The sequence below is a fragment of the Pseudopipra pipra genome, chromosome 8, assembly GCF_036250125.1.
Source record: "Pseudopipra pipra isolate bDixPip1 chromosome 8, bDixPip1.hap1, whole genome shotgun sequence".
NCBI classification, from domain to species: domain Eukaryota; kingdom Metazoa; phylum Chordata; class Aves; order Passeriformes; family Pipridae; genus Pseudopipra; species Pseudopipra pipra.
The window spans coordinates 33,556,567-33,800,359 of record NC_087556.1 but is presented as its reverse complement, the minus strand read 5'-3'; the positions used below and the strand labels follow the sequence as shown (position 1 = coordinate 33,800,359).

Genomic DNA, 243,793 nt, shown 5'->3' with positions numbered 1-243,793 from the left:
GATTTTGATTTGTCTCCAAATTAGAAGTCTGAAAGCTCTTCTTGGATAAAATACATGTGTAAATATCAATGTTCTAAACTGCTGAAAAGTCATTCCTATTGTATTTTATTGTTTAAGTCTAGAACAAATGGCAAACTCCTGCAAGTTAAACCTGGAGAGAGATGCCAGCAGCAGACATAAAATCTTTGGCTTAAAGGAATAAAGTCATCAACATCAAAAAGGCCCAGTAATTTGGAGATGCAGCCAGGATTCACTTTTAAAAGTGACAATGGTAAATATTTTCAAATTCAATTTTACCACATGTTCACCTTTGAATACTATCCAGGGACCTGTTTCACTACTCTGCTTCTGTTCTTCAGGACAATGATGCAGAGATTAAAATCACTTGCAATCATAGAATTCTCTGAAAATATTTTTTCAGTTGGTGATGTTTTTGTCTTACCTATACAACAAAAATCTCTGAAATAATACGAGCCAAGCTTCATTAAAGCTCTTTTCTGTGTTGTGAAGGTACATCACACACTCCTAATGTGCTGCAGTGCACTGTGTGTTGTCTAAAATATGTTTCCATGATCACCAAATGGTTTTCTAGCAGTTCCAGGAAATATTCTGGAAGAATTTGAAGGGATATTTTCCTTCAAATTACATACTCCCGCCCATAGCAAGGGGGTTGGAACTAGATGATCTTTAAGATCCCTTCCAACCCAACCCACTCTGTGAATCTGTGATATTCCTTGTATTTTCATATCTTGTTATGCAGTCTAATCTGTAACAATTATTTCTGGAAATTTCTCACTGTTGTACAGTTGTGGCAGCATTTAGGATTTATCCCAACAGCTCTTCCATCACCTTGCCTGGCTGTCAAGAGCAAGGGATACATTTTCTGAAAGATTTCTAAGCATAGAGATGGCACAATTCCTTCAGATAAAGAATAATTAATATTTATGACTTATCCAAGAAAAAAAAAATAAAGTTGTCTCCCTGTTTTCCATAGCTGCATTTTGAGAAATGCACCAACTTTTTTCAGTGGAGTTGGAAAGAGAACTTAGTAAATAACCAGTCTGAGAGAGACAAATCACATTACCCTCCTCCTGCAATGATTCTTGATGTTCATAGGGAACTAATTTAATTGCAAATGAAGACAAATTTCTATTTCAGTCTCCATAAGTAATTACATTTTACTTGTCCTGACTCCAGTTCTAGTTGTTTGTCTGCTGGACAAAGGGATTTTTTTCTAGCACTGCTCTTCTGGAACATCTCAGGTGCTTTTCTTTTATGCTGATTGAGCAAGAAGGCATGGATCCAGCTGGTCCAGGATGAGTTTCCCCCATGCAACACCAAGCCTGAGGCATTAGCTAACAGAGTCCTCCCCGTCACCCTGTCTGGGAAGGGGGAATGAAAGCATGGAAATAAAAAAGTGGTAAAACATCTGAGAAAACCTGAAATAAAAAGTGGGAACTGCAGTGGGGAAAAAAAAATTCAGGTACCACAAGGGAAAAGCAAGGATGTGGGCAAATACACTTTTCCTGTCAGTGAGCCTGCAAGAGCAGCTTGAGGAAGATGCAGACTTGCAGTTTTTGAGTAGAAAGCAAAAAAAAAAAATAAAAAAAAATTGCACAGCCATCAGGAGGACTGAACCCAAGGGCTGGAGGAGCAGTTCCAGGAGAAGAATGGGCTTGCACTGTGCGGCTGCTGCTTGGGTGAGTCCACCAGGCCAGGGTGGACATCCTGAATTTCAGACCCCACACACTCAACACTCAACATGCCGAGTCAGGAATTGACACGTAGAGGAAATATTGACAGTTTATTTCAAAGAACCACAGAATCAATTCAGTTGGAAAAGACCTCTGAGGTCATTGAATACAACACCATCTTACCAACAAGACCATGGCAGTGAGTGCAACATCCAGTCTTTCCTTAAACACCTCCAGGGGTGGTGACTCTACCAGGGCAGCCCCTTCCAATGTCTAATTACCCTCTCTGTACCCTCTAATTACCCTCTCCTAATGCCCAACTTAAACCACCCCTGGCACAGCTAAAGATTATGTCCTCTATTTCTTATCAGTGCTCAGGGAAATATTTTGCTATGGAAGAACTGAAGGAATTAATGGGAATCCAGCAAGGGCTGAGAGGTGCACACCCTGGGTGTGAAACCTTCTGTCATGATTTTCGCTTTATTTCTCTTTATTCTCTGTATTTATTGTACGTGGGAAAAATTTCCCATCAGGACACTGGATCCCAGGCTACTAGTGACAGGACGGGGGGGACATTGTCTTAAGCTATGCCAGGGGAGGTTTAGGTTGGACATGAGGAGGAATTTCTTCACAGAAAGGGTAATTAGGCTTTGGAAGGGGCTGTCCATGGAGGCGTTGGAGTCACCGTCCCTGGCAGTGTTTGAGGATTGAAGACTGGATGTGGCATTTGGTGCCATGGAGGTGCTGGGTCATGGGATGGACTCGATGATCCCAGAGGTCTTTCACAACCGAACTGATTCTGTTCTGTGACCAGCTGCCACAAAGCAGTGTTCTCCACGGCTGCCGCCTGGCCGCGTGCCATCACAACGGGCTTTTTGAGGGATTATTCCCACGGGAAGCGTTTATGTCCATACACCACCCACTGTGATGGACGGGGAGCCAAGCGGGGGGATGCCCTCGTTTCCTCTACTAACACGTTCTGCGCGTTACCGCGCGTGGCCCGGGCACATGTTTGGCTCGGGGAGGGCCGTGTGGTGCCGGGTGGCGCCGAGGGAAGCGGCGGGATGTGCAGGAAGGGACCGGGAATGTCCGGGAACAGCCGGACAGGGGCACCGCTGGATCGACCCCTGAGGGTCCCCGGAGGGACCCGCCCTGAGGGGCCGGGGCGGGCACCGCCCCCTGGCGGCCGCGCCGTGCCCGGCGCCCCGCGGCAGCGATGACATCACCGCTCTGCGCAAAGAGCCGCCCGCCGGTTGGCGGAGGGCGGGCGCGGCCCGGCCAATGGGCGTTGCGCAGGGCGGCAGGCGGCGCTGACGTGCGGCTCGGCCGTGCGGGGGTTTATTTTGCTTTGGGCCGCTCCGGCCGCCGCCATTAGAGCAGCGCGGGCACGGCCTCCCCCCCCCCGCCGCGCCGAGTGGGAGCGCCCGCGGCCGCGGCAGCCGCGGCGCCTCGGGAGAGACCATGTCGTGAGCGGGGGGGGAGCGGGGGGAGGGGGGGGGGCGGCGCGGGGCGCAGGCGGCTCCCAGCGCTGCGAGCGTGTTCCTGAGGGACTGAGGAACGGATCCAGCCGGAGAGGTAAAGCCCCTGTGCACGCTCCGCCTTCCTCGGGCAGCGCTGCGGGGCGAGGGGGCGCGGGGGGGACGGGGGCGAGCGGAGCCGGCCCCGGCGGGGACCCCCAGGGGAGGCGGTGGGGAGGCGGCCGCGCATCCCGCTGGGAGCCGTGTCCCGCCTGGAAGGGCTTGTGAGGGAGGGCAGCCCGACACCGCCGCGGTACAAAGGCAGGAAACTCGGATTTTCTCCCCGTGGCCGGTGCTCCAGACCCCGGGCAGCGGAGCCTCGGGGTGCCCGGTGAGATCATGCCTGTGCCGCCGCTCTCCCGCTGCCTCCCGCCCCCCTCCCGGCTGGCTTTTATTCCTTTCGGGATGTGCCCGTGTGGATCTGCACGCGCCGTGGCGGAGTAGGTGATGGGAGCGATGGGTTGTGGATTTTGGGCAGCAGAACTTCCATGGTGTTGCTTGTCCCTGGAAGTGTCCAAGGCCAGGTTGGAGCAACCCGGTCTAGTGGAAGGTGTCCCTGCCCGTGGCAGGGGTGGGACTGGATGGGCTTTAAGGTCTCTTTGAACCCAAACCAATCCGTGATTCATTCTGTGGTTCTGTGATCGCGTATTGTCGAGGCTTCATCAGGAGTGAAGAACGGTGAGGGAAGTATTTCAAAATTGAGCTTGTCTTTGTGAACCGAAGTTAGAACAAAAATCGGAAAAGTTGGATTAAGGAGCGAGGCAAAGCTCGGTAATCCGTGCCCCCAGCGCCTTTCTGTCTGCCCTCACAGCCCCAGCCTGCAGCAGCTTCCCGGCAGGAGGAGATAAACTTGTCTGCGGAGGTCAGGGAAGTGTCTGTGAGCCCTCTGGATGTGTCTGTGAATCCTTCCTCGGCAGTGACAGGGGTCATTCCTCCCAGCCCTCAGTCACCCGTCCCCACAGCAGGCACCACTCCCTCGGGAGCAGCGGGGGGTGGGAGAAGGGATGGGACACGATCCATCCCGGTGTCCTGCATGGCCGGCTCGGCCCGGCTGCTGAGAACTTTCTGCTGCCACGGGACTTTCAGTCACGGCAATAATGACAACTTTTTCTGGAATTCTTGGAGGTTGGTGTAGTAAACAAACGTTGTTTTTTAGCCGGGCTTTGTGCTGTGCCTGAACAGTCTCTGCTCACCGGCTGCTGCTGTGTCACAAGTGGTGGGGCTGCCATGTGAGTCCAGGCATTGATACCTTTGCTGATGCAAAAATTGAAAGGTGAGATGTCTTCTGTGTGGTAACTCCCTCCTTTCTCTTCTTAAAGCTCATTCTGGTATGAGCAGAACCTTTTAGCAGTAGTTCAGGAGAGATCTGTTGTACTTAGTTTTGTTTTTCCTTCTGCTTGTCTGGTCTTCGGTGGCTGCAGAAGAGCTTTGTGAAGCTCATTTCTCTCCCCTCCATCCCTTTTTTCAGTGGTTACTCAGAGAGGGGGAAACAGGTGAGAGCAGCAGGTGGTGTTCTGGAACTCTTTTATTGGCCTCCTTCCGAAGGCCAGGCTGAGTTGGTGTCTCAGCATGTGGAGTCTGGCATGGCACATATAAAAGATCACCTCTGGTTTAAGTCTGTCACAGCATTAAAAGGCAATAGAGCTTTTAGATGTGTTGTGTTTCATGGGATTTGTGAAACTCTAATTATGTGGTGTAATTCTCTTGAAGGAAAAAGAAATGACTGCCTTTACTTTTCCTTACGCTCCTTAAGCAAGGACAGGCAGGTGGGGGTGACCGGTGAGGCCATAATCTGATCTTGTGGAGTTGTGTCCATTTGCATTTTCTCAGAAGTATAATTACAAATATTAATTTAATTGGAATGCTGAGTGGCATAAAAGCATCAGCGGGATTCATCACAGAAGCATGACTTATATTGGAGACTAGTTAAAGTGCAGAATTGGTCAAGGGAATGTTTTCAGTCTTATTTAGCCTTGTGTAAGACCACTAATTTGTGTTGTTGGACATGTGAATTCCTCAGGGACGGGAATTCCCACCCATCTTTGGTGCCCTTCGGAAGAAGGACCTGTAAATTAAGTAGGAAATACTTTACTGATTGAATGGTTGGTTATTTTTAATACAGTCAATCAAATAATCAAATGTTCTCTGAGGCATTTTAAAGTGAGATTTACTGGCTCCTTCATGTGGTATTAACTGGGTGTCAACGTTTCTCTTTCCAGCTTCTCTTTGCCTTATCAGTTCTGCAGTCAGACTATGCACAACTCCAGATCAATACATTCTTTCTCATGATGTGCTCTCTACTAATCACAGCAAAGCATTTAAACTGCCTCTGCCAGTTCTCTCAGTAATCTCATTCCCCTTCCTCCCCCCAAAATTTGAAGACTGGATTATTTTGGGCTGTTCAAAATTGATGTCAACAAGTAATCCTCATTTTAACTGCATGAGTTATGATCCACAGTCTCCTGGTACTAAAATGGAACTAAACTTTAGTTTGGCAGCTGAAAATGGCTGGCTTAGCTGTAACAGAGTTCTTAATTTTTTGTGGTTTTTTGTTTTTTTTTTCAAGTAGTACTGCAAATGAAGGGGGAAACGATGCAAAATTGGAAAGAGAATTTTCTTTCAACACACCTGACGAAGAGTTCACCACTTGTCAAATGGCAGAGCTTGGTAAAATCAGTGAAATAACAGAGCTAATTATAACTTTGTAATGTCAGTTGAATGGAAGTTGTTATACCTTAAAAAGGAAACGTCTGTCTTCAAATTAAGATCTCAAACATTCAGAATTCAGACACTTTTCTGGTACCTTCTCATAGCATTTCTGTTGTAGCTGCCATTTTTCATCTTGCACAGAGTTGTGACTGTGCTCGTTTTTGCACCATCAGTGTCTGGGATGCAGCTTCTCACACCTCTGTCATTATTTCTGTTGGGATTTTCTTGACATGCAAGATTAATAATTATCTCTGTAGGGTTTACCAGTTAAAGTACTTTAAAAGAAGAGCTGTAGCACTTCAGTACTACATTAATCTATAACAATACGGATGATTTTGTATTTCCGTCTTTCCTGGAATGGGCAAGTGTTCAGAAGCTCTGTGGTCAAACTGGGGTCGTATCCACCTGCTGTTTTTAATAACAACTTTTTTTTCCTGTGCCTCTGTACTATTTATGCAGAAACTCATTTTGCTGAAGAGTAGAGAAAGGAGAAAGTGTGGAGGGAGTGGAGCAGGGAATGAGCAAAGTGATGTTTGAAGAGGGAACTGTCTTCAAGAGGGGGCTGACATGGAGACTTTGATTCAATAAAGAAGGAAAAGTAGATTTTTAAAAGGAACATGGGAGGGAAATGTATTGGAAAGAGTGGTAGTGGCTGGTATGTGCAGAACATCTTGCCTATGAAGCAGCCAAATTTGCAGCCCTTTTGCATTTTCTACTATACAGGAGATATAATTAAGTTGACATTTTTCCCTTTGGTTATTTGAATTTGTCCTGGTATAATCTGTTCTGCTTGTTCTTGAAACAAGGATACTACTGCATGGTTTTGGTTTTTTTTTGTTATTTCTAGTAAGTGATGTTTTATTTGGGTTATATTTGCCTTTACTTCTGTAATCAAATGTTAAGGTTTAAAAATCCTCCCTGTAATTCTTTTGACTTTGATTTGACTCAGCATCTAGTAGCTGTTTTTGATAAAACAGAACTTGTGGGTTACTGAGGAGTTTACAGGCACTAAGAAACTTCTGTAAGTTATGATAATTTGAGGAGTTGGTGTTCCTGAACTGAAGAAAACTCAGAACCATGATTTATGTGACCCTGGAAAGAAAAATAAACTTGAGTGGTCTGGTTTGGTTTTTTTTTTTTTAGTGGATTAGAACTATTTTGATCAAGTAATCTTTTAGTGGGTTTAAAGTTGCACGCACTCCTTTGAAAACCATGTGGCTCTTGGTGCAGAGGCAGGTGAATATCTGGGAAGAAAAAACAACTGTCATAAATCTCTCAAATGTGTATCATTTCAGCAAGAAAGTAGGGAATTTGCTTTGTGATGGTGATTGTTGGTTTATGAGAGAATCCTGATTCTTGTGGCAGTGAGGACTGTGAGTGCATTGTGTGAGCCCTGACTTGCACTTCTCTCAGGCTAATGGGCTTGAAAGTATTCCTTGTGTCCCCATTCATCTTCCCAGTATCTAAGCAGGGATTGAGTAGAGACAGCTGGCATATTTATTCCTTGCTTTATCTGAATAGTCCCCTGGAACAGCTTCACTCTGCAGGTCTTAGCTTCAAGAAGTGTTGAGTATATACTCATGTTTTTTAATAGTTCAACTGCCCTTGTAAGTCAGGAGTACTTTGAATTGTCATTTACACCTTCTGTCAGATGGGCCTGTGATTTAGCTTTTACCTGCAAAGGCTTCCCCTTACTGGGTGCCTGTTGAGAGGCTCATTTTTATCTTACTGCAGGGCTGAGATGGTCTACTGGACTATTTGCTTTTATTTTTTGACCTCTTCATTACTGTTTAGCTTGGCAGGGACAAAAATAATTGTCACCTCCTGGCTTTTAAAGGGTTTATTTAAAGAAGGTTGTTCAGTGTTGCCTCTAGTAGAAAGTTACTCCCACCCCCAGAAACTATTTTTACTGTTTTACTCTGAAACTTTCTAGCAGTGCAGAGTATCTTGCAGTGGTTAACGTAGGGTTGTTGAATATGTATTATGAACAAAATAGAAATTACTAATCATAAGGTTTAAAAAAAAAAAGTGATTTAAAAAAAAAGAACTGATATCGCTCTGTCTCTAGAAGGAGTTTGAATTTGTTTTTCTTGTGGTATTTGGCAATAGTTCTTTGCACTGTTAAACAGCAATGTACACAGTAGGGGATTTTCTGTGCTGTAATAATAGCGTTTTTGCTCTTCTTTTTAACTTTTCCCCTCTTTTTGGTATCTTATCTAGTAGCCAGTATCTTAGGAAGAGCTGGATAAAATGAGTGTGGCTTGTTCTGCTCACTGGAACTGGAATTAGTCTTTTAAGTGTATGCCAAATGCATGTACCAAAGACAGTCCTTAACTGTACCTGACCGTGGCTTGCCATTAATTAGGAGTAAACTCCCCAACAGTGGGTGCTGAGTGTGTGTTTCCATATTTCCTTTGGAGGCAGGTGGTTTTCCTCCACCAAATGGTGACTGTGTGTGTGCTGTAGCCACGCTCTAATTTATGGTCAGCCAGCACTGAGGAGGTCCAGGGGATAATTACTGGAAAATGGACAAGTCTCAGTGTAATGTTCCTGTTGTTGGACAGGTTTAAGTGTTTTAAAGTTTTGATGTCTGACTCCACAGTGTGGTTCCAGTCAGAGCGTGACGTCTGGTTTTCCTCCCCTGGTGTGTGAGGACGGCTGAGAGCTAAACAAAAACGGGGCTCGTGTTTTAGGCACAGTCTAAACACAGATAAACTGTTTTTGTGTTTGACCTCACTTTTTATAAAGAAACATCTTGTTCAACTTCTGTACTTTGTCCAAGGCTAATGTCTTTCTAAAAATGAAGTTTTACCAGTTCTGTTGTGTTTTATTGTATGTTTGTTACTGTAGATCTTGAGTCAGTGTTCATCTGTTGCTGACTGTTCATGGTCAGATTCATTAAATGCTGCTGGCTGTAGTTATGCAAATGTTCTATCATAGCTCATTATTTTAAGTCACTTTGCTTGGTTTTTGATTAGTATTGTGTGGGAGATGTTGTGTATTATGTAACTGTTGATCTGCTTACCCATGTTTGCCCAAATGGTATTGGTTTCTAAGCAGTCAGTCGTATTTAGTCTGTCCTAATGTGTAGTAACGTATTATCTGGATAGTTATTCACTTCTAATTGAGTTTAAAACAAAAAAAAAAACACCCTGAAAAGGAAAGAAGACTGAACTGCAAGCTGCTGCTACTGGGTTTTTATAGGCTGTTTTCAGCAGTTAAGATTTTTGTAGGTTTTAGTCACAAATTTAATAGAGCTGTGTGGGGTTTGACCCATTTGAGATGAGTAACAGATAAAATGGAAACGTGTACTGTGCAGTTTACACAGCAGGGTTAACTCTAGTGGGTAAGAGCACAAAAATGCTTCAAGGGGTAAACATTAAAATAAAAAAAGACAGCAGAAAGAGCGAATGTTTACTGCTCTCAGATATCTCTTAATTCTGTGTTGCGTTTTCAGCTTTTACCGAAGAGTCTGTTTACATTAAATTTCAGACTGAATTGTAAAATTCATTGTCAGTCTTGTATTTCAGATGTCTCCAAAGATCTGTAGCCTCCTGACTGTTTGGCTTCTTTCTGCATCGAACATTTGCAAAATTGGGCATCCTCTTGCATTAAAACTGCATATAAATTCTCTTGCTTATGAAAAGTCAGCAGTTGAATTGGAAGTGTGAGGAGAATATGGAAAAGAAAGCTGATGCCAAATCAGCGTAATTTTTCTGAATGCCATAAATACCTAATAAAGTAGACTTTGAGATATGACTCCATAAATCAAAATGAAAACAATCTGTTATTAATTGTATGTAAATGAAGCCCATCGGAATTCACCCAATGAACAGACTTCTGAATGTTTTCAAAAGTTAATGCTGTGTTGTGATTTACATGGCAACGATTTGGTCTTTAAGAGAATTGGGAACTGGATGATGCTTCTCTCAAGACAGCAGCGTTCTCCCTGTTCTCCCTGTTAGTAGGAGTGGAGGAACAGCTCTAGTGCTCAGAGGAGCAGAGGTGATCCCTGTGTGTTTGGAGCAGTGCAGTTGGTGGGATGAGGATGGGCAGGATAATGCAGTTTGACAGAAGCCTCCATCTCCCATCATAGCTCTTGTGTCTGTGTTTGGTAGCAAAGGGGTTTCTGCATTTTGTGACTGCTGCAGTCTGAGAGCAGTTCCTCTGCCTGCTCTGCAAACAGCCAGCTGGTGTTCTGTGGAGAAAAGCAAAATTTCCCAAGCAAAAACCCCACCTCGTAGAGCAGCTTGCAGAAAATTACTTAAGTGCTCTTTTCCTGAGATAACAGAGTGCTTTCTCCTTTTTGCTGATCTGTTTGGGGCAGAATCCTTTCATTTTTTAAGAACTGTCCTAATAAGCAAAGCTAACTATGCTTGCTTGTTAAATTCCTTGTTTCAGTGTATTCAGGCTAATACAGAAAATGCTTCTACATTTGTTACTTTGCAGTAATCTTTCCAATCTTTGTTGTAATATATAGATATTGCCCCTACTGCAAAGCTTCCAGATTCAGTACTGATCTGATTTGGTTGTCCCGTTGACAAGGTCAGTGTTCTTAATTTTATTAAAATTAATTTGCAGAGACGACAATGGAGCTTATTGTTAGTTCCCTTCAAATTATAGAAGCCCAGGCTCAAGTTTTCTGTTTTTAATATAGTGATCTGTTGAGGCTTATACTGAATTCTGGAGAAAGCCATCATCCAAGAAGAGTGAGTGGTTGAAGGTAGAGTAACTAAGTTTAGTAAGTTAAGAGAACAAAAGGTAAAATTCCACCTTGGAAAATTAGGCAGGGATGTGAGAAAGGTGTTACTCTCATGCTTATGAACTGATGAGTTAATTGATTCTGCATTTGGTTATAGAGATCTCTTTCTTTCAGAGCAGGATGCTTCTGCTTATTTTGTTCCTCTGAAAAGTTGCTTCAGTGTTTTTAAAATAAATAAACCAACCTGGCTTTCTTTTTGGAGCAGTCTAAAAGAGGCAGCTGCATGTGGGGAAGGAGGATGGATCTTCTTGCCTTTCAAGTGTTGCTGAAGGCTGAAGTTGGCACCTGAGCTTCCTTTTCCCTGTAAATACAGAAGCATTTGCTTTGGTCCAGAATTTGTACACGTGAACAAAAGGAGTTTAAGGTGGGAACACTGATTTGATGGGTGTAATTACATAAGGTTTCAACCAGCACAGATGCCAGCACCATCCCAGCAAAAAATCCGTAGTGTAGACCAGTCTAAATCAGCATCTGGCTTGTTTACAGGGGAGGGTTTGATCATTTAATGAAGTGGAGCTCCATATTGTTCCTTGTTGGAGCCAAAGGAAAACATTTTATGGACACAGTGAATAATTAAATTGAGGGGAGTGCAAAATAGCCTGTCGTAAAAGTGGTATTTGAGAACTTCATTATTTCTTCCCAATTTCTGTGAGGCCTTTTGCATTTTCCCATGCATCTACAAAGAAGAATAGTCTTAAAAGTTGAAACAAAGCAAAAGACAAATTTCTAATCGTTCTGGGTGACCTTTTCCCACTTAGTTTATTTAGTAAAAGGGTGGCCTGATAAGGTTTTGATTTTTTTTTTTTGTTTGTTCTTCATTTATCAGCACTTAACATATTTGTCTCTTCAGTGTAGTGAGTTATCATACTGGTCTGTCCAGAAGGTATTTAGTGCACTGTCTAAACTGATCAATTGGAACTTGTTTGAAGTTCTGTGGGTTTTAATTTCTTGTCAGCTCATGCTTTTTGGACTTCAAAACATGCACCTGCACTTCACAGTCACTGTGTTGCTATTTCTTTGTCAGAGAGGTTACTCCATGATTCAGCTTCTCCTCTGTGAAGAATCTAAAATAACAAGTTAACTTGAAAACAGAGTCAAAGAAGTAATTGGGAAAAAATGTAATGAGCTTCAAACTGCTCAGTGGCTGGATGGTGGTGCTGTATCAGCAGGAAATCACAAGATCGTAAAATCACAGAATGGTTTGGGTTGGAAGGGACCCTAAAGCTTATCTTGTTCCACCCCCTGCCATGGGCAGGGACACCTTCCACAAGCCCAGGTTGCTCCAAGCCCTGTCCAACCTGGCCTTGGACACTTCCAGGGATGGGGCAGCCACAGCTTCTCTGGGCAACCTGTGCCAGGGCCTCACCACCCTCACAGGGAAAAATTGCTTCCTAACATCTAAACCTACTCTCTATAAGTGTGAAGCCATTTTGCCGTGTCCTGTCACTACAGTTCCTGATGAAAACAAATTTGGACGGGTCTGTGGGATGCAGTTGGGGATCAGACTGAGACCTAATAGTAAAAAAAACAAAACAGAAAAACCCAATACATGAAAGTGCTGAATTTCCTTGCCATAGTGGGTGTTGGCAGAGCTGTCAAGGAAGAGAAATTGCATTGCTCCATTGAGCCTTTTTATATTCTTTACTTCATAATAACCCGAGGCCTCCTGTTAGGAGGTGGTGAGCTCATATCTCAGAGGCTTTCAAAGCTGCAGAGACTCAGCCTCTCTAAGAATTATGTCTGAAAGCATCTGCTCTTTAATGGGCACAGAGGATAATTGCAGCTAAAAACCTAATCTTGTGATATATATGAAAGCTTTTTGGTAGCGCGGGATGTCCTGAGCTATTTAGTTTCCTAAGTGGTATCTCAATACTTGTTTAGATGGTTTTTGTAGCCAGCTTCTTTCCAACTTGAGCTGCAGTCTCCTTTCTCAGTCTTAATATCACTTAAACAGATGATGCCTTGTTTTCTTACCCCATCCCAAATGTGTGTTGGGATTTGTCTGAAGTGGGAACTATTTAAGACTTCACGAACTAGGGCAGGTAAGAGACTACATTTACAGCTACAGGTACCCGTCACACATTGCATACGGGGCTCTTTGGAAGCATCACCTGCTCAAACCATACCAGCTTCAGTAGGAATTATTCTCAAGCATTGGAATTTTGGGACAACCACTTTCTGGTGGTCCTCAGTGGCATAATTTTCGGTGGCAGTGGGCAGGTGCACGGGGAGTGTGTTGTGCCTTGTCTTTAATGGAAAGCACGTTCAACTCCCTTATGTTTCTAACTAGAAAACTTTAATTCCTCAGAAAACTCTACTCTTTCTAGAGAGAATAAGCTTATTAAAGAAGTAATTAAAAACCTTATTTTGGGAGTTGGGGGGAAAAAGCCTTCACCAAATTGAATAGATAAACCTAGTGTCTACTGTACTCATATAGGAGGTGTTTGGTAAAGCTTTAGTTTATCTGTGGAGTAGAGAACCCTTTTTTTCCTTGAAGTTCCTGAAAAGCCTTCTTTATGAAGTCACCTTTAGTAAAATCAAGTTGACTTTGTATTCTTCTGTATATATGTATGAATTTTCCCCTTACTTTATTACAGATACAGGGATCATTGTATGATCCTGCCCCTTTTCCTCATACTGCATGGGCGTGGACATCTCTGAGGCACGGTGGAGGGGAAGCAGTAGGAACTGTAATTGCCTTCTCAGCACATTCCTCAGCCTGGCACACTTCTATAACGTATAGGTGGGAGTGAAGTGCTCTGCAGGCTGTTCAAACAAGTGATGTTGGAACCCGAGCTTTATGGGAAAGCTCTCTGTGTTCCTGATTGCTCATCTTCATGGAGCATAAATATGGATCACTCAGAAAGGGATAGTCCAGCCCTGCCCCCTGGTCCTGCCATGCGATAGCCCCTCATTCATGCAGCCACCTGATCTGGTGAATAGATCAGCAGAGCTGCTGGAAAAATCCCGTGTGTTCCTGGAGTCCTCAGCAGGAGACAGTAGGAATAAGGGTGACAAACTGAAGTGGACGTTTAGCTATGCCTTGTGGGGCAAGGTGTGTGTGAAGGTATTGCAGTGACGAATGTACTAACTCGTAAAACATTTAACGATCGGGGAACGGGGATAACTAATTTTTAGTTCAGTGTGTCCAGTTTTGAACTGAATCCTGTTGTGTAACTTCTGAGTTTTTGTTTACTGGGCTCTTGGTGTTTTGTAGACAACAGAGAGAGTTGGAATATGATGAATAAGAAATGACAGTCTGATGTAACAAATTAGTATTTTAATCAGTTTTGCATGCTTAAAACAGCACATTGTTGAGCCTTATATGTTGGGTAACTATTCTGTGGTAAGGGAGGAAATACTGTATGCATTTGCCTATTTGTCCTTTATCTACCTGCCTCACCCTTTCCCTCTATTCTACTCTCTACACAAAGCTTTTTTTTGCTTTCCCCATCCTAAGTTGCAGATTGCAGTAGGAGTGTTGGTGGATATTTTGTTGTGAACTTGATGTTGCTTGGATGTACTTCTTTTACTTCAGCAGACTGGTCACTTGTGTGGCGACTGGTTCTTTATAAATACTGGTTTATTTTAACCAATCTCTCTTAGTCTCAACAGGTCATGACTGGGTTTAACCAACTAAATTGGGATCAGAATAGGTGTGGCATTTAATAATTAACTTTCTGGTTACTCAGGTCCAGTAGGAAACCTATAATGAGTCTGTTTTTATTTTGTTTACAGGAATACTTATCTGCTTAGTCTCATCCTTCGTATTTGGCAATCTGAGGAAAAGGTCTGAGCCAGCATGAAGACAGAATCCCCTCTTCATTAGAGAAAAAGTGAGTTGGAATTGGGTTGAAATCTGAATTTGTAGAATAAAAATACCACATTAGCCTGCCAACACACACAGTTTGTGCTTGCTTTCAAGTGGTATTTTCACTTCCTCACACCACTGTTATAGGTGATGTCCAGTCAAGGCCTAGTCTTGCTTAAGTACATGTGTGAAATTTTCAAATACAGGCATTTTATGTAAATTCCTACACCCTCCTTTTCCGAAAGAACTGATATGCCCATCTGATACTCTCCTTCCTTCCAGATCTAGTGAGGTCTATTACAAGACCTTACAGAATCTCTGCACTTTGTGTTCCTTTTCTTGTACCGCTATATTCATACTGAGTTTGATTTTAATAATTTAATATTTAGGGCTTGTTTCTGTAGCTGTACTGGTCTCTTCTCTGGTGTTCTCAGTGCTTAATGCATATCTGTTTCCTGACTTTGTTTGGAAGCCTCTGTGCAAATTTGAGGAATCCCACAAATGCAAGACTGAGGTTTTTTTCTCATTTCTGCACTAGGAAATCCTGCATGCAAAATGCCGTTAATTCAAGTCTTACCCTTTTCATAGCAGTTGTAATAGTATCAATAAGAAAGATTGCCTGTTTGCCCAGCCTGACTTTTGTATCAGCTGGGTTAAATCTCATTTATTTTTGGTTTGAAGCAGCTCCTGTGCAGGCAGTGTGTACTAATGGTGTGTTGTGACTCCTCAGCTTTCTGCCCGACGCCGCTCAGTTCAAGAAGTGCACGATGACAGAGCGTGGAATTAAATGGGCTTGTGAGTATTGTACATATGAAAACTGGCCCTCTGCAATCAAATGCACCATGTGTCGTGCTCAGAGGCCCAGTGGAACAATTATCACAGAAGATCCGTTCAAAAGTGGTTCCAGTGACATCGGCAGAGACTGGGATCCCACGAGCACCGAAGGAGGGAGCAGTCCTTTGATATGTCCGGATTCTAGTGCAAGACCGAGGGTTAAATCATCCTACAGCATGGAAAGCGCAAATAAATGGTCGTGCCACATGTGCACGTACTTGAACTGGCCCAGGGCCATCAGGTGCACTCAGTGCTTGTCTCAGCGTAGGACCAGGAGTCCCACGGAGTCCCCTCAGTCTTCGGGGTCCGGGTCCCGGCCGGTCCCCTTTGCCGTTGATCCGTGCGAGGAGTACAATGACAGAAATAAACTGAACACAAGGGCTCAGCACTGGACTTGTTCTGTGTGTACGTACGAAAACTGGGCAAAGGCCAGGAAATGTGTTGTGTGTGACCACCCCAGGCCCAACAACATCGAAGCAATAGAACTGGCAGACACAGAAGAGGCTTCTTCCATCATAAACGAGCAGGACAGGGCTCGGTGGAGGGGGAGCTGTAGTAGTGGAAATAGCCAAAGAAGATCTCCACCCACAACCAAACGTGAATCCGATGTGAAAATGGACTTTCAAAGAATTGAATTGGCTGGAGCTGTTGGCAGCAAGGAGGAACTTGAAGTTGACTTCAAAAAACTAAAGCAAATAAAAAATAGAATGAAAAAGACAGACTGGCTGTTCCTAAATGCGTGTGTCGGTAAGTTGTTTTCCTGCTGCCTTCTACTGTTATGCCTGTGGTTAAGTATTTTTGGGAGAATGAAGTATTAAAACAGAAGCTTGGCATTTGATTTCAAACCAGTTTTTTTTTTTTTTTATCTCTGCATTTCCATTTTAAAAAGTAAGCCAAATGTAGAAGTTCCTGAAATAGCACCTGCTGAGAGAGGCTGTGGAGTTCATCCATAATCTGAACGGGGTTACACGTGTTTCCCAAGTGTGCTTGGACTTTTTTGACCTTTCTTAGAAATGGATATTCTTGTAACCAAATCTTGGTTTTCCGTGTAATCATTAAAAGGTGTAAAAATTACAAAGACCAGTCCACAGACCACTGATGTATATAGTACTGTAAAAAATGCCATTACTGGGTAATTAAAATAACTCTTTTTTTTTTCTATGGCAAGCTATGCTTGTAGAGTCAGCAGCTGCAGCTTGGGAGTATTTGTAAACAGTGTAGAGCTCGCAACAGTACAAGATGCTCTGTCAGATGTTAAAAATAACACCAAAATATGTAGCTCCAAGAAACTGCATGTGTAATACTGACCTTGAAAGTAATAATGTTGTATTAATACAGCTACTGTGTTGTAAATGTTTACAGGCTTTCTGAAAGTATTTCAGCAGTCAACTGCTTCAAAAACATTCAAATGCCGGTTTTGTTCTGTATTTTAGTGCTTTCCTAAGGAAATTCTGGGTAATTCACCCAGTGCTGTTAAAGAACAGAGACCTTGTGAGTTAACTTCTGTGCTGTAGCTTCCCAGAAGCAGATATCCTGTGCCCCAGCACACGAGCAGGTTCAACACTTGAAATACTCAACTATTTTTAGAGTAAAACACTTCATATGAAACTATGGCTCTACTAGTATGTCTCATGCTGTTCCTTAATGTTTCACAAAGTCACTGCATGGTGGTTGTAATTGAAAAGCTAATTCGTGGAGCTGCTTTACTTAATATCTTAGATCAGGTCTAAATGTTTTTTATGGGTATCCTGTGTTTGGTTTCTCTGAGATTATAAACCAGTTTATTTTTGTGTTGTGTGAATAGTTAGACAAGAACATTTCCTTTTGAAAATAGATGTCTCATATCTTTAGATCCTTATATGCTTTTTGTTTTCTTTTGAAATAAAGCAGTTGAAATTCTCTGTGGTATTTTTGAAGTTATAAAATGCCAAGGATCAGTTGTTGTAGGTCATTCCTGTGCCTGACAATAGTCTGTATCTTGCATTCTGATAGCAATTGTATTAAATATTAGGGGATTCTTTTCCTCTGATTTTTGAGAAGTGATTTCTTTTTTCACTATTGCAGTGTTACTTAAAATATTTCACGCTTCCATGTTTAATCTGTGGGAAGGGTTGTGTTTATGTTTAAGAACATGGTTTTGTGAGTATTTAATGTTGCTTGTGACTGTGTAGTCACACGTGAAACTCAGAACTATGTTCATCAAGTTTTGTAAGGCAATAATGGTTTGGCTCTTGGAAAAGAGTTTAAAGGAATCTTGGTGAGAAAGCCAGAATGCAGGTGGAGTTGTGTGCTGATTGTTGCTGTTCTGCTGAAAGATTTCATGGATTCCTTTCTCTAACATAAACAGTTACTATACTTTCTAACCGAGGGGGTAAAAAAACAGCAGCTAAAGCTGTTAATTCTGAAATGAAAGGTGGGTAATTTCATTTGGTATATCCCAGATGTCATGTTTTTCCAAATACCCCTTGTAATAGGAATAACCTTAGGAAGATTGATGGAAGCTCCGCAGACTCTTTTGTGGTTTTATCTGGTTGTTTTGCAGAGTATATTGGAAAGGTCCACCAATTTAAACAGTAACTTTTAAAGAAATAAGCCAAATTTATGTTGGTGGCCTTACTGTGACATACTTCAAACAATTTAACTGTCAGTTGGACAATTTTGCCCAAAGTATCTGTTCTTACATTGAAATCAGCTGCATTATTGTGACTCAGTGAGTTCTGTTCTGTTTGTTTGCCAGCTGGAGCTCTTGGGAACTTTTAGCTTGTACACTTGTCAGTCCTTAGCCAAGCAAAACTATAAAATAGGACAAGTTCGTGTTAAATGTCAAGTCAGTTTGTGAACATTGATGACCAAGAGTTTGTGTGTTACCCTACTCCAGCTGACAGATTGTGCCTCGTTAGGATTTGGGAACTTCAGACCACACACTTCCAAGTTTGAACTGAGTCAGTTGTGGAGGGTCTGTTTGCTTTGAGTCTATCTCATGTAGGAGAGATGTTAACTTTTTAACTTTTAAAGTTAACCCTGAAGTTAAAAATAAAGATTGGAGGAGCAGGAGTAGGAGGAATTCTTGGCAGAGTGGTTATTTTCTTTTCTCTTAGAAGATATTATCTGTCAGAAGATACCAAGGAAAATGTCTGATATTTTAGGACAGCTGTTGGGTTGAACTCCCTCTTCACATCTTGACTGTAGTACAAATTCTTTTTACTAGATTTTATATTTAATGTCAAGTTTCATTAGAAACATGTATCAGACTGCTCTTTTCCACATCTGTTCTTTTTATCTGAAACATGAGGATAGATGTGTATCATTTGTAGATTTAAGAAGGTACCTATGTGCGTGTTTGTATTTTATTTTGTGTTCTGTTTGAAGACACCCATTATTGCTTTACCCACCTCAGTAAATAAACATGTCATCAAGACTTCTATTCGTTGCAAATCCAGGCTGTACAAAATATGATGAGTGCAACTCAGCATGAATAGTTTCCTTGATGGTCAGTTTTCTTTCCAAATCAGGATTAGTGGCATTCCCCCGTTCAAACTCTGCCAGTAAATGTACTTGAACTTGTTCTCCTTTTAATTGACTTGTCTTTGAAGCAGTGGATGTATCTGTCGAGTGATTCTTTATCAAAAGAATGAGATTTTGAACTGATTCATTTGGTTAAAATTTATTAAAATCCAAGCAGAACGGGTAGGATCTGCTGGATAACAGGGCCTCCTGCAAATGCCAGTTTGAATTACAGTGAGGAATTACAAGTGGTTTCTACAGGAACACCAATGTTTTCTACCATAGTGGCCTAGAACAAGGTTAGCATGAAGTCCAAGGTGACTGATTTCTTAGGGAAAGGGGTAACTAATGTATATTTAAAATTAAGCTCTATTGTCTTTTGTATAACTGCTGGTATCTATGGCAGAGACTGTTGGAGAATCTTGGTGGCCTGTGGGGCTTAAGGGAATGTGATGTGCAAGAACCAAGTGTTGCTGTGGGCCTGGTGAAGCTGGTTCCAGCTGGCTGTGGATTTAAGGAGTACAAGTGGATGAGGATGATTGTCACTTTGAAACCTATCTAGCAGAGTTAGTTCACTTGGGGCTTACACTTCAGAACTTGCTGGAGCTTCCACTCTCCTGGCACTCAGGGCTGGGTTTTACAGTGGTGCTGGCAGAGTGTGTTTGCTGCAGGGCACTGCTGGGGATTCTTGGGTTGTGAGTTCAACTGCTGTGCTTGAACTGTAGCCCAGAGATGAAAAGTAAACAGCATTTCTTCTCCTTTTCCTTTTTCCTCCACCTGTTTATTGCCTGATACAAGAGTGTGCTCTTCTCCTTCAGTTCAGGTCAGTAAGGTGGGTTCTGCTGTCACAGGCCAGACTTCCCTGCGGGGATGGTGCCTCCCAAATCGAGTAGGCACACATTCTTCTTAGCTCTGTGAAAGAAACAACTAAGAGTGTGTTTCTTAAACAAATCCAAAGTATTCAGAGCAATCTGTAATGAATCTTGTTCCACGGTACATCCTTAAAAGGACTGTTGGTTCATTCCTAGTATTCCTACATCTATCTGCTTAGTTTTTCCTTTGTTGACTGCTTTGTCTCTCTCACAGGGTTTCTTTTTTCCCCATCAGTTCTCTGAAATTGTGCCAGATGTGTTACCCACGCCTTCAGAAACCCTGCCCTGTCCAGACTTTGGTATGGAGTTGGCTGGGAAATGTCTGGGAGAGGTGGAGACACCTCCTGCTCTCTTCACTGCTTGTAACTCCTCACTGAGTATTATTGATAAAGGCAGCCTGAAGGCAGTGACATAATCAAGGTGCTTTCAGCAGGCACTGCCACCTGAAGTTGTCCTAGATGCCCGTTGCTGTCCTACTGAGATGCTGGAAAGTGAAGCTTGATTAGGGGATGTTTTTGTGGGGGCCGTGGAGGTTTCATTTGTTGGTTTTGCTGGTTTAGTCAGCCCAGACTGGCCTCCTCATCACATCCATGGTGGAGCTAAACCTTGATGGGGCTGTTTATGCTGTGATAACGGAGTGGGAAGTGTTAGGGGTGGGAACAAGGTGCTGGAGGAGGGGAAGGGTCATGCACCTTTCGTTGCTGGTGTCAGTCTAGGCTTGAAGTGTTTGGGGAAGTGCAGCATGAATTACTCACTGAGAGGTGATGAACTGCCAGGCTGACCTTGGCTGGATATGGCAGACAGGGCCTGTTGGGATGGTTTGGAGGGGAAGGGTCCCTGCTGTGAGCTGTACAGCCTGGTCTCCTTCCTCTGTTCCTTTCACCTCAGTGAGAAATCTTGTTGTACATGTCATCTGTGCCTTATAAATCTGTTCTGTCACAAATGCTCGACATTTGTGTGTGTGTGTATCTTTCAGAGCAGGTAAAACTCTGCATGCCTTACTCCTTGGCAGAAAATCTTAATTCCTGAACCACACTTTATTTTGGTCTCTTGACTACTTTTTTTAAACACTCCGTGGTATTTTATGATGAACATAATTGACTAAATGATAAAGTTAGAACCAGTTGTTTAAATCTGTCTTAGAAGCACTGATGGTTAACTTTAATAATGAAATGATTTTCCCCTGTCCAGCCTCCCTTCAGGGTGTAACCCTGCAAGCAGCAAGGGTTGTGGGTATCTCTGACAGATTGGAGAGGAGATAAGGACATCTTTAAGCAGTTGTTTTTACATATGTGCTGCTTTGTCTTGTAATGATACATTCAAAACATACTGCATGGACTGTATGTAGGGTAAGAGCTGTTTGCACGGCAAAAAGAATAGGCAGTAGTCATCCTCTGCATTGGATGGCTTCAAGTTTAAGGTGCACGTCTCCTTGTAAGTATTTGCTTCTTTTTTAAGGGGATGCACGTTGCTGAGCATGAAGAATTGTATAAATCTAGTATAGAGGAGGTTCTGTCTCACAGTGTCATTACCTGAAGAGTGATCTGCTGTTGATTGTGTGCTGGTACTGACAAGGGAGGCCCTGGAAATGAAGAAAGAGAAGGAACAGAAGGATGTGGTTGGAGGCCCATAAAGGTTTTTCTGACAACCTCTCTCTTTTGACTTGATGTGTCATATTTTCTTGCAAAGCAGTTCCTCCTCCGGGAGGAGAAATTCTTTTCGGGCTGAAATTGTGGGGCACTTCTTATCAGTAAAACTTTCTTTATGGCCACCTGATGTGCCCCTGGTGAAGAGCTGGAAGAGACTGAGGGCTGACTCAGCTCCAGAGAATGCCACAGCTGGTGTGCTCAAACCACTGCTCTTCTGTATTCTGCATTTAAAGGAGCACTAAGATTCTCAGCAGGTGTCACAATTGTGTTTTAGTGGGTCAGTTGATCAACCTCTCACTTTCTGGTGCTTAAACCAATCTCAGGATCAGTCTGTAGAGGAGTAAATCAGAGTGTATATAGGATACAGATCACTTGCAATTGTATCTGTAGCAGAAGAGAAGCAGCACAGGCCTCTATTTCTGCACTGGTCTGTGTGACAGAGGGATCTGTCTGGACTTCTGACTTCTAAAATGTATCATTTGGTTGGTTGAGAGATTTGCCTTCTATTACCAAGCAGCTCAAGGAATTGTCCCACATAGAGGCACAATGACCTCCTTGAGATGAAGTGTTTCCTTTTGCAGTCTACTCAGATGTGAGAACACATTTTTTACTGTGGCAGTGCTGCCTCCTCAAATCAGAGAAATCCCTGATCCAGGAGGTTGTTCTCCAGATAGGCAGAACTGCATCAGTCTGCTTGAAAGAATTTCCCTGCTTCATTTTGCAGGTTGTGCCAGCCAGTGCTCCAGAACTATCAGAAAGATAGTGAAGTAAATAAAGGCTGCTGCTGTAGTATTTTCCTTGGAAACTTTTATATCTGGCTGTTCTGAAGTCACTGGGGCTGCATGATTAGGGCAAATGGGAATTGGATTTCTAGATATGCTTGTAAGCTGCATGTTTTCCAAGTTTGTTTAACTGCATTAAACCCTCTAAATATTTACATGTTCTAAAGAATAAACTTAATAGCACCTTAAGCTGAATTCTGGGCTTATTTAATAGGAGCAAAGGTAATATTGGTAAATAAAGAAGGTAGTTTAACAGATTTAGTAGGATCAAGATGGCACAAGTAGTTGTTCTTGGGTGATTCATATTTTTAAAATCTAGCCTTTTTTAATTGCCTTCTTAATCTCTATCATCATCTCATGTATGCTGAGATTGCAAGTTCCTGGTCTGTGCTATTTGTAAGTGGCAGGGCTTTACTAGAAGAAGAAAAAACCTCAGCTGCTGGTGCTGTGGAAGTCTTCCAATAAGAAGAAATGCCTGGATTACAAAATGGAAACACAGTTGAACCTGTAGATGCAGAATTCTGACTTACAGTTGTATTTTCTCATGACTTGGGTGCAGCACTTGGCATTCTGTCCTCTCCCTTAGGATACCAGACTATGGTCATAGTTTTTGCATTAAGCCAAACGAAATTTCGGGGGGGGGGGGATGGCACACAAAGACTGGTGCATCTTCAGATACAACCCCAAAGGAACATTTCTGGAGTCCACTTTAAAGGAAAGCAGGCACTGAGTCATCGGGATGTGTTTGCATTTGTGTAGCTCTTGTAGCTGCCCAGAGCTGTGCCCTCACAAGGCTTGAGCTGCTGGAAGCTCCTGGGTGCTCTGGGAACAATCTTAAGGCAAATGCCACTCTTCCTTTTGACATTTTAACAGTCTGGGGAATGCAGTGGGTGTTGGGGGGAATAATCCAGCTGGCACAGCACTGGATCAGAGGCTGCTTGTGAAAGTAATCAGGCACTTCTGCGTTGGGAAATGTAGTGAATTATAACATCAGTAAATGTTTCCGTGATATTTCTTGTAAATAGTGTTTTGTTAAGCCCTGTTTAAATAGACTTAATGAATTGGAGGCTCTCACTCATCCCACAGAAATCAAAGCCTTTGTAGGAATGTGCCTCCTGCTGTCAATAAATGCATATTCAGGTCTCATTTTGGAGTGATGGTACTGAAGTTAGGAATTACAGGCAGTTCTTAGGAGTATTTCATGTGTGCAAGTTTACTCCATAGTTTTGGGGCAAGATTTGTGTTTTCTAGTTCAGATTTCTGACAGTCTGCCTGTTATGAGTATATTTTGTGTTCAGTGCAGCCTTGGATTGTAGGGACTGCACTCTAAGCAGGGTGGCACCTGATCAGCTGTGGGGAATTTTCCCTGTTCTTTTGAAGTGGCTACAAATGAAGCAGATATTTGATACAACAAATAAAGAGAAATGTTGAATTTTTTCGCTGCGGCTCAGAGGGGCCGGAGAGGTTTGTAATGCCCACAGAATATCAGCCCTGCAGCAGTGATGCTCTGGGTGCTTTGGGTCAGTGTTTCAGTGCAGGGAAGTACCAGACATCAGCACCATACATTTATTATCTCCTTTTTTTAAATAAGGCCTAGAAAACATACACAGTTTGCCTCTTTTGATGTAATAAGTGTTTTTTAGCTTAAAATTAATCGGCAGAGTTTAGAAATGTACTTTTAAGCTGGCAGCTTGTATAACAATTTTAGTAATTAATTCTAGGACATGGGGTTTTTAGGAATGTCAAGTATTGCAAGACGTGAGAATAAACGTCAAGAACTGGCAGTGCTGCACAGGGCACACGGCTCTGATTTGGATCCTTGTTGCAGCTTGTAGTAGTTAGTACTTGACAGAGCCAAACCTCACATGACCACCTCTGCATCAGCCTTAGACCTCAGTTGTTGCTGAGATTTGATGAAGAGTGGGATGATAATAAGCAGCTGAGGGTGGGGGACTGGAAGAATAATTACAAATATGAATTTCTCAGGCACTGACTTAAGGCTGTAGTAGCAGGTACTACAGTGTAGTGTGTACTTGCATGCTGGCTGGAACTGTTATGATTTGGGTCATTAAAAGATCATTTTGGGGATATTTGTTTGAATTTTGAAATCAGTTGGGGATATTTGGATTCTCAGAGGAGCCACCTACGAGTCTTGGGTGGTCTTTGGTGTGTTTTATTGAGTGGTGTGGTGGAAGGTGCAGATGTGGTCACAGGAATCTCTCCTGTGTCAACAGAAGTGGTTAAAATACAAAAGGATTTAAGTGGTTATTAGTCTTTAACCCTAAATTAATTATAAAAGATTAAGAGTGTCATAAGATAGCAGAGAATCTGTTCTTCTGTCAAAGTTCTTCTTTCCCTGTGCATTCCTGAGCTGTAGTATATCTTGTTTTAAGAGGGCAGGTCCCTTTGTTATCTGTGTACACATACATATCTGCACACACACAAAAAGCCAGTTTGCAGCATTTGGTTGGAATGAAGTATTGCAACAGCCATGGAATTGCTTTATCAGTGGAAAAAATGTGATTGCATGGAAATAAACTTCTAATAAAGTTCCACTTGGCACTTCTAACTCTTGAAGAACAAGAGCTAAAATAGGACAGACATAACTCATCTGGGGGGAGTACAGGGGCAGGCACTTACAGGATGAGACAGTAGAGCTGGAGTGGGACAGGAGTGTCTTCCTTACAGGAGACAGAAACAAGCATCAGAAAACTAAGAAATTGTATTGTTTTCCTTCTGCCCTGGCCTGTTTGGACTTTGGAGTCATTGGTGAATGGGCAGATGTTGTATGACTGAAATTTGCAGTTGAATTGTTATTCAGGAACTTCTCTGCTTTAGACCACTGTTGAATGAATAATCTACCTTTTTATCTGTAGAGCATTTCTGAGCACAGCTGATAACTTTATAGAGAAATGTCTTGCACTGAAAATCCATTTCCCTCCCCCCATGTTTCTTCTGAAAGCTTTATAATCTCAGCATTCAAAATGATAGACTTTTTTGGCTGAGCTAAGAATGATTTTCTAAATCCTGGATTAACCAGCAATCCAGCAGTTTGTGTGCTTCTCTGGTAGTAGGTGCTTCAGTTTGTTGATTTTGGGTTTTGCTGGTTTGGGGTTTTTGTGTTCTGTTTGTTTGTTTTGTGGGGGTTTTGTTTGTTTTTTGATCTGTCTCTTTTTTTAGTCCTGAGTTGGGAGTGAGTGCCCGGATTTGAGACAACTCCTTCCCTTCTGATCAATTTTTGAGTCTTGGTGGGCAAATAGGGTGAAGGAAGACTTGGGTGTCAATTTCCAGCCTTATGGCCTGCACTCAGCTGCTAACTCTTTGGAGTTGGGAAGGAAATTTAGCTGGAAAAAAACAGGGGAGAGGGTTTTCTCCTTTGCCAACTGTGCTCTTACTATGCTGTTCTTGAGCTGCTCCAACATGGTCTCGATATCAAGCATGGTACAGAAGCCAGAGATTCCCAGGGACTCTAGAAGACATTAGGGTCATTCTTTGTGTGTGTGTCCCATCTTTATTTAGAAAGTACACACAGTGTATTTAATTTCTCTTTAATTCAGTTTTAGTAGACTACCCTGAGTGATAACTGTAAGTTCTATTAGTAGCAGAGATGATGAACTGAAGAGAAAAGCTTGTGCTCTGTACCCTCTTCCAGCACTGTTTTAAACCATATTTGGAAAAAACCAAGACTTTTATTCCAAAAACCTGTTAACAAGTCTGTTTATTAGATCCAGTAGTTTGTTTTTAAAATAAAATGGAAGATAAAGTAATCAAACTAATCTCTTGTGCTGTGAAGGAATGACTTTCCCTCAGTACTGCTGCTCAGAGGAAATGCTAGTGAGTATATTATTGCTTGTGTTTCATCATGGGTTTATCAGCACCACTTCTGAGCTGCCTTTTGATATGCTCTATCTTCCAGCTAGTAAGGATAATAGAAATGGTCTAGGAGATGAAGTGAGTATAAATATTTTGTAGCTGCCTGTTTAAAATAAATAAAAATTGACAAGTTTCTTGGTACGCAGTTGATCTTCGCCTGTAACAGAACAGGTAGAGGTAAAATGTGTTAAATGAGGTAGCTTGATGCAGATTGGCTCAGTCACCAGCTGAAACGAATTGTGTTTTGTTTTGTGTGCCCTCAGGAGTTGTGGAAGGTGATTTATCTGCTGTGGAAGCCTACAAGTCCTCAGGGGGGGATATTGCCCGGCAGCTCTCGGCGGATGAGGTGCGGCTGCTGAACCGCCCGTCTGCCTTCGACGTGGGATACACGCTGGTCCACCTGGCCATCCGCTTCCAGAGGCAGGACATGCTGGCCATCCTCCTCACAGAGGTGAGTCCCTTTGGCCTCTGAACACGTGGAACAGGCACTTTGTAACTTCATATTTGTGTGCAGCCAGTGACATGTAGCTTTTACTTGTGATACCGTTAAAATACACAAGTTACTGCTCTGTGGCTTGGATTTCTCCTTAAGAAGTGAATTTACTTGAAGGCTGTATGCTGTGGTGGTGCTGAGGATGTTCAGTGTGCTCATTAATGAGCAATCTTGGCACAGGCTCTGACCTTACTGGCAGTGGAAGTAAGCTATTGTGAGGCTTCCTGAGCTCTGGGTGGGGGAGAGGAAATGCTCGGAAAGCAAAACACTGACATCAATGACAGTGTAGTTTTTCTGAGTTTGTTAATGAGTAAGTTTACCTGGTCTCCCTTTCCTGGTTTTCATGGGAGCTTCTCTTCCAGAGAAAGGCAAATTTCTTGCTTTGCAAAATTGCTGCATTTTTTTGCATTTTTTCCCATTCTTTGCCCATTTCATAGGCAGTTTGGTTCCTCCCTGTGGTCTTGCTCTTTGTAAAGTTTTGTACAATCCACCTCACAGTGATCTCTCCATCTTTGGAGTGCCCCCCTCCATCTTTGCCCTCTTAGTTGGTTTCTAAATAATTATCTTTTATGATCTGTTTTCTTCAACTCAGAGTTTTGGTTCCTCACCTGATCATAGCCAGATTTTTATTCTGCCTCCTTTCCTGATGCTTAATGCAGTTCTGAAAGCTGATGTTCCTGAGAAAAGTAGCATGCCCACATGATGATGATGGAATACTCAGCACTGAGTAATTAAAAAGAGCAGATGAAGCAAGACAAATGTAGCTAAAGCCTTGAGTATATATTTATATACAGCTAATATCAGTGGTTTTGTGCTGCTTACATAACTCTGTATGGATGGAGTTATATGTTTAAAGCCAAATTAATTTGCTGAAACACTGTCTTACAGATTTTTCTGTTTGGTTTTGTTTCAGTGCCTAGACATACTGACTCAAAATACCATTTGTGAGAATGCTTAGTAGGCTTTGAGGCCCAGGGATACTTTCCTTTGCTAGGATATGAAGGAGTGAAAATGGGGGTCTTAGAGGTGGTTTTTTAATATGCATCTGGTGGCATCTCTGTATCACTGAATGAGTTTCTGCTGCAAGTGGTAACTAGAATCTGGAGAAATTAAAGTGTCTTAACTTGATAGTTTTGGGGAAGATTCTTTGTAGGAAACTGTCTTCTGCTGTGGTGGTGAAGTTCTTTACTAAATGTAGACAGGGCTCATGCATGAGATTTGAGATTTATATTATTACGAGCTCTGGAAGGTCACCTGTTAATTCACTTCTTTGATTTAAAGATGTTTTTAACCAGCTTTATGTTATCAGCTACACGACAAACCAGACATTTCATTAAGAATCACTAAACTTTTAATCCTTCAGGATGCCAGTGTTCATACTTCTCTTGCATTCCTTGCTGACCAAACGCTGCCTGCTGGTGCTCGTCACTGCAAAGTCTTCATACTTACCTGGAGATAATCCTGAGTCCAGTAACTGTTGCTTTACAGGTATCCCAACACGCAGCCAAGTGCATTCCTGCCATGGTGTGTCCAGAGGTCACGGAACAAATCCGCCGTGAAATTGCTGCATCTCTTCACCAGCGAAAGGGAGACTTCGCTTGCTATTTCCTGACCGACCTCGTGACGTTTACGTTACCTGCAGGTACTTACAAAATTCCTCTTCCTGGTGGGACAGGTTTTGTCACCTGGTTGAGAATTGCTTGTTCTGGATGTCTATTCTGACTTTTTGGTGGTGGGTTGTGTGTGTTTTATTTGCTAAGTTTTAATGGCTTAGGTCAGATTTAGTGGTTGAATTTGCTTATTCAGTATTTGCACACTTCAATCCATACGTTGTTCCTGTGAACTGAGCATCTGTTGTCCTATTTAGACATGAGGAAATGGAAAGAAAGTGGTGTATTTTAAGGAAAGGCTGTCTTTAAAGTGAAGATTAGAGCCCAGACATTTCTGGTCCCTAATACAACTTTTCCCATAGCTATTTTAGCTTTCAGTCCTTTCTTTCGAGGCCCAGAGCTATTCTTTGTATTTGTACTTGGTTGTAGCAGTGCTACTTTTTGAATACTTTTGAGATATTCTACACTCAAGAGAATGTTTGTGTATTAACAAAAAGCTTTTAGAAAACTTTTAATCTTCAGTAGCTGTTTCCTTTAATAGAAATGCTACCAGCAGTAAGAAAACGTGCAGGTGGAAACTGCTAATCAGCAAATTTGTTTGCCTTTTTATAAAGCATTGTAAGGATTGTATTTGGAGCCTCCTTGGCTGAGTGTTACCTCATCTCCTCTTCAAAAAGTCTGGATAGTATTTACCACTTGTGTACCACGTACCTGTTTGAGATGCTGTATTCAGCTGTGCTCTGTGGGTCACCTGTGAGAGGAAGATGGTGTGTGTATTAAGTGTCTGGAGACTAAACCTTCATTACAGTTTAGGGGAGAGAAGGAAAAGGGGCAACAGAATGATTTTGTAAAACATGAGAAATATTGTTCCTGCCAGAACTTAGGAGTTTGCTCAGTATTTTTGAGAGACCCGTCTTAAAGCTCTGTGCAGCTTTTTGACATGTGTAATAGCCATTAAATAATTAAGGAATAAGAATGTTCTAAAGCTTTTGTACATCAGGACTGTCAGTGTATTTCCACCTTCATCACACTTTGTCAGCTGAAGATCTTCTGTAGTCAGCAGTTGGGCTCAAGAGAGCACTTCCAAGGGTGGAGGGATAAATCACACAAGTTTAGGAACTGGTTTCCACTCGACCTTTCAGATAAACAGATCAGATCCTCCCAAAAAGCCAGTGCATGGATGTCAAAGTGCAAAGCTTTTAAATGGATTGCTGGCCACTGTAAGGCAGTTTTAGTTTAAAAAGCCTCAATCAATCATACAAAAAAAAAAAAGACCACCCCAAATCACCCTGCCTGCACCAAGCAATAATGTGCTTCAGTAACAACTCATGTGCCTAAATGTGGACTTTCAGAAGCCCTGGGGTACTGGACATCTGAGCAGGACTGGCAAATACTACACTGCAATTAAGAGAGACCTTTGTGCCCTTGACACACCACTTAGGTCCCAGTCCTTATCCCCTAGAGTGCCTGAAGGGATGCTAGATGTTTCTATTTGACTGTTTTATTTACTTTCTTAACTTTCAGGTATTTAAGTTTCATGATTATGCTGAAGCCAGCAAAGTTTCTTTAATTGCTGCTCTGCCTGACAACCCTTTACTGCTTATCCTTACTCAGGCCAGGAGGAACTCTTTATGATGTAGCATATGTTTGAGTTTTAGAGTGTGTGACAGTGTTTGTTTTAAAGGATACAGAAATCACAAGAGATTTTTGCCTATTATACAATTTTTTGCCCCTTTTTTCCCCCTGTTGTTTTTTAAGAAGTAGATCCATAGTTGCAGATTCTGTCTGTAAAGCTCTTGTAAGAGTTGTCAGTACTGGCATTTTCCATGTCATAGCTCAGTAGTTTTCCCACTTCTTGTTTTTTGCCTTGTGAGCTGTGACCTGCAAACCATTGGAGTTCTCTGAACTATTTGATTGAAGTCTGCATGAAATGACTAAGGAAGTGGATGTTCTGGACAAGAACAAGTCCCTTGGCACACTGTACCTGGGATAGACTGGAGGGGGGAAGCCATTCAGATGAGTATAAAGCTGTTGCTTAGGATTGAAGCTGTGCTAAATACAGTAAGGGTTGAAGATAGAAGTAACTCTTTTTTTTTTAATTTCTCACGTCAAAGTGATTGTAGTCTTTCCCCTTCAGAGAAATCCATTCTTCCCCTACGTGTGCTGGGATGATCCTTTCTGCATCAAAGGTATGACAGGGAGGCTGAGATGAAAACCTGCCTCAGCAGCTCTGGGAAGCCTTCGGTCAGAAATGACAGATCTGAAAGGAACAGCAGCTTTTCAGAGGAGATGTCAGGGCTGAGAGGGGGAAAGCTGTTGTGTGAGCTGTGTAAGTTCTCCTGAGCAGCAGCCAGTGTTGTGTCTCTTTTACAGTAACATAAAGTGACTCTTGTGTTTGCTTTCTGTTTTTCCAGATATTGAAGACTTACCACCCACAGTCCAGGAGAAGTTATTTGATGAAGTACTTGATAGAGATGTTCAGAAAGGTAAATGCACCGAGAATGGCTGGAATCTCTCCTTGCTTTTCATTAGAGAATGTTTCTGTTATTAAAAATAAAGTACATGTGTGTGTATATATGTGGCTTTATCCATCAGTGTGTTTTAAATATAGGTTAGATGCTTTCAAATTAATCTTCACCCTGGAATTCATAGAATCACAGAATGGTTGTTGAAAGGGACCTTAAAGATCATCTCATCCATGGGTAGGGAAACATTCCACTATCCCAGGTTGCTCCAAACCCTGTCCAACCTGGCCTTGGACACTTCCAGGGATGGGGCAGCCACAGCTTCTCTGGGCAACCTGTGCCAGGGCCTCACCACCCTCAGAGGGAAGAATTTCTTCCCAATATCCCATCTAACCCTGTTCTCTGGCAGTGGGAAGCCATTCCCCCTTTTCCTGTCACTGCATGCCCATGTGAAAGTAATTTAAATTTAACATTTCCAGTCTGTTTATGAGGCAGAGGGAGAATGGAGTCTGTAGAAATCATGTTTATAGTGTATCTTTGTAGAGCTTTAAAAAAATGTAAAATTCAGTGTTAAGTCACAAGCTTTTTAAAAAAAACTGAACAAATCTTTCCATTTCAATAACAATCCTCAACTAGATGATGTGGTGATTTGTTTAAGCCTATGGTCTGGTTTGGGTTTTTTTTGTGACACTATTTCACTTCATCCAGTGTAGTTCACCTGTTAATTGTAGTGTGAAGGAAACTTGAGTTTTATTCATGCAAATGGATAAATTATTGAGTCTATGCCACTGCTGTGTTGTTGGGGTACTCTGAGACATCCAGTTTAAGGTTTCAAGAGCTGACTGTCGTGTTGCAGAGCTGGAAGAGGAGTCTCCCATCATTAACTGGTCCCTGGAGCTGGGCACGCGCTTGGACAGCCGGTTATACGCACTTTGGAATCGCACTGCCGGGGATTGCCTGCTCGACTCGGTGCTCCAGGCCACCTGGGGCATCTATGACAAGGACTCTGTGCTGCGCAAGGCTCTGCACGACAGTTTGCACGACTGCTCCCACTGGTGAGTTAGTTTGATGGCAGCTTTTTTTTCCCCATCTTTTTTCCCATTTTTTAAAAAGCAACACAACCGCCGCTCCCCGATGCCCTGCGGTTCCAGTTCCCTTTTGCACCTCGAAGATGTCAAGTCACTGGGAGTCCAGTTCTACTCCAGATCCCGTATCTTAAATAAGAGCACTGGGAACTGGGACATTCTGAACTCAGTGATGGTATGTGATAGTCAGCAAGTGGCATTTAGAGCAGTAAAATAATTTTATACTGTCAGGCGTGCGCTGACCACAGTTATTACAGCTGGAATTTCTGTGTACTTGCAATGTAAATCATGCACATGCCATGCCTGGCTGCTTGGTGGGAGCTTTGCAGAAGATTGTTAGTAGAAGATAGCCTTTTATTCCTTGTAAACTTTGCAGTATTTTCATTCCATCTGCTTAGTTACAGCTTGATTTGGGATTGCTCTTTTTGTCCCTGTTCTGTCTGCTACAAGAGTGGCAGTAAAGCACAGAGTGTTGAAATTTAACTAGGACTGTCATTTGGCCATAAAATTTAATTTATCATTCTGTAAAACAACTTTTGTTGGTTTACACTGGCAACCTTCTTTAGTCTGATGTAGTTTGCCTCTCCTAGAGGCAGAATCCTTCCACTTGGACAACTGGTGGTGTGTCATGGACTGAGGGAAGAGCTGACAGAGACTGATAACGCCAGTCACAGGCAGTCATTTCTTTTATATTCTTGTAATCAAGGACAAGAGAAACTGTCAGCACCTGCTAGAGAAAGAACTTGGCCCTTCCTCTATGTGCTGTACAGGAAGTCAACAACAAAGGTTAATTTTAGTGGTACCTATAAGTAGCTTTTGTGATCACTGTCCCCAGCTGCTATTTGGAGAAAACTCCCCAAATTAGCATCCAGAGCTGGATTCAGTAAAGTCGTGCTTCAGCAGCAATTCTCCCAAGGACCTCCCTCTGAAAGGATCTGTCACTGCTTTAGAGTTGTTTATAGTGGACTCTGCATCTCGACCATGCAGGAATGTCCCTGGCATCACAAGTAGTTCCCTTGAGGTCAGAACAGAAATTTATGATACATCAGGTTTTGTTCTTTATGGTAACAAAATCCAGAAACGTGCTGCAAACTACTGAGCTTGGAACCAGATCTCTCAAAATGTTGGTGCCAACTGTGGGTGACTTACTGCTGTATCTAACATAACACTTGTTATTTAGGGGCTGCTAAATCTTGCTAAGCTTTTTAGTTAATGTTCAAGACAGAATTTGCATTTTACTCTGAATTTACTTAATCTTCATCCTTATTAGAAGCATATTTTTTAACTGATTCATGTGTTCCTTAGTAGGAACAAGTCTTTTGACTTTAAGGAACAAATCTTTAAAGAACAAGTCGTGTTCCTTTATAGGATACAGGTCTTTAGAACAAGTCTCTCAGCCAAATTCAGTTGTAAATTGATCATCCTGTACATCCTATACTTGCTATATAGATTCTGTGTATGAAGGTACAAATAGGAAGTTGCTGAAGGAATAGGCTCTTAAATGCAATCCCTGATTAAACTTTTATCTAGTGGAATTATTCTTCAAAGCCTTCACAAAGACACTTTAAAATGGGTATTTTTATAGTCAGACACAGAACACTCATGTAACTCATTTGGCCTCATTTTGTTATGTTTGTTTAGATGCTGAACAAAGAAGAATCTATTTACCAGAGACACTCTTATGTCTGGTACTCAGAAGAAGCTCAATAGTGAAGTTCCCAGAGGCTCTGGCCTGTGGAATCTTTTCCACTCACCTTTAAATAACTACACTTTTAGTTAACACAAAAGTGTGTTCTGATGTGTCCCTTTTTGTACTCCACCATTAGCTTTTGTTGGAGAGTGGGCACATGCCCTAACTTGGCTTCCAGGTTTTTTTTTTTTATGGATGCATTTTGTTCTCTTCTGTTAACCTGAAAAGTTTGTTGAAATGAGTTCAAGTGCTGTCTATGCCTGACTAGCTTAGGGAAGAAACTTCTCCAGTAAAACACTTTCACAGACAGTCTTTTAGGGAGTAATTTGGTTTTTTTTCTTTTTTTCCCCCCTCTTTTTTTCTTTCTTCCCTTCTGTTTTCTGGGGTTTCTCTCTCACTGTGGTGCTGGTGGGTTTTGTTTGGGTTTTTTGTTTGTTTGTTGTTTGTATGTGTGTTTTGATTTTTGGGTTTTGTTTGTTGGGTTTTTTGTTTTGTTTTCTTTTCCCTCAGAATCTGATTTAATTTCTTTCAGGAACGCTGGCAATTAATTCATTTAGCACAAGGTGCTCTGTTAGAGATTTCTGGGGGGAAACACAAAACCTTATCAGCTGCAGAGATGGAAGCAGTTGGTGCATTTGGATAGAAACTGGAATGTAGATCCAGAAAATTCCTTGTAGGATATATTACTGTGAATTAGCACAGACCTATCCAAATATCTTACTGATAGGAGTTTTAAGCCATGTAAAGGTTTTAGCTGGACTCAGGAAAACCTGGCTGGTGACTGTTTTACACACCAAGGTTTTAGGATGGTCACAGCTTCACTGAAGGCATAGGGAAGGTTTGATCCACACACTGTCTGTTAATTTTCTCAGATTTTAATTAAATGAGTTCATTTCAGTGACTTTTTTAATAAGCTGAACTTCAGAATGGTTTCTTTGTCTTCACAGTAAAGGCCATTGTTTAAAAGTTGGCGTAGCACTCTTCCCTGAACCTCTGTCCCTCATGTGAGGTTGTGGCTTTGCCATAGTACTGTGATGGGACTGAGTTTAAAATTTGAGAAAGCCAACATCTGCTTTTTAATGTGTGGGTCATTTTTCACTGTAGATGATTAAGAAGAATAAAATATTGTGGCTTAATTACCAAACAAAAAAATAGAAATACTATGACTTAAAACTTTCAGTGTAAATCATATTAATCCCACTTTCTACATTTGATTTTTATCCACGCTGCCTTATAACTCAATATAATGTGAAATTACCATAACCTTTGTTCCAAAAACTGGTAGAAAACAGATTCTGCATTTTAACCATGGTCTATTTGAAATCGATACAGGGTTACTGTGTAGTTAATTGGCTCGTGATATGGTTAAAAATAGAGAATACCTATATTTTTTGTGTGAGAAGAATGAGCAACTCCTCCTTTATGAAATGGAATGTCTTAATTATGTCCCCTGTACATCAGCACCAATAAGACTTTAAGAACAAACTATTCCAAGAAGTATCACACTATCCAGGAGCCTGGTAGGACCTTGGATCATGTTTGGCTGCAGGCATTGCAATGCCAAGTGATTTCCTAAATGAGGATTTCCAAATGGAGTCTCCTGAAGATTAAAACAAAACCAGTTTTCCTGACCTATGCTCTCTTTCTTCCCCCTTCTCGGACTCGGGACAAAGGATTACAAGGGTTAAATATTGCTGTCAGGATTATGGTGGTTGAGTAAATATTTTTGCCTTTACCCCTCTTTCTCTCTGTCTTAACATTGTAGGTTCTACACACGCTGGAAAGAGTGGGAATCGTGGTATTCCCAAAGCTTCGGTTTACATTTCTCCTTGCGGGAGGAGCAGTGGCAGGAGGATTGGGCATTCATACTCTCCCTTGCCAGCCAGGTGAGAAAACTCCTGTGAAAGAGGGCTGACAGAAGGGATATTTTAATTTCTGAAAAGCAATTTCATGAAACTGAGGTGTTTTTCAGGAATTAAGAATATTAATATATGAAGGAAAACATTGCTCTTAAGGCAGCGATCTCCAAGTATTACTGGGTAAAGTCTTCTGCCAATGTGCAAAGATTCATTTCAAATTATAATTTTTGAGCTTGCTCTTAAGCAATACAAAAAAAAAAGTCTTGTGGTGTCAGAGTGAAGTCTGTAGAATAAACTAATACACAACCGTCTGCCTAATGTCCTCCTCCAGCTCCTGCAGCACTTTTACCTCCCAAAACACACCTACAAATCTGTCATCTTACACTTCTGAAATTTCAGCAAGCTGTTATTTTATAACTCCCCTCCAAAATGAGATTTACATTCCTATAAGCTTCCAGCTGTATGAATATTTTTAGCTCCTCTTTTAAAGTATAAACATGATTTTGATGCTAATTTCTTGAGCTTTGTTTTGGATGTGCCCTTTTCCTATCATCAAAAGGTATTTGTCTTAACCTGCTCCCAGATGAGTGAATTATTTTTAGACTAAGTATTATTTAGAGTTTCATTTCTAACTGGGGAATGAAGTAAGTTGGATTGAATCTGGGCAATAGGACAAAGGATTATTACTGACATACTAAGTTCTTGTGCAAGCTGAAATGTTTTTACTTATTTCCAAAAGTCTACCAGTCTTTGTTTTTCCTGTCCAAGCTGTATCACTCTTAAAAACACTTTCTATCTCAATTTGGAGACTGTTTTTTCAAATTTCCAAGTATGGAATGATAAGTTTTTTGTTTCAAGTGATGTCTTTCTTTGTGTTTGGTTCAGCCTGGAGCAAGTTTGGAGCAGACACACATTTTTGTACTTGCACATATTCTTAGAAGACCAATTATAGTTTATGGAGTAAAATATTACAAGAGTTTTCGAGGAGAAACATTAGGATATACCCGCTTTCAAGGTAAGCCTTTAGTTTTTCAAATTCAGTTTTAAAAAAGGTTCAGCTGTAAACTTAAAGGGAGGGTGACATTAAGTTACTGTCTGGGAGAGGATGGAATTCTGTTGTAGGTAAATTTTCATTTACTATTAAAAGGAAGAAAACAATCCCCTCAAAACTTGTAGTTTTTCATTTTATAATGGGCGTGGTGCCTGTGACCACAGTAAAAATATATTCTGAGCTCCACTCAACATACCTGTAGTCTGCAATTTATATGAAATATTCTGATTGTGAAAATTTATCAGAGGGTGTGTGGTTTGTACTTCTGCAAGACACAAGAGGTTTAATAAATGGAATTTGAAATGTGGCTGTAAATATTCATTTTAGAAACTGCAGAATTTAGCATTTCCTGGAGGAGGCTCGTAAAGGTGGGGGCAGAGGGTGTTGGCATTGGCCAGTTTTTCACTGGAGCGACAGCAGGATCTGCTGGGTGTCCTTTGGGAAAGGAGGGCTGTGCCTTGTCACAGCAGCAGCCTGGGAGGGGGTTTCTGGAGCAGCCCTCAAGAGCAGAGACAAGTAGCCACCCCTAAAGCAAGAGGCAAGGGCATTCAGAGACAGGAAGAGAGATTAAAGTAGTGTGATGATACAGTTGAGCTTTTTATTGTAATTGATTTAAAATAAAATAAGTGGCAGCTTGAACGTAAGAGGCCAAAAGGGAGGAATTCTGTTCATAAATGCTCTACCAGCAGTTACTGTGTGAGGTATAAGGTTAGGTAACTTAGTTACACTTACAAAATATTGGTCAACCAATAATGTAAATCTCACTTTCTGCAAAAGTGAATTCCATGATGGCTTTAAAGGAAGTTTTAAAAGTTTATCTTTGCTTCAGTAATTCACACTTTACAGCAAGTGTGATGTAAATACTGACCTATTTCTCATTAGTACTACAATTTTTCATAGCTTGATCAGGTTCTTAATGACTTTTTCCTCTTCCCAATCTGACTTTTTCTCCTCCTTGTTTTGTGGGCAAACAGCCTGACTGTCCTTAAGATAAATAAGAAGATGTTCAGCTGACTCAGTCCAGCTTTGCTTAGACATACATCTGGAAATTTCTAAAGATGTGTTTTCTGTTTTGCAGCCAAATCTGTGTTAGGGCAACTTTCCTCTCTACTACATGCCTTAAAAATTTTATTATTCCAAGAATAAAACTTCAGAGAGGATTGGGAGCATCTGCACAGGCTCAGCAGTAAACAAAATCCGTGTGGAAAGAACTATCTGTGTTTCAGGGGGTTGGGGCATTTGTTTTGCCCACGGTTCATCTTACTGGGCTCAAGTGTATCTGCTTGATCATGACCCACCATTTATTTATAACTTAGTGGAGGACTTCCCAAAGCATCTCTTTTTGTAATTTAAAAAAAAAAAAGTATGATAACTTTGGAAGGAGGCAAATGTATAGAAACACCCAAGCTGTGGAGTTAATTTTAGAGTCTTCAGAAAACCTGAGAAGCTGTTTTGCTTCTGTGTTTGGGGCAGTAACACAACTTTATGTAGGGAAATGAAATACTTTTTTGAAGAGTCTAAAAGTTTGGTGCTCTTTGTAGTTACATGTTATCTTTTATTTGAGATGATGGAAGACTGGGAAAGAACAGTTTTTCATGTCACATAGATCTGACATTTTGACTCCAAGGCTCTGTGGTTTGTAAATGTTTTTATTTCCAAGATTGGGCATCGAGGCAGACAAGTGTTACACAGCCTAAATGTGCTGAAATTGTTTTCTTGCTCTGTGAACTAGAAGGTAACTGGGTGTCTGGGATAACCTTTTACTAGAGACAAGTTTCCAGGAATTTAGGCAGCCAAATATTTGTGACTTGATTTGTTTACCACAAGCCACATCCATCCATACATGGAAACACACAGCACTGTGAACAGGTGAACTTGAGAGTCCTGTGTCAGATTACCTGGAATTACTTCTACCCCTGCCCAGCCACATTTTTGTGGTTAATGTGTGCTAATTAAAAGTCAGCACAGCTGAGACCCAACAGCCGTCGGACTCGGAGCAGCATCGGCTGCCAGGAGGAATCTCCTGGAAATGGTACAGGACTGCTCTGGGTTTGTGGGGGAGCTGTGGGGATTGCTGGGGTGTCCCTGCCTTGCTGGGGAGCTCCCTGCCTGTGTTTAACATCACATCCACCAAAAAAAGAAAGAGGAAAGAAAGATGGTGGTGCAGAAGTGATTGATGCACCGTTCCTGGAAGGGTTCAAGTGTTGGGTGGGGCTGGGAGCAACTTGGTCTAGTGGAAGGTTTCCCTGCCCATGGCAGGGGGTGGAACAAGATGGTCTTTAAGGTCCCTTCCAACCCAAACCATTCCATGATTGTAGGTTATGATAGAAATAGGGAATTGGATTTTTTTAATACTTGCTTAACATCATGGTTCAGTTCATAGCTCCTTGGAAGGTATTACAACCTTTTTACCATCCCCAAAATACTCTCCCTGATAGGAATTTTTTTCTCCAAGGATTCCTTGTTTCAACTTGTCACTCTTGCTGTAACTGCTGTGAATCCCATAAGTGACAACCTCCTTGTTTCCCAGGTTGCAGTTGACTGTTAATGCTTCTTTAAATATTAAGGCTTTGACAGTAAAAGATTCATTTACTACTCAGCCCGAAGTGTGCTCCTGGTCTGGCTGCATGTATTTAGTGGCATGAATATACAGCTTTTAAAATTGATCAGGAAAAGAGGTGACTGACTGAAGTGATCATCAGATCAGGTTGGAGAAACTAAATCCTATGTGGGTGGCTCCCAGGATAGGTATTAGCCCCTACTCTTTATTTTCCATGCCTTGTGTTCATGTCAACTGTTGTTATGCAACCTTCTCACTTTATATCAGAGTGACTTTTATAACTCTTAAAAGCACTAGATATTCTCCCTAGTAATGCTTGAAATTCCTTTCTTGTGGAGCTCATCACATAATGTTGAGGAGGAATGGAAAGTGTAGCACAGCCTTCTGTCGTGGGGAAATGATTGGTGGGGAATTTTTTAATAAGATAATGGTGGAAAAAAAAATTCCAAAAAGTTGCTGAATTTTAGTGTAGGGGATTATGTTGAGGCAAACAGATGAATTTTGGTCCTGAAAGGTCAGGTAGCTGTGCTAGGTGTGCATGAAGAACTAATTCCCAGGAATTGAGGGACTGTTTCCCTTACTTTTGACTGTATGTTATTTTCAATGTAACTTTGAATTTTGACCACGTGTTTGGTTCCTTCCCTAAATGTAAAGGCTTGAAACTTTATGGGTAACGCTTATCCCTTGTTCTGCACCTTTAGTTATTGCATTAGAGTGAGATTTAATAATGGGGACAGGAGGAAGAGAGTGCTAAGAAGGTATTAAAAGGATTTGTCCTTAAATCAAGGTGTAAAAACTTGTGTGAAACTTAATCTGAAAGAAATGGAAAGACATTCAGGTAGCACTTGATTGCTAATTCAAAAACGGGGGGAAAGGGACAATTATTTACTGGTAGCCCCCACTAATTTTTACTGCAGCAAAAAAGGTGAGTTCTAAACTTAACTAAAACCTCCAAACCCACCCCCTGCCTCAGATTCCTGTTTTAGCATTCCCTCTCCATGGATGTTGGAGGAGAAGTGCCTTGTTTTGCTGCAGCAGCTGTACTAGGAGGGGTTGCTATGCTACATGTGCACTTGAGTTTATGTGGGGCTATTTTTAACCTGTCACAAGGTGAACTGTGCTTTTGCTGAAGTTGTCTTGCAGCAGTGCACACCAGGAATTATTTATGTTCCTGGAAGGAAGGGGTTCCAGCTTTATTTTGAGACCTCGAGCAAATTGCTGTATTTATTGCTAAAAATGGTTGGGGAGAAGAAGTGCAGTTCCTCCCAAAATCTGTGACATCAGGAGTTTGCTGTAGCTGAGCAAAATAGTATCAGCTTTTTGGTGGGTTTTTGGGGTTGTTTTCCTCTATTGAGGCTAGATATGAATAATTGATGTGGGTTAATTTAATCTATGACTACTGTGTATGAGCAGTCCCATTCTCTCTGGGATGGGCTACATTGGTACTGAATAACATTTAGTGCAGTAAGTTCTCTTAATAATAACTTTGGTGAGCAGATGGTGGAGTTTTTGATCTGGTAAAAATAGACATCTGACTGTAGATTTTATTTCTGTGATCCAGAATCTGATTTTTTTTTTCTTCTTCTTCACGTGTTTTTTTTTTATTTTAAGAAGAGCTACCAAACATAAGACTGCTTTTTTAATCTTGGTTTTGTTCATCACTGCACTACAGACTGTAGATTTTAGGGGTAGAGTAGTGTGGTATTGGTTGTGATTGTAATAGCTTTTATGTCTAAACTTGTAGACTTGCAAAGATACCTGACTTATGTTAACTAATAATAATAATTAGCTGTACTGAAAACTGTGACCTGTGTCAGTGTAGACCAAACCATATGTTTTAAATACTTGTGATGTACTTCTGTTACTGTTAAGCCAAAGCCAAAAGGTTTGTATCAAAATCCTTCCTTGTGGAACGCTAAGTCCGAGTCTTACCCTCTGTTTCAATTTCCCACAGGTGTGTATTTGCCTTTGTTATGGGAACAGAGTTTTTGTTGGAAAAGTCCTATAGCTCTGGGCTACACGAGGGGCCATTTCTCCGCCCTGGTTGCCATGGAGAACGATGGCTATGGCAATCGAGGGGCTGGTGCTAACTTGAACACTGACGATGATGTTACTGTTACTTTTCTACCCTTGGTGGACAGCGAGAGGAAACTATTGCACATTCACTTCCTTTCTGCTCAAGAGGTAAGAAGGAACCTGTGTGTGGCTGGTCCCCTTTGCCACAGCTCCTTGTTGAAGCTCTGTAGCCTTGGCACTACAGCTGTGTTTCTGCTGCTCAAAGAATTACAGGGAGTGTGCTGTTCTGTTTAATTACTGCTGCTCCCTTCCCTGTCATTTGAGGTGATTCTGAAAGGTATTTTCCCACAAATTTCACGCTGATTTGTAGCTCTGTAACTTCATTTGTCCGTTGTGAATCATAGGACATTAGAATAGAATCACAGAATATCCTGAGTTGGAAGGGACCCACAAGGATCCTTGAGACCAATTCCTGCCTCTGCACATGACACCCCAAAATCCCACCATCTGCCTGAGAGTGTCAAATATAAGCACATGGAGAACAGGACCCGGAAATAAGGATTCTGTCACTAATGCAAGACTGAAATCTGTCTTTTTTTTTTTTTCTCCAAAGAATGCAGTACAAATATTGGCCCATAGTTACAGCACATTCTACCTTTTATTCTAATGAAACTCAACTTGATTTTTCTTTAATAACTGTGAAAAAGACACACTTAAGGGTGTTCATGGGGGAAGGGAGGGTGGGAAAACCTGAAGTAATTGCAAAAAGTGGGCATCCTGTATATACAGGAGAAAAAAATGGGTGTTAAGTCTAGAGAGAGGTGTTTCTTCAGCAAGCCACAAAAGAGGAAATGTTTCATGTCAAGAACTCTTTAAGGCTCCTAAAAATGTCTTTGTAAAGCCAGAAGACTCTTTTAGGAAAGGAGGTTGTAACCAGGTGGGGGTCAGACATCAGGAAGAAGCTCTTCCCAGAGATGGTGATTGGGCATTGGAAGGGGCTGCCCAGGGAGGTGGGGGAGTCACTATCCCTGGAGGTGTTTAAGAAGAGACTGAATGTGGCATCAGTGCCATGGTCTGGGGTGACAAGGTGGTGTTGGGTCATGGGTTGGACTTGGTGATCTCAGAGGTCTTTTCCAACCTTGTTGATTCTGTGGCTTACTCTTCTTATATATGATGCCTACAATAACTAACTAGATGCTCACAAATAACTGAAATATAGGAAGGCTGAATTGGAAATACAGATGTGAAAAATTGGGAAGAACAGCTGGAGGGTATTTCCAGAGCCTTCAAACTTTGGTTGGGGGCATCAGTTTGGCTTTTGGAGAGGTGGGGGTGCAGGATTTTGGAACATCACAGGGGGGCTTCCTGGAAGCGCTGGTGGTGTGTGAAGGCTCATCCTGGGTGTTTTCTCTCGCCCTCCCCCCCAGATTGGCAACGAGGAGCAGCAGGAGAAGCTGCTCCGGGAGTGGCTGGACTGCTGCGTGACGGAAGGGGGGGTCCTGGTGGCCATGCAGAAAAGCTCCCGCCGGCGCAACCACCCGCTGGTCACGCAGATGGTGGAGAAGTGGCTCGACCGCTACCGGCAGATCCGGCCCTGCACGTCCCTGTCCGACGGCGAGGAAGACGAGGATGATGACGACGAATGATGGTGATGAATAAAGTGAACATGAGCCGCGCAGAGTGTCTGACCCGCAGTTGTGCTGTGGCAGTGGGGTGTGGAACCACCCAGGTCTGGGGGATGCGTGCTGGGGAAGGATTCTCCCGACAGCACGGAGAGAGGATAGAAGCTCATCCTGCTGCCTGGAGAGAGCGAAATGGGCTGGACTCCAGTTTGTATAAAAACACGAAAAAGAAACAAAAAACAGCTAATTTTATTATCAAGACGGAAAAAAAGCAAAACCAACCCCATTTTTCTTTCTGACTGACTGTAAATCTGTCTATAAATGTACCGCATGTGGTTGTGTAAGAGGTTGTGTAATAGGAAACGTATACCAGCATCTTAATTATTGCAGAGAAATTTTTCAACTAAGGGCACTTCTGAAAGCACATTTTAGCTGGATGTCTCCTCCCTCTGAGATTCTTTTACAGTAGGACTTGGTCTTCTCCATCACCTTTTAGATACTCTGACACATTTCCCTCAAAGGCCCTTTTCTGTGAAATCTCACTAGTGCCCAGGTCAGATTGTGAGAAGGTTTTTTTTTTTCGTTGTTGTTGTTTTTTTTGTTTGCACAAAATACCCAGAGCAAGTCATAAACAAAAGTACCTTCATTATTTTACTAATATTTTAGTTATTGCTGTGCCCATATAATAAAGTCTAAACTCTACGGAACCAACTGGAAGAGAAGCTAAATTTTTCATTGAGTGAAATGATTTGTTTCCTGAAAAAGCTTTTTGGTTTTGTTTTTGTTTTTTTTTTTCCTTTTTTTTTTGCTTGTATTTTTTTTTTCTTCTAATAGTTAATAGATTCCTTTCAGTGTAGGTAAGAATATTTATTCAGAGAAGTGACCTAAAAGGTAGGGATTTTATTCCAGTGAGCATACACTAAACAAAAACTGTGTGAAATCTGAGAACTCAAACACAGTTGAGAATTTCCTCATCAGAACTCCCATCTTGCTGTGATACAAGTTATATATACCATTTTATCATTTATTCTTTGATCACTCAAACATTGCTGCAAATGAAAAAACACCTTTTTAAAGGGTTCCTCCTTGATCACTAAATCTAGTGAGAATCCAGTTGGCAGTTCTAATTAAAAAGAAGAATCTATGCTCAAATTGTTTAAAAGTACTGTTATATATTTCTCAGTATGTAAACCTGGGAATTTCTTGCATGTTGATTGATGTGGCCATACTTAAACTTATGTAAGTTCCTAAGATTGTAAGTTCAGAGTATATTCTCCAGTAGAAATTTTATTATATTTGATAACTTTAGCCATGTAACCTGTAATGGATAAAGTTTATCTAAAAATCTCACTGAAACACTAAAGGTTAATGCCAGTTTCTACATATACAGTGCAATTCAGGTTGTCTTGAAAAGCACTTTTGATGGTGTGGTGGTTGAGTAAGAAATTTTGCAGTAGATGAAATTGTTTTAATTAGAATTGGGAAAGAAGCCCCATAGCACATATTTTTATGTATTTCAGAGCTATGGAAACCCTGAGGAACTTGCTGCTTTTTCTTCCAAATGCTGCTTAGATGGTGTTGAAACGTGCACAACTCCTACAGAAACTTGGTGACGACACCGAAAGTATAGAAATAATGAAGTACTGTATTAACTTAGCAATTATCCCGTCCCAGATTCCACTGAGGTTTATTATGTCTTCACCTTTTTTTGGCCATTAGATCTCTGGTTGGTGCATGCCCAAATTTCCAGGTGAAGGGATGCTTCTCTGCCATGTCCCTGTGGGTGACCTGAGCTCACGTGGCAGACTGATGATACTACAGAGGTTCTTCATGAGCATATGGTTCAAGTTTCCTTTCTAAATGGGGATTTTTTGGGTCCTTTTTCTTACCTTGCAGTGAAATCCTTTTATACCTTGTCTAGCTGAGGACATAAAGCTTTTGTGTCAGGGGAGCTGAATGCAGGGCAAGCTGGGATGAGGATTTCCGTGCCCTGAGCTGGTCTGCATCCCGTGGTGACGTGGTTTGTGTCGTGGTGTGGCCATGGATGTCCTAATTCAGGACTGAGCATGTCAGCTTTAGAAGACCAGCTCCTGTAAATTCAGATCCCAGCCTGCCCAGGACCAGCTGCCCTGTGCAGCCCACCATATAATGGACACAAGGATAAGCTCCTGACTCTGTAGGCTGCTCTGAGGATGCCGTGCTGTTTTCACTTCCCCCTCCCTGCTTTTGACAGTGCTGTTCCATTTAGGGAAGTGGAGCTTCCTTGTCACAGGGGGAGAATAACCAATGTGAAAATCTACCTTGAGCCAAACTGGCCAAGCACTCCTGCCCTCCTCTCTTGCTGTCCGTGGGCTGTGGCCTGATGATCCCTGTCCCCCAGCACTTCCCCACATCCAGTGGAATTCCCTGTTCAGTCAGTTCAGCTGTTCCTCGGACGCATGCACCGATATTTATCAAGTCCTGGCCTGAGAGGATGGTCCTGGTACTTTGAAGCCCTTGGCTTCCTTGATCATTATTGTTTGTTCTGATGTGCTGTACAATGGTATGTTCAGGTTCACGTGCTTCACAGGCCGTTTGGGAACTGGTGAAGTGTCTTTTTTTTTCCAGAATCAAAGTAATCCAAACCTCATGTACCTGTAGATTAAAAGAGCTGCAACCCCCTGCTTGTGCTCGCACCGCAGTCAGTGTGTCAGTGGCTCCTCCAATCACACACTTCAAAGTTTACAGACACTGAGGTTAATCTGCAAACGCTCCCCTGCAGCTTGTTGGCAAGTTCTGCTCTCTCAGCCAAGTACATACATAAAATGTTGGGTTTCTCAGTGTTACTTTCCTCATACTAAGGCTTGCACACACTTTCCTAGCACAGAACTTGGCTTCTCCTTGCTACCTCCTTTACAGCTGGTTGGGTTTTATTTTTTTTTTCTGGTTTTATTTATGAATTCCTCAGTGAAAAAATCCCTGTATTTCTTTTGTTTTTAATATATTAAAATTTAGTAATTCTGGATTCTTCCAAAGTTCTGCTGCATGGCTTATGGCAAATACTCCCGGTTGTGTTTCCTCCATTAACCACATCAGTTTATGTGTGTTTGGAGACCCTTGTTTAATTTCTGCTTTCCCCTTCACCCCCCCCCTCCATACAGTAACTTCTCTTATCCCCCCCCCTTTTTTTTTTTTTAGGTTTTAGTGTTTGACACCTTCAAGCTGCTTGTTTTACACTGCTCTGACATCCATAGAGTTCTCCCTGGAGAAGGAGGGGATTCTCCCAGGAGAGTCTCCCTTCCCACCTTCCCTGTGAGCAGGATACCAGCAAAGCAACAGCACAAATCTTCAGCAGTAACTGTTTATCTCCCTTTTCTCTGCCCAATAATTTTCCTTTGGAGAGTTGCAGTTTCCTGGTGCTTTGGCATATCCCAACTGTGATGATACTCTTCCCTTTCCAGTTCCATGGATCTGATCTCTGTGCATTTTCCTGGTGTTCTCGCTGCAGGCACTTGTAACCCTTGGGATCGCTTAATCTCTGCTCCTCTTGAGCTTGTAGCACTTAAATCCTTGGTTTTGGTTGAGAGGGAAGTCTGGGTGTTAATGAAAATTCCAGCATTTTCTGAGCTGAGCCTCTCGCAGTCCCTCTGCAGAGTCCAGTCCTGGCACATGAATTCCTGTGGTGCAGGGAAGTACCAGCACCATCTGGGATGCAGCTCTTATTGAAAATTAAGTACCATAGCTCATTTATTTTTAAAACAACTCTAAACCTTAATATCAATTCAGTGTTTTCCTCTTGGTTTTGATGGTCATTTCAGTGCTTCCCAAATACCTCCCTGTACCTGACCTGTTTTATCCTGGTTTCTCATGGAGGTCATGGATAATTCACTGCTGGGCCATGTTGAGCACTGACAGAGAGCTGTCACTCCTCTATAACAGGTGACCTCTTTTTTGGACTGTCTGAAGATGGTAATTAGTTTTCAGTTTAATTTAAAGCAAACACAATACAGAGGTTTTTTTAACTTAGACACTTTTGATTTCAGCTTTTTTAGTCCCTTTCCAGACCAAACTCTTTGCCCCATTTAACTCCATGTGTGCAGAACTCAGGCACAAGGGGAAAGAAGGGGTGGAAACAAGAACAGGCCTTTTGGCTAGTGAGGCTCAAAGCCACCAGCACCTCTCAAGCATGTTTTTGGGTTTATTCTCTAGTGGTTTGTTAATGCTTCAGTTCTTGAGTACGTACAAAAGATGTTTGAGGTGTAGCTGCCTTCGTAGCTGAGTGGGAACCACAGTGATACTTTTCTACAGAGGTTGCCTATTACCATAAAGAGTCTGAGGTGGAAAGGACCTTCCCTTCCTTCCCATTGCTTTTAAATACTCACAAAGTGTGACCAGACTTACATTTCTGTACCTTTGGGCACTCTCAGTGTCTTCAAGCCCCAGGTTGCAGCGAGAGCTCTTGCCTTCCAGAAATTATAGAAATTTTATCACTTTTTTTATTGAAAACTGCACTGAACGCTAAATGTCCACCTTTACAATAAACAAATACAGTAACGGTAACACACTAAAACAAAACATACTGATAGCCATTGGTTTCTTTTTTGTCTGTTTGGGACAGCTCAAGATTTCTTTTTTTTCTTTCTTTTTTTTTTTTTTTTGTCACAGAAACAGGAATGTACCCATACAAAGGCTCAAAACAGGCCATCTTTAAAAACAAAAAGGCGATGATTCACAAAAGACTATGAATATAACATGTAACTAGTTGATACAAATCTAATAGGATTTGTTAAAATCAGTCACATCTAATAACACATCTTGAAGTGTTCTTGTATAAAATATCACGTGAAGAAAAGAAGACTTTTATCAATGTCTAAAAAAGTGGATTTTGTTCATAGACAGTCTGACAAGTTACCATAAAAAGTGTTTCCTGAGACATAAGGAAATGCAACATTATTCTTGAACCCTTTCCAGCTCAAGACTTTTTCCACTTGATAAAATAGCTGCAGATTTAAAACTGAGAAAATATATTTGAGTACAAATAGTGTGTGAAACTTAATACTTTCTTCTTTTTTTTTTTCTTTATTTTTTCTTTTTTTTTTCTTTTATTTTTCTTGCATCATTGCAGGGCGTAGGTGGATGCACAGCTACTTTATTCAGTGTATTGGGCAGAGAAGAGACTGGCAGTTTGGTTTTTCCTTAGCCTGGGAGGGCAGTGGCTGTTGCCAGGAGCCCTTTCTGCCCTCCCCATCCCACGGATCCCGGCTGGAATGGCTAGAACTTAAACCTGGCAGGAGAACTTCTGTTACACGGCACTGGCCCTGTGAGACTGCAAAAAAAAAAAAAGGAATAGTAGTAGTAGTATTTTTCTTTTTTTTTCTTCCACTTCTAAGCCAGGACTGCTGCCTCCTGTTAGGAGAGGTACCAGACACAAGAGTAAGGAAAGGGCTAAAGCCACATAATGGTTTCCTCTTACATTAACTCTGTAAAGATGGCTTAATTCAATGGTCTGAGCACAGTGCAGGAGCCCTGTCCTTCCCAAGGAATTGAGGGGGGGGGAAAAAAAAATCTATTTTTATTCATGTGATTGATGCACAGATGAAGGAAACTCAACACACAATAACAGAAGTTGCTCATTAATGTATCACATCCTAGTTTTCAGCGCTGCAGTAAGAGGTGACTTCTCCAGGGCTTCTCCCCAGTCTTGGCTGCTGTCGCTTTGTCGGGAACACTGGAACACCAATGATGCGTCTGTCCAAAATCAACATTACAAATTTCGTATCAAATTCTTCTTTTTTTTTCTAGTTCATGTATAACTTCTTTTTCCAATGTCTCTTGGTCCTAAGTTTTTTGAACGGTTTTTAAATTATCTGCTATTGCTCGTTGGGATGTTCCCTGTTGTCCCCGTGTTTTGTGGGCTGGTTGGGGGATGGAGCTTGGGACGGATGTGCCACTGTGGGAAGGTTGTGAGTGACGGGGATGCCTCCGGGGATGATGCCCTCCATAGCTGCCGGTATTCCTCCTGGTGCGACGCTGACCATCCCGGGGGGGTACCTGGGACAAGGGACAGAGAGAGGCAGGTGTGTCACGGCAGAGCTCGGCACGCGCGGATCACCCGCCACCCAGCGCGGAGACCACGGAGACAACAAGCACCAAAGAGATCCCACTTCCCTTCTAGAGCCACCTTGGGTTTTCCTTTAAGTTACAAGGGAGAGCTCAGAGTTACATCTTAACCAGGGGTGCTGTGCCTTGGGTAAGTGTCCTCTTCTACGACAGCAGCGCTGTGGCTTGTTCTGTACCTTCCAGCGGCTGCTGAACCACAGGGAGACTTTTCTCCCTTGAAAAATTGGGTAAGGAACCATCTGCAATGCTCTTTGCTGACTCAGTCATCCCTCTGTGGGAATGCCCTTGAACACCTACACCTGTTTTGTGTGGAAGGTGAGCTGCATCTTCCTCATGTAACAAGGCACAGCTGAAAGCTGGGGTCAGATCTAGTCCATCTTGCTTTCCAGGAGCAGGAGGAGTTAAGCGTATTCCAAGAAACAATACTGAGTTGGAGAACAGAGAACAACCATTTCTTGAGCTGCCCAAGATAAGACGTGATATGGGGGAAAGGAGGCCAAAACCCTCTGGAGCTTTGTGGACATGTGGGGCCTGAGAGGCCCCCACCACAGCACTTCCCTGCTACTCCCGTTGCCTTAGGCAAAGGTGGAACAGGAATGTAGGAGAGGAAGGGAGGTTTTACCTGCTGGTGAAGGTAAAGCTTACAGGGGAGCTGTGGATTCTGAGCAGCTTAGCCAGGATGAAGCTCCCTGCAGAGACTGAGGTTAAGCTGGGAAGCCGAGGCTTGTGCTCAGGTGATGGTACTGCCCTTGTGTTTCGGAGCAGGCAGCAGCAGGACCAGGGGGATACTTTCTCCAGGTCTGGATGTTCTGCTGGTCAGAGTGAGTGCTCACTGCTTGTGAGTGCTCACTCCTCAATGGCAGAGGAGTTTCCTGGGGCCTTGGGGCTCTGCTGCAGGATTAACTCCTGCCTGACTCTGCCTGTGACATGACCTGATGTGCCCCACGGGTTTTTTTTTGTATCTCAGAGTATTTTTGGCAATGGCTGCCCATGCTCCAGCTCAGTCCTTATGCCTAATGTCTCCTACCAGCATGCTTGGAGCCATCTGAAACAGAGCAGTAAGTAACCCTTAATCTCGGATTTAGGTGGAAATTAGGTCACCTGACTAGGGCCCTATATTTGGAGCTTTTTCCCTGGCTCATTAACCCATAAGTTGGGCCAGGCTCACAGCAGTCGGTGCATGGACAGGAGCACAGAGCACATCTGCAGTTGCCTCTGCAGTTCAGAAGCCACGTCCAGCTTGTGGAGGGGTCTGGGGGGTCCTCCCACTTCCAGAGAACTGTGCAATGACTCCTGGCCTGCCGGGATGCAGGCTCTGGAACAGGGAGGCTTTATACACCCGTGGTTGCATCAGGCAGCATCCCCAGTGGTGTGAGAGCTGGTCCTCCAGGAGGAGGTCACAGCACCAGGTGTCACCCGGGATTCCACTGTCGCTGTACAGCTGGGATCCCAAATTTGCTGCTGCCAGCGGCGCCGGGTGCTCCTGTTCTCCCACTTACCTGTACGTGGCACCATTGAGCTCGGGATGAATCGCCTGCTGGTCTATTACTGACCATGGAGCCGTTGTGACAAAGAATTCCTTATTCACACAGTTCCTTAGGCTTTCTGGGATGCGCCCTGGAGTTGGGGATAAAGGTAAGTCTGTGTCAGGCGGGTCCCAGCCTTATCACCTTCTAATAAACTATAATTTTTATAATTTCTCTATATTTCTTAGCATAAAGGATGGGTGGGAAAAAAATCTCATATCGCTTGTTTCAGGAGGATATTTTGGCTGTCCTGAGGTGCAAGGATGGATACCAGTTTCCCATTCTCAATCCCAACTCTGTGCTTTCAGGAAAGCTGTTCCCTTGAGCTCACTGCTTTGGAAGCAGACAGGAAGCTGTGCCTTCCACCTTCACAAGGAGGCCAACTTTTAGGACAAGAGAACCACCCATTTGCTGGAGTATTGTACCCACCACCTTGGAGCAAGCTCAGTTACAGCAAGAGTTGGGCACAGGTGCTTTCACTGCCTTGGAATTTGGTTTTGGAATGCAGTGGCTGTGGTCTGCACCACTCTGTGGGTTAGCACCAGCACTGAGCAGATTCCCTGCTTTCCTGTCCCTTTTTCTCCAGTCACAGATACCAGTCCTTGTCCCATTCATTAAAAATAAACAAACCTCAAAACCCCACCAAAACCCTCACCCAACCACGAACATCCCCAATGACAGAAAAGTAAAGTTTGCTTTCTCAGCTCTTTTGCAGGGAAGTAAATTGGGGGTCAGATCCCTTTCCCAGTCCCCTGCTGGGACACAGGCAGGGTGAAGCCCTGTCTCTTCCCCTCCCAGCTCTCATTCCAGGCACACACAGGAGCCAAGCCCCGCATCCCTCCGTGCCGGGTACCTGTGATCGCGCGTCGGATTTCGGTAGCAGCAGCTTCTCTCATCTCTAGTGACGCCTGCTCGCTGTACCAGGCCGTGTGGGGAGTACAGATGAGATTGGGAGCATCTTTCAACGGGCCTTGAGCAAAACTGGGAGCAGGGGGAAAGAGAGGAAGGATTAATCAATGTTTAAAGAGAGAATAAAAGATGTTATGAACAGCAAAAGGCTCGTGGCCTGCCCCCTGCAGATGCAACACTCCTTCCAAGGCCAGGCTGGATGGGGCTTGGAGCAACCTGGTCTGATGGGAGGTGTCCCTGCCTGTGGCAAAAGGGTTGGAACTGGATGATCTTTAAGGTCCCTTCCTTCCCAAATCATTCCACGATTCCCTGCCCCTTCACCTGCAGCACCCAGGTGGGAAGAGCCTGACAGGGTTGTGCCAGCCATGTGCCAAACGGCCATGGAAGCACCAGGGAAGAAGGACAGCTCCTGTTAAGGGCTCACACTGAAAATGCACCAAAAGAGAGCCAACGGGGATCAAAAATCAACCCATGGGGAGATTGGTCTTCATGCTCCAACAGAGTAAATGCTTGGGGGTGTCTGCAGCAGTGTGGGGACACAGCCCAGGGTGGGAGGGGGTGGACAAGGGGTTCCTCCTGTGGAGGAGCACACTTTCTGTACTTAAAATCTTTCTGTGGTGGGAGAAGCTGCACTCCCAGTTGCAACCAACCCCTGGGGCTGTGTGCAAAGGGGCTGTGGCACACGGTGGGTGCTGGGTACCCCGTCCATGCCAGGGCAGTGACCCCAACCCAAGGGCAGGCGCAGTAAAGCCGGAGCTTTACCTGAAGGGTTCGGACTCGTGCACGTCGAGCGCAGCCCCTCGTATCCGTCCCTCCTTCAGGGCTTGAGTTAAGGCCTTCTCGTCCACCAGCCCCCCGCGCGCCGTGTTCACCAGGAACGCTCCCTGCCTCATCTGCCGGGAGAGACGGAGTGAGCTGGGAGCAGTGACCCCATCTCAAGCCCTGGGGTGCTGCCTCCAGCCGGGACAGCATCCTGCTTTTCGTGCCAAGCGACCGTGCTCCAGCCCCAGGGCAACCTCCATCCCAGTGCACGTGGGTTTTCTATGGGAAGTCCATCTTGTGTTGGCAAACAAACCCCACTGTTGCCATCACCTCCGCACCATGGGCATAGGGCTCACCCCCCCTAAACGTAGTGTGGAGACAGAGCTGGGTGCAAACAGCTATTTTGGAGGTGCCCACAGGCACTGAGGCGCTGTCTCACTCTGGGAGCAGAGGGATCCATGGCCAGCACCAGCGCTCAGGCCGTGCCCACCACAGAGCCCCCCGTGGCCGTGCACACGGGGTGAGTTACCTGTTTGATCGTGAAGTCGTTGATAAGGTGGTGGTTGTGTTCGTTAAGGTTACAGTGCAAGGAGACACAGTCGCTCTGGTAGAGCAGGTCCTGGAGGGTGTAGACCCGCTGGACCCCCAGGGACCGCTCGATCCCGTCCTGCAGGTACGGGTCGTAGAAGATCACGTTGAAGCCGAAGGCCTTGGCCCGGACCGCGACCGCCTGCGCAGTGCGACCTGTGGGCAGAGGAGAGACAGCATGACTTACCCAAGTCCCAGCCTCCCTCCAGCAGGACTGCCACTGGGGTCCCCTGGGACCACCTGGACTCCCCAGACAGCCCCTGGATGGATGTTGGCTGGAGGGCAAAGCCATGCCCTTTGTGCAGGGACGGCTGTGCTCGGCTCTAGCAAATGTGAGATGCTTCTGTTAAAATTTTTGGGGCCATCACACCCCTGCCAACTCATGGCCATTCCAACAGGGGGCACCATCCACGGACACACAGGGCTGGTGGGGAAACCCCAATGTGCAGCTCTGGACATCAGTCCTCTGCTGGGTTGTGTCTACAAAAAAAAGCCTGAAAAGGAAAGGAAAAAAGTGCGCCCTTTTTTAGGCAACTTGTTTGTGGTAGGGCTGTCAGACCCTGGTAAAGGGCTGGTTGATTGGGCATAACTGTCATGGCTTGGAAAGTGAAGAGCTGCTATGCCTGCTGTGCTGGGGAGAGATGTCTGCAGCATTGCTGGAGACTTCCCTGCCTGCTCCCACCAGGACCTCCATGTGCCCGGTGTGCCAAGCCTCCATTATTTCTCTATCTGTTCATTTTTCCAGGTAGGAGCAGTGTAGAGCCCAGCCCATGTCTAGTCAATGGTGCACAGCACCATCCCCGCATGTTTGCACACACCTGAATCCATCCCAGTGCTCTGGAGATCTGTGGTTGACCAGGGGACATCACCTGGGTGTCTGGATGGACATCCAGCTGGGAGCACACAGCCCTGCCAGACAGACCTGTGCTAACCTGGATCTCCTGCTCTAACCTCACCCACCCTACCTCAGCTTCCCCAGTTAAACATGCTCATACGAGCTTTTTGCATTAATTAGCTGATGCTGAAACTCTACAGCTATGGGTGAACTTAAGAAAAAAACTGTTTTACACAGCCCTGCCACTGTGCAGGGCAGAGTGGCTCGGGAAGGGCTGGGTTGGTGCAGCTGTGGCTCAGGGATGGGGTTTCTGGGGAAGAGAACAGCAGCACTACCGGGTGTGGTCCCTCTTGGGGCACTACTGGGTTTCACCAGCACTCCTCCAAAGATCCAACCACAGCTCACCAACAGCCCCAAAAAACCAGCGTGGGATGTTCTCCCTACTTCACACCGATCCACTGTGGTGGTTCTGGTTTTGGAAATGCACATCTTTGAGTCCTTCCCAGGGCAGTGACCCACACCCCACTCAGGCAGCCCCTGGCCCACGTACCGAAGCCGATGAGGCCGAGCGTCTCCCCCCGGATGCGGGCGGCGCCCGAGGCCACCTCCCGGATCTGCTCCACGCTCTGCACCCGCGTGCCCTCCCGCAGCGCCTGGTACAGCCACGTGTTCCGGCGGTACAGGTTGAGCACGTGGCACACGGTGGAGTCGGCCGTCTCCTCCACGGCCGCCGACGGGATGTTGCAGACGGCGATTCCTGGGGAAGCAACACACAAGTTACAGCCGTGGCCCAGCGAGGCAGGGAGAGAGGGCTCCAGGCTTCACCCCCACACCGCCCAACCAGCCCATCGTTCTGAGCATTTGGAGTAATGTTTTCCAAGGATGTGCCTGGTTTAGGTGTAGCAGCCTGAAATCTCTGCAAAAACCACCAGTGATGCTCAGGGGTCCCCTACACCCCTGTGTATGTCTCGAGTAAGGAGTCTCAGTTACTCAGGATTAACTCCAGCAGCAAAGGTTTGTGTTGCAACAGAAAGTCTTATTCTTGTTTACTTCCATCTACCTTCAAGGTGACTTAAATCATGCTGGCAGAACTCCCTCCCTTTCCACAATAAGATTGTCCCCCCATTAAATTATTTAGAGGGCAATAACTTGGCGCCCTGGAGCAGGATGGTGCCCAGCTTGGTGTGGTAGGACCAGCTTTCCCTTTCCCTTCCACCAACACCCACCAAACAGTGGCCTCGAAACACCCCATGGCAAGACCTGAGGTGACACCACCACCATGGCACCACTAGCCAGCCTCTGCCCGCCCCAAACACCCACCCATGCTCCTGCAGGAAGAACTGATTGCTCCTGCCATGAAATCTGGAGACTTTCCCAAAATTTGGGAAGCACAGGAAGCACAGTCACGCTGGAACAGCTCTCCCAACCCAGCGCTGCCACTGCATACATCTGCTGCCCTGGCCTCAAGGACAGACCAATTCTTCCTTTGCCACAAAAGGTTTATGTTAAGCCACCATGTCCCACTCGGAGCTAAGAGGATGAAGTTCCCTGAAAATGCCTCCCTGGTCATTGCCCTGGCTCAGTAAGGGGTGCAAGGCTGTGCTTAATTTCACACCTATTTAGCAGAGCAGTTAAGCACATGCTTATACCTGGCCAGATTCCACATGATTTAAACACACCTTAAAAGATGCATGTGTATTTAAGTGCTTTAATGGAGCCTTTGAGTAGAAACCATGAAAAAGTAGGAGATAAACGCAGAGTAAGATATTCAGAAAATCCTCTTCCACTGTGAGGAGCACTAATTCAAAATCCAAAATCTGTTTCTCATCCCCATATCCCTACTCCCAGGAGCTGCTTTTCTGTTTCTGAACCTGCTTTCCACCCTGTGGCTGTTTGAAAGACCTGTGGAAACTGGGATAAAAACTGACTGACTCTACAGGGTGGAAAAAACCCCAGTGATCAATCCCTGAAATCACTGTTTGCCTCCTCTGCCCTTCAGGTGACAGGACAGGATGCTCCAGACACCATGAGCTCGTAAAGCTGTCTCATTTTACATTCCCATGTCTTCCAAAAAGGGAACTTTTGATTTGTGTCAGGGATGTGAGTGCAGCCCAGAAGCCACACTGCCCACCTGCCTGAGTCCCTAAGGGAGGGAGAACGAGGGTTTCCCAAGAAAATCACACATCTGAGTACCACCTGAACTGCTCCTGCCTGTCTGTAGGCAGAGGCCGTGGTTGCTCCTGGAGGGAGAGAAGAGAGAAGGCGGCTGGAGGGTGATGGGCAGCTCAGGCAGCGCTCCCTGTCAGCCACAGGTCCCTCCACCACCCTGCCAGCACTCAGAATCATAGAATCACAGAATGGTTTGGGTTGGAAGGGACCTCAAACACCATCTTATTCCACCCCTGCCATGGTCATGGACACTTTCCTTCCACTGGACCAGGTTGCTCCAATTCATGTCCAACCTAACCTGGAACACTTCCAGGGATGGGGCAGCCACAGCTTCCTGTGCAAGGGGCAACCTGTGCCAGGGCCTCACCACTCTCACAGGGAAGATTTTTTCCTACTGTCTCATCTAAACTTACTCTCTTTCAGTTTGAAGCCCTTGCCACTTGTCCTGTCACTCCATACCCTTGTAAATAGTCTCTCCATCTTTCCTGAAGGTTCCCTTCAGGTACTGAAAGGCCACAGTTAGGTCACCCCAAAGCCTGCACTTCTCCAGGCTGAACAATCCCACTTCTCTCAGCCCTTCCTCACAGCAGAGGTGCTCCAGCCCTCTCGGCACCTTAGTGGCCTCCTCTGGACTCGCTCCAACAGCTCCACATCCTTCCTGTGCTGGGGACCCCAGAGCTGGAGGCCAAGTCCAGCGCTGTCCCCTTGTGAGGGACCAGCACTCACAGAGCTGGAGGACATTGGGCTGCCTTTCCCACGAGCTCCTTACACTGGTATTTGCTCTTGTGCCCCATAAACACCCACAGAGGGTGGTTCAACCCCAGAATCTTGTTCTGGGGGTGTGTTTTAAGGGGTCCAGAGTGGCCCCCCAGCCCCGTCAGCGCGGTGGCCGCTGCATCGTGTTTAGACACCGGTCATTTATTGACTGTGCAGCTTAAAATCCACCTTATGGAAAGCAATACCAATTAAACTTTACGCTACATTTGTGGGGAGTCATTACATTTTCTACTTGAAGCCACATCATTTGGCCACCCAATTTGCCAAGTATAAAAAGAAGGATTATGCTGCAGTATCCCATTACTTTATTCTTTATATCTTTCTTTTCCTGATGTTCAAAGCCTCAGAACATTGCTATAATGGATAATAACAATAAGAGTTAAAAACATGAAGAAACCATTACACTGGGAAGACACTGTTCTCCTCTTGAAAAAAAGAAAACAATTCACTATATTGAGAATTGCTTTTTTAGGAATGACTATTTGAGACTCTCTTATCGCAATTATCTCTGGAAAACAGCTCAGGTGAAATAGCTGTTATTCTTCACTTCCCCAGAGATAACCTTTAATACAACATATCCCAAACACGATTGCAGGGCTGCTCGATAGACTGAATCTTGGAATCAGATGATCAAAACCCATTGTAACTCAGCTGCTAAAATCAAGGATACACTTCAGCTCCGTGCAGCCAGTTTGAAAATTGGGTGGCCCTGTCTGACCATGTGACCCTCCATATTTTGGCAGTCCATGCGACATGGACCCACATAAAATGCCTTTTTCAAGTTCCTGAGGCACCTTTGATGAGATGGCAAAGGAGGCAGCAACAACCCAACACACAATTCCTGCTCCACCATCCGACACGGCACCTTCCCAGAGGAGTGGGCATGACTCAGAGATCAGATCAAGAGGCTAATCTTGCTTAACAAAACATAATAAAACACCCTTCCTCCAATTTTTCCAAGGCTGTATCAACTCTCCTGTGCCAGAAATAGAACTGCCACACAAATATCTGTCAGTAGAAGGGGGCACCTGGAAACAGGGACAGAGTAGGACTTGGATGGGGCCATTTTAAACACAGCATGAGCCTAAAAGCTGCCTTCTAAAGCTGCACCACTTTGTTTACTTCATGGTCAAGTTTTCTTGTTATAACATTCTCTAGGTGCAAAAAAATTTAAGCTGCACTTGTAATTTTAGGGGCTGAATCAACCCCTTTCGGAGGGGTTGAACAACCTCTGGGAGGCCCTGCCTTGAACTCTGCTGTGCCAGCACAGTCCCACGGGAGCAGGAGGTGCTTGTGCTGATTTTGAAGACCTGGAAGGACACGGGAAGGAAGGAGGGAGCAGAGCTGAGACCTACCGAGCTCCCCTGCAGCCTTGATGTCGATGTTGTCGTAGCCGCTGCCTATTCGAACAATGACCCGTAAGGCCTTGAACTTCTCCAGATCCTCCCGGGTCAGAGTGATGGTGTGGTACATCATCGCCCCCACAGCCTCATTTAATACCTGCAACACAACAGAGAGGTCAGGAGCCACCAGGACATGCCTGGCAGGGGCACCTGCAGCCCCTGGAATCAGGAATAAGACACAGGGAATTGTACATCTTTACTGCTGATCTACTGTCAGACTCCAGCCAGCACTTCCCACTGTCACCAAAACCATCAGGGGTGTGACCCACCAACACCGAGGCCCTTCCTGCTGGGAATGGATTTGATGAATATCTGAAAATTATGACGCTACATCTGAGTAGAGCAGGCAGAGGAACACCGAGCCTGCTCTGCTGCTCACATGGACCCTTTTCCATGTGGTTATCTGCTGGTCCCTCTGCTTCCAACCAGCAGTAATTCTGCTTTTAACAAGGAATCAGGTTTTGCAGCAATGTCTGTTGGTTGAACATGACTGTGTGTCACTCACCACACCTCAACCTCCTTTGGCATGTCAGCAGTTCAGACACCCATTACTCTGCTCACATCAACCTTTTCTGTCTGTTTTCAAAAGGACCTGAAAAGCTCTGTGTGAGGCTGAACAGCCACACAGGGCTGTGCTTTGTCCCCTTCAGTGAAGATTCAGACCTTCATTGGTGCTCACCATAAGTTATTGATCTAAAAAACCTGATGCAAAGAGATACGGTGACTTTTTTTTTTCCCAAAGTAACATCTGGCTTCTAAAACGGCCTCAATGAATTTTAATCTGCAGTGGCTTCTGTTGATGTTTCCTGTTGATCGACTCCAAGCGCAGCTTTGTGCACTTTCTGTTCAAAAATCATAGAACCACAGAATGGTTTGGGTTGGAAGGGACCTCAAAAATCACTCAGTTCCACCCACTGCCACGGGCAAGGACACTTTCCACTAGCCCAGGTCGCTCCAAGCCCCATCCAACCTGGCCTTGGACACTTCCAGGGATCCAGGGGCAGCCACAGCTTCTCCGGGCAACCTGTGCCAGGGCCTCAGCACCTTCACAGCCAAGAATTCCTTCCCAATATCCCATCTAACCCTGCCCTCTGTCAGTTTGAAGCCATTCCCCTTTTCCCGTCCCTCCAGGCCCTTGTCCAAAGTCCCTCTCCAGCTCTGAGACTCTTTAGGCACTGGATGGTGCTTTAAAGAAGAACTGGAAGAGGAATCCCAGATCCCACCGCTCCCTCCCCACATCTCCCGGTACCTTCTCGTGAATCTCCTGAGTTGATTGTGCGTCACAGAACGCGACTGTCGCCAGGTCCTTCAGGATGGGCATCTCCACGGTGCAGTCCCTGCCGTCCAGCAGTGCCACCAGGGGCCGGGGGTGCATGGGGCCGTTCATGATCTGCGGGCGGATACCTGCGAGCAGAAGGAGCAGGGAGTTTACCCCAGAGGCACGGGGAAGGTGCCTCGGCAGCAGCGGCACCTGCGCGTGGATCCTGTGTCAGAAAAGGGGCTTCAGAACCACAGAATCTTCTGAGTTGGAAGGGACCCACAAAGGCCATTGAGTCCAGCTCTTCAATGAATGGCCCACACAGGGATCAAACCCATTGCCCTGGTGTTATTAGCACCATGTTCCTGTAAAAGTTTTGGGGGATGATGGCGATGCCGTGTGAAGTTTCACACACGGCCCAGATTTCTCCCTGGGAACACAGCTGCGGTTTTGCCCCGGTTAGAGAGGACACACCGTGGGGCTCACTCCCAGGACAGGGGTGGACAATCCTCTTTCAGCCACCTGTGACTTCCTGAGGATGTATCTCCACTGTGCTGATCGTGACACAGGCCACGTCTCAAACAAACTGCTCACGCCAGAGCTGCTGGACTATTCACCCGGGATATTCGGCACCTCAGGAGTGAAACCCAAGCCAACAGTCATTTTTTCCCTGACTGCAGGAGGGCTGGGGTTTCATTACACAGACACATGCTGGCACTTTATCTGTTTTTTTAAGGAATGACTTTACCATTCTGACTACCTCAGAAAGACAAGTCCAAACAGAGAACTACTTAAAAAGGGATTACTGGAAAATCACAGGAAGAGCAGGATGCTGAAGACCCCTTTAGCATAGAGGTTATACTCTGATATATTATCAACTACCAAAAGTTCCATGGTGGGAACAGCAAAGGAGCTCAGCTTACTTTGTATACCCATCATTCTCCAGGTTGAGGTGAGGAAAGAATTGATCACCACCAAGGGCTGCAGAGGGTCCATTTTCATATCCTGTTTATTGCTCTGCTGAGAATTAACTGGTTCATTTTTGGACACATCACTTAGAAATTCTTAGGCCTCCTTTTACCACTCAGTAAGGGTGTTTACTACTTTAGGACTCATCAAAGTATCTCAGATATCTCTTTTGGCTGCCCAGGCAGTTTCTGTGAAGAGTACAGGTGAGGGGAGCAGGTGTTCTGGGTACAATGTGGTGTTTTATTTCTGCTGCTGCACTGTGAGATGGCTGGGGCTGGAGGATCTGGGTTTGAGTTTTCAAAAAGCCCCTGTCCTTACCAAACCCTCCTTCTGCACAAGAATCTGCCAGAGTTACCAGCCAACATCTGTCTGGCCTTTAAGTGCGGTGGTTGTGCTGATGCTGGTGAGCTGGACACGCATAGGGCTTGGCTGAGGGAACTCCATGGGGCTGTTTGGGTGTATTTTGAAAAGAGCAACAGACTGATTTCATTTTTTAAGGCAAAACTAAATGTGCCTTTTTGTCCAGATTGCTGTTGGGTGAAGCATTAAGCAGGATCTCCCCCAGCTGATGCAGATGTGACAGACACAGGTGCTATGGGACACAGCGATGAATCCCAGCCCTGCTGGCACCAGGAGCATCATCCAGAGGAGGGACCCTGCACTGCTTTGTATGAAATGTGGGACAGCACGTAGCTACACTGATTTTACATGGAAAAAATAACTCCATGGAAACAGGCAAGTTAGTGGAGTGGGTTCAGTGGCTTTCTGTTCCTTTCCCATTCAATATGCTTAAAGAAATGAAGAACAAACCAACCCAGCAGACCTGACCAAAGGTTTTCAGCAGTACACATGAGCACCTTTGGAATAGGTCCTTCGGTCCTTCTTTCCTACTCCATTACTGGAAGTAATACATTATGTTTGCATGCATTTCATCCAGATGGGAGTGCAACTGTGTCAGTAGGCAGGGTAGAGAGCCGAGACGATTTGGATAACTGAAAGAAGCTTGCGATAAGCAGATAAGCAAGAATAAAAACATGCACAAATCTCCGAGTGCTTACACAATCCCCCTGGGCAGCACTATACCCCAGCTAGATTATTTTCTCAGGTTAACAAGCGAGTGAATTATAACACTGACTTAAATGCTTACTAATGTGTATGATCTCCAAGGCTTAGAGCATCACCTACCAGCCTCACACCACAACTGTAAATACTGATGCAGGGGCAAGGTGGCCGTGGTGGTCCCAGCCCCGCTGGGTACAATGCCCACCAGGACCATCCTCAGGCAGAGCAGCAGGCACACAGAGGCTGGGGATGGTTTCCTGTGAGTGTGGCACGTGGAAGACGAAACCATGGGTTATCTGAAACTCTGACATTTAATCCGAGCCCCGAAATAAGGGTTTTATTATGCTGCCATTACATAAGCTTCTCTGAAAGTCAAACGAAACACAGCTTTTTTTTTTGTCTTTTTTTTTTTTGTCTTTTTTTTTTTTTTTTTTTTTTGAAGCAGCATCTGTGTATTTCCTTGGGATTAGGTATGTAATTGAGCATGGTGACACAGGCTTCTTAGGCATGTCGCCCTCGCCTGCACCCACAAGTGCAGTCGCTGAGGATGGATGTGGCTGGAACCTGCAAGGTACTCACAGGAACAGTTCTCGTTTCTCCTACTTCAGTGAGGGAATTTACTTCAGTTTGACAAGCAAAGTTTTGAAGCAATTCAATACGAGATGGAGTGCATAATGTATGGAAATTACGTTTTAATAGAAACCATTGGCAGGTTTGCAGCTTCAACCATGGTCTGTTTTCCTCGCCTGCCTCTCCCGTTGCCTCTCCACCACACTGCATCCATTCCTCACCGTCCTGGTTCCCACCTCCTGCACCAACACACTCAAATAAGACACTTGGGCTGACAAAGCCAAGCTACACTCAGCCTGCTCTCTCTTTTACCTTGGCTCATACAGCACATTTGTTCTGCATGCAACTGCTTCGTTAAGAACGAGGTATGCCATGGATCAGAAAGTAATTAAACAGCCGGCCACGCCCCCCGAAATTCTGATCAAACATCGCAGCCATTAACCCTTTCGCTCTGCCACACATTGGGTCCACTCCACCGAGGGTACAACGCTGTGTAAACCACGAGCATCACCACCTCTGTGCAGGCAGGGAACCAGCTCTCCTTGGGGCTGGGGTGGGATCATCTCTCCCTCCCAAGAGCCTCCCAAATGCGGTGGCTCCCATGCCATCTGAAGCTGAGTTTTGCTGAGAAACCCCCCAAGCCGTTCTTGCAAAGTTGGGGCAAGTATTGTTCAACACATATTTTCTTTAGGCGTTTTCAGCCACCCGCGGACCCTGGTCAGCAGTGTGGGGAGAGCTTGCTAAGAAAGAGGGAGAGAAGGAAGGGTTTATGGAAAAAAAAACACAACAAAACAACAAAAAAAGCAAGGTTTTTGCAGTCACAGAGAACTCCAACTCCACCCCGGCTCACAGGCAGCGCCGCTTGTTGCGCGCAGCCCCGCGTATAAAGTGCTTTTGTTTCATTTTTAATACACAAAGCCTGCTTGTCCTTTCCTGCCGCTCCTCCCCTTTGCCACCCACTTGTATCCGATCCCAATGGCACCCCTGCCAAAAGAATTAGGGAGTGCTCCCTGCTAAATGGCAGCCTTTGTGTGACCACAAGACGGCTGGTACTATCTCACCGAAACAAAAGCAGAAGCCATTTGCCTAATTCTTATTAATCTCAGTTGCCTACGCCACGCAGCATTAAAATAAAAAAAAAAAAAAAAAGGAAAAAAAAAAAGAGAAAAGAGGCTTTAAACATGTTCCCTCGCAGTATATAAAAGTGCATCAAGAAGCGATCCTGACACTCGCCTGAATTACCCGCTCGCAACCAAGTAGCTACAGTTTTACAGTCAACTACACACTTTATTAAACAAACAGAAAAGAAACAGGAAATTTCCCCTTGCCTGGAAAATGTTGCCTCCACATTCTTCTTCTTATTAAAAACCACACATGGCAGTGGAGGAGGAGGGAGGGAGGAGGAAGGGGGGGAACCCACACACGATAAAATACTACCACTTTTCAGTGCGTTGCCTCTCCTTTCGTCTACGAGGGGATATCTTCAAACAAGCGATCCCGTGGCCCACAGCTGCAACATCTCAAGACAAATGTCTCTTTGAACACGGAGGGAAAAGAAAAGGCTTTTGTCCTGAGCCCCAGAAGAATGGTCTGAAATTGTGAGAGGAGTTACAGTCACCTCTGCGCGGCTCCCAACTCTTCAGAGCACTCCCTCCAGACTTTGCCGAAGCTTTTAACTAATCGTAGTTCTTTCCCAGCCCTTGAATAAAATCATGTGAGTGCCAGCCAAAAAATCTTATGCTATGCACACTAAAGGGTTTGTATATGTCACAGTTGCTTTTCCCCCTTCCACTCCCCTCCTCCTATTGACTTGCACATACGGCGGGGTTTTTTTCAAGTTGTCTCAAATGGATTTAATCTGTGCCACGCTGTGTTTTATGTTTGTTTGGGTTTTTTTGTGTGCGGGGTTTTTTTTTTTTTTTTTACTTAAAAATGAAACATGCCTTTCCACGCAGAGCATGTTGAAGGAGGCTCCTGAAACAGGCTGATAGCCTTGAGCAGCAGCACCACAAAAACAAACACAAAGCAGTGGGGGAAGCAGGGTACATGGAGGGGTTTCCCTCCTGAAGTCACAGATAACACAAGGGGGTGGGGGGGGTCGAGCTGCATCACCTGCAAGCAGAAAGGCGAGTGGCAAAGGTGCCAGTGAAGGTTTCTGTGAGGACAGAGATGTTTTGGAAAGGCACTGTGATGGTCCCAGAGGACCATCCTCCTCAACCACACTGTGCTCACTAGTGATGCTCTTCCTTTCACTTAACTTTTCCAGTTAATAAATGCTTCTCATAATAAATGCATAAATGAAGTAAGACACAAATCTCATCTCACACTTGGGGGAAAGAAAACCCAACAAACAGATATTTACTGTTTTTTCTAGTTGCAAATAATCTAGAGGCACTTGGTACCGTGCAGACAGAAGCCACACAAATACATGGCAAGTTTAGAAAGTGACATCAATTTTTTTTTTTTTTAAAGTAATCACATCCTTCTTTTTTTTTTTTTTTTGTTTTGTTTTTTTTTAAGCAAAGCATCTTGGAGACTGCCAGGACCCTACCAGGGGAAGACTGCAAAATCTTCTGCTTCAGAGGAGACCTGGATGTTTGAACTGACGCAAAGCAAAGCCCTGACCTCTCCAGCACATTTCCTCCCATCAGCACACAGGAGCTGGACTTTGGCCAGTTCCCTTTTCAGTAACTTTTCAGGGCTTCCTTCAAGAAAGTATTTTTAAAAATTCATGGGAAATTCCCGTATAAAACAATATCCTCATTAGCTGATAGAAGCACCGTGGGTACAGTTCCCAGCTGAACTACAGACACAGCAGCAACAAAGAAATGCTCAGTTAAAAAATATATATACACACAAGGTACTTTCTCACTCTTATTTGAATTCCTGTAGACACACACACCAGAAACACCACCTTTTGTGTACCCTGTTAAAGCACTTGGAGAAGTGTTACCCACTGCTGATGCCACAGGGATGCAATTCTGGGGCACGAAAGCCAAGCACAAGCTTTCCAAAACTCTGGAGCACTTTTCTATGGAGTAAACTCTGGGATGAACTAAATCTCATCCAGATACAGCTGCAAGGATATAAACTGGTATTAATGCAATAAAAAAGTAATGGAATAATAACACATGGCCTGTGCTACTTATCAAATTGTGGGTGTTTTGGTTATTCCCAGATCGTCAGGTCGGTAAATCCATGTCTACAAACACCAACTTCCCCAGGTCACAGGTGAGTTAAGGAGTGACTTCAAGAGGACCTAAGCAAGGTCTAAGGTGGAACTCCTCATGGCCATACAAGGTGATGGGACGCAGGGGTGCCTGAGGGATGCATTGGGGCCCAGGGCCTCCAGGGACCCTGAGGAGCAGGAGTGCAGAGGAGGGAATGGATGGATGGATGGATGGGATGGCAAAACCGGGGAGGCAGTGGGAGCTGCCAGGGCACGGGAGAGAGACAGCAGAGCAGATGGAGAGGCCATATGGGGTGGTGAGGGATGCTACCAAGAAAGCTAAAAGAAGCACCTGGGAGAGAAACTGCTTGTTCAGAAGAGCTTGGTTTCTTGTGTTCTTTTTTTTGTAAGAGAAGGATGGGGAAAAAAGGGGAAAAATTCAGTTAGGGTCTGTGTGGCAATTATGATTCAGACACCATGCAGACACTCAGACTGTCCCACTGCCCAGGGCTGAGCTCTGCAGCTCCTATTAAAAAAATATGGAGAAGGTAGCAAAAATCCCAACAAATTCTCCTTGAATGTGCTCCATTACCAAGCCCAGTGTTGAAAACAAATTCCTGGTGCTCAGTGGACAGCCTTCCTGATATTATCCAGCACTCTCTCCCATGCTGCCACTTGAGCTGCAGTATATCTCCTTTATTTTTCATGGGTGTGATGTTCACCTCTGAGCCACACATTCCAGCCATGTGGCATCATGCAGGAGGGACGACATCCCACGCCAGCTCTCCTAAGGGTCCCTCCCTATCCTCTTTATCCAGTTATCTTTTCCCTTCTATCCAAATGGAAACAAAGTACAGCAGTAAAGAAAACAATTGAGCTGCTCCAGGAAATGGACAGCTTTCATTGTTTTGGATTTTGGTTGTTGGTTTGTTTTTGTTTTTTTTTTTTTTTAAGATAAAATAAATAAACCCAAGGAGAAGGATTCTGCTGCCAGGGGAGAGCTGCTGAGATTGGCCATCTGGGCAGGAGGCTGCTCGGACTTCAAACTGCCCTGAGGGATTCAGAGCCTGTAAAGATGTTTTGGAATATGACATAGAGAAATCAAGGCTACAGACGAGCCTGTCAACCAGCAGTGACAGCGCTGGCATGGAGACAGCCTGGAATTCTGCTGCCTGAGACCCCCACCAGACCAGAAGCAGGGCTGTCCACAACGTACCAGCACTGTGGGGTGCAAACTTGGCTTTATCACACAGACAGACCAGCGACAGCCCCATGGTTTAGACTGGGAATTTCCCTCGAATTGAAAAAAGAAAAGGTAAACTATCAAAATAAGCACTTGGATACAGTTTTGGGAAGTGAGAAGGATTCAATCGCACCAGCTGTCCATGTGCCACCAGCACCTTTGGAACTTGTGTTTGCACATTGATAATGAGAGATTCTGAGTGCAAAACAAAGAAAATGCCACGTTAGGAGATACTTGTAGGAATAAAATTATGCTTTTAACCACTGACATTAGTCCTACCCATTAAGCTGGACAGAAAGTGCTCTTAATCTTTTAAGCAACATGTACACAGGGCTTCCTATGTGCTGCTCTGCTTTGCTCCTGGAATTCCTGAGATCTGCTGGAGGTTTAGACCTCACAGGAGGGTCAAGACAATGTCGGAGGAGATTTTTTTCTCTGGAGAGACAGGACCTAGTTGCTGGGGTGGGAGCCTGGGCAGCCTTTTGGAAGATAAATCCTCATTTCCATGTCCACCTGTAGCTGTTGTCATCTAAAATCACTCTTTTACAGCCAGAAGGGACAACAACCCACCGAGGATCCATCCCAGGCTTTACCTCATGCTCTTTCCATGAGGGCATGTGGGAGCTTTCAGTGAGAGCCCAGCTTGACTGTAGGAGCCTCCCCAAAACAACCTTTGGCCAAGCACAGAGTGCCAAGAAGGGCTGGCAGCTGCCTCAGCTCCTCCTGCACACAGTGCAGATGGGCCAGGGAGCAGCCGAAGCCCTGGCCTGGGGCAAGGGATGGCTCCAATCCTTCAAATCCACCCGGACATCCCCAGCGCCTTCATTCAAAGTGATAAAAGGCACAGGAGCTTCCAGCCAGGAGCAGTGAGTGATGTGCTCTGGCAGACAGAGCAGCACATGGGCTGTCCCTGGGTTGTCCCTGAGCCCTGTGAGCCACACCATGTGTGTTCCCGGGGGCTCTTCCACAGCTTGCATGATGCTCGCTCGCTACAAGAGGAAAAACGGTGAGCTCACTCCAAAGCCACAGGTCTTGCCAAGGCCTCGTCCCTTCTAAGACCTATTAAAATAGCTCCTGGGCCCTTGCCAAGCTCACAGGCCCAGCTGGAACCGTCTGTTCAGTGACCCCACTGCAAGGTCATCCCTTCTGGAGACCGGAACAGCCACCGCTCAGCCTATGAACAGGAACATTTCTGCTGAGGGCACGGGACCTTTGATAACTTTCTCCTCTCTCACATCCCCACCCCACTTCCACAGCGAAGATTAAATGAAGGAAATCTCAGCACAGAGAGGAAGATCAAGAACCGCCATGGTTTCCAGCTTTTCTCCAGCCCAAAAAAGGCTCCTGCTTTTGTTGTCCTAGTTTCTCAGCACTTTTTCCCCATTTCTTTCCCCTTCCCAGTCTGTACCTGGTGCTCCTCTGTGCTCTCTCCTATCACCCTTGGAGGAATTTGAGACTAATTCCTCTTAGTGCAGAAAGGATGGCAAAATGGAAGTACACGAGTGAGGGAATAACCCTGGAAAGTCCTGGGAGGTGATGAATGCCTGCAAATCCCACTCATTTCCCTAAGATAAACACCCTCACTTCCCTGTAGCACTGGATTATAACTAAGCGAGAAAAAAAACCCCAAATACTAACATTTGAAAACACTTAACTACAACCTACTTGCTATTAAAGTTGATTTGCTTTTACAACTAATGCTTTACAAGTCTATCATAGGATTTTATCATGGTTACACTTTAAAAAACCAAACAGGGCACACATTATATCCCTGTTGACACTTAAAGCAGCGCAGAACCATAAAAACAGGGCAAACAAAACTCCAGGCTTGGCAGCGACCACCAAACCTCACCTGCTCTCCCAGGGTTAGCAAACAAAATCTGTGCTCCACCACCTCTGCATCTCGAGCGTGGCCTCAGCCTGGGTGGGAGGTCCCTGGAGGCAGAATGTCCATCCCAGAGCTCCCCAGGTCCTGGCCCTTCTCCTCTCAGCCAGGGAAGTCACTGAGGTCACCAGGAAACCCACCATGGAGGAGGACAATGCTCAAGCACGTGGTCCAGCTCATCCCATGTTTCAGCTTGCGCTGTCCGTAACAGCAACAGCTCCCTGGATGGGGCTGATATTCTCTCCAGGCACATTATCCAGGATGTGCAAGACAGGAAGGTGCACTGTCGTGGGAGATAAAGGAGATAATTGCACCATGCAGCACTGGAAAGATGTACAGAAGAATTGATTTTATCCTTTGAGGAACAGTTTACAGAGGGAGGCTTTTCACCCTTTGGGGCTCTGAGCAACCTGGTCTGGCTGAAGATGTCCCTGCTCATGCAAGGGGCTGGACTCGATGACCTTAAAAGGTCCCTTCCAACCCAAACCATTCAATCATTCTATGAATCCCAGTAGTTTCTGGGTTTTTTTGAAAAAGACTGGTTGTACCTCAGGCAGTATTTCCCAGTCATGACCACATTAAGAAGACAGAGCTCTATGTGTAACATCCTAGGAAAAACATCGAAGAGAAACTCAATCCTGCTTCAACCCGTGTTCCCTAACCAATATATTTGATTATTTTCAACATTGCTGTAAAGCTGTCTCCCCAGATACATCAGTAAAACGAAGAAGGATCCCACACTGTGTTTGCAGCCACCTTCCCAGAGGAGCTGGAATGCTCAAGGAATGGGGTGATGTGGGGTCCAGTAGCATCTCCTGCCCTGACATCTTTCTGAGCCACCTGCAAGGCTGTTCACTCAGCTGGGAAAAAAAAAATCACCACAACCCATAACCCCTCCCCCCAAGAAACCTCAATCTCTTTATCCAACTTCTCTGAAAAAAGATTTTAGAGATGCCACACAATACAGCCCTTTTTAGCTATTTGTGCCCTCGAGCAATGCATTAATACAGCTGAGACTAAGCTGGATTGAGGGAATTTTAAATTGGTGTACTGGATGATGTAGAAGGCTATCAAAAAAAAAAAAAGCACTCAGAGAAGAAAAAAGGAAACACTCAACAAAAAACTGGATTGCAGGCTGAAGATTTCATGAGGTCAGGGTGAACACACAAAACCTCTCACTGGAAATGTTATTAATAATAGCATCTTATCCCCTGGAACAGAGAAATTATCTTGATTAATAACAATACACTTATTATTTACAAACTTCCACACCTTAGAATATGATCATTTAATCACATTTTTTTTTTAACACTGAGGGCAAAAATAGTGGTGGTCAGAGCAAAGAACTCTGTGTATTAAACTCAACCTTCTTAACATTTCTGACTCTGCAGCTCTGTAGAGTCTCACTGGCTGCTCACCAATAACTCCTGGTTCTTGAGAGCATCTTGAGGTTGCAAAATGGCCTTGTAGGTATTTCAGCAAGAAATAAGAGCACGACCATAGAGTTATAAAGACTTTCAGGTGCACAAAAGAACACACTTTTGAGGCTGAATGTAGAGATTTTGACTTCTTAGAATCGTAGAGTCCTTTAAGTTGAAAAACCCTCAAAGATCATAAAATCCAACCATTCCCCCAGCACTGCCAAGGCCACCACTAACCCATGTCCTCAAGTGCCACATCTATACAGCTTTTAAATCCCTCCTGGGATGGGGACTCCACCTCTGCCCTGGGCAGCTGTGCCAGGGCTGGACCACCCTTTGGTACACAGATGTCAGGTTTCTATGAGTAAACTTCAAGCCAGAAAAAAAGTCTTTTGTAATTCAGGGATATTAAATCTTTCTTAAAATGTCCAAATCAAATTTAACCAAATGAGATATTTTTTTTGCAACTTGCTTTTGAATTCAATTCTTTCAAATATCCTCTGAACCTTTTGAAAATTAAATGAATTTTATTTTTAATGCACTGTGCACTTCTGGAGATCTGAAGGAAAGCACATGGTCCCAGAAGCACATGTGGTTTTTTCTAACCATACAAGCTGGCCTAATAAAAGATATTATCTCTCCCTGCAAACCTTGTCTGGCTTCAGTTTTCCAGGTTGAATAAAGATAACCAAAAGTTTAATGATTAACTTTCCCGTTCTTTATCAGGCTTTTCCTGGCCTCTAGCATTCCTGCCTGGCTGCAAAATACTGGCTGCAGGTCTGGACAACAGCCTCTGAACCTGAACATGGCCAGAACAGCCCAAAACTCTTCCAAAAAGATCTCATATAACGTCACAGATGTGATTTCTTTTGGTACAATGGAAGAAAGCTCCAAGTAAGGACCAGGGAGGAAGCTGTGGTGCCTCCAGCTCACTTCACCTTCCCCGTCCTCTCTAAGCTTTGGAGGCTGAAGCAAACCCCTCCAGATCTTTCCATCCAGGCTGTTCTTGGGCTCTGGATGAAGAACGTGCACTAGGAATGGGTGAGAACATACCAAACATTTTTTCTCATCCCAGACCCTAAAAACATTCTGTGGATTAGTGATAATCCCCAGCCACAGATTTCACATCTTAAATTAAGACAGGGGGCCAGGCAATGCCAACTGAACACCACCACCAAAGTTTTGATACCAAAAGCACACATTCACCCTGGGACCCTCCACCTGTCAGCACAAGTGATGATCATCACCCCAGCAAGGGTTTCCACACGGGCTTTTCCTGTACACCCAGGGTGGGCTCAAGTCAAAGCAACGTTAAAGCCCCATCATTTTGCAAATACTACCCCTGCAGCTGCTCCATCTCCACCTCTCTCACACCAGCTGAAGGGCACTAAGCCCTGTCAGCCCCCTGGTTTATGGAAACCATGTTCAATGTCCAAATATTACACAGTTCCTTGGGTAATAGAGCTTGTAACCTCCCTAATTTATCATCAGTGTTTAAAATAGTATCACTAACAAGTAATGACAGATGAAACATCTTAAACCAGAGCTATTTAAGATACAATAATCTAGAAAAATCTTTGCTAATCTGCTCCATCTCTGAGCAAAAAAAAAAATACACGCTCCCTGGGTTTTATACTAAAACAAAAATGAACATTGGTAGAGCAAGTGAAATCATCTACAAACACAAATCAACCTTTTCTCCTTGTGAGCCAGAGTAGCCCAAGGGATAACGAACGGCACGATCACGCTTCTGATGTATTTATACAGCACATTTCATCTTCATTAATCCAGATAACACACTGGCAGATCCTCATTTTTCAATTCCAAGAACCATGAGCTATTCCCTGTGCTATAGCAGTTCTACACCCACCTCCCTACCGACCATATGGGGCCCCACAGAGGTCTGACCACCACCCTGGGGCACCATGGATGACTGGCTGATTCCTACCCTCCCACTCCCTTGGGAAGCAGCTTGTCCCAGCTCCAGGCTGTGCTCTAGGAGCCCTCAAAATCCACCACACCCCTTTGGCCACAGAGTGAGGCATGAAGGACCTCACTGAAGCACAGGGCAGCCCTGTTCTTGCCCCCCATGGGGGGGCAACCTCAGCAATGCAACAAGAGCTGAAGGGAGGAGATCAGGATGCTGGAACAAAGAATTCCTGCCCAGATTCATATTTTCTCTCTGTTTTTCCTGAGCTGGTGTTTTGGTCAGTAAGGTGTCTTATTTTCTTGTGCATGCAAAGCATTTGCTACAGTGCAACTCCCACGGCTGCTGGGAGGCATTTCCTACAGGCATCCTCAGCACATTAAGAGACAAATAAAATCCAGACTGTAGAGAAACTGACTGCTCTTGAAACCACGTTAACTCTAATGGGCTGAAAATATCTTCATTTTTATGTCTCTTCACTATCACAGAGAAAAAGTTGGTGCTGATGTAGGTAAGCTCAGGATATAGGTTTATCTAATAATGTACACTCAAGATAGTGAAAAATATCTCACATTTGCCTACAGTTATAAAACTGTAAATCACACTGAACTATATCACTGCAGTAAGCTATTTTCCTCTAACTGTTTTCACTATTTTATTGGTTCAGTAAAACCCATCGCCTATCAACCCAAGAGCTGTAGTTATACACATGTGGTTATTCTCAATTAATTGTTTGGTGGTGTTGTTTTTTTTTTTTTTTTTTTAAGTTTTAAAATTGTGCCCTAAACCCTCCCCAAAGTGAGGTATGGTAAAATGAACCAATCAGGTTTCATTTCTTTGTTGGGAACAAGACGGAGGAAGAGAGGGAAAGGGAGAGTTTCAGAAAGTTGACAAAGTTTCCTGCCTTGCGGTAGGAAGTAGTTGGCAAAGAAGGGTGCTGATGCATCACACCCCTGTCTACATGTTCATACACTTGATCAGATCATGCAGATTACAAAACATACCAAATGAACTGGGTGAGCTGAGAGAGCTCCCTGTGGTCTTGAAAAAGAAGTTCCTGCAGCAACAATGATCCTACATGGTGCCTGGGTCCTGGGGATCCCAAATCCCCTCGCACAAGAGCTGCCACTGACACGAAACCACCCCGCTGGCTGTGACCAAGAGGCACAGGCTACTGGCAAAGAGGTGAAGACAGACAAGGTACTCATCAGGACAACCAGCTACAGGAGCATTGCACAGTGTCACACACAAATATGCCCCTGTTTTCAGCATTCATTCCAGCATTCATTCATTCTCCACACCTCAGAGATAAGTGTTCAGTACTCAGTGTAATCTATTCCTCTAATTAAAATCTTTGATAATAAAATTTGAAAAATCCAATACAGTGCCAAAAAATCCGTAGCGCTTGGCCAGCTGACTAAGAAGACAGAGATGGCTTAGTAATTACCACCAATTCCCCTTCCATGCAGTGGCATTACTTTTTTTTCCCAAATCTCTCCCTGGCTCTCAGCCCAACAAATGGGTCACTTTCCTTGACCTGTTGTCCTCTCTCTGCGAGCAGACACTTTCTGTGTCCATTTGTATCCCTGAAGGCCTCTTCCTTCAGAAGGATAAAGGAAGGTGATTCTTCTGTAGAAACCTGGTAGAAGTTGCTCTCAACATTAAAAATTATAGAATTCTAGAATGGTTTGGGTTGGAAGAGACCTCAAAGACCATCCAGTTCCACCCCTTGTCAAGGCTGCTAAACCAGATTGCTTCAAACCTCATTCAACCCAGCCCTGAACACTCCCAGGGATGGGGCAGCCTCTGGGCAACCTGTGCCAGGGTCTTGTCGCCCTCACAGGGAAGAGTTTCTTCCTGATATCTAATCTAAATCAATTCTCCTTCAGCTTAAAAGCCAACAGAGAGATCCCTAGAAGAAGAGATGCAGATTTGTCACAGGGTCTGGAAACGATTCCCTGAGTTTACCAAAACAAGCTATTTTGTTGCTTCTCAGAAAAAGCAGAAATTGAGAGGTGCCAATCCCTCTCAGTGCTAGATTCGAGGTCTTGCCAACTGACATGGATGGGTTTTGTGACTTTTTGTGTTGCTTTGTATGTAATGCAAGGGTCACAACTCTTGTGAAGGACTTGTCTTCCAGCTCTCAGTGAATGAACATGATGGACCTGTACCAAATGCAGCCATGCTGGTGTGCTCTCTGGGGGCCCTGCAGGAGGTGTTGGTGAGGATATAGCAGACACCCATGACAACAAAACATCTCACCCTTTTTTGACTCCTGCCTTTGGACTGAGCTGGTGAACCATGTTTGGTGTGAGGTACAGAGTGTGCACGGGAACTCCTCCTGGCATGTGCCTGGATTCAAGCAACCAACTTGAGAGTGCTCCACTGTTTCTGCCCCTGCTGGGCACACAAACAAAAAACCAGTTGCTACTTCCTTGTGAATCACATGAGGAGTGCCTGGAGTCAATGGGTTCAGTGTGGGGATCATTCAAACCAGCTGCGGCCACTAAAAGAATCCATTCTTCATTCCTGTGACCAGGCTTGCTAGAAAGTAGGGAGCAAATGTTCCACCCTAAATAGTTTTGGTCTGAGCACAAGAGAAGCTATTGGCAACAACAATGTTGAGAGAAAGAATGTCTTAGCATCAGGCTCAGATGCCTTGCAAATGTATTTTGTATTCTCTACCCCAAACTGTATTTCTTTCTGCCTGTAACAGACTACATGCTTTAACTGGCTCTGGCAGATTGCTGAGTGTCTTTATTTTGGCTAGTAGAGAGCTCCCTTCCATATGGGATCTATCTAGGATGGAAAGCAGATCGACTGGGATGGAGAGCCCAACCCTAGCTGAGCACCAGGCCCCTGTGGCTCTCCACAGTGAAGCCAAGTTGTGCAGGAGTAATGGAATCATCGAATCACAGAATGGTTTGGGTTGGAAGAGACCTCAAAGATCATCCAGTTCCAACCCCCTGCCATGGGCAGGGACACCTTCCACTGGACCAGGTTGCTCCAAGACCCATCCAAACTGGCCTTGAACACTTCCAGGGATGGGGGCAGCCACAGCTTCTCTGGGCAACCTGTGCCAGGGCCTCACCACCCTCACAGTAATTAGGGTCTTCCTTATATCTAATCTAACCCCACTGCCTTTCAGTTTAAGAGTTCCTGCTGGGTGACTGACCAGGCCTGATCTGAGCATTTTCTCTGGACTGACTTGCAAGAGCATCCCTGACGTGGTGCATATGTTCTGAATTTTATGTACTTCAGAAACAAAACGAGAAAAAATGTTATTGTGCTTCGCTGTGAAATACCAAAAGCACCAAACTGTGCTGCATTAACATGGCTTTTTTCCCAGGACTCTTGTCCAGCTCCAGGCTGACAGGAGGAGCTGGTACACCCTAAGAAGTGCCCATATTCTTTCCTCACACACCCAGGTACTTCTGCATGGCACAATAACAAACGTGTCTTCTTCCTCCCTATCCAGTTATAAGCGCAGCCTGAACTAAGGACGTTGCTCATTAACAAAAGATACAAGAGAGGATAATGACTAAAAGACAAAGATTTGTGTTTATTAATGCCATAATATAAAGGAAATGATAAACCCCTGCAAGCTGAGTTTCTAATTTGGTCTTAATCTCAGTGGGCGTAGCTGCACAAGCTCTGGCTGCCTCTCCGTCTCCTTTCCATCGGTCAGGACAAGCCTTTTCCCAAATCCCAACAGCTGGCTGGAGCAACCCCCCATCTCCTCTTTCTCACTACGACTTTCCTTCAGAGCATGATGACTTTTAAATCCTTTTAGGCTCAAAGCCCAGTAAGCAGTAAAGCCCAGCACAAAGTGATATTTATTTCTCATTTTATATAAGAATCCAATAGAAAAATAACCTCAGCAGTATTTGTCATAGCCAGAGGTGGATTTGAAGCTCTTATGAAGTGAATGTGCTGCCCAGTGCCTGCTTCTTAACAGAGTTAGAGAAAGAGCCTGCCCTGAGCCCAAGCTCCTGTCCTCCTCCAGCTGGAGTAAGGACTGACTTCAAATCTTTTGGGGAGCTGGAAACTTAAGGACAAAGAACTTAAATGAACAGCCACAATGGCTGCAGAGTGGTTTCCTTAATTAGAAAACTGGCTGTGTTCCTAAGGAGGAGGAAAACAATGCTAGAGACTGCCAAGGCAAAGAGCAAGTAAAAACTGTAGCACATGTAGCTCTGGAGGAAACACAAACCAGCTCTATCAGCCCCCCAGATCCTCCAAAACCACTTGTAATTATCAGGCTGAAAACCAAGCATCGTCCTGCTGCTGAATCAGAGCAGCACAAGCTTGTGAATATGACTTGGCCTTAATTAATTCATTTTGACAAGGCTCAAAACACTCTCCAGGCGATTTAAGACACCGTAAAAAATAAGGAACTGACAGTTTTTGACCCCAAGATGTCAAATAGAGAACTGCTGTCTAGTTTTGATGAGCTGTCACTCTATCCCCTGGACATCCCTACTGCAGCTAAGCATTTTACGTTGTGGGCTGCAACCACACATGGTCCATGAGACAACTGGCATGTTCTCAGAGTATCAGTCAACCCAGCTGCAATAGCATTCCAGAATCCCTGTTGGCACAGCAGCAGTGGTGGGTGGGTGGTCTTCAGAGATGGAAAATACTAACCAGGAAAGCTGTGTTGCTTTTTTAAACAGCAGCCCATATCCCCAGCACAACAAATTCTCCAAGAGGAGACATCACAGAGTGTGCACATCTCTCAAACCACCACAGGGACAGAGACGAAGCACAGGTAGACAAACTGCAGCTTTTCCCAGTGCTGGTCACCTGTGAATCTGTCAATCCAACAAGCATCTGACACCTGTGATCAGAAAGAAGCTAATACCTGTCATGCTCAGACAACTGAACATCCTGCTATGGAAATTCAAATGTTCAGTGCCAAAACAGCACTGCCGGGGAAGCAGCAGCGTCTGGGGAGACTGGGAAGGAAAAAGGACAAAACACTCTGGCTGCAGCAGAAAACCAACATGCTGATGCCTCTCCTAAGCACAGGACTCTGGCCAAGCAGAAACACGGGTCATGGACTGTTTCCAGGGGTGCACTTGAGACGCTCTCACTGTAATTGAAGATGAAGCTGTGGCCTCCCAGGGCTGCGCACGCTCCTCGCTGCAGGGGGAGCCTCCCTGTCTGACTGAGCACAGTTTGGGGTTTGGGTTTCCTGCTTCAAACTAGAACGAAATGAAACACAGGTGTCTGACGTGAGGGACACTGAGGAGCATGGCTGTGGGCTGCAGACAGGTGACTGGAGAGCAAGGGTGGCAGGAAGGTTGAGTTTTCGGAGTGTGGCTCCGGAAAGAAAATCTCAGAGGACACCCTCAAGATCCTCTTCCGTGCAGGAGATAGAAAAGGACCACCATAAACTTGACAGGAGAATATGGACATCTCTCTAGGAGATCTTCAAAATTACCTTACACTGACAGCCAGGAGCTCCATGTGGCTTGATACAAAGCAGCAAAGCACAGGTTACACAGTGTTTATGAGAAAATTATAGTGAAGTCGTGGAATAGAGCTTTGTTTTTTAAAAAAAAACCAACCAAACACAATTTTAACTTGATATTTTGCCAAATTCTGATTGGAAACCTTTGCTCAAACCCCAAGGGCTCATGACCCACTGACCAACACTGCTGAATTTGGATGGACTCGAGTCAGAGTATTTCTAACACCATGAAGGGCAGGAGTTAGAGGCAAACAAACAAAGCATGTAACTGCGCCAACTTGAAAGGAGGAACGCACAGAAAACTTGGAACACAAACATTCTGTGACTGCTACCAGCACTGTTCTTACCAAGCATGGAATACTTTCCTAGAAACTGGCTACCTTGAGGGAACCCTCTGTCCCCTGCAATATTTTGGTTGGCTTACTGTTGCTGATTCCAGTATTTTCCCCTCTCTTCTGCTCTCCTGCCTTCTTCCTTCCTCTCCCACTTCTCCAGATGTGTTTGCACTGGAAGAAAGCTGCTCCCTTTGACTCTATGGGGCAGTTTCCAGCCTTGCCTACACCCAGTGGTGTGTGCAGCCTGGCTGCTGCCTGGGCCATCCAGCATCTCTTAGTATATGTCTCTTCTTCAAAGTACTGTTTTGCTCTAAGTGCCTTATGAACAGATTAAAAAAACAAATAGGTAAGAGGCATATTAACTCATGTGCCTAATAATATCCCAGAGTGGGAGTAAAGGAAATTGGAGATTTCCCAGGAAACTGTCCAGAGTACAGACAAATTCTTCCCATTACAGGGGGCATCAGAGGGAAGCACCTGGTGCAGGGAATCCACGACCAAACCATAAAACTACCAAAAGCTGGGTGGCAACTCCATTGCAAACTCCTCTCGAGTCCAGCTGCAGCTCTGGAGCCTGAGGGCTCTGGGAGGAGAGGGAGAGGCTTTGCAGAAGGAAGTTAGAGCAGCAGCACTCTTCCTTACTGGCATCGAACACCTCTTCCTTCCTGGAGCAAAAGCAGCTTGTTGTCCCCCCTGGGAGAATGGTGGAGCATCTCCTTTGGCTCTCACCAAGTGCTCTGCAACTTCCCTCACCATAAACTGCTTGCACAGCGTGAATCTGCACAGTGCAAAACCTCTTGAGCACTGAGCCTTGTAGGAGCCAATGTGAGATCTGCTTTCTGTATGTCCCTGTGATGCACTTGCCTTCTCCTTGACTGTGAAAGGCCAGTCTCCCTCTCTGCTGATCAAACATATCTCTGTTTACAGTCTGGAACTCTGTCATATAGAGCCATGACTAGATTCACTATCTCCACACACTCCTGTTGTGTCAATATTACATGATTCCCATTTTTCTTTCTCCTCCTCAACTGCTGCCACGATTCTTAGTGCCATTAGCTCTCACAAGTGACCTCCTTTGCTTTATGGTAGCCCATAGAGTCACTAATCCTAAAATTATCCCAAAATACAGACAGACAGGCCAGTTCTGACATATTCAGCTATTTCTGAGATCTTCTTCAAACCCTTCTGCAAAACAGCCAGCTCTGCCCTTCCCACAGGACTCCATCTTTCCTTCTCCAGGGAAGAGCCACTGGTCCCTGCCCTCTATTCATGCTTTTGTGGTGGAACAGCCACCTTACAGCTCTCTGGACACTTTTGGATTTCCGCACTAATGCTCCAGACTTGGTGTCATTCAATCAAGTTTCAGGTCTCACCTTCTGCTCTTTCCCAGCTACCACTCAGCTGTGCCTGGTGAAGCATTTATGGCAACCCAGCCACTTAGAATGGTCAAAAAGCCACAATAATTTATCAATTAATTTTGCACCCTCTCTATAGCAGAGCACAGTGGGTCCATACCTGTGAATAATTTTAATTGTCTGAGTTATTTTTCAGACTAGATCATGAGTAGGAGCAGAAGCCAGCCCGACACACTGCAGTTTTAGGCTGAGCAAACCAAAAATGCAGTAAGTTGCCTAATCAGAATGAGAACAGGAATATGATGATTTCATGTAAAAATATCAGAAATTAAGAAAAAAAGAAACATTCAACTGTATGCACAACTTAAACTCTTTCAAATGGCAAATGTCCAAAGCAGAATGATAGTTTTTAACATACAACCACTGCTGCATCTCAAAGACCATGCAAAAATTACCCAAAACTGAACAGTCAACAGGAAACTACATAGCCAACATCCAGTGCTGATTGGTACCATATTTAAAAGCAATTTGAGCTTTAATAATTTAACACAATTTAATTTGCTGGTAGTAGGAAAGGTGGAATTTGTTTTTCTTCCAAAGGATGACGTGGATGGATATTCTATCTCTGTAAGGTACACCCCAATTTGTGGTAAGTGCTGGGCTTGAATCCAAACACACACACAAAACAGAGATAAGCCTTGGTGTTGTCCAGATCAGGCCCATAAACCACAGAAACATCCTCCCACATATTTAAAATGTAACATCTGAAAATGAGCAACATCACTGATATTTATTCTACCTGTAAACCCCCTACTAGAATTTTGTTTCAGAAATTTTCAAACTTTCAAGTGTTTGGTGGAATTTCCTTTCCTGCCTTGCTTCAGCCTGTTAATAACAATCCCAGTGCTAATGACCCAACTCGTGAGTGTACAGAGGGAAAACAGCTTCATGAAATATTGATACACACTTGGAAATTTGACAATTATCTCCAGAGTTCCTTGGTAAAACCTGAAAGCAAACAAATAGCAAACATTTCCTCTACTCATTAAAACACTGAAAAACAGAGAAAGGAACCTACTCATTACCCATTTGATAAATCTATCCTATTATTTTTAATAATGCACAGGCATTCAATGCATGAAATGTGCAGTTCCTCTTCCTTAAAGAAACTGTTGGATTTGTAGATCTAATTTTAAGAAATGCAATAAAAATCAGTGATGTAGATCTGGTTCCTTTTCCAGGAGAAGGTAAAATCCTTCTGTTGAAATCAATGACAAAATCACCATTTCTCAGGTGGAAGCAAAACTTCACTCACTGCTTCCTATTTTGGAAGCTGCCTGTCCAGAAAAATATTCTACAAAAATCAGAAATATTAAGGGTTTTTTTGGCCTTTCTCATGGAAGCTTCAGAAACAGAAAACTGATGTGAAAAAGAGCTGATGAGCCTCACTATGGGGCTGCTGGTCCATGATATATATCTCTGCATCTTGCTTATCCTACACCAGGGAGATAAGTCAGCTCACCCTCTGGCCAGAGTACAGCTCCCTCTGGAATGGGAAATCCAGAGAAAACCTTCCCTGCTGAATAAATATGAACCCTAAGGGGAAAAATTTCAATGCAGAGCATGACAGGTTGCTCAGCATTGCACTGGTGTCATCAGTTATTAGTAATTCTGGTTTCTGGACCTTTTAGCCCTGACTGTGGATGAAATAGAACCACAAATGCTGCAGACAAGAATGAAATGGAAATTTAAGATTCTTAAGCCAAATGTTTCAGCTGCTAAGATAACTCCCACTCTCATGCAGGTCCACTCAACATGAATTCAAAGACAGAAAAAGCTCAATAGGAAAGATCAATAGGAATTGCTGGCCAGGTGGGATAACTAAAGCTGCATTTCAGCATTCCTGATTACTTCAGGGTCCCAACAGGACAGTCTAGATACTGACAAGCTCTCTGCTGTCCACAGTGAATACTCTCTTTTATCTTTCATAACATTAATCAAGTTTCCTTTCATCAACAAAGCAAAATACATGCACTTGCATGAACCACTGTACTTTTTGAACATTCATTTAAACCTTTCTAACAAAGCATTGAAAGGAAGGCAGAGAATACAACAAATGACTGTGTGTGACATCTCCATTTCTGGTTTGTTTTTTTTTTTCCACTCAGTGGGTAACAGTGAGAGACTCCATTAAGAGACTGGGCCATCCTAAGAAAAGGCTGATAATCTACAGGGTCACTAAGGGAGCGTGTGGGAGGCAGCTTGAAACTGCTCAGGGATTTGCAGTGCTAGAATAAGCATCAGGAAAAGAGTTAAGGTTAAGAAGACCAGCAAGGAAGGCAGGGGGGCACCACCAGGTTCTTGCATCCCACCACCCTCTGACTCCCAGTGCTCCCAGGCACGGAGGTAACACCCCTGGAGATGCCACTGCAACATCTGGAAAGTGCATGCCAAATATTTCAACGAGACCTCAGTTCTGATCCGCTTTTTCTGACTCTTTTCACAAAAAGCATACCCTAAATTATTTCTTATCACTGTGTTTGCTGTCTAAGCAAAGTCTCGTCTGCTTATTTGCTTGCCAAGCCAGTGTGACAAGCTAGGAAATAATAAATTGCTCGATAACCAAAACAAGTCACTTCTGGCAAAAAATGAAGGCTGAAGAAGCACTGATCCAAATGGATAATGACTGAGACACTGATTATATTTTTAAGAGTTTTTCTCCCCATTTTCATGTGTATACATATTTGCATAAATAAATAAAACATGAGAATGCCATCTTGGCTGTTCATACCAGCGTTTACCAAGGACCTCCACCAGCTCCAACCGTTCAGTGAGCCCTGCTGGTTTCCTTCTTATGATCACAACCTGCTTGTCTCTCAGATTACAGAGCCTAAACCACCCTCTTCCCAGGATCTGTAAGATGCTTTTGGGAGCTGCAGGAACAGCACTGTACTGTCATTCTTCTCTCAGTCCCTCCTTGCCTGCCTCTGTTTTCATTTATAAGTCAAGGCAAGAGGTCATTGCCCTTGGCCACCCAACATTTGCTGGCTGAAGTGCACCTCAAGGCCTGGGGTGCTCCCAGGAGGGAATGAGAGAGGGAATGCCACAGGAGGGATGGGAACACAAGCCTCCACCACTGGCAGCACCAGCACTGGCTGTTCAAAGGTGGAACACACTGCTCATGAATCTAGTGGTCATGGTGCAGACACTCTCTGCAAACAAAAAAAACGGAATTTATGCCTGGCAAATCAGGGTAGGTCAAGGGCTTCCAAACTACCCAAGACGTGGAGCCACCACGCTGGAGAATGAACTGTGCCAGCCCTGCAGCTGGAAGCTTTCTGCCCTCAAGGGGCAGAGGGTGGCCCTGCCTGGGCAGGACCAGGGCCGTGTTCTGCTGGGCCATGGGACACTCGATTAAGCCGATTGTTGGCCCCGACACGCTCTGCACTGGGGGAGAGGGCGGGGGAAGGAGAGCCGGGCACTAATCCTCTCCATCTGCTCTGGAGCGGCTAATTGGATTGGGAGTGCAGAAGGCAAGGCCCCCGGACACTGGCCAGGCCAGGCACGGGCACTCTGAAACCTCTCGTTTCCCTAATCAAAGCTGCTTTGGCACAGAGGGTCCCGCTCTGCCAAACACCTCTGTTCAAACCCCTCCTAAGGCTGAGCTCAGCCCTGCTCAGCACCTCTCTGCTGGAGAGGTCAGACTACATACTGAAAAAACAACACCCATGAATCCCACCCCCAGAAGTAACATTTCATCTTTAACAAAACACTACAAACAGCAGAAAAAGAGATTAAAAATTAGCTTTCTTTACCAAAAGCCAGCGGAACACTGTTAATGTCAGGTTTTATTTAGGTGCAGAAGTCAAAAACTCGACTGCCAGTTGCCATCTATAAACCTTACCAATATCAGTTCTACATCTGCAACATTTATTCTACATCAGGGGCTTAGTGATGCTGGTCTTCTGCTTTTCAAAGATTCAGTTCAGCACCTACTTTGCTTTTAAAATAACAGTCTATTCAGTTGTGCAGCATTTTCATTAAACTGGGCTGTAGTGTGACGCTATGAGAATGAAAAGAAGAAGAAATATAAAAAATGTTTAATACAATAATGATCAGAAACCTTTAAAATTTTTTTCCCCCCTCTGTGAACACGAAGTTTGTAGCTATGGAAACTACTTATGAGAAAGCTAAAAAAAAATGTCAGCAAATATAGTCAGAGAATGATCTGGATATATGAAAGTCCTAACAATGCTAGAGAACTAGAGACACAGGGTGAAAGAAAAGTGTAAATTGAAGATGACAACACTTGAGCATCTGACAACACATTCTCCTCTGACAGGCCAAATTCATTTTCATTGCCACGGCACTGAAGTCAATGAATTGCAACTGGAATGAGTTTGACACTTTATATTGCTTTTGATAAAACCATTATAAAAAGCGTATTTCAACCTTTAAAAAAGTATTTTAAAAGCGTATTCTCTGAAATCAGTGAATTTTATGTGCATATTGGCAGAGACAGTCAGTGTTATATCAAGGTAGCACATCTCTCACACATTCTGTTCTTCAGCCATTCACCCGACCAAGGTGGGCAGTTCTGGTGACTTCAATTTTATCCCAATCTGTATTTTTGTGTGGAAGTTATGATCTCAGTTAAAATGATTACTCCATGGCTTTTTCAGTGAACACAGTGCTCACTAACTCTACCTGGAGTAACACACTAGCTGGAAACAGCTCCAAGGACATGCTATGGTCTGTCAGGTCAATGTGCAAATTAAATCAGATTTATTCAGTACACGGAGCTTCCTTTGGTGCTGTTTCAGTCTGTATTGTTAATTGAGCTGCCTTACATGTACACATTGTGATTACATGCTGCAGTCTGTAATCAGAAAACACAGGGAAGAAAACCTGAAGTTGATTTCTGAACATCCGCTGTACTGTGCAAAGAATAAACCAACATCAACAAATGCTCAGGGAATTTATATTGTGTATGAAATATCTTGCTAAACTCTGCCCAGAGAAAGCTATGGCAATTTAGCTTAAATTAATTAGCTTAAAAGAATTAATAGCTTAAAAGAATGGGCAAATGTTGCCCTTTTAGCCATCCTTGATAGGCTCTTTTAAGCACCCTTGAGCAACCATCAAGGCTCTTGCTCCTGACTACCCCTTTCCTCTTTGGGGGTTGCCCACATGAAGAATTTCAGCCTGCGACTGATGTGTGGTTAACGCAGCTTTTATCTGTCACAGGGTGGAAAATACCAATAAAAGGCATCACAATGAAGTGTTAAAGAGTATAAGCAGAGCTGAGCTAATCACAGTGAAAGGCATTTCTAGTTGGGCTCTAAGCTGATGACAGAGAGGATGAATCCCCCTCACGCTGGAGAGAACCACTTGTCCAAGGAGGGCAGTTGCCCTCGGCCTGGCTTTCCCAGCTCAGGAGAAGGTCAGACTTTCAACCAAATTTTACAGCCAAGTAATTTTGCTCCTCCTTCCTGATGATACCTACACAACTTCTATGGGGCAGCCCTGCTCCTCATCCCCACAAGAAGCATCTTCCCCTTCTGTGATCACTTGCTTTCACATCTTCATACGTAAACTAGAGCTTGAAAAACCATCCAAGACACATATTTGCAATGAATCACCACTCCCTAAGTCCAGCATCAGACACAGAAATCTGGACTGGCCCCTGTTTGGGAGAAGTCCAGGCTAGCTACAAGGAAAACACAAGACTTCTTATCTGCCAACTGCTTTAAAACTAAAACATTGGATTAAATAAATGTAAATTAAGTCATGTAATAAAAATACTAGCAAACATAATAAACTGAAGATACAACATTTTGGAGGCGGAGCTCCAGCAATCTGATCAGTGACCGTGAGACACAGTTTGCCCTCATCAGCTTTGCTGACCTGGACTATTTATTTCCCTGCCTTCCCTCCCACCCCAGCACGAGGCTGTCACAGACAGCTCTGGCAGCAGCCACCCGCCGACACGTGTTTGTCACTCAGACCTTGCAGGGCTTTTTCATGCTTGCCACCGAGATGACTTAGTGTGTTCACTACCGGTGCTGCAGGAGCAGCCAGTTCCCAGGATGTTTCTCCCTGGGGAAGCCATTCCTGACAGCTTCATAGACAAGGTCTCAATGACGCAGAGAGCGGCGGCTTTGCCAGAGCTGTGGCTGGGGAGTTCCTGGGATGGGAAGCCGGATCATCTCCTGAGACGTCACTCCAACACCACAGCAACGGGTTTAGGGTGCTCATTCACCACCTTCTGCTCATACAACTCTGCAATTCCCAGGAAGGACAATTTATCTACCTTCTTATAATTATTTCACAAAATGCAAAGCAGTTGCAGCAATAAATCTCGTTTCTGATTTTCCCTTATCTGACCATGCCAAAGCAAGAGGCCCATAAGCATCCATTGTGTTCCTGTATTCCTGCCCAGGATCCTGCCTCTACCATCAGAAACACTAGGCAGGAGAAGACAGCCTCCTGCAAGCCCTCTGCCCAAACTTCAAAGTGAACAGCAGCTCTGCAGAATGCACAGAGAGTGTCAAAGCTCAGCACAAAATGACAAATTGGACATACAGGAACAAAGATTACAACACACATTTCAACAAGACTTAAAAAAACCCCGAAAATGATCTATATTAAGGCCTTATCCATACAACAAGCTTCAAAACATGACTGGACTGTAATGGGCACTTTATAATCCTCTGCTGCCTGAGAAGACATTAACCTACACTGACAGAAAATATTTGCAGCCATTTAGAGACAGAGTTTAATACTGAACTTGCTTTCACCTTGTGACTCAAATATCCACAGCCAAAGCTACAGCTAGGAGAAGGCTCGTCACTCCTAAAAACACATCCAGTCTCTTTCTGCTGGCAAACAAGATTTTCCTGGATTTAGCCAAGTTTCTGCCATCCACTCAATGCTTTAAAACATCTTAACATATTTGTAACCTCAGCTTATCCCCTCGTGGGTAAATGTGAACACTCCTCCTCAGCACAGTCCAAACATCTTCAAACTGCCACACCTTCCATCTTTAATCCATACCCTTCCATGTGTCTTACCTTGGCTTCTACTTTTAAAATACAGTTTAACAGGAAGAAAACCTCTCAGGCTATTTGGAAAAGAAAAAGGGGAAATAAATAAAAAAAGAAGACAATTTTACAGGTCCTACTCCAGCTAAACCTTTCAGGGCCTTCAATGAGAAGATAATCTTTCTGTGATTATGGCCAAACCCTCCCGTTGCTTGGCAACACATAATTAAGGAATATGTTTTCAGATCCGCTTTGCAAGCTGGCCATTATCAGATGAAATTACTGGAGCAACAAATGTCATCCTCATGCAAATGAGCTGGTAGTGGGCAAAAAAAAAAAGAGAGGGTTGTGTAGCAAGAAGGAGCTCAACAGCACAGAAACGCTGCTGGCTTCGTCTTGCTGCTCATCGGTAAATCTGGTAAAGGGAAGGGACGATTTGAGATTTTTAGAGAACAGGGTTTGCGGTTTATATACAAGACACAGGGAAGGAGGGATCTGTTCCTTGTGGTGGAGGAGGTTGCTCCCAAGCCCTGTGCTGTGGAGGTCCTTCACCCCAGAGCTTTCACTGCATCGGTATCGACCTCTCAATCAGACGCACCGCAAATAAATGAACATATTTGTGTTCCCCACATTATGCCAGTTTGCCTTTTTTTCTGCATTTATTTAAAAATACTGCCTGGATGTACTGCTTTCCCATCTGATCCATGTCAACACAGAACATGTTGCCTAATATTGAAGCATTTTTTAGAAATCAATACGTTACACCCGCTACATAAAGGATGCATCAGCGTGAAAGAACCGGCACCTACTTCCTAACTGTAATTATGGTGCGGCAGGGAAAGGGGTGCGCCAAGTGTCTGCATTTTGACAACTTTATCATTTCCACTCACAAAATCATTCTTTATTTAGATTCCTGTGGAATGGCATCACCGGTTTGGCACTGTCTTGATGCCTATAAATGGTATCCTCTTATTAAAGCTTTGTGTGTGTGTGTGCTGGTAGGGCACATTGTTCAGGGTTTGTTTGCATGGGGGTTCAGCTGGGCTGCACAGGGAGAAAATTCCCTGCTCACGGAGTCACTACCAGGAAAAACGTTTCAAGGGGTTTCTTTCCACCTTTTTTTCAAACAAGTCAAGCCACAAATGAGTGGATTTGCTGAGTTTCTTTATACTTAGCAGGGTGGTTTTGGAGGTTAGTTTCTGTCAGGTTCTGAGTGTTATCATCAATGTACATCTCCAAAACGGAGGAGCGGAGCCTGCTCGGATTATACAGCTTTCCATCTGAGCAGCCAAGAGCCTGAACGCTTCTACGAGGGGAAGGGAGCCACCATTCATTTTTATTGTTCCAGTGCTTAACGACAGGCTTTTAGTTTTAAGCACAGCCCTATTACTTTAACAGCTCTATCGCTTCACTTACAGGCATCTCGAGAAGGAAATCAAGGGGTTTATTTTGTATGCCTGATAAAACAGCAAATTAATAATAAGAAGAAAAGCCTTAGGTAATGGCCAAAGGTAAGTCGATTCTCAAATAACACCATTAGCTATCTGATGAATTTAGTCAAAACAATGCCAACCACTTCCTCGGAGGAACACATTTGCGCCTGATAACAGCGGTAGAAAGTCAATCTGCAGCAAACCCTGTAGTCCTAATTGCTCAGCCAGCGCACTATCTAATCTCCTGTTCTCTACAAACAACGGGAACGGCAAGATTAACCCTGGAAGCATTATCTGAGATACCGCTCAGGTTTAACTGAAGTTGGCTAAACAAATAAAATATTTGGAATTTAACCACAGAGTGAGAACCAGCATCTTTAGCTCCGCATGGCCAGCACAGCCCTGCACAGAAATCCCCTTTGCCTCCTTCTCTAAGTAGGAAAGGGTGTAATATTTAGGCATGAAACGCCAAGATATCTGACTGTGGGTTTTTTGAGGGATAAATTAAGCAACAACAAGGTGGTTGTAAACTACTACATGGACTAAGACCCTTCAGTAATTACTTGGTTCAGGCGATGCCATGGTGGAGACGATGACGGGGGGCCCCGTGCGCCTGCTGAGCTTCGGGTACGGGGAGACCTGGGCAGGGAAGGTGGGTCCGGTGGGTGCCAGGCCACCATCCCCCGGTGCTCCTGGCCGGCGGAGGAGCTGGGGGCTGCTGTGAGGGCTGGGTGCTGGTGATGCTGCTGCCACCGTCCGCTCCCTCTTCATCAACTCCATGGGCACGGTGTAGGTGGTGGGATACGCTGTTTTGGGGCTGGGGTGCGGGTTGGCTGCGGTCATGGCCATGCCGGCTGGAGCAGAGTAGGCAGAGGCTGGACGCGTGCTGCAAGGCAGGGGCGTGTTGTATCCCGAACCAGGGAGGAAGTGTGGCCCCGGAGGAGCCCCCACAGGGGCTGGGTAGGTGGTGGTCTCCAGCAGGTGCTGGGTCGGGGCGCTGGATGGCCGGCGGTGCATCTCGACCCCTCTCGGGGAGAGCGGCTGCAGGGGGGGTGGGTGCTGAGAGGCAGCGGGGCCATCCGTGGTGGGCCCCGCCATGAGGGGCGCCCCGTAGTCCCCTGGGAGCTCGCTGCGGTGGCTGAAGCTGTTGGAGCGGGTCCTGGGGCGCAGCGTCCCGGCCCTCCGCTCCTGCCTCTGCAGCTGCATCTCTGCTTTGTAGTTGTGGGCGATGCGGGACAGCACTCGGGCCTGGCCCAAGTTCGGCGCCACCGACTTGATGTCGTTCTCCTCCATCATGGCCAACAGGTTTGGGGAGTCAAAGCCCTGCTGCAGCAGGGCAGCAAAGGTGCTCTCCGAGACACCCTCCGCCCGCAGCAGGGCCACGAACTCGGGGTCAAAGCTCCTCTTGCCCTCCGGCCCAGGGAAGGTGGGGGGCACCGGTGGGTGGGAAGGCGTCGCCACTGCCGCCTCGTAGCCGTCGTAGGGACCCTTGGTGCTGGTGCTCTCTCTGCCTGGTCCATAGCTGCTGCCAGTGGTGCTGGTGGGATCCACCACCAGGCAGGTGGGGGCGGCTTGCCTGGCCCCTGGTGCCTCGGGGGGCCGCTCTGTCCCATCGGTGTAGCCCGGCCTGCCGGGAAAGGCAGGCGGCTCTGCCGCGTAGCGCAGGCCGGGGGGCTCCGTGCCGTACCATGCCGGGGACACGTCCCTGCCGCGCATCCGCTGCCCATCCAGGGCCAGCTTGGGGTCCCTGTAGAGGCGGGTGGTGTCTGGTGGGGCTGGCGGGCGTGCCAGGGTCTGGTCCCAGGACAACCTGCTGCCAGGTGCCCCGTAGCTCGCCAGCGGCCTGCCCGCCACGTGGTCGCGGTAGCACCGGGGGTCCTTGGGTGACCTCGCCGACAGTGACGGGTCACTGTAGTAATCCTGGGGCGGCAGAGAGCCCCGGCCCGCCATGGGCGCCGGCCGGTCGCAGTAGGTGAAGTCAGGCACGGAGCCTTTCCTCAGCGGCCCCGGGGCGAAGGCGGCATCCTGGTACGGGTACGCCTCCTGCTTCAGCTCCGCGCCGCCCTGCAAGATGATCTCGTTGGCCCGGGGTGGCTCGTACCATCCGCCCTCGCCGCCATAGGTCAGGGAGCTCCTCCGGCCCGGCAGCCTTTGGTACTCAAAGGCGTTCTCGCTCTCCCAGTTCCCCTCATACCAGCCAGCAGCATCCCAGCTCTGCGAGCGGCCTATGTTGGGGTGTTTGCTGGGGATGGGCATCGTCACGAGGCCGCTCGCTCCTGGTGACACAGAGAAGAGGAGGTGCCTTCCTTCCCAGTGCTTCTCCGGCACGCATCAACACCAGACCGTGCTCCGCCTGAGCCCTCCCGGGACTTCAGAAACCACCGGCGGGTGGTTTTGCCTTTCAGAGTGTTGCCTGAATTATTAATCCCTGGTAACCTTAGGAGGCAGAGCATGCGGCTGGGCCCCTTCCCGTGCGGTGCAGCCACGGAGGAGAGCGGCCGCGCTCAGCCCAGATGCTTTATCCTCTGCCGCTGGGGACGGCGTGCACATGGACAACTGGCCGAGCAGTGTGTGGGGATTAGGAGCTAAATAAAACCTCTAAAGCCCTCGCTCCATGTGACATCATTTTAGCCCGATGAAATCTCACGCACTGACCCAGCCAGCAACCTCAATGCAATTTTTCCCCAGGGAATGATTTTTTTTTTTTTTAACTGTTGTTTTTTTTAACACGTGTTTCATGTGTTTCAGTTGTCTCCTTCCCAACGTGCTCAGGGAGTCTACACCAGCTCCCACCAGGAACTGGCGGTGGGATAACGGAACGTGCCCATTTCCACTCATGCACACACACACATGCGCATGTAAAAATAAAAAAGAAAGCTTCAGTGTCAGCTCAATCTTAATCCAGCCTGATGAAATGCTAATCCACCGCACACAGCTAAGGACAAATTAAATGGGAGCCGGCAGACAGGCCTAAAAAAAGGCCAATGCAAGATATTCAAGACTGCAAGAGCAGTTAGAAATTAGTTAGGTGTCTGTTTAGCACTTTATGAATATTGTAATTTGCGCTGGAAATTACATTTTTTGTTGTATTTTCAAATTAGCCACACTAACCAGGCTCTGAAAGGATTCTTTATATTATTACCATAATACGCAAATCCCTTCATCATCCCAGGACAGAAAATTGTGGAGGTGTAATCTGGAATGTATAATTTTAAGACCCTAGCACAGGTCATGGAAAAGAAGGGGAGGATCAAAGGATCTAAAGCCCGGTCTTACAAAGCAGAAAGGAATAGCAGACTTTTGACTATTATCTTCAGCTTCCTTTGGAAAAACTACATGTTTATGAGATGGGAAAACACTCTGAAACATCAGACAAAACTCAATTTATATTGAACAGTATTTCAACATTCATATGGATTAAGCTTTTTTTACACTTAAGAGTGGGCAAAAGGATTTAGATGGAATCACACCAGAGAAAATTGTTATTTGGGAATGTAATAAAAATTTCCATATAGAGTCATTGTTTTCAGAGGAGATATTAAGATGGCTCCCCAAAACATGCAGGCTAACTTATGACATGCTGCTCATGCTCAAATACTCCTTTTCAAAGAAGAATAGGTCAACTGTTCCTTATTTTGCTGACCACTGTTAGAGAGGCAACATTTTCCTTGTTTAATTAAAAAATTCAGATGGAAATGATTTTGCCTTTCTCTGCTACGATCACAAATGTCTTCACCTCCAACACACCCCTTCTAGGAAGAGCCCAGGAAAAGGAGAAACAGTCACCTTCCCTGGTCTGTTTGCAAGACAGCTTGAGCATTTTTCCTGGCTAATCCACAATAAATGTTTAGTGCACAAGCCATCACAGGATGGACTATTGTGCTATTATGATAGCTAAATCACTAATACAGTCTAATGCTTCTACTTGCCTATCATACTAATACCTCTGGGCTATATTTCTGACCCAAATACTGACAGGATCTTTGAGTAATCCCTAAATTTCTTTATTGCAGTGAATATTACAAATCCTCTTCAAACATTCTCTCTCCATCCTCAAGAACCACAGTCGTGAAAATTGTGTTGGATATTACACAGACATGCAAAACACGGGCCCCAAAAGATTATTTACGCAATTCTCAGAGAATATCTGATTGGCATTATATTGAATTAACTAACAAACTTCAGGCACATCGGAAAATTTCTTCTTTTGTGAGAGTCAAGATGAGAAGACACATTTGTGGCTTACAAATAAAGCAGAGAACACTTTAACCAACAAAACCCATTTTATTACAACAACATTTTGCTAAAGAATAAAATGTATTCCCAACAGGATACAGCGAGATCCGTGCCATTTGTTTGTTCTGAAGCACCAGTACAAAGCTACCAAAAATGTATATGACAAAATAATAAAATCCTGGTCTATAGATCAAGGGCCTCTTCCACCACTGAAATCACTAATGAACACAGTCACCATGTTAAGCCCTGGTCGACAATGGAAAAAAACACATGCCATTGAGAAATGACATTTCAAAAATGCTGATCTTGAACAACTGCAAGGGAAGGGAGCTTGGAGAATTCACTACCTCTGAAAAAACCAAAAGCTTTGATAAGGGTCGCATGGCAGGCACACAACAGAAACCTCACCCAAACCAGCAGATCTGTAACTGCTGGCCATGCCCTGCCCAGTGCACACATGGGGGACAGCAGGACCTGGAGACCCACCTCCAAACCCCATCCCAAGCACAGGAGCACATCTGGGCTCCGAAATCCACTTTGTACCAACCCATCCTTGCACCAGCCCACCCCTGCACGGGGCAACCTTGCAGCCCTTGGGCAGATGATGTGCTCCTCTCCCAGCTGCTTCTCAGAAGTCAGGAAACTCCAACTCCAGGCCTGCTGCTACAACAGCCATGCACACAGATGGTTTATCCCATATGTGCTGACCTCAGTGGAACAAACCAACTATTCCTGTGCTCCTAGACCAGCAGAGGCAAACACCTGCAGCACCAGGGGCTGCAGGATTTGTGTGTTTCCCTGCAGCCATGGAGCAGATGTCCTTCTTGGAGGGCTCTGCAGGCCCCAATTCTTGCTGCCCAAGAGCTGCCACCAACCCCACAGCCAGTGGGGAAGACCTGCCCAGGAGCTGTGGAGCTGGGCAGCCTCCTGAGCCACCACAGCAGCAAAGGAAATGCTACACCCCCACTGAGCCAATATATGCAAAAGAAATTATCAGAATGAAATATTTATGATGGGCAGGAATGGTCTTCTGTCCTTTTTTTGGGCAGTCTTAAAAGCAGCATCCAGACAAACTAAAGCAGTGCGAGCAGCAGGTTGAGGGAGGTGATTCTGCCCCTTTGCTCTGCTCAGGTGAGACTCCTCCTTCAGTGCTGCATCCGGCTCTGGGGACATAAACATAAGAAGGACGTGGACCTGCTGGAACAAGTCCAGAGGAGGCCATGAAGATGATTAGAGGGATGGAGCACCTCTCCCATAAGGAAAGGCTGAAAGAATTGGGATTGTACACCCTGGGGAAGAGAAGCTCCAAGGTGATCTTATCACAGTCGTTTAGCACAGGAAGGGATTCCACAAGGGGGCTGGAGAGAGACTTTGGACAAGGGAGGAATGGCTTCACACTGACAGAGAGCAGGGTTAGATGGAATACTGGGAAGAAATCCTTCCCTGTGAGGGTGATGAGGCCCCGGCTGTGGCCACCCCTGGATTCCTGGAAGTGTTCAAGGCCAGGTTGGATGGGACTTGGAGCAACCTGGTCTAGTGGAAGGTGTCCCTGACCAAGGCAGAGGGTGGGATGAGATGGTCTTTAAGGTTCCTTCCAACCAAACCATTCTATGATTCTATTAATCTCCTGTGGCTCTGTACCTGTTTCTGGGTCTGGATTCAGCAATGGCCAAGAGAGGATGCAGAGGCACCTGGGCACAACCTGACATAACTGATCAGTGCTTCTTCGGAGTGGAGGAGGCACTGGCACCCACATTATAGACATGACAGGGAGACAAGGACTGTGGAACAGGCAGAAAATTTATTCTCCCTTTGTCTTTTAATTCTAGAGTTATTTGGAAAAAAAAAACAAACAGAAAAAAACACCCAAAAGAGAAAAAAAAAGCTGATCAAGAGATTAAATGCTCTGGTATTTCAGATCACGTGAAAATACAGAGTTTTGACTTAATATCCTGCTTTTCAGTTTAGCACTGATCTAACACATGGTAAATTTGGCTATGATACAGTGACCACAGAAGTCTGCTCTGAAAAAAAGGTGACAACAGAGTAAAGAAAGGTGGGCCCATCCTTTAGACACTGCACTCAAAGCCAATGGCATGAAATCCGACCCTGGAATCCACTCACAGTGGATGTGAAACAAGCAGTGCTGGGAGGTGCCATTCTCTTCCCACAGGGAGAGTCTATTTACACACGAGAGCCATAGCAAGAAGTCAGGATGGTAAATCTGCAACACAACTGCATAAACAACATTTTTTTGGTGTCTGTAGCACTGAGTCAAGAGAGGTTGGATGCAAAATTTCATTCACGCTGATGTAAAACATTTCATTACCTATTCAGAAAGCAAGTTGCTGGAAAAATTACTCTGTGCAACAAAATAGAACAGACAAATACTCTTCAATTATAAATTTAGATCTTGTTTCTATTGGAAGAAAATATTTTTAATGTAGTAAAATGTTGATGTTTTCTCCCAAGCTATTTTTTTCTGGGAGAGAGTAGAATGGAAAGAATGTGCCAAGTGTAATTTCTGGCAAAAACTGTAAGGTGCATCAGCATGGGAAAGGCTATTTCTCTTTCAAAAGCAAAGTATCCTGCCCCCGGTAGTGAAAAATCCTCTAGAGAACAAATACATCTCATGTTAATGGACAGAGCAGGTATCAGGACACCCAGCCTTTATACCTCGCTATGCCACTGTCACAGAGCAAATTGCTTAATTCCTTACTCTCCGATTCTCCTTCCATCAAGAGGGATATAATAATATACACCTATCACAGTCGGGTGGTGTTCAGATTAATCAGTGTTTGTCATGTGTTTGCAAGTGACAAGGCACAAAGCTACCAGGAGGATAAATGCTCCTGCCCTCACTGCCTGGGCTTTCAAGGACCGCGTGTGATTGTGCCTAATGACCCCCAAAGCTTGGGAAGCCTTTCCTAAACATCCTCCTCCCACGTTCAGCTTGCAGGATGCCAGGGAAATAGAAAAGAGCTGCTGGTGCTAAACTATACTGTGGTATTCCACGGATACTGTAGAGAAGAAAGAGAATAGGATGCACTGTGAGAATGCCCACACATGTGCATGTATACAAATATATTAAAAAAAAAATAATTGAAGAATTGAGAGAAGAAAAGAAGGAAGAAAATGTTCCAAATTCTTGAAAACTACTGTGTTTGCTAAAATTTGGCTCTGCAAAAATCTCCCTCACAGTGGCAATACGCATTTGGCCTAGATGGACTTTTTAACAATCTCCTGAAATTAGGGGAGCACAAAGAGAAAATTAGCAGGATTGTGCTGGAATCATTTTCAATAATCAAAGGAGCAGCACAGCATCTGAAAGCACTCAGCACTTGAAGCCATGCCACATGCTTTTACCAATTTCCAAACCAAAGGCAAAGATGCTTTGTAACTTCAACAAAACGCTCCCAAATACCAACTTGGTGCATTACAATAAAACACTCTTAAGATCAGCCAGTTATTAACCAATCATTGCCTCATGGAACTCTGCATTTCAATGACTTTAAAGCAAAAAAAGCAAAAGCTTATGGCTGTTTGTAACCCAAGACCCCAGTGTTGGGATAGAAATGTGCCACGACCACTGGCGTGACAGGCTCCAGGAATGCACGAGCTGCCCCGAAATGTTCCACACAAACTGGGATCAGTAACTGGGTTCAGTTGCCATTCCCACTGGCTACAAGCAAGTGGACCCATGGAAAATAAAAGGTCAATATGGCACCTAAACAAATGTGGAGGTATGGCAAAGCAAGCACACATTTCCCCTCCAAACTGGTGACACAGTATTGCAGTGCCCTTCTGAGTAATTTCCCAAGAATCCCCTGAAATCCCACAAGCCAACGTGAGGAGAGAGGATGCGAAGCTGTGGATCTGATCACTTGCCTCTCCATTGCATTTCTGTGCCTCTCCCTGCTTCGAAGGGGCTTGAGGTAGGAGACGTGCTCCTTCCCACCCTGTGGGAGCCCATGTCTCTCATCACTTCCACACTCCAACAATTCTCTGTCTGGAGCCATTTCATCCACCTTTCATTGAAGGGAGCCCTACCCCAATTTCCCCCGGGACCTGAGGAGTGAGGAGAGGGTTAGGCTGGATGTCAGGAACAGGTTCATCCCCGAGAGGGTGCTCGGGCACTGAACAGGCTCCCCAGGGCAACGGTCACAGCACCAAGGCTGACAGAGTCAAAGAGTGTTTGGACAACAATCTCAGGGACGGGGTGGGATTCTTAGGGCGTCCTGTGCAGGGCCAGCAGTTGGACTCAATGATTCTTGTGGAGTCCTCCCAACTCAGGATATTCTACATTTCTGTGAATTACCTGCTACTTATTTCAGAATAACGTATGTGCAAGAAGCACCTCAATGAGCAAGCATGTGGTAACTTATCACCTCATGTTATCCTGCTCCTCTGGCAAAGTCCTGGAGGTTGCCCAGAGAAGCTGTGGCTGCTTCATCCCTGGAAATGTTCAAGGCCAAGTTGGACAGGGCTTGGAGCAACCTGGTCCAGTGGAAGGTGTCCCTGCCCAAGGCAGAGAGGTGGAACTGGATGAGCTTTAAGGTCCCTTCCAACCCAAACCATTTGTCATCCAGGATGAAATCAAACTGCAGGTAACAAATGCAGGAAGGTAGCAATCATCTAAAACACACTTGCAGCTAAAAACGAGAAGCTCAGCTGTAAAGCACACTTGGAGCCATTGGAATGAGCCCTACAAGCTCTTGAAACTTCAATCAGAAACAATTTTGCCTTTAAGTATGGGGAGACTCCAATAAGAGTTGGCAGAAACAACACTGTCACATTCCTGCATCAATGAGGGGATAATAAAAATATCAGATGTACCCTTACACCACACAGCTAACACACTTCAAGGACTACAAAATACAAATCAATCTGGATGCTGCACGGCAGGCGAAAAGCAGCAGACAAGGTTCATTGGGCACATCCCTCAACCATTCGCAGAGATCTAATCTACGAATGCTCTTAAAAATAATCCTCTAGAAATCACATCAAGCACCTTGTCTCCAAAACTGGGTATTAGACTTTGAGGTCAAATCTCATCATTTTTAATAAGAATTCAGGATCAAGATTTAAACAGCATGTGTAATGAAAAAGCACGGGAATTATATCTGTCCCAGAAAGCAGTCGAGAAATCCACTGTTAAATGAATATATATTGTAATTCTGAACTCTGCCATGCATGCCTGGGCTTTGCATAAAAAATAATTAATTACTAGACTGTAACACGGGCCTGAGGAGATAAACAGGGGTTCAGGGTGTCTCTCTGCCTTACTTCCCCTGCTGATGTCAGAGCTTGAAACATGTACTTGCAGAACCGACGCAGATAAAAAACAAAACCAAACAGGAGGAAGTATTGTTTTAGCTAAAAAAACATTTATACCTTTCTTTTTTAAAAGACTGGTCTTTCGTATTATTGTATTGCAATGATCAAATCATCAAATGTGAGATGTCCTACTGTGTTCCCTTGCCATCTGTGGGGATGGTTAAGGGGGACGGCTGCTCCCAGTGAGGATGACCCCGATTCAATCAAATACCTGTTACCATCAGCAGGCAGCAATACTCTTTTCTCTCAAAAAAAACATGTAAATCTATAACTAGAGGCTTTTTTATGAACTGAAGCTGTTTATTACTAAGTTTTGAGGTGCTAGATGGCAGCAGAGAGTGTTATGTTTTAAATAAAAATTAAAACGGCAATCTAAAAAAAAAAAAGACAAAACAAATTAATAGTGTGAAGCTAACGGGCTATATAAAAGTGTCACTAAGAAATGATCAATGTTCTTTAAGAAATGCAAAACCAACTCAAATCTTGCTCTTTGAAGAAAGCTCTCAGATAGAAAAGCCATAATGAAAACCTTCGCTGTTTTGGCACTTGGATCCATTACATCTGTTTGTGGAGAGCAAAAAATATAAAAGAAAAGTTGTGTAATGTATTTCCCTGCAGCTTTATTATAGTATAGCCAGATGTCCTCCTCCTGTCAAAATATTTACTAGTAAATATTCAGTAGAATCAGAATAAAATCTAAAGACTGGTCTAGATCCAAACACCACCAGTCCCTGCAAGAGTATAACTTAGGAGTTAAATACAAGGGGTTTTTTTCTGGTATTTTGAGGGAAAATCCATCCTGTTCTCATCTGTCCCCAAGGACTGATCATTTCTCATTACATATTTGGAAGCAGCCAACTTCTACCCCCTGGATGCTGGAGGCAGCTTCTGCAGTGCTCCCACACTCCGGAGCAGGGCTGCCCTGAGGCCGCTGCTCCAACAACCCCTTCACGAGGCTCCTCGTTGCATATTCTGGGAATATTATCACTTTTCTGAGTAATCTTTAAATGCAGGGGAGGATTTAAAGTAAGGAGGAAAAAAAAAAAAAGCACCAGATCCGATGACAACATGTTAATCCCTAAACCAGTTAATTTAAATGGGAAATGTGGTAAGGATGGAAATTAAGTTGATGGTATTGAAGTCATCAGCTGTAATTGTTTCTTAATAAATGACACCAAGTTACAAAGCATGTTACATGGAACCTTGTCTGGGGGCTGGGGGAAATGGAAAAATACAAGGCAGAATTAAGAGACACATATTAAGTCACCATAAATGTGGGTTTAAACACAAGGAGAACACAACAGAAGTATTTTTTCCTATTTTGGTGCATACAGCACTCAAGGCCAGGGAAACGGGGAGCTCTCCTTCTTGCAATAGCTTGAGCCTATCTATTACAAAAAGTTGCACACCAAATTAATGGAATTTTTGCCTGTAACCTTATCTAAATGTGTCTTACTCTTTCCCAGATGCCTGGGGGACTTTGTCAGGCTGGCTTCGTATCTGGCTCAAGTCCTACATCTTGTCATGTACATTTCCCCATGGAATGTCACAGGAGAAAGGCTGCATAGGAGTGAATGTACAGGAAAAACATCTACCCAGGACTGAAAGACTGTTGGAGCAGCCTGTGTATCCACCTTGTGAGCACAACAGCACATCTGTAGGTAAGAGCCACAAAGTACCCGAGTCACAAAGCAGAAAAAATCCACTTACAAATACAGAGAGTTCTTGATTCAGCACAGCAAAACAGTTAAAAAGAGTGGAATAAGGTCAGTAAGTTTGAATAATGTCTGTAAACTCACTAGGGTTGCCTAAACTTTCTTCACCCATAGGATTATGTCCAAATTTTTTTTTAAATATCTTAAAATTTTAACAAAACCTATTAATGACAAATAATCCCCAAACCTGCCATCAGTGAAAAGGGTAATTAAGAGCATTACTTTTCATTGGTAAAAAAAGGTGTAACCCAGCTTTTGTATGAATTTGAAGTGATTTTTGGAAACTACCACAAAAGCAAAAGAACTTTGTTTGGACTCTCGGGAAAGCAAAAACATCAGGAGCAGCCAGAGAGATCTTCAGTTTGCTCAGCACAGGGGCAACAGCAGAGGATCTGACAAGCCAACACTGCCTTTTCTCTAGGCAAAATGTGTTAAGCAACCCTTCCTTAAAAGCCTGATAGTTTCTGTGCTTTGAGGTAGAAACTTAAAAAAAAATAAAAAGGATAAAAAGCTTTATTGTGGGGGGGAAATCCTTCTACTTTGTTTTATATTCATGGAACAAAGAAACCCAAATCCACTAGATAAAAAAAGGACTATATTTATTCTAAATAAGTCACTTTTACTCAGGACATGCAGTTTCTTCCATGCTTGATATCATCTTTAACTCATTGTTTCTCATCAAATGCATAGTGGTGATAAGGATTTCCTGAGATAATAAGATTCTATTTCTAAGCAGTAAAAATAAGTGTTATCAGATGCTACTTGGTGTGCAAATTTGCAAGAATGGAAGAAAATTCCTCCACCCAAATATCAAATGTACTCACTTTGGCTACTGTTATGTTATACAAAGGAGGAAGAATTGCAGGCAGACGCTTTCCAGAGTTGTAGTTTTAAAGTACATTTTCCCATCTGCTTCCAGAAGCAAGTTCCTCTATTTTTTAGCAGGAATGGACTGTGATTTTTGAATGAAAATCTATTCCATAGTCTGCTGTTAGTGGTGTGTGAGCCCAGACCTCAAGGACACACTGTTCAAATACTGCTGAAAAGCCAAAACCATTACAAATCTTCAGGGGCACTTTTATTGAGGGTTGGTTTGGGGTTTTTTTTAAGGATATGAAAGTGCACCACAAGCAATAATTGACAGTGTGATTATTAAGTCTACCTCTGTGGCCAAGAGACTGAAATAAACACCAGGTAAAAAGCACCCCTGGTTTGTATTTACCACAGTATCTACCATTACACAGTATATTTATTTAAATATTACTGGATATGGTTTTCAGTGACTTCCATCACAGGTGGAAACGTGGAATACAGAATTTCTGTCCACCCTTGAAATGACTCAACCAGCCTCTTGCAGCCATGGCAGAGAGAATTTTGTTGATGTTGAAACCATCTATTCCTACCCCAAACTCCCTCCTCCATTTCACAGAATCACGGAATCATTCAGGTTGGAAAAGACCTGTGAGATCACTGAGTCCAATCTTTGACCAATCACCACCTTGTGAACCAGACCAGAGCACTGAGGGTGTTTCTTGGACACCTCCAGGGATGGGGGCTCCATATCTCCCTGGGCAGCCCCCTCCAATGCCTGACCATCCTTTCCAGGAAGAAATTCTTCCTGATGACCAACCTGAACCTCCCCTGGTGCAGCCTGAGCTTTATCCTCTGCTTTCATAGACCCCTTCCCACCAAGGTTTGCAAGACAGACTCATCCAAGAGGCTTCAGTAACCACGACAGGATCCCACACCCACTGAGAAACAAGGGGGTGTGGAGAGTCAAGGCCACCCTCAGATACTTCAGTGACTGGAAGGTAAATACACGAGGAATTCCTACAGGAAGTATGAATTACTGGTAGCACCAGAGAAGCCTCATCCTAAGAGGACACAGGGGTGCCACTGAGAATGTAAGTTGAAAAGCAGAGAGACACATGCATGAGGCACTGAAAAGTATTATGTGGCATTTATTGGCCATCAAACATATCAAAGGACATGAAAGAAAACAAAGCATATGAATGGCTTGTTTGCCCCTGCAAACAGTTCTGTTTTGCAAAGTACAGACAACTTTGGTGGCATAAATTGATGTGTTAAGAACATGATTTCCCACTGGATAATGACAAATCCTGGAGCAAAAACTGTCAGAAAATGTCTGGGTTCACTTGGCCTTGCAATTATTTTTTCACTTTGCTTCTTGCTCATCTCAAGGCTGCCAGTTTTGGGGCATGTGTTGAAAGCTTAACTGACTCATAAATGTTAGTTCAAACTATAACCTATAAACCCAGACATTAAAATTCTATGGCACTGGTGTTGAAGACAGCAGTGGTATGGACCAGAGGCAGCACTTGGGATCATCAGAGAGAAATTCAGTCTGTTGGGAAAACCCGTGTTTTACTCACAAACAACACACTGTATCCTGGACTTACCACCACTGCTGCCTTGTCCCCGTTAAGTTTCTACATTTCATGAGGAAATGACACACTACCACAGCACCTTCTCCCCTGACCATTCCCGAAGACACAGCCAGCAACTGCAGAAGGGCTGCTCCTCACTCCCTGTCTAGGAGGGATACTGTTACTCCTGATACTGTTTAATATTTGTTTCACTATATTGACAGAAGCTAGGATAAAGATCAGCTGAGCAAGCAGCAGGCTGGGCAGCAGAAGTGATACTTCCAGTTATTTCCCTGCATGGGAATGCCTTATGTGAGCACGGAATCTCATGGGAGTGATGGATGCACCAGGATTGCCATCATAGTCTTCTGAGTTTGGGGGTTCTTGGGGGCATTGTCAGACACCTTGTTCTGTCAAAGGTAGCACAGAAAACATTACATCTAATCTCTCTGTTGTTGTTTCCTAAATCAAAGGCAGGTGAGCTTCAACCCTGAGGGGTTTTGCTGCCATTTTTTTCAAAGGCTGTGAAATTGCACCGAATTCAGGAACGCTCCTGACACACAGCAACTTGGGGCTTTAAATTCAGTCCTTTTTTATCCCAACTAGAGCAGGCAGGTCTGGCAGCTCCACATTGAGCAGGACTGTGGCTCAGCTTTGTTTCAAACACAGCAAAGTCAACATCTCTCCCTCTCCATCTCTCACTCTGACACAGCTCCACAATTTTTGCTGGAACTCTTTTTTGTTTTCGTTTACCCCGAGGTAAAAAACTCATCATGGAATGGAAAATTTCGGCTCATACAAATTTAAAATGTGTCAAAATCACAAACTAATGGGAACAGGATCCAAACGAGGGGCTGCTGGACACGTCTGACTCCACACAGCACCAGCGGCTCCACCTCTAAAGCATATTTTGACCCACTATGGAATAAGACACAATTCCACAAACAGGGATTATGTAAACCACTCTGCATATATTATTTGCAAAAGCCCCAGCTATTCACTGGGTCCATCTTTCCACTCACATGGAACCAATTACAGACCAGGCACCCAAAGTCTCTGGGACAACCAGAAGAGAGAGAAACGGGTAAGCCAAGACCACTGTGAGCACACTCCAACTTCTCTTCATTCAGAGGGCACCACCAACCCGCCTAATTGTTAACATGCTACTCCCAAATGTCTTTGCTGCAGGCTGTTGCCCTAAAATTCCTTTATCCCCTCAAGTCTGGACCTTTATCCCATCCATATCCTTCTGTAGGTCAAAATTGTTATCTGATGCAAAAAGCTCACCTCTTGAAAACGGCCTGCTCAGAGCAAAAAGTAATGCTGTCATACAAAGATGACATAATTATGTATCAAAAAAACCCAGAGGAGCTGGTCAAGCTGAGTAATGCAATGAGACTGCACAGTTCCTCTCTCTGGAAGACTCATAAACCTGCCTGTAAAGGCTGTGAACTGGCTTTTTAAACAATATCACCTCCTTGTATGGTTTGGATTATATTTCCACGTTTAACAGAGTAATACAAACACTGCAACTTCTTAATATACTCTTTTAATACCACGACGGTTTGTAAGGCATTTCCCTCAACATGTTATGGTTTTAGTGAGCCCCTAGGAAGGAGAATCCCTCTGGCAGTTTGGGTAGTGATTACAACATGTAGCCCGAGGGTATTACACCTCCAGACCTGCCACCATCCTGCTTCATGGAGTAAAGCCCAAACTCTGCATGGTTTGTGTTGGGAATAGTAAAAGGGATTGTATATGAACCTTCAGGAAAAGAACAGGAATCCACCTGTGTACTACCATACATCTAGCCTTTCATCAGGTAAATGCAGCTTTGTATCCCATTCACTTTTTAAAGGGAAAAGCTCCTTAAGTGCTTCCACAGAACAGGAAATCATTAAAAGCAACTTTTTTGGACCACATTGCCATCAGCTTGATGGAACAGCAGAGATTCCTCTCACTGAACACAATTCTGTTAGCAAAGAGTCCTCTCCTGAGTCTGCTGAAGTAGTTCCAAAATTTATCATTATCTTTCACTATTATTCCATATCCTTTCAAGACAAACACAAGAGAAATGGTCATTTTTTTTTCAAAGTGTGCAGCTGGAATTGCCCCCTTTCAGCGCTTTTCTATGCTATAAGCCAAGATTAGGAGCCTATCATAAAAAATAGCCATCAGAGAGGCCAGTATTCAGCTGTCCTCCAAGTCTAGTTGTTTTGGCAAATCCTAAGCTTTTAGCATTTTTCAAGGTAATTTTTACAATGCTGCTCACAATCAGTCCTTATCTGTTGCTTCCAAATACAACACAACAGCGTCTTGCAACGGTGACTCCCAACATTTCCAGCAAATTACAAACCCAGTAGCAAACGACAAAGTATACTTTAAAAAGTTATGTCTCCTGCACATTTACAGATTAGAAAAGAATATCTTTCGACTCAGAAAGAAGAAAAAAGCTCATATATCAGAGAAAAATAATCTAAACTTCAATCACATCTAAAGCTCCGTTAGCAGGTCTGTCGTACGATCCTTTTGAATTTCTTGTACACTCAGCAACTAGATCTGATGGTAAACATCAAACCGGGAAGGCAGCTTTTGAAAATCCAGTCTCAGCTGATAGAACTCTTTTAAGTCAAGTTCAAAGTAAGTTTTGAAGATGAGACAGTGTGCTACACCTGAGTGTTTATGACATTCAGTAGGAGAAACAGGCAGCTCCGCATGGCAGCGTACCCTGGATACTCCCTTCTAACTCATCTCCTCTGCTTTGTCTCCCCCTCTCCAGAATTAACAGAGAAAAATTAATAGAGATAAGTAACTTATGACAAGTTTAAAGCAGCAGCAATGGAGACTAAACAATATGTAACAGAAAAATCAAGGCAAACCCCATCTTGTCCTGCTGATCAGGGTTTCACACTGACTGGAAACTCCGCAAAGCCCCACATGTTTTGCTCCAACAGACACAGCACAACTCCCCTGTGAGCTCTGTGCTTTCATCCACCAGCAAATCCCATTTCACCTCGCTGGCATTCAAGTAACACTGCACACTGTTACCCTGCAGGCCACTAGCCATCTCCTTAAGAGCAGATGAACACTGGAACTCCTGAAGAGACATAAGATATTCTTCCTAAAACAACACTCTGCTCTGCTTTTATTGCTGATGGCAAAACTTGCACGAGCGTTGGAGAGTTATCGGAGTGTGCACCAAAAAGTCAGAGCTTGTTTGCCATCACTTCATTTCTGTCATAAGTAACTTACACTATGTGAGCTGCAATAGAAAATGTTTCCTAAACACTTCTTCTGCTGGAAAACTGAAACAGAAAGTAAAAGCCACCTGTCCTGTGACACTGTGACACACCGTCAATAAAGAATTCCAGCAAAGCTGCCTGATCACCACACACCAGCAAAAGAGAAGCTGTTCCAACAATATGCCCCAAATCATTAAAGCAACAACTCTTAAATTTTCCATTTATTTCTTATAGGCTGATAGTCAATATTACAGGAGACGGTCTAGTTTCATACCCCTTGAGTGACACTTGTCTTGGACACTGCAACTGGCACCGCTCGGATTAGGAAGGGAAGGAAGAGTTATGGCACCAGTCTCTGAGTCCCAGATTTTTCTCCAGCCAGAGGAGACCTCCAGAAAGCCTATTTAATAGACCACAACACTTTTCTAAATACAGTAGAAATTTAAGCTATGTTTCAAATTGGGACTGACCAGATAATTTCCATAGAAAATAGGATAAAAGGAGAAGACCTGGAAATTAAACAAAAATCCTGTTCACAGGACTACACATGACTTCCAAGTGAGTAACCAGACAGTATGAATGTATTTTGAGAAGACAGGGGGATCTACTCCTCTTGGATCTCTTTATGTTTAAGTGCTTTAAAAAAACCCAAGGAAAAAATAGATATTCTACCCTAATCATCTCTCAACTTCCACAGGAAAATGAGAGTACACTCTTACCTTCACAAATTCTGTCCAGGCGCTGTCGCTTGACTTTGTGCTTATCCACAAGTGCCATTCTTGACGGTATTTTGCAACTTTCTGATTCAAAAAGCAAAGCAGTCCCCCAGGAACTTAGGAAAACTCACAGGAGTCGGCGTGCATACCGCCACTGTGGGTCCTGCAGGGAAAGGAAAGGAGTCATTAGGACTTGTGGGCTCCCCATCCCTGGAAGTGTCCAAGGCCAGGTTGGACGGGGCTTGGAGCAACCTGGGCTAGTGGAAGGTGTCCCTGCCCATGGCAGAGGGTTGGAGCGAGATGAGCTTTAAGGTCCCTTCCAACCCAAACCACTCTGTGATTTCCAGCACACCAGTAAGATCTGCCTGTGCCCAACAGCAGAGCAGGTTCTGAAAGGTCACCTGTGAGTTCAGTGCTTCCAGCCCTAGCGTCCCTCTGGTCACACTTCTCACACCACAAATCAAACTTATGGCCTCTTTATCTTCCCTGCGATCAGAAAAACCAGCCTTGTACACGAGAACTGCCAAAGCACTGCATGGGCTTCCCAGTTTTATTTCTGTCTTAAAAATCTATTCCTAGCAGATACAAACCATTAAGTTGTTTTGTAGGCTCACAGAGGCTGAAAAATTCTTCGAGAGCATATAAAAAAGGGGAAGTAGCTTTTGCTCTGCCAGTACTTTCACACACAAACCACTTTCATGTCTTATTTAAGCCTTGCCCTGTAAAAGTCATCAATGGACCTTGTATTTGCAACAAGACCCTGATATATGTTCCAGCTGTCACCATAGCCTGTCCTTGCCCTCATGTTTGAAGGGCCAACATTAAACTTTGGGTGCCAGAGAGGCCATTTCTAGCAAACACAATTTTAAATGCCAGTGAGACAAAGCAATCCATAAAAGCCACATGTGTGGCTGATTTACAGGAAATGCTCTCCAACGGGACAACAACTGAAGGTTTTCTGCATTTTGGTGGCACAGAGGAAGACCCCAGATGGATCCTTCTCAGGTCTGATGCTTTTTCCTCCTACAGAGAGACAGAGCTTTGTTTAATCCCTGAATGCTTCAACCTGAGCTCAGGCTGCAGCCCCTGAACATGCTGCAGTGGCACTTCTACCCAATGGCCTTTTTGTAAAACTCAGGTTTGAGCTTTTGATGTAAAACCCAGGTATGAGTTTTTCAAAGCAAGTTCCATAACAGCATTTGTGAATCAAGCCACAGAGGAAAAGACCTCATGCTGACAACTGAATTCAAACAATTCAACACTACACGCACTAATATTTTATGCTACCACTGATTCAATATCCTCTTTTACACTTTAAGGTGAAGGCAGATGACCCTGATAAAAGCTACTAACATTTCCAGGGAAGGGACCCTGCTCAAGAAAGAGGCCTCTGCCCCTCACCATCCATCCACCACCCACTGAAAGGCACCAAAAGAGCAGAATTAGCATAAAGCCGTGATTTCTAGAAGCAAAGGAAAACACCAGAATGTTTTCAGAGGCCTTGCAAGGAGGGGAGGAGAAGAGGAAGGCAGGCATGAGCACAAGCACAGCAAGAAATCATCTCCTGAATGGCCATCTGTGTCGCCTGAAAAGTCTCAACCTCTCTGCCTACATAGTACTGAAAGGGTTAAAAAAATGAAATAAATTCTGAAAAGCCAGCAGTAACCACAAACTTCAAACTGAACCACTCGTTCAAACTGACCCACAAAGAGCTTCTCCCCGGTAGGTGAATGTTCACACTGCACTGTTTGCAAACCAAATTTTCAAGAAAACTAAAAAAAAACGCCGGGTTCTCGAAATACAGGACACAAGAGAAGACACTGCACCAGGAGAATCCAGGCTGAAGTCCAAAAGTTGACCTTGGGCAATATCTGAAACCTCGATTTTTGCTTCCCCTTCTCTGCAACGTTTCGGGTCCTGCAGGTCCAGTCAGGCATTTCTACTTTGCATTTTATTCCTCTGTTCCAGCACACGGCTCTCCCAAAAGCACACCATTAACTTCCCAGAAAAACACAGTTAAACCAACGCAACAGGCCGAGCCCGTGAGGGGGTAAATGCTCTAACAAAGCCGCCGCGCACCGAGATGACAACTTCGTGGAGATTATTGTTATTATTATAAATGGTTATCAATTATGCATCACGTTGATAGTCAATTTATAAAAGGAAAGGCCTTGTGTTGGTACAGCTGAATTCCGACTAAGGGAAGATCGGCGATTTCCTGGTAGTTAATGGCCAATTTCCCAGCAGCGCCACTGCAGCTTAATCGCTGAGATTTATGGTAATAATTAATTGATTTTTTTTTTTTAAACATAGGGATGCTAAAGAGCACGATTCCCACTCATATTAAAAATTAATGCAACATTCTAAAAGAAGCAGAAAACTTCCATTCCAGAGGCAGAAGCTTGGTACAGTCAAAATATTTCATACAACAAAAATTAAGCTGTTAGTGCAGCTAAAGCCTGAGCAGCTAATGGCATTTCCACCATCAACATTTACAAGTACAGCCATGAATTTTTACCTCTATTACATCCCACTCCACTTCCAGAAAGAAATACCAGGTTATAAAAAAGTCATGCCAGTAGAGAAAAAGTTATCACTGTGTTCTGAAAACACTCAATTGGTCCATTATGTTGGGGCTGCAACTGTTTTACCCTTTATTTCTCCAAACGAAATCAATATGCAAAGTGTATATAATTTTGACAGAGTGCATTTTCTGATGGACGAATGCATCCATTAAAGTTTTTTTTTTTCCCCTGCCATCTCAATTCCCTGCATTACTCCCTGGAGGAAAACTTCCCACAAAAGAAACTAATAACAATCAGAGAAATTACTGGCCATATTAGAGTCCCACACAGCTTAATGTAATGGCCATGAATGAACTGCTTCCTAATGATGTTAACTGCTCCATCTTTGTCTGACAGGTGTCCATGACATCAACCAGCAATAAAAGCCCAACTCGGAAGACTTATTAAAAATGTGGCAGGAGCTGCCGAGCAGGATTTGGCAGGGATGGATAAAATGGAGAAAACCAGATGTGAGGGGCACAGAAACAAGCAGATATTCTCCTGCCTCCTCGTGAGGCTGTAATTAAGAAAGCAGTTCTTCCACTTGTGGGACGGGGGACGCAATTAGTTGCGCCCCCAACTTCAGTCTGTCCTCAATGATTTCTACAGCCAACCCAATCTCCAAACAATCACAGGGCTAAATGTCCCCCACAATAAAATAAATACAATCAGGGCTAGGCAGAAGAAAAATCATGGTCAGCAATTAAAAGACAAGAAAAGCTCATTGTCTAAGGAAATTTGAGAGGGAGAGGCACACGCACAAAAATTGTACTTCATCTTCAGCAAGATTAGGAAAAAAGTGATTTACATACAGTAATTGCATGACCGTGTTAGCCTCCAACAGTGTCTTTCAAAATGTAAATTTTCTTGAAAACCCTCGGACACGATGATAGCCCAGCAGTTATTTATTTATTTAAAGAAGGAATGTACTTAAATACAATGTTTTAGGAAGAAACCAATCCTGATGTAACACAATTAAACAGCTTGTGAATACTGCCCGTTAAATACCATAGTCCATGAGCCAGAAAATGAGAGCTGTGTTAGGGCTGATTTTCCCCCTTTTGATGGAAAATGGAAAGAAATAAAGTTGATTTTCCAAAATAAGACACACTGTTAGACAAAATTTGAACACAAGTTGAGCACATGCCCTGGCACAGGTTGCCCAGAGAAGCTGCCCCATCCCTGGAAGTGTCCAAGGCCAGGCTGGACAGAGCTTGGAGCAACCTGGGATAGTGGGAGGTGCCCCTGCCTATAGCAGGGGGTTAGAACAGGAACAGCTTTAAGGTCCCTTCCAACCCAAACCACTCTATGATTTTATGAATTAAAACAAGAATTCACAGACTCCCAGACCCTTATTGGAGTCAGAAATCTGTTTCTCACAATTTCTGTCTACATTTTCTATCCTCTATGAAATATGGCCTCAAGAAAATGGAGATTCACTACTACAGAAAACTCCCAGCCCCATGAACTGCAAAAGCTCCCATTCCCAAACAGCAATGGAAAATTACCACCCTTCCTCACATCACATGTACAACTCCTTACTTGAACAAATCCAGTCCAAATGTTCTGATGGTACTGTCGGACATTTCCTAGGCTCTTGGGAAAGGAGAGGTTTCTGGAGAAGGTTTCATACTCATGATTACTGTTGGATATCAGTCCTCTCAGCTGGAAGCAGAGCAGGATGCCCGAGTGGAACTGTGGAAGTCGGTATCTGCTGATGCCATGGGCAGCTCTCCCTGCATCCTCCTCTGTGTTAAGGTCCAGTTTTCCAAAGCTCAGTCACACCTGATCTGAGATTTCAACGTAAGAACAGCCCTGAGAGCTGTGAACTGTTCCAGCCCTGCATTAGCATCCCTGGGTGTTAACTACCCTGAGCTAGCGGGCCACTGCTGATCGTTTCAGACACCGTGGGGAGGGCAGGAGGGGCTGGGAAGCAGAGTTCGGCATAAGAAAGGAAAGGCAGAGAAAAACGCAAGCAGGAGACACACAGAGATAATGACAGGGGAGGGAAGCGGACAAAGGAGACGGCACAATGCAGGAGGAACACTCTGGGAACACTCTGTCATCCTTCCTCCCTGCGCCGCCGGCACATCCTTAAGTGTGATGCTCTCTAAAGCCCTGGCACGACCGTAGGGGAGGAGGGGAGCACGTGGAAGGGAAGAGACAGACAACACAAACCTTCTGGAGATGTTTTTTTGGATGTCTTCTTTTAAAGAACAATCAAACAACATGGGAAACTCACAGTGTCAAGACACGATTAAGCCAAACAGTCCAGCACAAACCAAAAATGGATTAGACATTTGCACAGATAAATGTTTAATAATTTAATAATTAATAAAACAAACACAGATTTTATTACCTCAAAATAAAATTGTGTTTGTTTGTTTTAAGTGTTTTGGTTTGTTTGTTTTTGTTTGGTTGGTTTTGTTTTTGTTTGTTTTAATAATACCTGAAGGATGTAAACCTCCAGACTTGGGAAGAGGAATCACACAGTTCCTGTGTGACCAGGGTTTAGACTTCTCCCGCTCCATTAAACATGCTCAGCTATTCCACGGGAAATAGGATGCCAGGGAAAAAAAAAAAAAAAGTTTTTTTCCCAATTTCTGGGAGAACTACCTTGCCTGTAAATCACATCTTGGTGCCAGGCACCGTGCTGGGTGTGGCTCAATAGAGTTAATTTTCTTCATGGTAGTTGGTGTGGGGGGGTGGTTTGGGTTTGTGCTGGAAACAGGTTTGATAATCCAGGGATGTTTTTGTTATCGCTGAGCACACAGAGCTTTCTCTGCTTCTCATACTGCCCCACCAGCAAGGAAACACAAGGAGTTGGAAAGGGACACAGCCAGGACAGCTGACCCCAGCTGACCTCAGGGATATCCCAGAGCATATGGTGTCATGCTGAGCATGTGGAGCTGGGGGAAGAGAAAGGATATTTGGAGTGATGGTCCTTGTCTTCCAAAGTCACTGCTATGCATGACACAGTCCTGCTTTCCCGGGGATGGCTGAACTCCTGCCTGCCCACGGCAAGTCAGGAATGAATTCCTTAGTTTGCTTTGCTTGCACGCAGACTTTTTGCTTTACCTACTGAATTGTCTTTACCTCAACCCACGAGTTTTCTCACTCTTACCCTTCCGATTCTCTCTCCCATCCCACAGGAGGGAGGGAGTGAGTGACTGCATGGGACTGATGTGTTGGCTGGCATTAAACCACAGCAGTCTCCCAGCAGCCTTTATCCCTCCTCCAGGACCCTCAGCACCCTCAAAACGGTGAGGGTAGGACTCTAGCTGCAAAACCATTATTAACTAGCTTTAATGCTTTTACAAGTTATTACAACGATTTTGCTGCCGCGGAGCGTGCAGTGATGTTTTGCATTAAGGCTTCTCCACGGGAATGCCTGGATGATGCTGTGGGCAGCAATTAAGTGTTACTGGTCTGGGTGACACACTTCTTTTTCTGCCCAGAAACCTAAGAACCAAAGCCTTGCCCCTCCACTGCCTGCCTGGTGCCTTCCCCTGAAAACTGCTGGGGCAGGTGCCCTCCCTGGGTGCAGAGAGAGCAGTGAGGCAGCAGGTTAAATGTGTTCATGGAGAGCCAGCACTCCCATGTGAGCACCTGCTGGTGGCACATAAAGAGCTCTTCTGCTCCTCACTGTACAGAAAAAGACAATAACACCCTGAACAAGTCTTGTGCTGAAAAACTGGTAGCAATTTTGAGGAACTTGCTATTATATGAGTGAACAAAATGTACCATAACGGCATATGAGCCTGCACATCTGCTGCTAAATTAAACACGGCACATAATGATGCAGACCACATCTTAAAACATTATGCAACGAGATACAGACTGTGCTAAAATAATGAGGCTTCAAAGAAGACACAGAGAGCCTGATCCTGCATTCCTTACAGCCCTTGAAAGTCACGGCGCGGATCCCTCATCAGTTCTACTCCATCAAAGCTACTTGTTGAGTCAGGAAAAGAAGAAACACAATTAAGTATAGGTGCCCTTTGAAGGGAAAGAAGACATATGGGTGTGCAGCATTTTCCTTCCTCTCTACCTTAATGATGCATAAAGCATGAGATGGGTTTTTGTTTGGAAGTGAATTTTTAAAAAAAGCTCCTTTAAGAATTATATTTCAGGTTACAAATTGCTCTCCAGATTAGGTTCTCAGTAGCCAGACAGATGTTATGAAGACGCACTGAAATGAAAATATTTAAGTAGCCACAATAGCCACGGCACAAAAAAAGGGGGGAGTGAGATATCTCTTTCATTTTCAGCTTTTTTTAGCTATTTTAATTTCCAACATTAGTGATTTTCACTTGACTTTGAGAAAAGAAGATCCAGACAGGGTCCCTTGTCAGGCAGTATCAGCCCTCCACAGATCCTCTGTGAGTTTTCAAGCAGAACTAGGAAATACCAGAACTGGCACTCCTTTCATTCCTAAAGCTAGAATACAAACAAACAACCCAAACAGGCAGCAAGAAAATTGCTTTAAAGAAAATAACTGTCATCTCTCTTTCTGGCATCAGAAATGAAGCAGGTCGATGCTCTGCTCACCCTGCACCGACAGCCTTCAGGGGCTGGTGGTGGGCAGAACAATAACCAGGAGCTGAACCCAAATTATCCACTTAGCTTTGAGAGTGCCTAATCCATTTGCTAATTAATCACGGGCCTCCTTCAGCCTCTCTTATCTTGGTTTTTTTTAAGTATCCAACGCTGATAACACGCACACTGATACTGCCATACACATAACTGGCTGAAAAACTACCCTTAACTTTTCAAATGAAACAACAGGAAATGATACATAAATAAGCCTGCAGTCCCTGCCATACTGGAAAATAAAATCCCACTCTACGTTTTACCAGAATTCCTTAAATTACTCATTTTTCACATGCACCAATCGCAAAGGTTAACACGGAGTGAGGTGACATGCACCGTCTGCATGTCTGGATAACCAAAAGCTGTTCTCTACTCAAGCCATTAGTTGCTCCTCTACCAAAATCAGCACAGCAGATTAGAAATCCTGAGAAAAATGAGTATTTGCCGGTTTGTTGGGTGAGTTATGCAGTTACTTGTCCATTAGAGGGCATTTCATACTGCGGAGTGAAGCACCCGGCACAGAGCTTGGGAACAGCATCACTAACCCCATCTGGAGCTGCTGCAGAGTAGTTTCTGTCGACTCTCATTTAGTAATTGCCACTTTGCAACCTTTCCATATGCTGTACATAGATGAGCAAGCAAGAGCAAGGACAAGAGGAAAATAAGATGAAATAGCTATGAAAAAAGTCCTGGTTAAATAAACCCTTTGGTGCACAGCTATTGTTGCTTCCAAGGTTTGGTTTTGTTCAGTTCACTTTTCACCCCCCAACTCTAACACAGCAGACTTCACCCTTTTTACTCTCATAAATAGTACCTTATGTTTTAAATTCTGAAAATGATTAAATGAGAAAAACTGCAAATTGTGCCATGGCACCATTACCTATCTCTGGAGCTAGAGGGGAGAGCTCAGCCATCTCCGGAGCTGAACAAAGGCAAATCCAGCTTCCTCAGTGCCAAGAGGTAGGACATGGCCACTTACCTTCAGACATCTCCTTCTAGTTCCTACTAATACTGTTAAATGTGAACTTTAAACTGTTTTCAGCTTCCGCTGGCCAGGAAACCACACAAAGCCACCCACTCCCCTGCTTCAGTGGTTTTCCTTTCTCCATCTAAATGCAAATCAAATTAGGAAAGAGATAGTATCTTGCTATACATCTCCAAATATATGTATGTTTGTAATCAGGGTGGCCAAACTTCCTGAGTACGAGCCACATACCAAAATCTTCATGTGGCCAGGAGCCACATCCTCCCAACCTCCACACCCCCTCCCTCCACACATCCCCCCTTGTGTCCCTGTGAAGCCTTGTGTTTCTCCCATTCCCATGACTCTGTGCTGCTGATCCCCCAATCTCACTTAGCTCACTGGTTTCAGGGCTGGCAGCACCCAGCACTCCTGCTTTGCAGGATTTATTAAACAACTGTATGTAGTATACTCTTCCACAGTACTCACAAGTTACTCCTGAATTCCTCCTCAACATAAAGTTCAAAACAGCAAGAGCAGCAATACGAAGACCACCCAAACCAAGGCTTTCCTTTGGGTGCCCAAGATGAAGGACCAACACTACAACCAAGACCACTTGTCTTTGAGGCTCTCTTGAGTCCTTGGTTCTGTACTGCTCCTAATTAAAAGAAATAATAAAAGAAGCAACTAGATGAGTGCATCCTTACAAGCCAAGTCGTGGAACACTCAGGGAATACAGCGTTCTGAGTTGTAACCAGGTGCTGCCACATCAGCTTGATGGGACAAGAACTTGAAGGCACCCACATTCTGGCCAGGACAGCCCACCTACAGACTTACATGACATACATGTAGTGTCTCCAAGCCTGGAATTCTACTCATCATTCCTAAATTCTTCCATAATCGGGATCAGAGAATCAAATCTTACATGGACACTCAAGCAGCTCCTGGGATGAGCAATGACAAAGGATGTTCTCCCTGGGCCCTGTCCCACAGTGACCAAACTACTGCAGGGCAATGGCTGTGTATCATGGGAGGTACCTGGGTGGCCTTAGCCCAATTCCTCATCCCAGGAAAGATCACACCAGCTCCAGCTGAGGGCCTGAGGAGGAATTTAAGCCCAGAAGGAAATTCCATCATTCAGGTGCTCACCTGAAGAGCAGAGGGGAAGCCCCTCGTGCCCCAGCTGCACCATGGTCCAGCAAACCAGGAGACTCAGCCCACCTCCAGCACACTGAACCCCCCCCATACAGTACAAACTCCTCGTGTTTCTCATCATGTCACAGACATCTCAAGCCTTTTTTCCCAGTCAAATCTCACAGAGCCTGTTCTGGGACCGCTGCCTTGACAGGGAATAGTGAAGAGGCAGTGATACTCTTCTGTCTCCAGGAAATCTCTGGAGTTACAGTTTGCCCTTATCTTAGTGCTTATATTTACAAGCCACTCTTACATAAAAAGTCCTCATCTGCATTGACTTATTTAGCAGCATGAAATAAAATAGCCTGAAGCTATTCATGTTGCTTAACATACTTTTTTTTTTTAATGTAGATGATACTCTGTGTAAAGGAATATTCAAAGCGGAAAACTCTGTTTTGTTTGTAACACTTATTACTATCACTGAAGAAAATATGTTCTAACAAGTCTCTGAAGGGGGAAACACGTGTAATACCTTTAACAGCTCAGCTAATTCATCTTTTGCTGTCCAACTGCTGGCAAAATCTCAAATGGAAACTCTCAGAATAGAAACGTGGAAAACCCCATTTCTCTTGGTCCGAGACCTGTTCCCACTACACAATCTCTTTCCATCGGAGTGAGTCCTGTTTGTTTTCAGCACACAGCAGCTTTACTCGACAAAAAAAAAAGAGAGTTCAAGAGTTCAAGGCTACGTCTCCATTCAGGCGTACACCCACAATGCGAACCGGGCTCTCCGGTCTGCGCTGGAGGCATTCCTCTCCCCTCCACCTACCCACAAAAGGGCCTTGTCTGAGGGAAATGAGAAATGAAGGAAGGGGCAGGATGCTAAGAATGGCAGAGAGGAGAAGAGCCCAGCCAGGTGTTGGGGCATCAAGGACCACGGAGGGCTTGGATCAAGAAACGGGTCGGTGACGAGGATGGAGGGTGGCTTTTGGAGTAATCAAGAGTCTGGGGAGCCCTGGGAGATCTGCCTGCAAAACCCATGCTACAGACAATACTGAGCTCCACGGGGTCAGGCACAGGCACAGTCAGGATGGAAATGTGTGAGTGTTTCCATGAAGTCCCGTGGGAAAGAGCTCGTTGGGATGCGGGGTGGCTCTGGGACACCTCTGCCATGAAACGCTGCCTCCTCCCTGCTCCTCCCATCCCTCCATCCCTGGCTCTCCCTCACTGCTCCTGCAGCATCGCTCACACGGAGTGAAGGGAGAGGGAAGGATGGAGCCAAGTGAGCGGAGAGAGGTTTAGATAACAGTAATAAATAAGATGAAATAATTCTCCCGCCACTAACCTTTAGTCAGAGTATCCTGTGCAAGCACCAGGTTTGCATAATCTACACATCTTTCTTCCTTGCCAGCTCGCTGTAGCAGGGCAATTTTGGGGTTTAGCAACACTCAGGTTATTGACCTAAATTTATACAGGCTCATCTGGAGCCATAACGGCCCATTGTGTGCCCAGGCCTGCTCGGGACGCCTTAATACACAGATTATTGATGCAATGAACTGTGACGGCTCCTATAGAGCCGCGATGGTTTATTGTAGCAACACCTACTCGGGGTCCCTTTAATGCGCAGATCGGTGACACAATAGAAAGAAACGGCCACTGCTTCGGGATGCATTATCCCACGGATCACTGACGTGACAGACCGCAGAGGCTTCAGCCTCCTGCCTTCATGCAACCAGCAGCAAACACTTCCCAAATCCCGGGGAAGAGGGGGGTGGATGGCTGCGAGGTGCAATGTGGGGACGCTGCTCCCCCTCACCCACCCAAACGTGTCACAAGGTGACATTCGGAGGAAGCAATTTGCTACTGAAAATAAGGATTTATAATGAAAGCACTGGTGGGACCAAACTTTTAGCAAGAACAGCCACAGGCCTGCATTATAGATCAAGGCTAAAATCCTGTATGAGAAATACATGGAAATTAGCCAGGAAAAAAAAAAAATCGGAGTCCAATTTTCAGTATTAAAAAAAAAAAAAAAAAAGGAAAACATTTTACGTTCCAGGAGATTGCGAAGAAGCGAGCGCAATAGGAAAGTGCACAAATATCTCTACTTCTCCCTTCTTTTCCTCTTAAAACCAAAAATAATCTTAGGAGGCTATGAGCTAAGCACGGTTTAAAGAAAGTCACTTGTGCAGGGAGACCTCAGGCTGAGAAGAGGAAAATTAAGACATTAACACTAACCAAGTGTTCACAGCCTCCTCACAAACATCAGCGAGCAGTTCAAAAAGCTGCAGCTGGCTTTCCACTATCGCCTGCATCTTCCCCACCGTTTACCAGGAGCTTTTTTTAACATCGGTGACACTTCACATTCAAAACTGCGGTTAAAAATAGACCGTTGGTCCTCCCCTTTTAACCCTGCAAATTCCCTCCCCTCCTTTCCGCCTCCCCGCACACCCACTGGTCTCTCCTGCTCCTCCTGCCCTGTCAGCAGCCACGGGGTGATGGAGGGGTGAGGGGGGGCCTGCCCAGCTGCAAGTCATAGAATCATGGAATCACAGAACAGTTTGGGTTGAAAGGGACCTTAAACACCATCTTGTTCCACCCCCTGCCATGCACAGGGACACCTTCCAGTAGACCAGGTTGCTCCAAGCCCTGTCCAATCTGGCCTTGAGCACTTCCAGGGTTCCCCCACTGCTCCCCAGGATGTCAACCAACCCTGGGAGAACTCTCTCTCATTTTATCCCAAAGTTGGCAGCTTTATTTGCAGGAATGAAGACAATGGCTCTACTCTGTATCTTGATTTCCCTTCCCACCTGCTTTTGTAGACAATGTGAATGTAAGGCTTTTTTTTTTTTAAAAAAAAAAGCACCCAACACTAATGTTTTCTCTCTGGCCTTAAACCCTGCAATCAACAACTCAACCGTGAGTGTAGAGAAAGAAATTCCTTTGTTATCCCGTAGCTACTTAAACGCTGAACCTTCAAAACCTCCTCGGGAAACAGGCCTGGTGCACGGCTGCCACTACCACAAGGAGCCCTGCACAAGAGAGACTCGAAAATCAATATCCTTCACCCAACTTATCAAATTTACCGAGGACATTTATACAGTATAATTAAATAGAAAAGAGATACAAATACAAAAGAGTATTTGCACGGCACTGAATAGCAATTGCATTAACTCTGGGACAGAGAACACTTTGACAAAAAGGAGGGAAAACACCATATATCAACCAAAGAAGCTGCAAGAAGCACGGGGAATGTCTCAGTTCTCATAGCTCATAGGGAATGTTTAGCACTTCAGTAAAGACATCCACAAAATAAACATCAGCACACACACCTAAGGCATTTCTGCACGTCCTGGTCAGTCAGCCAAAACAACGCCATCAGAATTACACTGGTGATGGAAATGGTCCAAAACACTCAGTCACCTCTCAGACTCATGTAGGGTCTCCAACACATGTTGGGGCACTTCCCCTTCACTAGTGTGGAAGCAAAGGAGACGCTATTATGTTGCTTTTCAGCATATGAATGTACCAAGTAAAATTGATTTTGCCCAGTAATCCACTTGCTAAGTCAGGGATGCTTTCCACAACCAGCAGTCTGCCTCTGCAGACTGGCAAGATAAAATCTTCTCTGCAAGGTTAAACCTGGGAAAGGCTGACTGCCAGTGCAGGACAGACTGAAACACCGTGGAAAAGGCAAACTAGATTATGTGGCTATTTGTTAAACAATTCTTCTCACAAGGGTTGTGTTACAAGCTTTTTGTGAGCGCTCCTTGCTCTCAGGTAGAGCCAGAGAAGCTGGCTTCTCGCTCCAAGTCCCTGCAGGCAGCAGGGAATACACATCCACTGCTGTGGATGTTACATCTCTCTTGTAACAGGGACCTTCAAATTGCCCAGATCGGTGTTGGACACACGCTTGGGTCTGAGTGCTGGTGAGTAAAAGGCAGGTGTGTTTGCAAAGGCACCCAAAATGCAGGTTTGCCTTCACTTCGGGCTCAAAAGTTTAATCTCCAGAGCTGCCTGCAGCAATTAGGCAGTGTCTAATTACACTGACCAATAAAAACCAATATACAAGATGGGCCAGATAACTGCATGCTGCTCCCCCACTGCCAGGCCCCCTGAGGGGAATCTCAACCATCCACTTTGCAATATACTCATGGGGAAGAGTGAGGATCAGGTTAAAGGCTTCTTTGTTGCCTCTCTTGTGTCTTCATTCGTTAATGTGAATCACACTCCACTCTATTTTGAGCAATCCTTTATTAAAAATGCCTGTGAGTCATTTTCTCTAAGCTTGAAACTATAAAAATGGTAATGTTTGGGTAATAGGAATTTTTTAAGATTTTGCATTCTTCTCTTTTTGATGGAACAGGGAAAGGAGGGTAACCTGACTCACAAGAAGAGTTTTTTTTCCCCCTTGTCCTACACAGACATGCTGCTCTTGGATAGAAATCACAACTCGTGGAGTAAAACTTCTGAATATCCTTCATTAAATTAGATGGAGAGTACTAAAAGAACAAACACAAATTATCTCTTTAGGAAAAGGCAAAAAAACCAACAAATGACAGCCTGGGAATCTCTATCAATTTATGTTCAGCGTGGTATTAAGAAAGAGCCTATAAAGGTAAATCCATGAACTTTAAATTAACATAAATCCCTTTCCAGATGGCATAATGCAATAACTGAAAATCGTACTGCTGATTATTCATATCTCCAATGTCCCCCACCTGAAAGGTAAAGCAGACCAAAAGGATTAGGAAGAAATCCTTCCCTGTGAGTGTGGTGAGGCCCTGGCACAGGTTGCCCAGAGAAGTTGTAGCTGCCCCATCCCTGGAAGTGCCCAAGGCCAAGTTGGACAGGGCTTGGAACAACCTGGGCTAGTGGAAAGTGTCCCTGTCCAAGGCAGGAGGTTTGGACTAGATAGTCTTTAAGGTCTCTCGCAACCCAAACCCTTCTGGGATTCTAGGATTTGCCCTATGAACTGGATGCCACTAACCCAGGAACACAAGCAGAGCACAGCAAATAAACTGACCCACAAGCACCACAGTGGGGCTTTTTTCATCCCAGACATGGAGACACCTCACTCTGCCTGATGACATCAGATGAGACACTACTGCCATGTCAACTTTGCAAAAAGACCTTTCACCGACAGTGAAAGGTCTCCAGCAAATTGATGGCACGCACACACCAGTCAGCTCCATCCCCACACTGCAGAGCTTGTTCCCATGGTCTCCAAGCAGGACTGCCAGAAGAACACAGGCTCTGCCCAGGAGACCCAGCACAGAAACCACCTTTAGCTGTCTCCTGGGTGCACTTGGCATCTCTGATATGCTTGGACACGCAAGTCATGGTCAGACTTGCAGGTCCCTTGGCCCAAAGCAAATTAGAAGCACCACAAACAGGGGCAAGGGTGATGGACTTACTGCTCCAGCTGCGGGGTTGCAGGTCCAACCTGTGTGAGGATTGCCAGGGAAAATATTATAAAGGGAAACTCACTTCCCCCGGCTGCCTGATAGAGCCCATCAGAGGAAACATCTGCCATCCTCCACAGAGGACAAAAAGGAGGAGGAAGTGGTTGGTCCATCCAGAGAAAAGAAAGTAAGAAACATTAAAGGCACACGGGTCCTGACCAAGGCAGGGGACTCACTTCTGCAGGCAGGTCTCAGCAAAACCAGTTAAAAAAGCAGTTTTATAGAGTGCCGAGTATGAAAACGGCAGCAGCCCACTTGATGAGGTCAGGGACTGAGGTGGCCTATGGTACTTGTAAGAGAAAACATCTGTTGGTGTTAAAAGGTCAGCAGGAAATGAACGCTATTTACTTTGTCCTTACTGGTTGGGCCACCGCTCCTCGAAAGAGAACCACACAAGGCTCAGGTCAGCAGCGTCCCCGTGGCAGCCGCCCCACTGACTGCCCACCTTCATGTCCCCTTGGTGCACCCAGGAACCTTCCAAGTAATCCCTGGGAGGAGGATCAGGATGGTTCTCCCCTCGGCAGACCCCGGGGGGCCTCCCTCCCCTCCCTCCCTCCCTCCTTGTGGGCCACCACCCCGCACGCTTTGGGGAGGGAAGAGTCCTTCGCGCCGGCTCGGGAACAAGCCGTTAAAATAAATCCGTCAACATAAAAGCGAAAAAACAAGAAGTTTCTTCTGAAAAACAGGAAGCGTTAGGTACAGAGCGGCTCAAAATAGCGCCGGCTCCGTTTGTTGACAAAACACGGGTCCCAAGGGGTCGTGCCTTTCTGTAATTTTTTGTTTTTCCTGCGGACAGCCAGGCTCACCTCCGCGGCTGCCCGGGGGCTCTCCTACCCTCTGCCACAGGCTGGCACTGCTTCCCACTGTCCGCCGGAATGGGCCATGGAGGGCGATGGCCACAGGCCTGGCCACGCTTCCTGTGCGCCGCACGGGGCTCCCACAGGAAACCCTGATGGAAAACAGCCCCTGGCGTGAATCAGGGCTCACTCCAACACACAGAGGGAATATTTAAGGCTGGCACCCCCTCGTTAAAACTCAGACTGAAGTTTTAAGCGTGTAGGACACTGGTTTCAAACTTTCCCTCACTGGTTCTTCATGTGTAGGAAAGGGCAGTGCTGGCCAGGCAGGAGGAGCCACTGACACCTAAGGACAAGCTTGAAATGATAAGGCTCTGATCCCAAGCCCTAGGCCAACAAAAAATTCACAATCAAGAAATTACAGGATGACATCTTCTGCAGAACAGAGGAGGGAGGAAATTTTACACTCTAGCTTTCCATCAAGGCTGTGTGACATTTTCCCATTGCTCAGTAACTTGCCAGTTCAGGCTCTGCCTCTTCTTCCCCACAATCACAGAATCACAGAGTGGTTTGAGCTGGAAGGGACCTTAAAGCTCATCCAGTTTCACCCCACTGCCATGGGCAGGGACACCTTCCACTAGCCCAGGTTGCTCCAAGTCCTGTCCAACCTGGCCTTGGACACTTCCAGGGATGGGGCAGCCACAGCTTCTCTGGGCAACCTGTGCCAGGGCCTCCCCACCCTCACAGGGAAGAATTTCTTCCTAACATCAATATAATCCTGCCCTCTGTTAGTTTGAAGCTATTGCCCCTCATCCTACCACAATCTGCCTTGTCCTCCTGATTTAGTCTGCAGAGGTAGAAAGCAGCACTATTTTTTTGGTCTTAATCTAAAAAAATCCAACAGAATAACACTCTCAGATGATCTAACATAGACTAAAATGACTGTTCTGAAAAGCAGGACGAGATACTATCCCTTTTCACACCCCCTGGTCTACAGACCAAGGCTGCCCCCGAGCCCTGCCTGCCTTCTCCTCACACACCACACCAGACACGAAGGGGCCCCTATCATGAATAGCTAATTATTGGACCACATTAAATTATTACTCAAATTAAGATTTGTGGGTTTTCCCCTCGCCTAACAATACGCCTTTGAGAGCAGCACTGCAAATATACTGGAGCAGGAGCAGCAGTCTAGCTCCATGTGCAATTAGGCCAGCATGTGGATCTTATTGCTCCTAAGGACTCTTATTTGATTTCCCGCACCACCAACTGGTGAGAAGTTTTCAAGTCTATATAGAGAAGAATTAGATCACTCTTTGGGGTGGTCGCATCTGGGCTTGGAAAACCAGATGGAGAGCGTTTTTCCGAGTGCTTTGTAATTGAAGCAGCCACCAAGTTGCTAAGGAGCAGGCAAATACAATCACTGCTCTGGGGCACCCGCAGCAGCGCCGGGGCCGTGTCTGCCAACACTCGTACACACCATCTCCGGTGCCAGCAGGGAAGAATGGTCACACAGGATGGGGTTTATGGAATGTCGTCGTGAGCGGGGACCTACTGCCAGCCTGCAGGAGCTCTGTGACTTCTGAACATAAACATCTGCATGGTACCACCTAAGGAACCCGGGAGGCGGATTTCTTCAGTTCCCTAAAAATGCAATAGTAGGCTGTGAAAATGGGGAATGAAGGGGAGGGAGAGGAACAGCGGGTGGGAGCAATAAGAAAACTTCAGCATTTCAAAGCACAGAGAACCAACCAAATGGAGAGATGGCCACCATGTGTGACACTGTGTCTTGCAGGCTGATGGACCCTGTGATGGGATAAGCCACCTCCGTAATGGCCAGGCAGGGCTTTGAGAGTGATTTGTGCTGGCAACTCGGTCCTGGCTCTGCACCAGCATCAGACATACCCATGGATCATTCCCTCCCTGAGTAGGGACTGAGCCATGAATGCTGCCCTTCCTGGGGATCAGGAAGGTGCATCTCAGAGAGCACAGGATGGTCATAAGTCTTTCCTAATCAAAACATGTTTTGTATTCTGAAGTGAGAGAGGGATGAAGTGGTTTTAATCAAAGCTTGGCCAGCAGCATTTCATATGCACACAGAGATCTGCAGCCTAATCACAGAATGGTTTGAGTTGGAAGGGACCTTAAAGATCATCTCATTCCAACTCCCTGACATGGGCAGGGACACCTTCCACTAGCCCAGGTTGCTCCAAGCCCTGTCCAACCTGGCCTTGGACACTTCTAGGGATGGGGCAGCCACAGCTTCTCTGGGCAACCTGTGCCAGGGCCCCCGCACCCTCACAGGGAAGGATTTCTTCCTAATATCTAATCTTATCCTGCCCTCTCAATCTGAGCTCATTCCCCACTGTCCTGTCACTCCATGCCCTTCTCCAATGTTCCTTTCCAGCTCTCTTGCAGACCCTTAAGCGACTGGAAGGGGCTCCACAGTCTCCTCAGATCTTTCTCCCCACCAGGCTGAACAACCCCAGCTCTCCCAGCTTGTCTCCATAGCAGAGGTGCTCCCGTGGCACAGACTTTGCCAGGGAATTGCTGCTTTAGAGACAGAAAAGGCATCTATTTTCCCTGGTGCTTAACCATGTGCCAGGTTTTAAAACCTGTGGGTTTACAACCTCCTTATCAGCAGTTAACACAGAGCACGGCTCCCCAAGATGCAGGAAGCATACGGAAACCCTACTTTCCTTTCCTTTCCTGCTATTTATTTTCCTCCTTGGAACTCAGAACACGCAACAATAAAGTCACAAGTCAAACCATAAAAATGAGACGAAGAGAAATTTCTCCTCCGAATGCTGAGTTTGCAAGTGGAGGAACTGCAGCTCCCCACGTGGCATCCCCAGGGCACGGGTTGTGAGGGAGGGATGTACCTGCTCCTCCCACCAAATATCCCCAAAGCACAGTGATTTGAAAATTAATCAGCAATTCCAGCCTGAGCAGGTACACCTTTAAATATTTGTTCGGGATTTTTGCAGAAGGAAGCAACAAGTAGAAAAACAAATATATGTCCAGAGTCAGCACTTCACGACTCAAAAGAATACATAAATGACTCATTCTCCTGCACATGGACTGCATATAAACATTCACCTTAAAAATAATCCTGTGTGCAACATGAAAACAGGAGAGCAGGAGGATGGTAGGGAGATCAGAGAGTTTATATTAGAAAGAAGAGGCAATGAGTGATGAGGGAACTATCAGGGAAGGAGGCCCTACAGAGAAATCCGCCTTGAAAAGCACATGCAAGCACCTGGTTCTGCTGTTCTATCAGTTTTTTGTTTTCAGGTTTTGTGCATGAAAATACAGATTTCTTTCTGCAAATTGCAAATTACTGGCATTTTGAATTGGTGTTTGAGGTGAACTTGGCTTTTTAAAGGGTATTACTTTAAAGGCATTTTAATCTTAGAAAAATTAAGAGATTATTTTCCTTTGAAGACACAAAGCTGGCACCTTCAGTATCACATTTTCCACATCCAGTTCCACATTGGTTAGATTTTACCTTCCCAAACCAGTTTTAGCCTGGCCAACCTTCCTTTCTTCATCTGCCTTTCTGCTGCCTAAACACCTGGGTGTATAATACAAGCCACACAAACTACACCACACCAACTTTTCAGCTGTGACTACAATGAATTCCTCCGTGGCCCTGGAGCATCTGGAGCCACTGGGATTTTTGAAATAACATGATGAAATATCTGGGTGACTACACAGCCAACTTTCAGCAGCCAATTTGAAATTTCTGGTTGGTAGCGCACCACGGGAGCGCAAAGGTTCAAGCGCTGGCCTTCACACAAAGTGTTTCACAATGAATTCCCACAGCTTTTCTAACTCAGCTGCCTTGTTTAAAACCCAGTGCAACCCTCTAAGGTATACAAATAATTAATTTCAACCCAAACTCTGAAGTAGCAGCTCCCAAACTTTCTTTCCTGGCTGCGACCTCATTTTACAGACCAGTAGCTCCATGCAACCCCAAACAGCAGAATAAATATGGAACAAAATGAAATTTCCTTCAGGCTCACGACCTTGCTCATAACTTCCCTGAACCTCATTTCGGAGCCATCACTCCACTTTGGGGAACTGACACAGTTGTAACACAAACGATGTAGAAACACAGACCCACCCACAGGCACAGACCAGTGGTGCCCACAGAGCCACCAATGGCTCCACGGTCATGGATAGGAGACCAACATCCTAAAGGCTCAGGATCTACAGGCACCTTTGTGGTCCTGGGATTACCTTACAGACCTCTGTTCTGCCACAGCAATGACAAGGAGAATGCCTCAAAAAAAGTGTCCAAGGCCAGGTTGGATGGTGCTTGGAACAACCTGGTCTTGTGGAACGTCCTGCCTGTGCAGGGCATTGGAATGAAATAATCTTTAAGGTCCCTTCCGACCCAAATCGTTGCATGATCCTATGATAAAACCCTTTTTTACCCCATTGGTTCAATGATGTCTGTGGAGTTTTGCCCAGCAATGCTCCCAACTTCATCCCAAACAGCAAAATCCAAAATGTGGATGTTACTTAACAGCATCATAAATAAATCCCCTTCAAATTACTCCCTCGGCATTTTTTATTGCTACAAGACAAATTTAAGCTTTAGGGGAACTCCAGTGCTTTTTGCACACTGCTGAGGGTGCAGTCAGTGTCACAGACATAAATTATCAAGTCAAATGACCCCCTCCACTATGTAAACCTGGTAGCAGGAGCCAAGATTGGAATTAAGGCATTTTTGGTTCCCAGATCAGATCCTACACAATTACAGCTCTGTAGCCAACAGGACAAACGGGGTGTTTCTAGGCTGGATATCAGAGACCAGAAAAGGGAAAACAAACAGCCGGAATCACCTCAGAAAAACTTGATCTCCTCCTCCCCGACTCCACGTTCATGGTTTTGGCATCACCCCAATGGTGGTGACTTACACAATAAAAAAGGCAACCAGCAAGTTCTTGCAGCAGAGGGGGTAAAACAACACAGATCTTCAGGATGGATGGTTTTTGCCATCTGCCATCTTTCTGACGTACATTTTAAAAGAGGAGAAACTCCCAAAATGGTTTAAGTGGAGGGTTGGATTGTGAGCTGGAGCAGCACAGCCATAATGCCTGGAAAGCTACCTTCCCCCTCTGCACACACACTGTGTCCAAGGGCTGCAACCTGAACTGTAAACACGAGGATATTCCCATAGATGTGCAGAAAACCAAGGATAAAAATTCAGTCCTTTGGCTCCCTATTGCCGTTAAAATTAATTGCCACATAAAATTGCTGATTCCTAGCAAATGAAGCTACACAATTTATCAACTCAAGGATAGAGCAAACTCACTCGTGGTTTAAATACGTTATCTGAGTTATTACAGAATCCTGCAGCAGCGACAGTTTTATGGATAATGTAGGTTTTGTAAATTCATTAGTACCGGACGAACTTTCAAAGCAAACAAAGACATTAAACAAACATCACAATACTTTATTTACACACAGAATAGATTTCCCTTCCCTTTCCAAAGCCATGCTGGGATACTTGGAGGGAAAAATAGGAAAGCAGTTCTGCTGTAACACTTTGTGAAGGGAAAACGTGTCTGTTCATTCGGACCCGAGTCAGCGAGGGCTGAGCTCAAACCTGCATTTCTCGACCTAATACATGAGACGTCACTTGTTGGCTTCCGATTCAGCCCCTCCGAGTTCTTAAATTGCTGAAGAATCATTTCTATACCACAAAAGGAGACTGGGGCTGCTCCAGAGCCCTTTGCAGTCCATGGCATATTTCCACTGATTTCAGCAGGCTGTAAATCAGCGGCATCGTATCACCTAATTAAAGGGACAATGTCATCTGGAATCTACTCCATTTCAACCAAAGTTAAAAGCACTTTCAGACCTATGCCTGGGTGAATCCTCCTGCCCTTTTCCTGTTGATTAAATGCTTTCCCTCCCAGCTGATATAGGAAATAGCTGCCAAGCTGACACAGGACCTGGACACATGGGAGAAAGAGAAAAATTGCATTCTCTATGACCTGCTGTCAAACCAAAGGAGACACTGAGAAGAAAGAGGAAAAACATTTTTTGGACTTTTTTACAAGAGATGTTAAAAACAATTTCTGAAGGAAGCACAAATTTTCAGCTGATACTGCTTCTCCTGAGAGAAATCTCATGATGGAAATTGTTTTAACCTATACTTGCTGGAAGAAGTGACTAACATTGCTATTAAAAAAAAAAAAAAGAGATTGTAGAAAAAAAAAGCTGTTTTTCTCCACTTTTCCATTCTGTTTACTCTGTGCATTTATCACCAGCATGTGTAGAAGCAGCCTCACTCTTTCCCCTGTGCAGGCAGTGAGTTAGTCACACTTTCCCCTGTTGTGTAGCTCCTTTAGTCAGCAGCAGGGAAGTGATAAAGATGAAAAAAAAACTAAACAAAAACAGGAAAACGCAATTGTGAAAAACACAGAAATTAGCAGGAGGTCCTTGTAGGCAAATGTAATATTCAAATCGATTTTGCCTGCTTTAATTTAGGAGACTGCAATCTGGAAAGGAGCTCTGTGCCTCTCCACGCAGCCTCTCCTCTGGAGGAAGTGCACGTAGGGTACAGGAGAGGGAGGGCAAGGAGAGAGAAGAGGCAGCAGAGCTACAGGAACCCCCGGTGCAGAAGTCCAGGGCACGGCAAAAACATTTCAGAAACTGAGAGAGAAACTGCTACCAGAGAATAGATGTAAAATAAGCCCCAGCTCCCAAGCCTAGCGGTGCACTCAGGCTCACCAGGTGTTAAATAATCAGCCTGCAGCAGGAACAGCCCAAGTTTTGTGACCAGTGTAATGTAATTATGCACCACTGCTTCATTCTTGGGGGGTCTACTTGTTTAAAATGCATTAAAGAAATAAATCACTGTTGACTGTGTCATTCCCCTTCCCTTTTAAGCTGGGCTGGGGCAATAAATCTGTAAAAAGAGGGACTCCTGGTTTAAATAAAACCAACAAAAGCAGTAACAATGGGAGGCTCCTACACTTCACTTCTAGTTTCCATTAAATTATTTGCTACAATAGGCACACGAAGTGGCAAGGATACCAAATCACCTGAATATACCTTTACAAAATTATCATCCTAAACCTTCTGGAATCACGGTGTTCTGGGAGTTGAACAGTTTTCCAGTCTCAGGACTTACCTTTGACTATAAAAGCTCACAGGCAGAGCAGGGGGAGGCTGAGACTTTACATTTATTAGGCACAAATCTGCACTGACCTGCTTTCACACAGTGTAAACCCAAGGTAGGATCCTGCCTCCAAGACTTTCAGCTCCAAGTCCCACAGACACCTGCTGTGCATGACCAGACCTGGCTCCTTCACTGCAGAGAGGGGCATGGGATGGGCACCAGCCAGTTCAACTAAAATCCAGGGAAGAAAGGCTCATTTCCAAGTGCCATCAGCTGAACTAATCAGTGTTATCACTGTTTCACCATCATGTGCATGTGTGTGTAGGTACACCCACAGTCAGGCCTCTAAATGATGGGACTGATGTTTCAAGGTGTTCAGGAGATGGGGGGGAAAAAAGAGGGGATGAGGTTGTTCTGTCCTCACTTCATCTCAATTCTGGGAGCAGCACAGGATGCAAGACCCATGCTCTGATCCAAGGCTGCCCACACCATCCTTTTCTCCCTTTTCAAAACGTGCTAGTGGAAAGCATCCTCCTGGCTCTGTGAGGGAAAGGATTTGGCTTAAATTAGCACTGAATGGTATCACACTTCCACATAAAATCAACAAAGCCAAATCTGAGATGCTCCCGACGCAGAAACCAGTCAGCAGGGGTTTGGAAATGGTTCAGCTCATGCACAGCTGCACCCCAGCACTTCCCTGACCTGCAACCTGGTCTAGTGGAAGGTGTCCCTGCTCATGGCAGGGGGTGGAAATGGATTGTCTTTAAGGTCCCTTCCAACCCAAATCATTCTGTGATTCTGTGACATCCTCCTAGGAAAGCCCTAAGTCACCAGCAAGGCAATCTGGAATAAAATCACTTACAAGCTTGTACAGAAAAACACTTCTCAGACTCTTTTTTCCCCCTCTCTGGTGTTAGTCATCGAGCTCCACAAGTGCAGAGATCTACTGAATTTAGCCTGGCCAGGCACTTCCATCAAATATTTAAAGAAAAAATGACCAGCAAGAGGCTGTGCAATCTCATGTGAGCATTTCTGTCCCTGAAACAAATCTTAATTCTCTAAGGATCGTCTCACATGCCAATGGGAAGCTCGGTAAGGGATGAGATATTTAATCTAATCTGCTTTCAAAATAATTTTGTTGGCATTGATTGTACTGTATTGTATCTATGGGAAAGAATTTAAAGTAAGAGCAAATGCATACATATATGACCCAGACAAGTAAGTGTCTGTTACCATTACTGCTGGCTGATAATAACAAAGAACAATGACCTCAATATCAATGTAAGGTAAAGCTATCTGGTCTCAGGAGCCAGCACACAGCTGTGTTTTTAAAAATTATTTCAACTTATGCAATATTATAAAAAATTCTCAAAAATGGCCTATATTTAAAATTCTTTTGCTTTACTCTACCCCTTTTCCTCCAGAAAACCACCCCTAAAATCTCAGCTGTCTGCAAGCCCAGCTGTTTCCTGGCTTTTCCATGCAAATTGTTCTCCCTGGATTTTATTGTGTGCATGTATATGTCTCTTAAAATGCACTCAAGTTTGAATTAGGGGCCCTACTTCCATCAAAGGGTATTCTTGTAAAATAAGCTTCATTCTCCCAGTATCTGACACAGAATTATTATCCCATAACTCACGGGTGTCCAAGCAGTTCTGTATTAAACACAGCTCCGGAAAAGTCCCAGAGGGAAAAGCACATGAAGGGACATGGAAAGTCACTCGAATGTAAACCTGTAAAAGCAGGAATTTCACATCTCCCTGCCAACCCACAAAGCCCACACATGTGCTGGGTGAGGATCTGTCTCCTGCCTTACTGTTGAATTTTTACCTTTCAGGATTTAACTAAACACTGATTACGTTATTGTGTAATTAGGTTAAATTAAAACCTAGCTTAAAGCAGTGAACACTTTCTTTTCAATTCCAATCAAACCCGTTTACTTAATTCTCAGTTTGATATTGGCATCTCCCTCCAGCATGACAAATTTAAAATTATTACTGTATGACAGCGGGAAAACCAGAAAGTAAAAGTTACTGTGGGAGCTGGTCTGAAAGCTCACAATTACGTGGAGATTTCTGCTGCTGCTTTTCACACGTGTTCCTTCCTCAGTTTCTCACTGGTTTTCAGGCTTCCTTGCATCACATTGAACACAAAAAAACCCCTCAAATGGTAAGAAGTTGCCAAAGTTATTCCCCCCTCTCCCCCCAAAAATCTGCTATTAAACTGCTTTCAACTCCCCTGCCACGGGCAGGGACACCACCTACTAGACCAGGTTGCTCAGAAATGTAGGCACGTTGCACAGCAAACACCTGCAGAAACTCAGAACCTAGGAATACCTACAACACTTGAATGTTTCTTTAAAACAACAGAGATTCTTTAACCCACTGTACCTATTGAGTTCACCCTACGAACCAGCACTTCCTATCCATCCCTCTTTGGACAGCCAAGGCTGCAGTGTATTTCAAGAGAATATATCAAAACTGTGTCACCAGCACTGAAATGGTCTAATTCATCTTATTTATCAAATTCCAGCCTTAGGCCAAAGTGTTTTTAGATCAAACCCAAAATACCATTAGATCCATAACAACTGCTGCCCTAAAATGCACCGTGACAGTGTCAGCCTGGAGTTTCCTTACGTGGGCCTTGAATATTTTATGTGCAAACTTTGCAGTGTGTGACCCAAATACCATCCTCAACCATGGAAATGAACTTGTGGGATATCCATGGAGTGACAAATGTGGGCACCATCCGAGAGCAGGATCTGTCCTGCGCTGTTTAGGAACTAAAAGATAGTCTGTGGTAATAAAATATTTATTATGCTCTACAATGCTGCAACTGCCTGGCTGTACTTCCTCCCCTCTCCATCAGAGAACACTGGAGCCCTCTGCAACTTCTGCTCAAGAGTTCTCAGATTACACATCTTTATTTTTCTTACAGATTCTCCTACAGGATTGTGTCTCTGCAAGGAACCATTTGGCAGTTAAGGCAGTTTACCCAGAAACCCTGAATACTGTTTGGTTTTTTCTCCCTGTTGCCTCAATTTCTCTGGAACGACATCCCTGGCAGAGTATCCAGAGTCAATTTCCTAAATACAAACATAAACCCACAAAACACACTGAACAGAGCAAAAAGCCAAATCATCCTTTGTTACTCGGTGCTACACGGGTCTCCAAAGGGATCCATCGTGTGGCAGGAGAGGAAAATAATGCAAGCCCTGCGTTAGGATTGCTTAATCCTGCTCCCAGTGCAGACCACTGACATGTGATGTTGGGAAGAAATTCTTCCCTGTGAGGGTGGTGAGGCCCTGGCACAGGTTGCCCAGAGAAGCTGTGGCTGCCCCATCCCTGGAAGTGTCCAAGGCCAGGTTGGACGGGGCTTGGAGCAACCTGGGCTAGTGGAAGGTGTCCCTGCCCATGGCAGGTGGATGGAATGAGCTGAGATTTAAGGTTCCTTCCAACCCAAACCATTCTATGATTCCATGATATTCCCGTCTCGGTGCTCTCAGAAACAGCCCGATAAACTGAGAGCCCACTTGAAACAGCCATAATTCCCATAATTCCTGCCAACACTGATAAGACAAGGCCAAGCAATAAAGAGACAGTACCAGGGAGATCCTTAGCTTGGATCCTCAAAGGGATGTGCACCAGAGAGCTCCCAGTCCTCGCAGAAATCCTGCATCACAGAGGGCGGATGGGGCTGCTGGGAGGTGCAGGATCACACCCTGCCCTCCCTCACTGGGTATGTTGCTGTTGGCACCAAAACAGAGAGACCTGCAGGGGATGTAAGGAATTGAAATGGAAATACCAGGAAATAAAATGCAAAAAGTGTATTGTGAGCAAGTGATTGAAGGAAGTAGCAGAGCCCTTAACAAATTGGTTATTTGTCTGGTTAGCTTGATGCAGAAGTGGAACAGGAAATTAATTCAATATGCCCCAGACTTACATTCCACCATTATTTTCTGATTTTTTTCTTCCTTTTTTTTTCATATACAAACATAAAGCACAAAGTAAAGTATTTCTGGGCAAGCTGGTATTTGATGCTGACGAGACTTCAGTCAAAAAGATCTAATCATTATCAGAGCTATCCTGCAGACAGGCTTGGCAATAAAAGAATAAAACAAGACCAGTTGAGGAGAAAAGACCCTCTTCAAAACCCACCTGGCTGCCAGCAGTTCTTGATTTGTTGAAAAACGTCCCAAACCGATAGGTACAAGTCACACTCACGTAAACCTTTATGAACAAGTGCCTCACAGGACATGGCAGCCTGCCAGTAATTTTGCTTTAAATATGAAAATGGATATCAAATCCAACTTTCTAGATGTAATAATGGCACGGGAGATTGATGGCATCGCTGTGCTGCACAATGACTATTTAAAACACTTTTGGCTGCAGTTACAAAGCTCCAGTGACCTCCAGAACTAGAGAAACTGTAGGCAGCGTTAGGAGGAAATAAAATTACTGATTCACAATGAAGAAATAAAGCAATTCAGCGCTTATCCAAAAGGTACTGACTGCAGTTCACACCTCTGCAATGACACCAGCACACAGAGTCCTGTTTAGAGAAGGAAGGAAGAAACAATCCAGATTTCAATAAATGAGATGTCCACTGCCAAGATAGCACTAATGGTACTGGGCATGCCAGGGAATTCTAGGAGAAGGGAAACAGGGGTTTTGTTATCAGAAGATTCAAGTTCTCCTAAGCATTGTGGGGAACATCACACCCCCACTACGTGGTCACGTCACACGAGTGGGCAGTAAGAAGATGGCAAAAGGCAGAAAAGAAAGACAAAAGGGAACGAAACTGGAGGAAGAAAACAGAAGGAGAAATGAGAAGCTGAAACTAAAGCTGAAGGCAGCGTGGATGGAGCAAGAAATGCCAGAGAAAGACAACAAAGCAGAGGAGGCTCCCCCATCACACCTACTGCTGACTCACACGTTTGGGGTCACTTGCATTATTTCTCTGTACTCCGGCAGCATCTGGCATCTGCTGCTGAGATCAGAGCCTGGTGTGCCAAGCATGAATCAAGACCTTTCTGCTCATCAGCTGAAAATCCAAACAGACAAAAGGCAAAACGTAGCCAGGGACTTCACCAATCCTGCCTGGAGTAACCAGGAGCTGCAGAAGCAACAGAGCCCATCCAAAACCAGCAATCAGCTACAAACCACTTAATGCTGCCTTCAGGAACCAAGTAGGTTCTTCCAAGCATCCAGTACAGTCCATGGCCAACAACCAAGCTCATTTGACACCAATCAGGTTACAATAATCATAAGACTGAAGCTCCCAGCCTCGCCCTTGGACTGCCTTGCACCCTCCAGGCTCTGTAGTTTCAATTAACTTGAGGCTTTGCAAAGTCAGGAGAGCATTCCTCTTGTATTGTGCCGTGGAGCTCTGCAGAACTAATTATTGTGCAAATAGAGCTCTAAATCATTAACAAAAAAATGTTGATTGTAGCATCTGCAATCATTACTTGGCCCATTACTTAAAAAGCTGGATGCAATAAATAGGATGGGGAATAGCTAGTATTATGCTTCCAGAGCTCAAGAATCCGGGATGTCAAAAATGAGCCCTGCCCGTAACAGTTACACTTGGGCTCTGTGAGTACTCTGTAATCAGACCAATACAATAAGCCCTTCGTCCCCAAGCACTTAAAAAAACCATCAGATATCATTAAAAGAATGAAAACACTGTGGTATTTTCTCCCAGGCCTTTTGTCTTTTCATCCTATTCTTTGGAACACTCATAAACTTACATTTTTACATTTCCCCATTAGATTTCTTAGATAAATATTTTAACTAAGTCAAAATACCACAACTTGAAGTGGGGATGGCTTTTCTTTATTTGCTTTCTTCCGTGCTGGCTGCCAGCTCTGGGAGATGTTCCTTCCAGCGGCAGCGGCTGCCGCAAAACACATGGTGGGAGCACAAGTGCCCCCAGCTTTACTGCTGTCCCCTTCCATGGGCACACAGCTGAATCCCACCACCACTTCAGTCCCCACAGGAGCCATTTATAACAGGATACCATTTCCCTTGTGGCCACCTCCATGCCAGTTGTGGCTGCCCCATCCCTGGAAGTGTCCAAGGCCAGGTTGGACGGGGCTTGGAGCAACCTGGGCTAGTGGAAGGTGTCCCTGCCCATGGCAGGGGGTGGAATGAGATGAGCTTTAAGGTCCCTTCCAACACAAACCATTCTGTGATTCCAAGATCTCCAGTGGCACCAGAGTGCAAAGCCAGGTTTGGAAAACACCTTCCAAGGGGAACCTCATTGTGCTGCCCATACGACAACCGAGCAGAGCGCTCCTGCTGCAGTTCTGCTGTTATCAGAACCCAGCGCCCAGATTCTCATCATTCATCCTGGAAAAACACGGGCATCTCTCAGGCTTTGGCAGGAACTTTGATCCAAGGCCTATCTGGAGCGGCCACGTGCAGAACCGGCCGTTGGGAGCTGCCACCCTCGCTGGCACACGATGACACGGGCAGTTTATCCCTGGCTACTTCTTGCACGGATACAGGCTGGCTCTGCAGCACACACAGATGTGCTCCACCAAGGCCAACAGGATAATCCAGAGCTACAGCACACAGACACTGGGTTTACAGCTAAAACATTAAAAAGGTCCTGCTCCCCCAAGGCAAATTCCCAACAGGAACCCAGAGGTCCATAGCTGGAAGGGACCTCACCAGATGACACCTTTGGGCCATAAAGTTTGAGAAACTTTTCTATTCAGTTAACATAAGCTTTCTTTTAAATTCAGCCTAAATTTACCAGTGTTGTGGTCAGCAGCACAGGCAGCACCTTTAGCAGAGTCTCCCAACACATTCCACGGAGACATTCCTAACACCCCTCTCTGTCGAGTCCCACCTGACATGCACAACTTTTCTTCCTGGCTTGCTAACCAACAACCCTTCATTAAACACTTCTCATTTGCCTCCCTGCCTCAATTAATTCTTCCTCTCAGAGCTTCTCTCCAGCCTCACGTCCTCGCCATGGCCACGTTATCCCTCCCCCTCTTGCCTGATCAGGGGTTCTGTGCTGGCTCCTCTCCAACTCTGCTCTTCATGCAATCATTTCACTTAAGAGCCTGGCAAGCTGGTTTATTTTTCCCCCCCCTGTCTGTTCTACACAGTTTCAAAGCAACGAGGGGGGGGGGAAAGAAGACATTTTCCAGTATGATGAATAAGAATCTTACGTTACAGCAGCTCAGCTTGCCCATAAACAGGACACTTTTTTGAAATAATGAACAGAATAGCTGGTATGGTAAAACAATGCACAGTGGAGGTGCATGGAAAGAACAGAGAATGGAAGTGCAGCTTCCTCACCTGCCTCTCAAGAAAGGTGACAAATGAGTCAAAACGAAGCAGAAAGAATGAACTTTTCTGAACTTCTCTTTGAATTTTGATACAGAATCACAAATTAATTGAATCTCCTCTCTGATTTTAAACCTTTATCTTCACTATGGAAAAAAGAAAAGGGAGAAGGTAAATGGAGTACAACATACAAACTAGGAGCAGGCAGTGCTAACTGGAGCTTTGTGCTGTTAGTTTGCAGTACTGGATACGCTGGTCATCTCCAGGGATGTATCTTCAAGCAAAACAAACAAACAAAAAGACTAAAAGAGGCCATCTTTGTGCTAATTAAACCATTCTACAGAAAATGACCAGATCTGCCTGCAGTTGCAAAGCTCAGAGGCTCATGTCTGATGTAGCACTGGGATGTGCCCACGGGTGTCACGAGGTCCCTGTGGCCTAACTGGCCACTGCCACCCCCTGCCTGGTGCCACCAGTCCTGAGCTGTGACTCAGATCCCCCAGCAGCTCCTCTCCTCCTACCGCTGGTGTAGCCATTAGGAGGGTTTTTTCCTGCGGTTAGTTTATATGCTGCAGCTCATTAACATCTCCTAATACCAGAACTTGAGGCTAATTAGGCATGGCAATCCTGAGGAACATATTCTCCGTTCATCTTCCCAAAGCAGGATGCTCCTTGGCGGCCCAGCTGTAGCTCCACATGCTACCATGAGGGTATCACCCTGGAAATAAAAATACTCCAGGATCCCACACATTACACAGCAGGGATCCCGTACTTGTTAGCTGATGGCACAGTTTACAGGCTGTTTTGCTTAAAAATTGGAAGCATCTCTGTCATCAAGGCAGATTCCTGCTCAGCAGCCTCAGGGAATTTCCCCAATAGTTATCAATACACCAGGGCTTTCACAATTAAAACCACTGACTTGAAAATGAGGGGGCAAAGTGGTTAGAAAACTTCGGAGACTTAAATAAAAAGCATTTGACAGAACAATGCTAAGGGGAATTTTCTCCCCGCGGCTCCAAATATGCAGGAGCAAACAGGCTGCAGGGTCTGAGACAGCCTTCATGCACATGAACTACTTCTAAGAGCAGGCTGTCCACCTGCACATCACCCAGGAGTAACACCCACTACAGCAACAGGTACCCAAGGAACACCAACAGATGTACAATGGGAGCTGTGATCAACACCAACCACTTCTTCAAGCACAGGAGCTCCTGAAACCTGGTTTCCCACATGTCTTCTGGACTACACAAAATTTGGCAAAGCTTGTCCAGAACTGGGACTTTTTAAAGCTCCCTTTGTCCACTGGATGACTATCTTGTAGTTTTTTCTTCAGTGCAAACATTTTCTTCTGTCTGTTTTCAAAGATCATCACCTCCAGGTCTCCTAGGTGATGCAGACCTTCACCTCACGTCTGCTAAAAATTACTCTAAGAGTTTACCAGTTGTGAAGGAAGGAGGCACTGGCTACATCTGTCTGGTCTCCCCTTCAAATTCCCATGATTTCCTTTCAACATCTGCTTTTTATAACTAAAGGTAGCAAAACTTAAAAAGCATCTTATAAATAACAACAGTAGAAGGTACACACAGTTACTGTATTTTCATCCTAAAGGAGACCAAGAACGCACACAGAACCCTTCCCTTGGTCCTTTCCCTTCAATCACTGGAGAACAGGGAACTCTGAGGATTCAAAATGCAACAACAGACAGCAGGAAGGATGACTTCATGCCTTCCCATTCTTGAAAAAATGTTGTAGCATCTTTACAGATGATGAGAAGATCAAAGAGAAGAGCTGTGTCCATGGGTGAGGATACAGCCAAGAGAGGGGAGTGACAGAAAGGATGGAACAACAGCAATCCCCTCTGAATCACCTGCAGCAGTTCCTCTGGTTTGGGTTTTCTCTCCTCCTTTTCAAATCCTTCCTCTGGGAAATGAGTGAGCCTCAACATTGGAAATGTGAGCCAAATTCACCGGGTGAGGCAGCAGAGACCTGCCTTCATCTCCCCTCTGACTTTCTTTTCGGAACAGATTAATTTCCAGAAGCTCCTACAAACCTGGTCCACAGATTACAGGTTGGAAACGTGAAAAAATCCTGGGCAGAGATGAAGAATTCACCAAACCCCCAATCTGAAGGCAGCCTATATGCAAACTTTCCCTCATTAGACACTGCAACAGCAATATGTTTACCCACTCTTCCTCTGGAGTTCTTTCACATCACCAACACACTGCTCCAGCCAACTACAGAGCTTCATGTGGGGACAATGTGCCCAAAACTCCTGGAGAAAAAACAAAACAAGGATTTTCATTTTGGGCCAGCTCAATCCAAACTGGAATTTTGTTTGTTTTGAGCTGTCCAAGCTGTTGACGTGTTGGGAGTCCAGCGCAGCATTAACCCGTTTTACTAAGCAAGCAATGCATCCACCCTCTGGACACAAAAGCACCGAGTTTGACACCAAAACGAAGGCTGGGGTTCTGAAGTTTGGCTCTACACATGTACCAGGAGGTATGAGTGGGTCCCTACACTTCCACAGGCTCGCCAGCCCGCTCCCGAGGAGAGGCAGCGCTTTCGAAGGAGCACAAAGCAAAGCAGGCTGGCATCCGCAGAGGTGCCAGGGTTTTGTTTACCTCTGAGCAAACCTGGCAGCGTGAGCCAAAGCCACACTTCTGTGCTCTGTGTTGTGGTGTACAATCCTTGGCAAAGGGGGTATGCCTGGAGCGCAAGCCATGAAAAATATAGCGGGAATTCTGCAGCGACACGGGGTTAATGCTGATTTCCCTGTGCCCAAGGAGTAGCTGTTTTGTTCCCGTGCTCTCGCAGGGGATTAGCTGTTGGCAGAGCGGTGATGCCGGCAGGAGATCCACCATCCGAGCTGTTTCCTGGCACTGGGGTGGTTTGGCTGGAGTTGCTTCTGACTCTTTGCAGAAGTAGGGTTTTTTTAAAACATTCCTGAATCCTTGCAATGGCTTTGCAATGGGCAGCAGCCCTTGTGCCCCAAGAGCTCTCCACCATCTTCCCTGCTGGGCACAAACCACAGAGCAGAACCCCACATGACTCATTAACACACAATTAGTGCTCAGCAGGATGGGGACCCCCCTTTTCATCTCCTGGCCAGATGTGCCCTCACTAGACCAGACTGTAATGAAGAGGTGACACGTGTACTGGGCCATGAGATGTGACTCACCTGAGATAACTCTCGCCCTTGCTCCATCCCCAAACGAAGCCCAACGGGGAGCTCTGCTTCCACAGGTTTTATACAGATTAGATGACTTGACTTAATCTTTTATGGTGGATGCCTAGCCCTTAAAGTGTTCAAGGTCGAGTTGGATGGGGCTTGGAGCAAACTGGTCTAGTGGAAGGTGTCTCTGCCCATGGCAGGAAGTTGGAACAAGATGGTCTTTAAAGTCCCTTCCAACCCAAACCAATCTGTGATTCTATGACTCTAAAACACAGCCACTGAAGCTGTCTCTGCAGAGAAAGCCACTTTGAGGGAGCACACCCCACAGGTACATGACTTCTTGCTGCCACCACCATGTTCAGATTCGGGGCAGCATTACCAGGGCTTTAACTGAGCAGGGATTTCTCTCCATCTTCACTTCAAACAATATTGTGCTGTTCCAGTATTGTACCACTGAACTCACAGCGACCCTGTCAAATAAATACTTTTTCTGAGTAACACTGTTTTAAATATATCCATTTAGTATCCTTATTTGAAAACACTGGACAAATTAAATGCCCATAAAATTTGACTTTCCAGTATTTTGTGTTCAGATAAACTCCTACAACACCCTCTTCCATGGCAGCCAGCCCATATTTCCAAGTAACTACAATTTTAAAAAGCCAACTATGCTTTTCAGTATCTATGCATTAATCATCCATTCCAGTTTTTTCGAGTTCAAAGAAAAAAGTATGAGGAAGAGGAATGTGTGCGCAACATACTCCCCTCCAAAAAAAGCTGCAGCCTAACCATCCCCTATCCCAGCTGCAACCAGGGACCCCCATCAGCTCTATGAGGTTTCCTTATCACTTCCATCCAGACTGGACTGCAAGAAGCAATTCTGTGTAACAAAGGAACGGCCAAGCTGGTGAAAACACCGCTGAGAGAAGCCCTGTGCTCCTGAAGAAGTCACGTTAATTGAATGTGACTTCAAAATATTTCAGATTCTCAGCAAGGATTTGGTAGCAGAGGAGAACACGCTGTGACGGACCGTATTTCTGACACAGTATGAAAAGCAGTTTCCAGTACATGCTGCCAAAAAGTGTCAAATGGGCTAAAATATGCTTGTTGATAGAGGAACAGACAACTCTTCCCAAAGCAGGAGCAGGGAGGAGGGCACAGGTCAGGACTGGGCCAGCTGAGGGCCACGGCCAGTGAAGTGCAGGGCTGTCCAACATTCCCAGTGTTCCCACAAGCACCCAGGGCAAACACTGCCTTGCAGAGTGCCCGATGCACGCCCCTGGTTTTATTGGATTTTCCTTTGCTCTAGTATTTTGAGAAAGGTTAAATATGTCAAACATTAGTTTACAAAACCTCTCACACAAATCCTCTTACTCACATGATCTTTCTAAACAGCCCCAATCTCTTCAACCACGCAGACGTGGCTACAAGCTGTGACCACTGATAGGACAAGAGAAACTCAAATAGGGTGGGTTTGGATCAGATACTGGGAAGAAATTCTTCCTTTGAGGATGGGGAGGCCCTGGCACAGGTTGCCCAGAGAAGCTGTGGCTGCTCCATCCCTGGAAGTGTTCAGAGATGCGTTGGATGGGGCTTGGAGTAACCCGGGCTAGTGGAAGGTGTCCCTGCCCACGGCAGGGGGGTTGGAATTAGATGGTCTATAAGGTCCCTTCCAACCCAAACCACTGGACTATTCTGTTTCAACCACCCCCTCTCACAAACTTCCCGAGATGCAGCAGTGAGGGGCAACCTCCCCACCACTCCCATGTCGGGACACTATGGGCACAACAGCATTATCGTATTTTCCATATTTTCTCACCCACTCTCCCCATGTTCTAAGGTCTTGTTTGATCCTTTGTGGCTGCACACTGAGCAGATGCCTTCATCGAGCTGTCCACAGACCCTCAGGTCTTTTTCCCCAGTGGTTCCAGTTCATTTAAAGCGCAGCAATGTGTGCAAGGAGCTGGGAATGCTCCTTCCCCAGCATCTAACCTTGCGTTTGGCAGTGGTGACTTTCAACTGACCATGTGGTCCTCCTTAATTCCAGCTCTGTCTTCTCCTTCTGCACAGGGCTGCCTCCCACCAGTGATGCCATGGTATCCCCCTCTGCCTCAGTGAAGCCAACTCCCCATACAACTCTTTTTCCACGTTATTGATTAATATATTCAGGCACGCAGTCATGATGCAGATACTTAGAGCAAGCCAGTATCAGCCTATGCTCTGAAAAAAAGCTGATGCTTTACTTGTTTTCTGTCCTAATCTAGAGCAAGACACTTGTTTGAACAGAGTGAAAATCACAGGCTGGTTTTCCGAGATCCACCACTCTGCTGATGTACTATTTAAAACACAACCCCAGATATGCGATTTTTGTTTATCTCTTATCTCATCTTTGTCATGTAGATATCTTTAACTGTGGTTTTTTTGGAGGAGTTAGTACTCAGATGAAACACGATTTTCCTCCTCTCCTTTTTTTCTGTAAAAAACTCCAAGCAGGTGAATCCTGTGGAGCTACAAATGTTGTGCAGACCCAGGCAGGCAAAACCCTGGTTAGTTGTATGTACTGGAGGCAGAAGAAATAAGAAAAGGAGATCATAGAATCACTGAATCACAGAATGGTCTGGTTTGGAAGGGGACCTTGAAGGTCATCTAGTTCCAACCCCCAGGTCAGCATGACCCTGAAAATCAACACAGCAAGGAGGATTCTCCAATGGAGCTCCTTCACATCCAAATGTCCTGCTGTGTCCAGAGCAGGACCCACATGGCTGGAAAAGGACAGAGCTACACCAGAGGTACCCTGAGGGCACCTCCCACGTCCACAAAATGCAAAACCTAAAGATTTGTTCCTTTTTTAAAGCGTAGCACATTATTTTAAAGATTTAGCACATTTCTGGATGGGTTTCTAGAGAAGGTTTGTGAACGTGCCACGGTCTCCACAGGTTTCTGTCCCCCAGGACCAGGACAACAGCACCTCACCACAGAACACGCTGAGCCACGGAGATGCCATGAAGGGCCCTGTACCTGTCACTCCTCATCGGCGCACGCCCACCGCCCACGTCCTGTGTCCTACACCAACGTGTGAAAGGAGCTGAGCTGCTCTGGGTATTAACTGGGTCTGGCCTGTGGAAAATGCTGACACAGATACTGCATGTCTTGTCTCCTCCATCTCCAGCCTCACTCACGGCTGCCTGTAACCACCCAGGTCCATCCGAGCGAACGCTCTCCCGACTGCTTTGCCACTCAGGGGTTTTCCTTCATTTTTTCCCCACATCTTCCTACAAATCCTCTTCCATCGCATCCTTATCCTTCTGATTTCACAGCAGGTTTTACCAGCCCACCTCCTGCCTTCACCTGTGCCAGTTCCCATTTTCTGGAGACTAGAGCTCTCGGTTTTACCAATTTTCAGCTGGTTTTACCTGTCCATGGGCAGTGCCAACCTTCCCTCCCCGGCACCTCCCAACCCATCCCGTTATGGCCGGCAAAGCAACACCCAAGCTGAGCAAGAGCAGGAAACGCCCTGGTGTTACGATCTACTTAATAAGTTGTCAGCCAAGTCCCGTGTATCTATTCTTGAGGGCATAAAGATCTCTGCCAGCAGTCAAAACACGGATTTACACCCCCAGCACAATTCCTAGCAGCATTTAAAGATTTTTAACGACCATCCCTTTGTCCCAGGGAGTTAAGCGCTGATCGAATGTCACAACGTGACACATGAATGCACAACACGACGGAGGTTTGACAGGCAGCAACATTGTAATATGATAATTCCTCTTTGTCCCTTAATCGCCTCTGTTTTTTGCAGACTTGATTCACTTACCAACATGTGATCAATCACTGCCTTTTTCAGTGAGATAATTTTTTGCCCTCTATCTAAATGGCTCCTGTCAAAGGGAATCCAGTACTAAATTAAAGCTGATGTGCCTGTCTCTGCCCTTTTGTTTGTTGACTTCTTCTTGCACACAATTGATTTTAAATAGATTTTTTTTATGGGTTCCATCACCATTTAAGTATATGCATTTTTAAAAATCTGGCTCCTTGAAATGAACATTGGATACATAACATTTAAAAATGGTCTGGAGCATATAATTTAATGGAGAGGAATAAATACAAGGGGACATGCTGGCACGGGTATCAAGTCCCCACTAGATATGGAGTAAGTTGCCTGTTTGGATCTTCCCACGTGCTCTATCTAAAATGTTAAGACAACAATCAAGTCTTTAGATTTGTGGCTATAACAAAAAGAGGATGGTGTGTTCAACACAAAAGGACGCAATGCTGAGACCACCACTTGTTCTGAGTCTGCAAGAAATCAGGATTTAGCTGAAGATCACCCAGAACTTCTCACATACGTCTCACTGGAGTTTGCACACCCTGAAGAGCATCTCATGAATGAATGGCAGGTAAGAGGTCTCGAGTGGCACAAGCACTGAGGAAATGATAATCTACCTTTGTGTATAAAGCAGAGGGGTGTTTTTACAGCTCTCAGGTGACCATCAGACATGCCCCAAACAGCTCTGCGCTGCCTGGTGCAGAGGTGAAGTGGCCACAGCTGCAACAGCCCAAGCCACTTCAAGCAGAGCCACACACATGCAAACCATCCAAACCTCTGCTTGCTGGCTCTCCCCTCAATTCCCTCAAACACATTCACGCCGCGTTTGAAACCTCAAAATTCCACATTCTGCCCCCTCCCTCCAGCTCCTCTTTCCCACACCAGCGTCTTCTAAGTTAGGGCTTCCATACCTTGCCCTGATGCAAAACCTCAGCCTGGTGCTGAAGCCAACAGCACAATACCCATGGACCCAACAAAAGTGGGAACCTGCTCTCAGGTTGGCTCCTCTGCCCACATCTGCCTGGCAATGGCTATCAGGCAAGGAAACTGCAGAAATCCCCAGGGGCACCTTCATCCCTCCTATCCCAACCTGTTGCAGCACCTCCCAGGTGCCACCTTTCCTCACCACTGCACATGGAATTTGTTGGTAATGAAACGGGTGATTTCAAAGCTGGGTAAGACGATGCTTTTTAAATTCACCGATGGAATGACAGTAGATTTTTGGCTGTGATGTGCATTATAAATTATTCTACATGGTTTCAGCACTTGTCCTGCTTAGGCGCATAAGGCACTTAAGACTTTGCCAAGATATCTGCTAGATACATCATAATCAGCCCCATAATATAAAGAATCACCTCTTTTAATAAATATTTTTCCTTCTTTCTTGAGACAAACACCTCAACAAAATGCTGGACTTCCAGCTCTTTCAGAAGTGGAACGGTTTCCCTGAAGGAAAAAAAAAACAACATAAATTGATGTTTTCATCTTGTGGTTCTATCAGCTTTTTTCTTCCTTTTTTCTGTGCACAGGAAAAAGGGAAAGAAAACAGCTCTGCAATGGAGGCATCACCCCTGGGCGAGCGGCATTCCAGCAAGGACGCGTCCATCCACAAAGGGCAGCGGGAGCCAAGGCATTAAAAACATACCGATAGATGAGGCAGGGGGAGGACCGGCTCAGGGGAAAAAAAAACAACAAAAAAGCAGCTCATTTTTCAAAACACGTTATTGTCTCACAAAACGTATTTTAATGTGTTTTCGGCGCGGCATCGAGTCCCCCCAGTATCCGCTTTGTGTCTCTTGGCAGTCCAAGAATGCCAACGCGCCCCGTCCTCGGGGTGCCAGAACCAATCTGTTGCCAAGAGACACAAAACTGATATCGCGGGTGTATAAAGCCGTCTTTGGAAACGTATGAAGCAGCCAACGACCTCATGTTCGGGGTTTGACTTAGTCAGCAAGACGTCAAGGAAGAAAAATTAACCTTTTGTTATAAGGTTTGGAGCTGACCATTCGTATCCTCCTCCCAGGGAGAATCAGCCTTCCCGAAGCAGAAATGCGCCCGCGGCTGGTACTGCATTGCATTCAAACATCATGGGTTTGGGGTTTTTTTTTCAGGTTTGCTTTTGTTTTGTGAGGAAAAACATAAAAATCCTGAGAGCTGGGGCACTTGGGGGAGCAGGGAGGTTGGGACTTGGGGTGGCCGGGTAGGTGATGCATCTTCAGAGGAAGTCCAAATACTGGAGCTGGACCTTCCCAACAGCCCTTAATCATAGAATCACAGAATGGGTTGGGTTGCAAGGGACCTTAAAGACCATCCAGTTCCTCCCCCTGCCATGGGCAGGAACACCTTCCACTATAGGAGGTTGCTCCAAGCCACATCCAACCTGCTCTTCAGCACTGCCAGGCATTGAGTGCACCCACTCATGTGGGCACACGATGACATTACTACCTGAGAAGGATTTTAAGGCTCCAACTGTAAACATCCAAAAGGTTTTAGCATTTAAAAATCTAGTCACCAGCAAGTTCTTCAAATATTTATTACTGCAACTGATGAGTAACCTACTGGAGATGCTGCAGGTTCACCCTCCGCAAACATCCCCCTGCTTTTGGTTCTGGCACATCTCTCCCTCCTCCAACCTGCAAACTGGATGCAAATCGTTTCAAAAGGAGTCATTTTTTCCCCCAGAATTTTCCTGCCACAGTTACAACATCAGATTGCTGCCCTTCCCAGTCACAGAAATAAAATTCAATGCCTTCAGGATTCCTTCAAAATACAAAAATATAAAAACAACACAACTGCTTCTTTCAGATGGGCTCTCTGTGGACTGCTGCTTTTCAGTTTGTTTCACTGAAGTTAAATAGTTGGAAATTAAGAATCTAATTAAGAAATACAGTAATTAACTGTAATTAAGAGTTACAGCAAGATTTGGGGTTTTTTTCCCTAATGCGGAGAATAAATTTTTACATGTTAAATTAAAAACTCCATTTAGAAACCAAAACGTTAGAAGGTTGTGAAGCAACTAGATATTAGTTTGATATTATCCAGGAAAGGTCAAATTTAAATTATAGAACATGTTTAAAACATTAAGTTGTTGGTGTAGCTTGCAGCTTTTGCATTTCCAACTAATATACAGATATAAAAGCATAGAGATATATAGATACCTCTGTATCCATGTCACAGATACCTCTGTATCCATATCACAGGTGTTCACTATCAAACCACCTTCAGAGACAGAAAATGCAGCATCTCACATTAAATAATTAGGACTTCCAGGTGTTTTTTGTCCCAAGGACTCAGAAGCACAATGCCAGGACTGAAGAGCAAGGAATCTTGAGAGATGGGAGCCTTAGTACAAATAACCAAAAGTCAGTTGATAGAGACAGGTTGTGGGTTTTGGAGGGGAATTTTTTTTTTTTTGGACTAGCAATAAAATGTCTCGATATTACGACAAGAGAAAAATATCCTTTTGTGTTATGAGCCCCCAGTTGTGGGAGGAGAGCCGAGTGGTGCCACACCAGCATGTGGGCAGAGAGAGACGGGGAGTTGGGGAGGGGTGAGGAGAGCTAATAAAATTCCTACCAGAAAACAGAAAATGAGATTAAAGGAGACATTTTGGCCATGAGGCCTTCTTTCGGCTGGAGAAGGCCTCAAAGCCAAAGTGTCTCTTCTAATCCTATTTTCTATTTCGAGAGTGCATTTTAATAACCCCTTTGTATATGGTACAATGACTTTACCAAGTCCTATTTTAAGCAGATTTTCCACACTAGAAGGCGAAATGGGTTAAAATAATCGCACCGTACACCTCGCACGCGTGACACTTTGTTTAATCCAGTGTCAGACACCAAGGCCACACAATACGGAACAACGTCCCTGGATAAAGGCGCCTTTCAGGACCAGCAGCCCAAGGCACGGGATGGGGAAAACCAAGGCTGAGGAGCACGGCTCCATCCCACCAGCAGCTGGGTCCTTGCCTTCCCACCTGGATGGGGGCGTGGCTGATGTGTCCAGGCCCCAAAATTCCTCCTTCTTCAGGTAACAAGCTGGCACTGGCCACTTTCCACCAGGGTTTGGAGATGGCTACCAGGATGGTGCAGGAGAGGAGAGGTGGCATGAGCCAACTGGGCCCTAAAGGAGAGCTCATCTGCAGCTCCACAGGGGTGTCCCCACAGCCACTGACTCACTCGCCAAGCTCAACTTTGCCTTGCTAAATTTGCAAAAACCCGCGTCGGGATGTTGTTCCCTTCACCTCCACGCACACAAAACCCCCATAAAATTGTACTTCTAGAGGGAAGGGTCAAAAATTTCTCTTCTGTGCACAAAACTCAGCCTTTTTTGAATGTAAAAGGTGAAAACCTGTTCTCAAGAAGCACATCTGAACAACCCAAGGGAATGCCACCCTTGCTGGGCAGTCCATATCTCTCCCACCCTGCCACAGGTCATGGCGTGGGAGTTGGAGGTCCTTCATCAGCAGCCCTGGCTCTCCCTCTCCCTGCTCTCTTGCAGTGTGAGTGGTAGAATCACCATCCCTGGAAGTGTTAAAAAATATCTACGTGGGACAGGGTTTAGTGGTGAATGGGCAAGAGCAGGAGCATGAATCCTGTGATTCCATGGAAAAGGCCATTTTCATGCCTAGGAGAACCCTAACAGAACCCATGGTTTCTGCTAGCTGAGGGTGTTTGATGAGGTTCCCATGTAAAGATCACAGAACCATAGAATCGTTTGGGTTGGAAATGCCCTCTAAGACCATCGATTCCAAACTGCTAATCCAACACTGCGATTTCCACTAAACAACATTCCTAAGTGTCTCATCTTGAAATTTTCTGAACACTTCCAGGGATGGTGACTCCACCAGTGCCCTGGGCAGATGCTGAAGAACATCAGAAACATAAAAAACCCCAGCCATAAAACTGCAAATCGCAAATTGTCAGAAGGTGAACGGACGAGCACATTCAACAGCAAGTGGGATGGCATCAAACCCACGGGGAAAGCAAGGCCGCTGCAAGGACTGCTCATCTGTGATGATGAAGACTGAACTGAAACAAGGGAAGCAAATGCAAGTTAGCAGAGAAACTCCTGAAACAAAGAATATGCAAAAGAAAAAAACCCATTTTGTCCTCTCTGTGCAACATCAGTGAGCAGTACTCAACCTCTAGGCAGCACACCGAGGAGCAGCAGTCAAAATGAATTAAGGAGGAGGTCTGAGCGTGGTGGGCAGACACTACCAACCACCCAGCAGCTCCCTGTGCTACTCAGATGAAGCCCACTGGCTATGCCTGGAGGGCAAAGGCAGCAGAGAACTTGAAACCCTATCCAGGTGGACCACGAGCATCAACTGGGAAATCCAGGGGAAAACACCAACAGGCCTAAACACCGGGTGTCTTGCAGAAAATAATTAAATATAATAATGATAGGTTAAGTACAACTGAAATTTTTATGCATCCCAGTGGGGCTCCATGGTAGCCAATGCTCATGGCCAAGGGAATAAAATAAAGCAGGTGAGAAATACAAAAATCTATGTAGCATGAAATATCTCTAAGAGACTTGTTTAGCAAAATTAACTAGTAGTTTAATAGAAAAAAGCTTGATGTATGAGAGTGCTCCAATTTCTTCATAGAAATTAACATTTCAATCCTGTTTTTATCTAGAAGTCATTAAACTGTGCAACATGAATTATTGGAACTGTAGCAGAGAATTAACTCTATTCATCAAGTAAGTCCAAACAGTTTAGAGTGCATCTGTAATGAAAAAATAGCTCCACATTTCTATCTCTTCTCATTAAAGTAAACCAGTTTTCCCTCTCTCAGTATATAAAACTGTCTTCTCCTCATGTAATTTATATTACCATAAGCCAGCTCACATTCTAAACTATTACACGCCTCCAATTAATTTTTGCAGCTTTTGCCTGAAAATTTAATGAGATAGTAGTGTATGAACCTGCTGACTCCAGATTACGTGTGTGCTTCCAATATTAATGTTGGCATAAAATAATCTGATACATACTTGATGAGAGCTTTTCACTATTGTGAGAGTAGTTAAGGCAATATGTAAACCAATTCTACTGATTTTCTTTCTCCTCCCACCACGTTTGGAATAAAAAATACCCCCAAAACCAGCTGAACTTATCAATCTGAAATTGCAGAGTCCCGAGTTAAGCGCTCACAAGACAGGGAACATCACCAGTGCTTCCCTGGATGTTTTAAATCAGTCTATTACTCACCTATTAACATTGATTTTAAGGCTATACCTATTTCAAAACGCTTTTATTTTTGAATGCTGAGGAACGAAAAGGACATGGAAATGTCCAAGACCAGGTTGGACAGGGCTTGGCACAACCTGGGCTAGTGGAAGGTGTCCCTGCCCATGGCAGGGGGTAGAATGAGATGACCTTTAAGGTCCCTTCCAACCCAAATCATTCTGTGAATCTACGCTGGCATTTAGTTCTCCCGAAAAAGAAGGGTATATTTTAAATCCCCCTCAGTGCCACTCTGTGGGTCTGAGTAGTGGATGTGCAAGTCAGAGCACCCTCTGTGCTGCCTACCAGGCACTCCAAATCCCACCTGCCATCCCAACAATCATAACATTTGAGAAACTCAGAGTTTGCATTTGTGCTGGAAAACCCAGGTGGTTTCAGAGTCCCAAGTGTTTCCTTTGGTTGCTTTCTCTCTACAGCTCATTTTATGGGGATAACTCTTCCTTAATTTTGCAAACTGTTCTCCAGCACATTAGACAAATAACCTTTTCTTCAGAAGGATACATTCTTTGAGACTAAAATTAAAGGGGAAAAATTGCAATATTGCTTTCCCTAGCGACTTCAATTTTACAATCTCATATTGGGCATAATATGATTTTAATATCTATGTGCCTGAGAGAAAAATTGGCAAATGCGATGCCCTCTGAGATCAAATAATTTTATATATAGCCTTAAAAATACACATTTGGCACTATTTGGTACAGCCCTGAATTTATATTTACAGGAAACTATAAACTGGTTGTGGTGAATCATGCAGCCCCTGAAAACATGGATTTTGCACAAGACTCAGAGGAGCGGTGAAGCTGTGCCCAGGGAGCTGGCACAGCCTGGAGAGGCAGCAGAGAGAGGAACCCAGCAGCTTTTGAACTCAGCCCCATTGCACCCCAGCACCCTTCCAAGACCACAGGAATAACCTTCATTACCTACCCCAATTACATCATTAAACATCCATATTATCTCTGTGTTACAATACAGGGAGGATGCAGGGAGAAATTCCGGCTCTGGGAGATGACAATCTGGGATGTGGCCACAGCACATCACTGACAAAGCCAGAATGTTCCAGGCTTGTCAGGAGAAGCAGCATCGCACCTTATGTGTGACTCTGAGATGCATGGAGCCCCAGAGCTCAGGTCTGTTGGACATGGGAACAACAAACCAGTCAGATAAAAGGGAGAAGGGATGGACGGAAGCGGACGGCAGGAGAAATAATATACAGCAAGTGTGGAGGCCAACGACTGCACACTTTAACAGTTCCCAGTGGCTTCAAATCAATTTACATTTAAAATAAATGAATTAAATCTTATAATCTCTGATACCACTCAACCTATTTGCTCCAGGGCACTGAAATTCAAATATCCTTGAGTTCTGAAAATAGGCTTTCACCCGCGTGCTGTACAAATGAAGACAAAGAGCACCAACCCCAAATGCCACCTCCCCGGTTTTCACACGGTCAAATGGCAAAAATCGTTTCCACGGTGTTCAAAGCATTTTGCTACGATGACTTTTGCCCCTTGCAGTCAGTCTCCTGCGCTTCTAAGGTAGTTCTAAAAGGAAACATTTTGGTTTTCATTCCAGAAAACCATGTCCATCAGGATGACACCAAATTAACAGAACAAGAGGCACCCACCCCTGGGTTGTGAGAACCCCTCCACCTGCATCCCGCTGCCACGCTGGATGGGGCTACACCAGAAACCAGATTATTGCACTGAGCTTGGCTAAAAATAATCTTTCTGGTTTAGCAGGCAGCTATTTTCAACTGGGATCTGATTTTCAGCAGGGCTGTCCTCACACAGTCACAGCGCTGGGCTGTTTGGCATGAGGGATGAAGGGGCCTGTAACACACACGTGGTGATGGATATAAACATATTTACATCCACAAGATCTCTCTGGATTCTCTGTCGAGGGTAAGATTCCCTCTTCTTTTTACAGATTTCCCAAAATCAACCATGCACTTTTTCTTTTTTTTTTTTTTAACATGTGCCCTCACACTCAACAACTGCTCGTACTTTTGCACGTCGAAAGAAACATGTAATTAAATTAAGAGATGCACGCACTCTTCCTTTTCTCCTGTCTCTTCTCCTTGACTGCCACGCCAGATAGCAAATCAAAATCTGCATTTAAATAGAATATTTTTAATGTATGAAAGTGGGCGGCCTGAGGGTAAAGAGGTATTGCATTCACTCACCATATGCACAAAATTGCATTTAAAATGTGATACTATGTTTTAAAAATTTATTGAATTTTTTTTTCTCATTCCAGTACCTTTGTTTTATTATAACAAAATCTTCTGCTCCACGGAGATTTCTGTATCAAAGCCTGCTAATAAAAATAATGTGATATTACATCATTTGATCAATTTAATCTCGAGAAAAGGATGATATTCAATCACATCTCATAAGTCACTATCTCTGGTAATTCCGGCCATTATTCAGTGCGAAATTCAAGCAGTCGGAATTCATTAACACGGGGCCGCTGCAAATCTGCATTTTTTAGACTTTGTCAGAAAACGCAGCAGCCCGAACTCAGTGACCTGGATCTAACATCCTTTCAGCCGAAACGTCCTCGCTCCCCAATCCCGGCTCCCTTCCTGCGCCGGGACAAAGCCGCGCTGCCGCCGACCAGGTCACGGCCGCAGAGCCAGAGCCGGGGTGGGCTCCGGGAAACCCTCCCCACCCAGCTGCATCCAGGGGGTGCAGCCGGTGCTCCCGAGGTCGGGGCTGGGTCCCTGCAAAGCGAGGAGCTCTCCCTGCGAGCAGCCGGGAGTGACATATGTTAGGGATGAAGTGTCACATCCCATAGGACAGGTCGCGGGGTGACGGGGGCCGAGCAGCGTTGACGCTGCGTTATCAGGTCGGCACCTTCGGGAAAAGGGAGAGGGTTTTTTTTAAATGGTGGATTTTGAGATAACTGGGAGGAGAGGCTGCAAAAAATCAAAGGGAGGTTCACGGGCCTGGCGGAACCCCAGCCTTGGGCTGCAGAAGCCAATGGCAAAACCCTGCCAAAGTCAGCGGCGGCAAAATCCAGCCATGGTTTAGCAAAGCCCTTGGTGTGATGGTGCTCAATGTCTCGCTCTGCCGCGGGTTTCCATACCCTGCCCGCCTCCCTGAGCCCCTTTTGTGTTGCTTGTCATCCTTTGTTGCCCACACAGCCCTTCTGCTGGCCACTCAGCAGCTTTTCTGCCTGGCCAGGAGCAGCATCCCACTAAAACACTCCCAAGCCCAGGACCATGAGACGTCCCAAGCAGGAACATGCACTTTTCCAGGTACTTTCCATTGATCTCATCCATAAAATCATTATAAAAATAACAAATTGTTTCTAATTAGAGCATATTTTGCTGATCAATAACCTCACTTCTTCACTGTACAGCAAGTGCCTGTGCTTATTGCCATACAAGGGGTACAGTCGCTGTACAGGAACAGTATCCAGGCCAACCTCAGTGGCATGTGTCCTGGTTACCAGGGAAGATCTCATCCATGCTACCACATTCCTCAGTAGCTGTAAAAACCACAGTAATATCTATTCCATAGCTCCAGAGGGATGGTGAGTTTGAAGCAACTCCAGTGCTTTTGGGTCCAGAGACACCTTCAACAGGCTACAGATCACAGACTCACATAATGGGCTGGGTTGGAAGTGACCTTCAAAGATTGTCTAATTCAACCCTCGAGGCTGCAGAAAGTTTCCACCACCCATGTACTTCACATTCCAAATATATTGGCAGGTCCTATTCTACTCTCAACAAAGTCTGTAGCAATAAAAAACCACTTTGGTTTGCTAAATTTACATTAGTTTCCCCTTAAAAAAAAAAAAAAAGATATTTCAGCACAGAATCCTAAAATGGCTTGGGTTGGAAAGGACCTTAAAAACCATTTAGTTCCAACCCTTTGCTGTGGGCAGGGACACCTTCCACTAGACCAGGTTGCTCCAAGCCCTGTCCAATGTGGCCTGGAACAATTCCAGGGATGGGTCAGCCATAACTTCTCTGGGCAACCTGTGCCAGGGCCTCAGCACCCTCACAGGAAAGAATTTCTTCCCAATATCCCATCTAAATCTACCCTCCTTCAGCGTAAAGCCATTCCCCTTATCCTGTTGCTACACATCCTTGTCAGAAGTCCTTCAATGACTGTATCTACTATGGAGCTTCTGCTACTGAAAACAGGATGAAGGGAAATTAACTGCACCCAGTGGACACTTCTGTATCAGCATCAATTTCTGGAGAATCGGCTTTTTCTGCCCAATTCTCACTTCAAACTGAGATTCCTTTCCATTTTCAACATCCTTTGGCAGATACCAGTAAAACATTCAGCTCTGACAACAGCCACACTGCAATACCCCAATGCAAGTCAGATCCATACTCCTCAAGACTGTGCCTAAGAGAAAAACCATCTCCTAAGACAGCAGCTTAAGCCCACAGAGCAGTAAAACCCCACCCACATCCACCACCAATGGACTCCTGCTCGTTTGAAAGAAATTACAGTGCACTGACAGTCACACAGATGCAAATCTTCAGCAAAACTCCAGGCCCAGAAAGGTGAAAGCTATTATATGAGAGAGCCGATGAGGCTGTTGCCATTCCAGAATAAAATGGTAATGTGCTGTTGGTAGCGAGCAGTACATTGTTTTAACGTGTTGTGATATTTATAAATATATGAAGTTTAAATAATCAGATGACAGAGAGTTCCTTTTCATCTCCTGAATGTTTATTATTCTTCACACATTAGCACTTTTTCCCCCAAATGTTATATCTTCTGCCATTTATAATTAATTTTAACAGCTTCTGCAACTTATCCCACAGGTTGTTGCTGTTTCTTTTAAACAGCGTGCTGCTGAGAAATTGATTTGTTTGCTCTGTGTGCCTACAGAAATCACGTTATGAAATATGCATAAATGTCATTTCTTGGGCTGCTTCTGAGGATTAGCGGAGAAGAAAAGCTTGCAGAGGAAAAGGAAGAGACAAACAACAACAAAGCCCAACTTAACACTTAAATTCAGCTGCATCCCCGGCCAAATGAAGCTCCCTCACTGCCCCAGTCCTGAGGGGGGAAGAGCCAGCAGGAGCCCCCAGTGCCACGGGAAGTGCCTCCTCTCCCAGTAAACAAGTCCCTGCCAATGCAGAGGGGAGTTAATGGAACTAATTAATGCACAGTGAAGCGCTCGTGCCCCCCCAAAGCCCTCTCGCAGCTGGAGGTCAGGAGAAGCCCCGGGGTGAGATGTGGTGGGGCTGACCAGGCTCCACCACCACCCCCAGAAGGTCTCCTCACACCTCCTCATCACACCTCCACACTGGGCAGCCCAAACCCCGGGGGGGGGGCGGAAAATTAACAGCCACAGCCATCTCTCACAGGCATGGATGCACTCCTGCTCCTCGGGCTGCTCCCAGTCCCACCACAACATGGGAACCCCCAACAATTACACCTCATTTGTAGTTCTGAATGTGTTACAGTTTGATACAAATGCATTGTTTTCAGTTTTTTCCAACAGTCATCATTTCATACACATGCATGGGTCACTTATTCTATCGGAGCAGATTCTATCACCAGCCCTTGCCCATTCACAGCCTGTAAACAGGTCCTGCACGTCCTTGCTTTCCAGCACAAGTAACCCCAGCTCGAGAACTCCATCATCCAAGGGGTAGCACAGAGCTCATGGATAGCACCTGAGACGATCAGGCTTTCAAGAAAAGTTTCATTTAAAAAAAAAAAAAAGGCATCACAACCACGCAATCCAATATCACAGAATCACAGAATCACCTTAGCTGGAAGAGGTCCACAAGGATCATCCAGTCCAGCTCCTGACCCCACACAGCATAACCCCAAGAATCCCACCATGCCACGAGACTGTGGTCCCAGCCTAAGAAAAAACACAGCACCATACATGGATTCAGATAAAACCAACTTTTCTTTGAAGGCTGGACCCTACTCTCTGGGACCAGGACAGGATCTTCCCCCCCTGCCCACCGAGGCAGTGGCAGCCCCCACGAGCCGTAGGATGCGATGGCAGCCCGAGATGGAAGGCAGCTTTCCCATGCTATCTCCCACTGCAAAACATATTGAATGACAAGTTCTGAAATGCAAACCAGATATTTTTCTCGGAGACTTCGTTAGACACATCACTCTCCTATATTATTACAGAGAGCTGTCAAAACAGCCTGGTGGGAAAGCTCTTCCCCAGACATGCACAAGTATAAATTGTCATAGTATAAAGTAAATTCCATTAACATCTACATAGTCATTATTTTGCATAATAAAAGTAAAGGCTCTTTGCTTGTGATCTATGTATTTACGACCATCGAACCAACAAGCACTTTCTCTTTTCTGATGCCTTTGTTAAAATTACAAGATAATTGGTTGCTGTTGCAGATATTAATGTCTGATAACAAAGTGCCTAAGGCAGGAAAGCTGAAGTGGTGGTGAAACAGCACCAGTGACAAAGCTCAAACTCTTGTTCTTTGAGGAGGAACCAAACCAAGTCAAAGAAAATAATAATTTTTAATTTGCAGCATCACAGACATTATTTGAATGAAACATATTGCAAATTCTGGGCAGCACTTTTTAAAAATACACTTTGAAAACACTTCTCTTAATTCTGGCTATGCAAAAAAAAAAAACTAACTGAGATAATTCAAGCCCTTTTCAATGTGCAGAATATCCCAGTATTCTCAAGGATATCGGAGAATCAGTGACAAGTCCTGAGATAACCTGGGTGACTTCTCTGCTCCAGAAACAAATGTATTCCCATCCATAAGGAAAAAAAAAATACTTTTGAGATAACTGAGTTCTCAATGATTAGTGCCAATGCATTCCCAGAAGCCCTGCACTTTCAGAGCATGTCCATTCTGGTTGGAAGGATGAACGATGATACACACAAACACTCTGCTCTCCCCGACTTTACACACGGTTGTGTTCATGAATAAAATTGCAGCTTCAAGCCTCAACCATGATGAGCAATTGGGAACCTCGCTGTTATAAATACCATGCCAATTGCAGCAAGCTGGGTTGGGGACAGTGTATATTATTTATTACAATTCAGTCTGCCATGGAATTAGGCACATTGAGCCAATTTCAATATGAGCATTGAGGGAAGAAGAGATTACATTCGAATTAATAAAGTTGCTTTGAAAGCAAAACAATGTCATCTGGTAGGGCTTTTTCATGAACTGGCTCACTGATAGGAAAACAACCTGCAGTTACCCACCCTGCACCTTCTCAGTCCTCTCTGCCCTCCTGCTGGGAAATCTGGGACATTTCTGGCGTTGCCTCTGAGAAACTTGATGGCAATCACTCAAAAGCTCAAAGACCCCAAGGTGTAAATAAAAAGCAGACACAAACATCTGTATCTGTTACAAAGGATTCCTCGCTGTGGTCATTCACTTTTAGTTTTTTAATTATTCTTCTGTGATGGACACGATACCATTAATTTAATTTCCACTTGCATTTCCTATTAGTATAATCTACCCAGCTATCTCTACAGCAGGAGCAAAATCACTTTACGGTGAGCTATATCACTTCAGAGTTAATTACATGTATTTTGGGTTTGATAAATGAAAATAGGGGCCATGATTAATTGAAGGACAATCAATATGATCCAGCTATTAGACAGCTTGATGAGGTATCCAGAGTATGAATATAATCTATAGTAATCAGCTAATTGAGGACTGCGGACTAAAAAGATTTTAGGAAATCCCGGTTTCAAATTGAAAAATATGTCAATGAAATAGATGAAGGAAGGATGCTCACAAAACTAGGAAGGTTTAAGGCCTGTTTCTATTTTGGTTGGTTTTGAACAACAAAAAAAAATTTCCTCCACTGTCTTAAAAAAACGTTTACAGTGATAAAATATGGAAAACAAGACGAATTTGGTAAGCGAATCCTAAACTGGGTTTCTTATTTACATCCCTCCAAACTCCTTTAATCGTATTTTACTCGTTTCTGAAGCTGCCAGAGATTGTTAAATAGTTTCATTAAAACCACTCTATTTGTCTTGGTTTAGCCACATCCCAGATCAAATTAAGCAGCCAAACAGCTGAACAAATGAACCTTTTCCATCTCTTTTGACACGAAACCAAGTGTGCAAACCAGCCATACACCGATGTGGGTCAGGCTGGTGATTCCGAAGGAGAGCTCAAGAAGGGAGAAAGGAATCCATAGGAGCAATGCTGGAGTGCTACACATGTTTAGAAAAATATGGAAGCGGTGAGTGCAATCCATAGGCCCGTGGTGTGTAAGTACTATTAGCATAAATGCTGACAACTGTTAATCTACTGTAACCCTGATTAATGGTTGCAGTTGTCCATTAATACCAGGCATTTTAACTTACTACTAAAATTGATTAGTCAGTTAAGAATTCAATCCTAATGCTCAATAAAATTGCACTTTCTCTGCAGGTGCAACATGGAGCGAGATGGTGCATCCAGCAGCACTCACGTGCATTAGGAGGGGGGCAGAGGAGAGGAGCACAGTGCCATTCCTGGCTGGCACGGCCAGTGCATCCATCTCTATCCTTCCCACATTCCTCCTGAATTTGTGTCAGAGGTGGAGATATGCATGAGTTCAGTAGTTTTGGGGAAACCCACCTGGGCAGGGCCAGGAGCCGCACCCTGGGCTGGGATGTGACACTGGGGAGGGCACTGCAGATGGAGCCTCCTTCGACAGATGGGTCTGGTGTGATCTTACCAACTGCTCCTCCTCTTCTCCCTAATCACCATGGTGTGCTTTTCTACTTTTTCCAATCCATAATTTCCATTATTACTATTATTTTCCTACCCATTTGCCTTCGCAGCACACCAGTCACGGTCAAGCACCAGGGGGGAAACGTCAGTTTGCTACAACACTTGTTTTTTCCTAAAATGTAACACAAGGGTACAGGATTTCACACCTCATTACTGCACTGTGTTGCCTGCAATGCCACAGCTAAGGATCTCTCCCAGCTCCTGCTCCAAACCTTTCCTTCCAGGGGGGTCTTTGCCATGGATACCTCAAATACCTGACACAAGGATTTCTGCATCCCAAAATCAGGTTCTGGGCTGCACCTGAAGCGTGCCAGCTATCAGGATGCTGGAGAAGGAACCTGAGGAGGCAGCATCACTGTGGAGGAGATAAACACTCACTGCCAAAAAATAACTTGTCATGAGAGGAATACCTTTTAAAAGCTGTCTTCAAATTCATGCTAGACAAAGGAGTTATTTTCTGAACAGGTGAAGCCAGGTAAGTTATTCTGAGGTTCTCTTTGCCAAGGGACAGGTGTTTTGGAACCAAAATCACAGTACCTTTCCTGGAGTACCAGGTCACCCTAAAAATCCTATAATCATAGAATTACAGAATGGTTTGGGTTGGAAGGGACCTTACAGCCCATCTTGTTCCACCCCCTGCCATGGGCAGGGACACCTTCCACTAGCCCAGGTTGCTCCAAGCCCTGTCCAACCTGGCCGTGGACACTTCCAGAGATGGGGCAGTGACAGCTTCTCTGGGCAACCTGTGCCAGGGCCTCACCACCCTCACAGGGAAGAACTTCTGTATATCTAATCCAAAACAACCCTCCTTCAGCTTAAGGCCATTCCCCCTCGTCCTATCACCACATGCCCTTGTGGAAAGTCCCTGATGACAGGGATAAATGACTGAAAAATAACCCTGAAAGCAGCAGAAAGAATATGCTTTCAGCACTGCCAGCACCAACTCTCTGCTGGGGATCCAGAGATCCCAGTTCGACCTTTGCACAGGATTATGGAGTCGTATTACTGGAAAGGCTCTCTAAGCACACCCTCCTCCAGCATCCCTGTACAACCAGAAGCCCCTGGAGACAGGAGCAGTAATTTGGAGTGCTCAGGGAGTACAGAAGTGGAGCCTGGGGTAAGATGCACACAGATGCTGTTTTCAATTAACATTTTCTAAGTGCTGTTAGAAGCAGACTGAAGAGGTGCTGGGCTGACCAAGTCATGGTCCTGTTCCAGACACATTCAGCCAAAGTCTTCTGAAGGTGACTCCAGGGAGGTAGGAACAGTGTCAAGGTTGCAGCTAGGTAAAGTCAGGATTCCTGTCCATGAAGACTTCCAAGGAAGTTCAAGTCCAGTGCCACAAGGGCTCACACTAAGAGAAGGAATTAGACCACCACCATCTCACCCACGGCGAGCCCCACAGTGGTACCAGCACCCTGCAGGCTGCAGCCCAGCTCTCCCATGGATTCATTCCCCACCAGTTTGCCAGGATGCTTCCTAACTTTCCCATATGGCCCCTATACACAGGCCCAGAATGGTTAAGGGCATTGACTATATTCAGATCCTGCTGCACCCTTCTGTATCCAGTCACACATCACAGTTAACAGGAGGGCCAGCAGCCTCTGGAGAGGGTCCAGGACTGGACACGCTGCTCACTGCCCATGTTACTTTAAACATTTCAGAGGGACAGTAAAACTCATTAACATACTGTCAGAGAAAAAAGACACAGGAGAAAAAGGAAACTCCAGCACAACAAAATACCTGGAAGCCACCAAGGACTTCAGAAAAAATCCACAGCTGATTCATAAGGACATACCAGGATGCAGCCCAGATTTTTTCATTATTTACCTGAGCAGCAGCCTGGAAAACAGCACTTCTGCAATGGCAGCACCCGAGGACATGATCTGATTTTTGTGATCTGCAAGACCAGATGCTGTGGCTGTTTCTTCCTGAGAACATTCAAGGTCAGGCTGGACAGGGCTCTGAGCAACCTGGTCCAGTGGAAGATGTTCCTGCTCCCAGCAGGGAGGTGAAACTACATGACATTTAAAGGTTCCTTCCAACCCAAACCATTCTGTGATTCCGTGATTCCCTTCTCTGGTACTGTGGGCCTTGGCACAGGAGGGTCTACCAGGGAAAATCCTGAGATTGGTCCTGGCATGAGAACAGAACCAATGGCCACACAAACAGTTCCTCCTGGTCTCAACTAAGACTGCTTAATGCTACAGAATCAACCACTTGGAAAATTAAGTTTAAAGTGGGGTTGGTACAACAGAGCCTGGGATGGGTGATGAAGAAGCAGGATGGACCACAACAGGCAACCAATGTGGCTACACCCATCCCAGTCCAGGGGCTTCCCAGCTCCAGTTTGTGCCCTTCAAACCAAGCAAAGGAGCACTGGGAGCCCCCACTAGCCCATCACCCCATCACCCTCTAATGCTGCAAGGAGAACAGAAGGCTCCAGAGACATCTTAGAGCCCCTTGCAGTGCCTAAAGGGGCTCCAAGAGAGCTGGAGAGGGACTTCAGACAAGCGTCTGGAGGGACAGGACAAGGGGGAATGGCTTCCCACTGCCAGAGGGCAGGGTTAGATGGGATATTGGGAAGGAATTGTTCCCTGTGAGGGTGAGGAGGCCCTGGCACAGGCTGCCCAGAGAAACTGTGGCTGCCCCATCCCTGGAAGTGTCCAAGGCCAGGCTGGATGGGGCTTGGAGCAACCTGGGCTAGTGGAAGGTGTCCCTGCCCATGGCAGGGGGGTTGTAAGTAAATGATCTTTAGAGTCCCTTCCAACCCAAACCATTCCGTAATTTTATGAAAGCTGCTGGTGCTCACAACCTGCACATCCCACATAGGTCATAATTACAGCAGCAATAAAGCAACGGCCTCCTCTGCAAAGCCCTTTAATAACATTAATGTCTGTCAGGCCAGGCTTTAAGTATTAACATACGGGGAAAAGCCAAATAACTTAATATTATTGTGTGTGCGTCTGAAATAACACTCTGCAAGGCCTCTTATATCAAACATTAAACCTGCTTAAGAGAAGACATTTGAGCAGAGTCAATTATTTTGCAGTAATTCTTCACACTGAACAAGGCATTTTGAAATTGGAAAGGATATGTTGTCACAGCAGAACTCTTTACATCTTTAAAAGCTCATTTTCCATGAAAGTTAGTTACAAAAACAATAATATTAATGTGAAATTATCCTTTATTCAGCAAGAGGCTTGAAAATGAATTCTTCCCATGTTTGTAGACAGCCATACTCACAACATTATACCAAAGGTCCTATCAACACTTCATTATAAACTTCTCCCCTCATATTCAGGGAATTAAAAAAATCTCTGCCTAGAGGGGATTGTTTTCATAAACTCACTGCACAGGGGTCTCAGTGCAAGCAGGAATGTTTATGGAAAATCTGAGATTAGAACATTTCAAACTGGCTGGTTTCAAGTTGCACACATGTAAATCTATAAATAGCCCGGAAAATGGGTGTATGAAAAGTGAAGAAATAACACACTGTGCAAAAAAACAAGTTTGTCATTACAATGGAAAATGAACAGTTTTTTTCTATTTGACTAAAAATCTAATTTACTATGAAGCTATTCCATTTTGCTGTTAGATTGCCACAAGTGTTATCTCTAGGAGCTTTTAATAACAGCTCGGACCCAAAGCCCTCGGAGGGGCTCTCCAGGCAGGTTTGGAGCAGGATGGGTTTACCCTCCCAGTGATTTCCCCAGGAGCAGAGCTGGGTCACTGCTTTGGGACAACACCTTGAAATGCAAATAGGAATTCAAACACAACCCAGCAATTTCAAAGCACTTAAAAACCAGTGAGACAGCTGCCAAAACGCCTGGATTTGGATGCACTGGGCAGGAACACGACAACACTGGGCTTAATTGACCTCCTCCCAACATCACAAAACCGGGCAGAGGGAGGGGATAACACTCCAGGGATATGCTCACGGGAGGAAATACACAGTGGGATGCACAGGCTGCAGGAAGGAAGGAGCATTGGAAGCTGCCAAAAGAATTCTGCTGGCGCAGCTCACGGTGATGTCCTGCCACCACCAGCACTGGAAGCCTAAAGGATCAGGCAGTGGTAGGGCAAACAGCACTTCTATTGGGGCAGTGCACCTTTAGCTACCAGTTACTCCCTGAGTATTCACTCTTCTCATATAGAATCCCCTTGGAAATAGCAGTGGGGATCTACAGAAGCAGAACTTCCTGACCTGCCCTGCCCCTCTGCAGGGTCAGCCAGGTTTGCCTCAGGTACCGTCCTCACTGCCCCTTCATAGAATTACAGAATGGTTGGGGTTGGAAGGGACCTTAAAGCCCATCTCATTCCACCCCCTGCCGTGGGCAGGGACACCTTCCACTATTCCAGGTTGCTCCAAGCCCCGTCCAGCCTGGCCTTGGACACTTCCAGGGATGGGGCAGCCACAGCTTCTCTGGGCAACCTGTGCCAGGGCCTCACCACCCTCACATGGAAAGTTTTATCCCTGTTATCTAACCTAATCCTGCCCTCTGTCAGCTTGAATCCATTACCCCTTTGTCCTGTTCAATGGCAAACATTACACTGGAGTGGATGAGGAGCACTCACAACCTCCAAATGGCATCAAATGGCCATGAAATGTTCCATCAAATGGCACATCTGCAACCACAACAGCGCGGTCCAGACCATCCTGGACAGCAAACAGCTCAGCATTTACACAGTATCCTCAGAGCTCTGAAAGTGTTCACATACTAAGTACAGAACCCACCAGCAGAGCTTCAGCCAGTCGTGCATTTCAAGCACAGAAAACCCCTCCTGGAAACAAAGATCTCCCTCCTTCCCACATCTCACATATCTTTATAGTCCAAGCAGTGAGGCAAAATAAGCCTGAATGGGAGAAAAAATGAGGAAAGAGGGATGCATTAGATCATCAAGTCCACTCCCCCCATCCTGCACGTCTTTGCTCTACCATACAGTAGCACAAACATTTATTTCTGCATATACTTCATTGATTTGCACCAAACACAGCAACTGCCACGTCCTGACAGGGGACAAGGACCACTGATGGAGGGTAGTGGGTCAGCAAGAGCTTTAAAGACAGCAATTAGGTCTGATGGATAAAATATATAATACAACCTTAAAATTAAATTAAAAATAAAATTAAAAATTATTTTAATTTGGCCAACTCAGGATAATCCTACACTCTACAACATTAGGGCTTTGGCCAGTGTGGCACTGCAATCTCCTGAAATCTCATTAGCTCAGCTAACTGCACTTTGCCTCCACTTTCTTCTAATTTTAGATTTAAACTCTCCACGGGGTGAAACCAAATTTTAAACATTACGCTTTGCTGAAACGTAATGCAGTACATTTTTCCTTTGGAAGGAGGCAAGATGGATTATTTTACTTAGAAAACGAAGTTCCTGGGATGTCAATATTCCAGGGCAAGCTCTGCTTTCCCAGTTCAGAGGGAAGGGGACGGCGAGCGGAGGCAGCGCCTGCCTGTCGGTACTACAGGATTCCTCGGAAAATCCTGCTGACACAGCTTCCTCTTCATCTTTGTCTCATATCAAGTTAGTAGTCAATGTGTTATTTTAACAGCATGACAACAACTATACAGAATGTCAAATAGTTACCTTTTATCTGGAATTTTATTCCTGCCATATATTTCAGTGGGAATATACAACTTAATGTCGCAACATATTTCACACTGAAACGGGTAATAAAAAAACTATAGACTGTGCATTTCCCCTAAAATATAAGGGAGGAATACACTGAAAAAAAATCTACTGTTTGCTATTCTTTGTCTTCCAAAATCTCCACACCAATCTACTGTGTCTGAACTACAAACATCGCTGGGAATGTTTTCGAGGCTTTTCTTTTTTTTTTTTTCCCAAATGAAATAAAATATAAAAATAAAATATACTCTGAATCCAGAATCTTCTGCCTAGCCTGAGTTTCAGTTCCAGTCTGATGTAAGGATGGAAACAGAGGACAAATCCTTCTGACCACACTTTGATCCTATCACAAGGGAGCTCTTGGTGTCCCTCAGCCTAAAGAAAGGTGTTTTCAATCCCCAAGGAAGGAGAAAGTCAGGATCTGGAAATGTGACATCAGCAGATGCAAAACAAAATCCGTCTATTATCTCCTCTACCATTCTCCATACACTGGAGGTGCACTTAGAACCTTCTGGGGTCTCAAAACATGCATGTAGAATCACAGAATCATAGAAGGGACTTTCCAAAGCCATCTCGTTCCCCCCCTGCCATGGGCAGGGACACCTTCCACTAGCCCAGGTTGCTCCAAGCCCCATCCAACCTGGCCTTGAACACTCCCAGGGATGGGCTGTCAAATGCCTCCCTGGTTGTCAAATCCAGTGCTTTTAGCAAACTGCAAGTTCCTGTGTATCTTCAGATGGATATATTTTCTCTTCTAAGGAAACTACAAACCAAGGAAAAAATATTCCCTGTCCCTTCCCAGGCAGATGACAGCTGGCTAATTAGTGAAATCATAGCTTTGTCAATACCACTTCATTCACTCAACCCCTCTTGCTGTTAAAAAAGAAAAGAGCTGAAAGACCCAAACTCCTCCAGATATTTGAGTTTACACAAAAAAAGTCTCCCTCTTCAAGGGAGGCCTGATGGTCAGAGCTGAAACAGTCACAATGTCTACATGGAGCAGTCTCCAGGACTGCTCCAGGATGGGGGGTCTTTGCACTGCTCTGGCTTGGCCATTTCCTACATGAATAATTATATACAAATATACGTGCTGGGAACATGAAGAGGACAGAGAAATTTTAGATGATGATGAGAACAGGAGCTACCTTAGATAAAGGATGCCTGACACATTTTCCTATTAGAGGATGGATTTACCTGAGGACCATCAGGTTTTTGAGTTTTCCTCTCCAGCACCCATGCTGACTCTGCTTGCTCTGTCCTTGTTGTGCACACTTGTGTTCTCCAAAAGGAACCTTTATCTACCAAACAAATGATCAGACTATGCCTTTGGACATATCCCAGTCTTTTATGTTAGTCTGGGTCTGCCTTGCAGCAGGACCTGCCTGGCACTGGTGCACACTCTGAGAGCTGCAATTAACTCCCAGTGCTGTAGCTTTTTTCTGACCAGTGAGCACTTTAACAAGAATTACTAATTTTTTTCTTGATGAGGTTAAAAAATGGAAAAGGAAGGTATCACTGGAGCTGTACAAACCCAGACAGCACTCCAAGGCCAGCACCTGAGCAAAGTGCTCCACTGTCAGGTCAGAGCCCGGCACAGGAGCCTGCAGGTCGAGCTCTGACCTCCTCCAGAGGAGGTTTCCAGTAACAGGACTATGCTCTGTGCTGCTTCTTGGCTTTTAGAACCTGAGCAACATCCTCCAGCCTGATGGAGCTCACTCAGAGGCTGCCTGGTCACCCTGAGACACGGGTGCAAGACGACGGGGCACCTCAAAGCTTTGCCAAGCCCTTCTCTATCCATAGAAGGGCTGGTACAACCCAACAGTTCTGACCCTTTTTGGGCCAGGCATGAGTTCAGCATCTGTATTTGCCCAGCAAATCCATGCAGTTTGCAGGCATTGCAACAGAAACAAAGCCAAATAGCTGAATTCCCTGGTTCTGTTCTTTGACATTGATTCCACTTCCATTGCTTCCTCTCTCAGCAAGAAAGCCCAAGCCCCTGGATGCCCATCCATCCTGAGACAGGTGACACCACCTGATGACACACAGCTGGTGACAGCAGGCTTTAGTTCGGGGGGGTTGCCCAGGATCACTGCTCACTCTCTTTCCCTGACAAGCAGCCCCTCCTGGAAGGCAGCTGGTGCTGCTGGAAGGCTCGACTGCTGCAGCTCCAGCCCGGGAGGTTCTGCTGGCAGAGGCAGGGAAGAGCAGGTAGCTGCTCCAGTGAGTGCCTGCACATCAGCACAGCAAGGACAGCACCCCTGCCAGGAGCCAAAGCTCCTTATCTTCTGGAGACCTGCTGGGCTGCTTCCGATATCTGTCCCGATGCAAATGCCACGAAAGCTGGAGTACAGAGCACCAAATCCAACGGCTTTTCCTCTCCCTTAGGAGAGGTTTCACAGCTTTAGCCCAGCAGCTTCATCACAGCGACTTTGGTTCACCACGAGATAAACATCCGAGAAGACACAAGTCCACCATCACCCCAACCACCCCGGCTCCTCCACGGGAGTTGCTCCCTTTGCCCCAGCAAGACCTGGCCAACCCCTTGGCTCTGTTAATGGAACCAGAATGGCAGCCCAAGGTGGAACACAAATACCTGGAAGTGGGGAGAGCCAACAACAAGCTGATGGCTATTTTGGAAGGATCTGAGTGGTGATTTATTCAAGAGATTTATCAGTTCACCAACTTTGCGAAGCTTCTGAGATGGTAAAAATGTAACAAGTGAGTCTCTTGCATGAATAAAAAATTACATTTTACATAAATTAAATATATAATTTGATTAAACATGTTTATGTCTCCGCAGTGACATTTAGAATAGGAAGTATTCATTTTCTGTTTTGAAAGGAAAAAACTCTTTCAAATGTAATTTGAAGCTGTCAAACCAATCTTCTTTACAGATCTTTTAAATGTCACATACCTTCGAAAGGGGATGGCAGATTCCTTTTAAATATGCAATTGCAAACAGTCCAAGCAAAATCAAGAATTTATTAAAATATGCTACTGACATTTATACTGATTAAGTATAGCCCTTTCCACACTCCCTTTCGATAGACTACCCTACAAAAGATGTGTCACAACAGCTCCTATTAACTCTGAGCTCGCTCTAATTCCCCAACACACAACCAGCCCTTCCCAGCCGGCAAAATCCAGCTGCGGGAAAGAACCTCTTGTTCTGTACGGGGACTAATTTGAATTTGTGGTTCCTTTCCATGAGGAATTGTACTTTTCGATGATTTCTTACCAGCATGCCTGAAATTTATAACCAAAAATATTAACTGCACTTACTTTAAATCAAGTGCAGCACTGCACCTAATGGCTTTAAATGGAAGAGCGTGTTAATCATACGCTTAAAGAAAACCCACTGCAACTCATTTCTGACAACTTTACATGAGCAACCTGTATGTTTTGTTTTATAATCACAATATCTATCCTCAGATTATTCATTATTTTCCCCACTTAGAGTGGGGATTGGTTTTCCTTTCCCTTTCCTACCAGTGAATGATGGAGTGCAGCAACGATGGCAGCTCCTGTTCTCAGCTGCTCCCTGCTGACACAGTGGACATTTTAGGGTCATTTTATTTTCTTTAGAAGACAAAGAATTTAATGATTATTTCTCCTCCTCTGTCACCAGGTCAGTGAAGTGCATGGGCATAACTCTCATTAGCATTAATGGAAATCCCCACTGTAAATTCTCCCCTGTGAAGCAACATTAAGAGCAAGGCCATCCTGCAAGCATACTCAAATTGGAAAATAAAATATACCTCCCATTTCTCGCTACCACCACAGGGAAAACGTAATGAAGTGCAGGAGATTAAGCCACAATTCCTGTATCAAATCTTCCTGGTACCCTCTAATTACTCAACACAACGTATACAATGGTTACTCCTTGATGATGAGAATTTGTTGCACGTTATTGAAAGACTTTATCCTAATGCTCTCAACTTTCTGGTGCATAACACAACCAATTACAGTACAGCCATCGTGACATAAATCACGGTCACCACCAAATCTGGCTTACTTAAAGCTTACACGGAGTATTTAAAAATCAGAGAATTACTAAAGGGACTCTTAGTACTGCAGAAAGCTCATCAGTGCCAGGCCACAGGGACGCAAGGCAGCCCACTGGCAGTACCACGCTGTGGGAAGCAGCCAAAGCAGCCTTGCCCCAAAATAGCCAGCACCACAAACAGCATCTTCTAGAAGGATTCATGCATGACATTCATCTTCACATCATAAATGAATTTAATGTAGTTAAGGGCAGAGAGGAACTTTGCATTCAGCTCCAATGCACAACCTGCCCGTGACAATCGATGCTCTCCCACAAGGTGCTGCCCCATCTAATCCCCACCCATCCAGCATGGAAAAAAACACACTGGTGGGCTCAGTTTGTGAGGGGCAACAAAGTGATTGGCTCCCAGTTCCCTTCCTTTCTTCCATCACCATTGAAAAGGGCATCCAAGATTTCTGAGGATGCCCAAAGACTCTCTTTGGAATGATAAATATCAGTACACAATCCCTCGGTGAACAGCTGCTCTCCAGTTTATGGATCTGTCAATACCTTCTGCTGACATGACACTGATGATCAGTGTCATAAACACTGTTTAAATCCACCCAGTGAAGTTTAACACTGTAGGCAAGCACATCACTTTTGATGGGTTTCTCCAGTATGTGCAATAAGTCACCGCTCCACCCCCCCGAGCTACGCCCTTCGCTCCCCTAAATCACACCCTTCTGCAGGAATCACGTGAGCTGGGCCACAGAGGAGATCCTGCCTGACATTCACCACACCTGGACAAACTCCCCCACAAGGGGAAGCTCATTTCCTCATACAGCCTCTTGAATGACACAGCAAACATCATCTTCCTAGGTGAGGGCACTCAGCACCAACAGCACAGCACCTTCTCTATCCCCACCTTCTCTATCCCATCCAAACCATTTTTCCAGCTCCCACGAAAACAATCTTTTTTCTGGCAGAGGCACTGTTATTCCCATTCCTTGCACTTGGAAAGTGCTCCTTGACCAAGACTCATCTGCAGGGTGGGAGTAGCAAGCAACTTGTGTTCTCTCTCTGCTTCTCAGCTTACCTAGTTGCTTTTCTACATGGTAGCACACAAACATAGGAACAACCAAATACCTGAGATGTAAACAGGACCAGCTCAGCTTTGGTGGAGTTCATCCCCACTAGTTTATGCAGTTCAGTCCCACCAATCCCTTTGGACTGCTGAGGAGCACAAGAGTTAAGCTTTCTAAATATTTAAATCAACTTCAGTCACTCCACGGTACTTTCCAAACCTCTGTAAGGTCTTCTTACAGGTTCTGTCCACAAAAACAAGTGGTCTGGACTTCAAGCAGGACTCTCTTCCCTTTCTGCCTTTCCAAGAAAGAGTGGAGGAACCAACCACCAAATACTGTACATGCAGCACTTGCAAGTAGGCCACTCCCCCAAGGAGAACACCTTCAATCTCTGAAGGTTTACACTCGTGAAATGTAGCCCTGGGAGACGCCAGCGGGCTCATCTCTGTCCAGCATTTTTTCCCAGCCACTGCCAACGCAAGAAATGCCACCTGGAAAAGGCAGGAAATGTGCCCACTGGGCTTCCCAAAAGTGCAGCGACTCTGATCCACATCTGAGCTATTCTGAAACCCCATTTTGGGCCAGGTCAGCAGCTGGTGTAAATCAGCATCACTAGAGCAGCGCAGCAGAGAGGGGAGCCTGGCCCCCGTCGCCACTCCAAGGCACAGGAGCATCCCTGATTTCCTCTGACAGAATCAGTGCACTCGTCACCAACGTTTTTCTGAGCCAGAGCAGGAGGTTTGCCTTTATTTCCACTTTACTGCACCCTGCTGACCCAGGACACGGCTTACAAACACCAAGTATGGAGTGACAAGATTTAATAGCCAAGTGATAACGCACGCTCGGTGCTAAAAGCCTCCTCTGGAAGGCTCTGCTGTCGTGTGAGCAGCCCAGGCACACGGACACATCTCAGGAGACCAGCCCACGATGGGCCATGTCAACCTTGTGTCCTCTTTGACAGCAGCAGGGGACACACTGACTCCACTCAGACTGGTTTCTGTTGTGTTTCCAACACGAGCTTTCCAATGACGGCTGCGAAGTCCCCTCCATGGGAGTCGGTCCTGTCGAAGCCTGTCCCCACCTCCAAGGAGCCCCCTTGTCACTTCTTGAGTGTTTCCTAACTCAGCAGACCTATGTCCTCCTTCATCTCCACCTCACCAAACAGCACCAGCAGCTCCCAACATCAGGTGTCCAGCATAGACACCGTTCCTCCCCCCGGATCATTCTATTTGCTTGATTTGGGGAAGCAGGAATAGGAGAAGCAGCCATGGAAGGAATATTACATCAAGACAGTTATGGAAAAATTATAGAACCGTAACACAAGCCCTATACAGAACATGTGAGTATGTAAACATTTCTCCTGGATTACATAATGAATGTAACACACACTGGGATCATGTTCTTCTTCCGATGCAACATGGGCATTATTTTTGTTGATCTGTCTGGTTGGGTTTTTGAAAGCCATCGCTTCCTGCATTCCACAACAGAAACTTTACACCCTCAAAACCTGGTACCATTTTGTTTTATTCTTCCTGTCTTTATTCTATTTATTTATCCAGCCAGCCAATGTGAAAGGCTGTAAATCGCACTGCTACTTAAGTCACAGGGGGAATTCCTTTAAACATAAGTAAAAACTCATAAATAACTTCCTGCAGTCAACAATGCATTCATTTTCTTCTCTGCTTTCAAATTAATCTTCCAGCTAACAAATCAAATCAAGTACCCAAATGTAATTATTCTGTTGCGATAATCATCTTCTTAAACTCAGAGCTTACCTTGGCTTATTTCTTCTCAAATTAAAATTAGCAGAGAGGCTTGGGACAGTGGAGGGGGAGAGGAGGAAAGGCTATGAGTGATTGATAAAGCCAAGGTATGACAAGGAAACTCTTCAACTCAACCAGAGTCCTGCATCTTGAGCAGAAGATTTGCCTTTTCGTGCTAGGTTGGTGAAAAAAAGTGATGCCAAACCCAATTTAGACTCACTTTTTATTAGTATGACTCATAGTACAGTTTTCAAGGCAATGAAGTGCATGATATAAAAAAATAGATGATTTTAAAACCGGGACAATTCTCCCAAACTTGCTGGAAGCAATGCAGTTACAAATAGAGCCAGGAATTAATCTGTGACAAAGTCAGAAAAAAAGGCAAGAAACACTTTGCAAAACACACCCACACAGGACAACGTGGGGCGAACACTTAATTTACCCTCCATGAAATTTGCTGTTTGTCCTGCAACTAGCCCTCAACACTTCCAAACCTCATCACTTCCAAACCCCTCCTGCCTGCTGTGGGCAGGGACAGAGCCCAGTGGTCATTTCCACCAGCGTGGGCACATCAGGGATGAGCAAGGTAAAATCCCTGGAGGAATAATCCCACCCAGACACGGACCCACTGTGTTACACTGCTTTACACCATTGGATCGTGAAGTGATGGCCAGCACCAACAGCAGGGCCAGGAGCATGAGGCTAAAAATAAACCAAGGGAAATAAACTTGCCACGGCTTCCAGACTCCTGAGGATCCAAAGGCACAGGGCTGGAGGAGAGGAACAAAAGCCCTGCGGTTGTCAGTGTGTATCCAGCACTTGGTGCTGGCAGCACAGCAAAGGGACGGTGTGGGAGGGGAAAGGTAAGAGATCCACCACTGGCACTGGAGAGCAGGACTGGAAATGCAGTGGAGAGTGGGAATGGAACCACAGCAGGTGAGTGGTCGCCTGCCCAAGAGCATTGTTATTCTCCTGAGAAAGGCAGAAGCTGGCACAACCCACATAGGAATGTGATGCTGCAAGCCAGGATCCAGGGGAACAGAGATGGAGGGCAGCTGGGAACCCTACTCTACACCACCCTGATTTTATTTCACTGCTTTATTTAGTCATCTTGAAACAAAACTCTCTTGACAAGTTTTTCCACGCAAACACCTTCTATAAAGCCTTTGAAAGCGTGCAGATTTGTAACACTGAAAAAACAAATCGTGCCAGGCACGCTCAGATATTCCCATTTAGAACATGAGTGCTTTGGATGACACACAGCTTATTCCAAAGGCTGCAGGTGTGTTAGTCCAGGGTGTCGAGCCATCCCTTGCCAGCCCTGTGTCTCACCAATGCAGCCATACAACAAAAAAAAAAAAAAAAACCAACACCTGGTGAGCCTGGATTCCTTCTTCATCTGACCTACAGGACTGTTTGTAATAGAGAGCTAAGGAAAGGACAGTAGGGCCACTCGGAAAGTGGGGTGTTTTTAATTAGCTCACTTGGGAAAGATGCACATCACAGGAGACAACGCTCTGGCCAGTAAAACCCCTCAAATAAAAGGGAATTATCATGCTGAAAACACTGATGTATCTTTCAGTGAGGACCACCATTAAATTGCTGACAAATTATTCCCCTACACAGCACACATGTTAAAACTTGAGGAAACATTTCCAAGCCCAGGCTGCAGCTATGTGTTGGTGCAGGAGGGAAAACAGCCAGATCCCAGAGCCAGACATATCCCATGGCTAACAGCAAGGGAGGGATGGTCACCAGGCCACCAGCCACAACACAAGAAGTCTTCTGCAGCACTTCCCTCCCAGCAGACCTTATCCTGAGTTTTCTGAGGGTTGTTTTTTCACTCCAATATATTTGTTTGACACATTTCAAGTGACATATTCTTAATTCTGTATGACAGAAAGTGATTCTTAAAGTAATGTTGTGAGTTCCAGACGAAAATGTACATTTAGTGATTTAGAAGAAAAAAGCAGAAGAGGTCTTACACAAGCAGAGGCTCCCAAGAGCTGACAGGGAGCAAGAGCCACAGGGCTCCCCTCACCCCCTTTCAGACACACAGCACAGAATCACAGAATGTTTTAGGTTGGAAGGGACCCTAAAGATCACCCAGTTCCAACTCCTTTCCATGCACAGGGACACCTTCCACTAGACCAGGTTGCTCAAAGCCCCATCTAGCCTGGCCATAGTCTTCACCAGCTCATTTAAACCACTGATGCTCAGCGAAATGTTTTAAACTCCTCAAAGACCTCACAGTAAAATAAAAAATAAAAAAACCTTGTATCACTTCTATCAGTAACTTAAATTTCCTAACAGTCACCCTGCACTAAGTTTGCCTGTTCAGCCAATATCAGTACCTTGGAAACCTCCTAATGACTTTACAGAGCTCTCTAATTCCCAGGAAGCCCAGACTGGCCACACACTGGATACCAGCATTTCTGGGTACACTTCCATGCAAGTTATTTCAGGCTCTCGGGTCTTGGCTTGTGGCACATGAACAGAGCATCACTCACCCAAGACAACACCTGCACAACTCCTCAGAGCAGGTCTAACTGCTGAGGATACCCAAGATACCAAAGGATGGTCACTGAAATTACAGGCAAACATCAATTTGAGTGGAACGCTGACATTTCTCACTCCCAACAGTGCAGTGCCACCGCTGCCAGTGAAGGTGAAGAACAGGAAGGCATGAATTTCTGGGAGAGGGTTATTTTGAGGGGTTTTAATCACAAACAAGGCTCAGCGCAGTCCCACACCATGAGCTACCATGGGGAGTGTGGGGTGAAAGGACAAACTGACTTGAGAGCAACAAGAGCAAAAATGCTTGAAAAGGGAAGAAAACCAGCCCAAACCCAAAACATGTTTCATAAAACCATAGAATAATTTAGGTTGGAAAAGACTTCTAAGACCATCGAGTCCAACCATTAACCCAGCACTGCCAAGGCCACCACTGAACCATGTCCCCAAGTGCCATATCTATATGTTCCAAGTGCTCTTTTCCAGCACACAGCCAACAAAACAGGACAAGACATACCAGGGAAAGTACTAGAGGGCAGGGTTAGATGGGATATCGGGAAGAAATTCTTCCCTGTGAGGGTGGTGAGGCCCTGGCACAGGTTGCCCAGAGAAGCTGTGGCTGCCCCATCCCTGGAAGTGTCCAAGGCCAGGTTGGACAGGCCTTGGAGCAACCTGGGCTAGCAGAAGCTGTCCCTGCCCATGGCAGGGGGTTGGAACAGAATGATCTTTAAGGTCCCTTCCAACCCAAACCATTCCATGGTTCTATGATGTTATGGAGCAGGGGCGGCTCCACAGTAGCCACAAGCTGTGGGGCAGTCACCCTGGGCTTTGGGGTGCACGGATCCAAATGCCCAGCTGGCACCCACACCTTGTCCTACTCTGGGGCAGCAGGACTGGGCAGGAGCTCAAAAGGAATGGGGATGGAGAGCAGGACTCCCGAGCATCTCAGCTTCATGTGGCACGCAGCTATCCCAGGAAGCAATGTCTTTTTTTATGCCTTATTTTTTTTTCCCTATCTGCTATCTTCCAGTCCAAAGAAAGCTACAGGACACAGAGAGTGGTTATGCACGTGGCAACCTGAACACAGCAGGAAATTTTAAAATTTCAGCTGCATACACAAAACCCTCTAACACATGTATATTTTATTTGATTTACTGCGATACTTTTCTTCCATCTCTTGAAAGTAATTTTTCTCTAAAGCATAACTGCTTAATTGGCAAGTGTACAAAATATAATTACACTGCATACAAGTTACAATATTGCTTATGGGAATATCACTGTTGATGCATTCTGCTTTATTTTGTGTTTAATCTCTATTAAGAGATCTGTATGAAAATAGCAAGGTACTCTTGATCTTATAAACATGACATGTGGTTCAGTCATTTTCTGCCTTACCAGAGCCCAAACAAATGCAATTGAATGACAACAGAAAATTCCTAGGCTGGCCTAACATGTCCAGGTTAATGAAATTCTTACATTCTCCTCTAAAGGAAGTGCAGACCACAGGACACTTCACAAGGAAATATCCAAACTCTCCAAGCCAGGGTTTGTTACATCCATTACACCAACAGAGCGATGGAAGGACACACACACAGGAATACACAGCTCTGAATGACAGCTTTGGGGGGGTTATTACATTCCCTACAAGGACCTTTGCAATCCCATCTTTTATAGTGGAAGGATACAGAAGTAACACAGAGACATGGATGACTGGTGCCAGGATCCTGAGCAGTGCCCAGCACCTGGCAACAAAAAACTCACCCTTCGTGCCCCTGGCTCTGCCAGTCAGACCAATGCAATTCCCAAATGGCATGAAGCTGTGTCAGGGCAGGTTTAGACTGGATCTCAGGAAAAGGTTTCTTCCCCCAGCGGGTGGTTGGGCACTGACCAGGCTCCCCAGGGCAGTGGGCACAGCACCAAGGCTGGCAGAGCTCAAGGAGCGTTTGGACAACACTCTCAGGGACAGGGCGGGATTGTCGGGGTGTCTGCAGGGCCAGGAGTTGGACTGGATTATCCTTGTGGGTCCCTCCCAACTCAGAGGCAGTTGTGGGTCCCTTCCACCAGCCCCAAATTGGCTCCCCCTCCTGCGAGCACTTGCACAGGTGAGTAATGTTACACACAGGAGTAGCTGCCCTGTGTGGAAATGGGTCTCGCTGGTCTGAGAGTTCACCACCATGGGCAGGGTTTAAGTGCCTTAAAGGTTTATTTCACTTGCTAGAGTAATGAGATTAATGCAATGTTTGTTTGTTTAAGCTAAATCATACAAAGCCAAACATCTAAATGTCCTTAATTCACAGCATTAGCCCAAGCTGTGTTACCACGGGAGTCCATCTTACTATCCTTTTTTTCCCCCCCACTTTTAATTGCACCAACAAATTCCTAGTTTGCTCCAATTTCTCTCCCAGAGATCAGACAGCACACAGAGACCTTGAGTGGCCAAATAAACCACTAAACGTCATTAGTTTGATGTTTTCACATATTCCTTGTTTTCTTTACAATTGGGTTTATAACATATTCGACTTCCAGTCCAAAAAACCCAGAAGATATAGACCTCTGTATATATATATTTACATTTATATATTTATAGCTCTGTGTATAGATATAGAGGTAGATATATACTGTATAGGTGTATGTAGATACAGATGTACACTGTATATACAGAAAGGGGATCTGAAAAAACATTCCTGCCATAACAGCTCCATACTCAAGCACTACATGGAGGCCAGTGATCCCACAAATCTCCTCCATGAACGATGGATGACATGGACAGACCCATCTGCAAACTCACCTAAAAGCAGAGTAAATCTTCAAACATCCAACTGCACGTTCTTACTTCAAAAATAAATGTGCACACAAACAAAATCACTACACCAGCAATATACAATTGATGTTTAAATCTGGATTTGACCTGGTTTGATCAGTTTTCACTCTTCTGCTCTCAAGTTTCCCACCAGAGTCAGAGCTATTTCTGATGTTCTGTGGCCACCAAGAGCTGGCTTGGAGTTTTTGAATAAATTCTGCATGATCAGATAAAACACACAACTATCAAAAAAAGTAATTCTCCCTCATTTCCTTCCTGCACCTAAATTAACTCACACCTGACCCAGGCATTAGACACAATATAGACTAACATGGCCCTTGTGAACTTCTCACCCTGTGCCAAGTACCTGGTGTTGACACTGGAAGTAACTCATCCCTGTGACGGATACAAGGCATATTTTAGGGAAATGGTGGGGAAATGAAGAACCTACAGGAGCTTTCCTGAGTGCTCAAGGTCCCATCCTGTAATCTCCACCTTCAGACACAGGTCTCCTCTCTGCAGGGCATCTTCTTGAAGAAAATCTGTCATGCTGGTGCTTGGGATCTGCAAACACCTGGATGCTCTCATTTAAATGGTAGGTTTTCACAGACTTTGAGGTCAGAAGAGACCACTGTGATTTTTTAGCCTGACACACTGCACAGTAACTTACCTAAATTAATCACTGCTTGAGCCTCTTTCACTCCAATGAACAAACACCCCTGAACTCAGCATTTCCAAAGGTCGAGAAATCATCAGCACCTTCAGCAGCTTCTTCCACCACCAACAGTGCTGAAACCATGGACCTTCACCCTGTTCTTTCCCTGGCTTCACCTTCCAGCTTTCAGGTCTTGTTAAAACTCTGCCTGCCAGACCCGAGAGCTCTTTATTATTCAATTTATTTTCCCCGTGATAACACTAATTCCCTTAATCAATTTACCTTCCAACACTCTCCTGGATAAGTCAAGCAGATGGAGGTCCTGGACCCTTCTCGTGCATCCCTTCCCGACTCCTTCTGCGTTCCCGCAGCCCTCCACAGCCCCTCCTTGCCAGGCAGCAGGGGCAGGGTGGCTGCCACGTCCCTGCTCCAGCCTGGCAGCCACCTGCCAGCTCAGACAAGGAGCACACAAGACCTTTGCCCATAATATCATATTAGCGGCGCTGGCTCGTGACTCCCCGCTCCTCCATAAAGACATGATTTCTCCAGACAGCATCCTGGAGCTACGGCCCCTGTTGTTTGCTCTCAGATAGAGAAATTTACAGTTGGCCATCTGAGAAATATTACCTGCTTGTATCCAGGCAATACAAATTGCTTTCACCAGCGGTCACTCCCGTTCGTTATTTACCACTCTCCCAATCTTTCTGACATTTCAAGCTTCAGCTGCAGTGACTCTCTGCCTTATCACGGCTTGCTCACACATTAAGCGGCGTAAGGACAAAAAGGGGTGTTCAGAGAGGCTGCTAGAAGGGGATGTTTGGGAATTATTCCTGATTTTACCAGAGGATTTTGAGAGCTGACGCTCTGCTGGGTCTCAGCCATTTGTTCTTTTGCACATCCCCAGCCCAAACAGTGGTGCTGTAACCAAGCTGCATTTATTGACCAATTCTAAGGAAATACCGCCCCCCCCCCCCCAGTCACCTTTATCAATCCAATCGATGAGGGATTCCTGGAAACAGAAAAGTTAGTTCTCAAGGATGTGCTGCCCTTAAACCCAAGCCATTGGAGACCAAGTGCATCACCATCCTGCCTCCAACCTTAAATAAATCCCTAGCAGTGACTTGGAGCGTCTGTCCAGGACTCATGTTGAGCTGACAGGTTTGTGATACTCAGCCTGGCCCATTTACTGCTTTTCTAGAATAGTACAAGATAAGCATTGCCACGGTTCACTGGAATTCTCCAGTACTTCAAGACTTACTGAAATACACATTATTGGCTCAGTTTACTCTGTAAACCTTTTTTGATGAGAGACACTGGGGCTGGTGCACAAAGGTCTGACTAAAGAACATTTACTTCTACCACAGTCTTAACAGGGACTAAACACATCATTTCCCCCCCACACAAAAGTGTAATATTTTTGATGTTCTCATCTAACAACCTAGTTTGATTTCTAGTATTTTGCAGAATTGTTTGTTGTCCTCATCACTACCAGCCACAGCTTCTCTCTGCACCCCTTTCCCTAAGCTCTGATGCCTGTTCTTTGCTATTGATTCTGCTCTCAGGCACATGGATGTGCAGACATCAACCATATCATAAGGGCTGAGCACCCCAATTTGGCATCCAGCACCTTAAACAACCCAGAGCCCAGGCTGGAAGGGCGACGGCTGAAGGTGGAACAGACAAGCAGAGACACTTGGCCAGATTCTCCCTCCTGACACATCATTCAATGGAAACTTTTTCAGAAACAACCACAACAAAAAATCAGTGGCTGAAACCTCACTGCCTGTGGCTGGACCATGGTGAGATTTCATACCCCAAGCAAGGCTGGAACCAGTATTTAGTGAAGTTGGGTCACCTCCAAGAAAGCACAGATCCAAGAATTATGTCAAACTTCTGGCTAGACAAAACTAAAGTTGCACTTTTTCTCCCCAAATCTATCTAAGCTGATTCTAACTCACAACTTTTGCTGTCCAGATACACAGACATAGATATACAGATGGGAAAAATATGTCATTCTAGTGCTTCACCTGGGAATGATATTACAGCAGATAAAAACAATCCTGCTTCCTTCTGGGAACAGAAAATAGGTAGAATAGGTATTTTATCTGAGAAACACTGTTGTTACTAGCAAAGGACAAAGCTGAAGCTAGCACAGGTATTCCAGTACTAAACTTTGAGATACCCTAATTCCAGGCTCAAATGTTGCATCGTACCATTTTTTGTATGAAAAGAGGGACCAGCTCAGACCAGTGGCAAATATAAAATCTGCACAAAGTTGTTCTGTGGGATCATGAAACGTCAGACAACTGAAATCATGAAAGCTGATGAAAAGGGTTTTTCTCCGTATATTGAAATTGATTTCATCTACAATTAATACCAGCAAATCTCAAGTCTCTCAACTTCTAAGTGTAACATCTAGTATTTAGCCTTATTAATTTGCCTAATTTACTGATTCCTTCCAACATCCCCTCTAATGGAAAACCTGGTTTTAAGCATAAAAGTAAAAAAGAGTGAATTCTTTATGGTAGTTCTACAGGTATTAGTATAATCTCTTATATTTGGCCTCATGTATTTTTAAAAGGGAATTTATTTGCAGGGTTTTCCCTTCCAGCTAAGACAAACAAAGGACACTCTCCACACAGATATATCATGGTAAAACTAAAGGATACTCTGACAAAACCAGGGAGAGCTGACAAGGAAAGCCAAGATACAGCTACTCTAAGAAGACTGCAGAAGGCCAATTTTTAATTAAAAACTTTATCTAGAATGTAAACTACAAGCTCCTGATGCCCAAAGTGCTCCTTGTGCATCACTCATAGAGGAATAAGGTAGTCAGAGACCCCACACTGTGGAGAAGCCTCAGCCAGGAGTGTCCATGGAGGTAAACACACATGCTTGGGATGCTGGAAAAGATGCTGGAAAGCTGGGAGCCATCCTGGATGACAGTTCTGCCACTGGCAGGCACCAACAGGGCCAAAAGGGAATTGTTTAGTGAGAAGGGAACAAACAGGTCATGGCAGCTTCCCCTAAATATTAACAGAAATACCCATAACTGCAGGCTGAGGACCTGCAGAGCTCATTACACCTATCACAGCAGCTTCACCCAAATATAAACAGGAATATCCATCACTGCAGGAGGACTTGCAGAGCTCATCACATGCCATGGTGTGACACCCACCATCTGCACAGGACCCAGCTACGGGATTCATTGCTGGGTTTGCTTATTTTCTACCCCAACAATGATGTACCAGCTCCACTCCTCTGTCAGCCTCTTTTGGGGCTGATTCTGCAGTCCTGGTACACCTGCCACTGTTCCCAAAGCCCATCAGCATTTCAAAGGGGCTCATCCACACTCCCAGCCACGGTTGCTCATACCTTGCAGAGCCACACATTATAGTTATTACAGTAATAACTAAAAGCCAGGCTGATTTTGGAATATCCCACAATTTTGTGCCAACCTCCTCAGCACAAAAGCTCCTCTTTTTCCAAAGTGAATGGGTCACTAAAAAAACAGAAAAAAAAAAAAAGAAAAAAAAAAGATAAGCAGTATCCATTACATATCTGTTATATTTAGCAACAGAGAACCCATCTACATTACTCCTGGTCTCATTAAAGACTTAGTTCCTTGTAAATATTATGTCTGTAATCCACACATTCTCCCTCTACGCTGTGCTTCAGGGGTCTGTTTCAGAAATAATTGATATATGCTGCTGCAAGGAAACAGTGGTTGAGTGACAACATTGCACAAGTTTATGTACGTGGAGCAACCACAGCTGACCTGGTGTGAACACCAGCTCAGTGAGGTTCCTACCAGCACCTCCTCACAAAACTCACAGCCAAGGTACCCTGCACTCTACACCTGTGCCCAAAGAATGGTGTGAACAGTCAGCCTCAAGTTGGTCACCATTGTGGCAAAAATTCTCCCTGATCTCACACTGCTCTGACTGCTGGTGGGATCAGAGAGAGGACTTGAGCAAAGCAGAGCCCAAAATTCAACAATCAAGCAAGTTGTTCTTAGCCATATAAAATCTACTTTCCATCAGGAGGGATGGACAAGAGCCCAGTACTTCAGCAGGACCACTGTTTTTTACCGGCTTAAAGGATACATGAAATTACTGCCAGGTAAGGCTGGAGGAGCAAGTCATTAATAATTGAAGTCTACAACTGATGTGTTCAAGTAACTTGGGTTTTATTTGCATTTAACAGTAAAGGCCCAGAACAGATGGGACTTTATAGATGCCTATCAAGATGCCTACTTTGATCCACACAGAATACCATGTATTTGGAAAACAAGGCTGAATTATCCAAAATAACCCTGTAACCCTTGAGCACACAGCTCCCTGCTCTGGAGCAGGGGGGCCCTGAAAGGTGATGGTCTTCTAGGTGCTGTCCTCCTTTGGCAAAATCATAAGAACTGAGCATCCAGAACCCCCAGAGCATGCTCTGCTCCCTGACTGGGATTTCAGGATGGGCTAAAAACCCCATGAAACAAAGTTGGCAACATCACCACACAGCAGCACTGAGGAGCTCCAGGAAGGGTTGACGGGTCTATTGAAGTTGATACCAACAACGCTGAGCCCCCTCCACAGCTGCTGCAGGGGTCTGATGGCAGCTTTGTGCCTGCCTTCCAGGAGCTACACACATTTCCCCACCGGCCAACACGTATGGGAAACACCAAAACCACAACACCAATGGGGACGGAGGCAGTGACACGTGCAGGGCATCCTCTGCAGCACCACAGCTTGGATGTCTGGGGGAAAACACTGCCCCTGCTCCTCACCACACTCCTCCTGACACAGGACACATGATTACAGACCCCAGACCAGCCAAAGCAAATTTCATCCCACCTGCACTGACCGTCAGAGCATGCAGATGCCAATCTCTCCATCAGGCCACACTGGTTCCACCACATGCTTTTACAGGTGTATTTCTTTTTAATAATCCCACAGAAGTTCCCAATAATACAACCCAGGCACTAAAAAATCACAGCATATCCCAGGAAGTGTTCAAGGCCAGGCTGAGTGGGGCTTTGAGCCACCTAGTCTAGTGCAAGGTGTCGGTGCCCATAGCAGAGGGGTTGGAGTTGGATGAACTTTAAGGTCCTTTCCAACCCAAACCATTCCATAATTCTATGATGACACTATGAAATCATTACAGAGCAAAGAAAAACCCTAAGCTTTGGCAGCAGGACCACTGTGACCTTCCCACACAGCACCGCCTCACCAGCCCGTGTACAACAAACCCAAACAACCAAAGCAAATGCCAACGTCCCACCAGCATTACCACCTTAGAGAGGAGAAACAAAAACTAATTAAAAAGCTCCAGATGTTTACTCCCGGTTCTTAAGAAATCACCAGGGTTCACAGTGCAAGAAACAGGAGTACACACTTATAAAGCATCACTGTAAAACTAAATAAATAACAACTGATTTTTCTGTGCTCTGTCACCAAAACTCCTGCTGAGTTCACACAAAATTTTATGTGGTGACTCCTTAGCAAAATTCCAAAGATACCAATCTCTTCACCATGATGGAGCTGAGCAGAAGGACAAGACACGTGGCATAATGAGAAGATTTTGTTTCCATGCCCTTGCTGGGGCAAAGAACAGTCATGGCATTTTTCATCCTTTTACCTAAATCTTATTTTCTTTGGCAAAAGAGAAGGAGCAAAAAAAAAAACAAAAACACAAACAACAAGCCACAGGAACATAGCAGAAGGAATAAGAGTTGGCCCAGGCAAACCTGAACACGACAAACTGCATTTTGGAATTACATCTTCCTACCTGGGTGTGATGAACTGCGCTTTGGAACTACATCTTCCAGCATCACAAACAGCAGTAGAGAAAACACCAGTCAATTCCTGGCTAAAACAATTGTTTTATCCCAGCAACCAGAGAGAAACCAGTGAGGACTTGCTAAAACTTCCCCTTCAAAGTTTGAGTGCTCCCTGCAAGAGGGAACCAACAATCACCTTGCACCACCCACACACGGTCTTTTAGTTCACCTGTGAGCCCTGATGCCATTTCTCCTGTCAGAGCCTATAATTGGAATATCCTTAACAGCTGGGATGAGGGGGGGGGGGCTGAAAATCCCCCAACCTCTGGGGCAGGTGTAAGCAATCAGCCCAGATTTAAGAGCTGCTCACCAGCAGCTCCACTCTCTACTTCTTTAACTTACTACACCGAGAATATAGAGCAAAGGCAGGAATACTCACACTAGATCTGATGTGAGGAGTAAATGTGACACCCATCAGGTTTTATGAGACAGCATCATCCACCAGATCTTAACAAAACACTTGCAAATTGCCAGTGCTGTGTTCTGAGAAGCTTTTCCATTTCTTCCACTTAAACACGAAGCCACGTTCAATTCCCATAGCTAGTAAACAGCCCCAGAAAAACCCAGGGAAAATTAACCTACCTTTTCCAAATGGTTGGGCAAACCCAGATTCAGGGTGTTTTTTCATTAGGGTATTTCATTCTTGCCAGAGTCAGCTGAACTGAAGAAGTTTTATTTGAACTGCAGCCAGCCTGATGGATAAATCAACTTTCCCGGCCAAAGGCTTCGGTACACCACTTCCAGCTCGTGCCTGGGACCTCATACTTTGAGGGTGATGTTTTTCCTGATACAAGGAATATTACCACCAGACCCCAGTAACAAATCTCTGCACTGAAATGCTGGCGTTAAAGATGACAGGCTCTGCTATAGTTCTTGCTATGAGGACATTCCTTTGAATCTAGGAAAAGCTGGAGTGGAAAAGGGCACAACTTTGCCCTTGGAAAAGCAGGGGGGATGAGAGGGAGCTGTCAGCAAAGTGGGCTGTGGGGCAGCAGCTCTGCAGGGTATCTGGAGCTGCCCTGCCAGCCCAGCCCTGGGATCCCACGTGGGCTGGCAAGGAGAAAACTACCTTAAAAAGAGGGAAAGCTGATGGCAAGAAAACATCATCTATGATTTGTATGCTATAAAGTTGACAATAAAACTCTGGACCATGGAAGCATCTCAGTCTGAAATTCCAAGAGGAAAAGGAAAAGTCAAACGCTCCTGCAACCACGCTCCAAAACACAGGAGAGTGCCACCACTCTGACTAAACCACCTTACTTTCTGTTCAGCTTTAGAAATACTTGGTTATGACTTTTAAAGGGAAAGACACTTTGATTTGTCCATGACTGGAAAGAGCTTGGATCAAGCGAGTAACGGCCGCAGCCCCCAGATGCGCCCCGGTTTGCGAATGATGAAAGCCAACCTCTGTCCCCGCTAATGGTTAACAGGTGGGCTTCACAAATGCCTCCAAAAATAAAAAGCTCCTTTCTAAAAATACCACCCTTCATTCACCACGCCAGATTTTCCAGAAAAATACTGACGATAGCTGACGTTTCCCAAACAATCGCTTCTACAGGAACTTCGGGCTGCCCCTGCAGCAGAAAGTTTTGCGAGGCAAAGAACACAAATCGAGCCCCGTGGATGGACCCATTCCCTCGGCCAGCTCCGGAGCTCGAGCACAGATCAGCTTTATGGAAATAACAGATTACAGAACACATCGCTACAAATAAATTATTATTTTTTTTTTTTTTTACTACAGGATGCGTAATTGAAATGTCTGAGATCCAACAATCACCTCTGAATTCATAAATACCTCATAGTATTCCGAACACACTCTCCTATAATGAGACCGTCTTCAATTTTCCTTGGTAAAGAGACCTTTAAAGAATGCTAAAGCAGGTCGGCGCCCTTATGCACTGATGGAAACAGGAACAAAAGCATTTTGCCACCAGGCATCTCGTCTATCATTATTTTCTTCACTCTGCTTAAACAAACTGAAAAGTACGTGCCTTTCCCCCCCCCTCTCCTAAATATCTGCAATAACTGCAATTTTATCCCGTCGGAAAGCCACCATCTGTATGAAAACAAGGGACCATTATACCGAACCGTCACCGGCGATCGGTTTTTTCCTGCTTCACTAATGTTTTTTAAAACACGGGATTAAAATGTCATCCCATCCCTCCCGTTCTAGGGAGCCGTGTGTATTCCTCTCCTATTCCTCTCCTCTGGTCACGGTATACTTAATCAAGTGTGAATGATTAAAGTACTTCAATTAGAGCTACGTACATTCATTGCAGGCAATTCAAAGGCAGCGGAGAAGTGTAGCTGAAAGAAGAAATTACTTCTACTACTTTGAGATCTCCATCTCCTACTTTCCTCCTCCCCAGCACAGCCAGAGCCCTGGGACCCGGCAAAGTACCAGGCGCTAAGCTCCAGCCAGGATTTACCTTGGGGGCACGTCCCTCGGCAGGACAAAAGGCTATTCTTTCCCCCTCTGCAAGTTTTTTTGTTTTTTTTTGGGGGGGGGAGTGGGGTATTTTTTTGGAAGGGGTGTGAAAAAAACAATCTCAGCGTATAAATCCATGCACCCCCTCTGATTTTCCATTCTAGTGATATCAGGGAAGGGTTTAAAATGTCCAAATCGAGGGGGGGGGAGCGGGGAGGGATATATAATAAATAAATAGTGGGGAAATTATTTTGAGATCTAAGTGGGTAAAAGCAGAGGGGAAGGAGCAAGGCGCGGCCCCGCGGGCACCGCGCACCTCCGCGGGTTAAAGCGCGGAGAGTTGCTAAGTGACTGCGGGGCGAGTGCGGTTATTGAGCCGAAATAAAAGAATTAAAAAAATAAAAATTAAAAAGAATAAAAATTAAAAAATATTTTTCCTAAATAACCTTAAAATTAAGAGTGGGAGAAAAAAAAAAAAAGGCAATAACTAAACACACTCACCGTCCCGTGTCCCCCCCCCCCCCCGCCAAAAAAAACCCCAGAGCATCGCGGGCGCCGCGGCCGCGCAGCAGCGGCCGCACCGCGGGGTTCCCCCCTTCCCCAAACTTTCCTCCCGCCGCCGCCCCGTTAATCCCCCGGCAGATGTTGTCGGCGGCTCTCGGCAGCACTAAGTAAACAATGCGGGGCCCGAGACAACAAAAGATTTCCCACTTCATCCGTCGCTCCGCGCCCACCCGCGCAACTTGCGCGGCCGCCTCCCACCACCATCGCATTCCCACCCACCCTCCCTTCCTTGTTTTTTTTTTCTTTTTTTTTTTTTTCCTTCTCCATCCTCATTGCCGGTGAGATTCACTACAGCAAAGATGTCCTCGCTTCTCCCTTGTCCTCCTCGCCGGGAAGCGCCGCCGCCGCCGCTCCCTTACCTGCTCCCGGCCGCGCCAGCCCCGCGCCGCTCTTAGCGCCGCATCCCTGCCCGCATCCGCCGCCACCGCCGGGCTCTGCTCGCCGGAGATCCACCTTAAAAACGCCACCCGCTCGCACACCGCACAAAAAAAAAAAAAAAAACTTAATCCTTCCCCCCCCACCCCCCCTCTCCCCGCTCTCCTGCTCCGCCCGCCGCCGCGCCGGGAGCGGACGGGGGCACCGGAGCCCCGCAGCAGCAGCGGGGAGGATGCTAATTGCAACTTGGGGGGGAGGGCCGCCCTTTTTTTTTTCCCCTCTCTTCTCTTTCCTCTTTTTTTTTTTTCCTCTTTTTTTTTCCCTTTTTTTGTTTGTGGGTTTGTTTTTTTTTGTTTTTTTTTTAAGCCAGAAAGTGCCCGGGCGGCGCTGGGCGGAGCGGCCGCTCCCCCTCGCCACGCTGGGTGAGCGGAGAGCGAGGAGAGGTAGGGGCTCTCACTGCCTCGGTGCTTTTTCTTTTTTTTTTTTTTTTTTTTTTCCCTTCTTCTTTTTCTCTTTTTTTTTCCCTTTTTTTTTTTTTTTTTTTTTTTTTTTTTTTTTGGGCAATAGGCGGGGTCTCTCCTTGCAAACCAATGACACAAACCCACATGGACCAGCCTCGCCCCCTATAGATACTCTTCACTACAAATAGGCTCTCTCGGGGGATTAGTGGATCAGCTAAAGTACAAACAGACGCAGCGAGGAAGGGGCGGGGGGGCGGCGGGAGGCGCCGGGGGGGGACACCGGCACCGGGACCGTGCGGGGAAGGACCGGGGCTCTGCGGGGCTCCGGGGGCGGGGAAGGGGCTCCGCGGGGCGCGGCGCCTGTTGCGCTCGGCGGCGGCCCGGGAGGGGCGGGGGGGGCGCGGGCAGGGGCCGCCGCCGCCGCCTTTGTTCGGCCACCCGCGCCCACCGCGGCCCCCCCGGGGTCCCCATCACCGCGGGCACCGCCGCTGGCGGTGGGGGGGACATCCCGCTCAGCCCCCGGGGCCCGCGCCCTTTGTATCACTGCCCCCCCCCCCCGTGCGGGGCTCGCATCCCACCCACGGCTGGCAGGGATGCGGGCAGGCCGGGGAATAAAGGCCACCGGGGATGCGGGGCCCGCGCTGGTGACATCCCCGAGGCGGAGGGGCTGCCGCGACCGTCCCCGCCGAGCGCCCGATTTGGTGTGACCATCGTAAAATCGCGGCGGGGCGTTCGGCGGAGTGCGAGATAAGGAGAGCGCGCTCCGATCGCAGCTATTTGTGTTTGTGTTCCGCGTTACCCCCTTAGATTTGGGAATTAATGTTTTGACAGACGTTCTTCATCTGCTTATCACAAGAATGTGGGCAGGTGGTGATCCCATCTTTTTGTTGTATAATCATCGAGCCTCCTGTGTTATATATATCCCGTGCTTCTCAATCAGCCTGGGAAACAGCACATTCCTTTTTCTACTCAAATAAAACCCTTGAACCGGCTCAATTGTCCATCAAAATTAATAAGCGAGCTTCAGTTTTTGTGGGTGGAATTACACGGTGGAGGGCCTAAAGATCTTGAGTCTTACAAGCACGTTGTAGGTCCTCGCTGGATGTTTACACCATGTCCATCATTTGTCCTCTGAGCACCTGCTGCTGGGGGCTGCTGCTGCTGTCCTGCAGAAGCTGAAGCCTCTCGTGGCCTCAGCTCACCAGGATTCCCCGTGGTGCCGGAGCTGAGATGGCCACAGCTGTGGCCACCCCGTGACACCCGGGCTCTGCATGACATGGGTACAACCAGGCACCTCCAAGCAGATTTTAGCAAAATTCAGCAGCGTTCAGCCGGAAGACACATCTAATTCTGCACATTTCCCTTTGGCAAAAGGGAAAACTCTGCCTTGCCTGCAGGAAACCTCAACGTGAAAATCACAATCTCTGTATTACTGGGATTTCTTGGATTTCCATCAGTACCAGCACTGCTAACTGTCCAAATATTATGGGCAGCTCCTTTGCAAATGGAACATGGGCCGCAGTGGACCGACCAAGGCCTTGCCCAGGGCATTGCAGTGGGGAGTTTTTCGAACCACAGCCCCCATTTCTCTTTGCTTTACCCAATTTGCTTTGTTAAATATTATGTACACTATGTATGGGGATGCAGGGCAGGAACACAGCAATTGCTTCTAATAAATAACCTTGAGTTCATGATATAAACAAAGTTAGTTGACATACGTCGGGGTCAAAGACGCAAATAATTATTTCATTACTGGAGCAATTAGGTTACAGGTTCTAAAGGAGAAAGCTCTGAAGCTAAGCATCTTTGAGTTTAGCAGGGGGCAATCCTCAGGCATGTGGATTTTTCTTCGAACTATTTGGATTGCGATCGAACATTCATCAAGTGTGAAATAGCCTTTGTAATGAGATGCTCGGAAAGAAGATACACAGTGGGTTCGGTGGGAGGCCTGAAACCATGGGGGTTTAACTTCAAATTGCAGCTTTTAAAACTTCCATTCAGCTGCTGCCCAACCTTGAAGGAGCTTTGGCTCCTCCAGCATCTCTGGTTTGTGTAAAATTCAGCGTGTGCTGAGAGTGGGGTGTTTTGGCTTCCCACAGCTTGGGAGCAGAAGCTTTGGGGCAAGGGAAAGATGTAATAGCTGAAGGAAGAGGATGGGTTTGCTGTGTGCAGGCACAGGCCAGACCTCTCTTTTGGCCTCTTTCCCCCAGATTGTTTCTGTATTTTACCCAATTCCTGGACAGATGTTTCAGGCTGCTACCAAAAAGGAAGGTTCCACATTTCCTTCTCTAACTCTATTTTAAAACATTGAGGCACCCATCCTTATGGAGTAATTGGGGGTAGTTGTGCAGATAATCCCTGCTAGGAGAAAAAGAGTTCTGAAAACTTAGTTGATGAGGGATACCTGCAAAGGAAAAACCATCTGTTCTTCTCCCTCTCCTCTATTTATTCTAATCTATCTGTAACTGTACTGACAAGTTCTGGCACTGATTAGGAACCAAGCCCTCCTAACATCATTTTTTGTGAAATCAAATCAAATGAACTAAAAAAAATGCACTTCCTGTGAGTCCTTCCAATATGGGAATGGGGTGTTTGGGTTGCAGGATTTACATAATGCCCCTTTTCCCTGCCAGCCAGGCCTCACCTCCCATGCTGGAATAATGCTGCTCATCCCGTGTTGCGGCTTAACTATGTACTAAAATATAACAGAAAGTGTGTAGCCCCGCGTTATATTTGATGAATTCGTAATTATTTTTAGTAAGGCATGACATGCTTCCCCTGTGAATAACTTGTTTTCCCCGAGCAGTGGATGCAGGGAGACGGTGATGTTCAGACATTGTTCCCTGACCCACATGCTGGCTCCAAGCAGCTGAACGCCCGTCACACGAGGCGCTCCATCAACCGGGAGCACAATCACACTTCCCCTCTACACTTCACCGACACGTCAGCCCGAGAGCAGCACCTCCTGCTGCACTGGTACCGCTGAAGACCTTGCAAGGAACTAACTAACTAACTAACTAACTAGCTAAAATTTACAGCCCGCTTTTCGTAAAGAGGTTGATTTGCAGATGCAAATGTGGGCCTTGATCCTGCGAAGACGATGCTCCTGCGTCGCTTTTATGTAGCGCAGGGAGTCAGAGTGACTTCAGCTGGATGACTCTCAGTGCATAAATTTCAGCGCCAGCTTCTCTCTCTGCAGATTTAGAGCGAGTATCTGTTGACTAGAATAGACCAGTTATTTTACTGCTCCAAGTGTTTGTGCAACTTAGTTACCCGGTGCTATGCAGGAACAAGCAGACACAAATCCTGCCCAGATCTTCCTGAGCCACATCTGATCATTAGAAATGAAATTTGGATGTCAGTACCACCAAGTGCTCAGCACCAACATCAATACCCCATTTATTTTTTACCAGTTTTTAAAATGTAACTGGTTTTGAACTGATGTGTTGGCTAGTTTATCATGGATAATCATTAAAATAATAATCTGTATATGAGAAGGTGCTCATGTTTTTTTTACAGGTGGATGGCAGCAAACATTTGTTTTCTACCAGTTCTGTTCTAGAAACATAAGTGTAGAGTTTGGTTTACCTGTCTGTAATAAGAGTGCAATAAACAGGAATATGAATACAGTACAGAATTTTCCTTAAAGGTTTTTGTGAGTGTAAATTTGGAGCCTGGAGAAATGGATTGTTTTATTTTCCTGTGTACTCTGGTTTTACTATTAGTACTCCAGTTTAACTTTAAAATGCATTTCATATTAGTACTCTAGCCTAACTCTAAAATGCATTAAATGAAGTACATCCTTCATTCCACTCCTGTCATTGATGCAAACCAGAGATGGCTTGGTCCAAAACATTTTGGGTAAACTGTTCTGGACCAGAGCATTTAGGAGACGGGTTGTTTTTCTTATTGTTTTGATCTCACACCAGACAGACATGGGTATATAAGCACCATCGAGCACAACTACTTCTACTGGGAAGCCAAAATTCCAACATTTGGTATCAATCCTGTGAAAGTAAGTTCATTAAGAGGGTGGCTCACATCACTTCTTCTATTATTTACTGTAAGGATGTCATCCAGTGTGAAGGATTGCACTGGTAGAAATAAACTGCTACTAAAGGCAGTGTGTGATCTTAGGTCAGCAGCTTCCCCACAATTTTAGGATAAGTTTTTAGAATTTAATTACTGTAACACTGTTTTTTGCACATTTAAAAGGTTTTCAACAGAGACCTGGAGTTTCATGCCCTAACCATAACTTAATGTAAGTGGAAAGTACTCGGTCATGCCACAGGCTCAGTGGGAGCCCCGAGAAAGCACCATGGAGCCATGTCTTTTTTTTTTTTCCTGGTTTAAAAGCACAGCGAATCTCGTCATCATGAAAAGAAACCATGGAGGCAGGCTTCAAGCGTGGATGTTGCCAGGAATAATACTTCTCTGAATTTCATGGAAGTATCTCAAGTGGGTTTCTTGCGGGAGATGACCCTAATTTGTTACCTTACACTGATGCTGCCTTGGTGTTTGAGGTGCTGGATCCCCCAGGCTCTGATCCCACGCTGATGTGGGTGGTCATATGTGCTCTATAAGGGCCCTGAGACCCCAAATCTTCTCCCCTGGTCCTGCCCTGCCCTCCCTCTGCCTCCGGGAGCAGGACTTGCACATCCTGGGCGATGTCCTGCCGCAGGGTCATGCTGGACTTTGAGCTCCCGTTTGGAAAGGTGTAGGTTACTTGCAGTCTGGGCAGAAACTCTCTCAGTTCTTCCTAATTTTGAAAGAAAACCAGGTCTATTAAAAAAATAGCCGCTTGTGCTCAGCTGCTGCCGCAAGTGCCTCCAGGAGCAGTTGGCTCCTCTGGGCCCCGGCCACGCGCTCCCAGCCCTCCCTGCTCCTCCCGCTGCCAGCACCAGCATTTGTGCAGCTGCAAGGTGAAGTGGATCAGGGAACGGATCCAGCTGAACACTAATCCTGCTGCGGGGGCGAGGGGGGGGAGGAGGAAAAAAGCTTATTTTCAGCTGGATCCATTCCCCAGCCTGGTTGTGCCTTCAGCCCCACAGGCCACGTGCTCGGCGGGGAGAGGCTGAGGCGGGAGGGAAGGAGCAGCCGGGGCAGGGAGCACAGGGCTGGTTTTATGGCAGCGCTGGCTTACACCATCTTAAAAGCATTTGTCAGGCTGTGATCTCTTGTTAATATATTACTGTTCCTGTGCTCTGTGCAGCGGAGGTTACAGCGCTGGGTGTTCGCTCCCGGAACCATGACGCTGCATTTTGCAGGATCCGTGGGAGAAAAGGCTCCAGTGGTGCTCAGTGTTTCTCTTTTGAAAACAGGGACGTGGTTGTGTTGGGGAGACAAGTGTGGGGTCGCAGAGGGGCTGTTGGCAAGGAGCAGGGTACCCACACATATTACCAGAACATATTAATCCCCTACTGGCATCAACTGCAGCAACAAGTGGGCTCTAAGACCAGCAAAACACATGGGATCCTCTTAATACAATATATAAAACAATTTAGTGCAGCAGTACATTGATCGTAACAGTAACAGTTGTGTTGTAACTACGGTGTCGCTACCGTACTTTTCTCACATTAAATTAAATATAGATTTGGACTGATTTTCACAAAGTCGCACAAATTCAGGCACCGGATAATATTTTACATAATATGTTGGTGTTATCCCTTCTTGGCAAATTTATTCCCGTTGAGAAAGAAAAAGAGTTCCATGCTGAGAACTCTTGAATTGAATCGATGATTAGAACGAGGCAATACATATTACTTCTGCCCTGCTACAGACACTGAATTCAAATCGGTGGGAAATTCTCAAATCCATTTCCCTTTGCAAACATGAGCAAAAGGGTGCAAACATACAATAAAATTCCCTTTTTTTATAGTCCTGTTGGGGTTGCCCCTCCCCCCCCCCGCGTGTGTGTGAAATCATTATGCAGAACTGTTGGGGCATTTTTATTCCCATTTTATTCAGTTTATATTCTTAAGCAAGGAATTACAAGTCTGGAGAAAAACCTCACAGAGTACATGCACATTTGTGTCCCCCCTCTATAAAACAACTCAATGTCACCACTGCATGAGCAGAATTGTTCTGCTGATAGAACACATGGCTGATGTTTAATCTTTCCAGGAAAGTTTAATGAAAGGTTCTTGAATCAATCTGTCTGGTTTAAAGTTTGAAGGGCATTTGGATGCACTAATTTGATGTATGTGCCAGGTGTTTCTAAACAAACAGTTATCAGATAAAGACACTTGAGCCCTTCCCACTCCCTCCCTTATCTGCCGTGGGCTTCCTTGACCTTCACCTTCCATAAACTTGAAACAGCTTGTTTCAGTGGCCTGTGCCTTCAGTAGTGTTCTATAATATCTTAATGGGGAACAACACCCAGCCTCTAATTCCACATTTTTTATTGTTTTGTAGGCCAGTTATTGGGAGATTTAACGTTATAATTGCCACGGAAAAGAGTTTGGTTACAAAATGAAAGGGTGAACTGGACCTTCCAGGCAATGTGCTGTCTGCTGGGACGCTGGGAATCACCTTGCTTGGGCATTGCTAGTGTTTGGAATGACACATGTGTGTTTGTTTTCCTCAGACACGACTCACAGTGCCTTATTCTAGCTGTCACTCGCTGTTTGAATTACAGTTGTGCCTGGGGCATCATCCGAGATCTGGCTGGAAAAGATCTGGCCAAAGGGGGTTTGACAGATGTCTGTAAAACCCTCCAGGGTGTGGGAGAGGGAATAAGGAATGAGGATGCAAAAATTCTTATAACACAAGAATGTATCAAATCACCCTTAGGTATCAGATTTTAAATCTGGAGTCCTTTCTTGTAATACAAAATTAAACAGTGCAACATCCTGCCACCAAAATATGGCAGAGCCAAATTATATCATAGATTAAACGGGGCTAAAATAAACTCCTGGGACACAGGTCCATCAGTGATTCCTGCACATGCCATCTAGCTGTGGGCTCTGGGTTCAGAAAGTCCTCATGCTGCTGCTTGTTGGAAGCTGGAAGGGATATTTCTGTCTCTCAGAGTTTGCTCTGGGGCATCCATCGTGACCACATTAGAGATAAGGGAGAGGCAGAGCAGAGCTGGCCCAGCCAGTAGCTCTGACCTTCTCCTCCTGGCTCTGACTGTCCTTGGGAAGATCATCTCAGCCCCAAAGCACCTGGAGGTTAGTGAGTTGGAGAAGATAACCGGGGGAAAAAGATGAAGAGACTCGTGCTGGGTCCCTCAGCAGGTCTGGAGAAGCTGCTTCCCGCAGTCCCCGGCCAGCAGCCAATTCACCAGAGCACTGGGCTTCAGTCTCCTATGCTAATTAGGAACTTACTGGCATCAAACTGAAGCAGTGCAGCCCTGCATGAGGCCCTCCAAGGATTCAAGTGGCTGGAAGGCATAAGTTGCATTTCATTGATAGTACAATTGTGTCTTAAATCTCTCTGGTCACCAGAGATGTGGCAGGAGTGGTGTCAGCTTGAGAGCAAGCGAGGTAAATGCAGATGAGGCAGTGCCCGTGGATTGCCTGGCGTCGGCACAGTACAAAGGGGCCTGAGCTGGGTGAGCCTTGTACCTGCCACTGCAATCTAAACAACCCAGAGCCACCCAACACAGGCTCCTGCGATGGGCACAGGCACCAGGTGGAGCTGCCACCATCTCTACCGGGAATTTAAAGAAGGAATGTCATCTCAGAGGTCAATCAGGCATTTGGGAGTGACTCCACACATACACTAGCAGCAAAGCAACCTGCATTCACCCTTCCTCTTCTCCGTTCTGAAGGAAGGGTTTCTTATGGGAAAACAAAGCCCTGTAGCCAAATCTCAGCCAAAAGCTGCTCATTGCCAGAGTGAGTTGAAGCAAAGGAGGATCCACCTGAAAGCAGGACCACTGTTACAGCAAGTGACAGCTCCAGAGAGGATTGCTGGGTCTGTAAACTGAAACAGTGACACAGTGGAAGTCCTACTGTGATGTAATTATCCTGGTGTAAACATGGCCTGTTCCATCTTGCTTATTTTGCTTTCCAAACTGGAACAAGCTGCACCGGGGTCTGCATTTTTTTTAATGATTGAACTGTGTCCCCACAAAGATTTTTGCTGGTGTAACAGAAATGGTATCAAAGCAACAGACCTTTGTGGGGAAGACCAGTCCTTAGTTTCTAAGTAAGCACTTTTACCTTTCTGTTGGCAGTACATAAGCTGTAGGAATTCAGAAAAGATAAAAGGCACAGAAAGTCTGGTCTCTTACACTCCTATTTCCTGAACAGACATCAGAAAGGGCAGTCAGGGAAATCATGCAATCACTAAAGTTGGAAAAGACCTCTAAAATGCCTTCAATCTTCTCCATTAAATCCCCAGGAAACCCCAATACCCAGGATCTGGGGTCAGAAACAAATAAATCTCCCAAAAGACAGAGACAGGATGGATGCTCCTGTTTGTTCCAGCATCTTCCCAAAGACACGTGATGCAACCAACCTTCTGCTGGGTCCTGTATTTTAGTACATAAGGTCTTCTCCCATGGTTTTAGGGATGCTCCAGAAGGAGAAGTTTCTGATCCTGTTCCATGTCACATCTTGACATGCACTTTGGATTCAGTGGTTATAGACAGTTGGAGTCAGCTCCTAAGCAGAGCTGTTTCTCCAGGTACATATCTGGAAAAGGCGATCAAGGATGCCCAGAGTGTTTGCATGGTCACAGCCTCGGTGGGCTTCCAGATTTCAGGGAACGCATTTTCTTAGGGGAAAAAGAGCAAGTTTCACCCCCTGCTTGAGTCTGGTGTCTCATCTCAGGTGAGCAAAACCAGACCCAGTAAAGCTTTGCCCCTCGGAGGGGGTAGGCAGGAAGCAGAGAGGAGGGGCTGGCACACAGAGTACATCTGCTGCCGGTCAACTACTCCTCCTCTGCCATTCCCTTTCATACCTTCTTGACCAACATGTTTTTCATGGATTCAGTGTTCTAAGAATTGATCCAGGATGTTTTGAATGTCTCGCTGGCTTACGCATCCTCTGGCACATTGGCAACTTTGCCTGGAGTCCAGCTCGGGTTCAGAGACAGAGAACATGGAAAGACTCAGGACACCCCAAAGTGACTTCTTTATTTAATAGTGCTGTGATAACCTATCACAGGCATCAACAGTGTGGATTGGGGTCTGGGTTTGGACCCTTCCCTGTCTGTGACACATCTTTCTTTCCTCTTGCACGCCTGGATGGCCTCTGCTCAATACCTGTGGATCTCAAAGGTTTTGTAAGTGCATTCACAGTACCCACAATGAAGAGCCCTGGGAGGTGCAGCAGTATTTGAGTGGATATCTGAGGTACAGACAGATCTCCCAAACCAGAATAATGCCCAGCCACAGTGCAATCCTCTCTCTAAAGGACATGTCTTGGAGTGACCACATCCACAAATGCGCAGCAACAGGAACAGGGGCTCTCCTCAGGAAAGCAGGAAGAAGTTTTCACTAGCAAGGCTCAAAAAACCTGAAATACTTTAACAATTGCTATTACTGCTGTTTTCTAAAGAAATTTTAATTCATGTAACAAACCACCTTATTTAAAAGTCAGGCACCTAAAGCTATAGGGGCTGAGTCTGGTGTGATTCTGGCTAAGGAAGCTGATGAGCAGCAGCAAGGCACCTGAGCTGGATGGGCTCCCAGCTGCATGAGCAAACATGAGTTTTAAAAACCTCAAATGCAGTGACATATTTCCAGATGAACTTTTCTCTGTGCCTCTGAGAAGTCTATTGGCTATTGATACTGAGCCAGGCAGCTGCTTGTTACTGGAATTAACTCATCCTCCCTTTAGTTCTGTGGGTTAGCAAGCGAGAGAATAACTCATGTGAATAACTCGGCCCAAACTAAAACCCTGGGAAATTGTTTTGGGTAGGGCCTAGGTTTTGTTTAAACAAATAAACAAAAAGCACAAAAAGGAAAAAAACCACTCAGACCCAACCCCAAAGGGAATGTGTCATGCAAGCCAGCGTTTGCATTCGTTCTCTGTAGGTTTTTATCTAATTTAGATAAATATCTAAATCAAATTTCATTTGCAAAACAAAAAGAGGCACTTAATCTCAAAAATATCAAATTGGGAAACTGGGAAACTTTTTCATTTGGGGCTTTTCTTCTACATGAGGCTATTTCCTGAAATCATGATGAATTTGCAAATAGTTTCAGCTGTCCCAAAATTACACTTTTCAGCAAACAGCTACTTGTCTGATGAAAATCACTCAGCTGTTACCAAGGTCTTGGCTTGCTCTGGCTGTTACATTTCCAATGGGATTTTTCCACAACAGTTAAGCAGCGGCCTGGGAGTTTAAATATGGATAATTCTCTGCATCCTGTTGCAACTTCTGCAGCTTCAGCTTTTCCCTGGCTCTGCACGCTGCAGGCTGGGAATGTGCATAGGGATGGCAGTAACTGCTGAAGGAGGAAACAAAGACAAGATGCAGCACTTGGGATAAAGTCTAAAGGAGATATAAAGTGTATTTTGAGATGGAGGGATTGATGGAGAGCCCATGGTGGAAGTGGGAGGATTGGAGGATCTCTATGGGAAGAACAGCATCCTGGCAGCTCCTGTCTGGGAGATATCAAATATAAATGTTATCTAGCAAGGAGAGCTGGGAGGGAAAAAAGCCTTTAAAATCCAGTTTTACACACATTGTGTTTTGAGTAAATATTATTTTAGCTATCTAAAGTATTCAAACTAATCACAGCAGTTTCCTTTAATGCCTGCCATTCCAGACACAAGGTTTATTTACTGTAATGTAATACATCTTGAGGGAATGTCGTATGCAGATATTAGCAATTAACTCATTAATCTAAAAATCACAATTCTTGCAATTAATAGAGCACTGCACAGTCACTCTAATTACAAACTCTGCACAAAAGGCCAGTCTCACAGGGAACATGTAGCCTCCTAATTAGCCAAGATTTCAAAGGCAGACAGAAAATTGAGATGTTGAGGGTCAGGGAGGGAAAAATGTGAATACAGTGCACTGTGAGCATATCTGACAGCAGGGCTGACAAGCAATGCATAGAGAGTTTACCTTGGTGCACTCTGGGGGCAGCACTCACCTACCCAGAGCAGGTGTGCACTGTCTGTCCACAGTGCTGCCACTCATTTTGGGAGAGGCACCAGTGAGACTCACGAGGTCCTCCAGGCAGGAAGTTCCCAAACTTTTGCAAGGCACTCACACAGAGAAACTTAAGGAAGGCACTGCTGTGAGACATAACCAGCCTCTGGTGATAGAGCTTTATCTGCTGGGAGACCCACAGCCACCTCTGGGGCTCAGGGATGGGGGGCAGCTCCTCGGCAGCATTTTCCCCCCAAGTCCTGCAAGATGCCGATTCCCCTGGCTCTGGTGCAGCGAAGCACTTCTCTGTGTGTTTATCTTTAAGGACAGGAGTAATCCCACTGGTTTCATCAGGGCTACTCACATGCTTAAGGACTTGGTGGATTCAGAAAAAGAGTGCTCAGCATGAAGCAGGACCAAGGCCTCTCCAGCTGGGCATGGCCTTAGAGTCTTTGAGCATCTCTGGTTTTCCAGCTATAAATGGGAGCAACAACACCAGTTTGCCTCTGTGCCCCTGTGGTGGCAGAGCCCTGCACAGAGCCAACACATGCAGTCACCCACCTGCCTCTGGGCAGGCTCTGCTCTTCCCTGAGCCATGAGAGCTGGTGTTCTTGCTGCTTGAGCGTTGCAAATCCCAGCAGGAGCATTGGCCCCTGGGCACTGCAGGCATGCCTGCCAGGGCTCCGGAAAACATCCTGAGGGATGCTGTGGGAAGTGTTTCCTCACCCAGGCCTCCACCCAGATGCTATTGTAATCTTTATCTTCAAGCAAGAGACAGGGAGTCTGCCAGCACCCGGCTGGTGTTGGTAGAAACCGTTGTCATGAGCTGCCTTACGATGGAAAAAGGCTGTGTGAGACAATGCCTGTTTGACTCACAGAGGAGAAACACGATGGCAGCACTGATTTCTCTTCCCTTGGATTGTGTCCCTGGGCTACAGCCTCCTGAGGAGTTTAGAAGCTTTTGGTTTTGGCACTGAAGAGACTACTTTTTTTCTTCATAGGGTTTTTACTGATCATGTTCCAGAGACCTGTGTGGGCAGCAGTTTTTTTAGGCAGCACCAAATTTTTTAGGGGGCACATCCCATTAGCCTTGCTTGCAGAAAGAACCCTTTCAGCTCAGAACAAACCATCCCTGGGGGAGCAGCGTCTTGTCCAGGAGCTCTGGAGGAAATCACGAAGGTGGAAACATCTCTGTGGGTGGTGGAGGGGACAGACTGTAGAAGCAAAGCCACTGAGTGTATAAATGGTGATAAAGAGAGAGATTATCTCAGCAAGAGCCAGAGGGACAGCAATTGAAGCAGGTCTAATGGCTCCTGTGTTTCACAGGGTGTCTGTTCCCATGTGGAGACAAGTCTTCTCAGTGCTGGACCTCTTTGTGCAGACCTTCCACTAAGCCTGGTGGTGCTAACACTTCTTGGAAGACAAATGCTGGGAGCACCTCCATGAGAACAGAGCTGGTCACAGCACACTGACCTCACATCTTGGGCTCAGCACAGCTGAGATTGTGGATTAAGAGTCACTGACTACAACAAAATTCCTGAAAGGCCTAGATTCCAAAAAATCTGAGATCTTTTAGAGACTGAGAATACACCTAAAATGTGTTTGGGGAGAACAGAGACAGGAGAAAGAGCTACAAGAAATCATCCTAAGGAAAACCACTGTTATCCTACCACTGTATGATAGAACTCCACAGAGGATCTTCCAAGATCTTGGAGGCTGAAGTTGGTCCAACATCCTTAAGAGTGAAGCAGGCTTGGAAGGGAAGATGCTTGTGTGAGTGAGCAGTTCAGGAGATGTGAGCCTCATTTTGCAGCCTCCTGCAGCCTGGGCAGAGGAGAAGAACCTTGTTGCAGGGACTGCTCAATGGCTGCTGCCCTTCCAGCCCAGTGATGGACTGTTTATCTCCCATTCTGTAGGGGGGGGGGATAACTTTAAACCTCATATTGCTGAGTCAGTATTGCTCAAAGACTTGGCAAATGATATTAAGAGTCAACTAGAAAAAGACTGAGAATAAAAGCTGATAAATTACAAGTCAGTTGGGATCCCTGAACCCTATAATGCCCAACCTGTGCTCACAGATATTTTTTTTACATATATTGGGCCATGCCAGAAGCTGCTGGTGCTGCTGTGGGACAGGGACCAGACACCACAGTCAGCCCTGGAGCGCACTTGTCGAGTGGTTGGAAAAGTGGTTAGTGTGAGAGGAAATGTTCATTCCTCTGGAAAGGTGGAGAAAATGCTTAAGAAAAAAAAAGTTTTGCTAAAATTACAGTCTCTGGATTATTGTTTGCTGGGAACAGAGTATGGGATTCTGATGTATTTTTTAATAACAAAGATCGCCAGACGTGGGAATAACCAAGAGTTATTAATATATCCCTGCAAGGATGACCTGGCTGGGAGAGGAGCCCGGGGTGAAGCAGCAAAGATCTCCAGGGCTCTTATCTTGTCTCTGCCCCTTCCCTCCCTGTCTTAACCCAATTGTGCCTGACCTGCCCCTGCTGCAGCTGGGACACTCCAACCTGACCTATGGACAGGGCTGTTGGGAAACATTGATTCATTAATGGTTGTAAAACATTTCTGGGTCTTTGCAGGAAAGGCACAATGGATACATAAAGTACCGTGAAGGAGTTGCAATGATGTGATGTTTTTGTACAGATAAACTAAAAAGCCAAGTCTTCTCTTTTAAAATGTTCTTTCTTTTGCATATGAATTTCACATGCAACCTAAGGACAGTTTTTCAAGGGGCAGAAAATCAATGTAAATCTTAAACCCTCTCCATTGCTGTCACTTAATTAATTTCATGTTTTACCAAGATTATCTCCCCAAATGAATTACGAGAATAATATGTTTTCAATACTGTTCATTCAGTAATTAATCATTGCAGGGAAGAAACTTCATTTCAAGTGCTAGTAAAGTATATGTAAATTATTAATCACAGTGTTGAACTAACAACAGAGCACTGGATGCCATCCAGGACAGATGAGATGCAACCACTTGCATGCATTTCTTAAAAGCAAGAATTTTATCCAGACATTTCAAAACTCCTGGGAAAGCCAGTAAGTTACAGATATACTGAGGGAAGGCATGCTCAGATTTAAGAATGCATTTTTCTACTCATTGTAGAAAAGAAATGAAGAAAAATAAAACATAAAATATTTCTTAAAGTTCAAAGGCAGCGGTCTGTCTTGGAAGACAAAAAAGATGATAAAAAAGGAATTGGTAAGTCCAAGCTGGCAGTTATTAGAATAGCAAAAACATAGTGCTTATGTACATAATGGTTTAACTTAGATTAAAAACCATAACTTATCTGAAAATACTCTTTTTAGTACTTCAGAGGTTAAATATGGTTCATAGCAGCTCTCTCAATTAAATTGTTTCTCCCTTGCTTCAATAAAGTATATTAAAAATCATTTCCTGAAAAGCAACAAAAGATCATTATTTTGTTTGCAAGCTGACACTGTGTTATTCCTTTAAAGAGAAAGCACGTGCAGCACTGGGATCACACCAGAGCCCAGGCACAGCCAGGGAACAGCCCTGCCCTCTTCCGGGAAGTGTTTCACAGATTCACGGAATTGTTTAGGTTGGAAAAGCCCTCCAAGACCATTGAGTCCCACCGTTCCCCCAGCACTGCCAAGCCCACCACTAATCCATATCCCCAAGTACCACATCCACATGGCTTTTAAATCCTTCCAGGGATAAGTCTGTCCTCCTGTGTGAGGGTTTGACAACCCATTCCTTGAAGCAATTTTCCCTAATATCCACACTAAACATCCCTTGGTGCAACTTGAAGCCATTTCCCCTTGTCCTGTTCCTTGGGAGCAGAGCCTGACCCCCACCTGACTCCACCCTCCTGTCAGGAAGCTGGAAAGAGTGAGAAGGTCCCCCCTGAGCAGGACCTGAAGTGTGGTTCCATTTGCACCAAAAAGGGCTGATTTCTGCTCCAAATCACCATGACATTGTGATGCCACAGCAGAGGAAGCCCCATCAGCTGCATCTCTTGGCTCCCTGCAGCCCACCCAGGGCTGCCCTCATCCCACATCCCAGCACATGGGGAGCTGCTCCAAGGAGCTCAGTTGCACACAGTCCAGAGAGGAGTTTGTTCCAACTCTCTCTGCATTGTGCCAGTGGATGTTTTTGCAGCATTGCTTTGCTTACACAGTAGAATTTATTTGTTCATGATCAATGGGGAAGTCTGAGCTTTACAGTCACCTCTTCCTTCTGGCTATTTGCATTTCATAGGGGATAGTATTAAAGAAATTTCCAAGGACAAGAGTATACAATACACAATCCCAAAATGACTGGCAGGCTCATGTGCTTACCACTGGAGCAGCTATAAATGTTCCATTAGCCATAAGACTTGTTTAAAAGCAGGAAAGTGCTTGGGCTTGTCTCCAGCAGGAAGGTGGCTTCCCCAGGCCACATGCTACAACTCATTGCATTGCCCTCCCTCTCTTTACCACCCACCCTCTCCCTCTTCCCAGGATTTCTGTATTTACCCAGGAATTTCCACCATGGTAGGTAAGGATGATGTTTTGCTTCCTTCAGTGCTGGAGGAGAGTTGCTCTGGAAGGACTGGGCTTTCTCACTCCTCCCCTGACACAGCCACTGGTTTCTGAGACACTCCCTGACATGGTGCATTCCACAAGGACACTGACAGCCTTCTGTGGGGTGCAGGCAAAGTGTGACCCCAAGCAGTGCCAAGAATTCCCATTTCATTCCCCTGCACTGGGCTCTGGGTGGCTCCATCATGGAGGTGATGAGGTTAAAAAAGATGGGGATGAATGGGAATATTCCTACAGGCTTCGTTGTGGATGCAAAGGGCCCTCGAGGGATTAAAATATGAAGATGGAAACTGTCATCTATTTTTGGAAATGTTTTCCTCTCAGGGACAAACTCCAAGGCTATTAATCAGCATAACAAGAAGAGGAAGAGACTCTCAAAGATCAATTGCTCCTCGCTGGAGAAGCAGTTCAAAATAATTTTATATGTGTTGGGGTTCTTTTTGGTGTAATTGAATGGTACCAAAAGAGTCAAGTATATTTAAGGGATAATCTCTCCTGTGCTGTAGTGAACAAAGCAATAAACGCCTGTTGAGATTGATTAATCACTGAGGAGGTGCCAAGGAGTTTAATCCATCCCAGAAGTCTTTTATGACAAGGATCCTGCAAAGTGGTGGAGATTATTATTATGTAAGAAAACTGAGAGAAAACAAAAAATTCCTTGTCTTTGAAATATACAAATATTATGTTTCTGCCTCCACCTGCAGGAAACCTCCACCCCAGAGGCTGGGATAAGGATCTGCTGGTAAAACTGCCTCTGGATAGGAAAGGTTCCTGCAGAGTAATTCCTAGAAAGCTGTCTCCTCCCTCATTCCCCCTTCCTGTGGAGATAAAGAGGGGGAAAGTGTGGAATAAGGTTCTTCTGGTAAAAGAAGAAGCTTCAACAAACAGACCTTTCAGTCTGTACAAAGGAGAAAGACAAAGACAGTGACTCAAGCACACAGAGGTCTGCACAGTGCTGCTCCATAAAACAAAACATAGAGGTAACCCGAATAAAAACCTAGGAAAAGTCAGAAGAGGGAAGAAGTCTGGATGTCCAGAGCTCCCAGCTTTCCCCTCCTATGGAAAGAGGGGTCTAAGTCCATCCCATCATCCTTGGGATGGGAGAATTGCAAGGTTCTGCTGAGAAGCCCTGACATATCTCTGGCATCATTGGATCTATGGGGAGTCGGTGGGACGAGGCTGCTGAAGGCTCCAGACGGATCTTCATCTGGCAGCAATGCTGTGCACACCTTCTGGGATACAAAACCAGCTGGAATTTGACTAGCAACCACACTGGGAGGATTAAGGAAGGAGATATGGTCACCAAGGAGATCTGCCTCGGGGTGGTGGGTCAGGGTCACACGGGTGGGATGGGCACAGAGGGAAAAAGTCAAAAGGAACTAGTTCAACCCATTTTGAGCTATAAATTCAAATGAAAAGCAAAACTTGTGGCCCTGGTTCAGGAAAGCATCAGTCAGCAGGAAAGCCCTTTAGGATGTGTGTGGGTCATCTTTCCTGATTCAGGGTCTAATGTTGCTCAGAAGGGACAAGCAGCTGAGCATTTCCACACTATGTGTAAGCAAAATCCCTTTCCATACAGAGCAGCACACAGTATGTTAACTACTTTCTTCTCACTATCATGGTATTTTACTATTTTATGCTCTTTTCTTAAGTTGAACTTCAAAAGCAAAATAAATCCCATTAATTTTTCAGCCTGGTCAGACTCTTCTGCAAGTTCTTGTTGCTCTGGTGTTTCCATGTGTTAGAGCCCCCACTCCAAAGGCCACTTTCTTCCAATCACCTCCTCACACTGGCATTTTTAAACCCATTAGAATTCTAGCTCTAATAAAATTACAGTTTCTGATGCAAATTTAAGACAAAAGCAAGGCATTAAGTCATCTTCCCCCTTGCTTCCCCACATCTCAGTATCCCAAGAACCCAGGCTGAGGCAGGTGGGGTTTTTCATTCCAGCGCTCGCTTGAATATAAAATTATGAATGTAATTAATTATCTACCCAGTGCAGCAAAAGCGTTCAGCTTCTGGATGGGGTATATCCCATCAGTGGTGATACACTCCAATTAAGAATGTGTGGTCTGCCACCAAACTAATTCCCAAATACAAACTGTAAATGCAATAACTCGAGTTCATGGCTGCAGTGCAGTGAAGGCAAACTTCTCCACTGTACTTGCACTAAGAGTCAGAAGAGTTTCCCCAGGATCTCTCTGGCTGCACCCCAATCACATACCACCCAGTGGCATAGCCAGGAGCTGTCCCATTTATCTGGGAGTACTTTGTGGATGCAGTAATATATCCCAGAACTATGTTTTGGGAAGGATTTTCTTTCACCTTCCCATTTCAGTGCAAATTTCCACTAACTCTAATGTGCTTTATGATAAACAGTAGCTCAAAGGCAACCTTTATGAATTGCCATAAAATCTTGGAGTGAAAGCATGTGCTTCTCCTCACTGAAGTGTAAAGGTGCACAAAGATGAGGCTACAAACACAGCTGGATGTGGCCATCACCAGGTTCAAAACCACGAAGGGCCATGTGCCAGGAACACAGTGACTTGTGTTTTCAGTGACTTGTGCAAAATGAAATGAAAGACATAATTTTATTCTTGCCATAGACTTCCCGTGTGACCTTGGGAAAGTCACTTAGCTGTGGGTGTCCCCAGTCATACACCACCACCTTGTTTCTGGTTCCAAACTGGGCTCCCAGCAAAGGAGGACGGAGGATGTCTGGCTCAAAGTGCCCCCCATACTTGGCACTAGCATTGGCTGACACCTCCACGATACAAAGGTACTGGAATTTCAGAGCAGAAAACATTTTTCACATGGGATAAGATGATTGGATAATGCTCTGAGCTGCACCTACTCAGGAGTGAACTGTCCCTAACTCTTAGGAGAACACTTCTGTCTTGATTAATCTAATGTGAACAATAAATATTAGTATGAGAAAAGTCTGAAAATTGCTCTTTATCATTACTTGAACGTAATAGATGAGTTTAAAAAAAAATTCATATTCCCTTCACCTTCTCCTGAGCAGTAGCTGGTATTTGATATCAAGAGATTTTTCCTATTAAATTAATCAGAAGTCGTCAAGTTCTAGGTAACGTCAAGGTTTTTTTTTTTTTTTTTGGGGCTAACTTCAGAATTAATACCAGTGAATTTGAAAAGGGTATACATTTTTCATTATGTCAGATGAAAAGAACATCCTTCCTATTTGTATGATAGCGCAATAAAAGACATCACCAGTGACTTCAGCTCCTGGGTAATTTTTTACTTGTCTATCTGGTTCATTTTTCTTTGATCAAACAAAGACTAAAAATACTGTGGCATTTTACTACTTCAAAACTCAGACATACATACATAGACTTTATCTTTCCAAAGGAATATTGGAAACTACTGAATATTTGAATTGCCTGAACTCCATGGTTTTTGGATGAGGACCAATTTCACCAAGTGTAGCAGAGCTGCAGCATCACCTCTCGCAGTGCTGACTGTGATCCCCTCCTGGTGCTGCCCCCAACAAAAGTGGGGCTGAATGAAGCTATGACAAGCTGGGGGTAGTTGCAATGCCCCAATATTATTGCCCAGATATTTGAAAATCCTCTTCATTTCTTTTTTTCTCCCACCAGAGGAGAAAAATGACAATGTCAGAAGTGGGTTGGGCTCCTTGGTTGCTTCACTGTCCCTTCCAGTTGCCTGATCCTGATTAATTCTTCCTGATTAATTCTTCTGCTGCCCGCTTACCTTTGTCTTTTGCTTTCTACCTTCTTGCTGTGCTTATCTTTGAGCACTTCCCCTAATCCCACTCACTTCTCTATCATTTATTTTCCTCCTTTGTCCCCAAAATCAATGGCAAAGTTCTTAACTCTTTCTGCCTGAACTTCCTTTCCTTTATCTCGCTTCCTCTCCTCTCTGCAATGTTGTGTTCCTACTTCTCTCTCCACCACACATTTAGTCGCCAGTATCTGCGATGCCTCCTTGTCTTTTCTTCCCTTCTCCATTGCTGGCTCTCCACTTTTCCCTTAGCTCCCCTCAGTCCAGCACCTTTCCCAGCTCACTGTTCTCTCCAGCCCTCTGCTCATCCTTTCTGCTGAGGCTGCTGCTCAATGACAGCCCATGTCCTGAAGGCCCTTTACTCCACATCTGCCCCTCCAGACCTCTCTAGCTGTGGAGGCCCTCCACAGTTATCTCACCAGTCACTTCACCAGCATCACTGCCTGAATTTCTGCTCCCAGTGTGTGCCCACATGTGTATCTGCCCTTTCAAAACCCTTCTGCCTCAATCTTCAACTTTTCCACCCTCACCTTACAAACCTCTCGATTTCCATGATGAAGCTTTCCCTTCTCCCAAAGCCTTCCCTGCAACCCATTTTCTTTCTTCTCACCATTAATAAGCCCTGCTCCCTCCCTCATCTAAACTGCTCTCTGTCTCTTGCCTTTTTTAGCCTGTAAGTGCCTTGGGACAGGGAACATGGATCATCAATGTTTATAAAGTGACTGGTAAATTTTGTGACACTGTATAAATATTTCCTTTATTAATTACAGTCTCCAGCATGAGACCTTTCTTCAAAAAAGGTTTGTAGAAAGGAAATACATATTTTGGCAGGCTCTCATTGAGTATGTTGACCTCAGTGTATAATTTCCCTCCCAGCACAGGAAAGCACAGACCACGGCGATCGCTATCGCTGCAGCAGACACGCAGATCTTCCTCCTCATGCACGAGATAAAGACCTATCTGTTAGCCTCCTGTTTGTCTCCACATCATCACAGACCAATTACCTGATAAGGTTTTAAGTGAGGGTGACATTTTGTACACCTCAGCTCCTACAATTAGATGTGTCAGAGAACATCACGTCGGCGCAGGTAAGGAGAAGGGAGGCATTAATCTTCCCTGGCGGCACCGGTGCCAACTGTTTGTCAGGCCTGGAGTTACATTTCACTTCATTCTTTCACTTGACATGAGGCTTTCACGGTGCTCAAACCTTCCCTGTCAGTGGTACTGGATGAGGAGCTCATCATCTCCTCACCTGGCCAACAATTTACTTGTGTGCCTCTCACTCATACGGTGTTACAGGGCTACTGAGTTTGAGAAAAACTCTTTTGGAGTAAGAAGGTGTCTGTGGACTCTCATTTAAACAAAACACATTTTCTCCTTTGATTCTCAGGAGAGGGTGCTCCCATCAGTGCAAACAGGCAGCGTCCCTTTCAGCAGACTCCTGCCATGCTCATTGCTCATGCTCTTGCAACACATCTGACCTGTGCTCCTGCTTTTTATCTCTCCCAGCTGGCTCTGCATTTGGGTTTGTATCTACTTTTTGACAACTTGCATTGTCTTAAAAGCTGTTGTTGCTTTAGTTGTCCCACCTTGGATGAGCACAGTGGCAGGAGCTGTGTGTGGCAGGCGGAGGGGAGCTGGTGGCCTGTGCCTGGGATGAGTGTGGAGCACGGATGAACCTTGGCAGGTGTGGGTCCTGTGGTGTGGATTAGCTGTGTGTGATACAGAGAGCAAAGAGACTGAGTAAAAGGGAAAATCCAGGTAGGAAATTTATGCTTTTGCCAGAAATACTATCAGTAAACCCTGCCACAGGCAGCACAGCCTGGTCTCGATATTGCCCAGCCTCTTCTTTCAAGCTTTCCCCCTGCTCTGTACAGCTCATCCACACAGATACAGCAGCAGCAATGTCTTCACAGTCACATATTTACAATCACTTTTTATTTTTTTAGGGAAGCAGACTAAATTTTGTCCATAAAAGACACTTTTTATTTTTACAACTTATCCTGCATTAGGAATTGTACCAGTTATAACTACACCAAGTACCTAAATATATTTTAAATAATCAGCTGCCATACCAAATAGATGAATATGAAACGTGTGGAGACCTCACTCTAGTCCTTCATCAGCTCTCTCATAAATGAGTTTTAATGAAATATTGACTTAGTGCTGGCACTGTTTCAAGAGATTGCTTGCACCTTACCCTAACCAGTGTAATATCAAAAGCCTAATCAAAGCATAAATCATCACAAACAAACAAACAATCAAACAAACATGTTTGATTGCTTTGCAATATGAGAGTTTAACAAGGCTTTCCCAACTGGGATCCTGGAAGTGAGGTAAGCCCAAATTGACAGCTGCTCAGCTGGAAACTGTAATGATCCGGACCCAGCATGGAAAAAGGACATGTGAATTGTGATTTTAAAGAGCTGCTGATGCCTCAGTAAAAACTCTCATGTTGGAGTGATTGTTCATTCTGAAAAGCTATTGAGCCCATCAATACCTGTGCTGTAGTGCTGAAGAAACACACAAACTAATTTGACCCCTATGTTTTATTCACCTCCTTTTACAAGTTTCCTCCAGTAAACAGATGAATAAGGAAATGATGATACAAAACGGTGCAAAAGTCAAAGGCAAAGTCCTCAAAGAGCCGTGGAGGGTCTCACGGTGCCAACCGGCTCTGTGGCAAAACAGCAGATTGAATTAAATTCTGCTAAGCTCAAAGGGAACCCCCGGCCCTCTCTGTGTGTATTCACTGATGAGCTCCTCTTCAGCTTTCATCACTTAGAGAAGAGATCTGAGAACCACTGCTGATAGATTGAAGAAACATCAGTCAAAGCTCAAAGGCAGCCAAAAAGGCAACTAGAATATATAGGCATGTGTGCCTGAGAGCTTATTTAATTTTTCCAGCTGTATAGTTGGTGCAATAAAGGGTGTTACATCTGTCTATGAGCTCTGTTCCATCTGTATCTTCTGACCATCACAACTGCAGCAAAACACCACTAAACCAGACAACATCATTGTGCCATGAGATAAATTCATGTGTGTTCACCTCTGGAATATTGTGTGTCATTCTCCCGCATCCCCCTCAGCTCAGAAAACGAGATGATTGAAGGGGAAATATGATAAAGATCTGTAATAGCCTGAGTGGCGTGGAGGAGGTGTAATGGGAGTGATTATGTGGTACTCAATTTAAGTGTTTGCCACATGAAACTTCTGAGCAGTTAAAGCAAATAGCAGAAACCTCTTTTTTTTCCCCCCCCATAAAACCTACTTAAATTGTGGAATTCATTTGCCTCGGTGTGTCAACTCTATAAAAAAAAATTAATGGATTTTAAAGGGATAAGACACATTTACAGAAGAAAGGTCCAAAGGATGGATTGTGCCTCTTTTCTCCTTTTCTTACTCATCTCTTTATACTGCATTGAGCTGTACTGACTCAAACCTCCTTCAGTGGTCTCACACCTGCTGATTATTCCATGCTCCTTAATTGCTGTGCAGCTTCTACTTTACGTGGCTTCCTGCTGGTTGTTAAGGAATATGATCAAATATGGAGAATAAAGCACAATATGGCCTTAGCAAGCCTGTAGCTTCTTGCAGGGAGCAGGTGTAAGGAAGAGAAAGTATGGATGAGGACACATTTGGTGTCACAAATCACAGTTTTCCCATGATTACACAGAATCACAGAATTATTTAAGTTGGAAAAGACCTTCAAGATCATTGAGTCCAACCTTTGACAGATCATCATTTTGTCAATCAGACCAGAGCATGGAATGCCATGTCCAGTCATTCCTTGGACATGTTCAGGGATAGTGATTCCCTGAAAGGAGAGTAGTGGAGTCACCACCTCTTTGTGGTTATGAAGATTAAAGTGGTTGCAAAGACTAAGCCACAAACTAGAATCATCACTACCTAGGAAACAACACTTACCTATTTCTATCTAATGGCTTTAAACTGAAATAAATGTTTTTTTCTATCTAATGGCTTTAACCAGATAGAGTGCAGCTTTATATTGGACATCAGGAAGAAATTCTTCCCTGTGAGGGTGGTGAGGCCCTGGCACAGGTTGCCCAGAGAAGCTGTGGCTGCCCCATCTCTGGAAGTGTCCAAGGCCAGGTTGGACGGGGCTTGGAGCAACCTGGGCTAGTGGAAGGTGTCCCTGCCCATGGCAGGGGATGGAACAAGTTGAGCTTTAAGGTCCCATCCAACCCAGACCACTCTGTGATTCTGTGATTACATTTGTGTTTATTAATTACCCCCCCAGTAAAGCTTTGCCCTGTTTGTTGATCTCACTCATCTGTGGAGCCCTGACTGCCTGGAAGCTGTAGGTGTTGGAAGTGCTGGAGCCAGGGCCCTGGCAGAGCCCCTGCTCACAGGTTGGCAATGGCTTTAGTTAAAGCAAACCTCTGCCTGTGCAGCTTCAGATGAGAAGGAGAGACTGCAGAACACGGGGAGCACAGTCCCTGTGTGCAGCCTCTCCACAACTGCTACCCTTATCAGTACAATTATGGTTAAGGTTTTACATGGGGTGGGATAAGCAGCTTTAAGTCATCTGCATGAAACCACAAGCAGGGAGTGTTAAAATCAGGATTAGGTCTGGGGTCTTCTTGGCTTCACTCCTGTCCTTACTTAGTCCACAGTTCATTAGTATAGAGGGACAGAAATGCTGGCTTTGACCTAGGATTTAGTCCAGAGTCCTGGAGAATGAGGTTAGAAATCTCTTCCAAAATTGTTCTTCATTAGCCTTCAAAGTTATCCTGAATATTTTCATATCCACAGGTCCCTGTTGACAATCAGTTCAAAGGACACACATAAACCCACCCTGACCAGCCTCCTTCCCTCCTCAGAACAGATTTTCCTCATTTGGGGTTCCTCTGCACAACTCCTGTTCCTGCCAGTGGGAGTTGTGTGTGTGTGTCTAAGATGAGAATTTGGCTGTGGAACAGTATTTTAACTACTATATTTAACATATTGTATTATGACATTTACAATATTTCCCCCAAAGCTCTTCTCAGATTGAGGAGAAGCGACTCTGCGTTGTGCTGGCCCTTTTTCCTTGCTGATTGACAGTGGAATTAAATCAGTTCATTGCTTGTATGTTGTACACAACTAATTCTGCTCAGCATGGTTGAGCAATACCTTATTCTGTGGACTTCTCCAGAGCCTCTCACTGCAAGGAAGGGCTCCTCCTGAACAAGGATGGCGATCTGCCTCTGCATCTGAATGAAGATCTTTGTCACCAGAGAAAGTTTGGGGTCTGGGGGTTTGTTTTGTTTGGGAGGAGGTTCTCTGGATTCCTCTGGGTGTGTTCATCTATTTGAATGTAGTTCCATAATGCTGGATTGGAATAACATTTATAGCAAAATCTGTTTCATTTGATGCTAAATATTTAATAAAAATTCAGTTATTATGCCATGCCCCAGTAGCACACAAACTGTTCAGCCATAAACAGATGAAAGACTACTTCAGGGGCAAACCCCTAATGTCTGGAGACATGAGTCAGACAGAGGAGTTTTGGAGAGGAGGAGGAATCTATGTCCAAGAGTAACTGAACACAGCCCTTTTAATGTAGAAATAGGAGTATAAATTCCAGGAGATAAATTAGTCTTCTGAAATATTTGGTTCTGTGGGCCTCAGAAGAATAAAGCAGTGTGCATGATTTTGTAGGCAAGAAATAGTTCACTGAGACCAAAAAAAAAATTTAACTTCAAAACAAAAGCATTGGAGTTCATTAATTTCCCTGGAGTCCTTTGGAACAGTTTGGATGGTTTCTTGTGTTATTCATACAGCCTTTCAGAGCAAACCATTACAAGAGGAAACTTCCCTATATCCAAAGCCCAAGTTATGTTTTAAGTGTGCAACTAGAGACAGATCAAAATTCAGCAAAGAGCTCTCCAGTGCCTTCAGACAGACACATGATGGTCAGAAGTTCTGCATCTGAAAGCTGCTTCTGTTCAAAACATGGATTCTAAATCTATACCATTCCTCCTGATCTAGTCAGGTTTTGGCTGGATTTGAGGATTGCACCTCAGATTCACGTTGCTTTGGGCCTGGAGGAGGCAACTTCCCCTGTCCCTGCTGCAAAGACCTGTGGATCTGCGGAAAATTCAGACTCAGTGTGGTGTACAGTGATGCGATCCCTCAACAGGGTAATATGTAGTGGTTCTGTCTCCAGGGTCCATAAGAGACTTTGGGATCTACTCCTGAGGATTCTGAGGACCCCCTGCTGAAGCTGAGCATGGATGGTGTCTTAGGAACCTCTCCCCAGTGCAAAGCCATGTAGTGCTGTGACAATACATGCTCCAAGTCCATTTTCCGGAAGTCGATTTAGAGAGCTAAGTGCCATTCTGGAAGGTAATTTAAGCTCTTCAGAATGTAAATCTGATTGAAAGTCAGTGACACTGAAGGTGCAATTCATCTTATCTCCTTTAGCTGTCCAAAAGTTGGATGAGGCTTCCTGGGATTCCTCCACGGGCAGTGGAGAGCAATGCTCCCGAGGCTGGTGACAGATGTAGGTGACATGGTCTGTCCTGTGTAGGCACTGAGCTTCCTCCACTGGCACAGGGAGACCCCAGGCATCCAGTGGGACCAGATATCAAACTTGTAGGCAATTAGAGATACATAAAGTAGGGGTTGAGTATTCTAACATGTAATGTAGGGTACAGATACTGAAAAAAAAGGTGTTAGATGGTGCTAACTCCCTGCTGATGTGACTTCAGAGTTTCAGGGTTCAAGAAAAACTCTACTATAGTCTCCACTGTGCCTATGGCTCAGATTTCCATGTTATTTAGATGCCACTGTTATGATAATGCCATACTCTAGTACAACCTCTGCAGAATTAGGAATCCAAGTAACTCCAGGAGTTTAACTCCCAAGTCACATTTGAAATGGCTCAGGGTTGGATTTTTTAATAGATTCCCCTTTATGTCTGGTTTTCCCACCTGCATAACGGCTCATCCTCCAGAGGTTTAAGGCTAATATAACATGTTTTAGGGACAACAGAGACTTTGGGAGCACTGGGACACGTATCCCATGGTGATGGAGGCCAGAGAGGTCTTCGAGGTAGATCCAGCCTTTATCCAAGCCTTTTTGGGAATGCCAAGCCCAAAGCCCAACAGACACCTCAAGCACCAGGGAAGTTGTAGGAACTCTTTTAATGTCTGTCCCCGTAGTTGTAACGTCTGTCACTGCACTTCACGAGAGACAACTAATCAATAACCATGGAACCAAATAGGCAAATAAAAATAAAATCCATTAAGATGGCAGAGGTATTTACTTGTTGTATTTACACCACGGAGAGCTGCACTGTCACTCAGTTCTTCCCCTTTGCAAGATAGAAGCAATTTGTGCAGACTGATCCCAGTTTTCTCATTAATATGTAAATGAGGCATGCCAGTTGTTAGGTTAGAAGAAAGCTGTCATGTTTATTGTGACAGATTTAATGGATGTGTTTGGATTGTGCATTCAATGTGTTTTCAAGAGCATGTCTTATCTTTGTTTAGGCAGTAAATCAAACATGTAAACAACAATTCATTAGCATCTGTCAGAAGCTCAAAGCTACATTGTTATAGTTGAAAATCTCCCCAGAGGTGAAGAAAAGTATATCTGACTTATTCCAGATTAGTTTGAATATTTTCTTTCTGTTTGCCAACTTGTAAGTAATAATTGAGCTGCCGCATAGGTGCACTCGGGCAGCACTAGGGGTCAGACAGAAACAAACCAAACCCCAGGAATCCCAAATCCACTGGCCAGAGAGGGGACTGCAGCCACCCACCTCTGCCACAACTGGGCACCTGGCCTCTGCCATGCCCAGGTCTGGAGTGGTGGCTGTAGGACACCGTTTAATGCTTTGGAAGGAGAGATTTCCATCTGGGCTGTGCAGCTGCTCAACACCAGCAGCTGAAGTACTACATCACCAAGTAGGAAATCTTGGTGTTGGGTGGATGGGGTACATGAGAAAAACAACTTAGATTCAGAGATCTGGCTACAGGTGGCCTCAGAGAGGGTCAAGACTGGATTTGCCGGAGTGGAGAAGGACTGGACCTCGAGACTCCCAGGTGGTTCATCCCCCAGCAACACCTCTGTCTCCATCCTGCTGGATCGCCCACATCCTGCTCCTTGGAACAGCCTGAAGGTGAACACGCTGCACAGGATGGAGACACCTCTATCGGAGATCTCAGTGTGCTTTGCAAACATCACCCAAACCTTATCACAGACCCATGACAGAGGAATTGTTGTATCCATTTAAATGATGGCTACGAACAAGGAGAGAGATTAAATAATTTGCCCAAACGATGATGCAGCAGGTAAAGGGGAACATAAAATCATAGCAGGATTCCAGCCCTTATTCTCAGGGGAATTACTGTATTCAGCTTCTACTAGTTCATACAACTATGGAATGGTCTGGGTTGGAAGTGATCTTAAAGATCACCTAGTTCAACCTGATTCTGCTTTTTGCAGTGGTCTGTGGGACAGGCAGGTGGGAAGAAACAAAACACAAGTTCACTAATGACCTTCCACAAACCCAGACCTGCAGTGATGAAGTGTTTCTGCATTAACTCACTCTTCCATCTCAAGTTGCTATGCATTTAATAGAAATAATAATAATTTGGGAAATGATACTTAAGAACTAGTAATTACAGTACATCAAATATTTATGATTTGCAATCAGCCTGAAAATGTTCTTATCTACACAGCAAAGTGTGATCTCTTCCAGTGAGGACACAAATTATCCTTCTTAAAGATGCAAGGGGCTTCATGTATTAGCAGGTTCCTTTATATGGTCCAGCTGCATCCACAATTTGTGATTTGACTACTCTGTTGCAGTTGAAACAACTGATGACCTTTAAGTATGAGTGATGAGTCTCACTTGGCCATGGTAGTTGAGCAGCTCCACCAAGTCTTAGAATAACAGAATCACAGGGTGGTTAGGGTTGGATGGGACTTTTAAAAGTCATCTAGTCCAATATCCCTGCAATGAGCAGGGACATCTTCCCAGAAACATGGAACACCTCACAGCTCAGGTGCTCTTGTTCAGTCAGAGGAGCTGTGAAAATCTGGTTGTATTGCAGTCGTGGGAAGTTTTAGACCTTGAACAAGGTCAGGATTTGTGCCCCCTACTTTGGGCAGAAGGGGGGCAGTTTGGCTTGGAAGCAGAGAGGGACCTGCACCAAGAGACCTGGGGGTAAGGTGCCTGTGGCTGGAGGTTTTCCCTTCCCATTTGTGTAGAAGGACGAGGCCTCCTGCACAGTGAGGGCAACACGGAGAAAAGGTGGGGAGCAAACTCCTCAGGGCAAAGGCTGTCTCTGCTCATGGCACAGAGCCCGAGGTGGTCTCCCCCTTGGACACGTTCTGCACTCCAGTGACGGATGATCACCAGCCATGCAGGTGATCCAGCATCTCTTTAAACCCATTGCTTTAAACCCAGTTGGGCTGTTAAACACAACCTTCCTGCCCTGCCCTCTCCCATCGGGTTCATGATTGATCTGATCTTCAGAGGCCTCGGGTTGAGGGGGCAGAAGGACCCTGTGAGCCACTGTTGACCCCTTGGCCCCCGTGAGCCCATCAAAGCCCACTGAGCCAGACTCTCATTTATCCAACTTCCTTCCTCCAAAGGAACTTACAATTTAATCAGAACTTCTTAATAGTACATGAATTCTAAATTGCAGTCATTTGTTGCTACTAGCCGCAGGCTTTTCTGTCTGTTAGAAATATCTGTGTTATTTCTTTCTTTTAGAGTTTACGTAAATAAAATAAAATAAACTTTTACAAATAATGTTTGCCACTTAATGATCTCAGCCAAAGTATCTATCTGAGGAAATAGAAATCCTTCCTTACAATTCATCTTAAGGATGTAGTTTCAGTTTCTTATAAAGTAATAATGAATGTACCACAGATAATGTTCCAATAGTGCAAATGAGAGGAGCATATAATCAAAATGATAATAGCGGGTATTGTACGGCTGGTATAATAAAATCTATCCCACTATGAAAATAATATCTCAAGGCAGTGTTCTGGCTGATTTTTGCAATAATTGTACAAGTGAGAACAGGGCGCCAGGCAGCAAGAGAAACAAAGGTGCTGCGGTGGTTCATTAACCAGGCACTGCCCCGACAGCCCATCCTGCCTGGTCAAGGGTCTCTGCTGGGCTTTGAGAGAGGAATCAGCTACTGAAAATAGAATAAAAACCCATGCTAGAGCCAGTCCACGCCTCAGACACACTCAGGATGCAGATTAAGCCAGACAGAGGGTCTAGTTGTGTGCTTAACAGCTCCTTGCCTGCACTGACAGCCCTGCTGGGTGGAGGATAGGGGCTTTCCTCTGCCAGAGGCGACCAGCCCTTGTAGAATCACAGAATCATGGAATGGTTTGAGTTGGGAGGGGCCTTAAAGACCACCTTGTTTCACCCCCTGCCACGGGCAGGAACACCTTCCGCTAAAAGCCTTGTAAAGCTCTGGGGTGGGTCTTGTTCTTTCATCATCACCAGATTCCTCCAAGTGATCTTCCTCACGGCAGGACAACCTGTGGCTGTTCCCCAGTCTGAGGTTTCTTGTCTAGACCTTTCCACCCAGGTGAAGCTCCTATTCTTCGCTAGTTCATTTAATTCCAATCTTTTCTGCTCAGCACTCAGGGATGGTGGCCCATGTGCCTGACTGTTTGGGGCCCATTAGAAGCATTTGTGTACATCCATAATTACTGAATTTTAAACCACAAACGGCTGCCTTTGGGGCCAACAGGCACAGCAGATACAATCTGTCATGTCAACTCTCATTCACATCATGGTTATTTTTTCCTTAAAGGAAATTACTGTGCCAAAACCACGCTCGGGGTACCAACAGCATCAAAGCCACCTCTCCAGCCAGCAAAATCAATTCCACAGGAGAGGCAACGCTCCAGGTGGAATGTCCTGAGCCAGAATTTTTTCCTCCTGGTCTACTCAGCTTTTCATTATTTGTCATCATCTTTGGTGCCTTATTCATTTGCTTGGGTCCTGCCTGGTGTTCCCGGTGTGCTGCTCCATCCCAGTGGGAATGGGGCACAGGGCAGACACCAGGGCAGAGCCGGTCCCCAGCGGGGTGTGGGAGATACCACAGGGAGGACATCACGTGGCTGTCAGATTTCAGCAGCCTGAAGTTATTTGCAAGATTAGGATCTTAATCTGGAAAGTGGATCCCATCTAGCCTTCCGTATTACTGCCACCCTCGCTGCCGTGCCCCAGCAACAGGGTTTGGGTTTGGGTTTAAGTGTCACGGATTAGTCAAGTGACACGTACGTGTATTTACATGTGTGTGCCCTTAAGTGAAGAATCATTTCCATTCTGTTCCCTACACGCTTTTCTCCTCTGTTAAACATGTATTCCTGTTTTCATTACACTCTAGGGTTTGATTGCTGAGCTGTGTTAAAGCATCATTACAATACCTCGCAGCCCTCAGGTGGGAAGTATCATTAGCATCTGCTTATGGCACTCTGCACGTGCATGTCCACCTTTCCCAAGGCCTTGGGGCTGGGCTGGAAGGAATTCCCATGCAAGGCAGAGCTGAGACAGCTACAGGCTGCAGACCATGTGTAGGGTTTCCCTGAGGCAGCTCCAGTGTGGCTCTAGACCTAGCACTGCCTGTGACCACATGTAGGGCAGAGCAGGAGCATCCAACCTGACATTCCATCTTCGGTGGGGCTGCGTAAGTCAGGATGCACCTGAAGGCTCTATTTATAACACATGAACTGGAAACAGAGTGCAGTCTTCAAAAACTAGGATGCCACTTCACTGAAAAGGAAGTGCCACTTGGTAGCAACAGCAGCAGTAGGGAGTAAGATCCTGACACAAAGGAAAAGTGAGTGTGGCACTAAAAAGAGCATGGAAATGTGATATTGTAGCTCAAATTCCATGCAAACCTCGATGCATTTGTGATACACATGGGCAAGGGCATCCCATGCACATACAGAGACTATGCTGGGAGAAAGAACAACATTTGGGCTCATCCATTTGTCTCATAAAAAAGACTGGAAAGTGTGGAAAGAGCCATTAGAGCTTTTGAAAAGTTCTCACACAGCAAAGTGGCTCATGTGAACCCACTTCAACATTGCATTTGTACATTAGATCCATTAGAAAGACTGGTTTCACAGTCCAGGAAACAACTGTGGGCGAAATCTATTGGGTGTAAGAGTTTTTTTCAGAATAAAAAAAACTTATAAAGGGGCTTGCTCAAGTACCTCTTCTTATATATCTGTGCAGGGAATGGGGACAGTCGTCTGTGCCTGGAAAATCCTAATCCCACAACTGCAGGAGAAGGCCTTGCTGACTTAAAGAAACAGAAACAGCTTGATTTGAAAGAGAAAATGAAGGTGTTTCCGAAGTCAAGAGAACATGTATAAGCTCCACAGAAGTGAAATGTTACAAATATAAATGAGAAAGTTGTAATGCCAAGTAAAGCAAAGTAAAAGTTAGAAAAGGTGCAAAAAGAAAATGATGGCTAGCAGAGCAAGGAAAATGATAATTTCTTTAAAGCATATTAGCAGAAAAACAGAATAAATTCCTAACAATGGTATTTACCTTGATAAAGGCAAACACTCACCTGTTGGAAGCTAAAGATTACATTGTAATTTATGTTATTAACCATCAAATCACCAGCAGTGGTGCAGAAAGTGCAAAGGTTTGAATAGATGTTTCAGGTCTGTACTTGGAGAACCATCCAGATGATGAGCTCATAGACAGCGCCTGGATGAAACCTTTCTTTCCAACAGCAGCTCCAGGAGAATATTGAACACTGCAAGTAGACAGGGGCAGGTTAAATATGTGGGTTTGCAGTTTGAAACAGCCAGGTAAGGTGTATTCCAGAAGGTGGTTTTTTTCCCTGTCAGCTCTTGGCTCCTATCCCTACCCTCCCTGCAGAGCTTTCCAAAATGGGGGCTTTTCCCAAGTGCCTGGAAAAGAGCAGTGTTGAGTTTTGTACTCTCCCAGTGCTGCTTCTACCCTGTGTTTTCCCAGGGACACATACACAAACCCCATAGTCCTTCACCTGAGTTACTTAGAGCCTCTTAGGGCTGTTACAGGAATCCCTCTGTTTTCTCACAGCTTTTGGTGGTGTTTCCACATGTGGTGCTGCTCCATGAGCTCAGCACAGAGCCATCCTTCCCAGGATAGCCTGTCTGCACTCACACACCTCACAGCTTGTCTGCCTTCTTAACTTCGGACTTATTCAGAAACAAAAGCTGAATTAGAGTTGGCAAAAAGATGACAAGCAAAATGCTGGCTGCGAAAGCCACAAAATCAGAAATATAAAAGGAGAATTAGGTTGTTAATCAGATTGAATAATTTCAAAAAGAGTGGAGAGAATTTTCCAATGAAAAAGATGACTCCGGCATATAAATTAATCTTTTGTACAGGAAGAAATGAAAGTCATTAAATGTCATTGTCTTATTTTAAAAGCAGCAATATCCTGTCTGATTGCAAGTACTTAAAGCAGGATGATTAAACAGAAACCTTATCTTCAGTGTTCCAAGGAGAAAATTGGAGAGAAGTTATCCAATTATGGATAGTAAAGAACGACTAAAATCAGAGCAGAGAGGAACTTGGTTAGGTAAGTTATGTAGGAACACTGGGTAATCAACCCTGCCCAACATCCCAGGCACAAACAAAGGGGATCTATCCCACTACACACCAAATTTCACAGCTCTGAGGAGCCTTTGAACTGCACACTTGCTTCTGATTTTCCATTTTTGTAAGCCCTCTTCAGACCTGTATAAAACAATAGCCTGAGGCACTTGTAAATACTAATATTCTGTTAAAACATCTGGTTACTGTAAAATGGGATTGTCTTTATTTCCAAACAGGAGTTTACAAGCAGATTATCAGCTGCTGGCTGACTGTTACTTTATACTCTCCAGCAATCCTCTGTGCACAGGCATCTCGCTCTGCCTGAGTGGCATTTTTCTAGATTGCCAGTGAAATTTTAAGTAGAAACAGTAGTTCACATGGCAGAGGGAATGCTGTGATCAGGGTCTTCTCTTCCTGCTGCAGATATCCATATGTCCATAAGCTCTGGGTGCCTCATGCCTTTAGTGTCGTTATTCCTGCAGTGTCTGTGTGAGTTTGGCACAGACGACTGTCCCCATTCCCTGCACAGAGGGAATGTGAGCGGGGACAATATAAAACAACCTCTCACAATGTACCACAAACAGTCGAGGTTCAGATCTTTGGCCAAGAATGAAGCTTTGCTTTCCTAATTCAAGGGAAAGGTTTCCTTTGCTCTGCCAAGGGAAAGAGCCCTTTGTCTGGACGGGACCTCCTGCTGCTGTTGGGAGAAGGGGGAAGAAAGGAAGAAGCTCTGGCAGGTTTGCAAGCAGAGTGTAAAAAACTATCATGAGTTAAAATTAATTTGCAGGTGGTCTTGATGTTTTGGGGAACATGTTTAGGGTGAAAGGATGTACTGCTCCCTACCAAGGGTCTGCTATCAGAGCCTGTGCAATGTCTGGGTCTGGCTCATCACAGCAGCACAAAACCTTTAACCCTTGCACGTTTCTTAATTTAATCTTTAAAAGATATAATTTCTACTCTTACTTTTTTTGCTTTACTCTCCTTTCACTTTTTGGGCAACTTGGGCTAAATGCAGCACCAGGAGAGCCCCTGGGGAGGGAGACCAGCCCCAGCACAGCCCAGTGGCACATCCCCTTTCCCATCCCATGGTTCCATGGATTGTGCACAACCACCAGCTGGGAAAAAGAAGAAGGTTAATTTGTGTATTTTTATATCTGTGTGGCTCTGTGTCTGATGCATTTGGCAAGTAAATAACTAGACCTGGAAGTGGAACAATGTACCTGTCAGGGGGATTGGTGTCTATGGGAAACTTGCTTTTCAGTTTATAAAGGGAAAATTACTCTTAATGAATTCAAAGATGCTTCAAAACAACCCCCTAAAAAAAGAAATCAGTCTTTAAAGTGCACTTAGTTATGTATAATTGATGTCATTAAAGGGATCTTGCAGAATTGTTATTTATGTAAAGGAATTACCAGCTGTAGGACTCAGCTTTTCTGTCTTTTGAGCCAGTGGTTGGGTAAAAAGTACCTTCAAAATTTAAACTTGGAGTCAGAGGCAACCTGGAGCTTAGCTCTGGCAGCCTGACCGTCTGGAGATATTCTGGCTGAGTAGAGAGGATAACACTTCATAATCTGGTATGACTTAAATCTCCTCCGTGCCAGATAAGATAGTGAAGGGAGAAAATCAAATCAGGTTTCAGGGAGAGTTATCACACTTCTTTGTACAAATTTGTGTCTAAATCTGCAAACTGGGGAGTGCGTTTGAAACCACTTAAGAAGGCCACGTGGGAGGAAAGCTGCCTCTCCTGCTCTGTGCCCCACATCAGCCTGACTGCTTGAAACCCACGATCTCACATCACCCCCCAAGCCCCTCCTCAGCTGGCTACCCACAGCCTCTGATCTCCGTGCTGTTCCCTTCCACATCCATGTGCTCCCTTTGGTGGGATCTGCCAGCATCACACAACAGGGGAGAGCTTCTCCCACCCTTCTTTTGCCAACAGACACTTTCATCACGAGGAACCCCTTTTGTTTCCGAGACCAAAAGACATCCCCAATGGATAGGATACACTCACAGACCTTGGGACATCTGTTCCCTAGCCTGCCTTTCTGACTAGTAGGATATGATTTCATGATGGAAATGTTTCCAGTTTCGTTTGCTGGCTGTCATGCTGCTGTGGTGCCGGGGTATTTGCCGGAATAGCACTGCCTTGATTTTTATGATGGAGCGGAAATATCGTACAGGACCATGGATGTATTCCTTCCCCCAACAGCTGAAGTGCAAGCTTTCATCTTGAGCCGTTCCCTCTCCTCTTCCGGACCCTCATCCGAGACAGTCACTGCTCAGCTCAAGAACAAACAGATGTTTCTCTTGCTACACAGTATGTTGTTTAATCCCACGTCAGGGAACAGTCTGGTGCATTCCCATGCAACTGTCAGCTTTGAAAGGTATTTTGCCCTGGATATGTAAAGAAATGCAGCTGATAATAATGTTAGCTTTTACAGCAACTCGAACTCAATGGCCTTCGGGGTTGGATTCTGAAATGTCCCATAGGAGAAGAAAAGAAAAATATAGCACCCAAATTTTAGACATACAGCCATGAAAGACAGGGATCTGCTGCCAGGTTATGGTTTCAGATGTGTAAATCACCCCATATATTCCTTATGGTGACCTGTGCGTGGAACAACTCTGATTTGGACATTGAAGGGTTCAGGAACAACTCACACATCTCTGCCTCACGGGAGGATGGCTTGGCTGTTCCTGTGTTGCCTCAGGAGAAGGTGCTGCCCAGAGCTGTCCTCAGGCACAACCAGACTTGGTGACCACCGTGGCCCTAATTATACACAAGCATAGGGAAGGACTGTCACTGGTTCCACACTCAGACCTGGGGGAGACACTGGAGGTTTGCCTGAACACTGTGTCACCACAATAATTTGCTTTTCCTTGAATTTTCCCAAGCAAATTAACATAGGTAACAAATGCAGAGCTAGGTCGTGACAGGAAGTGAAACCCAGCCCTGTACAATGTGAGGCACAAGGATGATCTTTGCACAGGGTTTGTAACCCTCCTGCAGCAAAACAAATGATGTGTTCCCTGACAAAATGGGAGCGTCCCTGCAAAGCTCCCAGAGGTGGTTGAGGGGCTGGTGAGGCACCTCCTGGCCTCAGCCCTCCTGTCACTGACTTCCCTGCATGATATCACTACCTGAATGATGCTTTCTCCAGTCAACACCCTCCCCGTGTGTTCCTTTCCAGACCCTTCCCCCGAACTGGGTCACTTAAAACACCAGCTCTTCTCCCTGCTTGTGGTTGCCCGTTTGGGATGGGAGTTAGGATTTAACGATGCAAAGCTGCCTCTCCCTTCTTCCCATCCCTGGATGTTGCTTTGGAAACACCCTCTCTGCCTGCCAACCCTCTGAATGGCAGCCCATAACCCAGAGCCCGGCTGCTCTCTCCTAGCAGCAGGGCCATTAGTATCACACAAACCATTATCAGTAGCCCTACACACTGGTCCCACTAAAATCAATTTATCGCCTGGAGTATTTGGCTCATGAAAAGATAGTTTCCTTCTTTTCCCTTTTACCTTCATAACCAAGGTTATCTGCTCAAGAATGTACTGAGTAAATGAGGTGGTTTGGCTTATGGATACAAATAGATCTTGCTTTTTTGACTTGCAAAATGAATTCCTCTGTGACTTCGATAAAACTTAAGTATGCTAATGTTCAGTCAACCAGTTGTCTATTTATTTCTGTTTATGCCAGCATACCCATTAGCAACTTTTTCTTGTTTTCTTTTGGAATATTAAATGGTTGAAACATATTCTAAAAATTAGTTGATTAGCTTGTTAGGGCACATTTCCACTGCTGGTTCCTTCTGTAGCAAAAGAGAAAATGAAGGTAATTTTGTTTGCAAGGAACGTATGATTGGAAGCTGACTGTTGAAAGATGTGCCATGTCAATGTAATGAGGGAGTGTAATATCTTAGTTTGCATCAATATGGAAATAACTGTGCAGTTTGACAGACCTGATGCTAAAGGCAGCACCAGAGCACTCATTATGCATTCAGCCTCTGATTATGAAAAATAGTGTGTTTTCCTTTAAAGAGGAATACACATTATCAATCAAAACCATGCCAATTATTTCCAAAAGGAATCACGGCTAAACAGGCGTGGGGTCTCTTCAAATATAACTGCACCTGAGAAAACAGACAGATATCAAAGTACATGATAGTTTAATTTCCTGACAGTTGAATTAATTAGGCAATATAAATCCTGCTCTCTGATTGGCCCAAGCTTTGCTAGGCATGGCCTGTGAGTTGTGGTGACTTTCTTCACTAAGTGAGGAGTTTGGTGTCACCTGGATCTGCTCAGGTGGTCCCAAAAGTGGGAATCAAAATGCAAAAGTCCTCCCCTGGCTGAAAGGCTGGAAATCCCGGTGGGTGTTCACATCCCTGGGAGTGACCCACCCCTGTGTTCCTGCTGAGGATTGGGAGCTGCCAAGGAGAAGCTTTGCCCTCTCTAATGGCAGAGAGGGGCTCACAAGAAAGTTTTTCCCCCGGAGGGTGGTTGGGCACTGACCAGGCTCCCCAGGGCAGTGGGCACAGCACCAAGGCTGACAGAGCTCAAGGAGTGTTGGGACAACACTCTCAGGCACAGAGTGGGATTGTTGGGGTGCCCTGGGCAGGGCCAGGAGTTGGACTTGATGATCCCTGTGGGTCCCTTCCAACTCAGCATGTCCTGTGATTCTGTGATTCTCCTGATGGCCCAGCCCCTGCCCCAGCAGCCCTGGCAGATGCAGCCCAAGCTCGCAGGGAACCGCTTGTGTTTATTCTGGTGCAGATATGGGCTGGCTGACTGTGTAAGCTGCACACAGACATAGCTGGGAGGGGATTAAAACCCCCCATCAAACAGGTAAGAAATAAAAAAAAAAAAATGGGCAGTGTAGACATTAAAATGTTTCCTATATTTTTGACTTGCTCTCTGTTTGCTGGCCTCAGTAGGAACTGAGGTCACAGAGTCACTCTTTGGGGCAAGAGCACTCTTCACTTATTCTGGCACAATTTTTTCTTATTAACCCTTTTTCTCCTGTTCTGTTCAAAGCAAAGTTTCGTCTTTTGATCTCCACACGAGTGTCATGATGTCTTTCCCTCACAGGCACTTAAAGCCATTGCTCCAGTCCTTTTGCCATCACCCAATACCTTGGCTCCCTACACACACAACATTTGGGCTCCTTAGTTTGTCTCAGAACCCAGAGCATTATTTTTTCCCCCGGGCCCACAGTGGTTCCTGGTCGAGCTTGTTTTATTTTCAGCAAATGAGTTCTTTAAAATGCTAAATCAAGCTGCATTCAGCCACCTTGGCAGAATGGTCACGGGGCTGTTCTTACACATAAAAAGAAAGATAAGAGGATAATTGCAAAGTCACCAAACAACATATATGAACACAGACGATTATCTGGAATAAACAGCATGAGCAAGGACTGGAAGGGCTGCTGATGTCTGTTCTTATTTAAATGGTTGGCTCTCTGCGCTTTGTGCAGGGGGAGTTCAGAGGGCAGAGCTCAAGGATGCGCCAATAACACTTACACAGAGATTCTTGCATGGGAGAGGCACAGCCAGACTTCAGAGGGTTCAGCATGGAGCAAGCAGTACCACATGAATAAGGAAGTTCCCCGTCTTTTTTCCCCATTCCATTTCCATTCCATCAATTTGTCCCTGAAGAGACGTCTAAATGAAAGCTGTGTTGTTGTAAATAGGGAAAGTCACTTGATCATGTAGGATTTCAGTCTGCTTTTGCATTCGAAGGTCTCTAATGTCAAGTTGTCTGTAATTTGTACTGAACCAGAAGCAAAATACTGCTGTGCTGTCACTGGAGTGTCAATGACTTCTCTGCAAAACTGAATCTCTGTGACATTTACACGTCCTAAGGACCTGTCTAAGCTTTGCATTCCACGGAGATGATGCAGGAATAACAGTTTCTTCAGGCTTCAAATTGAAACTCTTCTGGCATTTTGCTGCTATAGCAAGGGGAAAAAAAAATGGTAACTTGTAACTGACCTTCTGTTCTGCTTCTTGGGAACAGCACACGCTCCTGAGGGATGTATGGCACTTAAAGGACTGCAGACCTACTGGAGGTACATAACTTGCTGTATAAAGCCTAACTGGTTTTGGTGGATGTACCTTCACCAGTCATTTGAAGAGAATATGGGTGTAGAAATACTAAAGAGGCAAAGCTCAGTGCTAGTTTTCTCAGCCACAGGAAACCAAGCAGATGTATTATTTCTTCACTAGCAAGGTACAAATAAACACACACTTAAGAAATCAGGAATGTAAACCCCGACTCTCCATAGGAAATTTCACCAAGAAATCCCAGTAAAATTAGTTCAGAACTGGACTACACAGATTTGTTTAAAGAAAACGAAAAGACTCCTGGTTTATATTTCTCATAGGAAAGAATACACAAAATAAACAAAAAGGTTCAATAAATACCATTCTCTGATTTTGTTGGCCTGAAAATGAACGTTGTAAATTTTTTTGTTGAGAGACTGAACAACTCTTCTCATCATCAATTGTTGTCCATAGATATACCTGGTTTAAGTGTTCCCCCACCACAGTCCATCTTGATCCCTTGCCATTCAACCAAGTTGCAGTCATTTAGAGTACTTATGTATTGCAATAGTTTCTATGACAACAGATGATGATGATGTTAAGAATAAAGAATTTTAAGTTGGGTGTATGAATAGGGAGATAAAGGCACTGAATTACAGAGGGAAAGCTTTGCTTCCAAACATTTAGCTTAAATATCTCCTCTATTAATATTTACCAGCAAATAATGACAATTGCATGAAAAGCAAATACACTCAGACTTGAAGTTTTAGAGAAGCAAATATTTTCCTAAAAATCTTTATTCTGTGGATTTGATTAGTTTCTGTTCTCCATGTCCGAGCAGACCAGGTTCTTCTGGAACTGGATTCACTCTGGCCCTTTCCATCCCATTGAAAGGAAGGTGTGAATGCTAAAATCCTACAACAGCTCACCCTGTTTGGGACTGAGCAGCTAAGTATTGCTGCCAAACCCTCTCAAACACGAAGATACTACACTGCTTTGTGATGATGGCTCCAAAATCTGGGGATTAGAACTCCTTCACTTGCAGAAGAACTTCATCTGGGATGACAACATTTCTATTCCAGTTCTTCTCCAGTCCCCTGCCATGCAAAACCCACTTGATCCATGGTTTTAATACCCATGCTCCTGCCATTAATTCAATTTGTATCCTACCTGTTTTATCTCCACACAGAGCTGCACTGCAGCTTGTCTGGAGTTGGAACAGGCTCTTCAGCTTTGGGCAGTGCTGAACAGAAAGGAGCTTTGCCCATCAGCTGGGGGCCAGTGTCTGACCACACAACACAGAGAACTCACCAGGAAAAGTCTTCCCCGGTGGTTAGAAAATATTAGGATTCCAACTGGAAATCTACTGCACCAGTTTAGGTTGCGTAATTAATTCAGTATTATTTGGACACAGATAATAAAACCTGATTACCTACAGTGGTCCAAAAAGGCCATTAGGAAGCCACAAATAAGAAAGCTTAAAGTTCCTGCCAATCCCAATGGCAGCTGCACGGAGAGAGCGAGGAGCAGATCCCGGTTTCGTGGCCAAATTTGCTGTAATCAGTAACTGGCAACACCACATCCTGCCAGGCCTAATGGACATCCTGGGAGGGCTCAGCTCCCTCGGCCCCAGTCCTACTGGGAGCAGAGGTTGTGCTGAGCTAACACACTGCCCTGGGGGCAGAGGAGCATCCCGGGCAGGGGGATGGGGTGGGGGACAGCAGGATGACACAGGGAATGACACTGTCCAGGACAGGGGACTGTACTCAGCTCCTTGCCTCGAAACATGTTCTCCCTTGGTGTAAAACCGTGAAGCCACCACAGATTTAGCCACCGAGTTTACAACTGTGGCCAGCCCCAACCTCTTTTATCAGTTCTGGACTGTGTATGACGGAATAAATCCAAACCCTTATTTTGAACAGCTGTCGAGCCCCGTTGCTGCTCTGCCTCCTCCTCTGCTCACAAGCAGGACAAAATTTACTGACAGAAGGATTTCTTTGAAAGTATAACTAGATGAGTTCCGTTCTGTTACAGGCTAATCTGGGCAAAAGCATGTGCCAGCCCTTGTAACCTTCTCATGCCTTGCACTTTGTTTTCCACTAAATGTCGGCTCTGATAGACTGGCCTGCTCATCTGAAAGGGCAGGTTTTTGCTTCAATAAAAACAAACCTAGTTAAAAAGATAGACAGTACCTCAATAAAAAAATACCATGGATGCATGAAATGTTCAGGCTTAATTGGTATGGCTGTACTGCACTGTTTCCTTGCTGGCATATGCTAACAGAGAATATTTGTTGTCAGGGGATTTTCAAGGTTATAAAGCATCTTAAAGGTGTTGGGGAGTGTGTAAATTAAGCTGCTACAGGTAGGTAATGTTCCCATGATGTCAGGACTAAATATGCTGGTGCCTCCAGGTAAGAATTTACCACGGTCTGGAGTACACGCTGGGGGCCTGATCCTCAGTGAACGTAAATCCTGTTGGCTCCATTGGCTTTACTACATCGATTTGCACTCACTGCCTTTTGGATTCAGAGATCCAGCCTTGCAATCTAATGTTAGAGTACTCTAAAACACGGGGAGGTTAGAAATTAAAAACCCCACCCTCAGTAGCTGAGCCTTTTGGCCGGATCCTGCCCCTCCGGAGGGACACTGGGCCTCACCGGGTGCCAGCGCATCTCCTTGGAGCTGGGGAGAGAGAGATTCTGGCAGGACACACCGCCCCAGCACAGCCCCACCTGGGAGCCAGGCAGCCAAATTAACAGCGTTTCTGCTGCAATAAATTGTCATCAAGGGGGAGGCGGACATTTAGTGGCACATTATTTACTGGACCGGGGAATGAGGAGCTGGAGGAAAGAGGAGCCTTATTCACTCATTTTGAAAAGGATGAATGAAATGGCAGTTCAGTTTTTTCACTGGAGACATGAAGGAAGCAAAATGCCTCCAGCTCCACGCTGTGAGTCCTGTCCTTCCTCCCTGGAAGGGCAGCCCTTGCCCGAGCTCTTTGTCTTGCTCGGGAAGTCTCAAGCATCTCACTCCTCCCTGTCTCCTCCCCGTCTCCACGCGGGATCTGATGAGCTGATCTGTCACTGCCCACTTGGATCATCCACAGCTGTCTCTGCCACTGTCCCAGAGCAGCCTGTGCCCACAGCACCCCACCCCACCCAGGTGTGCAGGTGAGTGGATCCAACAAGAGCCTCACTGGGAAGGACACGAGCAGGGGTAGCACTCCTGACTCCAGCTCACTTATTCCCTCTGGACTCTCTCCATAAGAAGAGCTTTCAGAAAAGTATTTAGGGAAATCTTGTAAGCATTAGCAGCATGATGGAGCTCTGCAGCCTCCGTGTAAATGTTACTCTGGGTTAAAAGCTTTGGATGAGTATGTTATAAACATAAGTATGTCTGTGGGGATTGTTAACTCTCCCTTTGCCAAAGCAATGTCCCTTATTCCTGAGCAAGGGAAATCTGTGAAAGGAAGTACAGTCGGTTTGGTGTATTGGTACTCTCTGCACTCAGGGTGCCAATTCAAGCCATGGGTGAGTGCAGTGTAGAGGACTTGGTCGTGTATATGCTTTGTCCCTAACAATGCAATGGGTGCTACAGCATGGTGTTAACTCTGACAGCAGCCCTAGGGAATCCTAGGGGCAGCAGCACCTTGGTGTAGATGTCAGTGCCTGCCAGGATGCATCCAAACCACCCCAGACAGCCCCTCCAAACCCTTCTGCTGCCCAGTCCATCATGTATCATGCCACGCTTCCCATCAATGGCCAGTGAGCCTCCACTGTGGGGAGGCAGAGGCTCCCTCTGGACCAGGAACTGAGCATCCTCCCTCGTGGGCAACCACTGACCCCAGGGCTCGGGGCCAGGGACAGTGAGACAAACTAAGGTTTGGCTTTAAACAGCACCAGATGTCACCAGAATAGGGTACACTGTCATTGGAGAGCTGGGCTGGGCCCTGCCCACTGGTACACAGACCAGGAGAGCTGGGTGTGTTTATTCTGGAGAAGAGAAGGCTCCAGGGAAACCTTAGAGCCCCTTCCAGTGCCTAAAGGGGCTCCAGGAGAGCTGGAGAGGGACTTTGCACAAGGGCCTGGAGGGACAGGACAAGGAGGAATGGCTTCCCACTGCCAGAGGGCAGAGTTAGATGGGATATTGGGAAGAAATTGTTCCCTGTGAGGGTGGTGAGGCCCCGGCACAGGTTGCCCAGAGAGGCTGTGGATTCCCCATCCCTGGAAGTGTCCAAGGCCAATTTGGGTGGGGCTTGGAGCAACCTGGGCTAGTGGAAGGTGTCCCTGCCCATGGCAGGGGAGTGGAACAAGACGACCTTTAAGGTCCCTTCCAGCCCAGACCATTCTATGAATCTGTGATACACACCTGTAAACACCAGCACAGGGAGGAAACCCCTTCAGAAATAAAAGTACCAAAAAAAGTAGAAGATCATCCAAACCCTTCCAGCTCGTATCTGGCTGCTATTCATGCCCATTAGGAGGCCTTTTCCTGTGGGAAGTTTAGCTCTGAAGGTAGTACAGAGCAGACCTTGAACATGTGTCCAAGGCAGGTGCAATGCTGTGATCCCCAGGCCGTGGGCATTGGACTGACTTGGAGCAGGAGGGGACGTAACCCCTCCGCTTCCTTAGGGATGGGGTTCATGTAAGATTGGTTCACTTGCTCCTCTCAGGAGATCTGGAAGGTTCTGAGGAGCATGGATATGAGTCCTCCTCTGGTGTGACAGCACTGGAGAGCCTGGGGTGGGGGATGAGGGTCACCAGCCCATGCCGGGAGAGCAACCCATGACACAGTGGTGGGGACAACAGGGACAGAGCCTCTGGGGGATGGGGGATGCCACAGCTCAGGTGCTGCCACCATATCTTCTTCCTGCTCGGGGGAACAAATTACCCTCACACTTCTAACATTAGCAGCCATTTCCATAAGCAATTAACCTCTGCGTTACACCATCAAGCATCTGAAAAAGGTGTTGTGACACAGTTATTAAAGGATGGAAGGGCTTGTTGGCTGCATACATAATAAAGGGCGGCCTTGCTTTCCCACTTGGGTTTCTGAGCAGGGGCAGAATGAGTGGAAACCTTATAAAACAGAAATATTTCACACTGGCTCGGGGAGGATTTGTCCTAGGTTCACAATTTAAATTTTGAGGGTTATTCATTTGCTTTTAAAGAGAAACACTTATTTTCCAGCAAAGCAAATGACTACAGAAATTCTTTTCCACATTTGACACATTCTTTCAAAGAAATTCTGTTGGTGTTTTTTTTTAAACTTTATTTCAGCCCCCTTGAAACTGATGAGTCCTGATTCAGGACGAAACAGCCCTAATCATCAGTCTGGATTTGCTGTTTTGGACCTCCCTTCTCCTCTCCTTCCCAGGAGCTGCAGTGGATAGTGAACTTCATTTCTGCCAATGGATCCCCTGGGAGCAGGGGCAGGGGCAGGCTGAGGGAGGGTGCTGGTTCCCTCCCCACCAGCTATGTGTGAACCTCACTAAGATTATCAGCCTTGCTAAAACCTCCCTTGGCTATTCTGCCCTCATAAGGCCTCACAGTGGTGGCATAATGCAGGGGAGGTTTAAGAAAAGTCTACAAGTTAATCACTCTCCTGGTAATATGAGCAAGATGAAACTATTCAGCTGGAAAACAGAAAAAAAAAATGGCAATTTATTTGTACAGGGCTGTACAGCTTTCCTTGATGTGCTGCTTTTTGTCCTCGGCCAAGAGGCTTCAGCTCTGCTGGTCTGGGGAGAGCAAGTGAAATCCCCGAACTGTAACAACATGTCACATGCAGAAAGTGTCCATTCATGTGTATTTTTATAATGTGTATTTTTATAATGCTTAAACACACTACAGATCCCACAACTGGAATGACAGAATGGTTTGTGTTGGGAGGGACCTTAAAGCCCAGCTCATACCACCCCCTGCCATGGGCAGGGACACCTTCCACTAGCCCAGGTTGCTCCAAGCCCCATCCAACCTGGCCTTGGACACTTCCAGGGATGGGGCAGGGTTTGTGTACCTGCTCTAGAGCTGTCAGGTGAATTTTATTTTTGTACGATTTGCTCTTTCAAAACTCCTTTGCTTTATCCATTCATATATCCATGTATCCAATATCCATATATCCATGCATGTAGGCAAGCATGAAGTTCTCTGTTTAAATCCCTGTCAACCAGAGAGCATCAAGGCTGCCACCATCCAATCTGCCAAGGAGTGTGAAGTCGATGTGCCCTTGCAGCACCACTGGGACAGGCTCTATGTGAATCAAAATATTTCACCAGTATCTGGTTTTATGGAAAAAGAAAAACTAAACAACAAACCCAACGTTAGAAATACTCAGCTGGAGTGAATGGTGGAAGAGGGAGAGTTTTCCAAATTGCTCTACAGGGTTTTTTTCCCTTCCTAATTTCCCCTTTTATAACACAATGACAGAATCTGTGTGGTTTTATGTCCCATTTTTGCAGTGAGGGGGACTTGACAAGGAAGGGTTAGGCCAACAACAGCCATACCTTTTTTTATTTAGGAAATAACACTGACACTTTTATTTAAAGATCAAAGCAAGGCAAACACCAGGACTCCAAGCCTCTTCTCTTTTTTTATCCATAAAAGAATGCCGTGGAGTTTACTTGTGGTGCTACTAATGAGGTAACTTTAGCCCCAATTTCACATTATTAGCACTCTATCTCGGAGAAGCTGATGATCTTTGGCCACTGTAAAACATGATTCCCAGGCCAGGTGTTGGGCTTTCAGCCAAAATGCTGTGTTTTTCCCAACACTGCACTACAAAGGACCTCAATGATGATAGGAAAGATATACTTCCTTTAGGGATCAGAGATAATTAACTCTTTATAGTTGCTCTTTTATTATTACTGAACCCATGCCAAACTTTTGCATTGCTTTACCTAATAAAAGTACCTCCTGCACTGTTGGTAGTATCCAAATTACTTTTTTCATTTGTTAACAGTCAGGCCTTTAACTGCTTTTTGAACTTCTTTGTTGTAAAAAACTCTCCAAATTAGTCATTCCTGAGCATTTACACTGCACAATTCTTTCTCAGTTTCTCCTCAGTTTTGTAACATAATTGTTCTTACCATAAGGGAGAAATTTAGAAAATACAAAAAAAGTCAAAAAAACAACAGCACATGTTTCATACAGCCACCTAAGAACCATATTTAAGGTACTGTGTGCTGTTATGCTGCCACATGTTGAATTAATAGATTTACAGATTCATTAATAATAATAATACTACCAATGCTCATTTGCTCCCAGAGCAGCATGAGAAAGGACATCCCAGCCTTGCAGATGGGAAATGAGAGAGAGAAAATGACTGTCCTGGTGCTAAAAGAGCAGCACTGGAAGGAGCTGCCCAGGGAGGTGGTGGAGTCCCCACTCCTGGAGGTGTCCAAGGAAGGGCTGGACCTGGCACTCAGTGCTCTGGGCTGGGGGACAAGGTGGGGATTGGGCACAGGGTGGGCTCAGTGATCTCAGAGGTTTTTTCCAGCCTGGAATGATCCTGTGATTCTGTGAATTTACTCATCCCCAGAAGTGGGACTGTGCCTCAAAGCCAAGCCCTGGCTAAGATCTGCCTGCTCCACTTGCACAGTATTGCTAAAGACACTGAAATGGCTGCCACCTCTTTTCCCACTCCATGACAGGGGCATTTGGAGGTGGGATATGTAAGGAGAAACATGCATAAGATGTCAATTAGTCTGGGAGAGTTCCTGGGGTCCCTCATGCTGAGATGCACTGGAATAGCCATCTCCTGGACAACCCCATGGCACCTGGGCTGGAGTGCTGGGTTTCCTCCTGCCTTGCAAAGGCAGCACAATTCCCTCACCCCTGCACTGCCTGTGCTGGAGCATCTGCCACCAGGACAGCATCCCTGCTGTTGGAAAGACCTGCTCCCCTCAGAAAAAGAAAGTAATGTGTTCTGAGAAACACTGCATGTTGGATCAATACCCATTCTGCTCCTCAAGTTGGTATTTCCAGGGGGTTATTTATCTACAGCCTCCGAGTTTTCAACTGAAGAGCAGATTGCTCATTTTATACCCCACAACCAGGTGGAATAAAGATTTGCAGATTTGCCACTCAGTCTGAATACACAAGGAAATGGAGAGAGAGAAAAAAAAGATAAGTAATATTCACCGCGTTTGGGATTTGCTTTCCTTTTGAAGCTGCATCTGAACACAGACTGAAAACATAATCTTCCCAGATCCAGGCTCCAGGATTTTAATCTGGATTTCTGGCTGATAACAATTAAAAGCTGACAGCACAGAAGTATTTTATTTAAAAGAATGATTGGCCTAATGATATTCCACTGAAGCATGGCCTCCAGATTGGAGCTGGTCACATGTATAAAGTGTGGGGAATAGCTCAGTTACACAAGATCACAAAGGGAGTTAATAGAACTGGGATCCACATCGAATGTCTTTTTCATTATCAGCTCTTTGTTCTACCCATTAGTATACACTGACTCCCTTTGGTAAGATCCTTTGTATTTCCAACTTATCAGGGTCTCATAAATGAAAGTCATGTGCTTTTATCTGCTGATTCCCTTTAATAAGTGTCACAAACATTCTGTGTGATTGATTAACTGGTAACAAGAAAGAGACAAAGTAGGAATATGCATATTAGCATATTTTTCTTTGCTCAAAAAAATGCATTTTATACATATGTGGCACTTATAATATATCAAGCTGCCAAAAGTTTTAAACAAAGGAGAAGCTGAATTACAGTACAAAACACAGTGAAAAGGCAAAATTTATCCTTGGTGTAACTCACCGATGTCAGCAAAGTTAAAGCAGAGATAAAACAGGCTCACCACGTGTACATGAAACACCCCAGCAAGCACAGAGGGATATTCAGAGATTTTGCAGCCAGAAGGGCCCATTAGGACGGTATCGTCTGACTTCCTGCACAGACAGGGCGAGGAGATCTCACCCATTTCCCCATCACACAGACACGGGCGACTGAGAGGTTTTATTCCTCCCCTGTTGGCAGGGGAGCTGCCTTGGTGCTGCTGTGGGAAGATCTGTGTTCACCTCCGAGGTGCTGAGCACCCTCCCCTCGCCCTGGTGGCAGTGGGAGGCTTTGCTCAGGCAGTTCATGCTGCATTTGTCACTGCAGGGGCTGGAGGCAGAGGATGAAAGGCCTCATTGCACCCAGTTTGTGAGCGCTTCCACTTGGAGAGTCTCTGCCTGTGACACAAACAGGCTGTTCCTTTCTACAGGGAGGTGAACACAGGCTGAGGTGGGAAGCAGTGAGAGTCATGCTCAGGATGGGGAGGAGGAATTCACCTGCTCTGGGCTGGCAAGACTCATGGAGAGGTACATAAGGGACCTGGCAGTGATTAGCATTTCCATCCTAAAAAAGACTTGATCCCAAGCAATAATACCTATACAGCAGTCAAGGCACAAGTGTGCATTTCCTAAGATATCAGTAAGAGGACAGGCAGAACAGCCACACCACAGAGATCTCTGGGACAGGCACAGTACACCAGGGAGAAGCCTCACACCTACCAAAGACATCAACCCTACCCCTCTCCCAGCTCCTAGGGAACACACACTGTCAGTTTTAATTTACCCAGAGGTGTACCCAGACTTGCTGATGGGAAGGTGCAGAGAAGAGGGATAAGATGGAACTCAAAACTCCTACTTCTCTTGGCATCATCTGAGAATTAACCATGAGTCCTGACACTCATGTCTGTGTGAGACTGGCTGCACCATTGCTCCATGTGCCAGCTCTGGGGTAGGAAACAAAAAAGGGAAATTTACTTTATTATTTGTTATATACAAGAAGGACTAAACTCTATTTGACTGCATTTACTGAAATGCCTCCTCTGCACATCCTTGTACGTACCAGTCTCAAACTGAACCTCAACATTTTTCTAGCATTTCACCATCTGTATAACTCCCTCAGCGTATTAGATGTCTTACTCTGACCACTAAGGGAGCTGCCTGCTCTCCAGACAACCTTTTCCACATCACCAGTGATGTGATTTCTTCACTGTGATGCCCAGTTAGTATATTGCTACAGATCCTTTCATAATACAAGGACCTCACATTTCATATTTATTGTTAAATTAAGTTCTGTAAAAGTCCTGTGAGGTATTATGATCCCTGTATTATGATGGGAAGCTGAGTCATGGAGCAGATTTTGTACTCTTTGCAAAGCTAGACCAAGAGCTAGAATCACATCTTGCATCTCTGAAGACTTTGTTTGAACCAGAGGATGTGTCTCCCTCCCATACAGTACAACCCTGGATGATTTCCCACTCTGCTGTTTAAATACAGCTGAAGAACAAGCCAGTCTTTCCCCTTATGCTGTAGTTTGTCTTTACAAAGTACTGCACAAGCACAAATCCATTAGGATTCCTACAGTCTATTTATTTCCTGACATATCCTTGTATCCTGATCTGTGATCCTGAACCCCTGGCCATGCTAAGCCTGAGAAGATCTCCAGAATAATCCTGCTATGCACTCCCAGCTCTGGCATCTTCTCTCACACCACTCGTTCAGAGGGACATGCACATTTGCAAGATTATCTTTTGGCTCGTGGCAGCAGAAATCAGAACCAGATTATCTGAAATGAGGAGAGCCTACCACTTCAGCTCCAGGCCAGGTGGACACGGATGACCTAGAAGGATAAATTTAGCAGCGAACACTTCAGACCGCAGTGCGTGTGTGTATCCAGTTACTAACTGTTAATCATGTCTCCTTCCCCTAAATTGGCCAACTGAAAGGACACCTGGCAATTCTGGAACATTCCTGTTAGATTACTAATATCAATATTAAGTGAAAGAGCTTGAGGAATGTCACATTAGTTTCTGATGGCTCCCTTCCGCCATACTTCTGGCCAGCAGGCTTTGGCAGATGTGGCTCCATTCTGTCCAAATGCAATTCAGGGTTTAAGAATGTGCTCACTTTCCTGGGACCATCTGTTTGCTTTTCTGCTGAAGGAACTCCAGCCTCTTTGGCAACCTCAGTGTATTGTACTCAATAAATCCTGACATGTAGCAAATTTTTTTTTGGCAGATCTTGAATCTGAATGTCATCCAAATTGTTCATTATTGATATTAAAACCGATTTGTGCATCACCAACCATTAAAGGAATGCACCAAATATCTCCATGAATGAGAAACCGAGTAGTCCATCAGAGTACATTTATCAGCAGTAATGTTCAAATGGAAGATGAGTTCTAGGGCTCTTCTTGCTACTGCAAAAGCCCACATCTAAGAGCAGTTGCAGGACTCAAAACGTACAAAGTGCCTACATACAAGATGAAAGATCAAAAGAAAGGTGTCTGCACTGAGGACTGCCTCCTGTGGTTCAACTCATGTTGTCTGGGGCAGGGAGGTAAAGCCTTGCATCTATTCCCAACTCAGCCATGGATCCACTGTCTGACCACAGCTCTTCATCTCATGTGGGTCTGACATCCTCTTTGAGCAGCTGTAGGATCTGTGGGATCTTCAAGGCATCATCAGGCTTGTAAACTGGTGAATGTGAATTTTCAGTCCTCTACCTACTGTACTCTGATGGGTCCAGGACAGGTGTCCATAGCATGACAAAGTATAATGAAGCTTTCAAAGTATTGGTGAATATCTACAAATATTAATGATGTGTGCTTTCTGTTTGTGTAGAGTGTACTCCCACATTATCTTTAATTAAAAAGGAAGAATTTTCCAGATAAGGACATTGGCGTAAAATTAAGTTTATTAGACTTATTTTTATGGACTGATTTCCATTGGAGTTTTGCATTAGTACTGTGGGATTATCGGGCTCCAATTTCTTCTGGTGTTTCAGTTGTCAGCATTCAGACTCCATATTTCACATGTTTTTTCACAGAAACCTTGCAGAAGCCTTGGAAAAATCTTAACACTTGATCTTCCATAAAGAAATGGATTTCATTTCTTATTAAAAATAATTTAAAAATGAAATCTATACTTAGAACTAGGATTCTGTTGACATTTATTTATCTTTCCTTACTTCTTTTAGCTATAATAACTTAAAATTCTGACCTGCAGTTTTTGCCCTTTATATATGTTGGACATAGATGACAAAAAGTAGAGATCAGACAACTGTTGCAGTGGCACTTATATGGTACAGTCCCACAGAAGTAGCTGGATCCAAAAACAAAGGTTGACTTCAGAATGAGTACCATAATTTTGCTTTCCTTCTTTTTTTTTTTTTTTTATTTGCAACAAGTGAGTCAGGAGAGTCTTGTTTGTAAATAAGTTTTCTCCGTGGATTTAGGACATTGTAGCAAGGTGGGGATCAATCTCTTCTCTCACGTAACAAGTGATAGGATGAGAGGAAACAGTCTCAGGCTGTACCAGGCGAGGTTTAGATTGGATATTAGCAAAACTTTCTTTACCAAAGGGCTGTCCAACCCTGGAAAAAGCTGCCCAGGGCAGTGGGAGTCCCCATCCCTAGAGGGATTTAAAACCCATGCAGATGTGGCACCTGGGGACATGGGTTAGTGGTGGCCCTGGCAGTGCTGGGTTAACAGCAGGACTCAATGATCCTAGAGGTCTTTTCCAACCTGAACAATTCCATGGTTCCCTCTGGCTAAGCAGTGAACATGCAGTCTCCACAGCACGCTAAACTTTTGAACTTTTCCTATATATTCTCCAGACACTTTCGCAGATCCTTCCCCAGTTAATTTAACGCTGGTAAAGGGCTGCAGATTGATGGCTCAGGAGAGCGAAGCCTGTTGTTACAAGCAGGTAATTATTCAGTAGGATAAATGCTTCCTTCCCACAGCCCCATCACGATGCCTCCAGCTCCAGAGCAGCAGCTGAGGGCTGCGATGGGAGCACTGACTCTGCAGCAGCTCCAAAATCGGTCTCCTCATCCAGTTCAGAGCCAGGCACAGGCCTAGCATGGATTTTCGGATGTAGCTCTCTCTCCGTGAGAAAATGGAGGGAGGCTGCCAACACTTATAGATCTCTCTATTAACACACTGGCTCCAGTACAAGCAGCACGCCGCAGTTTCAGCGAGGAGCCTTCCAGCATCAAGTCAGTGCACAAGGGTTTAAGGAAATGTGTTAACAACATCACCCTGTGTGACAGGGGAGATGTACTTTTAATCAGCTCTGCTCCTTCAGGAGATCTCTCTCCCCCATTCCCTCTCTTCTCTGCATAGGCTGTGCAGCAGAGGAGGGGAAAGCACTTCACTGGCTTTGAAGTTTTTTATTTCCTTATCAAGACTGGTGTTTTTTATCATTGCTGTTCTTCTGGTTTGTCTCACTTTCATCAAACTGCTGGGCCTGTTAAATGAACAGAGGATCACTCCATATATTTCAGCTGGGATTACAAATCCCCCTCCTATATCCTGCCTTTTGCTGTTACAACCTCTTCTCTCCACTTGGCAATATCACCCCGTAGAAGTTGACACTTTGTCAACAGTTCCCGCTTCCCTCTGCATACTAGAGCAAAATCTTCCTGTGCCTTGTGTACTTACTGCAATATGAATCCATACAAATCAGTGCAGTGGGAACATGCTGACAATTGGAATTGATCAGTTAATAGCTGAGGAGATAAATGTCTGTCCTTAAGGTGAAGTTTTGCTCCTGGTCGTTCATTACTGCCTGCAATGTCCTGGCTTCACTGGGGCAGGAATCATCCAGGGTGGGACACAAAGAGCTGGGTACTCCTTTACACATTTATGGGAATCTTCTACTATATGAACTGGCAACTTTGCTATCCATCCTATTCCATCAATGTCTCCATTAAATGCTCATTAAAACCCAGGGTCATATAACTGGCTGAGAGGACAACCTCATGGACATCAGGAAATCTGTATTTTATTTCCCATATGATGTTGGAGAATGGATTCTCCATGGCTTTGGCTTTCCATATGTAAATCTGGGATACTAATTCCTAACCTGTTCCTGGAATTTACAAAGCTTAATGGGTGAGAATTTATACCTAAATTAAGTAGAAGTGCGTGGTATGGAAGGAGATAAGAGCCTGGCTCTGACTTTTGTCCTGGTGTTCAGACATGATCTTTACCCCAGCTATTTCTGCTAAAACACCAAAGGTTCCAGCATGGCTGGTAACATCCACAATCCCAGGTATAATATCCTTGCAAGTCACTACATAATGCTGTGGCAGATAATTCTGACAGCCAGCTCCCACAGGAAATAACAGCAATCAGAAACCCGAACACCTTCCAGTGGAAGTACAAGATGTACTCCTGAACTTGCCTTCTCAGTCATCAAGGCTCAGCAGCTTGTACATTAGGAACAGAAACAAACCCTTTCCAAATAAAACACCACTCTGCTTACACAAGGGAGGGCAGGAGGAAGAAAGCATCTGAAAGATGTTAATCATCTCTTTTAATACACTGCTCTGAAGTGCATCAATACCCGGTGGTGGGAAGGGTATGAGAAATGACACAGCCTCACGAGTGCAAGCAGGGCTTGGGGCAAATGCTGATGGCTAGCTATGCTCCATTTCTTTGGAAAAATGGAGTCAATAAACACTTGCTCCCCTGCAAAGACTGCAACTCTCATTTCTTAGGAGCAAAGCTGTGGCTGCAATGTGCACCAGCTGGTAGGAAAAGCATTGCAGTTCAATAGCACCTTCTATCTGCAAGACCCTGCTAAAATAATAATAGTTGCTCTGCTCTCTCTAGTGGAACATAATAATGGAATGGAAAACAGATGATTTTTTTTTTTGCCTGTAGGACATGAAAATAATTGATTTAGGACTATAATTTCCAATAGTAGGGCTGTGGAAGTCCCTAAAATTCCCTAGGAGCTGGGAGCATATTCCAATGGAAAGACGATTCAGTGTTGCTAGGTCTTACTCTACTTATTTTTTTTACCAAACATCCTCTGTTGGCTACTGTTGCAGTGCAGACAAGAGGATATTGGCCTACAGAAATCTTTGGTCTGCAGTGACATGACAAATATTACATCTTTATGGTGTAACTCATGTTGGCTTCATGGGGAAACCAATGTGTTGGAAGGAGAACAAGCAGCAGCCTTGTCGTGTAAATGCCCACTGACAAACACAGGAATTATGTCTAAATGACAGCTGGTGGCATTTTCAGAAGGCCTCTCCTCTGCAAGAAGTATTTAAATGTACTGGGTGAAAGCACTCAGAAGGGTAAAACTGTCCCCATGATCAGTGCTGGCCACTCCAGCTCTTTTATTTCAAGCGTGTGCATGTTCTTTCCTCCAGCTCTCCTGAATTTATAAATATTTGTAGTGGTTCAGATGTTGAAGTGGAACATGATGATCTTACTTTAGAAGTATTAAATGTATTTCCTCACAAAACAATTGTCACTCTGTGACAACAACATGTAGCCTTGTGATGGCTGCAATAACAATTGGAACTAAACGATCTTTAAGGTCCCTTCCAACCCAAACCACCCTGTGATGATTTTATGTCTTGTATACACTCATTGAATGCTTGGGCTGAAGTCACACACCTTTACCTCAACAGTCATTTTAGATGAACAAGTCTTGTAAGGCTGGTTGTCAACCCGAAAGAACCACAAACTGTTTTCACCACAGATGTACTGCAAGTGGAAGGTTATTTGATCAAACCAAAAATGGGTTTTAAATAATTCAGCAAATGCAGAATCCACTAACCACTGTTAGAAGGTAAATTCCATAGGGCAGGGAATCTCTCCATTCCAGGGAGAGATGGTATCTGTGTGTTGGGTATTACACAGAACATATTGTCCACATCAATAGCAAACAGGGATCTAGTTATCAAACTCACATAGAACTCAAGAATTTCTTTTTATCCAAGGATAAAACTCCCACTGTACCAGCTGATTTCAACAGAGCCAGTCGCCTGTTCAAATCAAATGAAGTATTTTGGAAACATATTCTGAAGCTGTTAAAAGTGAGACGTGAGAATTGAGCTGCAGCTGAGTGATCCCACTCATATGATCTGGAGAGGGGAAATTTTGATTAGTGTGACAGTTTATTGGTTTGCAAGGTGGAGTTCTCATATGATGGCAGAGCAGAAACCCAATTCTATTGGAGTAGGAAAAATCCATGGGGGGTTATGTGTTAATTTTATCCCAAGAATCATAGAATGGCCTGGGTTGGACGGGACATTAAAAATCATCTCCTTTTACCCCCTGCCTTGGGCAGGGACACCTTCCACTAGAGACCAGGTTGCTTCAAGCCCCGTCCAACCTGGCCTTGAACACTTCCAGGGATGGGGCAGCCACAACAAATAGTTACAAACTGAATACAAAGTGAAATGTAAATGGAAGCAGCTCCTAATGAATGCTTGAAATATGGAGTTAGTCTCCCGTGGTTTCTTCCTTTTTCTTTTATTAATCCTGAAAATTAATTACTGCACAAGATTTGGTTAGTCAAAATAGAGGAATCAGATTATAAATAGATTTTTTTTCCTTAAACAAGTTACATGAAATCATGATACAAAAGTTCACAATAATTAGCCCCCTACGAATAGTTGAGTAGAAATTAGAGTAAGCCTACTTTGCTTCTTTTTTATTTTTTAATCAAATGATCTAATTCTCAGATTTCTATCACACTGGACTGGGGAGCCATATGTATAATGCTATCAAAAAATAAAACATCACAAAATATTGACATTTTGGGAGCAGAGACGGAAGAGGGATTTCAACATTTCAACATGAATCACATTTTTCACTGCTACGAAGGAAGTCCAATACTCATTAATAATTGAAAGGCAGGCTGGTGCAGGAATGCTCTCTGGGTGCAGGAATACTCTTTGCCTGCAGGAATGCTCTCCAGGTGCAAGCACCATGGCACAGCATCCTGTGTGTGGATGCAGCTACACCTGGAAGGTTCCCCCTGCCCTGTCACAGCAAAACCATCCCCTGCACACCAGCACCAGCCCAGTTCAGGAGTTGTGGCCACATTATTGGCACTGCTGATTCTGTCAGGGATAGCACAGCTTCCCAATGTGCAGGCACATCCTGCTCCCAGACAAGGAATTACATGACTTATCTTTCTTTAAAAAGGTTAGTGGGAAACAACGCTGAGGTCTGGGAGCACCAGCCACAGGATTACTATTACACAGAGCTGGCTGTTTCTGTCCTCCCAGGAATTCTTACAGCAAAGGAAAACCACATTTTTCTTTTAAAGTTAAACAGTCCATTACCATTTTACATGTACAGTTTGATGGTTGACTGACACTTAGAAAGAGATGCTGTAAAATCTTCTGGATTAATGGGAGAAGGGGTTTGCAAGACAGAGGAGGTTTTTATACTAGATTAAATCCTGCTAATGCACCAGTTCTGTAGGAAGTGTGTCTGAGGAATACAGGAGGAGGGTGACAGGGAGCTCTCCTTGCTCTCTTGAACAGAGAGTCAAACAGCTGCATCCAGATGCTCTGGCAGAGCACTGTGCCCCCCTTTCACCTGCAAACCCTCCCTTCCCACCCTCCTTGCCCTTCACATTAAGCAAAGTGTTATTTCAGAGTCACCCAAAGCACCTTTCTCTCTCCTGAAACCTCCATGAGCACTCAGAACCCCACCATGGGGTCCCTGGGGGTGGCCCTTCAGCTGAGGGACACAGCCCAGGGCAACACGATCCACCTGAACTCAGTGAAACTAAAACAAACCGAAATACCAGGTGACAAACTCCTGGCATCATTTTTTTTTAACACCACTCCAGTTGGCAGGTAGGAGAGGGAATAGCATCTCTCAGGAGCTCTGCTTTATGGTGAACAACCGCATTATCCAGGAGGAGAGCTCCTGACAGGGCTGCAGCGCTATCGCTCCTCGCAGGAAATAGCTTAATCCTATCATAATCTCCCTGCAATTTTCCTCTGTATTTTGATGTATATTGTTCCAAAGATACAATTTTATTTGAAATGGAGTTTATTTCAGACTCTGAAGTGTCAAATTTAATTTAAGAAAGGGGAAAATCTTTTTTTTTTTTTTGTGAGAGATGAGAATTGTAGTAAATAACCAGCACCGAGTTTCTCCTCTACAAATTTAACTGTTTCTAAAGCAGATAGAGATCAAGAATTGACATTTATTCCCCTCACTGTTATCTACACTTTAGATTTTTTCAAATGTTTTTGTCCACTGTTGCCTCTGGACAAGAAACATCAAAACATTATGTTTGGAAAGATCATTCCTGTGGGGACTCTGCACTGCGGGAGCACAGCTTTTCATACTGCCTGTATCGGTTTTGGATGGGAATCTCTGCACTGTCACTTCAGAGAACTCGGTCCAGCAGGTGGTTTATGATGCCGAGAAAGCTGTGCTGGAAAAAAGGAATGTTGGATTTTGTTAGCAGAAACAAAGTTAAGTGTGGATCCGTGCCAAAGATGATGAGGTTTACGAGTACAAAACTCCTGGTGCACATGAGACATTATATCAGTGGTGAGAAATTTATTGCAATCATCTTCCTATTTCCATTTCTGCCTTCTTTTTGGTGACATAATAGTGTAAAGAGGAAAGGTCACACCTTGATGCCAAGATGATTCAGAACTTTAATACCAGAAGGAACAATTGACCTAAACAATCTTTGGCTAAAATGTGTTTCCAGCAATGCTTTCAATGTCGGTCTGAAGCTGAACAAGTAGAGAAATATCCACCACAGGTTTACTGTGAGATATTCAGAACCACCTGCCTGAGGAAGGAGGTTGATCCCCTGTGGAAAGTCTCTGAGAAGCCAAGACAGAGCTAACCAAGCCCTGCCTGGAATTGCCTTTCGGTGGAGGTGGGCCCACGGCAGGGGCTCCTCTGCAGACAAGCCTGATGTTGCTCTTGTTGCATGCACCAAAACTAGTCTGGAAGGGAAGTTATGATGGTTTTCTTAACATACAGTTCTGGCAAAGCCGTGGATACACAAAAGGGATGAAACCAAGATCCAGTACAACACTATGGCATCTGCTGCTTTGGGAAAACTGCTGCTGTGCAGCCAGGTGAACGTCCTTCCGAGCTTTGCCTGCCCTGTTTGGTTGTGCACAAAGGCAGGAGTGTGAGATGGGAATGAGAGAGCAGATACAATGTGGGGATGGAGAAACCTGGGACACCATTTCTGTGTCTGAACTGCAGACTGGGCTCTCAGAAGAGACCTGAGAGTAGGACAGTGCTGTGGATACAACCCCAGGCTCAGTCTGGACTTGGGCAGCTTGGAAGCCTTTGTGACTCCATAGGAAGTTCTACCTACAGGAAATTAATACTATCCAGAGGACACTGAGCCAAGCTGTCAGAGAAACTACTGCTTTAAAAAACTGGTAACTGTGTCACAGCACGATAAACATATGCACAGATTGATTTTGGCAACAAACCAATAAATCCGTACAACCAATGAGCCCAGCTTTTAGCTGGAACCAATAAGACACAATGATGATACAACCTTCTACTGCAACACAGCCTGAAAAGATAAAGGCAGTGGCTCTGGAAATACTTCTGCTTAAAGAAGATTTTGGTATCAAGTATGACAAGAAAAATGTCAAAGTGAAAACAGAAGCAAATGGAGGTGTGAGCTGTGTGCTCTGTAAAAAAGGTTTGGGTGGGAATAAATCGGAGTGAAATCCAAAAGAAAGATGGGAATCTTGAAAAGGATGATTAACAAAGGGGTAGACCGATGTCCAGGAGTTTTTATTGTGTCTACAAGATCCCACCTAAACAGGCAGATTGTCTCACACTCCTGTGTCATCACTTAAATCCAATTACATCTGGTAGAAATAAAAGCTGACAGACACAGCAGGTGTTATCCATGTGATTTTTGGTGAGTAGCCATGCATCCATAGAGCATTACTGGGACCCAAATGGGCACCTTTGGCAGCCTCAGCAAAGAACCTGGGTATTGAGTTAGAAAGTGTTTTCCTAGCCCAGAATGGAGAGGCTTGCTGAAGGCAATGGAGCATGGAGCCAGGTATTCCTGAACTACTGCTCCTGCTCCCTGAGTGACCAGCTACATCACCTTACACCATTTATTGTCTTCCCATAAGTGCCTCTCCAGTTTGTTTTTACTCCCCAAAACCCCGGGCCAGTTTCTCTCTTCCTTTCATTTTCTTCTCACATAGGAGTAAATAAAATCCTGTGCAAGTTTTGAAAGGAGGTAATAAAGATAACATCCTGTGTTTAGATTAGAGAGGAAAGAGGGATGGAGGGGATGCATATTCAACTTCAGGAAATAAACTGCCAAAACAGCCTTGGACTTGAAGTGATAATTTAATTTGGATAGAGTTTGCTGTTAACTGACACTTGAGGAGGTCCTTGTACATTCCTTGGAAATATTTGGCAGTAACCTCTACCTAAAGGAAATACTGCAGTTGGAGGGACAAGGTGTCTGCATGGTTTGTGCACAACAACCTTTTCTGGTTTGCACTGCAAATAACAATATTCCACATTGTGCAGTGACATGTCACCATGTCACCAGTCCCAACTTCACTGTGCTTTTCCTCTTTCATTTAAGGATTTTTTTTTTCCTAATTCACAGCCCAAACGGTGCCTCATAACTTC

The 243,793-nt window shown here is 45.0% G+C and overlaps 2 protein-coding genes and 1 long non-coding RNA gene across 7 annotated transcripts; 2 read left to right on the top strand and 1 right to left on the bottom strand.

Annotated features, from left to right (window-relative positions):
* Positions 1-3,040: 3,040 nt before the first annotated feature.
* On the top strand, positions 3,041-45,121 carry ZRANB1 (zinc finger RANBP2-type containing 1). 3 transcript variants are annotated; one of them, XM_064663563.1, is made up of 11 exons: positions 3,041-3,269; positions 14,421-14,518; positions 15,224-16,074; positions 26,271-26,458; positions 27,989-28,142; positions 30,525-30,596; positions 31,432-31,630; positions 35,116-35,236; positions 36,095-36,224; positions 40,775-41,004; positions 42,264-45,121. In XM_064663563.1, exons 3-11 carry the CDS (start codon positions 15,261-15,263, stop codon positions 42,480-42,482), a joined length of 2,127 nt encoding a protein of 708 aa, XP_064519633.1. In that variant the 5' UTR covers positions 3,041-3,269; positions 14,421-14,518; positions 15,224-15,260; the 3' UTR covers positions 42,483-45,121. The 3 variants fall into 3 exon arrangements, with proteins under 3 accessions (XP_064519633.1, XP_064519634.1, XP_064519635.1); XM_064663564.1 differs by lacking the exon at positions 3,041-3,269 and adding an exon at positions 4,368-4,484 and having other exon boundaries at positions 42,264-42,514; XM_064663565.1 differs by lacking the exon at positions 3,041-3,269 and adding an exon at positions 13,657-13,737 and having other exon boundaries at positions 42,264-42,514.
* Positions 45,122-46,910: 1,789 nt separating this feature from the next.
* CTBP2 (C-terminal binding protein 2) lies at positions 46,911-183,982 on the bottom strand. Of its 3 annotated transcripts, XM_064663560.1 has the most exons (10): positions 183,863-183,982; positions 104,309-104,468; positions 58,776-58,930; positions 57,479-57,623; positions 53,728-53,934; positions 52,284-52,498; positions 51,755-51,885; positions 50,937-51,064; positions 50,057-50,174; positions 46,911-48,488 (listed from the first exon to the last, which is right to left on the bottom strand). In XM_064663560.1, the coding sequence occupies exons 2-10, from the start codon at positions 104,364-104,366 to the stop codon at positions 48,308-48,310; spliced, it is 1,338 nt and encodes a 445-aa protein (XP_064519630.1). In that variant the 5' UTR covers positions 104,367-104,468; positions 183,863-183,982; the 3' UTR covers positions 46,911-48,307. The 3 variants fall into 3 exon arrangements, with proteins under 3 accessions (XP_064519630.1, XP_064519629.1, XP_064519631.1); XM_064663559.1 differs by lacking the exons at positions 104,309-104,468; positions 183,863-183,982 and adding an exon at positions 87,236-89,117; XM_064663561.1 differs by lacking the exons at positions 104,309-104,468; positions 183,863-183,982 and adding an exon at positions 62,823-62,920.
* On the top strand, positions 172,047-176,611 carry LOC135418312 (uncharacterized). Its single transcript, XR_010432389.1, has 3 exons — positions 172,047-172,181; positions 174,546-174,618; positions 176,241-176,611. It is a non-coding gene; the product is annotated as an uncharacterized LOC135418312 (long non-coding RNA).
* Positions 183,983-243,793: the final 59,811 nt, after the last annotated feature.

Bases quoted from the DNA above. Each gene is read 5' to 3' on its own strand.
- ZRANB1 (XM_064663563.1), top strand. From the start codon at position 15,261: ATGACAGAGCGTGGAATTAAATGGGCTTGTGAGTATTGTACATATGAA. The intron at 31,631-35,115 runs GTGAGTTAGTTT...TTAACATTGTAG, and splicing joins TTGCACGACTGCTCCCACTG to GTTCTACACACGCTGGAAAG. The intron at 41,005-42,263 runs GTAAGAAGGAAC...CCTCCCCCCCAG, and splicing joins ACTTCCTTTCTGCTCAAGAG to ATTGGCAACGAGGAGCAGCA.
- CTBP2 (XM_064663559.1), bottom strand. From the start codon at position 88,928: ATGCCCATCCCCAGCAAACACCCCAACATAGGCCGCTCGCAGAGCTGG. The intron at 53,935-57,478 runs GTAGGTCTCAGC...TTGCTTCCCCAG, and splicing joins CAAGGCTGCAGGGGAGCTCG to GAATCGCCGTCTGCAACATC. The intron at 48,489-50,056 runs GTAAGTGGGAGA...CCCTTGTCCCAG, and splicing joins CTCAATGGTGCCACGTACAG to GTACCCCCCCGGGATGGTCA.